General features: G+C 39.8%; 13 protein-coding genes and 2 long non-coding RNA genes across 22 annotated transcripts; 9 read left to right on the top strand and 6 right to left on the bottom strand.

Annotated features, from left to right (window-relative positions):
• Positions 1-20,802: 20,802 nt before the first annotated feature.
• On the bottom strand, positions 20,803-21,741 carry LOC306862123 (olfactory receptor 8G17-like; the record flags this gene model as incomplete). Its single annotated transcript, XM_079404766.1, has 1 exon — positions 20,803-21,741. The coding sequence occupies one exon, from the start codon at positions 21,739-21,741 to the stop codon at positions 20,803-20,805; it is 939 nt and encodes a 312-aa protein (XP_079260892.1).
• Positions 21,742-65,264: 43,523 nt separating this feature from the next.
• Positions 65,265-66,188, bottom strand: or70b1 (olfactory receptor, family 70, subfamily B, member 1; the record flags this gene model as incomplete). Its single annotated transcript, XM_079404984.1, has 1 exon — positions 65,265-66,188. The coding sequence occupies one exon, from the start codon at positions 66,186-66,188 to the stop codon at positions 65,265-65,267; it is 924 nt and encodes a 307-aa protein (XP_079261110.1).
• Positions 66,189-85,965: 19,777 nt separating this feature from the next.
• On the top strand, positions 85,966-104,144 carry slco2b1 (solute carrier organic anion transporter family, member 2B1). The gene is made up of 15 exons (XM_079405979.1): positions 85,966-86,051; positions 88,697-88,797; positions 92,602-92,739; positions 92,962-93,121; positions 93,203-93,427; positions 93,533-93,631; positions 93,922-94,052; positions 94,788-94,893; positions 96,128-96,292; positions 96,996-97,185; positions 98,242-98,380; positions 100,135-100,304; positions 101,439-101,503; positions 102,166-102,286; positions 102,570-104,144. The coding sequence occupies exons 2-15, from the start codon at positions 88,720-88,722 to the stop codon at positions 102,781-102,783; spliced, it is 2,001 nt and encodes a 666-aa protein (XP_079262105.1). The 5' UTR covers positions 85,966-86,051; positions 88,697-88,719; the 3' UTR covers positions 102,784-104,144.
• A 1,031-nt stretch (positions 104,145-105,175) lies between these two features.
• Positions 105,176-140,841, top strand: LOC306862162. Its single transcript, XR_013783547.1, has 3 exons — positions 105,176-105,475; positions 139,657-139,808; positions 139,908-140,841. It is a non-coding gene; the product is annotated as an uncharacterized lncRNA (long non-coding RNA).
• A 2,715-nt stretch (positions 140,842-143,556) lies between these two features.
• Positions 143,557-147,147, bottom strand: LOC306862208. Its single transcript, XR_013783549.1, has 4 exons — positions 147,079-147,147; positions 145,923-146,055; positions 145,692-145,787; positions 143,557-144,642 (listed from the first exon to the last, which is right to left on the bottom strand). It is a non-coding gene; the product is annotated as an uncharacterized lncRNA (long non-coding RNA).
• A 7,918-nt stretch (positions 147,148-155,065) lies between these two features.
• Positions 155,066-160,568, bottom strand: serpinf1 (serpin peptidase inhibitor, clade F (alpha-2 antiplasmin, pigment epithelium derived factor), member 1). 3 transcript variants are annotated; one of them, XM_079405814.1, is made up of 9 exons: positions 159,523-159,585; positions 158,388-158,451; positions 158,289-158,310; positions 158,121-158,199; positions 157,858-158,013; positions 157,566-157,766; positions 157,244-157,383; positions 156,341-156,551; positions 155,066-156,243 (listed from the first exon to the last, which is right to left on the bottom strand). In XM_079405814.1, the coding sequence occupies exons 4-9, from the start codon at positions 158,155-158,157 to the stop codon at positions 155,978-155,980; spliced, it is 1,011 nt and encodes a 336-aa protein (XP_079261940.1). In that variant the 5' UTR covers positions 158,158-158,199; positions 158,289-158,310; positions 158,388-158,451; positions 159,523-159,585; the 3' UTR covers positions 155,066-155,977. The 3 variants fall into 3 exon arrangements, with proteins under 3 accessions (XP_079261940.1, XP_079261938.1, XP_079261939.1); XM_079405812.1 differs by having other exon boundaries at positions 158,121-158,310; positions 159,523-160,568; XM_079405813.1 differs by lacking the exon at positions 159,523-159,585 and having other exon boundaries at positions 158,121-158,310; positions 158,388-158,472.
• A 5,510-nt stretch (positions 160,569-166,078) lies between these two features.
• Positions 166,079-172,717, bottom strand: serpinf2a (serpin peptidase inhibitor, clade F (alpha-2 antiplasmin, pigment epithelium derived factor), member 2a). Of its 2 annotated transcripts, none has more exons than XM_079405127.1 (8): positions 172,604-172,717; positions 169,106-169,179; positions 168,787-168,979; positions 168,555-168,698; positions 168,194-168,382; positions 167,290-167,432; positions 166,978-167,182; positions 166,079-166,788 (listed from the first exon to the last, which is right to left on the bottom strand). In XM_079405127.1, exons 2-8 carry the CDS (start codon positions 169,160-169,162, stop codon positions 166,343-166,345), a joined length of 1,377 nt encoding a protein of 458 aa, XP_079261253.1. In that variant the 5' UTR covers positions 169,163-169,179; positions 172,604-172,717; the 3' UTR covers positions 166,079-166,342. The 2 variants fall into 2 exon arrangements, with proteins under 2 accessions (XP_079261253.1, XP_079261252.1); XM_079405126.1 differs by lacking the exon at positions 172,604-172,717 and adding an exon at positions 172,135-172,258 and having other exon boundaries at positions 169,106-169,177.
• A 3,214-nt stretch (positions 172,718-175,931) lies between these two features.
• Positions 175,932-185,934, top strand: slc13a5a (solute carrier family 13 member 5a). Of its 2 annotated transcripts, none has more exons than XM_079405904.1 (12): positions 175,932-176,176; positions 178,025-178,153; positions 178,360-178,496; positions 178,574-178,761; positions 179,712-179,895; positions 180,018-180,140; positions 180,228-180,440; positions 182,051-182,157; positions 182,312-182,433; positions 182,946-183,107; positions 185,008-185,145; positions 185,382-185,934. In XM_079405904.1, exons 1-12 carry the CDS (start codon positions 176,069-176,071, stop codon positions 185,505-185,507), a joined length of 1,737 nt encoding a protein of 578 aa, XP_079262030.1. In that variant the 5' UTR covers positions 175,932-176,068; the 3' UTR covers positions 185,508-185,934. The 2 variants fall into 2 exon arrangements, with proteins under 2 accessions (XP_079262030.1, XP_079262029.1); XM_079405903.1 differs by having other exon boundaries at positions 178,574-178,794; positions 185,382-185,933.
• A 1,245-nt stretch (positions 185,935-187,179) lies between these two features.
• Positions 187,180-188,876, top strand: med31 (mediator complex subunit 31). The gene is made up of 4 exons (XM_079405201.1): positions 187,180-187,338; positions 187,608-187,682; positions 187,908-188,004; positions 188,233-188,876. The coding sequence occupies exons 1-4, from the start codon at positions 187,317-187,319 to the stop codon at positions 188,447-188,449; spliced, it is 411 nt and encodes a 136-aa protein (XP_079261327.1). The 5' UTR covers positions 187,180-187,316; the 3' UTR covers positions 188,450-188,876.
• Positions 188,877-194,968: 6,092 nt separating this feature from the next.
• slc47a2.2 (solute carrier family 47 member 2, tandem duplicate 2) lies at positions 194,969-201,625 on the top strand (the record flags this gene model as incomplete). The annotated part of the gene is made up of 16 exons (XM_079404983.1): positions 194,969-195,070; positions 195,166-195,234; positions 195,311-195,459; positions 195,608-195,650; positions 196,142-196,186; positions 196,420-196,517; positions 196,612-196,709; positions 198,189-198,302; positions 198,422-198,489; positions 198,893-199,001; positions 199,894-199,969; positions 200,169-200,238; positions 200,342-200,474; positions 201,026-201,120; positions 201,198-201,276; positions 201,390-201,625. Exons 1-16 carry the CDS (start codon positions 194,984-194,986, stop codon positions 201,623-201,625), a joined length of 1,569 nt encoding a protein of 522 aa, XP_079261109.1. The 5' UTR covers positions 194,969-194,983.
• Positions 201,626-207,226: 5,601 nt separating this feature from the next.
• Positions 207,227-215,996, top strand: LOC306861952 (multidrug and toxin extrusion protein 1). Its single transcript, XM_079404475.1, has 17 exons — positions 207,227-207,541; positions 207,994-208,095; positions 208,177-208,245; positions 208,321-208,469; positions 208,726-208,768; positions 208,880-208,924; positions 209,163-209,260; positions 209,407-209,504; positions 210,126-210,239; positions 210,327-210,394; positions 211,279-211,387; positions 211,567-211,642; positions 211,937-212,006; positions 212,323-212,455; positions 215,316-215,410; positions 215,489-215,567; positions 215,660-215,996. The coding sequence occupies exons 1-17, from the start codon at positions 207,359-207,361 to the stop codon at positions 215,890-215,892; spliced, it is 1,764 nt and encodes a 587-aa protein (XP_079260601.1). The 5' UTR covers positions 207,227-207,358; the 3' UTR covers positions 215,893-215,996.
• A 2,255-nt stretch (positions 215,997-218,251) lies between these two features.
• slc47a1 (solute carrier family 47 member 1) lies at positions 218,252-253,439 on the bottom strand. 2 transcript variants are annotated; one of them, XM_079405186.1, is made up of 17 exons: positions 252,569-253,439; positions 251,829-251,930; positions 251,130-251,198; positions 250,021-250,169; positions 245,890-245,932; positions 245,569-245,613; positions 245,388-245,485; positions 245,167-245,264; positions 242,851-242,964; positions 242,024-242,091; positions 241,279-241,387; positions 241,096-241,171; positions 240,816-240,885; positions 240,390-240,522; positions 239,422-239,516; positions 239,152-239,328; positions 218,252-218,555 (listed from the first exon to the last, which is right to left on the bottom strand). In XM_079405186.1, the coding sequence occupies exons 1-17, from the start codon at positions 252,737-252,739 to the stop codon at positions 218,397-218,399; spliced, it is 1,776 nt and encodes a 591-aa protein (XP_079261312.1). In that variant the 5' UTR covers positions 252,740-253,439; the 3' UTR covers positions 218,252-218,396. The 2 variants fall into 2 exon arrangements, with proteins under 2 accessions (XP_079261312.1, XP_079261311.1); XM_079405185.1 differs by lacking the exon at positions 218,252-218,555 and adding an exon at positions 236,805-237,387.
• Positions 220,176-233,082, top strand: LOC306862234 (multidrug and toxin extrusion protein 1-like; the record flags this gene model as incomplete). The annotated part of the gene is made up of 17 exons (XM_079404981.1): positions 220,176-220,358; positions 220,803-220,904; positions 220,985-221,053; positions 221,150-221,298; positions 228,083-228,125; positions 228,299-228,343; positions 228,483-228,580; positions 228,763-228,860; positions 229,534-229,647; positions 229,723-229,790; positions 230,374-230,482; positions 231,517-231,592; positions 231,690-231,759; positions 232,266-232,398; positions 232,493-232,587; positions 232,666-232,744; positions 232,841-233,082. The coding sequence occupies 17 exons, from the start codon at positions 220,176-220,178 to the stop codon at positions 233,080-233,082; spliced, it is 1,773 nt and encodes a 590-aa protein (XP_079261107.1).
• A 2,140-nt stretch (positions 253,440-255,579) lies between the features above and the next one.
• Positions 255,580-258,468, top strand: tmigd1 (transmembrane and immunoglobulin domain containing 1). Its single transcript, XM_079404574.1, has 6 exons — positions 255,580-255,741; positions 256,061-256,148; positions 256,383-256,670; positions 257,170-257,454; positions 257,562-257,665; positions 257,801-258,468. Exons 2-6 carry the CDS (start codon positions 256,091-256,093, stop codon positions 257,816-257,818), a joined length of 753 nt encoding a protein of 250 aa, XP_079260700.1. The 5' UTR covers positions 255,580-255,741; positions 256,061-256,090; the 3' UTR covers positions 257,819-258,468.
• A 2,082-nt stretch (positions 258,469-260,550) lies between these two features.
• On the top strand, positions 260,551-280,617 carry pimreg (PICALM interacting mitotic regulator). 3 transcript variants are annotated; one of them, XM_079404776.1, is made up of 6 exons: positions 260,568-260,659; positions 261,195-261,510; positions 261,621-261,928; positions 262,906-263,001; positions 263,823-263,854; positions 279,516-280,550. In XM_079404776.1, exons 2-5 carry the CDS (start codon positions 261,223-261,225, stop codon positions 263,845-263,847), a joined length of 717 nt encoding a protein of 238 aa, XP_079260902.1. In that variant the 5' UTR covers positions 260,568-260,659; positions 261,195-261,222; the 3' UTR covers positions 263,848-263,854; positions 279,516-280,550. The 3 variants fall into 3 exon arrangements, with proteins under 3 accessions (XP_079260900.1, XP_079260902.1, XP_079260901.1); XM_079404774.1 differs by lacking the exon at positions 263,823-263,854 and having other exon boundaries at positions 260,551-260,659; positions 279,516-280,617; XM_079404775.1 differs by lacking the exon at positions 263,823-263,854 and having other exon boundaries at positions 260,583-260,659; positions 261,215-261,510; positions 279,516-280,551.
• The last annotated feature ends 7,741 nt before the right edge of the window (positions 280,618-288,358 follow it).

Genomic DNA, 288,358 nt, shown 5'->3' with positions numbered 1-288,358 from the left:
GAGAGGGTGTGGTCTAATCTCAGTTTAACGTCTAAAAATCTGGCGCATCGTCTTATTCACTTCAAAGTCATTCATAGAGCATACATAACTCCTTACAAAAGATTCAAAATGAAACTACAATCAAATTTCAACTGCCATATATGTAATACTACATCATCAGGTACTTTTCTGCATATGTTTTGGGAATGTCCTATCACTAGCAGTCTATGGACACATGTAAACCTGGTTTTATCATCCTTACTGAAAATTGATTGGTCAGTTAACCCAAGTTTGTGTCTTCTTAATGATGATTCTAGTCTTTGTATAAGTTCGATGCAAAAGAGAATGTTGTTTGCTGGCTTTACAGCTGCGAAGAAGACAATAATACAGAACTGGTTTACTCCGCATATGTGTTGGAAAACATATTGGATCCGTAGCCTCCTGCAAATAGTCTCTTGTGAATGTACAACAGCACGAATCAATGGAGCCAAGCCTTCTACCATTGATGCTTGGCAGTGCTTTCTCTTTGAAATACGTGACTGTATGGAGGAGTGACTTCTGTGGGTTTCTTTTCTCTGTCCTTCCTTTTCTCCCTCCTTTTGACTGGACTTTGAGATGTTGAGTATATGTCTGTTGTTTTATATTATTATTTTATTTTATTTTTTATATATATTGTTTTTGTTCTGTTGTGTTATGTATGAAAAATAAAAATAAAAAATGTTAATAACAAAAAAAAAAACTCAAGATCTTCGCAATTTAACATTGCACTGACCTTTAGAGTAGACTGACCAAATATAATGTTGGTCTCATTAAATCTCTAGGAGTTTGTTACAGCATAAAACCTGTCACTTCCTGTTGCCAGCAGGTGGCACTATAGCTATATCTGAATATGGTCATGGGCATGTGTTCAGAACAGAACTCTTATTAAACATGTGACATTTGAGGAAAATCGGACATTGTCTGCCTGAATTATATCAACTTCCTTTTTCATGGCGAAACATTGACGTTTGACAAGCTGCCACGGACATGCCCTTCAATGAAAACTCAAGATCTTCATAATTAAACGTCACAAAGGGCTTTAAATTACACTGACTAAATTTGGTGTTGATCTGTTTCAATCTCTAGAAGCACTTAATTTAAATACAATGCCTGAAAATGGCAAAAAAAAAAAAAAATTCAAAATAACAGACTTCCTGTTAGGTTTTGGACTTCATACTAGGGATTTTTTTTTTGTGGTTATTGGTGTGTTACATGCTTCTACCGAATACATGTATGTGAAACAGCTTGAGGGGCGCTTCGTTGAAATTTTATAGGTGACGCTATTAAGCCATTTTGCCACACACACTTCTGAGACCAATGTGAATTTACAGATGTAAATTGTCACCACTTTGCAAAGTTTCATGAGTTTTCGAGCATGTTTAGGCCATCAAAAATGCAATTAATTTTTGACGAAGAAGAAGAAGAAGAGCAATTCCAATAGGGTCCTTGCATCACCGGTGCTCGGGCCCTAATAATATCTCAGAAAGCCATGATCAGAGGTGGGCAGAGTACCCAAAAACTGTACTCAAGTAAAAGTACTTCTAGAAATATTTACTCAAGTAAAAGTAATCGTCTGAATAGTTACTTGAGTAAGAGTAAAAAAGTATCGGATAAAAAAACTACTCAAGTAGTTAGTTACTAGTTACTTTGGATCATATAGGTACTGAATATAGTCTAATTTATTTAGATATATAGATTAAATTTATGTAATGTGTATGTGTATACACACACACACACACACACACACACACACACACACTGCCGTTCAAAATATATATATATATATATATATTAATGTAATTGATTTCAGTGATGCAAATCAGAATTTTCATCAGCCTTTACCCCAGTCTTCAGAGTCACATAATCCTTCAGAAATCATGTTGATTTATTATCAATGCTGCTATTTTTAGCTTTCTATTCATCAAAGAATACTGAACAAAATGTTACAGGTTCCAAAAAATATTTTTGGCAAATACGGCAAAACTGTTTCCAACACTGGTAATAAATTCAAAATTCAAATTCAAATTTTATTTGTCACATACATATACATACATAGTACGACATGTAGTGAAATGTATTGTACGACTGTCCAACAAAATTAAGAAAAAACCTCAAGTTTACAAAAATACAAATAGAAAAAGTACAGTAAACATATATATAGAAATAAACTAGCAATAACATAAAATAACAAATAGATATGAGAATAAAAATAGATATGAAGAATAAAATAGAATATGATTCTATATAGATTCTGTAAAAGTAAAGAGTATGTCAGTGATAAAGTGTCTGTGTGCTGTGCAGTGCAGTAAAGTGTGTAAGTGAGTAAAAGGAATACTAAAGACAAGACAAATGGTATGTAAGTCCCACTCATTTATCCTTACGTGACCTTCTACATATTAGTGCAGATGTAACGAAAATGTGCAAAGTGGAAGTGTGGGGTGATGTGCTTAGAGTGGAGAGAGGTTAAGACTCCGAATGGCCTGCGGGAAGAAGCTCCTCCTCATTCTCTATGTGTTCGCCTTCATGCAGCGGAAGCGCCTCCCTGAACGCAGCAGAGAAAAGAGTCCATTGTTGGGATGGCTGAGATCCTTCACTATCTTCCTGGCCCTGGTCAGGCACCGCTTGCTGTAGATGTCCTGCAGGTCAAGGAGCTCGGTGTGAATGGTACGTTCCGCTGAACGCACCACCCTCTGGAGGGCTCGTCTGTCCTGCATAGTGCAGTTCCCGAACCAGGAAGTGATGCTGCCCGTCAGGACGCTCTCGATGGTGCAGGTGTAAAAACTCTTAAGCACCCGAGAGGGAAGTCTAAAGTCCTTTAAGCGTCTCAGATGGTACAGACGCTGCCTGGCCTTCTTCACCAGGGTGCTGGTATGACAGGACCAAGTCAAGTCCTGCGTGATGTGAACACCCAGGTATCTGAAGCTGTCCACTCTCTCCACTGGAGTCCCGCTGATCGTGATCGGCTGGTATGACCGCTCCTGCTTCGTACTGAAGTCCACTATCAGCTCCTTAGTTTTGCTGATGTTCAGGTGTAGACTATTCACCTGGCACCAACTCTCCAGGTTCTTAATCTCCTGTATGTAGGCCGTCTCGTCGTTGTCTGAGATCAGGCCCAACACAACAGTGTCATCAGCAAACTTGATGATGGTGGTGGAGTTGGAAGTGGCCACACAGTCATAAGTGTACAGTGAGTACAGCAGGGGGCTCAGAACACAACCTTGAGGGGCTCCAGTGCTTAGGGTGATCGAGGATGAGGTGTGTTTACCCATCCGTACGGCTTGCTGTCTGTCCTTCAGGAAGCTGGAGATCCATTGGCACAAGTATGTGCTGAGACCAAGGACCTCCAACTTGGAGGTGAGTGTGGAGGGAATTATGGTGTTAAACGCTGAACTGTAGTCCACAAACAGCATTTTTACATAATTCCCTTTTCTGCAGTCCAGGTGACTTGTTGTGGTGTGGAGGAGGTGTTAGATGGCATCCTCCGTGGAGCGGTTATGCCTGTATGCAAACTGTAGTGGATCCAGTGTGTCTGGTAGTGATGCAATGATGAAGTCTCTGATCAGTCTCTCAAAGCACTTCATCACCACTGATGTGAGGGCTACAGGGCGATAGTCGTTTAGGCAGGTGGGCTGGGGTTTCTTGGGGACAGGAACAATGGTGGACTGCTTAAAGCATGAGGGGACTATGGACTGTTCCAGGGAGAGGTTGAAGATCTCGGTGAACACCGGTGCTAGTTGGTCAGCGCAGGCCTTCAGAACCCGACCTGTGATGCCATCTGGTCCTGCTGCCTTCCTGAAGTTCACTCTCCTGAATGCCCTCCTCACGTCATGCTCCGTGATGGTGAACACGTTGTCCTCACCGGCTTCCTCAGCGTGCATGCAGTTAGCACTGCTAGCGCCGCTAGCGTGATTAGCTGCAGCCTCGAAGCGAGCATAAAAAGTGTTCAGCTCGTCTGCCAGAGAAGCGTCCGCATTCCCCGATCTGGAGGGTGGTGTTTTATAGTCCGTGATGGTTCTAAGTCCCTGCCACAGGCTCCTAGAGTCGCCATGTTGGAATTGCGACTCTAGTTTCCTCCCGTAGCGCTGCTTCGCCTCCTTCACCGATCTGCGCACGCTGTAAGATGCAGCCTTGTAGTCATCCATGTTCCCGGTGATGAGCCCTGTGTTGTAGGCAGCGGAGCGGGATCTCAGGGCATCGCGGATGGTTTTATCCACCCACGGCTTCTGGTTGGGAAACGTCCTGATGATGGTTTTCTGCACCGTATCATCCATTAGTTTCTCTATAAATCCCACAACCGCTTCCGTAAACAAGCTGACGTCATCAGAGCTGCGCCGGAACATGTCCCAGTCTGCGTCATCTAGCGCGTCCTGCAGAGCGGCCACCGATTGGTCCGTCCAGCGTTGGACCGCCCCCTGCACTGGGGCTTCCTGTTTCAGCCTCTGTTTGTAAACAGGCATGAGGAAGATGGTGGCGTGGTCCGATTTCCCAAACGGTGGTTGTGACTGTGCCTTGTAGCTGTTCTTGTATGGGGTGTAACAGTGATCTAATGTCCTTTCGCCCCTGGTGGCGATAAATCGATATAATATAATAAATCGATATATTATAGCCTAATGATTTCTGAAGGATCATATGACTCCGAAAACTGGAGTAACAGCTGATGAAAATTCAGATTTGCATCACTGAATTAAATTATATTTTAAAGTAAATTAATTATGTATTATCCTATAACCTCTGACACTGAAACCTCTGAAAACGCCTCACATGACTGCTCTGAACATAACGAAACAAATGCATATTGACGGATCTTCTGTTCTGCAAAATGTAAACAAATGTAGCCTATATTTTTGCAAGCGTAAATATTGTAAAAACATGAATATTAATTGTGTCTAGAACAGGCCGCGCGCCGCTGCACAGAGCTAAAGCGGGTTCCGCGGGTGTTCATTTCATACTCTGTGACAGCTTATTTAATGTATAAATTATACATTGTATTTAATGTAAGGTACATGTACAACAAACTGGTAATGGCATAGTGGTATCGTGGCCTATACCTGTGGAACAGTAGACAGCACACGCAGTGTATTAAAGGCTCCTGCAAGAGGGACTTTTAATTTGAAACTGTAGTCGTAGTATGACAGAAGAGGGCAGTGTAGTTCATTTGAGCTGCCGTTGTTGGCTGTGTTCGGGTGATCTGTTCGAGCCTATGGCACCAGGATGATTATTTGAGTTTGTTCGTGGTGATTGCTGCAGATTTAATATCAAGGTGTTAGTCACTGACCGCACAGTAAGCAGATTTTATTTATATTTGTGATCAGAACAGTGTTATATGCGTCTGTATCCGACGAACCTGCCCAGACATGTCCTGTAACGATCGTTCTGTATTATTCAGTCTGGGAATGTTACTTAACTTGTGATTATTCATTCATTATCTGGTTGTAAACCAGTGTTATGTGTTACAGTGTTTCTTAAAGATGTTTGAATGACGCGATGTTGAGCTGTTAAATTACAGAATGAGTGATGAGCGTTATGTTTATGTAAATGCTGCTCAGATGCGCCCGATTCTATCCATACATCCTGTATGTTCATAGTGACAAATTATCACTCATGGCTTGTAGTACTCTGTGAAAGACCTTCTTTCCCTTCATTTAACCGTATGTTTCATAGAGAAATATTACTGATGTGAATTAGGACTACTTTGGCTTCGTTATGTAACAGTGAATGTTTACTGTTGTTTATATAATTGCTTATTCATTTTCTTTATTGTACTAATTTTTTGCAGACTATCTTCACCTTTTATTGTACATCTGTGGCCCGACCTTTCTCTGCCAATACACCATCTAAAGCTGATCACCTGTCTCCTCATTATTGGTGCTCTGACCGGCACCCAGAGGGGTTTACTCATCAACTAACCAATCAGAACCTAACAGTTCAAAAGTCTCTCCAACAAAGTGGTCCTTCGAGCCGGATGAGTATTCCCTTCTGATATAATGGATCCTGATGAAGAGATATTTGGAGGTGCTCGCCCTAAACGCCATACACGTCCTCCTGCTTACCTACAGCAGTATGAAGTACAGTATACTCAAGGCAGACCTGTTGCTGAGTGTGATGTCCCTCACCCCTGGGAGACTCCTGTCCATCGGACTCCTCCACCATCCTTCCAGCCATACACCACTTCCCCTGGTGGTGACCTGGTCTGTTCTGATGGCTCACAGATCAAGTCCTCAGGTTATAAGCCTTCACAGCATGCTGAATGCCATCAGCCATCATTCTCCTCATCTCAAGCGGCTGGTTTCATTACCTCTGCACACGACAGCGAGCTACACTACCTACGTCATGAACATGCACAATTAATGCAGACTCATCAGGCTTTCCAGGCAGACATGAAGGAGCTGAGAGAATTCCGTGCTGAAGTGAGAGAATTAGTTCAAGTGGCTCAGTCCCTTCGAGCCGACCTTAGTCAAGCTAGAGGCCAGAATCTCTCACTAGCACAGCCACCGGCATGGCAGTTATCCAGTCCTCCTGTGAGGCGATATGAATCCACACCTTTAACGGAGGATGGAAACTTTGCTGATCTTCCTCCACCGCCATGGCCTGAGCCTGACGTTGACTTGAGGAACCAGGTGGGTGACCTTGCACTGTCGGATAGGGGTGCCACTATCTACCAACCTGTGGTGCCAGAGACTAGGAAGTATTCCTTTGTGTTCCCGGCTACTGAAACACGCCCTCCTCAGCCTTATGCTCCTGACACTTGTGGATTCCCCCCACCTCCTACACCTAAAGAGCTTCGAGAGTTACTCACATCTGCGGCCATGCCCTTGCCTGCTAACCGCACGACCGTGCCTGTTTCTCTGCGATTCAGTTTGGTACCGGCTCATTCGAATCCTACAGTCTTTGCACCGAAGGCAGAGCCCGGCCTACGTCCTGTAGCACATTATTCTGGGTCTGAATATGTATACAGGGGACCTTCTCCTTCGATTCCTAAGTTCAGCCGGCCAGATCCTGGTGAGTTTGCTCGTCTCCGGATAGCTCTGATGAACCTGCTTCCTCCCGATGGGACTGAACTTTTCAAATATCAGATCTTAGTGGATCACCTTAAGTTTGAGGAGGCTAGAATGATAGCGGATGCTTACCTGCACTCACCTACCCCATTCACTGATACGATGGCAGCTCTTTATGATAAATTTGGACAACCGCATCAGCTAGCATTAAGGAAGATTGCTAGTGTCCTTGAGAGCCCTGACATAAAACGAGGTGATATCTCCGCCTTCCAGAGGTTTGCTCTCCAGGTGCAGTCACTAGTGGGCCTATTGAAAACCCTGGGACATGACGGTGAGCTGGAGCTGAGTTGTGGGTCCCACGTTGCGCGCCTCCTGGGTAAGCTCCCCCCTGAGCAGCGAGCTGAGTTTCGTCGCCATATGTTCCGCCAACCTGGCACAACCCCTAATCTGGATGACCTTTCAAACTGGCTCCATTACGAAACTTGGTGCCACAGTTATGATACCGAGCTGATGTCTAAAGGCTCACATGTCAAGTCAGATTCTGGGAAGAGGACTGTGACCATCCTGCATGGGATTGGAGAATTCCCGGTTGAGACTTCTGCTCCTCGGAAAGGTCCTGTTTCACAAATCAAACCTGCCAAAGTGAAACGTTATTGTCCTTTCTGTGATAAGACTGAGCATTACCTGAGCCAGTGTGCATCCTTTGCTAAGGACATGGATTCGCAGTAACAACCGTTGTTGGCGCTGTGCTAGGGCCCACCATGCTGCTCAATGTGACCTTAAAAAGCCCTGCAACATCTGCCAAGGCATCCATCTCCGCCCTCTTCATGAAGTAAATGTCAGTCCTTCCCAGAAGGAGGATTCAACTAACATGGAGAAGAGCTGCCTTACTTCTCATTGGCTCTGATCAGCCCCATCTCATAACCCCAACAGAGCCTGTTCGATGGGGCGGCCGGGGTGCGCCAGCTGCAGTTCACACACGCCTAGGATGGACGCTCCAGGGTCCTATACCTTCCATGGGGTGTCCTCCTACCCCACAGCAATGCCTTCTAACCTCCATGGCTCCAATTCATGACGAGTTACTGCAGAACGTTCAACGACTGTGGCAGTTGGAAACAGTTCCACAGTGGGAGGGCAAAGAGGTAACCCGGTCCAAGCAGGATCAGGAGGCGCTTCAGCTGCTTGACCGTAAGACTCTTATCTTGGAAGTGGAGGGAATCAATTGGTTAGCTACACCCCTTCTGCGGCGAAAGGACATGCCTTTGTTGAATGCACCTAAAGAATCAGTCCTACCTACCCTTCGTAGTGTTGAGAGGCGTCTGCTGAAGGACCCTGTAAAAGCTGAGGTCTATGAAAGGGAGATGAGGAAACTCATTGAGACAGGAGCTGTTCGGGAGGTGACCGATCTTATACCTGATTCACCTGAATGTTGGTACATCCCTCACCACATCGTTAGTCACAATGGGAAGTTCCGCCTTGTCTTTAACTGTTCCTATCAGTACCAAGGACAAAGCCTTAATCAGTACCTGTTGCCAGGACCCACCCTCGGAGCCTCACTGTTGGGCGTCCTTATCCGTTTCAGAGAACATCCTGTGGCTGTGAGTGGGGATATTAAGGCGATGTTTCATCAGGTTCGCCTTATACCTGAGGACCGTCCCTTACTCCGTTTCCTTTGGCGGAACCTGAAAATGGATGAGGCACCCAAGATTCTTGAATGGCAGGTCCTGCCTTTCGGCACGACTTCCAGTCCGTGCTGCGCCACCTATGCACTGCAACGCCACGTCCGGCAACACCCCCTGACTGATGAGTCAATTCGGTTTTCAGTGGAGAGGTGTTTCTATGTCGATAATTGCCTGCAGAGTCTGCCTACTGCAGATGAGGCTCGGAACTTGATTGATCGACTACGGCATATCCTTTTTGGAGCTGGATTCGAAATTCGCCAGTGGGCCTGCAATGATCCTACTGTGCCAAGTCATCTACCATCCGATGCCCGCGCTGCGAGTGTGGAGCTGTGGTTGACACAGGAGAAATCAGATGTCCCTGAATCGACACTAGGTCTGAGCTGGAACTGGCAGACAGACACTTTGTCCTACAAACACCGACCTGTGATCTACAAGACTCCAACTTTGAGAAACATCTATAAGGTCCTAGCTACCCAGTACGACCCGCTGGGATGGCTTCTACCTTATACAACTCGGGCGAAGGTCATCATTAAGCAATTATGGAACAAGGAGAGAGGGTGGGATGACCCCAACTTGCCACCTGAGCTCCTCCAGTCTTGGAGTGCATGGGAGGAGGAACTCCAATCCCTTCCTTGTATCTCCTTTCCTCGGCCTTATGTCCCTCCTGAGGTTGGGATGGATGATGTTACCCATGAGGTCCATATCTTCTCGGATGCCTCTGAGCAGGCATATGGTACGGTGGCTTACCTCCGGACTACCGACCAGGGCGGTCAGACTTACCTGTCCTTCATTATAGCACGCTCCCGTGTCACTCCTAAACGAGCTCACTCGATTCCAAGACTGGAACTCTGTGGAAGTCTTGTCGCAGCACAGTTGGCTAAGTTACTTGAAAACGAGTTAACATTACATGTCCAGTCTATTTTCCTGTGGACAGTCTCTACCACGGTCCTCCAGTGGTTGAATTTTGAGTCCTGTCGCTTCAGAGTCTTCGTGGGAAACCGAATCGCTGAGATCCAAGAGCTGACGGACAAGTGCTCTTGGCGTTATGTAGGCTCTGCGGACAACCCCGCTGACGACCTTACGAAAGGAAGACCTCTCCAATACCTGGCTGCACCGAACCGATGGTCACAAGGACCCGCTTTTCTCCTTCAGGATCCCAACAAATGGCCGGTAATCCCTAAGACTGAGACCAGAATAGACCAGGTTGAACTCCGGAAATCTACTTTCTGTGGGATCAGTACCTTTCCTCCCTCATCTGATAAGATTGATGAATGGAACTACAACACCTGGCAAGAACTGTTAGATGTTACCGCCCAAGAACTTCGGAACAACTTGGTTCCAGGGACTTCTCCGGAGGCTGAGGATTACCGCCAGGCTGAGGTCCATATCCTCCAACAGGTGCAGCAGGAATCCTTCCCTGAGGATTATAAACTGTTAGGGACAGGAAAGCCAGTTAGGTCCGGCAGTCGATTAGTTACCCTAGTTCCTGAAATGGATCCGTCCAGTGGTCTGATAAGGGTGGGAGGTCGATTGCGGAGAACTGCAGGCATTGAGGACTCCATGTTACATCCTCTGGTTCTGGATCCTAGCCACCCCGTCACTCGTTTGATCATACACCATTATGATGACCAGTTACATCATCCCGGAGCGGAACGGTTGTTCGGTGAAATACGGAGATACTATTGGATTCTCAGAGGCCGCGAAGCAGTCCGCCGGTTTCAACGCGACTGCCCAGAATGTCAGCGTTGGAGGGCCCAACCGACAATCCCTAAAATGTGGGATCTACCTGCTGCGCGCCTTCAGCTCTACCAACCTGCCTTCCATTCTTGTGGAGTGGACTGCTTTGGACCCCTACTTGTCAAAATCGGGAGACGCACTGAGAAGCGTTGGGGTATTCTCTTCAAATGTCTGACCACAAGAGCCGTCCATTTAGACCTACTCCCTAGCATGAGTACCGACTCATTTCTCATGGCCCTTAGAAGGTTTATCGCGAGAAGAGGAACACCAGCAGAATTATGGTCGGATCAAGGCACAAACTTCCGCGGGGGTCAGAGGGAGTTACAGGAAGCATATGCCGCATTGGTTCCTGATATACAGCGTCAGCTTGCCCGCCAAAGGATCCACTTCCACTTTAATCCTCCATCAGCCCCTCATTTTGGTGGAGTTTGGGAGAGGGAAGTAAGGTCAGTTAAATCGGCCTTGTACACAGTTTTGGGTTCACAATCAGTTCCTGAGGAAGTCTTAATGACAGTCTTGCTGGAAGTAGAGGCCATCCTGAACTCAAAACCCTTGGGGTATGTATCGTCAGATGTGGCAGATGCTGACCCGGTGACGCCAAACAGTCTCCTCATGGGGCGGCCTGATGGATCTCTGCCTCAAGTTGTTTACCCCGAATCAGAGATGTTGAGTCGCCGGCACTGGAGACACTCCCAGATCCTAGCAGACCAGTTCTGGTCCAGGTTCATACGGGACTACCTCCCTAGCCTCCAAACCAGGCAGAAATGGCAAGCCTCTCCTCCTGACCTAAAGGAGCAGACATTTGTTATGATTGTAGACCCCCAACTACCTCGGAGTTTATGGCCTGTAGGGCAAGTGATCAAGACCTACCCAAGTCCAGATGGTCATATCAGGTCTGCTGATGTACAGATAAAGGATCACGTTGTTGGAAACTTTTTCCTTCGTCAAAGCAGAGACCAGGAGACTTTGGGATAAGTTACTCTTTATTGAGAACTCGCTGTAGTCGCTGTAGTCATCCAAGTCTGACTCAAACAGTATACATTGTAGTTTATATACATTTCGAGGGGGAGGGATACAGAGGTGGAGACAATCTAAACAAAGCATGCAAACACAGTACAGGAATCGGCCCATTACCAGAATTTCCCTAGTCCTGACATCATCAGCATAACAGTGTGATTCAAATGCATAGGTGCTAATCCAATCAGCCTGACAGTATCACCCAAATGGTCAGGAAGTGCCTAAAGACAAAAGGTTAATGTCTCAGACACCTGGGCTGCCTGACTTCATCTTAGAATGTCATCATCTTTACCTCAAAATGTAAAACACACTGTTTCAGTTTATATACTATTACATTGGAACCTAGATTTATCATTTTATAAATTTGTAATCCAACAGTTCCCCCTTTGAGAGTTCTAATAACTCTCACAAAATACAAATTTAGACACTTAAGGCGAGACACTACAGGTGAATAGGGTAAAATTTTTAACTAGCAGATATCACCATGAAACTTTCCCAGTTGATTACCTACATTAAGATGAGAAAAAAATGTATTACAAAGTTTCTGTAATTTTATGTTTAAATATGCAAATTAGGCATTATCTAATTAAATATGCGCTGATTTGCATATATTTTAAAAAACGAAATCTCAGAATTGGATAAAGCCAGGTTCAAAATTATTTTTTCATTGTGTTCACATATTAGATGGGAAAAAAATTACAGAGGGATTTATGGATATCTACTTTTGTTATCCTGTAAATCAGAATATACTGTCAATAGCCTTAAAAAATGTATTTTCGCCATGTTTTTTGGAATAAAATGTTATATAAATCAGGCTAGGAATAATATATTTACAAATCCCTCTGTAATTGTCTTCATAATATAACTAGGTACAAGACTGGAAAGTTTGGTGTATATAGGTGCTACTGAAGTGGAGATTTCGGACTTGGAGTATGAGAGAAAAGTCATTTTGAGAAAACGGGCTTTAAAGATTTATATTGTACAAATCCACACATTTTTATATGAAAACATTGCTAACAAGCAAAACAACTGGCCAAGTAAATGTTTATAACAATGTAGACCATGAACAATGACAACTGAATAAAACAACATTGCCAAATAAGACCTTCAACTAACCACAGAGAAGCACAAATACAGACACAAACTTATCATCAGAACTGCAACTAGTCATCTATGTCCATCGGAACACAAAGTTCACCCATGAGGGTTGAAAGCATAGCTCTCCATGCCTGCACCATATGTAGGCCCCTCACCCCTCTCTTGCTGATGCCTTTTCAGCTTTTTAGCTGTGCTCAGAGTCTTAAAAGATGAAATGGCCATACTTGCAGCTGCCTCAACTCTACTCTTACCTACAAACACTGTTTTTGGACAGCGGGCCCAAATGACGGAGTTGAGGCACTCATTCACATTTTGAGTGCCACCATGCTGCATGCGCTGCAGCAGGCTGTCACTTGACATGCGGTGGTATACAGGTATCAGCTTCTGGCCCACCTCCCGAGACAAAAAGTTTCCTGCATGGAGCCTGTGGCTCTCTGGAGTTTCTCCATTTTCCTCCGCTCTCCTATACCAACACCAGGACAGGTTGCACCTGGTGTGCAAGGGGACTTCGTCACAGGACATGCTATGGAGGAGACCAGCCCAGATCTCATTTTTCATTTTCTCTATGGAACCCTGGTTATTTAAAATTGCCCCCCTGCAATAATTTTGTAATGTTTTACATTTTTTGGCCGTTAATTTTCCCAGACCCTTCCCCCCCAGTTTGCGTTCAACACTTAATTTTCGTAGTGCTGTGCCCATACGCTTATGGGCATGGTTGATGCATTCTAATTTTACTACCTCATGCCCAGGGTATGGGTTGAGGGATACCACCTCCCTGAATGCAGCACTGTCCCCATCTGACAGCATCTGAATGTATCTCAGCTGGTGGCGACTCACAGACCTGGCCCACATCCTCTTTGCTGCCTCCTGCTCCATAGCCTTGCTTGAGCCCCTAAAATTTTGTGCACAGTCATGCGTTTCTCTCCAGCTGTCAATTTCCTCATCTGTAATCTTTCCCTCATGCCTGGCAGCTTCTTTAAGGGCACAAGCATGGCAATAGGAGGATAGAACCTCAAAGTCGATCATCAGTCCCGTAAAAATATCGATGCACACCCCGATCCCATAGTGTGATGTGAACCCTCTTTTCTGCCAAGTGCCATCAAAAAACACACTGATATTTATCACCGCATCTGCATCTGCATCCTCTCACAGCAACTCTGCCACATCTGCATCAATATCTGCATAGGCCTGCCTGACCTGCTCCCTGGTCCTGTGAAGTGACTCAAGACCTCTCTCAATTTCTGCCGCTAAAATGAAATGTGTATTGTATCAATAACTGTTCATTTGTTTTGTTTTTATAGATACAGCACACAGAAATCTGTACTGTAAAAGTAAAACTGACCACCACAACATAATGAATGAGATGGCACTTTATTCTATTCTTATAAATCTTATAAATAAATAAATATTTCATCCATACAAAACAAATATTGTTACAGTAATGTTATAATATGTTACAAGGTGGTAACAGCCACACGTATTGGGCTATTTCTGATATTAGAAATTCTAAACCTCCCATCGACAGCTTACGTTCAGATGCGCTTCCCGAGGGCATTTCACTGGGTAATCCATCACTAATTTTCCTTTTCCCCCTTGCAAGTGACAACTGCTGTACTCTTTTCGATGATTGACGCGAAGTCATTTTCATTCATTCACTCAAAAGATCCCGCGGAAAGCTTAACCAAACAAGGAAGCGTCAAAGCATACCATGTCATGTGACGATTCTGAACGAATCACGTTGTCAGAAATTGTCTTCAGCCAATGAGATTGCGCATTTAGAGTTAAATCCCCTCTTTTACTTTCACGATTGGTTGCTGATAAAAAGGAAATGGCCATATTTGGATCCGACAGCATTGTAGAGAAGAGAGAGAGCTTTCCAGCAGTATACGTGATGACTGGGTACAGGCAGAGATCGCGGAGCAGCATGTTGATTTAGAACGCCAACTTTTGTTGAATTTATGAGAAATCTACAGACGCAAACAGACAAAGTGCAGTAAAATAAAGACCTAAATGTGTATTTCGGACTTTTTTTCACCACAAGTCTAAAAGAAGACATGTTATTGAAGACAAATATCCAAAAATCTCAAAATTGACCAATAAAAAAAAAACGATGTTTTTGCCTGCCGTGTCTCGCCTTAAAAGTTAATTCTTGTAACTTGTGATCGTTACAGGCACATAGCACATGCTCTGTGTTGATTTTCTGTAATTGCATGCTGACACAGAAACAAACATGCAATTAGGGTCCGTGAAGTTCTTACGGGTAATAGTCTTTTCTGGTTGGAACTGTTATTTTCTCGTGAGAGGCGTGAGTCATTTGTTGAATGAAACACTTGATACTGTGGACGCATAGATAGTACGCCAGTAGGAGAAACAACATAAGAATTGCTATTTCCTTGATCCACAGCCAGGGTTTACCTAAGTTTCCGAACCATGAAGAATTATCTTCAGTCATCTTGTGTATTTTTTCTGAAAGATCAAGAATGTCTTGTTGGATTTTGTTAGTAGTACGACAATCTTGATCATGTTGATGGATGACTGAAGTTCCCGTATGTGAGTCTCTGCGTTGTGTATTTTTTTGTTTGTTCTGTCTTCCGTGACAGTTGGCTCGGCAGTGGGTCTATTGGTCTTTTAGAGGTTGTGGCTTCATACGCAGGTGAGGAGGTTGGTGCGTATGGGTCTCGGGACAGGCATCAAGCGGTATCTGCACAGAGTAAGAAAGAAAACAAAAGACGACAGAGCAGTATTTGTTCTAAAAGATTGCAAACACTAGGGTTGTGTCCTTTGTTCGATCTGAGTCTGCTATTGCTGTTCTTTCTTTCCCTATTTCTTAATTCCTGCGACACCTAAGGAACAGTGAGGTAAGGATGGACTAGTGGATGGGGAAGGCCTATGAGGGAGTCTTCACCGCAGGGTTGGCCCCCGAAGCCTGTTGCATTCGGTTCTTCCCTGGGCTCTCACTGGTCTGTGTGTCCTAGTCTGTCCCTGTAGTTGGTGTACGAACTTTACTGTGCGACATCTCCATCCTCTAATGGAACATCAGTCATAACAAACATCATAACCCAGAGAGGATAGGTGAGTGACTGGAGTGTGCTGTAGTATAGCTTTGAAGGCTGTGAGTGTACTTAGCTAGCGTTCTCTCAATGGACATTACTGGTGAAGTTAAGCACTCACAGCCCTAACAGTTAACACCTGAGCAAGCTGCTCCAACAGTTCGGTGAAGTGGGGAGGGGCTGCTTCAGAGAAGCAAGTAGACTGAGTAGGAGCTGAGTAAAGCTGTTAATTTCTCCTAATGTCTTTTTACTTTTCCTACACTCTTTCATCCAGTGTCCAGGTTTGCCACAGTAATGACAACTGCCCTCCTTCTTAGGACATTTACGTTTCTGGTGGTTCTCTGTATTGACCTTATAGGATGCTGCTGCAATCTTTACTCTGGCTTTAACATCAGAGTCTCTTTCCCAAGTAGCTAACCTGTCTAGGTTACTTCTGAGAGTTCTGTTAGACCAAGTTAGATCTAGAAATGGCAAGGCTCTTCTGTATTCAGCTACAAGGCCATCTGCCCAGATGCGGACTAGGGGTCCTTTGTCATCTAACACACTTTCAGAATCATCAACTATTCCACTGTAAGTTACGGCTGACTGACAAAACCTTTCAGTGTATTCACTTACAGTTTCTTCTTTCCTTTGCACACAGCTAGTGATTCTGGACCAGTCTATTTTGGGTCCCATGATATTCTTTAGAATTTTCAAAACACCTTCTCTCAAATCGCCTTTACTTGCATGTTGTAGTTCAGAAGTAACAGCAGACTCAAAACTGTTGAATTCAGATTCAGTTAGAATTTCTGACATTAGCTGTGTGACTTCTGCCAATGACATGTCATAGAGACGCATTTTGCTGATCAATGCTCTTCTAAATTCAGAAAAATTTGTGCGTGCTAAGGGTAAACTCTGGGATAGTCTCTCTATATCTTTAGGTCCTAGCACTTTGGCAACAGTTTGTATTTGGACAACAGAAGAGTTGGGAGGAACACTTTCAGTTCCCTCAATTCCCTGAGATCTTCTCCTAGCGCCACATACCTTCACTGAATCTACAGGCACATCAGTTACTGATTGGATGGTTACATCTGTTTCAAAGAAAGCTTTTAAGCCAGGATAATTGTTATCAGGCTGACTAACTTCTTCCACATCAGTTTTTGCTGAAGCTTTGTTTCGGTTCAATTTCTTAGTCAAAGAGGATACTCTAGCACGGAGCTCTTTGTTCTGTTCCTCTAGCTCTGAGTTACGCTGAGACTGTTGTGTAGCTAGCGCTAAACCAAATTCTCTGTGGCAGCATATAATGCCTTTCACGTTGTTCTTGCGAATACATGCTCCTAGTACCTTTTTACACTCATCTACCGACCAAGTCTTGTCTGGATGAATCTCATATTTCTGCGTTAGTTCTTGTCTAACTTTCTCAGTGACTATTAGGTTCATTTGTACTCCTAACAGTGATTTGAATTCGCTATCTGACCACAAAGGAGTCGCTAGACCACCTTTTTCAGTTGTGGGGATCAGTCTAGCATTCTTTCTAAACATATTGTGAGTTTCTTTGTTACCACACAATCAAAACACTAAAACTTCTCTGTTCAACAGAGGGTATGCTTGTTAACACATCAACTATTGTTAACCTTCCTTGCCAGAGCAACGGATAACGCAAATTACTAGCACTTTACGCTAATCTTCTCTGCCGAAACAGAGGGTCACAAATATTAGCACGTAATGCTAATCTTCCCTGCCTGAACAGAGGATAACAAATTCTTCCCTGCATGAACAGAGGATAACCAATTCTTCCCTGCCTGAACAGAGGATAACCAATTCTTCCCTGCCGAAACAGAGGGTAACAAATATTAGCACGTAATGCTAATCTTCCCTGCCTGAACAGAGGATGAATCTTCTCTGACTACACAGAGGATAAATCACCTTCCCTGGTAAAGCAGAGGATAAATCTTCCCTAACTTTACAGAGGATAAACCTTCTCTAGCAACGTAGAGGATAAACTAGTCTGTTAAACAACCTTCCCTGATTAGACAGAGGATAACGAATATTAACATGTAATGCTAATCTTCCCTGCCTGAACAGAGGATAAATTTCATCTCTAAAAGAAAACTTTAGAGGATAACTTAGTTAACCAAACCCTACAGCTGTCTGTTAACTCTTCTCTGACGGCGCAGAGGTTAATACATTTGTACTGGTCTTAAAGGTTCTTTTGGATAGAGTGGCACTCACCAACCCTTGGTTTTACAGAAAGATTCAGTCTGGAACACAGTCAGATCTTTGTTGAGCTTGAAGTTTCAATCTGGATTCAGAAGATTCAGTCTGGAATGCAGTCAGATCTTTGTTGAGCTTGAAGTTTCAATTTGGATTCAGGTGAGGAGCTCTATCCGGGTCACGGCACCAAAACTGTTGGAAACTTTTTCCTTCGTCAAAGCAGAGACCAGGAGACTTTGGGATAAGTTACTCTTTATTGAGAACTCGCTGTAGTCGCTGTAGTCATCCAAGTCTGACTCAAACAGTATACATTGTAGTTTATATACATTTCGAGGGGGAGGGATACAGAGGTGGAGACAATCTAAACAAAGCATGCAAACACAGTACAGGAATCGGCCCATTACCAGAATTTCCCTAGCCCTGACATCATCAGCATAACAGTGTGATTCAAATGCATAGGTGCTAATCCAATCAGCCTGACAGTATCACCCAAATGGTCAGGAAGTGCCTAAAGACAAAAGGTTAATGTCTCAGACACCTGGGCTGCCTGACTTCATCTTAGAATGTCATCATCTTTACCTCAAAATGTAAAACACACTGTTTCAGTTTATATACTATTACATTGGAACCTAGATTTATCATTTTATAAATTTGTAATCCAACAACGTCTATACCAGACCGGTAGCCCGCCTGGTAATCCTGCCGGCCTTACCAAAGGATAGACTTAAAGCCCCAATACTGACTAGTTAAGTCGCCTTTCTGGAAGCAAAGATGCATGGCATCTTTGGGGGCGGCTGTATTAAAGGCTCCTGCAAGAGGGACTTTTAATTTGAAACTGTAGTCGTAGTATGACAGAAGAGGGCAGTGTAGTTCATTTGAGCTGCCGTTGTTTGCTGTGTTCGGGTGATCTGTTCGAGCCTATGGCACCAGGATGATTATTTGAGTTTGTTCGTGGTGATTGCTGCAGATTTAATATCAAGGTGTTAGTCACTGACCGCACAGTAAGCAGATTTTATTTATATTTGTGATCAGAACAGTGTTATATGCGTCTGTATCCGACGAACCTGCCCAGACATGTCCTGTAACGATCGTTCTGTATTATTCAGTCTGGGAATGATACTTAACTTGTGATTATTCATTCATTATCTGGTTGTAAACCAGTGTTATGTGTTACAGTGTTTCTTAAAGAAGTTTGAATGACGCGATGTTGAGCTGTTAAATTACAGAATGAGTGATGAGCGTTATGTTTATGTAAATGCTGCTCAGATGCGCCCGATTCTATCCATACATGGGAGCTGTATGTTCATAGTGACAAATTATCACTCATGGCTTGTAGTACTCTGTGAAAGACCTTCTTTCCCTTCATTTAACCGTATGTTTCATAGAGAAATATTACTGATGTGAATTAGGACTACTTTGGCTTCGTTATATAACAGTGAATGTTTACTGTTGTTTATATAATTGCTTATTCATTTTCTTTATTGTACTAATTTTTTGCAGACTATCTTCACCTTTTATTGTACATCTGTGGCCCGACCTTTCTCTGCCAATACACCATCTAAAGCTGATCACCTGTCTCCTCATTATTGGTGCTCTGACCGGCACCCAGGGGGGTTTACTCATCAACTAACCAATCAGAACCTAACAGTTCAAAAGTCTCTCCAACACGCAGTGTTCATCTAATAAAATATCTTCATATAGCTCTAGCAAACAAGCCTTTGCAGATTTGCTTTCAATTGACTGTAGATCCAAAGCCACGTCTTCAGCGCTCTTGATGTTCTTAAACTCTCTGTTATCTGAGAGAGAACCGCTTCAGAGACTCAGCGCGTGCGGCAGGGAACTGAACAAATCATTCAAACTGATTCGCGAACCGATTCACTGTTTGACAAAGCCTTTCGCGAATGGACATCGTTCATTGCCCAGAGAAAAGTAGACGGCGCGTTTGGAATAAACCGAAGCATTTTTAACTTGTATTGCATTAAGATACAGTAAGGAGAGTCGCCCACAGTAACGAAGTAAAAGTACCGTTTTTTCCTCTAAAAATATACTTGAGTAAAAGTACCCATTTTAACATATACTCTAAAAGTATTAGTTACCCAAAAAATGTACTCAAGTAAATGTAACGAAGTAAATGTAACACGTTACTACCCACCTCTGGCCATGATAAAGGAGCAGGAAGTTCAAAAAGGACCTTAAAGTGATTGTTCAACTTATTTTGTTATTTTAACTTCATCTACAAGTGAAAATGTCACAATTCATTACTAAGCAATGGTGCCAGCTGTCCCTTTGAACCACTTTTCCTGAATGAATTTCATGTGTAATTATTTATATACATACATAGACATTTTAATGTCATTACAATTTTCCATATTTTTGGTCACAGCATAATTGTTTTTTTGTTTGTTTTTTTTGATGCCACAAATCAGTTTTGATGACTTTTCAATAATTATAAAATTTGAAAAATAGTAATAATATAAATTATAACTTATGTAAGCTAGCAAATAATACAAAATGTCCGAAAAGAAGTGGATAAACACAATAGAAAGATAGATACAGAGAGAAAATTACCCCTCCAAAAAGGTCATCACGCTAAGAAGCATTCTCCTCTTAACTCAGACCAGAAGTTTAGTCTCTCTCTCTCTCTCTCTTTTTTTTTTTTTTGCTTAAGTTAGCTTTACTGGAGCGACATCAGGTAAGCAGTAAATGATGGGCACATAGCATTTTAAGGGGGCTGTATGTATTTCTGGGCTATACTAAAGCATGAAATACCATAATACATTTGCAGATATTTATGAAACATACTAGGTGTACAAACTTGTTTATCTAAAGCACAATGCTATAGTCATTTATTCTACTTCGAAATGTGCATTCTTTGTCAGAGGTTGCCAGTTGGTGGAAAACAATACAAAATTGAATGTAGTATCTTGAGAAATCTATGCTGCTTATACAGTATTTTAAAAGAATATTCGTTCACAGAAAATGTATTGGAATTTATTCCTCAATAAAAGAAAATCACTTAGTATTAACTTTGTTTCTAAAGAGTTTTAAAAAATGGTGTCTTATTTCTTTGGTTTGAATACCATATATTATTGGATTCAAGCCTGGTGGAATAATATGAAACATTACACTACCTAGTTTCCTAGTTTCACCATTTACAGGGAAACGATGGAGAAAAATTGCAACACACCCAGACACAAGCATGATTATATAAACAGTCAAGTGAGCACTGCAGGTTTTTACGGCTTTGCTGTTGGTTGCTTTGTTTTTACTGTTGAAGCATACCATCACTATTCTGAGATACGTTAATGCCACACTCCCTATTGAGGAGGTAAATAAAACTACAGTGAAAGTCAATCCATATACATTGTTGATCACAGTACTTTCACAGGACAGTTTAAAAAGTGAAGCATTATCACAAAAATGGTTTTGAATCAAAGATCTGCAGTGAGACAAGCGCACACTGAGGCCAATCAAAATTCCCACCAGCACTAATGCAGCACCCCAGGCTCCTGCTGACAGTTTAACCACCATATTATTGCTCATTATAGTTGAGTATCGCAGTGGATTGCATATGGCCATATATCTGTCAAAGGCCATAACCATTATCACAGTGTGAGATGCTGTACCACTAAACTGATTAAAATAAGCTTGAATAACACACTCCACATATGTGATGTAGCGCTTAGAGGGGTCTGTTAAAATATCCCTCAACAAGTGTGGCAAAAGAACAGTAGCCCCCAATATATCATTCAGTGTCAAGTTGCAGAAAAGAATGTACATAGGCTGGTGTAAACTTTTTTTTGCTGAAATCAGAATCATCATCCCAAAGTTAGATAACATTATAAATATATAAAGAATCAAAATAACGATAAATGCAGGAAAGCTTGACTGCGGTGTAACATTCAGTCCTTCCACTAGTAGTACGCTGTATCTGAATGTCAGGTTGTCCATCTTTGGCCTAAACAAAACATACAGATATAATGGCAATAGTACTCAGCTTTTGTAAAGCATGTAATATTACATTACTCAGTTTCTTTATTTAAAAACTTGTATTTTAATTACAACTATTCTAATAAAACAAAGAATGAGCCATCTTTTTCACACCATTTTTCTGTCCTTTTATAAATATGTCATATGCCTTTTATAAATGTGCCATGCTTAAACCACATTCTTTTAAAGTTACTGTAACAATGTCATTGGAAGTGCTACCTAGTTTTCCCAAGTAATTTTGAAACTAAAAAATGTGAGATCTGTAAAATCACATAACATTAAGAGGTATAATACCAGATAATATTCTTTACTTACAAACATATATGAGTAATAGTTTTTCCGTCACTAGAGAAGCACCTTTTAACTTTTAACACCCCCTCCTTCAGCGTTGCTTTGTTATGAGATTCAAGAGCAAGAGGGTGCTCGGCTATTTTATATATGTCTTGTCATCATTCCTCAAGGGTGAGAATGCAAAATAAGTTTTTTTCCAGCATATACTCTAATGAATGTTCTCATCATAAACAATAAAGTGTACATCTGATGTAAGCAAGATATTAATGTTGCAGTGTATACAGCCTGAGTGATAATAATTAAATATGTTATAGTTTAAATATGCAAGTTAAATAAATATATAAGTTTAAATAACCCATTTTTACACTATTAAAATAACCAGTGTGAAGTCTTGCATTTCTAATACATAAACTAAAAAGCAAAAACTAATTCATAAATGGTTACACTGTAAGCCCGTACAAGTTGATTGAACTTAAAATATGGAACCTCGTTGCCCTAAAAGTTAATTTTGTCTTGTTGAACAAACAAGACATTTCAAGTTCTTTACATTGGAAAGTGTTAGTTCATTGAACTAACTATCTGTTACAATAACTCAAATTTACCAGTTGTTACGGGGCTGATGAGACGTGAGACGTACGGATCCATTTGCAAAGCTTTATTGTAAAACGTGGTCATACAGGCAGGGTCGGGAGACAGCAAACAGGTATGGCAGAGGCAAGACAGAGCAATCCGTGGAACAAGCGAGGGTCGACGATCGGCGTACAATATCCAGACAGGGCAAGGCAGAGAGAATAATCCAGGAACACGGGCAGGAATCAAGACACAGGCAGACTAACTAAGAAAACAGGGAAACGCTTTGTAAGGTAGACGGGCTAACAATACTCGGCGGTGAGCAAGAGCAAGTCCCAGGCTTAAGTAGAGAGTGGTGGTGATTGTGAAATGGTAATCAGGTGTGGTTGTGATAATTGAGAACAGCTGTGCGTGATTAGGGAGTGCAATGGATGGTGGGAAATGGAGTCCAATGTGCTTGTAAGTGAAAATAGTCACTGTGGTGAACGGGTGACCTCTGGTGGTGAGTAAACTGAAGTGCATGGACCAGATTCGTGACATAGCCCCCCCCCAAAGAGCGGCTTCCAGACGCTCCCAAACAATCCAGGAGGGCGGTGGAGCAGAGGCGGAACAGGGGGGGGGACGGAGGGCCAGGCCCGCGAGGAAGTGGGAAGACCGGGGACTGAGGCAGAACCGGCAGAGCAGGAAACCAGGGCGGAGCCAGAGGCCAGGGCGGAGAAGACGGGACCGGAGCCCACCAGGGCGGAGCGGACGGGACCGGAGCCCACCAGGGCGGAGCGGACGGGACCGGAGCCCACCAGGGCGGAGCGGACGGGACCGGAGCCCACCAGACTGGAGCAGTGGACCACCATGGCGGAGCAGATGACCACCAGACCCGAGCAGAGGACCACCACAGGGAGGCAGAAAGGGCAGGAACCCATGACAGAGACTGGGATCTGGGGAGAACAAGGACAGAAAACACAGAGAGCAGAGACAGACAACACAGAGAGAGCCTTCATGGTCTCAGGAACCGTGGCAGGGCAGGACGGGACCAGAGCACACCTGGGTGGAGCAGGAGACCCCCAGAGCCAGACAGCTGACCACCACCGCGGAGCAGACAGAGCCAGAGCCCACCAGTGTGGAGTAGACAGGGCAGAGGATCTCCACGGTAGAGCAGACTGCTCAGGAAGCCATGGCAGGATCAGGGATCTGGGGGAAACAGAGACAGACACTACAGGGAAAACAGAGACAGACAACACAGAGAGAGTCCCCATGGTCCCAGGGGCCGTGACAGGGCAGGTCGAGAGTTCGTAGACGGTCTCAATGGCCGTGGCATGACAGGACGAGGATTCACAGACGATTTCCATAGCCGTGACTGGGCAGGACAAGGATTTACAGACGGCCTTCATAGCCATGACTGGGCAGGGCGAGGATTTACAGACGGCCTCTTTAGCCGTGACTCGAGCTACAGGAAGTTCTGGAGTGATCTCTGTGGGGTGCTCAGGCAGCACGGACTCTTGAAGGATCGGGAACGGCACTCCTTGTCGTGACATGAGAACTGGATTCTCGGGGATCTGGATCGGCACTCCTGGCCGTGACTGGAGAACTGGCTTCGGGATCGGCACTCCTGGCTGTGACATGAGAACTGGATTCAGGTGTAGGTGCCACCATTTCGGGAGGTTCTGCAGCCGAAGCCGCCACCTCTGGAGGCACTGGAGCAGGCTCTTGAATGGAAGCGGCCTCCATGACCGTGACAGGGCAGACAGTGAGTTCAGGAACGGCCTCAGTGGCCGTGACAGGGTAGACAGGGAGTTCAAGAGTGGGTGCCACCACTTCGGGAGGTTCTGCAGCGGAAGCCGCCACCTCTGGAGGCACTGGAGCAGACTCGTGGACAGGAGAGGCCTCAGGAGCACAGTGTGCAGCCCACACACTCAAAATGGCGACCGCCATAACGGGAAGCACTGAGGTCAGGGGAACAGTCTCTGTAACAGCCAGGGTTGAGGCCCTGGGAATGCCAGCTACTCGCACCGACGTCAGTGGTGGGTCCATCACACTGGATATCAGAACTCGAAGGACTGACCTTGAATCTGTGGTAACAGCCTCTGGCAGTTCGGTGGAGGCGTGAAGAGACTCTGGCTGGAGCACTGAGGCGTGGTGGGACTCTGGCTGGAGCACTGAGGCGTGGTGGGACTCTGGCTGGACAGCGACGACGTGAGCAGACTCTGGCTGGACAGCGACGACGTGAGCAGACTCTGGCTGGACAGCGACGACGTGAGCAGACTCTGGCTGGACAGCGACGACGTGAGCAGACTCTGGCTGGACAGCGACGACGTGAGCAGACTCTGGCTGGACAGCGACGACGTGAGCAGACTCTGGCTGGACAGCGACGACGTGAGCAGACTCTGGCTGGACAGCGACGACGTGAAGTGGTGTTGTGGTTACCGCCATTTTGCGAGTGAGTGCGGTGTTGCGTTCCTCCGAAACACCCACAGTGAATGAAGAGCCCACACACAGAAAAGCATAGTCCATAAATTGACTGAGTGACGCACGGGGACCCTCACGGATTAACTGTCGTTTGAGTGGCTGATTAATGCCCTCACAAAAAAAAGTCTATTAGTGCATAGTCCGGCAGATCAGAAAAATAAGCAAGATCTAAAAAACTCTTGTATGTATTCCTCGAGCGGTCTCAGACCCTGCTCGAGGGTTAACAACAGTAGTGCAGTGTCCATACCTGGCCAATGTCTACTAGAAAAGCCGCTGGATCCTTTTACGGCCGAGTATTCTGTTACGGGGCTGACGAGACGTGAGACGTACGGATCCATTTGCAAAGCTTTATTGTAAAACGTGGTCATACAGGCAGGATCGGGAGACAGCAAACAGGTATGGCAGAGGCAAGACAGAGCAATCCGTGGAACAAGCGAGGGTCGACGATCGGCGTACAATATCCAGACAGGGCAAGGCAGAGAGAATAATCCAGGAACACGGGCAGGAATCAAGACACAGGCAGACTAACTAAGAAAACAGGGAAACGCTTTGTAAGGTAGACGGGCTAACAATACTCGGCGGTGAGCAAGAGCAAGTCCCAGGCTTAAGTAGAGAGTGGTGGTGATTGTGAAATGGTGATCAGGTGTGGGTGTGATAATTGAGAACAGCTGTGCGTGATTAGGGAGTGCAATGGATGGTGGGAAATGGAGTCCAATGTGCTTGTGAGTGAAAATAGTCACTGTGGTGAACGGGTGACCTCTGGTGGTGAGTAAACTGAAGTGCATGGACCAGATTCGTGACACCAGTTAAGGTAACTCAAAACATTAAATTGCACTAAAGTTAACTTTTAGTAGACCAAATTGGATTGTTAATATAACTATTTAACTGGTTTAATTTGACTGATTTATCTGCCGATTTATTATTCTTTAAGTTAAAGCTGCAGAATAAACAAGGACAAAAATACAAACAACAAGAATTTTGTTTTATAATTCAGTTTATTTTAATTAATTTAACAAATTTCAGGTAACTTTAGGTATGTTGAGATTTTGTCTAATTAAACAAAGAGAAAATGTATGTGTTTAATGTATGGCTCATTAATCAATGAGCTCATTGCTCATTAATCAAGATGCAAGGCATAAGTCAATCCAAAAACAAGAATGGCCTGAGGGAGGTTCTCTAAACCGTCCTTCCCAAGATTACCCTGTGACACGATTCCTAACAGGGGCTAGATGGAGGTGAAAGACAGGTTTTGCGGATTCCAACTGGAACATTTTGGTGTGAGACTCCTCATCATTAGAAAGCCTGGACATGAAGGAAATTAATAAAAAAATAATATGAGGAAGTATGAGTTATGACATTTATGTTTACATCATTTATAACAGAAAGAAAAATCAACAATGCTTACAAAGCATGCTTTGAAGAACTTCATGAGGTTCTTCAAAGAAGGGTGATCAGGTATTACAGGAATCCCTCTGATTGCCACACTTCATGTCAGTGAGGTCAGAGGTCTGAGGTGGCAGAGACAACACTGTATCAATGAAAAATGAAAATCACATTTCCATCAATTAATGCTTTTTTCTGTATTACAGGAAAAGTTCACTCAGAATGAAAATTTGCTGTTAATTTATTCACCCTCAAGCCATTTAAAATGTAAGTGACTGAATCCATGGTCCTTGGTGATTCATACAATGGAAGTGAAGGGGTTCCATCACTTTAAGAGTAAAAAAAAAAGCAGATACAGAAAACACAAAATTAATACCCCTGGCTCTTGATGATGTACTCATATTTTACGAAGCAAAACAATGAGCAAATTGACAGTACATTGACATCATTACCTGTAATCCATAGCCTTAACATAAATACAATCTTTAGTCTAGTATTTTTAGTATTTTTTTTTAGTATTCTAGTATCTAGTGGTTTTAACAAGTATCCCCTTTTGCCACAAGCAAATTGACACTACTTACATTTTCAAAACAACCTTTGTTTTTTTTTTAGCTCAGCACTGCACTTCTCGGTATCTGTAGAGTAACAACAATGCACATTAGACTTTTTTTTTAACAAGCTGATAAAGCAAAGTGTCATTAAGATGTGACCTGTTGAGTTATCCATAAACTGCTTCTAAACATTGCAGTAAAGTTATCCGGCATTACATGGTAGAAAAGACTTGGTATTAAATTAAATGTAGCTAACTAACTAACTAACACTATGTAAACGAGAGATTGCATTTCTCGGGCTAATTTCTGGCACATGCACACAGCTTTTCAATATAAGCTTGTTTGTGTAAAACATTACTTGCAAAAAGTAAAAAAAAAAAAAAAAAAGCCGATCCGTAAAAGAATGTGGCGAAAGGTTTACAATCGACATTCATGCAGTCTTAAATTATACATTTTTTAATTAGCTAACTATTGTACCTTTCTTTTATTAATAATGGTTTCAGAGCAAAAGGTAAATAAAGAAAGAGTTTCAACTCACCAGCAAACACTGACAGAAATGCGTGCCCTCGAGGAGTCAGTTCAAACAGTAGCTCAGACCAATCAGCTTCTTCATGTCGCGCTCCTCATTTCGTTGCCATTGACAACAGACTCAAAAACAGATTATAATGTGAGAAACCAGATTATAATGTGAGAAGGCTTGCAGTGGAAAAAGAAGTGCCGATACTTCCAATTCCCTAAAAACAAAAAAACTAGTAAAGTAGTACTTTTTAATTTTAATAATTCACAATGTATGTAGTACAACAACAAAAACAATGAAAATAAAAAATATATATTTTAATACTTTACTTACTTTACTTTTGTCATTTAGCAGACGCTTTTGTCCAAAGCGACTTACAAATAAGAAAAAGTAACTAAAACTAAAAAGTTACAACTCCTAAATACTATCTACCCACATATTTAAGAAAATAAAGAAATTGACACATGCATATAACAACATTTCAATAATAAACATATCAATGAAAAAATTAAATAAAAAACGATACTACTATCCCTTGCCGGTGTCCCTGCCCGGTGGAGTCGCACGGTAGAGTCGATGGTCTTTACACTCTTTACTTTTTCACTTTTGTCATTTAGCAGACGCTTTTGTCCAAAGCGACTTACAAATAAGAAAAAGTAACTAAAACTAAAAATACAAATGAGCATAGCGCAGTCTCTGTTGAATGGCCACTCCTCAAACCTGACTATTTAGCATCCAGTTTGTTGTACTGTGAAAGAAACTGTGAGAGCTACAAATGGAAGGAGAGAGACAGGTCTGTAGTTTTCTAAAAGAGAAGTGTTTAATGTAGGTTTTTTTAGCAGTGGGGTTACCCGAGCCTGCTTGAATGCTGTGGGGAAGATGCCTATGAGGAGAGATTTGTTGATAATGTGTGTGAGTGCCAGTAAGAGTGTGGGAGAGATTGTTTGGAGAAGGTGTGAGGGGATTGGGTCGAGAGGACATGTTGTAGGATGGCTGGAGAGGAGAAGTTTGGATACATCTGCCTCTGTGAGGGGACAGAAGGAGAAGATGGGAATTAGAGCAGTGGATGTGGTTCATTGGAGGTCCTGTGGAGTTGAGAACTGGCTACTGATTGTTCTAGTTTTGTTTGTGAAAAAAGTCGTCAGCGGTCATCGAAGTGGTGGGAGGTTGAGAAGGGGGACAGAGGAGAGAATTAAATGTTCTGAAGAGATTACGCATGTCTGGAGCGCTGTTGATCTTGTTGTGGAAATGTGAGGATTTGGCAGTGTGGACTTCAGTAGAGAAAGATGAAAGCAAAGACTGATACCTACTCAGGTCCGACGGATCGTTTGATTTGCGCCATTTTCTCTCTGCCACTCTGAGTTTGGTCCGATTCTCACGAAGAACATCGGATAACCAGGGGTTAGAAGGGGCAGCCGTGCTGGCCTGGAGGAGAGAGGACAGATGTCGTCTAGACAAGAGGTTAAGGTAGAGCATAAAGTGTCAGTAGCTGCATTCACATCCAGAGATGAGAAATGGGTAGGCGATGGAAGAGAGGAGGATACTACAGAGGAAAGAAGGGAGGGGGAAAGGGAGCGTAGGTTGCGTCTGAAAGTAACCGGTAAGGGAGATGGTGGCACCTGGGTAGCAAAATGTAATGAAGAAATGGTCAGAGATATGTAGTGGTTGTACCAGAATGTTATCTGTAGTACAATTGCGTGTGTAAATTAAGTCAAGTTGGTTGCCTGATTTGTGCGTGCTAGTAGTGGTGAGGCGTTTGAGATCAAATGAAGCTAGGAGTGAATCTGTAGGAAGTCTGTAGCATAAGGCCTGTCTAGATGAATGTTGAAATCGCAGAAGACTAAGAGTGGAGTGCCATCCTCCATGAAAGAGGACAGCAGTCCATCCAGCTCCTCTAGGAAGGTGGCTAGAATTTGGATAGGGGGACGGTAGATTACCACAATCTGGAGTTTTATAGGAGCTGTTACAGTAATGGCATGAGATTCAAATGAGTTGAGATTGCCTAGGGAAGAGTGGGTTGAGTATTTCCAATTGTTTGAAATGAGCAGACCAGTGCCCCCACCCCGGCCAACTTGCCTTGGGGTGTGAGAGAAAGAGAAATTGTGAGAGAGAGCAGCTGGGGTTGCTGAGTCTTCTGGACAAATCCAGGTCTCAGTCAAGCCCAGGATGCTGAATGTGAATTGTAAGGAAAAAGCAGAAATTAAGTCGGCTTTGTTGACAGCTGACTGGCAATTCCAAAGACCCACCGAGAAAGAAAGAGGTGCAGTGGAAGATGTGCAGTGGAGATAGGGCGCTGGTTAGCAGGGTTACGTAGCCTTCTGCGTGTGTTTTTAGAGCGAGGTTGAGAGAGAACCGGAATGGTTTGGAAACACATGATAGACGTGGAAGGATAGAGGATAGGAAAGTGTGAGGGAAGATAAAAACGATACTTAAGTGTGTGCTCGGTGTCGTTGCTCGGTTAAAGTCGCGCAGGAAAAAGTTGTCTGTCTTTACACTCGTTGGTCTTCACCAAGGTTATAATCGTTAACGAAAACGAACGAAAAAACGAAAACTAGGTGGGAAAAAACATTGTCGTTGACTGAAATAAAAATAAAAACGAGGCATTACAAAAAAACGATAACTAACTAAAACTGTAATGTGTGTTTGGCAAAACTAACTAAAATAAAATAAAATTATAGAGTAAATGTCCTTAGTTTTCGTCTTTGTCAAGGTCTTTAATTTTTTAAAGCTATTTAGAACATGCAGCGTATTCGTTCAGCTGCATTTCCTTTCCCTGCTCTCCCTCCGCTAGTGATGGGTCGTTCTTGAACGATTCGTTCATTTTGAACGAATCTTTAATGTGACTCGAGAAGAACGAGTCGTCTCGGGGAGTGATTCGTTCAGTCGCGCATGCGCATTGCACAGCATTCTCGGGTTTGAGTCGTTCGTTCATCACGTGACAGCCCCATACGCTTAACCAATGCAGCGTGAGCCGGAAAGAGAATTGATTAGTTCTTGTATATCGAGTCTCGGGTTTGAGTCGTTCGTTCATCACGTGACAGCCCCATACGCTTAACCAATGCAGCCTGAGCCGGAAAGAGAATTGATTAATTCTTGATCGAGTCTCGGGTTTGAGTCGTTCGTTCTTTTGTCACGTGACGTGACAGTTTTGGACAGAGAAATTAGTTAATTTACAACCTTCCTTACAAACGGGTGCATAGTCATTATTATTATTATTAGAATTATTAGTATTATTATTTACTCTTACAGTTATGTGATGCTTTTCTGGTCTCAAATTATTGAACCCTCCGCTTCTACATGGTCATCACCAGTTGTTTTAGTCCCCAAACCGGATGGCAGCTACAGTTTCTGTGTAGACTACAGGAGGTTGAATAGCAAGACCATACCGGATGCTTATCCTATGCCTCTAATCCATGATATCTTGGAATCCATGGATGGCGCCACCTGGTTCAGTACCTTGGACTTACAGTCAGGCTATTGGCAGGTGAAGATGGAGGAGAGTAGCAAGGAGAAAACAGCTTTCATTACTACAAAAGGGCTATTCCAATTCTGCTCTATGCCGTATGGGCTCAGGAATGCCGCTGCTACGTTCCAGAGGTTGATGGAAAAAGTACTGGCAGAATTGAGGGGAAAGTTTTGCTTTGTCTACATAGACGACATAATCATCTACTCAAAAACTTTAGATGAACACATTCAACATCTGAACGACATACTACAGAGACTCAGCCAGGCAAACCTTACACTGAATATGAAAAAATGTCACCTTTTCAAACAGCAGCTGAAGTTCCTTGGGCACATCGTCTCAGCTAAATGAGTGGAGGTCGACCCAGCAAAGACCCAGGCCGTCACCCAGTATCCATCTCCAACAAACCTTAAAGCCCTACAACGCTTCTTGGGGTTGGCAGGGTGGTACCACAAATTCATACCCCATTTTGCTGATATCACTGCTCCTTTGAATCACCTAAAAAAGAAGGGAGTGAGGTGGGAATGGACGCCCGAGTGCCAAGACAGCTTGGATACCCTCAAACAAGCATTGCAAAACCCACCTGTCTTAATGCAACCTGACCTCAATCAATCGTTCCAGGTTCATACGGATGCTAGTGAGGTGGGATTGGGAGCCATCCTGACACAGCAAACTCCGGAGGGTGAAAAAGTTATCGCGTATGCATCCAGAACATTACGAGGAGCAGAGCTAAACTATTCAACCTCTGAAAAAGAGTGTTTGGCAGTGGTGTGGGCTGTAGAAAAATGGAAACATTACCTGGAGGTAAGTTCATTTGACGTCTACACTGACCATGCCGCTCTTGCGTGGGCTTTCAATTGCCCCAAAACATCATCTCGTCTGACCCGCTGGACGCTCAGGCTACAGCAATTTCACTTCCAAGTTCATCATAGGAAGGGTTGCCTAAACTTGGGGCCAGACGCCTTGTCCCGAACCTTTGACTCTGTGAAGGACGAGCAGGCACACTGTTTGGCGCTAGCGTCTAAATGTTCATCTGACATCCCAAACACATTAGAGGAAATATCTCAAGCCCAAAAGAATGACACTTCTGTATCGCACCTACAGGCCGATCAGAGAACTAGGAAGGGACAAAACCAACAGATAACCTTCGAGGATCATCAGGGGGTGTTGAACCGCAGAGTACCGGTGAGGAATAGTGGTGACAAGTTTCAACTGGTCGTTCCCCCAGCATTAATACTTGGATTTCTTCACTACTTTCATGATAATCCTATGGGAGGACATTTTGGACGTTTAAAGACCCTGTTGAAGATTTTGGAGGTGGCATGGTGGCCGACGGTTCGTCGTGATGTCTGGCAATATGTTAAAGGCTGCAGTACCTGTCAGCAATATAAACACGATAACTCCAAACCAAGTGGCTTTCTACAAAACACACAGGTGGCTGAGCCCGGGCACACATTGGGAGTGGATTTAATGGGTCCTTGCCCTCTCAGTAAAAAACAAAATGCTTATCTCCTCGTTGTAGTGGATTACTACACAAAATGGGTAGAGATGTCCCCCCTCAGAAATAGCAAGACAAACAAAATAGTTAAAATTCTCAAGGAATAGGTCTTTACCCGGTGGGGGGTACCTAAATACATAATCTCCGATCGGGGAGCTCAATTTACCTCCAGTCTCCTGTCTGAGCTCTGCTAAACCTGGGGAAGTATCCAAAAACTCACGACCAGTTGCCATCCACAGACCAACCTGACAGAAAGAATAAACAGGACAATAAAAACAATGATTGCTTCATATGTGGGACAACATCATCAGTTGTGGGACCAGTGGTTACCTGAATTTCGATTTGCCATAAACACTGCCTACCAAGAGACTACTGGTAAAACACCAGCCGAGTTGATGCTGGGCAGACAACTTCACGGGCCATTGGAAAGATTGGTCCACAGACCAACTGATCCAGATCAACCCTCATATAACTTACTGGAGAGACAGAAATTCATGGCAGAGGAAGTAAAATGCAGAATGAAAGTACAACAGGCCAGACAAGCTAGATACTTCAATACCCGTAGGAAAGATGCGCAGTTTCACTCGGGAGATCTAGTCTGGATCAGAACACACCCACTTTCATCAGCTTCAAATAAATACTCTGCTAAGCTAGCCCCCAAGTGGGAGGGTCCAGCAGAAATAATAAAAAAAAAATGGGGCCAATAAATTACACAGTTCGTTGATAAACACATAAAACAGAAAATATAAATGTGGTTAACCTGAAGCGCTGGTACGGACGTATGGCTGGGGAGGGGAATCTATGTAGCGCCCACATAAATGGAAGTTTATTTATAGTTGCAGGTCAATATACAAAATAATGTAAATATACTCAATATACATATAGATTTCCGATATCTGTGAGTAATTTATTTGTTTCTCTTACTTTGTAAGGACTCCTTTGGGCTTGGTGGTCCAGGATCTTTGACAAAAATAGAATCAGAATAGAAAGTCAGAGGGTCAAAAAAAATTAATAACATGCATATATATAATACTTATTTTATATATATATATATATAAAACTTATATCTAAAAGTTATTAGCTGTAACATCTGAGCTGCAACCAAGTGACATGGCCCAGCAGATTAGTTGTGATTCATCATCTGAAGTCAGTGTTTCTGGAGTTGATTCGGAAATTCCAGACATTCCAGAAGATGATCCATTCAGACAGATAGGTTTTGACTCAGACATGGATTCAGTACTAATGTCAGCAGGTACAACGACAAAGGCTGAAGCACTGCTCATGGTGATGAGTCATGCAGCAAGACATACTATAACAGGGACACAACTTCATGATTTATTAAATATTCATAAATACTCTGTTTGGCAAAGAGGTGTTACCCAGATCAAAATATTTGTTCAATAAGGTCTTTAAAAACAACTCCGACATTATGGAGTTCCACTTCTACTGCAAAACCTGTAAAGTATACATTGGCACACAAGAAGACATACAAGACAAAAACATTGCACAGTGTGCAATCTGTAGTGCTCCCATTGAAATCAGTTCCTTGAATAGTGCAAGCTTTTTTATCAACATACCAATTGCACCTGAAATCCAGACGCTGCTTGAAAATCCTCAGATTCAAAACAGCATGAACTACAGACACCAAAGGCCACAGAATGAATGTCATCTCGGACATATATGATGGTGAAATGTATCGAAACTTGTTAAGACCAGGTGAAATTCTGTCAGATCCCAACAATTTGCCATTTCATTTCAATTCTGATGGCTCACCTGTGTACAAGTCTTCCAGATTTTCTATATGGCCCATACACCTGCATTTAAGTGTGCTCCCTCCCAAAATGAGATTTCAGAATGTAGTGCTTGCAGGTCTTTGGCTTGGTACTCAAGAGCCAGTTATGTCTATTTTTCTCAGACCCTTTGTTGATCAGGCCAAAACCCTGGCATCCAGTGGCGTGGCTTGGAGAAAAAATGGAACGTGTGAACAGCAAAATTGTTGGAATATGTTGTTGTGTGGACTCAAAGGCAAGACCAGCCATGCAAAACACCACACAGTTTAATGGGTACTTTGGTTGTAGCTTCTGTTTGCATCCTGGTACTCTAGTAGAGAAACAGGTGTGACTGACACCGAATAGCCTGACAGAGAAGTGAATAAAAAATGCTGGCAGATATGGAGCAAGCAGTAGCACAAAACAGAAGTGTCAGAGGAGTGAAAGGTCCATCACCACTCATAAACATGCCCTATTTTGATATAGTGTGGGGCTTTGTTCCAGACTATATGCATGCGGTCTTACTTGGTGTCATTAGACCGCATTAGAGCTTCTTTTGAACAACAGTGATCAACCCTACTACATTGGGAGTCCCAACACTATGAGGGTGCTAGAAAACAGGATCAAGGACATAAAGCCACCACACCTGATAACACGACAACCCAGACCCCTTGCAGAATTCAAGTACTGGAAAGCCTCAGAGTGGCGAGCATGGCTCCTGTTTTACAGCTTGCCAGTCCTGAATGATGTACTTCAACCACGTTATGAAGCACCTATTCCTTCTGGTATCAGCAGTATTTCTACTTCTGAATGAGAACATTACCTTCCAAGACAAAGCAGATAACATGCTTTTTGAGTTTGTGGCAAGGTTTCAAGTTGCTGTATGGTGAGGCGTCTATGACATTTAATGTACACCTGCTAACTCACCTTGCAAAATCAGTGAAATTTTGGGGGCCAACTATGCAGAAATGCATAGTTTTAAAAACGGGTGATCAGACATACATGCGACTTTCCAAATGCATATGAGCGGGACTAGTCTTCATCATAGGTGGTCATTCTGTAACTCGCTTTAAGCTGTAGTAATCTTAAGTACCAGCTACCAGCTAAAACTAGGGATGGCTGATGTGAAACTGACGTTTCGACACAGTGTCGAGATCCCGAAGCGCAGATGTTTCGAAACCCGCTCCGAAGCATGATTCGAAACACCCATGTCACGTGACTAAGGTGATTCGAAGCATCGGGGCGTGTCACAAGTGTTTCGAGACATGGCATACCTGCCGATTCTGCATTTGATTGACAGGGTCGGGAACAAATCACACAATTGCACATCTGTCTCAACCTAACTCCCACAAAGTATAAAAGTGGAGTTAACGCATCTTCACTTCGTGGGTTTTTGTGAGAGGATTTTTTCCAAGGCTGGAGAAATTCTATGTAAAAAAAGAAGTAGGCTAAGTCCATCAACAGCAGAACAATTAATATATTTAAATAAAAATCTTTATATGTAAAAAAAATAAAAGTAAGAAATTGTGGCTTGATGTATTTTATTGTCTATTTTTCATTACCAAAATAACACTTATTTATTCACAAAGAGTTCATTCAGATGTCAGACCGATGTTTCAACACTTTACAAGAACAGAACAATAAAAACACACATTTTAACTGTTTATTATAATTTTGTAAAAATGACTTCCCCCAGGATTCAAACCCAAGGAGACAGCATTCCAGTCAAGCATACTACCACTCCCCCAAATATTTTTTCTCCTCAACTGGTACAATCAAACACAACAGGTATAGTATCCACAAAAGTATTCAGCTAATCAACAAACAATGCTCAAATTATCAAAATCAACTGCACTGACAATAAACCCATAAATACACTGCTTAACAATGACCATTTATCCCTCCTCCTTGTCGATTCCCTGCCTTCATCTTCACACAAACATAACCGAATTTATCAAGCTGCTGAACAATATTCTAATTAGCAATTAGTCTAAAAAATGAAATATAATACAGAAAACACTCGACATGTCAACAAAACATAAACAGAACATCTTCCCAAACACATATCAAGCTTTATTTAAAAACCTCGAAAACATAAACACTCATTCAAAGCACCTGGAAAAGGGAGATGTAAATAACCATAAGCATAAGTTCCTGCCTCCTCAGCACGAGCTGACCAATACATCTAACACACCGAGAGAGGCGGGGCTTAAGGCAGAACAGCCAATCATCAGCTGGTGTCATGTTTGAGAGGAGGAGTGCAGACGCAGAGCGGCCAGAGAAACGGAGGAGCGACTGCTGGAAGGCGTTTGTGCAAAACTGCGGAAAAAGTGCGGGTGTTGAACCCTCTCACCGGGAAAAGTGTGGGTGTTAAAACACCCACATCCCCCACGGGTGCAACGTCCCTGGTGATGATAAGCCCTTTCTGTTCAAAGATGATTTCTGGCCTTGAGTGTGAATGTCCTCCTAGATATTTCTTCGGCCTTCCGCTGATTACTGGTCGTTGATTTGAAATGACTTTGACCCCTGTGCAGTCAACGCTGTGAGCGGTTTTCGCTCTGGAGTTCACAGACTGTGCATGTCAGTTTCCAGATATTCATTGAGCCTTTTCTTCAGGGTCCTTGTTCTGTCAGTGATGTAGTGTTTCCCAATGGCATCACATGCGATGTCACACTCCAGTCTTCCTCTCAAAGGGGATCTTGAGATCTTAAGATGTTCCATGTGTTGTAGCTGTAAGACCCTGGCTAGATGTTTTGACAGTCAACCTTGTGGGAACCTCAGTGGGATATTTCTGGAGGTGCCTGTTGAGTTAGCAGTGTTCATCCTTACCTTAAACGGATAGTTCACCCAAAAATGAAAATTCTGTCATTAATTACTCCCCCTCATGTCGTTCCGAACCCGTAAGACCTTCTTTCATCTTCGGAATACAAATTATGATATTTTTGATGAAATCCGTGAGCACTTTGACCCTCCCATAGACAGCAAGGGTACTACCACGATCAAGGCACAGAAAATTACCAAGCTCATCGACAAAGTAATCCAGTGGTTCAACTGTAATATTACAAAGCTACGAGAATACATTTTTTTTGCGCAAAGAAAACAAAAATAATGAGTGTATTCCAAATTTTCGTCTCTACTTGTCACTTGTAAACGTGCGTTCACGACAGTACCATGGTGCAAGCGTGTAGCGGCGCTGGCGCTGACCCAGATCTGGCGTGATGAAGTTGAAGACATGTGCCGTGCCTTCTGCCTTGTGTTCACCGTCATCACTCCGGATCTGGGTCAGCGCCGCCACGCGCTTGCGTCATGGTACTGTCATGAACAAAGTCGTTATTTTTTGTTTTCTTTGCGCAAAAAATATTCTCGTAGCTGCGTAACATTACAGTTGAACCACTGATGTCACATGGATTACTTTGTCGATCATCTTGGTACTTTTCTTTGCCTTAATCGTGTAAGGACTCTTGCTGTCTATAGGGTCAAAGTGCTCTCGGATTTAATCAAAAATATCTTAAACTGTGTTCTGAAGATTAAATAAGGTCTTACGGGTTTGGAACGACATGGGGGTGAGTAATTAATGACAGAATTTTTATTTTTGAGTGAACTATCCCTTTGAATCAAGTCAGGATTCTCATTATCCACTTGTTGTATCTGTTGGTCACTGAGACCTGCTGAGAACGAGAGGAAGGTGCAGCAGGTCTCAGTGACCAACAGATACAACAAGTGGATAATGAGAATCCTGACTTGATTTAAGGTAAGGATGAACACTGCTAACTCAACAGGCACCACCAGAGGTATCCCACTGCGGTTCCCACAAGGTTGACTGTCAAAACATCTAGCCAGGGTTTTACAGCTACAACACACTGAACATCTTAAGATCTCAGCTGGGGATACCCTCAAGCCAAGACCCCCTTTGAGAGGAAGACTGGAGTGTGACATTGGATGTGATGCCATTGGGAAATGCTACATCGCTGACAGAGCAAGGACCCTGAAGAAGAGGCTCAATGAATATCTGGAAACAAAGAAGAAATATCTGTGAAGACATTCGCACCCAAGGCCAGAAAAAAAACAGAAAAGAAAAGAACAGACAGGGCTTATCATCACTATAAAACACTTGTGACACCACTTCAAGTTTTCACATGACCCAAGTTCACATTTAGGTCATGACACCTGAACCAGTTCCATTCATGGAAAGGCCCTGCACACCTCTCACAGGTACTTTCAGTTATTTTGGCTTCAGATTGAAGCTAGGCAGAGCTGTGCTGGGTTGTACTGTATATGAAGTCACCACTTCACAAAGAATGATAAAGTTGCCATTTGTGCCACTCTTATATACAGTATATTGGCTCTATGGCTCTCTTGGCTGTTAGGTGTCAGGGACATGTTAAACAGCCTGCACATATCAACACACAGAAGTCCTAAGATGAAGCTAATTCAGCCCAGTGAAATCACAAGTGAAACTATAATCACCATGTTTGACAGATGAGGTGGTCTTTCAAGGGTCATTATTTCTCCAGTTTGATGATGACTGATGCTATGAGATGCTGATGTGTCTGGAATGATAGAGTTGCAAAATGGAAAGGGCCACTGCTTCTGTAAATATTTTTTTTATTTTTTTATTTTTTTATAGTATTCTGATGATTTTATGTCCACATAGTTGTATATTTGAATTATTAAATTCATTCTTTGTACCGATGATTCAAGCAAGAATGTCATGCTCCTACTGTCAGTCACCTAACAATGCCTTTGCACTCCTTCCACAATTAAGTGCTATGCCCTAAACATGCTCAGTGTAATGGGGCCTTACGGGTTGCAACTGACATTGAAACTGAAAATGATAAACAAACTGCTTTCCAAATTACTGCAATGTACTTTTTGATTAAACATCCTCCACAATACATTGTCAGAGGATGCTTGTAGGAACACTGTTAATGTAATATCTTATATTGGGTGTACAGTGTTTGTTAACTGACTGTTGCAGGCCATATTGCCACAAAGGCTAGAAAATGTAGATGGTTGAAGAGGCATGTATTCATCTCACACACAAAGTATCAAGGGAAGCATGATAATTTATTAATGTGAATGTTGAATGTACTGTATATATTGTCATGGTAGCAATGCTATCAAGTAATTCCTATAAATGTGAATGTAACGTGCAAATATTTTTGTTGCGATAATAAAACTTATTTCAAACAGTCGTTAATGTTCTATAATCTTTAGTTTAGTTTTATTTTTATATTTATTGTAATTAATTTGTATGAAAATTGAGATAATGGTATGTGTTGTATTGCAGACCAAGTATTTACAATATATTAATGTACTTCCCTTAAAGAACTCCTTGATATTGCTAGCCTAATTTCTATTTCATTGTCTTCTATTTCAGTAATTTAAACTTAGCAATAAACAAGCAACTTATTAAATGGACCATGTAAGTACTGGCTGCATAAATGTGTACAAAGTAATGAGCTAAAAAAAAAAAACAAACAAACAAGAACATGCTTGTAGACCAGCATCATTAACCCTTTAAGCCCTGAGGGCATTTGTTTTTTTCTGAGTGACATACACAAAAAGAATGACTGGTAACTCGAAGACTGTAACAAGGAGAGTCAAAAGGTTGGTATCGTTTTATAGAAAACTGTAAACAATTATTTAATTTGGACATTCTCCTCCTGAGAAATAGCTGAGGAAAATGTAAGACAAATTTGAGTGCTCGAGAAATTTTTCATATCTGCCTTATTTGACATTCAATATCTCAGGATATAAATAAGGTAGGAGGAAAATTATTTTTTGATGACGCTCCCCAGCATGTTAGCTATATCTGTTTCAAATGTGTGGTGACAAAATTTGTGGTGATAGCATAAAGTATCCAAAAGTTACAATATTTTATAACAAAATAGCTGAATTTCTAAGCTTTAAAATTATACCTAATTATTATAAATAAAAAAATTATTAAATAAAAAAGATAAAATAGACAGAAACATGCTAGGTTTTACATTTTGCTTGCCAAGTGTTCAATTGAGCTCTCCAACGGATTTATTCAATTCATGGGTTTAGGTATTATTTACACACGAAAGATGCAATGGATTATTTTGATTTTGGACTCATTTCAATCGTGAGAATCTGTTGTAAATAATGATGTGCCATTTTCCACGATCGGAGCATGTTTCATGAAATGATGAGCGTTAAAATCCATATTACAACGTGCCCATTTGGAGTTTTACGTGTTATAATTCGACGACGAATATCTTTAGATTTAAATGTCAGAGTTTGGTATGATTGGGCTCATTGAAATCGGGAGAATTGTCTGAAAATAATGACGTGCCAATTTCTATGATGTATGATGAATTTTTTTTTTTAAATAAATAAAAAACATAATTTAATTTATGATTTTTTTAATAAAAAAAAATTGTAATATATCAGCAAATAACTCGGCACTACTTTGGAGTTAATCAAAGTGCATGCTACATGCATTGTAAAGCTCAGACTCTAAGCTTTCAAATGATATCCATGTTTTTTGTTGTTGATCAAGGTAGTGGTTTGAAAAATATGATTAGTAATATTTTCGCGGAGGGGGGGCGTCCCGCCCGCGATACACTTTGGTTTAGAGGGACTTCTCAGCGCTCGTTAAGAGTTGATCAAAATACGTTCATTAAGGTTTACATTCATTAAAAAGCTGAGATTCTAAGCTTTAAAATGATTACTTAATGATGATTGTGTGTGTGTGCATGTTTATGTGGTTTATGAGGACACAGATTTGTATAATGACATGGCAGAGCTATTACAATATGAAGGTGGTTTATGAGGACACTGCCTATGTCCCCGTAATTCAAAAGGCTTAAAAAAAAACATACTAAATGGTTTTTTTGAAAATCTAAAAATGCACAAAGTCTCCTATGAGGGCTAAGTTTAGGTGTAGGGTTGGTGTAGGGCAATAGCACACACAGTTTGTTCAGTATAAAACCCATTACGCCTATGGAGAGTCCCCATAAACCACAAAAACCAACGTGTGTGTGTGTGTGTGTGTGTGTGTGGCCCACATATATGCTGTTTATTTTTATTTGATATTTAAATTTACGTTATGGTTATTGTTATTGACTAGTAGTCGTCTGCAAATGCTGATATATATTGGAAATAATTCACTCAGGGTCAATTTTAAGTGAGCAGTTTCCTTTATAGAAGTCATTGATACATTGGATACTGATACTGTATATAATCTATTTTGTTACCTTTTTACACACTATTTATTTATTTATTGACCTATTTCTATTTATTTATTTAGATAATAAAACTATAGTTTTATATAATAGTTTTTATACTTACCCATACTTACCTGGTGTATTTACCTGGATTCACAATACTTACCTGTAGGCTTAACTTGTAAATATTAGTAATACCAGAGGTGTTTAATAGTTTAGAATACTAGTCGAGAGACATATCACCATAACCCGGTGCTCCACCCTAACAGAACTTGAGAGCTGTAACTCTCCAGAGGGCGGGAGGGGGGGGGGGGGGGGGGGGGGCGCTACACAAATTTTGTGCAGGAGGTGTTTAAAGGGTTAATGAGGCCTCGGGTTTAAAGGGTTAATGAGACCTTGCTGGTTAACCAGCATCACCAGCAAGACCATGCTGGTTGACCAGCATCACCAGCAAGACCAGGGTGGTTGACCAGCATCACCAGCAAGACCATGCTGGTTGACCAGCATCACCAGCAAGACCAGGCTGGTTGACCAGCATCACCAGCAAGACCATGCTAGTTGACCAGCATTGTCTTGCTGGTCCACCAGCTAAACCAGCTCCAAACTAGCATATACCAGCATAGATCAGCATAAACCATGGGAATTATGCTGGTTTTTCCAGAAGGGAGTAAAACCACTGTTACTACGGTAATAGCATGGTAAAGTGTCCTGTTTGTGTTTTAACTTCAAATATCACAGTACAACCACAGTTACTGTGGTAAATAGCATGGTGATGTCCTGTTTAATGTGCTTTAACTTCAAATATCACAGTAAAGCCACTGTCACTGTGGTTACCATGATTTTAGTACAAATACAACTTACGTCTTTGAACCTGATATGAATAATTAACTGATCAAAGATCACGTCACGTGACAGATAGCGTTTAATCACCGTAGTTAGTAGGTGTACATTTAGTTAAACGCAATGAAACGCACAATGAGCCTCAGGTGATAGATATAATACAGCGAATAATAAGGCGCTAATCTGATTAATTAAAACACAGAATAGATTTTATAACAAACAATTAGGACTACTCACCCAATAATGTTGTACATGTAAACTAATGCCAAATATCGCGATGTGTGCTGAATGAGACTTATTGAACATGATTTCATAGCGATGAACATCTCATGCTCTTCGCGTCTGTGTATTGACGCTAAAAGTTTTCAATTGAAAGCAATGTAGGCCCAAGTTCGTCGATATAGCGACGCCGAGGCACCTTTGGCGTCTTCACAGTGACGCTAAAGGCGCTTGACCTTGCTTCGATTTTTGACGCCCAGGGAGTGAGAATGGGTTGTAAATATTGATGCGTTGTCACAAAAGTGGTTTGGAATAAATGATCTGCAGTGAGATAAACGCAGACTGAGACTGATCAATACTGACACAAGCACTACTGTAACACCCCAGGCTCCTGCTGACAGTTTAACCACCATATTATTGCTCATTATAGTTGGGTATCGCAGTGGATTGCATATGGCCATATACCTGTCAAATGTCATGATTATTATCACCGTGTGAGATGCTGTACCATTCAAATCAGTAAAATAAGCTTGAATAACACACTCTACATATGTGATGAAGCGCTCAGAGGGGTCTGTTAAAAAATCCCTCAACAAATGTGGCACAAAAACTGTGGCTCCCATTACATCATTAAATGTCAAGCTGCAGAAAAGAATGTACATACAAAGAATGTCCATTTAATTGCATTCAATGATGTCATTGTTTAGCTCAGTTTAGTTTAAATAGTATCTGTGAAATCAAATTGATGATAATCGCTAGAAATCAAATGTTACTTGTTTATCACGAGACTCAAGAGCACAAAATTGTCTCCAAATTGAGTTTAGTTTGGCCATTTTAAATGTGTGTCATGTTTTGTGTTGTCATCACACCCCATGAATAAAAATAGATTAAAAAAAAAGAAGTCTTTGCTGTGATTGGTGCACTGCTAGTCCAATTTGCTTGCTGTTGATCACACAGGAAAAAAAAAAAAAACAAAACAAATGCAATGCTGCTCTAAAATATATATATATATATATATATATATATATATATATATATATATATATATATATGTGTGTGTGTGTGTGTGTGTGTGTGTATATATATATATATATATATATATATATATACACACAGTGTATATATATATACTGTAATATATATATACAGTGCCTTGCAAAATTATACACCCCTTAATTTGTTTCACGGTTTATGTTGCTGCTGTTAAACTGCTTTAAATTACTTGTACAATCTACACTCCATGCACTATAATGGTAAAGCAAAAAAAACATCTGTTAATAACATTTTTTACATCTTTGCAAATTTATTAAGAATAGAAAACTTTGATGATGATTCCATTGTATAAGTACTCATACCCTTATTGTCACGGAACGCCTCGGGAACGGCGTGAAAAGACGGAGTCAGGGTCCAAGGGCAACGCAGTGCATGTATCCCAGACCAGAGCAGACACTAGAAACAAAACACATCAGATAACAAATAATGCAACCAGGCAGAGTGGTGGGAGAGGGGAGACTATATAGTCCGTGGCAATGGGGAACAGCTGCCGGTGTAATGAGCGTGACAGGTCTGAGTAATGTGACAGGTGTATGTAATGTGACAGGTGTATGTACAAACCCGATTCCAAAAAAGACAGAATGCAATGATGTGGAAGTTTCAAATTTCAATATGTTATTCAGAATACAACATAGATGACATATCAAATGTTTAAACTGAGAAAATGTATCATTTTTAGGAAAAAATAAGTTTATTTTAAATTTCATGGCATCAACGCATCTCAAAAAAGTTGGGACAAGGCCATGTTTACCAATGTGTGGCATCCCCTCTTCTTTTTATAACAGTCTGCAAACGTCTGGGGACTGAGGAGACAAGTTGCTCAAGTTTAGGAATAGGAATGTTGCCCCATTCTTGTCTAATACAGGCTTCTAGTTGCTCAACTGTCTTAGGTCTTCTTTGTCGCATCTTCCTCTTTATGATGCACCAAATGTTTTCTATGGGTGAAAGATCTGGACTGCAGGCTGGCCATTTCAGTATCCGGATCCTCCTTCTACGCAGCCATGATGTTGTAATTGATGCAGTATGTGGTCTGGCATTGTCATGTTGGAAAATGCAAGGTCTTCCCTGAAAGAGACAACGTCTGGATGGGAGCATATGTTGTTCTAGAACTTGGATATACCTTTCAGCATTGATGGTGCCTTTCCAGATGTGTAAGCTGCCCATGCCACACGCACTCATGCAACCCCATACCATCAGAGATGCAGGCTTCTGAACTGAGCGCTGATAACAACTTGGGTTGTCCTTGTCCTCTTTAGTCCGGATGACATGGCGTCCCAATTTTCCAAAAAGAGCTTCAAATTTTGATTTGTCTGACCACAGAACAGTTTTCCACTTTGCCACAGTCCATTTTAAATAAGCCTTATATAAGACCCAGAGAAAACGCCTGCGCTTCTGGATCATGTTTAAATATGGCTTCTTTTTTGACCTATAGAGTTTTAGCTGGCAACGGCAAATGGCACAGTGGATTGTGTTCACCGACAATGTTTTCTGGAAGTATTCCTGAGCCCATGTTGTGATTTCCATTACAGTAGCATTCCTGTATGTGATGCAGTGCCGTCTAAGGGCCCGAAGATCACGGGCATCCAGTATGGTTTTCCGGCCTTGACCCTTACGCACAGAGATTGTTCCAGATTCTCTGAATCTTTGGATGATATTATGCACTGTAGATTATGATAACTTCAAACTCTTTGCAATTTTTCTCTGAGAAACTCCTTTCTGATATTGCTCCACTATTTTTCGCCGCAGCATTGGGGGAATTGGTGATCCTCTTGCCATCTTGACTTCTGAGAGACACTGCCACTCTGAGAGGCTCTTTTTTTATACCCAATCATGTTGCCAATTGACCTAATAAGTTGCAAATTGTTCCTCCAGCTGTTCCTTGTATGTACATTTAACTTTTCCGGCCTCTTATTGCTACCTGTCCCAACTTTTTTGGAATGTGTAGCTCTCATGAAATCCAAAATGAGCCAATATTTGGCATGACATTTCAAAATGTCTCACTTTCAACATTTGATATGTTATCTATATTCTATTGTGAATAAAATATAAGTTTATGAGATTTGTAAATTATTGCATTCCTTTTTATTCGTAATTTGTACAGTGTCCCAACTTTTTTGGAATCGGGTTTGTAATTACGGGAGATGAGGACGGAAGATGGTGACCTCTGGTGGTGACAGGGAGAAGCGCAGGGCCCGGACTCATGACATGACCCCTCCTTTAAGGAATGGCTTCCAGACGTTCCACCAAAACCCCCAAAAGTCCAGAGGGAGGTGGAACAGGGGGAGGGATGGTGGGCCAGGCCCGTGTAGCGGAAGGAAACCTGGGGCCTGAGGCAGCGCCGGCGGGATGGAGACCCAGGGCAGAACCCGCAACCACCACAGCAGTGTGTGTGGAGCTGCCACCCTGGAGCAGGCAATGGTGGGCTCCAACGCTTCGGGGGGCACATCAGCGGACACCGCCGCCTCGAGGGAACTGTGAGCGGAAGCAGTCGCTTTGGGAGGCTCGTGAGCGGGCACCGCCGCTTCGGGAAGAATGTGAGCAGGAACCACTGCCTCGAGAGTCTTGTGAGCGGACACCGCCGCCTCGGGAGGAATGTGAGCGGGCACTGCCGCCTTGGGAGGATCGTGAGTGGTCACCGCCACTTCGGAAGCCTTGTGAGCGTGCACCGCCGCCTCGGGAGGATCGTGAGCAGGCACTGCCACTTCGGAAGCCTTGTGAGTGGGTACCGCCGCCTCGGGAGGATCGTGAGCGGGCACCGCCGCTTCGGAATCCATGTGAGCAGGCACCGCTGCCTCGGGAGGATCGTGTGCGGGCACCGCCGCTTCGAGAAAATCATGAGCAGGCACCACTGCCTCGGGAGCTTTGTGAGCAGGCATCGCCGCTTCGGAAGCCTTGTGAGTGGGTACCGCTGCCTCGGGAGGATTGTGAGCGGGCATCGCCGCTTCGAGAACATCGTGAATGGGCACCGCTGCGTCGGGAGCTTCGTGAGCGAACACCGCTCTCTCGGGAGGAATGTGAGCAGTCACCATCGCCTCGGAAGCCTTGTGAGTGGGTGCTGTCGCCTCGGGAGGATCGTGAGCATGCACCGCCGCCTCGGAAGCCTTGTGAGCGTGCACCACCACCTCAGAAGCCTTGTGAGCGGGCATCGCCACCCTGGAAAGACCACGAGCAAACCACTCTGCTCGCACCGACATCAGTGGGGGATCCTGCAAGCTGTGCATCAGCCCAGGATGCTCCAGAAGCGGGCGCGAGGCACTGGGCGCGGCCGCCGACACCTCCGCCGCCCCCGCCCCCCCCGGATCGCCGCCTTGGGAGAACTATGAACGGGCTCCGCAGCTAATTCCACCCTGAAGGCTGAGCCGCTCACCTGCAGAGACAGGTCGATGTAGTCCTCCAGCGACTCCTCGGGGTCCCAGTATGGCACTAGGGACTTGAAGGGCTTGGCCAGGCCTCCGTAAAAGAAGACCATGAGGCAGGTCTTATCCATAGCTGACCGCCGAGCCACTCCAATGAAGTCCCTGGCATAATCCTCCATGCTCCGGTCTCCCTGGCGGATGTTGAGCAACCTCCCTGCTGGACCCATGCTTGCTGGTTGCATTCTGTCACGGAACGCCTCGGGAACGGCGTGAAAAGACGGAGTCAGGGTCCAAGTGCAAGGAAAGGCGCTCTTTTAATAACAAAACAAAAAGCCAACACGGCAAAAAACAACGCAGAAATGGACTGGGATACGAACGGCAACGCAGTGCATGTATCCCAGACCAGAGCAGACACTAACAAAACACAATCAGATAACAAATAATGCAACTAGGCAGAGTGGTGGGAGAGGGGAGACTATATAGTCCGTGGCAATGGGGAACAGCTGCGGGTGTAATGAGTGTGACAGGTCTGAGTAATGTGACAGGTGTATGTAATGTGACAGGTGTATGTAATTACGGGAGATGAGGACGGGAGATGGTGACCTCTGGTGGCGACAGGGAGAAGCGCAGGGCCCGGACTCATGACACTTATCTGGGACAGTTGAAATTTAGCTCAGGAGCATTCATATTGCTTGTAGGTGTTGCAGGTGAAGGTAACCTGAGACAAAAGAGTGAAAGAGAGATGGGAAAACGCAGCAAGCAGGTAGGCCTACACACAACTGTCATCTCTCTCTCTCTCTCTCTCTCTCTCTCTCTCTCTCAGTTGAATTCAATTATGTGCGTTTTTGGCATGACAATTGTTACAATGTATTGCCAAAGCATAGTGTTTACATTGAATGTAGAACAGATATACAGTATATGCAACAAAATCATGCATGTATATACATTTAAAAAGTAGAATAAATCAACATTTTAGAATTCTATGAACAATTTAAAATTCAATGTTGTGCATGCGTGCGTGTGTCTCTGTATGTGTGTGTTTGTGCGTGTGTGTGTGTGTGTGTGTGTTTGTGCGTGTGTGTGTGTGCAAGCATCACTGATTTGTTGACCCCTCCCTCTTTTTGTGACAGGCATCAATGTATGCTAGTAGGATACAATGTCTCAGGTTACGCATGTAACCATGGTTCCCTGAGTAGGGAACGAGACACTGCGTCCTCTAGGTGTCGCTATGGGGAACGCCGTCAGCGTGACCCGTGTCTGAAGCATACATACAAAAACACCACCTGTCGACCGGCGACAGCCTATGACATCACTACCGGCGGGACCACAGTATAAAGGGGTGCCGGGAAAACACGTCATTCACTTCTTCGTCTGAAGCTTGCGTCCAAAGTATGGCACCGAGCCTAGAGGACGCAGTGTCTCGTTCCCTATTCAGGGAACCATGATTACATACGTAACCTGAGATGTTTCCTTTCGAGGGAACTTCAAACTACATCCTCTAGGGATCATTATGGGGAACGGAATACCCACGCCACCATGCTGAGGGGAGTGCAAGTCAAGCACAAAAGGCGAGCACTAAGTACCAACTCTACCGATCTAAGGGAGTTGCCCCTGGGACGGTTAGACGGCTGTCAGTGACATTATCTCCTACGGCCAAAGACCTGAGCTCCATACCCTAAAAAATGTATCCTGTTAAGGGCCGGGACTCCCGGACATAGGGTAGAGCTCGAAGGCTTAGAATCATAAGAAAAGATTCCTTTAAGGGGATACGGCCTAGTGCCTAGGATAGTAGCTAGGTCCTGGCCTGCCACCCAGGGTCTACCGCTTGCTCTGCACAAGCTCGCTGAGGGAACTCCCTTAGTAATAACCCAGGGAGTTATTGAGGGAAACTCCAACGCTCAGGGAGGGGTTGCATGCTCATAAGAGACCCTGAGTGAGGGGAGCACTGCTGAACATACCATGAGATCAGCCTAAGGGGAAGGGCGGTCCTGACCCAATGGTATGACTGCACGGTGAATCCCACAGAGCAGAGAATCCAATTATCAGGTGCTCGGGAGGGAGCAGCATGCTCATAGGTGACCCTCTATGGTGAGGGGAGCAATGCTAGCTCGACCAACAAGGAGAGCAACCTGACAGGGAGGCAAAGAGAGGCCTAGCAACCTGAGGCTACTGAATAACAGAGCTCTGGGGAGCGGAGAACTCAATTCTCAGCATGAGAGGGAACTCAGACGCTCAGAAGGGAGCGGCATGCTCATAGGTGACCCTCTATGGTGAGGGGAGCAATGCTAGCTCTACCATTTTATCAACTCTCAGGATGATAGGGAAAACTCCAACTCTCAGGGAGGAGCAGCGTGCTCGTAAGAGACCCTAGGAGTGAGGGGAGCACTGCCGAACTCACCATGAGATCAGTCTAAGGGGGAGGGTGGAGAAAGGGCCTGACCCCTTGGCATGGTTACACGGTGGAAACCACAGAGCAGAGAATCCACCTCTCAGGATGAGAGAGAAACTCCTCGGAAGGGAGCAGCATGCTCATAGGTGACCCTATGGTGCGGGGAGCAAAGCTAGCTCGACCAACAAGGAGAGCAACCTAACAGGGAGGCAGAGAGAGGCCTAGCAACCTGAGACCGCTGAACCACAGAGCTCTGGGAAGCGGAGAACTCAACTCTCAGAATGAGCAGGAACTCAGACGCACAGAAGGGAGCTGCATGCTCAAAGGTGACCCTCTAAGGTGAGGGGAGCAATGCTAGCTCGACCAACAAGGAGAGCAACCTAACAGGGAGGTAAGAGAGGCCTAACAACCTGAGGCTTCTGAATGACATGGCTCTGGGGAACAGAGAACTCAACTCTCAGAATGAGAGGAACGCTCCAGCGCCAGGTGAGGAGAGTACTGCCAGGCTCAGCCCACTCAGATGACACATCAAAGAGACAGCAAGCAGACGGCTGTCTATTGATGCTGTCATGGAACTCAAACAGTAAAGAGAATGGAACTGGCCCAGGGGCAGGTTCCTTCTGCTTACACCCTCTATCAGCAGGTAATAGCACACTAGCTAGCCTGAGAAACCCCGGTAAGCCCTCCAAAGAGGATGCCACAAGGGTGGGCTAACTTACACCCTAGCACACTTTAGGCAAGGGCTCAGGGAGATCGCTACTTAAAAACCCCAGGAAGGGGAGCAGTCCCTGAGCTAGCACAGAGATATCCTCAGATAGCCATGCACCTTCCCTAACACAAGTGGCAGTCGTTCCCTGCCAAGAAACTGATAGTAAAAAGACCCGCAGGTCCTGGAATTGTAGTGCTGGAGACCTGATGACCAAGGAGGCTCCCACAGAAACGTACGACTGGGCCACACGATCCAGGGGTATGAGGCCGGTAACAGGGCTCTCATCCTAGCCTGGATCTAGTATCGACGAGTGAGGTAGGCAAGAAGTGAAAACACACAAAACGACATGTCCCAGAATACTGCAAAGAATGGCTACACAATACCAGTGAACTGTATAACTGGATCGTACTCATCCATCCATGGTTCCTGCGCATGAGATCAGTCCCGGAGGCGAAGTCGGAAGAGTCGGGTCTGGACCATCAGTAAGGTAGTTTCTATTAGACATAGAACCTAACCAAAACATCATAAGTCTATCATAGAGACTGCAATGTTTTTCAAGCACAGATTTCTAGGTTCCCACCTAACCTCGGTCAGGTGGAATTAACGGTGGTTGCAGGGGAATTAGAGAGTGGAAGATGAGGGCAGATGACAGGCCCCCCGAGGGAAGGGAGTAGATGTTCAAGTCTTACTCTGGTCCGGACGAGAGCGTTGAGAACGCCTCGTCTGGATCACCTCCCTCAGGTCTTGCCTACCTCTATTTGACCCACGCCTCCCTCTAGCCCTACCCGCAGGCGGGGGAGGGGCACGAGTCTCGACACTAGCCTTCTGTGCCCATCTCTGATCCCCAGACGGAGATGGCCCAGGACCCCTGCGTTGTTCGGGATCAGACCTGGACCTTCTTGGAATGAAGGTTTTGAAGGCCTCTGAGCACGCCTTCGTCTCCCTAAACTTCTCAACCACCATCTTGACGGAGGTACCTAAAAGCTCGGAAGGCAAGACTGGAGATGAAGATACTTCATCAGGTAACAAGCCCTGACCCTTATCCAGGTCTTTCAGCAGATCAGCCTGGTATTGCTGAAGCACTGCCATCATGTGCAACAAAGCGACAGCCTGACCTGCTGCTGTGTATGCCCTGCCATTTAAGCGAGATGTTTCCTGAAGGGGCTTAGATGGCAAGGAGGGAGCCTTGAGAGAGGATGTCTCGCCCACAGAGAGATAGCTGGCTAGCGTCTCTTCCACAGGGGGCATCCCCTCATAGCCGTTTTCACGCATCCCCTCAATGTTAGCATAACTAGTATGCTGGAAGCTATGAATGCGAGAGGAAAACGTCTTTTTCCATTCCCTTTCAACCTCCGCATGGAGATCAGGAAGAAATGGAATGCTCACTCGAGCTGGGGGATTATGGCCAGAAAGATAACGCTCATCGAGACAACCCCACGGCGCCACCATCTTGGCCCGCTTCCATGGCAAGTTCCATAACCTCCAACAGTTCGTCATACGCAGGGCAGGAGGATTGCGAGGGCTCAGTCTCAACTTCTTCGCCCTCAGAGATCTCCTGCTCTTCCTGGGCATAACCCAGCAGAGCACTAGTCGTTGGATCAGATGATGTCAGAGAGATTGCATCATCATCATCCGACGGCCGACGAGCGTGAGAAGGAAAGCCCCCTCTCTAACTCATCAGCAAGATCTGCCTGCGAGCCCCACGGGCTCATTCTCCTCCGTGCCTCGGCAATAGTGGGTCTTGAACCACGGGAAGGAGACGGCTGTCCCTCCTTCCTCAAAAAGAGAGACAGAAGAGAGCAGAGCATTCTCATAGAAAAAAGCTCACAGTGCATGCAAATTGCCCCCTTGCACATGCGTGCTCCTCGCCCAAACAAAAGACGCAAAGATCGTGTGTGTCATCGGGTGTCACATTTCTTAAGCGCCTTGCTAGTGCTCGCCATGGTAACAGTAGAAAATCGTTCTTACCAGTAGAATGCACACTTCAAACAAAACAGTCACTGAAGACAAAGAAGATAATGACGTGTTTTCCCGGCTCTCCTTTATACTGTGGTCGCGCTGGTAGTGACGTCACAGGCTGTCGCAGGCCAACAGGTGGTGTTTTTGTATGTATGCTTCAGACACGGGTCACACTGACGGCGTTCCCCATAGCGACCCCTAGAGGACGCAGTTCGAAGTTCCCTCGAAAGGGAATCTTGTTTTTCCCCTAATAAATATTGAAGTTGTGTTTTCTTGTTTAACATTTTGAATTCAGGGTAAAGTATTTCAAATTTAGGATAAAATGTCTTTCTTATGTCTTGATAGTTAGGGCAGCTGGTGAGGAAGTGTTGCTCTACAGAGCAGATGCAGCTCTCTTTGGGCAGCCAGTGCTGTCGATATCTGTCCGTCTCTATAGTCAGAGTATGACTGCTCAGTCTGTACCTCGTCATTTGTCTTCTTAATTTACAGTCTTTCACTGTACTCAGATATCCTGCAGTTGTGTAATCCCTATTTAGGGCCAAATAACATTCAAGTTTACTTTGTTTTTCTGTTGTTTCATTCCAATAGGTTAGATAATTTTCTTTTTGTGCTTTTATAATTTAGTTGGAACGATTTTTGTGGATGGACGTTTCAGTGTCCTGATACTGGATGTTCCTGATCTGGTTCTCTATAAAGTTATCCATAAGTAAACACACTTGGGGGTGATCAATTGCAGTCAGGTATTTTTCAGTGCTGTTTTGGACCCATCTGTAACTTTTTCTAATATTGTACAGCTTACTGGGTTGTGGATGTATGTGTCACACACTGGATGGAGAGGCATACAAGGATGAGTAAGGTAAGAGCTTCTTTATTAAACAAACTGAAGGCAACCTCAACAGGTAAGTGCAATAACTCAGATTTCAATGAAGCTCAATATGACATAACCAAGATGGCGGACCCTGACGTGCACGCATGTAGTCTTGCAGGTGCTGCGTGTTGTTTGTGCTGTTTGTTTAAACCATCTAAGCCCAAATTTTCACTACATCACTGGATTATAGTTCCATATATTGTGGCGCTGTTGTTGCTGTCTGTGCAACATCACTTTAACAAAGAAAACATCAGCTGTGTTGGCAGTAGCCAACACTTGTTGTACTCCAAACTTAACATCAATGGATATGCAAAGATGTCTTCCACATCGCGTGCAATGCCATCTAACCCACGCCATGGGCTCGTTCAACTCACCGTATTATTACTTCTTGCTGGTGATATAGAACGCAATCCCGGACCGCAACCAACAGAGAAAACACAAACTGGCATCTTTCAATGTGTCTTGTTTGCAACTCTTCTCAACAATTTGCTCGTAGCCAATGCTAGGCCAGGACTACCACTGCCCTACATTCCCCTGGCGTTGCCAGGGCAGCCCCTGTTTGCTATTCGACCAATGGCCTGTTTTTACTCACCCCCTGTGCTGCCGTGGTTGTCTGTGCCGGTCGCTCGGTTGGGGGCCTTTGTTGGCAGCTGTTCGGGGGGGTTCGCTTGGATGGCACAGTCGGTGGCCGCTGGCCCGGGGCTGCGGGCTGTGGTGGAGTCTTCTGGGGTGGCGTTGGCCGCTGGCCCGGGGCGCCTGCGGCTGGGGGCTGTGTTTGGCTCGGCGGATTACAGCGGCAGTGTTAAGGAGTTCATCTCGTTGCAAGAGCGGAATATTAACATCTCCAGTGGTGAGTCCCGAAATATACCGGCATTGACTATGCCTTTGACTGGATCTAGGAATCCCGTGATGAAAAAACATTGCATCACAAAGTTTTTCCAAACTCTCAATCAGGCTCGAACTGTGTGGGATCCTCGATGTAAAGGGTTGTTTGGTGGATATTTAAATATTCGGAGTATGGCAACTAAACGCGAACAACTGGAACACTTGCTTGTAAATTCTAATATTGATTTTCTTGGACTGACAGAGACTTGGTTAACTCGTTCCTCCCCGGAGGCCCTTATTGTCATGCCAGGATATGATGTTTTTAGGCAAGACAGAGACCATGGGAGGGGAGGTGGAGTTTTATTATATGTGAAAAGTACTATTAAATGTAAACAAATTGAATGGCATAGGGAAACTGATATTGAATGTGTTGGTGTCAACATTTCACTTTCAGCTGAAATGGCATTTAGTTTACAGTTTTTCTCGATTGTTAAAACACTATAAACAGGCTTTTGAACTAAAATTTCAAAACCATAATGCCATTTTTCAAAAGCACACCCGTTTTGCTGAACTATAAACGCTATTCCCCTGCTTTGACACACAAGTCAGATTTGGTGAACGGTTACTGCAAAGCTCTACACACAAATCCCTACATTTCTCAGTGCTTACACCATGTGGTCATTTAGAAAGCACTAGCATTCAATATTGTTCACTCAAGTCTGCATAGTTTGAGCACAATTAGCACACAATTACCCAAGTGGAAACACTAGGAGTCAAAATTTATCACACACCAATCAGAACCTTCGATGGATAAAGGGCCAAAGTCAGCTTACAGTGTTTCTCAGAGGCTTTGGTGCATTTCTTGAATCAGAAATTAAATTCTCAAAACTACTCGTTCAACCTCCACATCATCCAGTCACTTGTGCACATCTTAAAAAGTTTATAATTATTTTGAACAATTTCCGATTGCTTTGGTACATTCAAGCAACTGATTACTGTATGTACATTTGTCTGTGGTTTCCTACATTATCAGTTGCTAATGTCATGTTGCTCAAAATGCATAGGTCTCTGTGCTATAGACTTAACCCTCAAAACCTCAAGTCATTAGTTCATCGTATAAATCATTACAGTAAATGCAAAATGGTTGATCTAGTTGTCAAACTGTCAAGCATATTTTCTACACATTTCGATTAGAATTTTTATAAATTTTCCATGAATTGTTCAAGTGAATCTTGACTTTCACTAATGAAGAGAATATAGATCAACCAATGACAAACCAGTTCTCTGAAATAGCTCAAAGGTACATCTCATGAACCTTCAATTGGAAAGCATATATAGAAAGAGGACAACACAAGACTTAAAAATTCTGATAGTGGACTTTCTAATTTTTATTTTCGCCTTTGTGCACATATTTCTTTTTCTAATCTATTCACAATGACGTTGTAATGTTTTTTTTTGTTGTTGTTTGTTTGTTTTTTGGTCAGACCACTAGTAAAAGTGAAACTGTGAATCATATCCAGTCTTTTTCAATCAATATCCCACATACAGTAATGTGTACATTTATACTTTTGAAAGGATATATGACATACATAAGAAGTGCAGCCTTCTGCATTTCAGTACAGTGACTGTCATCCAAACTGTTGTCATAGTTTACATCAGGTAATACTAACAGAGTGCGCTGTTATATTGACAACATGACTAAGCATTTTGTTTGCATCTTGTTTGTGAACAATGACACAAGGACATCAGGCATGCGAGAGGATTTTACCCCTGCTGCCTGGCCAGGGCCAGTATAGCCTGTGATGTTGAAGAGGTTCTTTGGCCTGTCCCAGACCAAAGACGGGATACTGGGGCAGAATAAGTATTTTTGTTGTTTGCTGTATTGTACTGTATACTCTACAGTACATTAAATTGAGGAATAAAACATTTGGGGAGTACCACAAGCAACACTTATTACCGGTTTTTGTAGTATTGTTTTGAATTTATCTCATCAGTGTGTAAAACTGCGTTGTAGTGTGTGTGTTTTTGACTGTTTGTGTGTCATGTCTGAGTTTGGTTTTTCAGCAAGATTGAGTTGTTTTGAGTGGATAGCTTCATTTTGACCTGAATATAGGAAGTTTGGGGAATTGAGTTAGAAAGTATGGATTCGTGTTTACTGTTTTGACAATACGAGGCATAGTTTCAAGAAATGTGTTTAAGCAATCGAGAAAAACGTCTCAGGTTACGTATGTAACCAAGGTTCCCTGAAGGGAATGAGACGCTGCGTCGAAACGCATATGGGAACGCCTTCAGCGTGACCAGGCTCTGAATATGATGTGTAATCAGTCAGACAAGGGCGAGGCGTCACGGGCGGGGTGACGTCACGACCAGGAAGTTACATAAGCACGTGCGGCGGAGCCGGCTTCAGCTTCAAGTCATGAAGCAAGCGCTGGCAGGGATGCCGGAAGTGTGGCAATGCGACGCAGCGTCTCGTTCCCTTCAGGGAACCATGGTTACATACGTAACCTGAGACGTTCCCTTCCAGGAACTTCGAGCTGCGTCAAAACGCATATGGGAACGAGATACCAACGCCGCCAGACTCACAAGTCCCTGCTTGGTGTCAGGACGAAAGGACAGAGGAGCCGGGAGTGGTTCGGATGTCGAGATCATAGAACCTAACGAAGGTCAGGGGCGTGGACCACCCAGCTGCGTTGCAGATGTCCTGCATAGGAACACCTGCCCAGAAGGCCTTGGAGGCCGCCACACCTCGAGTTGAGTGCGCTCTGACTCCCACCGGCGGGGGGAGCCCAGAGGCCTCGTATGCCAAGGAAATGGCATCCACTATCCACCTGCTAAGAGTGGGCTTCATCGCAGGAAGGCCCCTCTTAGGTGGACCATAGCACACGAGCAGCTGGTCCGACCTTCTCCACAGGGAGGACCTGTGGATGTATGCATCCAGTGCTCGCACTGGACACATACGGTTGTGCTTCTCCTGGTCTGGCTCCCCGAAGGGAGGAGGACAGAAGGCCTGCAGTACGACCGGCTGTGGAACGACCGACGGGACCTTCGGAACATACCCCACGCGGGGGTAGAGGAATACTTTCGCCGAACCGGTCGCAAAGTGAATAGAGGCCGTAGTCAGGGCCTGAAGGTCACCCACCCTCCTCAGAGAGGTGATCGCTAATAGGAAGACGGTCTTGATAGTAAGGAGTCTCTCAGTTATCTCCTGAATGGGCTCGAAAGGTGCATTGCACAGAGCCTCCAGAACCACAGCCAGATCCCACGTAGGGACGCGAGATCGCACCGTAGGCCTCAGCCTCAGCGCACCGTGGAGGAAACGTGTAACTAGGGGGTGTCTACCCACTGACTGGCCACCGATAAGGGCGTGGTATGACGAAATAGCTGCCACGTAGACCTTAACAGTAGAATGGGTTACCCCTGCGGAGAAACGGGCCTGCAGGAACTCCAGTACTGCACCAACGGGGCAGTTGACTGGGTCGAGCTGGCGGTCCCCGCACCAAGAAGTGAAGAGCCTCCACTTCAAGGCGTACAGTTTCCTCGTAGAGGGAGCTCTGGATTGGAGGATGGTCTCGACAACCTCGGTTGACAGACCGGAAGCTATGAGTTGTGCCCCCTCAGGGGCCACACCCACAGCTTCCATAACTCCGGGCGAGGGTGCACCTTGGTGGCCCCGGCCTGTGAGAGGAGGTTCCTCCTGACGGGCACTTCCCACGGAGTGCCGTCGAGGAGAGATATCAGGTCCGAGAACCATACTCGGCCCGGCCAGAACGGTGCTACTAACAGTAGACTGACCTCGTCCCGGCGCACTCTCGCCAGAACTCCCGGGAGCAGAGCGATCGGGGGAAAGGCGTACAGACGCAGCCTCGGCCACGTCAGGTGGCAACCACTCCACAGACCGCGGGCAGGGTGGCCACTCATGACCGCACCCCAACCGGTGAGGGAAGCGTCCGTCGCTAGCGAGACGCAGCGACAAGGAGCTCCCAACACCGGGCCCTGGGACAAGAACCAAGGATTCCTCCACATATCTAAGGCACGGACACAACGGCGTGACACTTTGACAGCGCGGAGCGAGTTTCCCCTCAGGGAGACCCCCTTGGTCTTGAGCCACCACTGTAGGGGTCTCATGTACAGCAGGCCAGAAGGTATCACGCTGGACGCAGCTGCCATGAGCCCCAGCAGTCTCTGAAACTGCTTGACAGTGAGTGACTGGCCTTCTCGCACTCTCCTGACTGTAGTGAGGATCGACTCGATCCGAGCAGGGGACAATCGTGCCTGCATCGTGGTCGAATGCGGAGGACGCTGCTCCCGCCCAGCAGCCTCCTGAGCCAGAGAGGGGTAGGAACCGCCGAAGCGCCTCCGCCTGCTTGCGAGCCTCCTGGAACCTGCCGATGGCGGAGTGTACTGTATCGCCAAACAGGCCAGAAGGCTGCAGCGGGGCGTCCAGGAGGCAGACCCTGTCCTTAACTGTTTTCATATCGGACAGGGTCAACCACAAATGCCTCTCCGCCGCCACCAAAGCTGCCATAGAGCGGCCGATAGCGCGGGCCGACTCTTTGGTGGCACGGAGGGCGAGATCGGCAGTTTTCCTGAGTTCTAAAATAATGTCTCCTCTTACATCCCCGCTCTCATCCAGCTCTCTCAGCAGCTCAGCCTGGTATGCCTGCAGCACTGACATAGTGTGCAGGCACGCACCAGCCTGACCTGCTGCCACATACCCTCTGCCCACCAAGGAAGATGTCATGCGCAGAGGCTTAGTGGGCAGCACAGGAGCCTTTAGGGACGAGGCCGTGGACGGAGACAGATAGCTCGCGAGCGTCTGCTCGATCGGCGGCATCGCCTTATACCCATGCTCATTCAATCCCCTTACATTCCCATAATAACTGGAGGAAGGACCGAACTGACGGGCCGAAAATGGTCTTGCCCACGATCTCGACACCTCGATGTGGAGATCGGGGAAAAACGGGAGGCTCCTGTGAAGAGGTGCTGGCCGCGAGCGCAGAAACCGCTCATCTAAACGGCTGGGCTGCGGCTCAGACGTTCTCTCGGGCGGCCAGCTGATGTCAAGCTTATCAACCGCCCGAGTTATCATCTCTAATAGCTCCTCATACTGGGGTGCAAGAGGCGGCGAAACCTCATCAACGCTCGTCAACTCAACCTCCTCGGAGGAAGAGAGACGCAGCGTTGAGCCCTCATCTCGTAGGGAAGAGTCCACTTCCCAGCCGAGAGGCGGGGCACCAGATCTGGCTGATACGGGAGGAGATAGGGACATGCCCGTCTCACACTCGCCAGCCAGATCAGCCTGCGAGCCCCACGAGTGCAGCCGCCACTCTGCCTCGGCAGCAGCGGGACCGGCACCGCGCGGGGAACTCGCAAAGGCTCCCTTCTCAAAGAGAGCCCTCCGGGTGCGGAGAGTACGCGGTGAAAGCCGCTCACAATGAGGGCAATCGGCTCCCTCAAGAGCCGATTCTGCGTGCTCCACACCCAGGCAGACCACGCACAAATCGTGTGTGTCCTCGTCCGTAATATAACGAGGACAAGGATGCACACACAATCTGAAACGTGGCCTGGAAGCTACACCCCTGAGCTTGCCCTTGGACTTTGGCATTATTACTGCTTGATGCACTTTAGACTGGACAGACAACAGTAAATAGGACTGACACACATAGAGCGCTTTGCTGAATGACAGAAAGCTGAAGCCGGCTCCGCCGCACGTGCTTATGTAACTTCCTGGTCGTGACGTCACCCCGCCCGTGACGCCTCGCCCTTGTTTGACTGATTACACATCATATTCAGAGCCTGGTCACGCTGAAGGCGTTCCCATATGCGTTTCGACGCAGCTCGAAGTTCCTGGAAGGGAACTGTAATCTGTCTATATCTAAAACCCTCAGCAAAGCTTAAATTCTATGATCAACTAAAAAAACTCCTTCATAGTTTGGATTTTAACAAAGAGGTTATATTGATGGGGGACTTTAATATTAATTGGAGTGATAAGGGTGGAAGAAAAATATTACAGATTTTTTTAATCTTACACAGTTAATTGAACAACCTACAAGAATAACTAATCGGTCTGAAACTAAAATAGATGTATTATTCACAAATAGACCGGAAATAATTATTAAGACATATAATCTAGTGACAGGGCTGTCAGATCACAATATCATTCTTTTTTCCAGGAAGCTAAAAAAACATTGTTTGCATTCCTCAGCCACACCAATATGTAAATATGAATTAGTCCCAATTAGTCAACAGGAAAACCTTGGGGTAGCACTAAGAGATTGAATGGAGCGGGGTCCTCTCTAAAGGTGATGTGGAGAGTGACTGTGACCAATTTACATCAACAATTAAGAAAGTTATGGGGCCCTACCTCAGAAAGCAGAGCCAAAAAAAAGCAAGGATACATTGCCCTGGCTAAATGAAGAGTGTAGGAAACTTATGAAGGAAAGAGATCAATTATTGAAACATTTTTTTTAAAACAGGTCTTACAACAGACCGAAAAATATTTACCTCACTAAGAAATAAAGTAATACAAAGGCTAAGACAAGCTAAAGCCAAATTTTTCATTGATACTATTGAAGAGGCAAGAGGAAATGGGAAGAAGATATGACAAACCATCAACAAGCTGATTGGCAGAAAACAGAATTATAGCAATAAATATTTAGAGTTGAAAATGAATAATGAATTAGTTACAAATCCGATCATTATGTCTATAGAATTAAACATCTTCTTTTTAGACTTTTTAGACTGTTTATGAAATAACTAAATTTTTTAATTCACCTAGCTGTTCTATTTGCTCAATTAGTTGTGCACATATAATTTTCCACCTACAAGAAATAACTGAAATAGAAGTAGCAAATACCATCAGTGGTTTAAAAAATTCTAAAAGGCACAAAGAGACCCTCTTACAGCCCATTACATATCTGATTAATCAGTCCTTAAGACAATCCATTGTGCCATCAGCATGGAAGAGCCCTGGTTACACCCAATTTTAAATCAGGTGATAGATCAGATATGGCCAATTATCGGCCAACCAGTATTTTACCTGTTGTTTCTAAAATAGTTGAAAAATGGGTGGCTAAATTACTGATTCAACATCTTAATAAATTCAATAATTAATTTCACCCTATGCAATTTGGGTTCAGGGCCCATCACTCAACAGAAACACCTAACTGTTTGTTTTTGGAAAAGGTTAAAGGCTACCTAGATACGAGTTCTTATGTTGGAGCTGTATTTCTAGACCTAAAGCGAGCTTTTGATACTGTTAATCACAATGTTCTTTTATCTAAATGAACATATTTCAATTTCTATGAACAAGCTCTCAACTGGATAAAATCATATCTGTCCAGCAGAAAGCAATGTGTTCGTATTAATGATTCAAAGTCCCCATTCTGTGAATGTCCAGTAGGGGTCCCCCAAGGCTCCATACTTGGTCCAATCCTGTTTTCACTGTAAATAAATGATCTGCCAGAGGCATGTAAAAATGTTGATGTTCAGATGTATGCAGATGATGCTGTAATCTTTACATATGCTAAGAACTATCATGAGATAGCATCACACTTACATCTGCAATGGCTCACATTGATGACTGGCTTACTAAGTCATGTCTCTATCTAAATAACAAAAAACGTCTGTATGGTGTTTACCAAACAAAATTTGAAGGTGTCACATTCTAATGTGTTCCTTAGAGGACAGGAGCTTGATAATGTTAATGAATTTAAGTATCTAGGAGTCACATATGACTCCACCCTAACATTTAAACGTCCTGTAAAAAAGGTGGCAAATAAAGTTAAATTCAATTTACAGAATTTTAAACAAGTTGTTCTTATATACTATGATCTTTTCACATATTGAGTATTGTTTTATAAATTGGTCATTAACTAGCACAACTATTCTTAAAAGTATTGAATCTTTATTTAAGAAATCCATAAAAACTTTTGATAAAAAGCCATTGTCATTCCATCATTGTGATATCTTAGAGAGACATACATTTTTAAGCTTTGACAATTTCAGATGTCTCAAGTATGCTTGTTTGGTATATAAAGTGTTACATAATCTTGCTCCCCCTCCGCTACATGGCTTTTTCGAAAAACTTGAAAGCGGAGGTAATACACGGGCCTCTGTAAATGGGGACTGTGTGATACATTTAGACGTACCACTTTTGGACAAAACGTATTGTCGATAATAGGTGGTAAACTCTGGAATAGTTTGCCCCTCCCATTAAGAGAGTTTCCTACTTCCAACACCTTTAAAACTCACTTAAAACAGTGGCTTCTAGAAAATCAGAGATGTATTCATTTTTAACAGTCACACATTTATATACACTTTCACTGTTAAATTGAATGCAGTATAGAGGTGGATGAATAATGTCTTTTCCATTATGTATTTTTGTTTTGTTTGTTGTTAATGTATATGTTATCATTATGTGTATTTTTTTCATTTATAGTGAATGAATGTTGTATTATTGTTGGCTGTTTTTATGTTACCTGCCTAGGGACTGCAGATGAAAAGTAGTTATTGTTACTAATTCTGGCATATTTACATGGTGTATTTTTATACAACAATGTTCATGAATATGCATGGTCCCTATTAAATAAACTAATAAATAAATAAACTGAGGAATCAGTCGTCCTTATCTTTCCCTTTAGATAAGGACGTTGAGATAGGCATTGAGATCCCAGCACACTTCCCTGGGCCTTGAAGAGGTTAATTTGTCTGTGGAGGGTCTCAACAATGTTTTTATTATAGTAGGGAGATTCAGAGGGAGAAATATAAAGAGCACATAAGAATATATCTTTTGTAGTTTGATTGAGTTGATTATCAATTTTGAGCCAGAGAGGAGATTCTTCTTTTTTAATTATTTGGATGTATTTAGCAATTTGAAGCTTGTACCAAATGATTGTGCCCCCTGAATCTCTCCCGCATGTAATTTTTGCATGTTTTTGGGATGACATGGATATTTCACAATATCCTGGAGGACAAAGAGTGACCTCATCAGTTCTGTGCCACGTTTCCTGTAGTAGCATTATGTCTATGTCTGAAACCCTCTCTCTCTTGCTCTCCCTCCCTCCCTCTCTAGATCGATCGATAATTAATTGAAATACATGCTTAATTCATTCAAATAAATGTGGTCTTACCACACTATTTCATCTCTGTGTCTGATTTGAAGCTGGCAGAATGCTAACAAGCCATAACTGACGAAAATAACTGTCATTTTTACCCATTCTGTCAAATATTGTGCTGCAAAGTTTTAACTTGTCCATTACTTGGCAAATGACCATGGAATAAGCAGTATAATCAATGGCTAGCCAGATTTTAATGCACTTTGCAGAGGCGTTAGGCGGTTCTTTATGGAAGCCTGTTTCCGCCACTGAATAAAAATGAAAAAAAAGGTTGCGACTTTCTCACAATTCTGACTTTTTTTCTCATAATTGCGTGACATAAACTCGCAATTGTGAGTAAAAAAGTCATAATTGTGAGATATAAACTTGAAATTCTGAGAAATAAAGTCAGAATTGCATGAGATAAACTCACAATTCTGACTTTATAACTCGCAATTGCGAGTTTATATCTCACAATTCTGTGAAAAAAATTGTGTGATTAAAAAGTCGCAATAACCTTTTTTAAATGTTTTATTCAGTGGCGGAAACGGGCTTCCATAGTTCTTTGCCTCCACGTCATGCATTAAAATCCTTTAATGCACGGTTGATTATCCCTTATGGGGTGTGTGTGTGTAAAAATTTGAAAATAAATTTGGAAATAAAACCTCAGATGAGCAACAACACATGACATAATCACACCGTGTCAGTATTTATTTTACAAAAACAAAGCCAAGATCTAAAAGCCATGTGTGACAGAATTAGGACAATTGCTTGTAGATCCACTTTTAGCAGAAATAACTTGAAGTAATAATTTGTTAGTCTCTCTCCTATCATTCTGGGGGAATTTTGGCACTGTTCTTTATAACATTGCTGTAGTTTATTGAGGTTTGTGGGTATTTGTTTATGCACAACTCTCATCACAGCATTTCAGTCAGGATGAGGTCTGGATTTTTTATGGGCTATTGCAACATCTTGATTTTTTACTTTTCAGCTGTTCTGTTGTAGATTTGCTGCTGTGCTTGGGATCATTGTCCTGTTGCATGACCCACTTTTGGCCCAACTTTAGCTGTCCTCACTTTAAATGGCCTCACATATGACTCTAGAATACTTTGGAATAAAGATGAGTTCACTGTCAACTCGATGACTGTGAGGTGCCCAGGTCCTGTGGCCTAAAATCATCAGCCCTCCACCAGTGTGACTTTTGGTATGAGGGGTTTGTGCTCTTTAGGTTTTCACCAAATGTAAAACTGTGCATTATGGCCAAATATCTCCACTTTGGTCTCATCTGTTCAAAAGACATTGTTCTAGAAGTCTTGTCATTTGTTCAGATGTAATTTTGCAAACCTAAACCATGCTGCCATGTTTTTTTAGATAGAAGAGGCTTTCTTCTAGCAAGCCTTCCAAATATGATATACTTTTCCCATATTTGTCTAATTGTACTGTCATGAACTTTATCATTTAACATGTTAATTTAGGCTTGTAGAGTCTGCAGTGAAGTTCTTGGGTTGTCTGCCATTTCTCTTTGAGTGTTACACAGCCTGATCTTGGGGTGAATATGCTGAGACGTCCACTCCTGGAAGGATTGGTGTCCGTTTTGAATCTCGTGAGCAAACTCGTGAGCAAACCTCACTGTAGAATGATGACACTGTTGAATGTGTCTCATAATTGATGAAGTTAGGATTATTAATTGTATTATTTTACTGTTTAATACTGTGAAGCTGCTTTGACATAGTCTGTTTTGTATAAAGCACTACAAATGAATGTGACGACTTTTTGCAAATGTTACAATAGCTTTGTTTGTTAAATTTCCATTTGATTTGTTATTCTGTTTTTTAGCAAGGTATACACATTATGTATTACTTCAAAGAGAAACAAAAGAACTCTCCTTGTAGCAGTGTTCTATTTATTAGAGTAAAGTGAAATTTTTAATGTCCCAAGTAATTCATCATTGTGCTGATGCCAGTATAAATTTCACCTCAATTTTCATTGTTTCTGATATTAAAATATCAAGGCAATATTATTAATAATAATTAATAATGAAATATTATAAGCAAAACATGACAAAAAATGTATATACAAATGATGAAAAAGAGCATATTATTAGATGAACACTATTTACACAGCACAGTTTTTGTTGTTGTTTCATTGATAAGAACCAAATACTGAGGAAAAGGTCTTCAGGACAAGGTCAAGTTCCTCAACTAAAATATGAACAGTTTGGTTCTAGCTCAATAATGGTGATTGCAATTATGGGAAACAGAACACAGCATTTTCATATATTACATCATTTGAATAAATTCCTGTTCAAACAGTAGAGCATGGGGCTAGCAACACAAAAGTCATGGGTTCAGTTCCTTGGAAAGAAATAACTGATAAATGTGTATCTTGAATGCAAATCAATGTATGTCATTATGGATAAAAGTATCTGCCAAATGCATAAATGTTACATAATTTAAAAACATCTTTCATAGTCCTACTTTTTCACCACCTGTAGCAGAATGTGTCTAATCTCAGAGCACTGCAGCCCATAAATGATTGGATTTAAAATGCTTGGAATGATATTGAACAGCAGGGAAGCCAGTTTCCTGTAATCTGAATAGGCAGGAAAGCGGTGTAGCACTATAACAATAAGCCCACTGATGATCATAATCAGATAGAGAGCCAAGTGAGTGCTGCAGGTTTTCAATGCACGGCTGTTCAATGTTTTACTCTTAGTTATTAAGCAAACAGCGGTTATTTTAATGTATGTAATCGCTATACTTCCGATAGAAGAACCAAACAGCAGTGCTGTGTATATCAGCCCAAACAAGTTATTGACAGTCACATCCTCACAAGATAACTTGAACAAAGATGCATTATCACAATAAGGATTTGATATGAAAGTTCTACAACGGTTGAGCCTTACAGTAAGGCCTATCAAGATGCTAATGAAAAGTAATGCTGTACCCCAGGCTAAAGCTGACAGTGTGATGACCATTTTGTGTGTCATTATGGTTTGGTAGCGAAGTGGATTGCATATGGCCACATATCTGTCAAAAGCCATGATTATTAGTATTGTATGGGAGGTTGTGCCATACATGTGCGCAGAAAACGCCTGAACAACACACTCAACATAACTGATATAGCGCTCAGATGGTGGCTTTAGAATGTCCATGAGCAGCCGAGGAACCATGATGGAATTGCCAAGGATGTCATTCAATGGCAAGTTACAGAAGAGCATGTACATTGGTTCATGTAGGCTTCTGTGTGCTGTTATGAGAATGAATATTCCAATGTTGGACACCATAATTATCACATAGAAAAGCAGGAAGAATGCAAAAACAGGATACATGGCCTGCTCCGACGCCTTCAGTCCTTCTAATTGCAAAATAATGCTGTTGTATGTCAAATTCTCCATTATAAATATTTTTAAAGATGGTAAATTCTAAAATCCACAAGGATTTCCCCACAGCAGGTTTGTGAAATGAAGCAGAGTACACAGCACAGTGTTTGTTGTTTTGTTGTAAAATTACTGAGTAATTTTAAGCAAAGATGTGGTAATCAACTCCTCAGAAGGCAATTAATAGGAAAAAAAGTAAAAATTGATAGAAAAGAAATCTGAAGAACATTACGATAAAGGTCACATCTAAAATGTTCACTTGGTTTAAGATGATGTGTGAGTCTGACTGTTAAAGACACCTAAATGTGTGCTAATTTTATAGACCTTCCCCCTATACAGTATGCAAATATCACCGAGACATCTGCAACACAACTTGATGTCAGTGGACCAAAAAAGGTGTGTGTGTGTGTGTGTGTATGTGTGTGCACCTGGTATTTATCACGTCCTGGGGACCAAATGTCCCCACAAGGATAGTAATACCAGTAAATCTTAATCTTGTGGGGACATTTTTTGGTCCCCATGAGGAAAGAAGCTTATAAATCATACAGCATAAAGTTTTTTGAAAATCTAAAAATGCAGCATGTTTCCTGTGAGGGCTAAGTTTAGGTGTAGGGTTGGTGTAGGGCAATAGCACATACAGATTGTACAGTATAAAAACCATTGCGCCTCTGGGATGTCCCCATAAAACATGGAAACCCAACATGTGTGTGTGTGTGTGTGTGTGTGCTTGCAACTCACATTTGAAATAATCATGTTATTTTCTGGAGCCACACCTGTTTCCTAAACTAGAGTGGCCTTAAGTAAGACTAACTACTGGAGTCCGGACATAAACTCGCAATTGTGAGTAAAAAAGTCATAATTGTGAGATATAAACTTGCAATTCTGAGAAATAAAGTCAGAATTGCATGAGATAAACTCACAATTCTGACTTTATAACTCGCAATTGCGAGTTTATATCTCACAATTCTGTGAAAAAATTGTGTGATTAAAAAGTCGCAATAACCTTTTTTGATTTTTTTATTCAGTGGCGGAAACGGGCTTCCATAGTTCTTTGCCTCCACGTCATGCATTAAAATCCTTTAATGCACGGTTGATTATCCCTTATGGGGTGTGTGTGTGCATGTTTATGTGGTTTATGAGGACACAAATTTGTATAATGACATGGTATGACAGAGGTATTACAATATGAAGGTGGTTTATGAGGTTTATTTATAATTATGTCCCCGTAATTCAAAAGGCTTAAAAAACATACTAAATGGTGTCTTTTTGAAAATCTAAAAATGCACAAAGTCTCCTGTGAGGGCTAAGTGTAGGTGTAGGGTTGGTGTAGGGCAATAGCACACACAGTTTGTTCAGTATAAAAACCATTATGCCTATGGAGAGTCCCCATAAACCACAAAAACCAACATGTGTGTGTGTGTGTGTGTGTGTGTGCTTGCAACTCACATTTGAAATAATCATGTTATTTTCTGGAGCCACACCCGTTTCCTAAACTAGAGTGGCCTTAGGTAAAACTAACTACTGGAGTCAGGATTTGAACCTGCCATTGGAAGAGGGTGAGGAAAGGCAGTGGGAAGAGCTATTTTAGCACGTCACTCAAATGTTGCCATTGCTATCAGTTATGTTATCAAACCAGACCTATAAAAGCAAATTTATCTTAAATAAAATCAGTCATCTCACAAGAAATTAACAGACTGTGAAACAAGCAACTTTTTTCAACACCTCCTTTTTTCTCTTTAGTAGTGTACAGTGGCTTTGCATTGATCAGGGGCCATTTGCATAAATGTAGCCTATATGTTAAGATTTTATTTTATAGTCAGTGTTAATGTCTTAAGAACTTGTCTTACCAGCTGGCAGTTACAGTAGCAAATAAGTAATCAGACTTACTTCTCAGGTTCAGATAGACCAATATAAATTTTTATGCAACCAATTAAAGCTATGACTATTCTTAAAGGTGCAGTGTGTACATTTTGGGGGCATATAGTGGTGTGGTTGCGAATTACAATAAATGCTCACCCCTCCCTTTCGAAGCACATAGAGAAGCTACGGTGGCTGACATGACAAAGATGTCATTGTCTGAGACAGCAGAGAGTAGCCAGTCAAGCAATGAGGTTTCATTACAAAGGTAAATTAAGAAATTATATTTTCTTAATTATTTAGTAAACTGATGTTCCCTTCCAGGAACTTCGAGCTGCGTCGAAACGCATATGGGAACGCCTTCAGCGTGACCATGCTCTGAATATGATGTGTAATCAGTCAAACAAGGGCGAGGCGTCATGGGCGGGGTGACATCACGACCAGGAAGCATATAAGCACGTGCGGCGGAGCCGGCTTCAGCTTTTTGTCATTCAGCGAAGCGCTCTGTGTGTGTCAGTCTTATTTACTGTTGTTTGTCCTAGTTAATAGGTGGAAAGCATTCAGTATCATGCCAAAGCCAAGGGCAAGCTCAGGGGTGAAGCTTTCAGACCATGTTTTAAGTCGTGTGTGCATCCTTGCCCTCGCTATATCACGAGCGAGGACACACACGATTTGCGCGTGGTCTGCCTGGGTGCGGAGCACGCAGAATCGGTCTCCGCACCCGGAGGGCTCTCTTCGAGAAGGGAGCCTTTGCGAGCTCCCCACGCGGTGCCGGTCCCGCTGCTGCCGAGGCAGAGCGGCGGCTGCACTCGTGGGGCTCGCAGGCTGATCTGGCTGGCGAGTGTGAGACGGGCATGTCCTTATCTTCTCCCGTATCCGCCAGATCTGGCGCCCCGTCTCTCGGTGTGGAAGCGGTCTCTTCCCCCGAGACGAGGGCTCAATGCTTCGTCTCTCTTCCTCTGAGGAGGTTGATGTTACGAGCGTTCACGAGGTTTCGCCGCCTCTGTCGCCCCAATATGATATAACTATGAGCTTTGTAAGCTGCACTGGCTGGCGAGAGTCAGACGGGCATGTCCCTATCTCCTCCCGCGCCTGATCTGGCGCCCCGTCTCTCGGTTCGGAAGCGGTCTCTTCCCCCCGAGACGAGGGCTTCGTCTCTCTTCCTCCGAGGAGGTTGATGTGACGAGCGTTGACGAAGTTTCGCCGCCTCTCTCGCCCCAGAGAGCTACTTCTACACAGGAGCCTTCCGTTTTCCCCGATCTCCTCACCGAGGTGTCGAGATCGTGGGTGAAATCTTTTCGTCCCGGCCATTCGTTCCCGCAGGAACTGAATGAGCGCGGGTATGCAGCGATGCCGCGGGTTGAACAGACGCTTGCGAGCTATCTGTCTCCCTCTACGGCATTGCCTTTGAAGGCTCCTGCTCTGCTTACAACATCTTTGGTGAGCAGAGGGTATGCGCGCTCTCTAAACTCAGGTGGCTGCTGGGCGGGCGCAGCCTCCTCCGCATACCAGCTCCTCGCGCAAAAGTTCCTGACGGGCGAGCCCCAGGACCGCGGAGGGCGACCCCTACTGGGGTGGAGTGGCTTACACCGCGGCACTCGGTGACCACTTCACCTCGGTGGGACTTGTCGGCTGACCCTGCCGCTGTTCCAGGGCACAGCCGGTCCCAGCGAGTATATTTCTCAGGTTTGTCCGCCCGGCAGCGCGGAGCCGAGAAACTCGCCTCAACCGCCAGATTACGTGTCTCATTCCGGTGCGCCGCATCGAGACAGCGGTCTGGCCGCTTCTCTGAACCCAGAGGTCAGTCTCGAGAGACTGATTCCCTTAGAAGATCATTGGGCAGCAAGCTGCCGAATGTGTCTCTTTGGGTCCTGCCTTGCAGGGTCTGGTTCATTCAGAGGTCCTGATGGGTGAGCCCCAGGACTACGGAGGACGACCCCTACTGGGGTGGAGCGGCTTACACCGCGGCACACGGTGACCGTCTCCCCTCGGTTCCCTCCGGGGATTTGTCTGTCAACCCTGCAGTTCCAGGGCACAGCAGGTCCCAGCGAGTATTACTCTCAGGTTCTTCCGCCTGTGATTTCAGCGGACCTGAGAAACTCGCCTCGGCCGCCAGATTACACGTCTCCTGCCGGTGCGCCGCAGCGAGACAGCGGTCTGGCCGCTTCTCTAACACCAGAGGTCAGTCTCGAGACACTGATTCCCTTAGTAGATCGTTTGGCAGCCTGGCAGCGACTGCCAAATGTGTCTCTTTGGGTCCTGCGGACGATAGAGGCTGGCTATTCCATCCAGTTCAATGGGCCACCTCCGCTGTTCAACGGGGTCTGTGTGACTACGGTCCGCCCCGAGCAGGCTCTGGTCTTGGAACAGGAAGTCGATACTTTGCTGAGGAAGGAAGCCATCGAGTTGGTTCCTCCTCACGATGTCCACGCCGGCTGCTACAGCCTGTACTTCATTGTTCCAAAGAAGGATGGGGGGCTGAGGCCCATACTGGATTTGAGTCTTCTGAACCGCTCAGCCAGAAAGCTGAAGTTCAAGATGCTCACTGTCAGGCAGATCGTGTCTCAAATCAGGTCCGAGGACTGATTTGTCACGACAGACCTCAAAGATGTCTATTTCCATGTACCCATCCTTCCCTCTCACAGGGAGTTCCTGAGGTTCGCTTTTGGGGGGGCAAAGCGTATCAGTATCGGGTTCTTCCCCTCGGCCTAGCACTCTCACCCCACACTTTCACCAAGTGTGTGGATGCGGCACTGGTCCCGTTGCGACTGCAGGGCATCCGCATACTCAATTATATCGACAATTGGTCGATCCTCGCTCAATTAGAGCGGGCGGCGATTCGGCATCGAGGTGTCGTTCTCGCCCACATGAAAGATTTGGGGGGTTAAGACTAAACGCCAAGGAAAGTGTGCTTTCTCCAGCTCAGAGAACCACTTATCCAGGTGTAGTGTGGGATTCGACCACGATGCAGGCTCGTTTGACCCCTGCTCGGATCGAGTCGATCCTCACGGCAGTCGAGAGAGTGTGAGAAGGCCAGCCATTCACTGTCAAGCAGTTTCAGAGACTGCTTGGGCTCATGGCAGCTGCGTCCAGCATGATTCCTTCTGGCCTGCTGTACATGAGACCCCTACAGTGGTGGCTCAAGACCAAGGGGGTCTCCCTGAGGGGAGACTCGCTCCGCGCTGTCAAAGTGTCACGCCGCTGTCCGTGCCTTAGACATGTGGAGGAATCCTTGCTTCTTGTCCCGGGGCCGGTGCTGGGAGCTTCTTGTCGCCGCGTCTCGCTAGCGACGGACACTTCCCTCACCGGTTGGGGTGCGCTATGGTATAGACATGGCCGAGGCTCCGTCTGTATGCCTTCCCCCCGATCGCTCTGCTCCCGGGAGTTCTGGCGAGAGTGCGCCGGGACGAGGTCAGTCTACCATTGGTAGCGCCGTTCTGGCCGGGCCGAGTATGTCTAGGGACCTCCTCTCACAGACCGGGGGCACCGAGGTGCACCCTCACCTGGAGTTATGGAAGCTGTGGGTGTGGCCCCTGAGGGGGCACAACTCATAGCTTCCGGTCTGTCAACCGAGGTTGTCGAGACCATCCTCCAATCCAGAGCTCCCTCAACGAGGAAACTGTACGCCTTGAAGTGGAGGCTCTTCACTTCTTGGTGCGGGGACCACCATGCTCGACCCAGTCAACTGCCCCGTTGGTGCAGTACTGGAGTTCCTGCAGGCCCGTTTCTCCGCAGGGGTAACCCATTCCACTGTTAAGGTCTACGTGGCAGCTATTTCGTCATACCACGCCCTTATTGGTGGCCAGTCAGTGGGTAGACACCCCCTAGTTACACATTTCCTCCGCGGTGCGCTGAGGCTGAGGCCTCCGGTATGATCTCGCGTCCCTACGTGGGACCTGGCTGTGGTTCTGGAGGCTCTGTGCATTGCACCTTTCGAGCCCATTCAGGAGATAACTGAGAGACTCCTCACTATCAAGACCGTTTTCTTATTGGCTATCACCTCTCTGAGGAGGGTGAGTGACCTTCAGGCCCTGACTACGGCCTCTATTCACTTTGCGCCCGGTTCGGCGAAAGTATTCCTCTACCCCCGCGTGGGGTATGTTCCGAAGGTCCCATCGGTCGTTCCACAGCCGGTCGTACTGCAGGCTTCCTGTCCTCCTCCCTTCGGGGAGCCAGACCAGGGGAAGCACAACCGTATGTGTCCAGTGCGAGCACTAGACGCATACATCCACAGGTCCTTCCTGTGGAGAAAGTCGGACCAGCTGCCCTTGTGCAATGGTCCGCCTAGGAGGGGTCTTCCTGCTACGAAGCCCTCCTCTTAGTATGTGATTTGTGGGTGTCATGGCTTTGGCATACGAGGCCTCTGAGCTCCCCCCGCCGGTGGGAGTCAGAGCGCACTCAACCCGAGGTGTGGCGGCCTCCAAGGCCTTCTGGGCAGGTGTTCCATGCAGGACATCTGCAACGCAGCTGGGTGGTCCACGCCCCTGACTTTCGTTAGGTTCTATGACCTCGACATCCGAGCCACTCCCGGCTCCTCTGTCCTTTCGTCCTGACACCAGGCAGGGACTTGTCAGTCTGGCGGTGTTGGTATCTCATTCCCATATGCGTTTCGACGCAGCTCGAAGTTCCTGGAAGGGAACGTCTCAGGTTACGTATGTAACCATGGTTCCCTGAAGGGAACGAGATGCTGCGTCGCGTTGCCACACTTCCGGCATCCCTGCCAGCGCTTGCTTCATGACTTGAAGCTGAAGCCGGCTCCGCCGCACGTGCTTATATGCTTCCTGGTCGTGACGTCACCCCGCCCGTGACGCCTCGCCCTTGTGTGACTGATTACACATCATATTCAGAGCCTGGTCACGCTGAAGGCGTTCCCATATGCGTTTCGACGCAGCGTCTCGTTCCCTTCAGGGAACCATGGTTACATACGTAACCTGAGACGTTATTGCGAATATTATTGTTACTTGTTCATCATTGTGTCAGTGTTTTATTTGCTGACTTTAGCTAGCTTTTTTGCATGCTATTTAGAATAAGGTAAGAGTAGTGAAGCAGCTAGCTAATGGTAAATAGCTACACTGTTCAATGCATTTAGTCTGACAGTGAGACAGCGCTTAGCAGTAGGCATTTTTCTTCCCGTTTGCAAACCAAACAACCAGAGTATGTACCGCAGGTATGGCCTCTGCTTCTAATAAACCAGACAACTACTACTACTACTACTTCTTCGTTCATATTCAACGTAGTGACAACAATGCAAGCTGCCTCTAAAAACACCAATGAATAAGAAGAAGAACATAGTGGCGAAACACACTCTGTAGAGCAGTTTGTACCACCTGTGACCATCAAACCAATTTGCCAGAAAATGTCTAAAAGAATAAAAAAGATACATACTGATGCTGATGCAGGGCACTGTAGCAACTACCATACAATAGCCTTGATTTTTCATACAAGCAAAATCCTTGTAAACATTATTCAGCAGTGCCTGCATTCAATCATAGACACAGAACTACCTAAATGACAAGAAGGGTTTGCAAGGTCATGACACATGTCCACACAGCAAATGTCTGCGGTGGATCACTGAAAAAAATGTAACAGAAAAGCATCTACATATGCTTGGATGTGAAAGCTGTACTATGGAAAATAACTGATTTAAGGAAGATTGATGCCTTTGAGTTGTGGTGTTGGAAAAGTCTTTTAAAATACCATGGACAGTGAGGGTTACCAACAGAGAGGTCTTGGAGCGCATCAAACCAGAAATGTCACTTGAGGGAAAAATTACCAAATTGTGGCTCATCTACTTTGGCCACGTGATGTGAACAGCTTCACTAGAAAATGCAATAATGCTCGGCACAGTTAGTAGAACAAAAATAGAGGCCCCCAAAAACACATTGACGATTGAAACCATCAAATGTGACACTGGCCAGGGCATAGAACAGCCAAAAAAGAAAACAGCATACCGGAAAGCATGGCCAGAAATAGCCAGCAGAATCATCAAAGGCTGGACATGACTGAATCATTATCATCATACTATATGTATAGATTTACAGCAGAAATACTGAAAAGTCTGGTGCCTTTGACTCAAAAAGGTTGGGAACCATTGTTCTAAGTAATGGACTTACAAGTGATCAGAAGTTTACATTCATTTGAAAAGATTATTATCATTTTATTATAAGAAATATGCTGTAGAAATTAAATATTACTTATATCTGACTAACATCTAATGCTTCAAAAGATGGTAAGACGCGCAATCACACATTTGTACACATAATATGCATGCTTAATGTATATACACTCATTCACATTTTTTAAACAAATAAAATGGATACAATTAATTTAAGGGAATTAAGTCAGTGCAATTATGTGTTCCTGGTCACCACAGTATGGAAAAAATGTATTATTTTTGTATTACAAACAAATAAACAAAGTGGTTCAGAATTGCATAAGGACGAGTAAATGATGACAATTTGACCTATATGACAAACAAGGATAGCCTATAAACCAAAATACAGATCTGATCACTGAGTATGTGTGTCCCTCAGCGAAAGCTGTTGTAGTGGTCATACAGTAAATGAGCATTTAATTAAAGATGCTCTGGGACGATTGCAATAACCCTTTGTGAATCACTCATGCCACCAATGACCAAACTGTAATTGAATTACTGCAGTGAAGGGGTCAGTGCAGTTTGACAAATATTATTCTCTAGACATCAGTCATAATTCTGGCTCTGTGTTTTTTTTTTTTATCCTTTTGCTTCACTTCACCTCACTTTCTTTTGAGACAAGACACTTTCGTTTTTCTACAGTTTTTCAGTTTTTCTGTATTGACAACTATTTGATATTGTTATTGATATGGAGTTAAAGGTAATGTTTCATACTGAAAAATCAAGAGCTTGATGAAGGTCCGCACACTTTCAAACATCAAAGAGAATCACAAGCAAGATCATATTTAGAGCAATTTACTGAATAAAAGGCAAACGTTTCGGTCACATGTTGTAACGTCTAGCCAGCAGAGGGAGCCCTCACCCGAGTAGTAAACCTGGCCGCTCCCTCTGCTGTCACTTCCTGTTTGACTCTCATAAATTCTGAGACCTGTTCACGTGCCAGTCGTGAAGTATTGCCAGTCTTTCTGCCTGACCAAGCGTTTGTTCCTTCTACTGTTCCTGTTTGATAACCTGTCTTCGACCCTGCCTGATATCTTGACTTACGGTATTGTGGTCTGCCCCTTTGTTCTGACGCCTGATTTGACTGATGTTTGTGTTTGGACCTTTTACCTTATTACCATTGTCTTTGATGTTGCCCCTGTGTTTGACGAACATCTAACTGCTTCTCTGGTTTGACCTTTTGCCTGTATTACTGACCACTGTTTAAAGCCCTGTCCTCTAATAAACTCCTGCTTATGGATTCTAACCAAACTCCAGCGTCCCTGTTACAGAATACTTCGCCTACTATGAATCCAGCGGAAGTGTCGAATCTACAAGCAGCAGTCTCATATCAAACAGAAATGCTCCAAGGATATCAGGAACAACTAACCCAACGAACTACATTTGATCTCTCCCTCCGCCCACACCGAAGACTGTAAGCTTCGCACTCGATAAATTTGACGGAACCGCTGAACAATGCAAGGGCTTTATTTGCCAAGTGCAGGTTTATCTGGATCACCAAGTAGAGAGATTCGAATCAGAGGGGAAAAGGTGCGCTTTCATCCTGACACTTTTGATGGGCAGAGCTATGGATTGGGCAGCAGCCGTTTGGGACTCTGACTCCCGACTGAGGAGTTCAGTGACGTACTTCATTCAGCAACTCCGCGAAGTGTCCGAATACCCTCATGGCGGAAGAGATGTTTCGACACAGCTCATCAACCTAACATAAGGTAATCGCACCGCTGCCAAATTTGCTATTGAATTCAGAACGCTCGCTGCCCAGAGTGGATGGAATGATGTCGCTTTAAAACTATGTTTAATAAAAGCCTTAACTGCGATCTTCAGACAGAACTTGCATGTAAGGGTGAGGGATCCTCCTTCTCCGATTTTGTCACGCTCGCCATCAGGATTGATAACCTTATGAGACAAACTCCTAAGAAGAAAAGTGGAAAGGGTGGACAGACCAACGCTTTTTCTTCTAACCCTGTTGAGATGTTTTCTTCTGAGGAACCCATGCAATTTAAACACTTCTCGACTATCCAAGAGTGAGAGAGAACGGAGGCGACATCAACGCCTGTGTTTTTACTGCGGTGAGTCAGGTCACCGCAGTTAAGGATGCCCCCACAAGCTCCAAAGCACTCCCCGGGTAAATATTGAACATCTTGCCCTTTTAAGTAACAAAACTTTCACACTCCCTGTTGTCTTAAGATCTGATACCTTGTCTCTTGATCTCACAGCGATGATCGACTCTGGAGCTGCCCTGAATCTAATCCAGCAGGATATTGTCACAAAACATCAAATTCCAACACAACCATGCACCCCACCAATTCAAGTCAAGGCTATCAATAACGCTCAGATTGGCAAGGGCATCTCTCACCAAACCAAGACGCTCACACTCCAGGTTGGAACTCTTCATAAAGAATCCATCACCTTCTACGTCATCGACTCTCCTAAACACAAAGTTGTTTTGGGACATGCATGGCTCTCTACTCATGACCCTGAACTCTCATGGCATCAAGGTGAATTAACATGCTGGTCATCCTTCTGTATGAATAATTGTATCACCGCAAAACCTCGATCATGTCTCACAACCAGTGTGGAAAGTCCTGAAACGCACAAGAAAGTTCATATCCCCCATTACTACCAAAATCTCTCTGACATATTCAGCAAGGTAAAAGCCACTCAGCTTCCCCCACATAGACCATGGGACTGTGCCATTGACCTCCTGCCCAATACACAACCCCCCAAGAATAAAATATATCCACTTTCTAGAAAGGAAACTCAAGCCATGGAGGAGTATGTGGATGAAGCTCTGAACTCCAGTTTTATTCGACCATCAACCTCCCCAGCAGCTGCAGGATTCTTCTTCGTCGGAAAAAAAAGATGGTGGTCTAAGACCGTGTATTGATTATAGAGGACTGAATAACATTACCATTAAATTCTGTTATCCCCTTCCATTAGTACCATCTGCACTAGAACAACTCAGAGAGGCCAAGATCTACACCAAACTCGATCTCCGAAGTGCATATAATCTCATCAGGATCAAAGAAAGGGATGAATAGAAAACAGCCTTTTTCACCACCAGGGGGCACTATGAATATCAGGTAATGCCGTATTGGCTAGCCAACTCTCCTGCAATATTCCAATCTTTCATCAATGAAATCTTCAAGGACCTTCTAAATAAGTTTGTGGTCGCCTACATCGATGATATCCTCATCTACCATATCAGAACAGTCCTTTCCCGACTTCTAGATAATAAATTATGTCAAGGCTGAAAAGAGTGAGTTCCACGTCAATCAAACCTTCTTCCTGGGTTACCACATCAGTTCACAGGGCGTCAAGATGAACAATCTCAAAGTTCAGGCAGTCACGGAATGGCCACAACCACAAACCATCAAGGATCTGCAGAGATTTCTTGGCTTTTCCCATTTCTACAGGAGGTTAATTCGAAATTATAGCATGGTGGCCTCTCCCCTCACCTCACTCCTCAAGAATAAACTCTCAAAACAGGTTCGTCTCCAGCGGGCCGTGAGAATACAGGAATTCCAGGCCAAAAGACGACGTCGCCCACACCCTCCCTACCAACCAGGACAATGGATCTGTCTCTCCACAAAGGACATCAAGTTGCGGCTACCAAGCAGGAAGCTCAGTCCCAGGTATGTGGGCCCTTTCATAATACTGAGACAAATCAATGATGTAACATACCAGTTGGAGCTTCCTGCTAACTATCGCATCTCTCCTTCCATGTGTCCCTCCTCAAACCTGTCCATCCAGGAGCTAATCCTGGCAATGAAGCCCCAGAACCATCACCACCCCTGGACTTTGATGGAACCCCAGCATATAGGGTGAATGAGTTACTGGACTCGAGGGTCAGCTCTATTATCTGGTGGACTGGGAGGGCTATGGACCTGAGGAGAGATCCTGGGTACATTCTGGATCCATCACTCATAGAGGAGTTTCATCGAGCCAAACCCAATCGACCAGCGCCACGACCACGGGGACGTCCACGTCGAGCTTCAGGAGTCGCTCCTAGAGGGAGGGGTTCTGTAACGTCTAGCCAGCAGAGGGAGCCCTCACCTGAGTACTGAACCTAGCCGCTCCCTCTGCCGTCACTTCCTGTTTGACTCTCATAAATTCTGAGACCTGTTCATGTGCTAGTCGTGAAGTATTGCCAGTCTTTCTGCCTTACCAAGCGTTTGTTCCTTCTACTGTTCCTGTTTGATAACCTGTCTTCGACCCTACCTGATATCTTGACTTACGGTATTGTGCTCTGCCCCTTTGTTCTGACGCCTGATTTGACTGTTTGTGTTTGGACCTTTTGCCTGCCTTATCACCATTGTCTTTGATGTTGCCCCTGTGTTTGACGAACCATCTAACTGCTTCTCTGGTTTGACCTTTTGTCTGTTTTACCGACCACTGTTTAAAGCCCTGTCCTCTAATTAACTTCTGCTTATGGATTCTAACCAAACATGTTGGCCTTTTTCAAAGCTTGGCAATAAAACATTTGCCTTTTATTCTGTAAATTGCTCTAAATGTTATCATCTCACTTGTGATTCTCTTTGCTTGAGAGTGTGCAGACCTTCTTCAAGCTCTTACTTTTTGGGAAACTTTTTTGATCTACGCACCTCGTTTGGATTATTTTGAAGGCGCAGTGAGTCTCTTGCTGCTTTCCTTATACTGAAAAATCAAACAAGGCCTCTATTCAAGTGTTGTGTAGGTTGTTTGGAGCTGGATTGAGCTGTTTTGGACTAGAAAGAATAATAAACTGTGCATTATGAAGTAGAGCCACAAGGGGTCTGGAACATCCTGGGACTTCATTATCAGATTGCTTCATTAGCAGATGTGTCTGATAAACATTTATTAGCTTGTCAGTTTGCTCCCAGAGGATTAATTATTATTTGACATTTGAATGGGCCCCCTAAAAACAAACTATTTTAGATGTCATTAATGAAAATGCAATAGTTCCCCTCTGTGTTCCTCTGTGGATATAATACCACAAGTGACAAATTAAAATGTAATTATCTGCTTCAACAGTATACTTTTGTAATGTGGACAGTGACAATTGGTTTGGGGTGATGTAACAGTAGTCCTGAAGGTGCACCAATTACTTTGCATCAACAAACAACATGACCCTTAGAAAGGCAAACATCATGTCTGTGGGGAAATCAGCTGTCAGACCACCTTAAAAACATTTTAGAGTTAGTTATATGAATTGAACATTTTAGAACTTGCAGGTTCACATTAAAGTTTACAAACTGCATCAAACTTATCTTCAAAGTCTGTCTAGATGTTTACCTGTACAGTAAACCGAGACAGTAGGCCTAATTATACATATCATGCACTCTAGATGACTGGTGTTCTGCATGTAATTTAGTAGAAAAAAATATATATGGTGGATAGCAAAAAAACAAAACAAGTGTGAATTCTGAAATAGATAAATTTGAGAAAAAAACCTACTGAATCTATTACAGGGCATTCTAAAGAAAAACAATTATTAAAGTATTACACATCAAAATACTATTGACATGTTAAGTGAGAGAAAAGCTAAAGCTATTTCAATTGCAATTTTGATTATGGTTAATTATCATATAGGAAAATGAAGAAAAAAAGTTATATATATATATAAGGCCATTTTAAATTGGGTTTTTCAAAACAGCAAGGCAGTATATTACAACAAAATGCTCTTTTGCTCTTTTGTTGGTTTTATTAGCCTTTATTGTCCTCATTTGTAAGTCACTTTGGATGAAAGTGTCTATTAAATGACTAAATGTAAATGAAAATGTAAAATGAAAATATCCCAGTTAAGGGATCTGAATCATTCAAAAGCCAAAGTGTAAAAAAGTTTTACAAAACCCAAAGAGGGCTTAGGTGCAGGACAAAAAAAAATTCTAATTATAGCAAAGGAACAAACGTAATGTCTGCCCACACTGAATTGACTGCTCCATAAAAATGTATACTTTATTGCAATGTTTACGGCCATTGGGTCGAAATGATTTGTGCCTGACAAAGACCCAATGGTCAAAAAGTTTTTTTTATGAAGCAGACAATTCAGTGTGCGGACATTACGTTTGTTTCTTTGCTATAATCTGAATGATTCAAACCACATCATTATAATAACTGATTTAAAAGTAACCTAATTGTCTTATCTTAAAGGTAGTAATATTTAGATTTATTTCTTTATATTCAGACATATAATTATACATTCAAATTTACTTCTGTATATTCACAATTTACATTTATATATTCAGATTTTGTACAATTATTTCCTGTTTGACCCTTCCTATTATGTATGTATGTAAACTTAGCAATAAAAGAAATGTCCCCTTTTCAGGATACTGTACTGTAAAGATAATTTTGTAAAATCCAAATAAGTTTTACAGACCTTTATTAGAATGAGTTTAAACAATGTTTTTCATGCTGGTTAGAATGACTATAAACACTTATTGCACATGCTCCTGTGGAGCTGTCCTTAAGACACTTACAGTTTAAATAATGTCACAGTTCCAATAACTCAGGTCAAAAAAGAGACCTTTCTACTGATTTTACTTGCTGGAGAGAGAGATGAGGACTGAAGATGTGGCCAATGGCCTAAGTAAGAGGCCTAAGACAAGAAGGACAGCTGAATTTCCTTGCAAAGCCAGACTACATGTGATAATATGCACTCCCAGATGTGTTCAAGATCTTGCAAGTGTCTTAGTAGAAGAGTGAAGTTATATCTCACAGCAAGAACTGGCAAATCTTTCTTAATCCATTAAGATGAGATGCACTGTAGTACTTAAAGCAGCTGGTGAACAAACCGTATACTGACTGCTACTGTTGAAATTGACCCCCGCTCAGGGACTCTTTGTTTCATTTCTGTTCATCAAATGTCAAATCAAATCAAATTTATTCGGTTTATGTCTCAGTTGTTGAATATTTTTATGTTCATACAAACATTTACACATAATAAGAAATTTCTTGGAAAAAAGCCAAGTGGGAAAAAGTGGGAGGACTCCTTGACGACTATTACCTTGGCAGGAGTTGATGGGGTTGATGCTACACAATGATCCTAAATGTGTTGCATCATATTGTTGATAAGGTGCAAGTATATTCCACTGGTATTAGGGAGTGAAAGTCTCAGTTATTCTATACTTTATATATATGTGTGTGTATATGTATATATGTATAATATATATATATATATATATATATATAGTCATAGTCAAGTCAAGTCACCTTTATTTATATAACACTTTTAACAATACAGATTGTCAAAGCACTTAACAGTATAAAATTGGAGGATAGAGTGTCAGTAATGTATAATAATAAGATTGAATACTCAATTTTCAGCTAAAGACATTTCATTATTGAATTCAGTGATGTCATTGTCTAGCTCAGTTTAGTTTAAATAGTATATGTGAAATCAAATTGACAATAATCACTAGAAATATATATATATATATTATACATACACACACACACACACACACACACACATACATATATATACACACATATAATATATATATATATATATATATATATATATATATATATATATGAATGAACAAATGATGCTAATATTATTTATTAGCTAATATTAATATTATTAGAATTAGGCTAATATTAATAATCTTATATATATATATATATATATATATATATATATATATATATATATATATATATATATACACACAAAATATATATATATATATACACACACACATATACAGTGGTGTTGGCCCCCTTCCTGATTTTAATTTTTTTTGCATGTTTGTAACACTTTAATGTTTCAGATCATCAAACAAATTTAAATATTAATTAAAGATAACACACGTAAACACAACATGCATTTTCTGAATGAAGTTTTTTATTATGAAGGGAAAACAAAATCCAAACCCACATGGCCCTGTGTGAAAAAGTGCTTGCCCCCTAAACCTAATAACTGGCTGGGCCACCCTTAGCAGCAACAACTGCAATCAAGCCTTTGCGATAACTTGCAATGAGTCTGTTACAGAGCTGTGGAGGAATTTTGGTCCACTCATCTTGGCAGAATTGTTGTAATTCAGCCACATTGGAGGGTTTTCGAGCATGAACCCCCTTTTTAAGGTCATGCCACAGCATCTCAATAGGATTCAGGTCAGGACTTTGACTAGGCCACTCCGAAGTCTTAATTTTGTTTTCAGAGGTGGATTTGCTAGTGTGTTTTGTATCATTGTCCTGCTGCAGAACCCAAGTTCGCTTCAGCTTGAGGTTACGAACAGGTGGCCGGACATTGTTCTTCAGGATTTTTTGGTAGACAGCTGAATTCATGGTTCCATTTATCACAGCAAGTCTTCCAGGTCCTGAAGCAGCAAAACAGCCCCAGACCATCACACTACCACCACCATATTTTACTGTTGGTATGATGTTCTTTTTATGAAATGCTGTGTTACTTTTATGCCAGATGTAATGGGACACACACCTTCCAAAGAGTTAAACTTTTGTCTCGTCAGTCCACAGAGTATTTTCCCAAAAGTCTTGAGGATCAGTCTTGGGGACAAGATGTTTTCTGGCAAAACTGAGATGAGCCTTTGTTTTTTTTGCTCAGCAGCGGTTTTCGTCTTGGAACTCTGCCATGCAGGCCATTTTTGCCCAGTCTCTTTCTTATGGTGGAGTCATGAACACTGACCTTAACTGAGGCAAGTGAGGCCTGCAGTTCTTTAGATGTTGTTGTGGGGTCTTTTGTGAACTCTTGGATGAGTCGTCGCTGCGCTCTTGGGGTAATTTTGTATTTATTTGTGTTTTTATCTCAATGGGTACAAAAAGAAACAGTCTGAAACCGTGTTTCACTGTGTGTGTGTTGTCAGTCTTCCCTTTTCCTCCTCCTCTCCACAACACACCACGTCCACTTTTGCAGTGTTTTTCAAAACTGTGGTGAGAATTAACCAGAGCCGGCCCAAGGCATAAGCGAACTAAGCGGCTGCTTAGGGCCCCGTGGCCACCAGAGGGCCCCCAAGAGTAGTCTACATTAAAAATGACCGTTTATTTTATCTTATATTCGTGATATATGTCAATGGACAGTGGTTATTATACAAAAGTGAAATATTAAATAATTAAATATTCTATGCATATCATTTGATTATTTCCATAGCGACGTGTCATGCAGGCACAATAATGATAATATGCGCGGGACACCCTGCGGTGGATCTGTCGGATTAACATCACGTAAATTCACCCATTTCTCCCGAAATACATGAAAGTAAGTGGTCAGTCAGCTGGGAGAAAAACCGAGTAAACTTTATGGTAAATGTGTAGCCTATTTGATAGGAATAAACCATGTCATCCATTAATTGAAAGGATTATTATTGCCGCTTTCCATAGAAATCATCGTGTTGCCTATAGCCTATAACAAACTAAATGTCTTTTTTTTTTTTCTTTTTTTTTTTACTTAACTGAAGTGTATTTAAATGTCTGAAACCTAAAATATACTGTATTTAGTTGAAAACATTGAACAGTTATGAAATATGAAAAGCACAGAGCTCGTCTTTTTATTTTTTTTTCGGAGCTCATCTTTCTCTGGCACAAAGAGTTAAAATCGATCGCTTTTTGCGGGTGGAGGGGGACAAATTCAACATGGGGGTTTTGTGGCACAAATCAGAGGTGCATTTCTAAAAAACATTGTTAGCTAACTATGGTCGTTATTTCCACTGAACTCTATTTGTAACGACAGAACTTGCGACCATAGTTGCTTTTTGGAAATGCACCCCTGGTCAGATCAGTAAAAAATGCCATAACTTTCCTGGGTATATATTTTTGTAATAAAAATAAGCTTCTCCTCAGCCTACATTTTGCGTATTTGCTATTATATTCCAATATCATTATGCCTCAATTAGCTAGATATAAATTAAGAGTTGTTGTTTTATATACATGCTCACTGTTGTGTTTAATATTTATTATAAAAAAAGTATGACTTGTAATAAAAGTACAACTTCGATTAATATTTATGTTGTTAAAATAACATTCTGTTCTGTAAATGCATTGTCTGCTGGTTTATTTAGCTACTTTTCAGCACATTAAGTATGCCACTTAATACTTTAACCCCCGGTTTCTTGTTTCACAGACAAGGCTTAAGCCTAGTCCTAGACTAAAATGTAAATCTGAGCTATTTCAGCTGAAAGAAACTTGCACTGACTGATCTTAAAACATGTCAGTGCTTTTGTTTTGTCTTATGATGAACACCTGTAATGCTTTTTTTCTAAGGCATGTTTATAAAAATCACTTAAATGTCCTAATTGAACTATGGCTTAATCCTGGCTTAGTCTAAGCCCTGTCTGTGAAACCGAGCCTAAGACTTTGAATGTTAAAGTGATGTAATGTAATGCAAACTTATGATGTAAGCAACACAGCTACAACAAACAAAACTGATAATGGGTGTGTTAGATTTATAGTGTGTGCATAATCAAGCTTTGACAATAAACAGTCATATTGGCGGCACAGAGGGGCCCCCAATTAAAATTCTGCTTAGGGCCCCATAAAGGCTTGGGCCGGCCCTGGAATTAACCATGCTGAAACAGGAGGTTTCCTGACCCTTTAAGGGGTAGTTCACCTGAAAATGAAAATTATGTCATTAATCACACAAAGAAAATAAAAATAACAAATTTATTCAACAATTCTTCTCCTCCACGTCACCCCAGCGCCATTTTGGAGCGCATCACAACGTGATAAACGCGTACTTTCCTTTGAGGGTAAACAAGGTGCAGCGCATGCATGTTCTACGTCAGCAGCACCACATGCATGCATTGTGATACTTTTAAAAATGGCGCTAGGATGAGGAGGAGGAGAAAAACTGCTAAAAAATATATATATTTTTTTTTTCTTTGCACAAAAAAGTGTTCTTGTAGCTTCATAAAATTACGGTTGAACCATTGATGTCACATGGACTATTTTAACGATCTCCTTACTATGTTTCTGTATCTTGACCATGGTAGTACTCTTGCTGTCTATGGAGGGTCAGAGAGCTCTCAGATTTAATCAAAAATATCCTTACTGGTTTGGAATGACATAAGGGTGAGCAATTAATTACAGAATGAACTATCCCTTTAACCTCCCCGCTGTTCAGGATGTGTGTGAGTATTTTTACAATACTTGGCCTTCACATTACTTATATTTATTCACATTACTCATATTTATTTTCTAACTTGGCAAGTAACTTGTAATTTTATGTTTCAACCACAAATAGCTAGAAAAATGCATCCCAATAACTTCAAATTAATTAATTTACACTGCATTCTATTAAAAATAATCCATATGTAACAGAGAAATTTACTCATAAGAGGGTAAATATACTGTACTACAGTTTGTGTAGTCTATCTTGCTTCATATATTTTAGGGAACAATTAAGGAGAGTTAGCCATCAGATGTAATCTGCTCTACAACCAAATTTCATGTTTGTTTCCAGGTTTTCCACCAATATCAGAACATAATCTAAATACCACCTAAAATCTAACAACACTCTTTTCCAGTGTCTTTTCTTGTGACTGAAATGTTGTCATTTAATGAGTGTAGTTTTAAAACTGTAATTTGTCTCCATCTGCTGGTCAGTTTTGAAAACTCCAACTCTTAAATTCTATTTCAAACGTTTCAAACTCAAACGTTTTCCTGACGTTGTGTGCGGTCTATCTTCTGTATCCATTGTAGGTAATGAGAAATGCATAGATTTGCAAACTATGTCTTTCTTTCTTTCTTTCCTTCTTTCTTTCCTTCTTTCTTTCTTTCTTTTTCGTTTTACAACTCCACATGAAATCACATTCAAGCAGCTGAGATTTCACAATCCTGCAAGCCCGCCCAGTTTAAGCAGCTTCTTAAATTGTTCCTAACTTCCTTATAGTGAGAGTAGACTTTCTCCAACTCTTCAGTCTCAGCAAGCTGTAAGTACACTTCTGTTGATTCACGAACTCAACTTGCTCGAACAGCTTGGGCATGCTATTTGGAATGTGGCATGATCGTGAAATAAATTTGGTTTTATAAAGTCATTGATAGACTAATGAAGATGTGGACATATAGGATGTATAAAAAATATAATTATGTGTATTTTTTTAATAATAATGTGTTCTTTATACTTAAAAACGTAGAAATTAATACATTGTTTAAAAAGTAAAATTTTATTTCAGTTCAAATATTCTTACCCTGAGTAGCCTCTATCTGGGAACTTTCTCCTTAATACTTCTATTTTGGTGTTGAATTCAGACATTTGAATTGGCACAACAGCAAAGACAAAGGCCCTTTTGGAGCAAAGTCTTGCTCAATAGTGATACAAGTTAAACTTCTTTCCCTATTCCTCAGAAACAGTTGGGAACTAAACAATGCTGCTTTTGTGTGAACAGCCAACCACCTGAGAAAAAAAATATATATCATCATAAAAATATCCTGAACAACTGCACATTTAATAGATAAAATATAATGCTATTTTAGCTGAGGAACACAAGCATTTCCTGTACATTTTTAAAATGTTAATTATGATGGATTTTTGAAAATTAGCCTACCTTTCATGCAGTGTGTAACACAGCTCTAAGTGAAAACATCCTGCAAAGTTTTAAATCTGAATGTGCACAGTGTATAAAGTCTGCATGCCAATGTGCATACTATCCATCCTAAATTCTATGTGAAATTAGTCATTTTCAGTGCTATTTAGGGCAGATAGTGTGGATATAGTATGCACATTGGGACGCAGGGACAGTCTCTCAAAAGAAAGAGTCGACTCGTTGAAACGATTCATTTTTAAAACCGAATCCAAGCCGTCTCATGTTGACGTCAATTAGAGCCCTGCACGGGCCTCAAATTTAGGCCCTAGCCCGGCCCTGGCCCGAGATGCTCAGGCCCTAGCCCGGCCCACGTCCGACAGCTTATCAGAATTACCGGCCCGAGTCCGACCCGAGCCCGTCTTTTTTTTTCCCTTCTCCTAAAACAGTTTATACTACTGTTTCGGCTATTAAAATAGTTCAGTTTTGTGTGTAATGGCAAAATTATTATATTTTGTTTTGTTTTTTTATTAAGTTAATTTAGAAAAACGTTTGGAGCATTTTTGTTTGTTAAATAGACTATAAGTTTCTGTTTTTTTTAAGTAACGACCAAGCGGCCAGCTGCATGAGCTGATCATAGCCTATGTTTGATAAATTTAGCCTTCTCATATCATCACAACTTGCCTAAAATAAAATCTATAGATATACTAAAACAGTTCAAGCATTTAACAATGTTTAAACGTTAAACCTGCGCTATAATAATAATGTGCGCTATATCTAAGTTTGTGCGGAGAGTGGAAGCTTTTATAAATTATAAAACTTTTATAAAACAAAGAAAACAAACATGTGCTTTCTGCCGTCTTGAACAGGAGCGCTTCACAAAAATGAACCGAAGCTGAGCGAATACATGCCTCACAGACATGATAAATATATCTATAGAAAGCTTTAAATTATCACTTAACGAAATAAAAAAAAATCGAAAACAAAAACTATTTTATTATCTTAATCATAATCAATAAAGATTAATTTCACTCTAAAGGCGCATCTAATGAGGAGACGGCGAGTCAGGATAAGCAACTTCATCCTTGCTACACAGACTCAGAAAACATTAGTTTATTAGTAAATAATTCAAATATCTCCTTACTATTTCCCGCAGACACATTCATGGTTGTTTGCTGGGGTTTTGCAGCAAGCTTTAGCCTATTGCGTGCATTTGAACGCAGAACTATTAAGCTGCGCTGAAGTCACTTGCGCACCTGCTGCTGCTGCGGGACACTAAACACCATCCAGCTGCTCACGGTCTCCTGTTGTTTCCACCAGCGCTGCAATTTTTTTCATCACTAATAGATAGACGTCTACAATATAAAATAAGGAGAAACCCAAAACAGGCCCGATGCCCAGCCTGCCTCTGAACTATGACGTGGAAATTGGCCTGAAGCCCGGCCCTAGAGGCGTAAAAAAGTCAGGGCCCGTCGGGCCCGGGCTGAAATGCAGGGCTCTAACGTCAATATGAAACATTAGCATATTGCCCGCCCACTTGTGGGTCTTTTCGCATTGGTCTGAATGAAACTGCAAATTCATTATTTGGCTCTAGGTGCTGCTTTTGTAGTTTCCCCGGTAAGGCTGTACACAAAACAGCACTGCGCTCACAAACGCTGCTTTACAGCCATGACAAAATGTAAATGAGACCAATCGGACCAATCACCGCAGATTAGCATCACGCAAAGGAGGGGTTTGGAAAAAATGTATTGTTGAGCGAATCGTTTGGGAGTCCTTGAGCAAGTAAGGTAAAAAATAAATGCATATTGACAATGAAAGTGTTTCGACTTTGCATGCATGTCAACCTGTTGTTGGAGACTTCCAAAACCAAAATAGGAACCTTTCATAACCCATAATGGGGGCACTTTAAAAGCATGTTGTAAATAGCGTGTAACTGATTGCAGATTGCAGATTTCTAGATTAAAATGAAAAAGAGATAAAATAGGGAAGTTCTTATTTGGTTTGCTGAGAAAAAGCAAGATACTATTAATAGCTATGATTTAATTTTTCCCCAGAAAATTTTTTGTGATAACACAAAATGACAGCTATTGAAGTCCAGGGAAACCCACAGACATCGAGACCTTGCAGATCAATGGGTCTCTTTCACAATATCAAGGTAAGATTCCAAATATAACCCCAAATTAGCCTATATTCATAGAAATATGACTTCTCAAATGAAAGTGTCCAGTGACATAACTTTCTCCACATTAGGAAAAAGTTAAATCGGGCCAAATTATATGCTAAGCAATTTAATATGCAATAAATGATTTAATATGCAACAGAGAGAGAGAGAGAGAGAGGGAATAACTGCTTGTAATGTTTTTTAATTAAACATTTGTAATGATGAAGCTGCAATTTAGTACATTTAAAACATACTAGCTTTAAATATAATTGAAAAAACACACTACAGTTAAAATTACAATCAAATCAAGTGCTTTACATGTGCTTTAGTATGTTAATGTCAGTCCTCTGTCGTGTGTGTCATGTGTTCCCGCCTCATGTTTCCTTATTTGGTTTGTCCTCCTGTCCTCGTCTAGTATGATTATTAGTTAATTCTTGTCCAGCTGTGTTTGTCTCATTATCTATGATTATGCTGTGTATTTATAGTCCTGTCTGTTCAGTTTGATTTCGTCTGGTCTACTCGTTACTCCCCGGTGTTCCTGTCTGTGTCAGCCTTGACCTGCCTTGATGTTTTCATTAAAGACTGTTATTTTGAGTTTCATCCTCGTCTCATGTTCATCCTCGTGTGTGTGCACCGTGACAGAAGACCAGACCGTAACAGTAAGCGGCGCCCCTTCACCTCGTTTTTTTTTGTTCGTTTTTGAAAGTCTTTTGTTTTTGTGTTCGTCTGTCCCGCGGCATGGAAATCGCTGCTCGTCATCCCCGCTCTAGCCCGCGGATGATGCTCTGGCCGCGAGATCTGTCCAGTCCACTGGCTGTGACTATTCCAAGCCCACCGGCCCCTCATTTGTCAAGTTCACGGGAGATTGACGCCACCATCCGCGGCTCACCCAGGCCCGCCGTTTGGGGGAGATCGACGCCGCCATCCGCGGCTCTCCCAAGCCCGCCGCTCACTGAAGTTCGCCCTTCCACGGGAAAAGCCAACCCGCCGTCCGAGGCTCCCTCCAGTCCGCGGGGTAAGCCAACCCGCCGTCCACGGCTCACCCAAGCCCGCCATTTGCGGGAGATTGATGCCGCCGTCCGCGACTCTCCCAAGCCCGCCTGCAGTTAATGTGGCAAGCCCGCCTGGAGTGCATGTGACAGGCCCGCCGCTGACTTCGGTTCCCTAGTTCTGGCCAGGAGTGCCGTTTTAAGTCTTGCTGTGCCCACAGGAACAGTTTTAATTTAGTCTTGTCATGTCGGTCGGTCTCATCCACGGAGACTGGTCGGGGGTTCTTCTTGTGGTGGCTATGGAGGCCATTCCCAGCTGCCTGCCTCTCCTGTCGCTGCGGTGGAAGCGGTTGCTGAGGGACCCTGTGAGGGCCCCTGACTCCTTGTCATGCCCAGAAGAATCCTCAGCTTCCGAGCTAGCCCAGGAGGGTTTCCTGTTCCTGTGGGCAATCCTGTTCTTGTTTGTCTAGCCCCGGAGGGCTCCTGATACCCCCTAGCTGCCCCATGGAATGTTTTTTTGGGGGGGGGGGGTAGAAGGGTTCCGGCTAGAGTGGCCGGGCCGAGGGATGAGCCTACGGCCACAAGGACCACCCGCCATGGCCTCCTGAGCTCCCTGCACCGCCATGGCCTCCTGAGCTCCCAGCTCCATCATGGCCTCTGTTCTGTTTGTTCCGCTCTGGAGGTCCCCGTCCTGTGTTCCTGTCAGTGTGTGTCCTCAGAGGCCTCCAGAGCGCCCAACCCCCCCTCCTCGGTGAAACTGTTAAGACGAGGGGACGCGCCTTCCTGGAGGGGGAAGTTATGTCAGTCCTCTGTCGTGTGTGTGTCATGTTTTCCCACCTCATTTTTCCTTATTTGGTTTGTTTCCTGTCCTCGTCTAGTGTGATTATTAGTTTATTCTTGTCCAGCTGTGTTTGTCTCATATGTGATTATCCTGTGTATTTATAGTCCTGTCTGTTCAGTTTGATTTTCTTCTGGTCTACTCGTTACTCTCCGGTGTTCCTGTCTGTGTCAGCCTTGCCTTGTCTTGCCCTGCCTTGATGTCTTCATTAAAGACTGTTATTTTGAGTTTCATCCTCGTCTCATGTTCATCCTCGTGTGTGCACCGTGACAGTTAACATGTGATTTAGTAAAATCAACTAATTAAAACAGTGTACTTTGTTAAAGCATGACAAAAGATTATTAAAACGTGATTTAAAAAGTTCTTGAAGGTACAACTTTTAATTTGACATTATTACTAAGCGTGCTTTTTAAAGGCATTCTTAAAAGGTTTCTCCACACCAAAATGAAAATTTTGTCATTAATCACTTTACCTCCAATTCATTCCAAACCCATAAAAGCTTTGTTCATCTTCAGAACACAATTTAAGGTATTTTGGATGAAAACCGGGAGGCTTGTGACTGTCCCGTTGACTGCCATAAAATTTTTACTGTCAAGGCCAAGAAAAGTATGAAAAATTATCAGAATAGTCCATCTGCAATCAGTGGTTCAACCATAACGTTATGAAGCTACGAAAATACTTTTTGTTCAACAAAAAGAATGACTTGGAAAAATAACGCATTTATTCAACAATTCGTCTCCTCTGCGTCACCGTAGCGCCATTTTGGAGAATATCCGCTGGACACAAGCTGCGTACGCTGTTCTGTGTCAGCTGCACCTCATGGATACGCTTTTTTCGTTTAAATCAAAGCATAAATACATTTAAAAGATGTATCTGTGAGGCGCGGCTGACACAGAACAGCGTACACAGCTTGCGTCCAGCAGATGTTCTCCAAAATGGCGCTACGCTGATGCAGAGGAGACAAATTGTTGTATAAATTCGTTATTTTGGGGGGTTTTTTGCATACAAAAAGTATTTGTGTAGCTTCATAATGATACGGTTGAAACAATGATGGCAGATGGACTATTCTGACTATGTTTTTCATACTTTTTTGGGCCTTGACTGTGAAAATTGTATGGCAGTCAATTTGACAGTCACAAGCCAAAATATCTTAAATTGTGTTTCTGAAGACGAATAAAGCATTTATGGATTTGGAACGACATGGGGGTAAGTGATTAATAACAAAATTTTCATTTTAGGGTGGAGTAACCCTTTAAGTCTGTTAAAAAAACAGAGTCATGAAAGTGTATTTTAATTACGCTTAAGTGGCATTTATTTAGGTATTCACAAGTACAGGTTTTTTTATTTTCTTTTTAACTTTCTTGTTAACTTTGAGATTTGAAGATAACTGCAAACACACATTCAAAACAATTAAGCACACTTCCTTTCCACAAGGGTATTGGGGATACAACATGTTGGGGTATATAATTGGAGTCTTTAAAAATGAACATCAACACTGTAAGAATTAACTTATCTAAGTATTTATCTAATATTTAAATTTAGCAATAGAAGCTTCTTTTAAGAACCTATTATTGTTGAAATACATCTTTATTTTTGAGAGGTGTAGCTAAGTTAACTTCCCTAACTTTATTAGTCTCCACAGATTGGGCCTGGTGATTTCCTGCATAATTGTAATTTCCTTGTATTCACTGCACATCCTTTATTTATATATATATATATATATATATATATATATATATATATATATATATATATATATATATATATATATATGCTCTAAAATGGCTGTACAACCAAATAACTTGACTTTGCTAGGACACAACTTGGCCTGATTATATAAAACCCATTAACAGATTAATATTTTCCTACTTAATGTTTGTTGTTGTTGTTTTTCGCCATGCAATGTGTTGTACATTTTAGCAATTATGTGTGTGTGTGTGTGTGTGTGTGTGTGTGTGTGTGTGTGTTCAGTTTTTTGTACTGTGTCACGGGATGCTTCAGCTTGCTCAGCTCCTGGTGTCTGGCTATCTGAAAGGCTCTATAACCACCATTGAGAAAAGATATGGATTTTCAAGTCAGAAATCAGGACTGCTGGCAGCCTTTAATGAGGCAAGGATAATATGATAACTTTATATGAATGGTGATGACAGGATGTCATGAAGAAAAAACTAAAATTGTTTGAGTTGTTAGCAACTGGTTAGCAATTATTTCCTTATTAATGTACAAGTTCAGACACAAAGTCTAAATATGAAATTGATACTGCATCAGCAAGGACAACTTTTTGACTATTATATCTGATCATGCATGTAAGTCTTTTGTTGTTAAACAAAGGTGGGGAACACAGTTCTCATCGTGTTTGTGAGTTTCTTTGGGAGCCGTGTGCATCGACCGAGATGTATTGGAATCGGAGCGATGATCGCAAGTGTGGGGGTGTTCCTTATAGCCTTACCTCACTTCATTAGCGAGAAGTACAATTATACAAACTTCAATAGTGAGTAAGGATGGTTTTTTTTGTTTTTTGTTTTTTTAAGTACCCAACAACTGAAAAAACCTATATGTATTTGTTGCACAGACATCAAAGACAACAGTTCGGGTCTTTGCAAATCACTGAATATCTTCCTTGAGAAAGAATCTAAGCAGACATGTGATCAAGAAAAGGCTGATTATCACCCTGGCGTGTATCCAGTACTTCTACTGGGTCAGTTACTGCTGGGCATTGGCGGTGTCCCCATACAACCTTTTGGGATTTCCTACATAGATGATTATGCAGAAAAGAGGAATTCTCCCTTCTACCTAGGTTTGAATGAGTAATGTTTGATCATTGATTTCCATATAGAGTGGTTTATTTCTTATAATACAGTGGTTAATTCAAGAAATAATCCACCTTTATCTTTTTCTATAGGCATACTTTTCGCGATTACTGTAATTGGGCCAGCATTTGGCTACATAATGTCATCTGTGCTGCTTCGTTTCTATGTTGACATTGATAAGATGTCTTCAAGTAAGTGTGATATGCCGTGTCTGCTCCTTCATAAATTGAAAGTAAATTTATACACTTTACTGAGTTTAAACAACATTCTAATAGATTCTAATGTAAATACATTAGCAACTAATCATGTTTAGACAAGTGCATTTTGACAAGCTAAACTGAATTTAAAAAGAAGTGTTTACCTCAAGATGTTTAGCAAAGCTGCTTGGTGCATCAAACACAAACAGGAACTTTTAGTAAGTTTGGCTTTATGTCTATCATATGTAAGAGATGTTTTATGAATGAGCTGTTATACTTTTCAGATGATTTAAATTTGAAAAATGATGACCCCAGATGGGTTGGAGCTTGGTGGTTAGGATTCCTGATGGCTGCCACCCTCCTTCTCCTGACTTCTTTGCCATACCTGTTTTTTCCAAGGAAGATGTCTAGAGAGGTACATCACAAAACTCATTTGTGGCCTTTTTGATTACGAAAATGAATTAGTAAATTTTGATTAATCAGTGATGGAGAGTTTGGCATTGCTCCTGAAGTACGCTTGGGTCTCACAGAACATGTTTTAAAAAAAAACTAAAACCACGGAAAGAAACATGAGCCCCAGAGGAGCGTGTCTCAGCCTGTTCTTTCCCCTCTTGCTCAACTAGATTAAATAACAGGTTAACCTTACATGAAGTTTGCATCCATACATGTTCTTGCACTAAACTTGTGTTCTGTAAATGTGAATCAGATATTGGAAAATACTTAATCACATATTTAAAAATGTGGGTATAAAAATATGATTTGTGTAAATCTTACCTTGTACAGATTTAGAACAAACAGGGTAAGATGGTTTGCTGGTGTAAGTTGCTGTTATTTATGTTAATGACAAACAGTTTGCAATACACTCTTAAAAATAAAGGTACTTTATTGGCAACAGTGGTTCTATGAAGAACCTTGAACATCCATGGACCTTTCAAATGCAGAAAATGTTCTTCAAAATGTTTTTTTAGGAACTGTTGGTTCTTACAAATGGTTCTTCTATGGTATCACGGCAAAAACACCCTTTTGGAAACTTTATTTTTAAGAGTGTATGTACCTCTCTACCTTTCAGAGATTTTTGCTGTTTGATTTTGAGCATAATGTGGTTGTTCAACAATAAATTAAATTAAATGAAAGATTTCAATCTCTTTAGGAAATCGTAGAGGCCCCTGTTGAGCCATCCACAGAAAAAATGATGGAGGACAAGAAGCCCAAATCTGAAACAAAGGAAGAGGTGTCTCTCACTGAGTTCCTAAAAAGTGTGTTTGCCATTTTACCCATCAGCGATTTTATTTATCGCAAATTAAAGAATAGCTGACCAAAAAAGAACATTGAAAATGCTGAAAATGTACCCACCCTCAGGCCATCCAAGATGTAGATGAGTTGTTTCTTCATCTGATTTTGGAGAAATTCAACATCACTTGCTCACCAATTGGTCTTCTCCAGTGACTGGGTGCCATTAGAATAAGAATTCAAACAATTGATTAAAACATCACAATAATCCACAAGTAATCCCCATGACTCTAGTCCAACAATTGAACAGATCCAAGTAAACTGTGCTTGATCTGTGAATATTTCTCTCCTGATTCAGACAGGATTATTTTTACACTGAAAGTTTCATTTTACACTGGCAATATTATGGATTTTAAGACAAGAAATGTTTCCAAGTTTAGGTGTCAAACATCAACCTGGTGTAGTTAACTAATAATAAATTGCACCGGCTGGTATTTGTATAATTGCACGTGCTGTCAGTATTGTTTTAGCAGCCAGTCCACAGGTAACGAAACGCCCACAAACAAAATCTCATTGCATTCAGCATCTGGTCAAACTGGATTATGGGTAGTTAGGTAGAAAGATGCAGGTTTATGACCTACTTTAGAATCTAATGGCATTACTGTATTTGTTAGGCCATACTACACTGGCATCCAGATTCAAAAGAATCCCCTCTTGCAATAATAATGTTGCTCATGCCAAATTTAGAAACTTAATGTTGCGCAATTTGACTTACTTACTCAGAACCAGATGTCTGATTAGAAGCCAAAAATAATGACCGAATCTCTGAACTACAAACTCATAATTCAAATGTTCTGTTCCTGTAACAGTTAGATTTCATGAACTTAGCACATTTTTCCTTGATGGGTGGGCTGTACGCAACAGGAAATACTAATCCTTTTCATGTGTTTTGTTGTTAAAAGTCATTTATCAAACTCCAAAATATTTTGTCTAATATTAACATTCCTGGTAATATGTATAGATTTCAGTGTTTTTTTTTTTTTTTTTTTTTTTTTTTTCAGATAAATGTATAAACATATTTGGTTGTTGATGTTCAATGTAAAAATTCCTGGATCTATAGATCCTTATATCCATTAATCTATTCATTAATCTTCCAAAATATAACGTTCTCATCCTTCTTGAAAGTTCTTTTTGTGGTATAGTGTACAAATTTTTTTTAGCATTTTTTCATATTGTTTGGTGTCTTTTATCTTTCCTCAGGTTTCCCCAAAATTGTAATGAGGACTCTGAGGAACCCAATTTATTTGTTGGTAGTGTTGGCTCAAGTGAATCTTGCTGCCATGGTTGCGGGACTGGCCACTTTTATGGGCAAATTCATTGAGAGGCAGTTTGCACAGACTGCCTCCTTTTCTAATTTGATGATGGGTGAGTTATTGAAGGAAATCAACTATGCCTTATTATTATTATTATTCAAGAAGAAAACTTTTCGCTCCACCAAAACCATAACAATATATGCTGTAAGTTTGCGGCCAGTGAAATCATATCTTATTGTTCAAAGGTACAAATTACTCATTCAAAACTTTTACCACTGCTAACCCACACACAATACAATATGTCACTATAACAAATTCTAAAGTCCTGAGAAATAAGCAAGGGAAGATTGAAGCTTTCTGTCTAAGTTATACCATTAATAAGGTATGTAGCACAAAACATCTATCATTATTTATTGTTCAATGGGATTAATAAAGGAATGTAGTGCAGGTTTTTCAACCCTGACAATCCCAGGGATCCACCCAAACCTGAAGCATTAAACATACACACACACTTACAAGGTACATTAAACAAAAAGTACATTACATTAAACAGTAACAAATTATATATATATATATATATATATATATATATATATATGCATATATTTGTATTTGCATATACATAATAAATATACACTGTATACACATATATTATGTAAACAAAACATTTATTTTGGATGTGATTAATCGCGTTTAATTGTTTGACAGCACTAATATATATATATATATATATATATTTATATATATTTATACAAAGAAAATCCTACACGTCTTTTATACATCTTTGTTTTGCCTGTCTGTCTATATGTTCACAGGTGGCTTAAATATTCCGTCAGCCATGTTAGGTATAATGGCTGGAGGGGTTATACTACGCAAGTTGGGTCTGACTGTCAGGTCTTCAGCGGCGATGTGTACGGTGGCGGTTTTTGTCAGCTTTATGTTTGCAATTCCACTTCTCTTCATTGGCTGCCCCACACAAAGTGTTTCTGGTATCAACTATAATATGTGAGTTGTGTTTGGTGTTTAAATGCTTTAAATATTATGCATTTTCTATGCTGAATAACACATATTTGGCCCCAAAAAATTTATCTGACCACAAAACCTGTAGGAAAGAGGAACCTATGCCTATATCAGCATTTATTTTATACGATTTTATTGTATATTACAAATGGCCTATTTCTGTTTTTGCTAATGTCGTGACGTATTGTCAAGTATGGTGACCCATACTCGAAATTGGTGCTCTGCGTTTAACCCATCCAAGTGCACACACACAGCAGTGAGTAGTGAACAAATGCGCACACACACACACACACACCGTGAACACACACCCGAAGCAGTGGGCAGCCATGCTGCGTCGCCCGGGGAGCAATTGGGGGTTCGGTACCTTGCTCAAGGGCACCTCAGTCGTGGTATTGAGGGTGGAGAGAGCGCTGTACATTCACTCCCCCCACCTACAATCCCTGCCGGCCGGGGACTCGAACCCGCAACCTTTCGATTACGAGTCCGACTCTCTAACCATTAGGCAACGACTTCCCCTACTAATGTAGGAAATGTACAAAAAAATCTGAGACAAAAGGGATAGACAAACGTAATAGAATTCTAGCTAAGAATTAAGAGTTAATACATGAATTCTCCAGAACTATTGAGCAATAAAATGGTCCTCTGAAAGGGTATTACTAAAAAAAAAATATATATATATTTTCTGATTACATACAGGTATGAATAAGAGTGTTGTTTAGGAGTTGCCAAAATCTAAGTGATTCAACCCATAATTCCAGTTACAACTTACAAAATAATATCAACAGTGTCTTGTTCTGTGTAAACCCTCTGACAGCTGTTTTCCATTACAACGTTTTGGATGTGGACCACATTTTAATTACAGGCTGAAATTGTTACTTTTATTTTCTCCCACATTCCACAAGGATTTTAGACCAGTAGTTTATCTTTTTAATTCTCTTAATATGCAAAGGATCATTTTCTTCAAATGCTTAATATCCTGTCGCAAGGCACCCTGTTATTCCCATGAGCCTTTGCCTTTATTTTATTTTGTTTTGTCCCCAGATCTTCTCAGCAGTGTAGCAATGCATGTTCCTGTTCTAAAGAAGCCTTCAACCCTGTGTGTGGCTCAGATGGAGTGGAGTTTCGCTCTCCCTGTCATGCAGGATGTAAGACAGTAATGCTCAATAAAGAGAAAGGTTGGGTAAGCTATCTTTAACTTCCATTACTGGAATTGCATGGTACTTTGTTGATGCAAGAAGGGAGGCTGATACCGGGAGTTTTGTAAGAACAGTGCTGGGCTTGAACTAACTGAAAGGATTTTTATGTGAATGATTAATAAAAAGTAATTCATTCCTGAACTCAGTGGATGATTATTAGGACAGTTCACCCAAAATAAAGAACATTCCATGTCTTTTCATGTCATTCCAAACCTGTATGATGTTTTTTTCTTCTATGGAGCACAAAAGAAGATATTTTGAGAAATGCTTCAGCATTCAGCATTTAACATCACATACAGGACATTAAAAGTCAATTGGGTGCCATGTTGTTTTGGACCCCACTGACTTTAACTGCATTTGTGTTCCACAGAAGAAAGTAAGTCATACAAGTTTAGCGCAACATGAGGGTGAGTAAGTGATGACCACTGAATTTCCCTTATCCCTTAGAGTTTAGAAATGTTTAGGGAATAATCAGAACATCGTTACTTGTAATCACAGATGCAATGAATAAAAGAGGCATGTGGAAGAGAAAATAATACATGCCACTAACAGGACGACCACATATATCATTATGAGAATGAATGACAACCAGAATAAGAGGGTTAAGGATAAAGAGGAACTACTTAAATGTTGGAAATATAAAAAAATAATGATGTAATACATTTAGAAGTGAATATATATGGAGTTGTACACATCTAGGGAATTTCACCTAGGGAAATGACTTAATAGTGGTTTAAGCAAACACACTCCCAGACCTACAAACACTTACAAATGTAGACAAGTTAAAACAACCGATAGTACCAAGACCATTATTTGTTTTAAGTGCATACCAACTGCTGTTGGAAGTGAAAGTAGAGCATGTCAGCAGACTGCTGTGACTGCAGCGATGATGACGCAGATGCATTACTAAATAAATATAACACAGGGGGAAAGTAACTCAGTCTCAGCCTTCCAAAACAGATGGCAACCTTTAGATACACCAGTAACAGCCTCTGTCTTCTGGGAGAACAAACCAGTGAAAAGAAAATGGTAGCAGTCAGGAAATAGGACAGTATTTATGTAGAAATATGTGTTTAAGGTCTTACAGCTCTGTTTACATGTCATAATGGACTGTTCATTTGACTATTTAAAGTGTTTAGCTTTTGGAAAGTACATGGAAAAATCATTTTTATACAGAGAATTTTCCATCTGCAATTTTTTTTATTTGTGTGTGGCTGTATGCATATTTAGCTTTTTCTTACATTCAAAAAGTTTCATGACCTACTTTATCCAGATAAAAAGAAAAAGCCTAAACAACTTCCTGCATGCCTTATCCTTTTAATTGCTTTCAAAACAAACAAACGTCTCTTCTTGAGCGGCATGCTACTTATCTTCCAGGCATGGATATTAGCTATAGAGAAAGACCAAACATTGTTAGTGGATTTATAGGTTTCTAAGAAGCTGTTTAAAATCTGTTATTCATTAATAAGGTATGTAGCACAAACAAGCAGATAATGATAAAAAAAAAAAAAAAATAAGTGGCTGCATGTTTATTACTTTATGACTTTACTACCTAACTCTGGAACAGATTTATCAACATTGACCTTTTTAATTCATACAGGTATTTTTTAATTCCCTGCAAATACGAGAATAACAACAGTATTTGAAATAGTGCTAAATATAATTATTCTAAAAGTGACCTCTCAAAACTATTACATTTAACTTTTCAGTACCTAACATCACCCTAAATCTCCCACAGAACTACACAGATTGTGAATGTGTGGCATCAATTGGCTCTCCAGGCTCTGCGTTTCCAGGACCATGTGGAAATAAGTGTAGTAATCGGCTCATTCCCTTCATGATCCTGTCCTCCATTACATGCTTTGTGGCTTCACTTTCCCACACTACATCTTTTATGATGATCCTCAGGTATTCCCTATATTTTCAATTCCCTTTATTTTATGTAAATATGATCTGTTGAAAGTGACTATCTAATGTTACCTCTTTATGTTTTATAAATATCTGACAGTTACATATCTGTATGTCTATTTTTCTTAAGTTTATTATGTTTTATATTAATACACATATAACTCAATTAAGCATCGAGTTATGGTTTCACAATGTCTTTTTGGGGTAATGAGTGATTATGTAATTTCATAATTTTGGTCAAGTGAAGTGAAAATCAAATGAAAAATACATTTATGAGAAGAAAAGTGGAATGTTGCTACTTTAAAAGCTAATGGCGGTGAACGTTGTGGCATGATTTGTCTAAAAGGAAGAGAGTCAAGGTGAACTTGCTTAACAGGTTGCAGCTTGTTGTAGTGCAACACTTGCATAGTTGCTACATACAGCATAAGATGGGTGGTGATGGCGCAGTGGATAAGACACATGCCTTTGGTGTGAGAGGCCCGGGTTCGAATCCACTGTTAGACACCAATGTGTCCCTGAGCAAGACACTTAACCCCCTAGTTGCTCCAGAGGCGTGCGACCTCTGACATATATAGCAATTGTAAGTCGCTTTGGATAAAAGCGTCAGCTAAATGAATAAATGTAAATGTATATATAAGAAAATTTATTTATTTTAGAATGCTAACATTTTTTACCTCATTAATTTTAGTGCAAATTAATTAATTAAAAGTCAGTTTCCAAAATACAGAATCCTTAAAATTAAAATGGCACTGCGAGCACTAAATCAATGCTCTGTTTGACCTTTTAATCACTGCACTGATTGATGTTTTCACCCACTTTTTCTTTTAAAGCCAGATATGTTGCTCATCTGTCATGCTATGCCCTTCAGCTATAATACATAATAGTATCATTATACCATAGTCAAAAACCTGTCTGTGCAGGCCCAGTCAACATGACGAAAAACTGCCATCAGCGTAATAACAGACTAGCCCTAACCCTAACCTAACCTTACTTTCAGAAAAAGCCTCAAAGGATATGTTAAAGAAGACTTCTTTCAAAGTGCTCATACTCTGATATTCCTGAAATCTAACTGAAATTTCTTATTTATACAAACAATGTTGTAAATTGATGTATGATTTTTTGGCTTTTGTTCAGGACTGTGACTCCAGAAGACAAATCTTTTGCCTTGGGAATTCAGTTCATGCTGTTTCGAGTGCTTGGTAAGCAAAATAAGTTGATCATGCAGAACGGACACATGTCATATTTCAACAGAAACATGTTAAAACCAAAACCTGGTATGAGGGCACTGAGTTAGTGAACAAAACAAAAGCAAGAATATTAAAGCATGATAATAACAATTTCAGACAGTAGTAGTGAGAGCCTTAGTACATCAGTTCACACACATGCTAAGCCATGGTGCTCATGTCCTTAAAACAGGTTTAAATCTGGTCTGCACTATGTACTATGTGTAATCTTTTAAAGAGGCCAAATCTAAAAAAAAAAAAAAAAAAAAGTGATGGTGAAATTAAAGTGTTTCGACATTTTTATGGGCATATTCAGACCTGCCCTGTTTAGATTAGTGTTATCTGTCTTTGTTTGTACAACAAGTTTTCCCAGTATTGTGAAAGTTGCAGTGATATTTTTTGAAAAAATTAACAACTCACCATCATAACAGATATCATATCATTAACAGGAAAAGGTGTGTTAAGACAATATTTGAGCTTTTCAGTTATGGGTCTCATAGTCTTTTTATGGTGTTTTATGTAACTCATGAATGTGTGTATGGGATTGATCAACACAATGGCGGGTTATATAATTTGTGCTGAGTCTGGTTATGTTTTGTGAAAAGATATATTAATAAGGAACTTTCATTCCCTGACAGCATTCCTTCCAGCTCCAGTGCTGTATGGCCGTGCCATTGATACCGCATGCATTCTGTGGGGAAATAAATGCAATAAGACAACATCATGTAGCTACTACGATTTAGACCTTTTCAGACACAGGTAAAATTCAAAATGACTCTGCAATGAAAAGTAGTGTGCCTTATATTGTATGTATTACTATGGATTTTATAAAAAAAAAAAAAAGAAAAAAAAATTGCTGGTCTTAATTGGTTTATACTTGGCTTGTTGGCTTCCCATCTAGCCAAAGTTGGAAAAGTGTCTCCCTGTCTGCCCAAAGAAAGCCCCCAAAAATCCACTAAAACAGACAAGCCTGATTTAAGCAGTTTTTTTGAGCAGGGTAAACTTATTTATGTTATTTATTTTTAATTTTCTTGGTTCACAGATTCCTGGGACTCCAGATATTCTTTATATTTGGTGGTTTCGTCTGTTTTTTCCTGTCTTTTATTGTGCTTAAAAGAACAAATTCAACGCAGGAACAGAATGAGAAAATGAGCAATCAGACCAAAAGTGAAAGTATTCAAGAACTGAAAGATGCCAAACAGATGTTGAACAATTCAAATGGACACTGCAATACAGAAAAGATCATTAGAGAGTAAAGAAAGAAGTGAATAGAATGATGGGAATGTCTTTTTGTGGGGTGGAAGTTTAGTAAGGCGTAAGAAACCTGGAGTTTCTTTAGCTTACTGTAAGTGCAATTACTCAAATAGGCCAAGTTTGACATAGGGTGAAACCAGACTGTGAACACACTCATTTCTACAAACAGTTGCCAACAGCCAGACATACTAATGCAAGGAAATAACGTCCACTTTAAAAATACATGCTATTGTTTATGTATTATCTCTGCCAGTAAGCCTGAAACATTTTCTTTACTTCTCATTGACAGTTTATATATTTTGTCTGTGAGCACTCAGTTGTTTACACATTTTATATGCTGAAAATGTTAAAATGTGAGTAGCGTTATTTGAAATCACTATTTAGTATGTTGATATAAACAGACAGTTGATATAAACTTCTGTCGTGGCGTGATGTGTTTATGACAAGTTTGTTAGTAATTTTGTAGTGCACACTAATACATTTTGTTTTTGTTGCTGTTGATGTAACGTGTTAGATCTGTTTACATTTCATGATGTAAGAAAGATCTATTCATATTGGTGAATCTGAAGCTTTTTATATGAATTGTATTGTACTATGGTACATTTACGAATAACCAGTCACGTGAAAATATGTGGCATATACCTTCACATAAATATACTGTACGTGTTTAATCAACTAAGATTTTATATCACTTTTATATGTTCTACTATATCTACATTTATCTATGTTTTGTTTAAACAAAAATACAAATTTCATATTTCATAAATGGCTTGTTTGATGTGTTTTGATTTAACTAAAATGCTGTGTACAATGCCCTACATACTTACAGGCCAAATAATCACGTAAAATTATCCAAATATTACAGTTTCTGTTTCTAATCTCATAATTATATTTGAAGGGCATTGATTTTAAATAAAAATACTAATCAAAAAGCTGTTTATGTGTTTGAGAGAGCCTGCATTTTTAAAATGGAGAAAACTTTTAAAAGATGCATGCCACCATGTCGGAGGTTTATTACCCCAGAGGACACACGTGATCTTTGTGTCATCCATCTCAGAGTAGAGCACACTCAGTCAGCTCTTGAGGCAGTGGCGGAGCCAGGATATTGTCATAGGGGTGGCCAGGGAGGGGCCAGCAACCAGCCTGGGGTGGCACAGAAATCTTCATTATTTCAATATAAAAATGTGGTTGACAATAAAATACTAGACTATTTTAGTGCCTAAAACACAGCTGAATACAATTAATTTCTACTTAATTGTAATTGAGATATTTGTGAATTATTATATCAAGTAATACTGAGTGAATATGACAATTTTTGTATTATTCCTGCAAGTATTTTAATAAAGGGGCTCACTATAGCTTTATTGCTCTGTCAGTTTGGTTCTGGTTCTCAAAACCCCCAACAACTTATTCTCTAACATTACATACTCATGGATGAGACATTCAGTTAGTGATAAGAATGTGAAAAAGGCCGGAAAACAACAGCACATAAATGCCAGAATGTAAAATTAGTTATTTTATGCATTTAAATGGTTTCATTTTCGTTTGTACTTTTAAAATTTATGAAAAAATAGCGCATATTTTCTAGTATAAGTTCACTGTGCTCACATTTACTTGTGCATTAAATTACAAATTAAAATACATATCAGCTTGCACCTTATTGTGATCTGGAATTGCATGATAGCCTATATTTTAGTATGCATTTGAGAGACGTTCTGAAATGTAATGTAACATTTTGACCAATCAGGCACAATTTTGCATTTGATTTAACAAATCAATTAGTTATTAGATTAACAAATGGTCACAGACCCCCACCTAATACACATACTGGTGCTGGTATGTCTGTCAATGACTCCAGGCCCCTGGTTTCATGGCAACCCATCTGATAACACTTATTTTATTGCTCAGTTGACTGGGGGTAGAGCAACACTTCCTCTTAGGAAAGACACATTGCGTCATAAAATGGAATCTTCTCTAATTAATTAATAGAAAAACCTTTCTTTGAATGAACACACATATCTTCAGGGTATTGTGTATACTATTACTGTTCTTGTATATGGTTTTGTGTATCGTACACCATTTTATGCATGCTTATGATAGATCACTAGTTAATATCACTCTAGCTGTATCATGTTTAGTCTCTATCAATTCGTCTTCGGATGATCTAATTCAGAGTGAATATTACATGTTGATACCTATGCAACATATTAGTGTCTTAGGAATCTTTAGAAGTTTGTGTATTAACCCAGCTGAATTACCTATGCAAATTACCGTGTCCAGAGACAAAGAATCGTAAAACTTTCCCTCCAAAAATCCAGGACTCCATTGGGTATTTGACACCCCAGAGGTGTGGCCTGTATAGCAGATAAGCTCTCACTTCAGAGATGCCCCGGCAGTCTGCGGTTTTGTTAGAACCTAAGAGGATGTGAGCTAGAACTTTTTCTGGACCCTCTACGTTTTTGTGCCAGGCCTTATAGCCTTGTCTTTCCATTCAACCAAGCTCCTTGGACCTCAGCAGATCTCTTCCATAGCTCTTTTTCCATTCAATACTTGGAAGAACATTTCAACCTCAGAACATCTTTGGAATTCATCACTCTTCAACCCAGAAGAACGTGATCGGGAGATCAAAACTTTTAAACCATTAAGACTTTCATCTGAGACTGCATTCCGGACACTCGACCCCGACCAAAGGCAGTGCAAGTATAACGTTTAACTAAACGAAACAGAGGTTTAGTATAAGTTATAGACCCCATTATAAATGGTGCTGATGGTTTTACTCAGGTGGTTAAATGACTTTCTCCATAACTGCATTCTCTGCAACTCTCATTAGCCTTTCCCATGTATGAGTGATTGTATGTTTGTTTGTTAGTTTGTTTGTTTGTTTGTTTGTTTGTTTGTTAGACTGGTCTGCGTTAGTGTTTAGTTAATAAAAGTTGTGTGCACAAATTACACGAGTTTCTGATTCTGCCTTGCATATTAAATGTCCCTTTACGATTTTGACCCTCGCTACATACTCTAATGCATTAATAGGAAAGTATTTTCTGTGGCCAACGAAATACCCTTTCTTAGCATTGATATGAACTTACACTGAATGTTCGCTGGATGGACAGATCAGCTGATGGCAATTTAATTCTGCAACAGTTATTACTGTCAGCCGATATAAAAAAAATTAATTAATCGTAATTATTTATATACAATTCCCTTTTGAGCTTATAAATTGTTACAGTAATGCATACATGCATGCATGCACAGTTTGCAGCTTTAATAGCCATTTTGGTAATTGCATGACTTAACTGATGACAGAACTACGTTGTATGCATACTCATGCTCATAGTTTCTTGTGCGCTTATTTATGATGACGCGATCAGAGCGTGCGCCGTGAACACAGTGACGGCTGACAGGACAGGAAGGTTTGTTTTACTGACATATAGCCTAACAGCATCTCATTGTTCTACTGAAGCTCATTTGTCTGGTGTACCTTTTCCGCACTCATTTGACTCGCGCCTGGCATTGAGGCAAAGTTGAAGTGAGCCTCTTAAAAGTTTCCCATTTGATATGGATGCAAAAAAATACACCGGTTCTGCATCTTAATAAATGCATTTCTTGTCAAGAAAAAGGGGACAAAAACTGCAGTTTTGAGTAGGCTGGCCAAGCTTAGATCAGTGTTTGCCACGGCCACCCCTGCTCCTCCCCTGTCTTGAGGGAACTGGCTGTGTTCACTGTGAAGCATTTAAGGGGGACAAAAGCAAGGCAACTGTGATTTGGATCTCATAGTTGCCACAGAGCGGAATCTGTGGGATAACTGGTTGGAGCTAAAGAAAAAGTACACAGCCTTCTGTTGAGGCAATGGTCCAAATGTTCAGGGATTCAAAGTTTAAGGTCGCGGCATTTAAGTGATACATCCCCTGCTGCGATTATTGACAGTTTGATAGCTGAGCTTATTCCTGCTCCCACTCTCTTTATCTTAAAGGAAAATAAGGGGTGGAAATGTTGCATTAGAGCACCCCACTCTGTTACCTATTGTGCCCTTGATACATGGGTGAGTGCTTCTTTTCACTTCCTTTGTAAAAGATGGGGAGTGTAGCTATGACTCCATCGTATGAGTCACTCTTTTCCAGTGTAATTTGTGTGCTGTAGCAGTGACGACGTTTTCTTTCTTGTGTATCACATTACAAATATAAGTGGGCAGTTAGATGTTACGTTATCGAATTCCCGCCCTTCGATTTTGACCCTCGCTACATGCTCTAATGCATTAATAGGAAAGTATTTTCTGTGGCCAAGGAAATACCCTTTCTTAGCGTTGATACGAACTTACACTGAATGTTCGCTGGACGGACAGATCAGCTGATGGCAATTTAATTCTGCATATTACTGTCAGCCGATATAAATAATTCCCTTTTGAGCTTATAAATTGTTACAGTAATACATACATACATGCATGCACAGTTTGCAGCTTTAATCGCCTTTTTGGTAATTTCATGACTTAACTGATGACTGAACTACATTGCTCATAGTTTCTTGTGCACTTATTTATGATGACGCGATCAGAGCGTGCTCCTTGAGCACAGTGACGGCTGACAGGACAGGAAAGTTTGTTTTACTGACATATAGCCTAACAGCATCTCATTGTTCTACTGCAGCTCATTTGTCTGGTGTACCTTTCCCGCGCCCATTTGACTCGCGGCTGGCGCTGAGGCAAAGCTGAAGTGCGCGTTTATTTTTTACTTTATTTATATAGTTGTAGCATTTGGACCAGCCCAACACACAATTTTTCAATAGATTTAACAAATCAATGATTCATTATGGTACATGGTACATATGGTACATTACTGTAATGTGGAGGCTGAGTCATTAAGATCCAATGTGCAGCTTTATTAGATCCCCAAACAGGTCATACAGGCATAAATCACACTCCAGTGTCAGGATCAACGTAGATAAGGCAGAATCATCAACAGTATTCAGGCTAGTAGTCAGGGCAGAAGGCAGACAGATAACAAAAGAGATTAACAAGGCTGGCAGGGTCAGATTGGGCCGGCAGAGTACGTTCAGTAATGGATAAACAGTCCAGGTCGGCAACAGGAAATCATACACGGAATAAACGCTCTGAACTGTCTGCATGGCAAGAACAAGACTTCGCACAGAGACGAGTTGGAGAGCATGTTAAATAAATAGGTAATTAGTCTTAGGTACGGGGTGCATGGGAAATGGAGTCCGAATGAGAGTTAGAACTCAGGTGAGGGTTCCCTCTGGTGGCGATCGGAGGGAGCCACAGAGGCTGAATTCGTAACAGAGCCCCTCCCCTGTGAGCGGCTCCTGACGCAAATTGGCAAACGACACCGGGGTCTTCCACGGGGTCTGGGGGCAGGCCTTTCCGGGTGGTCTCGGTGAAAGTCTGCGGTGAGAGAAGGATCCAAGATGTCCTCCGCATTGACCCAAGACCGTTCCTCCGGGCCGTACCCCTCCCAGTCCACTAGGTACTGCAGTACCTGGCCCCGGCAACGGGAGTCCAGAATCTCCCGGATTTGATATGCCTCCTCGCCATCTATGATGAGGGGAGGAGCTCTCTGGTCACCAGCCTCCTCCTGGATCTCCTCTCCTCTCGGACCACCAGCGGGCTTAAGCAAAGAGACATGAAAAGTGGGTGAGATATGATACTGAGCAGGTAGAGCCAAACGAAATGAAACAGGAGTTATTTGTTTAATGATTTTGAACGGACCCACGTACCTGGGGCTGAGCTTCTTGCAGGGTAATCGAAGGCGGAGGTCCCGAGTGGACAGCCAAGCCCATTGACCTGGTTGGTAATCTGGATTGGAGCGACGGTGACGGTTGGCTTGGTCCTGTGTTCGGCGAACTGCTCTCTGAAGATGTGTGTGAGCCTCATTCCAAACCTCCTCACTTTGCTGTAGCCAGGAGTTAACGGCAGGAAGTTCAGACGGTTCCCCTGACCAGGCAAACAGAGGAGGTTGAAATCCCAGGATACATTGAAAGGGGGTGATTCCGGTGGCAGGTTTGCAGGGTGAATTTTGTGAATTTTATTCGGCCCAGAACAGGTAACGGCTCCAGTCTGACTGATTGTGGTGGCAGTAGGAACGGAGGAATCGGGTGAGTTCTTGATTGAGGCGTTCAACTTGTCCATTAGATTGAGGATATCCGGAGGTAAGGCTTATGTTGATATTAAGTTTCTGACAGAATGCTTTCCAGATGCGTGATGTAAATTGAGGACCTCGGTCTGAGACAATATCATTGGGGAGACTATAGAACCTGAAGATGCAATTGCAGAGAGATTCGGCAATTTCTAAGGCTGTGGGCAATTTGGGTAATGGGATCAGACGACAGGCCTTGGAGAAACGATCAATGACCGTAAGGATAGTTGTGTTACCCTGTGAGGCTGGCAGATCAGTCACAAAATCAAGGGCAATGTGCGACCAGGGGCGATGTGGAATGGGTAGAGGATGGAGCAAACCTGCGGGTAACTGATGCGGAGATTTGGATATGTTGCAAGTATCACAGTTCTTGATGAAGGTTATGGTGTCAGTTTGAATTGAGGGCCACCAGAATCGGTTATTCAATAATTGTACAGTAGCTGCAATGCCTGGATGAACGGAGCTGGGAGTTGAATGGACTAAGCAGAGAACTCGTTTTTGTAGGGCTTGAGGAACATACGTGAGATTCGCGGGGTTTCGGCTGGTCGAGGGTCTGTGTGCTGAGCCTCTGCAATTTCTGTCATAATGTCCCATTGAATGGGAGCGAGGATAATGGAAGAGGGAAGGATGAGGCCCTGACTGGGATTCGAGGCGGACGATTCATAGAGGCGTGACAGAGCATCTGCCTTGGTGTTTTGTGAACCTGGACGATAAGTGATCTTGAAATTGAAACGTGTGAAGAACAGAGCACATCTAGCCTGCCTGTGATTGAGTCTCTTGGCTGATTTCAAATATTCAAGGTTGCGGTGATCGGTGAGGACGGTGAAAGAGTGTTTAGCTCCTTCGAGCCAGTGGCGCCATTCCTCAAATGCAGCCTTCATGGCTAGTAGTTCTCGATTGCCCACATCGTAGTTTTGTTTGGCAGGATTGACCTTACGGGAGAAGAAGGCGCAAGGATACATCGCCCTGACGTTGTGAGAGAACTGCCCCGATGCCTGTGCTGGATGCGTCCACCTCGACCACAAACTCGCGTTCAGGACCTGGATGATGGAGAATGGGTGCAGTGGTGAATTGTTCCTTGAGGGTTTGGAAGGCCAGTCGGGCTGCAGGAGACCAGGTCAGGCGTTGGCTACCCCTCTTAGTCATCGAAGTTAAAGGGTCTGCTATTGAGCTGAAATTGCGAATTAATCTCCGATAGAAGTTGGCAAAGCCTAAGAAGCGTTGGAGTTCTTTTAGGTTAGTGGGTTGTGGCCAATTAACAACAGTTTGTACCTTCTTGTCATCCATGGCTACCCCTCCAGAACTGATCACATAGTCGACGAAGAACAGCCCGGACGTGCTGAACATAATCCCTGAGTGATTTGGAGTATATTAGAATGTCGTCAATGTAAACAATGACCCAACGGTTTAGCATGTCTCTGAATACCTCATTGATGAATGACTGGAATACTGACGGACTATTGGATAGCCCGAAGGGCATAACGAGATATTCATAGTGACCTGACGTGGTGGAAAAGGCAGTCTTCCATTCATCACCTTCTCGAATGCGGATGAGATTGTAGGCACTACGCAAGTCCAGTTTGGTGAAGTATCTTGCCTCCCTGAGTTGTTCTAGAGCCACTGGTACTAGGGGTAATGGGTAACGGAACTTAATGGTTATGTCATTAAGGCCTCGGTAATCGATGCACGGATGAAGTCCCCCATCCTTCTTTTGACGAAGAAAACCCCAGCAGAGGCAGGAGAGGTCGATGGTCTGATAAACCCCTTAGTTAGTTCCTCCTCAATATAGGACTTAATAGCCTCTGCCTCTGGTTGGGAGAGAGGGAAAATTCTGCCCTTGGGGGATTGTGAGCCCGGTTGAAGATCTATGGCACAATCGCCAGCTCTGTGTGGTGGAAGTTGGGTAGATTTGGACTTACTGAATGCCTCAGTGAGATCGTGGTACTCGGCGGGGAGTTGTTTCTTGGAAGTGTTAGACGAGTCCTTGACTGAGATAGAGAGAAGGCAATTCTGTTGGCAGTATTCTGACCATTGAGTTATTTGACGTTCGGACCAGCTAATAGAGGGGTTGTGTTTCTCGAGCCAGGGCAGTCCTAGGATAATGGGTGTCTGGGGTGATTGGAAAACGAATAACTTGATGAGTTCTTTGTGAAGAGCCCCAACACGCAGTTGTACTTCTCTGGTGATGGATTGAACTCGGCCGGAGCCCAGCGGTCGGCCATTTAATGCTGCCACTGCCAAACGAGATACACAAGGGTCAAGGACAATGTTGTGGGACTTGGCAAAGGTAGAGTCAATGAAATTTCCCGTAGCACCCGAGTCAATCAATGCCCTTGTTTCTATGATGTGTCCGTTAATCGTTAAAGTTACTGGAAGTTCAAGCACAGTGGAAGGATTCTGATTGTCACTCACCGCTGAAGAATTACGGGATGGACGAGTGGGACAAGTCGCCCTCAGATGCCCTGAGAGTCCACAATACAAACACAGATTCTGACGAATGCGCCTCTCTCTCTCCTCCACGCTGAGATGAGTAAATCCGATCTGCATGGGTTCGGGACCAGGAGATGACGTAGTAGTGTCGACGGCAGTTGGGAGGTGACGATGTTGACGCCGCGTGTGAAGGAGATTGTCAATTCTGATGGCTAGGTCAATGAACTGGTCCAGAGTTTTTCCGTCATCCCGACAGGCAAGCTCCGATTGCAATTCAGAATTCAGCCCCTTGCGAAAGTGCAACTTTAATGGATCATCAGGCCATCCAGTCTGAGCGGCGAGTGTGCGGAATGAGAGGGAGTAATCAGCCGCCGTGCCTCTTCCCTGCCGAAGCGAAATCAGTTGTTCACCTACTTCCTTCCCACCTGCAGGGTGGTCGAAAACCTCCTTGAAACGCTGGATAAAAGCAGAAAAGGTGGGGAAAACAGAGTGATCCTCCCTCCACACAGCGGTAGCCCACTCCAGAGCTCGTCCCGTTAGTAGTGAACAGACAAAGGCCATGCGGCTGTCATCAGTGGGATATAGCAGAGGTTGTTGATTAACAAACATGGAACATGAGAGAGGCACTTCCTCGAAATGTAAGGGTTTCCTGTTGCAGTCAAATTTATCTGGGAATGCCAGGCGAGGGCTGGTAGTTGACGGAGGTGCGGTCGCTGTGTGTGGTGGAGATCTTGAAGGAGGTGGTTGAACTGCGGGTGTTTGTAGATGAATATCCTGCAAGGCCTTTAGCATCTCTTCAGTTAGCGAGGTAAGGCGATTGAGTTGTTGTTGATGGGTGGCCAAGATTGAAACTTGAGCAGTTACCTCGGTGGTGAAATGATAGAACGCCGCTGGATCAATATCTGGCGAAGTCTTCTGTAACGCGGAGGCTGAGTCATTAAGATCCATGTGCAGCTTTATTAGATCCCCAAACAGGTCATACAGGCATAAATCACACTCCAGTGTCAGGATCAACGTAGATAAGGCAGAATCAAGTCAAGTCAAGTCAAGTCTGCTTTATTGTCAATTCTTCCACATGTACAGCGCATACATACAGAGAATTGAAATTGCGTTACCCTCAGACCCTTGGTGTAAACAGTTAACATTAAACACGTTCAAATACAGATAATACGGTTTAAACATCTGTACATACAACGTACATACATATGTACATACAACTCTATAGCTATACAAGTAAGGACATTGTAGAAAAAAAAATAAAGAAATAGATAAAGTGGCATAAGGCGCATGGCAGATAGTGCAAACCAGTTAAATAAAAACAAAACTGTGCAGATATATTTGTAGTGCAAAAACAGCTTATCAATCTGAGAACATTGTAGAAAAATAAAAAAGATAGATAAAGTGACATAAGGCACATGGCAGAATAGATGGAGTGCAAACCAGTTAAATAAACAAAACTGTGCAGATATATGTGTAGTGCAAAAAGATCTTGTCAGTCTGAGGACATTGTAGAAAAATAAAAAAGATAGATAAAGTGACATAAGGCACATGGCAGAATAGATGGAGTGCAAACCAGTTAAATAAACCAAAACTGTGCAGATATGTGTGTAGTGCAAAAAGAGCTTGTCAGTCTGTTAAATTGACAGGAGAACAGTCTTTTTATGAGACTATCCGAGGAGGTAGTTTGCAGTCAATGCTGGATGAGGTAGTGATCAGTCCAATGCTGCACAAGTGAGAGGTGCTGGTCACAGTTTGTAAGTAGGTGGGGGTGGCCGGTCCTGGGGGTGTGGGGAGCCAGAGGGGGGGGGGGGTGTCATAGTGTCAGAGTTCAGTGTTGTATGGGGTAAAAAGAGGGGAGGGGGGGCAGGGACGGGAGGGAGTTCAGCTTCCTGACAGCCTGATGTATGAAGCTGTCCTTCAGTCTGCTGGTCCTCGCCTGGAGACTCCGCAGTCTCCTCCCTGATGGCAGCAGACTGAAGAAGCTGTGTGTCGGGTGGGTGGGATCACCTGCAATGCGGAGGGCTTTGCGGGTGAGACGGGTGCTGTAAATGTCCTGGAGGGAGGGGAGAGAGACACCAATGATCTTCTCAGCTGCTCTCACTATTCGCTGAAGTGTCTTGCGGCAGGATGCGTTGCAAGCGCCATACCACACAGTGATGCAGCTGGTTAGGATGCTCTCGATGGTGCCTCTGTAGAAGGTGCACATGATGGGGGTCGGGGCTCTGGCTCTTCTGAGTTTGCGGAGGAAGTAGAGACGCTGCTGTGCTTTCTTGGCCAGTGCTACAGTGTTGTTAGTCCAGGAGAGGTCCTCTGTGATGTGCACACCCAGGAACTTGGTACTGCTCACTCTCTCCACAGTCGCACCGTTGATGGTCAGAGGGGCATGCTGAGTGTGTACTCTCCTGAAGTCAACAACAATCTCCTTCGTCTTCTCCACATTCAGAGAGAGATTGTTGTCACTGCACCACCCGGGCAGGCGGCTCACCTCGCTCCTGTAGTTTGTCTCATCTCTGTTGCTAATGAGACCCACCACAGTTGTGTCATCTGCAAACTTAATGATCAGGTTAGAGTTGTGTGACGGTGTGCAGTCGTGGGTCAGCAGAGTGAAGAGGAGGGGGCTCAGCACACATCCTTGTGGGGCCCCAGTGTTCAGTGTGATGGTGCTGGATGTGTTACTACCAACCCGTACTGCTTGAGGTCTCCCGGTCAGGAAGTCCAACAGCCAGTTGCACAGAGAGGTGTTGAGCCCCAGCTGGACCAGTTTGTGTGTGAGCTGTTGAGGGATGATTGTGTTGAATGCTGAACTGAAGTCTATGAACAGCATCCTGACATGTGAGTCTTTTTTGTCCAGATGTGTGAGGGCTGGGTGGAGGGCAGTGGCGATGGCATCATCGGTCGAGCGGTTGGACCTATATGCAAACTGGAAAGGGTCAAGTGAGGGGGGGGAGGACAGACTTGATGTGGTGCATGACTAGCCGTTCAAAGCACTTCATGAGAATAGGAGTGAGTGCAATTGGACGGTAGTCATTGAAACAGGATGGAGATGACTTCTTCGGGACTGGAATGATGGTGGTAGCTTTGAAGCATGTGAGGACAACGGCCTGATTTAGCGAGATGTTGAAGATGTCTGTGAAGACATCAGTGAGTTCCACTGCACAGTCTCTCAGTACACGTCAGGACCCGGAGCTTTGCGTGCATTGATCCTGCTGAGGGACCTCCTCACGCTGTCCGGGGACAGCGTCATCACCTGGTCGCCGGGAGGAGGTGGAGCCTTCTGTGCAGTGGTGCTGTTTTGTGCCTCAAAGCGAGCAAAGAAGGCATTCAGCTCGTTCAGCAGGGGGATGGTGCTGTCACAGGTCTGTGGTGGGGGCTTGTAGTCCGTAATGGTCTGTATCCCCTGCCACAAGCTCCGAGAGTCTCTGCTTTCTTCTGAAACGATGGGCTATCCTCCTGGAGTACTGTCTCTTGGCCTCTCTGATGCCGCGGGATAGGATGGCCCTAGCTGTCTTCAGGCCCTCCTCATCTCCAGCTCTAAAGGCAGCGTTCCGAGCCTTCAGCAGTCTGTAGACTTCCCCTGTCATCCACGGCTTCTGGTTGGCCCGGACAGTGATGGACTTTGTGACTGTTACATCATCAATGCACTTGGAGATGTAGGCAGTGACAGTCTCCGAGTACTCTTGGAGGTCTGTAGTGTTGTTGTATGTGGCAGCCTGTTTAAACATATTCCAGTCAGTGGTGTCAAAACAGTCCTGAAGTGCCTCTGACGACCCTTCCGGCCACACTTGTATCTGTTTGTTTATTGGTTTGATGACTTTGACGAGCGGTCTGTATGCAGGCATTATCATGACAGTGATGTGGTCTGAGGCTCCGAGGTGGGGGAGGCGGAGGGCCTTGTAAGCTCCTCTCTGGGTGGTGTAAACAAAGTCCAGGGTATTTTTTCCCCTTGTTGGAAAGTCTATGTGTTGATGTATTTTTGGGAACACACTCTTTAAGTCTGCGTGGTTGAAATCCCCGGCCAAGATGAGAAAAGCATCTGGGTGGGCTGTCTGCTGCTCACTGGTGTGCTGGTACAGTTCATTTAGCGCCTCACTCCTGATGTTGTTGTTGGAGCTTGGAGGGATGTATACAGCAACTAGCAGTATGGCTGAATATTCCCTCGGTAGATAGAACGGCCGGCACTTAATAATCATAAACTCCACCAAGGGTGAGCAGTGTTTGCAGACCACAACAGCGTCGTGACACCATGCATCATTGATGTAAACACAAAGCCCGCCGCCGCGGATCTTACCTCCCTCGACGAGAGCTCTGTCAGCTCGATAGCATGTTAGCTGGTCGAGCTATATGGCGCAGTCCGGTACGCTGTTGTTAAGCCATGTTTCCGTAAACACAAAAACACAACAGTCTTCAGTCCTCTGAGTGGAGCGGAGTAGTCGGATGTAGTCCAGTTTATCATCAACAGTATTCAGGCTAGTAGTCAGGGCAGGCGGCAGACAGATAACAAAACAGATTAACAAGGCTGGCAGGGTCAGATTGGGCAGGCAGAGTACGTTCAGTAACGGATAAACAGTCCAGGTCGGCAACAGGAAATCATACACGGAATAAACGCTCGGAATTGTCTGCATGGCAAGAACAAAACTTCGCACAGAGACGAGTGGAGGGGCATGTTAAATAGGCTAGAGTCAATGAGCGACACCTGTGCAGGTAATTAGTCTCAGGTATGGGGTGCATGGGAAATGGAGTCCGAATGAGAGTTAGAACTCAGGTGAGGGTTCCCTCTGGTGGCGATCGGAGGGAGCCACAGAGGCTGAATTCGTGACAAACTCTTCAATAGAACTCTATATAACTCTTCAAAGCGAAATAAGCATTAATTGGTTGTTTGGTTATTTAAAGGAGCACTGCGTAAGTTCTGAAATTTCTAACAGTTACTGACACCAGTGGCCGTTAGAGGAACTGCAGCCAGTCTCATGCTCGTTCTCGGTGCGCACGCTCGTACGAGCACAACCACAGCAACCAGAGAGTTGCCGCAGCAACCACAGACGGCTCATCGAGATTCACCAGCATAATGTTAACAGAAGTAAGAAAAGTTACAGTACTGTAGGTTTATTGTTTGACAGACCATATTTTAGTAAAATATATTTAAAACTTGAAAAATGACACAGTGGTAAAGCTAACTTCAGAGACATTACTGTTTGATAGTTTATGAAGCATTTTTGAACAAATTACACCATAAAGTGCTAACATTTCACATCATCTCAACTGACGATGTAGGTTTATACCGTAAATACCGTACGACAGCAGCAATGACCGTGACAGCAGCAATGGTTGTCCCCTCCACCATGTTTAAAGTTTATGACCCGCCGAACTCGGAAACTCTGGTATCAAAATTATTTCCGAATTTCCCAGTAGTAAATACGACTTGAGAGGCTGTTCACATCCAATTTCCGATTAGGAACTTTGTATTTACGGTAATTCCAATAGCACGCAAAGGCAGCCTTAATCCCCGCTTTTCCTCAGGTCTCCGTAGTGTTGTTGTGATACGTCATGTTCATGTGCAGTGGTAATGAGAGAACGCACTTGAGAAACAGTTTCGAGAGGAGAAATCAATCTACATATAAAATATTGGTCACATATTATTGGTCAATTTCTAAACAATGAAACTGTAGCGAATCCACTAGTAATTATATATAAATAAATCTGTTTTTACCTATGCAAATATGTTAGAAACGATGCGGTACAAATGCCAACTTGTATCCGATGCACACTTTTTTGCCCAGTGACAAGGAAATGATCAGTTTATAATTTTAATGGTAGGTTCCTTGGTAGGTTTATTTTAACAGTGAGAGACAGAATAACAACAACAAAATCCAGAAAAACGCATTTCAAAAAAGTTACAAATTGATTTGCATTTTAATGAGTGAAATAAGTATTTGACCGCTTCGCAAAACATGACTTAGTGCTTGGTGGCAAAACCCTTGTTGGCAATCACAGAGGTCAGACGTTTCTTGTAGTTGGCCACCAGGTTTGCACAGGAAGAGGTATTTTGTCCCACTGCTCTTTGCAGATCCTCTCAAATTCATTAAGGTTTCGAGGCTGACGTTTGGCAAATCAAACCTTCAGCTCCCTCCACAGATGTTCTAAGGGAAAAAAGGTCTGGAGACTGGTTAGGCCACTCCAGGACCTTAATGTGCTTCTTCTTGAGCCACTCCTTTGTTGCCTTAGCCTTGTGTTTTGGGTCATTGTCATGCTGGAATACCCATCCACGACTCATTTTCAATGCCCTGGCAGGCTTCAATGCCCTGGATGCAGAAAAACACCCCAAAAGCATAATGTTCCCATCTGCTTGTTTGACGGTGGGGATGGTGTTCTTGGGGTCATAGGCAGCATTCCTCCTCCTCCAAACATGGCGAGTTGAGTTGATGCCAAAGAGCTCAATTTTGGTCTCATCTGACTGCAACACTTTCACCCAGTTCTCCTCTGAATCATTTACATGTTCATTGGCAAACTGTACAGGTTATTAGTAGCCTAATTCCTGTCTTTCCTGTTACCTTCTTACACCAGGGCCCTGAGCAGACTAGAAACACTTCCTATTGCTTCTGTTTGTTTACCTTGAAGTGGTTGATGTGTCCCTGCTAGCATAGCCAACAGTCTCCCTATGTTTTATGACCCTGCTACATTCCTTTGAACAAGTGACAACTGCTTAGTCATATCTCCTAGCTTAAACTAATTAAGGAAAGCCCTTCTTTCTCCCTCTGTCTCTTCCTGATTTTATTTCAGTTTTGTTTATTTGATACCTTCATAGTGACCAAACCTGTGAACCAACAGTACTTTGAGTAATAGTTGGATCACATGTATAGCCAGGTCATCAGCTGACCCCTGCTTACAGCCCCGTCAACAAAGTTACTCAAACCTTGTACTCGTGTTCTTAGCACCCTACCTCACTAGCTGCCCCTCACCACCTATTCACACCTTACACGGCCTACAGAGCCGTTCCCCATACAGATAGCCTAACGCCTCTTGTACGTACTCTCACTCTCTGGTGTTCCGCCAAGTGTGCCAGTGTTTCTCAGACATTCCACAGACATCCAGCCCTGCCAGCTCACCAGGACCACCTGAAAACCCGGCAGAGCACTGTTATGGACATCCTTCAGCCCAAAGCAGCCAATGACCTGCAATGGCAGAGAAAGGAACAGCGACACTGCGACACAAGTGGACACCTGACACCCAGCCTGAACCACCAGGAGCTGACTAGCATCATTATCTCCCTGGCCCACACCCTCGAGGGCCTCAGACAGGAGGTAAATGAACTAAACCTGCAAGTCACAGAGTTCTACAGGGAACTGAGACCTGCTCAGCGAGAAAAGGCACAGAACGGATGCAAAGAACCTTACAGAATGGCGCAACAGAAGGAAATCGCCAGTCTTCAGGAGGCTCTAACAGCTGCTGGACACCAAGCACAGCGTGAAAAAGCCACCAGACAGGACCTGTAAAGAGAATTATCTCACACAAAGACACTGTTAAAAACAACATATGTGGAACTTAACAAGAGGGACACAAGAACTAAGGCCTTAGAAGGCCATCTGCATGCAGCCAGAGCTGAAGTCCAAACTCTGACTCAGCAATTCTGCAACATTAACGAGGAGCTTCACATGATTCAGAGAGAACTGAAACACTCCTACCGACTGTGCATGAGGCACCCTGCTGCACGTCACACAGCCAGCAGTGCAAATCCTCTCACACCTGTACACAGATACGAAGGGGGGAGCCAAAGCCTTCTGCTTGACATTTCACAAGTCAGCTTCCTGAAAACCTCTGCAGCTGCAGAAGGAAAGGGATCTATTCAGGCGAGCCCTGGAACAGTACATGGATTGATGCTCAAAGACCTCAACCGAATGGCCAGAAACATCCCTGCATTCACACCAGATCTTGCAGGAGAACATGATGTGCATGCTTACTTAAGAGAGATTGACTTTTTCCTGCAGTCGTGGACCAGTGTGAACCACCAAGATAGACTCTATCTACTCTGGATCACCGGTAGATTGGAAGTGCGATGCTACCTGGCTCGACAGCCAGGACACATCCAATCAGACTACCAGCAGCTTCAACAAGCCATCATAAAGGAATTCTCAGATCTGAATTCTCATGGACTGGTCGCTGCCTTAGCCATCGAACAGGGCCGTCATGAAACTCCCTAGGCTTACTATCACAGACTTCGACAAGCTTACTTCGGAGCTCGCAGTGAACCTGGGATGGAGGAAGACACTAGCTTTAAGAGCCTTTTCCTCTGAAACCTCCACCCCATCGTAAGTCACCATATAGGCATTATGGAATGCCCCACAATGCCTATTCAACGACTGCGTGACCTGACACAAAAGGCCTTTAACAAGCACAAGGCCTCTACCAAAGGTGTTTGTAAGATCCCACTGATTCTAAACTGCACAATCCAGAATCCAAAGCAGGCACCAGAAGGCACCCAGCATTGTGACAATGCAAGGCCCTTCTACAGAAAGCCACAAGTCAGCAGAGGACAGAGCCGTCACCATGGCAACAGACCCAGGTTCCAGACCAACCCCTGGCAGAGACCATGGAAAAGGCCATCTTCGTCCTGCGAACACCATGGCATGTCCAACGACAGTCCCCCACATCATCCTCCTCTACACCCTTCACACAGGTGCCAAACGGATGCTGCACAAGGACAGCTGGACACGCCTACACGAGTTACAGGAGCTGCTGTTTCTAGCAAAAGAGCTCACTGAACAAAACTCAACTGAGGAATACTGCGAAGGACAAACTTCTGACTCCTTGCCTGACACAACACAGCATCAGACCCCTCCAAGGGAGGGGCATCCCTCAAAACCATTTGACTCCCCAGAAGCAGCCAGACAACGTTAGATTGAGTAACAGGCCCACATGCCCAACAGCGAAACTTCTACCAACACAAATCAGGCAAGCTCAAGTCGGTGCCGCCACAAAAGCAAAGTGACACCGCAAACATCAGACTTCTGGTGACATTCCATCAGAACAGAGGGCTAACAACCACCTGCTGCCCTCCTGCCATCATCACTAGGTCAGTCTGAAACTCTCTTCACACTACAAAATCTCCATAACAATTCCCTGCGACCCCTGGAACCACCTGCACTCTCACCAGTGAGAGTCTAACCCAGCTGTTCCACACCAGGGTACCACAGATAGCCTACTGGCCAACAACATCTGAGCCAGACCAACTCACTTCAGGACGACAGGTGACACTGCCTCGACACCTGCTGCACAAGCTCGAGGACCCGCACCTTGCTACAGCATACCACCCGACAGCATCCACCACGGCACCATAACCACTCCTGGAGACAACCAACAGCCCGAGAGCCATCACTGTCTACCAGCCATGGGTGGCAGGTGCGTGTTTGATTGTTCTGCATCTTTAACGTCGCTCGCTGTTGTCTATTGGACAGACAACAACGTTCGAAAGGGGAGAATTATGTAACATTTGGACACACACCTATTTGTTATATTTAACAAATAATCTCTTATGCCCCCTCACCTAACCAAAAAGCCAACTATGAGGGTCTGTGGACCCTTCCCCTGAAATGCATTTAACACCTAAGAAACGCAGAACAGGCCTCTGGTTCCATGGCAACCCATCTGATAACACTTGTTTTATTGCTCAAAGGAATGCGGGCAGAGCAACTCACTTTATTTTCCCTTAGGAAAGACACTATGCCATAAAAATAGACTCTTCTCTAATTAATTGATAGAAAACCCTTTCTTTGAAAGAACGCACATATCTTCAGGTCATAGTGTATATTATTACTGTTCTTGTATATGTTTTTGTGTATTGTATCCTGTTTTATCCATGCTTATGATAGAACCCTAGTTAATATTACCTGACTTATACTATGTTTGGTCTCTATCAATTCATCTTCAGATGATCTAATTGAGAGTGTATATTATATGTCGATACCTATGTAACATATAAGTGTTCTAAGAATCTTTAATAGTTTGTATATCAACTTCCAATTCAGTTCATATGCAAACTTCCCAGAGGTGTGACCTCTATAGCAGATAAAGCTCTCACATAAGTGATGCCCCTGCAGTCTGCGGTTCTGTTAGACTCTGAGAAGATGAGGATGTGAGCTAGAACTTTTCTGGACCCTTAAGTTTTGTGCCAGGCCTTGCGGCCTTGACTCTCCATTCAACAAAGGATCCTCGGATCTCAGCAGATCTCTTTCTTAGCTCTTGTTTTCCCTTTTCTACCTGGGAAGAAACTCCCAATTACCATGAGCCAGAATAACATATTTTGGAGTTCATCACCCTTCAAACCCGGAAGAACTTGAAGAACTCCAAAACCACCAAACCTTCAAACCATCAGAACTTTCATCTGAGACTGCATCCGGACACTGGTCCAACAACTAAAGGCATTGCAAGTATTGTACATTTAACTAAACGAAACAGAGGTTTAGTATAAGCTACAGACCCCATTATAAATGGTGCTGACGGTTTTATTCAGGTGGTTAACTGACTCTTTTCATTGATTCATTCTCTGGTTTCCTGATGGTTTCATCCATCAACTCTCATTTGCCCTTTCCCCATGTATGACTGATTGTATGTATGTATGTTTGTTTGTTTGTTAGACTAGTTTGCATTAGTGTTTAGTTAATAATACACTTGTGCACAAATTACATGAGTTTCTGATTCTGCCTTGCAAATTAATGTCCCTTTACGATTTGTGATCCTTACTACATGCTCTAATGTATTAATACTTAGGAAAGTATTTTCTGTGGCCAAGAAAATATAATAAAAAATTCTTAGAGTTGATATGAACTTACACTGAATGTTTGCTGGACAAACAGATTAGATGATGGCAATTTAATTCTGCGACAGTTATTACTGTCAGCCGATATAAATAATTGTAATTAATCATAATTAATCAAATTTTTTCTTCATTCCTGTATGTTTAGTTTGTATGAAAAATGTTATAAATGGAGATTGTTATTAAATAAAGGCTATTATGTGTTGTAAAGTGTGTTTGTAGTGATTGATAAACACCAGTTAATAATTTTTAATAATTTTGTTAAACTATAAAAATATGTTTATGTAGTTCCCCAGCAATTTATGCCCAAATAATAAATCTTATTTGAGGTAACATATAAAACACATAAAGTAAACGTAAAAGTACATTTTAATTGACATAACTTGCTGTAGTCTTCTAAATGTTTGACCAATTAAAACATTTTAGTTGAATAGCCTATAAAACTAGTTCAGGTTGCCCCAACTAAAAAAAATAAGGTAACACTTTATTTTAAGGTGTCATAATACAGAGTAATTACCTAATTAAGTACTTAGTAGTACCCATTGTACTTACATGAAACTAAATGTACTTACCATGTAACTAAGTTATGGAAAAGCCTGTAATTACAGTTTGTAGATGTAATAGGTAGCTACTTATTATGTAGATGTTATAGGTATTTACTGTTACATTTATGGAACAGACCGAGTCTGTTACACAGCTACTAGTACACTTAAGTACAATCTTGATGCACTTTATTTTAAGTATCTTATGCCTATGTAATATTCTGTCATTTTAATGTAATTAGAAAGGTATTCCATGTATAAACAGCCATATCACCCTGTAGCCCAAGACTGGTTGCCCACTGAAGCTAAGCAGGGTTGAGCCTGGTCAGTACCTGGATGGGAGACCTCCTGAGAAAACTAGGTTGCTGTTGGAAGAGGTGTTAGTGAGGCCAGCAGGGGGTGCTCACCCTGCGGTCTGTGTGGGTCCTAACGCCCCAGTATAGTGACGGGGACACTATACTGTCAAAAAGCACCGTCTTTCGTATGAGACGTTAAACCGAGGTCCTGACTCTCTGTGGTCATTAAAAATCCCACGAAAAGAGTAGAGGTGTGACCTCGGCATCCTGGCCAAATTTCCCCATTGGTCTTTGACCATCAGGGCCTCCTAATCATCCCCATACACTGATTGGCTTCATCACTCTGTCTCCTCTCCACCAGTAAGCTGGTGTGTGGTGGGCGTTCTGGCGCACTATGGCTGCCGTCGCATCATCCAGGTGGATGCTGCACACTGGTGGTGGACGAGGAGACACCACCCCTCACAATGTAGAGCGCTTTGAGTGCTTAGAAAAAGCAGAAAAGCGCTATATAAATGTAATGAATTATTATTATTATAAGCAATGTTCTTGAGCAGGGGGACCTTGCGGGCACTGCAGGATTTCAGTCCTTCACGGCGTAATGTGTTACCAATTGTTTTCTTAGTGACTATGGTCCCAGCTGCCTTGAGATCATTGACAAGATCCTCCCGTGTTCAGGGCTGATTCCTCACCATTCTCATAATTATTGAAACTCCACGAGGTGAGATCTTGCAAGGGAGATTGACAGTTATTTTGTGTTTCTTCCATTTGTGTATAATCGCACCAACTGTCGTCACCATTTTACCAAACTGCTTGGAGATGGTCTTGTAGCCCATTCCAGCCTTGTGTAGGTCTACAATCTTGTCCCTGACATCCTTAGACAGCTCTTTGTTCTTGGCAATGGTGGAGAGTTTGGAATCTGATTGATTGATTGCTTCTGTGGACAAACTGAGATTAGGAGCACTCCCTTTAAGAGTGTGCTCCTAATCTCAGCTCCTTACCTGTATAAAAGACACCTGGGAGCCAGAAATCTTGTTGATTGATAGGGGATCAAATACTTATTTCACTCATTAAAATGCAAATCAATTTATAACTTTTTTTTAAATGCGTTTTTCTGGATTTTTTTGTTTTTGTTAATCTGTCTCTCACTGTTCAAATAAACCTACCATTAAAATTATAGACTGATAATTTCTTTGTCAGTGGGCAAAAGTACAAAATCAGCAGGGGATCAAAGAAATATTTTACCCCACTGTACTTACATACATACATATATATTAGTGCTGTCAAACGATTAATCATGATTAATTACAGCTATAATAAAAGTTTTTGTTTACATGACATACAGTCATGGCCAAAAATATCGGCACCCTTGGTAAATATGATCAAAGAAGGCTGTGAAAATTAATCTGCATTGTTAATATCCATGATGCCATGTGTCTAAACAAGATGTCCAGGACCTCTAGCAGAAATATAGGCCTACAACATAAAAAATACTGAATTATATTTTATTGTACACATGGGGTACTTTTTTTATCCCTGCCTTCACCAAACCCATCTTGAGTGTTTTCTGCTAAAAAGCTAATTTTTTGTTTCATCTGACCATAGAAGCCAGTCCCATTTGAAGTTCCAGTCGTGTCTGATAACTGAATATGCTGCAGTTTGTTTTTGGATGAGCTAGGAGAATTTTTCTTGAAACCCTCCTGAACAACATGTGGTGATGTAGGTGCTGTTTGACAATTTTTTTTGTGACCCCGAGACTCAACTATTTTCTGCAATTCTCCAGCTGTGGTCCTTGGAGAGTCTTTAGCCACTCAAACTTGCCTTCTCACCGTGCATTAGGATGATATAGACACACATCCTCTTCCAGGCAGTTTGGGGACATTTTCTGTTGATTGGAATTTCTTAATTATTGCCCTGATGGTGGAAATGGGAATTTTCACTGCAATAGCTCTTTTCTTAAAGCCACTTCACTACTTTGTGAAGCTCAATTATCTTTTGCTGCACATCAGAAATATATTATTTGGTTTTTCTCATTGTGATGGATGATTAAGGGAATGTGGGCTTTGTTTTCCCTCCTATTTATATTTCTATGAAACAGGAAGCCATGGCTGGATAATTTCATGTTCATAATCACCCTGGAGTGCACAAAATTGTGAATATGAATGGGAATATACTTCAGAGATATTTTACTCATAAGAATTTCTAGTGCCAATAATTGTGTCCAACGTGTATTTGAGAAAAACATTTATTTCATAATATTTCCCCCTATTTTAAATTCTTATTATCCAATGAAAGGTTCGATTTTTATCAATTTGTTTAATAAAAGATCAAAAGGATTAAAAATGCAGATTAATTTTCACAGCCTTCTTTGATCATATTTACCAAGGGTGCCAATATTTTTGGCCATGACTGTATGTGTGTGCACTGTGTATATTTATTATGTAAATATAAATACAAACACATCCATGTATATATTTAAGAAAATGTTATGTTCATATATTTAAATATAATATAAAATATAGGTGTCACGAATCCAGTTTATGAACCACACACCACCAGAGGTCACCCGCTCACCACATGGATTCTTGCATTACACTACTGTTGAACTTCACCACGGACTACAGTTCCCATCATCCATTGCACAGATGACACACACACAGCTGATTGCACTGATTACACAGCTGATTCCCATAGCAGCCTTATAAGCCATGGACTTCTTCAGTCAGGTCGCCGAGTATTGTTTGCGCATATCGCTACGGAGCGATTCCACGTTTCCCGTCCTAGTTTCTAGCTCTAGTCTATGTCTAGTCATTTTGTGTTGCCTTTTGTTTGTTTCCTGATCTTCTGCCTGTGTATCTTGGATTAACCCCTTTGCCTGCTGTTTCGGACTCTGTTTGCACCTCATCTGGACTATAGCTCATGTTTCTGGATTTCCCCTGTTGTCAAGCCCTTTGAATATTGTTCGCCGATCAAAGACCCATGCTTGCCCTAGGATTTCTCTTGTGTTTTGCCCGTGCCATAACCTTTTGCTGTTATTTGACTATGTTTACTAATAAAACCTTGCACTTGGATCCGCTCGCCTTACGCCTCGTCGGCTCCATTATAATAAGAATATGAATATATAAATGTATAAACATAAAAATATTTTCAAAATATATATACTGTATGTGTGTGTATTTATATATACATAAATATACACAGTACACATACATATATCATGTAAAGAAAAACTTTTATTTTGGATACGATTAATCACGATTAATCATTTGACAGCACTAATAAATAAATATATATATATATATATATATATATATATATATCAAGCATTACATATTGCATAGAATATAAGTAAGCAATATGAAAATAACGACCTCTGAGGTAAGACTGATTCAAAATTGTAACAAACATGGTTATTTTTTCTTTTTTTTTTTACTTTGCCTGTAGGGCTAAATTGTGCAACGTACATTGGTTGGCTTGTTTAACCCAGCCCTTGCTAGGCTTGTTTAACCAAATGTCCTGTTTACACAATTTTGAGGTTGAAATCTAACTTCATTGGGTTGTTTTTATCATAGTCTCTCTTAGGAGAGATATCCTTCTGCCTTTATGGAAGCAGCGATAAATTGTTATTGCAACATTTCATAACTGTACTCCTCCTCACTTGGATGAGGGCCAGGACAGCAAGGACACAAGAGAAAATGGATCCATTTTCGCAGCTGCTGACCTATGTTGAACTTTTGCTGAACAAAAACTGGTATTCAAAACTTGGAAAGATGAGGAGAATGAAGGATGACTTCCTGTGATAATTCCAAGCACAGACTTTTTTTTAATCTTAATGTCATCTGCTGATGATGCACCCATTTATGGCTGTCAGTGGTGCAGATACTTGTTTGACTAAAATAGGTAAAAACATAGTGATTAAGATAACAGACAAGAGGGTAGACAGGAAATTTATTTTGAGATCTTCCCTGAAATGCATGTTTGGAATTTATGCTTTTATCTGTCTGCCTAAAACGGTCTGGTATCCCTTCAAAATTCAGATAAGCATGTCAGAGTATAACCAAAACAAAGCCTTCCCACACACATAGATAGATAAATGACAAACAAGTCTATTTTAATAAATATATTCTATTGTAATTGTGACTGTAGTACTAGCTTGCCTATTTCCTTGATGTTTAGCAGTGTGTGTAATTTTTCCCATGTTAAAATACATATCCACCCAAAAATGAAAATGTGCTGAAAATGTACTCACCCCCATGTCCATCTAAGATGTACATGAGTTTGTTTCTTTATTGGAGCAGATTTAGGGACATTTAGCATTGCATGACCTGCTCACCTATGGATCTTCTGAAGTGAATGGGTGCCATCAGAATGAGAGTTCTAACAGCTGGTAGAGGAAGTGTCACAATAATCACAATAATCCATGACACGACTCCAGTCCATGAATTAAAGTCTTGTGAAGTGAAAATTTCTGTGTTAATAGACAAATCCATCATTAAGGCTTTTAAAGCTGTTGCACATACTTGACCTGTACATACATAGTGGTCTATATTATATATTGTGTTTTTTGTTTTGTTTTTTTGTTTTTTGCTGCTTTGTACATTGGTTATTGGCTATTTCTTGTTATTTTGTTTTTATTACCTGTGTCCTGTCCTGTTACTGTCTTTCTGTTGCACTGTGGAGCTTCTGTCACTACAACAAATTCCTTGTATGTGTAAACATACTTGGCCAATAAAGCTCATTCTTCTTCTTCTTCTTATTCTTCTTCTTCTTAACTATAAACTGTTCACTTCTAGTCAAAATACCAGTCTATAATCCATAATAACTGTTACTCCAGAAATAAAAAAAATCCATCCCCTGTTTTCCACTTCCATCAAAATAAACATTTTTATTTAGAAATTGTTTTGGACTGCACAGCCATTTAATTCCTCTTATTTCTCATTTCAAAAGGCCCCTGTACATTTACCAAGAACAAGAGTCAATTTGTCATGTTTCCATGTTTTTATCACTGATGACTTAAAAATGGACTTATGCCAAAAGCTTTGGTGTAATTTAGATCTGATCACTTCCTTATATGTAAAGCATGGTTTTTGTTTTGTTTTGAATGTTCTCCAATCCCAGGTTAATACCTAATCTATATTTACAAGCCATACACAGGTTGTTAACATCTCTTCTGAATAATTCACTATTGTTCAAATGCTTTTTTTTTTTCTAAACAAAATAATTCAGATAAGCTGTCTGTTTGACTGATTTTTATTTTTAAAACACAGCTATGTTTTAAGATATCCAGACAGTTTCCCTCTTTCATCCTGTTGTGAAAGAGTTCACGAGGAGTCTGTTTCCTGTAAAGGGGGGAAAAAAAGCAAAACATTTTCTTCTAACAGAGGCATCTCAGAGGTCTGAACAAACAATTGGATATAAAGAGAGTCAAAAGATTGAGTGATAAGCACAATGTGACTCTTCTCATGTGTTATACTTTTCATTAACATCTTGAAAATATTTATGGGCTGTTAGAATGTAATACATGTGAATAAATCTTTGCTGATTTCTAACAAATATATTAAATGTTTTAACACAATGTAATAGTATTTAACAAGATGCTTTTTTGAAGTTCAAGTTCAAGTTCAAGTTGAGCTTTATTGTCATTCCGCTACATGTGGGGACATGCAGTGGAACGAAATGTCGTGTCTCGCAGGACCACGGTGCTACATAAATACAGACATTACAACAATGAAGTAAAAAAAACACTATAAACCTATACACTACTAACAGATTTAACTATAAGTATACTATATATAAGTATTTACCCTATAGGATAAGAAATACAACTATACGAATGCTTCACATAAATATTACCCTATACAAACTAAAAAATAGAAGATAAAAAATACAAACTATACGAATGCTTCACAAATACTGTACATGTGCAAAGAGAGACATTTGAGTCAGCAGCTGGTTGGGGAACAGTGCAGGATGATTTGTAGTGCATGAGCATGTAAACATACATATATTGCTGAGTTTTTTGTGAGATTGTGCACATGCAGCAGTGTGTGTAAGTGTCCATAGTGCACATAGTGTAAAGTGTAAGTGTCCATAGTGCACATAGTGTAGAGTGTGAGTGTCCATAGTGTAAAGTGTCCATAGTGCACATAGAGGAGAGTGTCCATAGTGTAAAGAAAAATAAGAATAAAATAAATTTAAAAAAATAATTAAAGTTCCATACAGTTTTTCTTTGGTGTGGTAAGGTTTGGGGTGGGGGGTGGTCCATGTTTAGGAGGTAGGGGTTTGCATGGGGTTTCAGAGGGGGGCGGGGTGGTTTGAGTTCAGGGCTCTCACAGCCTGGGGGAAAAAGCTGTTGAGCAGTCTGGCGGAGCGGGCTCTGATGCTCCGGTACCGTCTTCCTGATGGTAGGAGCTGGAAGAGACTGTGGGAGGGATGGGTGGAGTCCTTCACGATGCTGTTGGTTTTGCTGGAGCATCGTGTAAGGAAGATGTCCAGGATGGAGGGGAGAGGGGCACCGATGATCTTTGCAGCTGTGTTCACTGTCCGCTGGAGAGTCTTGCGGTCAGCAGCACTGCAGTTCCCGTACCAGACAGTGATGCAGCTGGTCAGCACACTCTCAATGGTGCCTCTGTAGAATGTGGTGAGGATGGGTGGAGGGAGACTTGCTCTTTTCAGCCGGCGGAGAAAGTGTAGGCGCTGTTGTGCCTTTTTGGAGAGTGACATGGTGTTGGTGGTCCAGGTGAGATCCTCTGTGATGTGCACCCCCAGGAATTTAGTGCTGCTGACTCTCTCCACAGTCGAGCTGTCGATGGTCAGTGGGGGGTGGTCAACGGAGTTTCTCCTGAAGTCCATCACAACCTCCTTTGTCCATCACAACCTCCACATTGAGGGACAGATTGTTTGTGCCACACCATTCAGCCAGCTGTGCCACTTCCTCTCTGTAGTGCGTTTCATCGTTGTTGCTGATGAGACCTACCACTGTTGTGTCATCAGCAAACTTGATGATGTGGTTGGAGCTGAACTTGGCAGTGCAGTCGTGGGTCAGCAGTGTGAAGAGCAGCGGGCTGAGCACACAGCCTTGTGGGGCACCTGTGCTCAGTGTTGTAGTGCTCGAGGTGTTGTTGCCGACACGGACTGACTGAGGTCTTCCAGTGAGAAAGTCCAGGATCCAGTTACAGAGGGAATTGTTAAGGCCCAGCAGGTTTAGCTTATTTATGAGCTGTTGTGGGATTATTGTGTTGAATGCCGAGCTGAAGTCAATGAACAGCATTCTAACATAGGAGTCTTTATTTTCTAGGTGGGTAAGAGCCAGGTGGAGGGTGGAGGAAATTGCATCGTCCGTAGAGCGGTTTGGACGGGATGCAAACTGGAGCGGGTCGAGTGTGTTGGGGAGGCTGGTTTTGATGTTATGCATGACTAGCCTCTCAAAGCACTTCATCATGATTGGAGTCAGTGCTATGGGACGGTAGTCATTGAGACAGGACACAGGTGATTTATTTGGTACCGGTATGATTGTTGTGGATTTGAAACACGTGGGGACGACTGCCTGACTCAGCGAGGTGTTGAAGATATCTGTTAGGACATCTGTCAGCTGTGCAGCACAGTCTCTCAGAACACGGCCAGGTATGTTGTCAGGACCCGCAGCCTTGCGTGGGTTAATCCTAGATAGGGTCTTCCTTACGTCGGCTGGAGACAGACAGAGCGCCCGGTCGTTGGGAGGTGTGGGCAGTTTTTGTGCAGGTGTGTCATTCTGCATTTCAAACCGTGAATAAAAGTGGTTGAGTGCATCGGGGAGGGATGTGTCCTCATCACAGGCCTGTGGCGGGGGCTTGTAGTCAGTGATGGTCTGAATGGCTTGCCACAGGCTCCGTGTGTCTCTGCTGTCTGTGAAGTGGTTGTTGATTTTTTGGGCATATGACCGTTTTGCTTTTTTGATGCCACAGGACAGATTGGCTCTTGATGTTTTGAGGGCTGCTTTATCTCCTGATCTGAATGCTTCATCTCTGGTCTTTAGCAGCCCACGAACCTCTGCTGTCATCCATGGCTTCTGGTTTGCACGTGTGGTGATGGTCTTGGTGACTGTCACATCATCAGTGCACTTTTTGATGTAAGCAGTCACAGTTTCAGTGTACTCATTCAGGTCTGTGTGGTTGTTGTAGGTGGCTGCCTCTTTAAACATATTCCAGTCTGTGTCCTGGAAGCAGTCCTGCAGTGCTGAGGTGGCATTGTCTGGCCATACTGTGATCTGCTTTTCAACCGGTTTGGTGAGTTTGAGAAGTGGTCTATATGCTGGGATTAGCATAACAGTGATGTGGTCTGAGTACCCGAGGTGGGGGCGGGGTTCAGCCTTGTAAGCGTTCTTAACTGTTGTGTAAACAAAGTCCAGTGTGTTGTTTCCCCTTGTTGCAAAGTTCACATGTTGGTAGAACTTTGGCAAAACTGTCTTTAAGTTTGCGTGGTTGAAGTCACCAGCTATGATGAAAAAGGCGTCGGGGTTTTTTGTTTGTTGTTCACTGATGGCGCTATACAGTTCACGAAGCGCGTCCTTAGCGTTTGCACACGGGGGGATGTAAACTGCAACGATAACAATGGCCGTGAACTCCCGCGGCAGATAGAACGGTCGACACTTCACAACCATAAACTCCACCAGCGATGAACAGTGTTTTGATAATACCGCAGCATTATTACACCAGTCTTTGTTGATATAAACACACAAGCCACCTCCGCGTGTCTTACCAGACAGTGATGAATCTCTGTCCGCTCGGAAGTGGGATAGCCCGTGCAGTTGAATGGCGGAGTCCGGGATGTTGTCGTTTAGCCATGTTTCGGTGAAAACAAACACGCAACAGTCCCTTGCCTCATGCTGTGTAGATCGACCGAGTTGAATTAAGTCCAGTTTGTTTTCCAGAGAGCGGACGTTTGAGAGCATGAGTGTTGGAAGAGCCGGTCTTGAGGGGTTAGCTCTTAGCCTAGCTCGTATACCTCCGCGCTTACCGCGCTTCCGTCCTCTCTCACACCGCTTGCGACGCTGCCTTGTGCGGGTAGCGTCAGTAGGCGAGGCCGCGGTCTCGAGGTCCGGCTCCAGCAGTAAACAAAGGCCTCGTAGCTTCTCAGTAGCCGCCGGCGAGAGTTGGTGTACGTAAGCGTTGCTGATATCCAAAAGACTTTGGCGATCATAGATGAATTCTGGGGTGATTTCCTTAAGAGTTAGCGGTAAACTGACACTATTTGGAGACGAACAGACGACATTAAACGACATAAAAGCACCGTCTTTGGGACCCGGAGCAGCCGCAGCGATCGATTGCGCCGCCATCTTCCTTGGAAGTTTTCGTCCACCAAAAATATTGCCCTCTTTTTCACATTTCCACATGTTCAAATGTGGCATATTCCCAATACAGTTGCAAACTGTGAGCAGTTTAAGTAGAAAACCTTTCTGTTTAAATACTGGTCACCATGTACCTCTCATATTATAAATGGCATCAATATGGTATATTTCATGTATTATCATTGTATATTACATTGTTTGTGCCTGTATTTTTCTGTAGGCCGATACAAACACACACACACACTCGTTTGTTTCTGTGTTTGTTCACTTTCCATAGACTTCTATTACTTTTATACTGACCAAACAATGTTTTTTTTTATCCCCTAACCCTACACTCTCAATTAAACCTCATTTACAATTTTTAATAATTGTTTTTTTTGTAGTTTTTTTATTCCCACAATGTCAAAAATGTCAGGTTTCACTATCCTTGTGGGGACATTTGGTTTAGACACACACACATACTGGTTTCTTTTCTTTTTTTTCTTGTGGGGACATTCCATAGGCATAAGTGCTTTTATACTGTACAAACTGCATTTTCTACCCCCATACCCCTTACCCTCCCTACACCTAAACCCACCCCTTTCAGAAAACTTTCTTCTATTTTAGATTTTCAAAACACCTCACTCCATGTGAATTATAAGATGTTTTCCTCATGGAGACCAAAAAATGTCCCTACAAGATCAAAATATCCAGGTATTAGTATACTTACTCATAATGTATGAAATACCAGTACGCACACACACAGAGACATTGTTATATTATATTTATTATATTATTTTGTGGCGAATCATCAGTAACAATTATTTGTATTTATTTGGTTATTGGGTTTGGATGATGTATGATCACCTGTCTCATGGCGTCATCCAGTGGTTGTCAAGGGCATAACAGACATGGCTCTTAATATCCCACACATACTTTAGAGCAGGGTCGGGAACATTGATCCTGGAGGGCGACTCTCCTGCAGAGCTAAACTCTGCAGGGACACCAGCCCTCCAGGAGCAACGTTCCCCACCCCTGCTTTAGAGCTACAGACGTGGTCAGAATTGTTGGCACCCTTGGTAAATATGATCAAAGAAGGCTCTGAAAACAAACCTGCATTATTAATCCTTTTGATCTTTTATTTAAAACAAATCACAGAAGTCTAACCTTTCATTGAACTAAAACAATTGAAAATGGGGGAAAAAATCTCATTATGAAATAAATGTTTTACTCAAATACACGTTGGACACAATTATTGGTACCCCTAGACATTTTATGTCAAGTTGTGATTTATTTCTTGTGCAATTCCCCACTTGAAAAGGACAGTCCCTCCACATGAAGATCTTAACTGGATTTCACTCAATAAACAGCCATGGGACCAGTTGTTTGTCTTTTATTTACCATTCTTTGATGGGCAGTAAACAGGTGAAAAACCTCAAAAGAGAGATGACAAATACAAGATCATTATTTGAGTTGACAGCCAAATCAAATAAACAAAATTATTCACATTCACCTCAGATAAACACATTACTGCTATTACAAGGTTTCCATTTTTTATTCTAATCAGTAGTTTTACCTTCCATTGGTTTAATATTTAGGTTAATTAATAAATCTCATTATATTTTTAGCCAAACTGCGTTTCCATACTTTTTAGCCAAGTTACTAGATCTTACAATTTTAACTGAATTAAGAACTTGGTTTATTAAGATTTCTACAAAGTTTAAATTACTTTTAACCATCTCAAACACATTCTTTGTCAAACAATAAATTTGGCTTTTCTTACTTTCCCTTTATACCCCACAAACAACATTTAAAGTTACAAACACCACTGCAAAAGTCCTCCCAAAGTCAAAAAGATTTCAGAGTCTGTGTTTTCCAGAGTATCATTAGCACTGCACTGCTTAATTCAGTCTAGCCAAACATGCCAATATGGCGCTTACCGGCTGTCCTTCACTGTTTTGTGGAGGGCTTGGTTTTGCACAGTCACCTTGATGACAAAGATGAAGTTTCCTTGGTCTAGTGGTGCTATAAATGCTCCTTTCACTGTGGTCTAAAGACAACAACAGAGCCAGGTACTGGCACGCTCAGATTGCCTCAGATTTGTTCCACCTGGTTCTCCACTAATTGAAGGAGGAGGAGTTTCACCACTGAGGAGCTCCCAGGCGGTTTGTCAGCACATTTTATGAGGGAAATATCTCTGAAGTAGATTACCATTCATATTCACAATTTTGAGCACTCCAGGGTGATTATGAACATGAAATTATCTAGCCATGGCTTCCTGTTTCACAGAAATATAAATAGGAGGGAAAACAAAGCCCAAATTCCCTTCATAAGTTCCTGTCATCCATCATAATGAGATATATTTCTGATGTGCAGCAAAAGATAATTGAGCTTCACAAATTAGTGAAGTGGCTTTAAGAAAAGAGCTAGAGCAGTGAAAATTCCCATTTCCACCATCAGGGCAATAATTAAGAATTTCCAATCAACATAAAATGTTACGAAACTGCCTGGAAGAGGACGTGTGTCTATATCGTCCTAATGCACGGTGAGGAGGAGAATTTGAGTGGCTAAAAACTCTCCAAGGACCACAGCTGGAGAACTGCAGAAAATAGTTGCGTCTTGGGGTCAGAAAACCTTTTAAAGAAATTGTCAAACAGCACCTACATAACCACATGTTGTTTGGGAGGGTTTCAAGAAAAATTCTACTAGCTCATCCAAAAACAAACTCCAGCATATTCAGTTATCAGACACGACTGGAACTTCAAATGGGACTGGCTTCTATGGTCAGATGAAACTAAAAAAATAGCTTTTTAGCAGCAAACACTCAAGATGGGTTTGGTGAACACAGGGATAAAAAAGTACCCCATGTGTACAATGAAATATACTGCTGTATTTTTGAGGTTGTGGGCCTATATTTCTGCTGGAGGTCCTGGATATCTTGTTTAGACACATGGCATCATGGATTCTATCAAATACCAACAGATAAAAAATCAATAAGTGACTGACTCTCTTAGAAATCTTATAATGGACCATGTTTGGATCTTCCAACCATACAATAATCCAAACACAAACCTCAAAAACAACATAAAAAATGGGTCACTGGGCACAAAACCAAGCTTCTGCTATGGCCATTCCAGGCCTCTGACATGAACCCTATAGACAATTAGTTGGATGAACTGAAAAGAAGAAGCACCAACATGGAGCTGGGAATCTAAAGGGTCTGGAGTGATTCTGGATGAAGGAATGGTCTCTGATCTCTTGTCAGGTGTTCTCAAACCTCATCAGGCATTATAGGAGAACATTTAGAGCTGTTAAACTGGCAAATGGAGGTTTCAAAAAGTATTGAATAAAAGGGTACCGTTAATTGTGGCCAATGTGTATAAGGAGAAAAACATTTATTTCATAATGATATTTCCCCCATTTTAAATTCTTATTATCCAATGAAAGGTTCGATTTTTGTGAATTTTTTTAAATAAAGATCAAAAAGGATTAATATTGCAGATTAATTTTCACAGCCTTCTTTGATCATATTTACAAAGGGTGCCAGCAATTCTGACCACTGTATGTCTGTTATATCCTTGACAACCATTGGATGGCGTCTGTATGGATATGTATGTATTCTCATATAAAGACTCAGAAATTGCTAGTAAATTTACAGTTCCTTCATGGGAACTCAAGCTGTGTCACCACGCTTTGGGAACGCCCCTGCGTGACCGGCTCTGAATCTGCTGTGAAATCTGTCCAATGGAAGGGCGCGACGTCACAGGCGGGTGACGTCAGAGACCAGGAAGCATAAAAGCACGTGCGGCAAAGCCAGCGTCAGCCTTCTGTCATTCAGAACCGCGCTCTCTGTGTGTCTGTTCTATTCTGTTGTCTGCTCAAGCACTTTCACAAGGAATACATAAAACTGCACTCGATAAGACACTACACTGATTTGCATTCACCAGTATTATATCTAAGAGTGGCACTAAGGGCGAGGGCAAGTCACGCTTGTTCAAGCCGTGTGTCTTCCTGCTGTAGCATTTTGACCAATCAGATACAATTTTGCAGTTGATTTAACAAATCAATTAGTTATTAGATTAACAAATGGTCATGATGGTTTTACTCAGGTGGTTTAATGACTTTCTCCATAACTGCATTCTCTGGTTTTCCTGATACCTTCATCCATCAACTATCATTTAGCCTTTCCCCATGTATGAGTGATTGTACGTATGTATGTTTGTTTGTTTGTTTGTTAGACTAGTTTGCGTTAGTGTTTAGTTAATAAAAGTTGTGTGCACAAATTACATGAATTTCTGGTTCTGCCTTGCAAATTAATGTCCCTTTACGATTTTGACCCTTGTTACAATGCTCTAATGAATTAATAGGAAAGTATTTTCTGTGGCTAAGGAAATACCTTTTCTTAGAGTTGATACGAACTTACACTGAATGTTCGCTGGACGGACAGATCAGTTGATGGCAATTTAATTCTGCGACAGTTATTACTGTCAGCCGATATAAATAATTGTAAAGCAATCATAATTAATGGTAATTATTTATATACAATTCCCTTTTGAGCTTGGCTTGCCTGGGAGCGGAGCACGCGGCGGTTGTGTTCAGTGAAGTGGCTGATTGCCCCCACTGTGGGCGTTTGCCGCTGCGTACGCTCCACTTCCGAAAATAAGTCCCTGTTTGTGGACGGGATTTTCACGAGTGAGCCCCGTGGTTCAGGTCCCGCTGCTGCTGAGGCAGAGCGGCGTCTGCACTCGTGGGGCTCACAGTTCGATCTGGAGGAGGAAATGGAGACGGGCGAGAGCCTATCTCCGTCCACTGCCTCCAGATCGAGCGCCCGCTCCGGGAAAGCTCGCAGAGAAAAGAAGGCGGCTTCCTCCTGCGGAGCAGGCTCGACGCTCTACCATTCTTCCTCCGAGGAGGAAGAGATGGAGAGCGTCGATGAGCCGCCCCAATCCCTGCAGTATGTAGAGCTGCTGGAGGTGTTGACTCGCGCTGTTTATAAGCTTAAGATCGATTGGCCAGTCGAGCAGCAGACCAAGCCGCGCAGCAGCAAACTCGACGAACGTTTCTTGTGCACTCAGCCGCCACCTCCGCATCGGAGCCTGCCGTTTTTTCCCGATCTGCATACTGAGGTTTGTAGATCGTGTGGAAGACTGACTATTATGGGAATGTCGCAGGTTTGAATGAGCGCGGCTATAGGGCGATGCCAAAGGTAGAACAGACGCTCGCAAGCTATCTGTCTCCTGACGTGGCATCGTCCTTGAAGGCTCGGAGTACTCGGCAGCGGGTCAAGCTGGTGTGTGTCTGCACACAATGTCTGTTACAGGGGTACCAAGCTGATCTGCTGAAAGAGCTCGATGAGCGCAAGCAGGTGATTTGTCTCTCCGTGCCACTAAGGAGACCGCCCGTGCAGTTGGGCGCTCTATGGCTGCGATGGTGGCAGCGGAGAGACATCTGTGGCACTGTGACACCTGTCAGACATGAAAGACAAGGACAGGGTCTGCCTACTGGACGCCCCACTCTCGTCTTCTGGCTTGTTTGGTGACGCTGTCAACTCGGTTGTCGACAGGTTTCAGGAAGTGAGGAAGCAAGCGGCGGCGTTCCAGCGGTTCCTCCCTCGCCGCTCTCAAGCTCAGGGGGCTGCTGGGCGGGAGCCCCGCCTCCACATACAGGGAGGCTCATGGGGGTGCAGGACTTCTGAGGGCAGGCCCTCTGGGGAAGAGAGAAATTACACGGTGCCTGTCTCTCCCCAGTGCCCTCGACGCTGCGCTCAGTCCGACGCAAGGGGACTGAGATGCGCGTCACCCCTGAGGGGGTCTATAAAACGGATGGTTCAGAGGCCAGCCTCGAGAGGCTGGTTCCCTTAGTAGATTATTTAGCAGCGTGAAAACTACTGCCAAATGTGTCTCAATGGGTCCTGCAGACTGTAGAAAAGGGGTCCCAGGACAAGTTCCTCTCACTGAGAGCACTGTATATTACTGGGTACCTGAACGTCGGAGCAGACGTACTGTCGAGACAGGGGCCAAGGCCCGGGGAATGGATGCTTCACCCCGAGGTGGTGAAGCAGATATGGAGAATGTTTTATCAGGCAGAGGTGGACCTCTTCGCGATTCGAGTGAATGCGCTACGTCCCCTCTGGTTCTCTCTAGCTCCTCCAGCTCCCCTGGGACTGGACGCCATGGTACAGACATGGCCGAGGCTTCATCTGTACGCCTTTCCCCCGATAACTCTGCTCCCGGGAGTTCTGACGAGAGTGCGCCGAGATGGTGTTCGCCTACTGTTAGTAGCCCCGTTCTGGCTGGGCTGAGTATGGTTCTCGGACCTGACTTCCCTCCTAGACGGCTCTCCATGGGAGGTTCCCATCAGGAGGGATCTCCTCTCACAAGCAGGGGGTGCCATTCTGCACCCCCGCCCGGAGTTATGGAAACTGTGGGTGTGGCCCCTGAGGGGGCACAGCTCATGGCTTCTGGTCTCCCAGCTGAGGTGGTAGAGACCATTCTCCAATCCAGAGCTCCCTCTACAAGGAAAGTGTACGCCCTGAAGTGGAAGTGCTTCACTTCATGGTGCAGAGTTCGCCAGCAAGACCCTGTTAGCTGCCCAGTTGGTACAGTTCTTGAGTATCTGCAGGCTAGATTCTCTGCAGGGGTATCCCACTCCACAGTGAAGGTGCATGTGGCGGCATTATCGGCTTATCACTCACCGCTCGATGGAAACAAAGTGGGCAAACACCCCCTGGTGATACGCTTCCTCTACGGTGCGCTGAGGATGAGGCCGCCAGTGCGTTCTCGTGTCCCCACGTGGGACCTGGCGGTGATGCTAGAGGCTCTGTGTAAGCCACCTTTTGAGCCCATAGAGGAGATTTCAGATTGTCATCGTTCCCTCAAGACTACGTTCTTGTTAGCGATCACTTCTCTGAAGAGAGTGGGTGACCTTCAGGCCCTATCAGTGGCCCCGTCCTATCTCGACTTTGCGCCCGGACTGGCGAAAGCATTCCTGTACCCTCGAGTGGGTTACACCCCTAAGGTCCCCACTACTGCACCACGGCCAATAGTACTGCAGGCCTTCCATCCTCCTCCCTTGCAATTCAGACCAGGCGAAGCTTAACTGTATGTGTCCTGTGCAAGCACTTGACACATATGTCCACAGAGCTGCCCTGTGGAGAAGGTCGGACCAACTGCTTGTGTTGTGCAATTGATTGTGGAATGGATTTGTGCCAAAAAAATAAAAAATAAGTGATGAAAAAAAGAATGGTTGCAACTTCTGTTTCATCACAAATTTAATTACCTGATATTGATACATTGTAAACTATTTAAAAGGCACCATTTAATTTTTTTAACTGAAAATGTACTTCTCTTTCTCCATCAGGGCGTGGCCAAAGGTTTCACTGGTACTTTGTCATCATTGCAAGATTTCAGATGCACCCCAGTCAGTTCTTCCAAGGCACCAAACACTGGCTTGTGACCAGACCGCTCCACTAAACTACATTCAAGACTAGGAGTTTATTGTTTCCATTCCAGGTAATATGTGTAAATGTTTAGAGTTTTTACTACAATTAAAATGTGCTTTAATGTTCTCAGTGGCATCTATGCTAATACTCATCTGTTTCTTTTTCCGAGGTCACCATAGCCACCCAGATCCAGTCCGTATCCAGATCAGATGGTGGATCAGCACCTAGAGATGACCTCTACAGCCCTGAATGTCAGTGGAGACCATGTCAGCTAGATGAGCTCCAGAGACAGATCCGCTCCGAAGACCTTGTTGGCCACGAGAACCAGACAAGTCCTCTGCTCAATCTGACCTGTGTTGCAGCCTAGAATTAAACCACGCCATGCTGGTTTCGTCTGGCCAGAGGAGAACTGCCCCCTCTGACTGTGCTTGGTTTCTCCCAAGGTTATATACTCAATCTCTGTCACAGATGGAGTTTTGAGTCCTTGCCGCTGTCACCTTTGGCTTGCTCAATTGGTGACGCTTGGCTGATTGCACAGACATTATTGAAAGAGAGCTGAACTGGATGATGTCAACAATGAATCACCAATGAACTGACTTTAACTGGAAAAATTATTTGTTATTATCCTCTTGCATTATTGACAAACTATTTTTCTGTTTGACTCTGTAAAGTTACTTTGACACAATCAGTTTTGTATAAAGTGCTATGTAAATAAAGGTGACTTGATTTGATTTGATATACTGTAACACCTGGTTCTTTTTTTTTTTACTTTTGCCTAATGTTAAATATGTAATTGTGAACAAATTGTGAACAGTAGTAATATTTGTAAATGTTTGTTTGCTAACATTTTGTTTAGCTTGTTTAGTTCTTAGTTCATTAAACAAAGTTTTAACTGAATTTTGCAGTTGTATTACAGATGTAATGTTTGTCAACTGGATCTTTAAAGGGATCGTTCACCCAAAAATGAAAATTTGCTGTTAATTTACTGACCCTTATGCCATCCAAGATGTAAGTGACTTTTTTTCTTTAAGTCTGTATGTTTAGTCTGTATGAAAAATGTTTTAAATGGAGATTGTTATTAAATAAAGGCTATTATGTGTTGTAATGTGTGTGTGTTTTTAGTGATTGATAAACACCAGTTAATATTTTTTTATAATTTTGTTAAACTATAAAAAATATGTTTATGTAGTTCCCCAGCAATTTCTTATGATATCCAAATAATAAATCTTAGTTTAGGTAACATATAAAAAAACATGGAGTAAATTATTCAATTTCAATTGACATAACTTGTTATGGAACTAGTTACTAAATAATTAGTTGAAACCGCTTTAATTTTTTAATCTTCTCTAAAGGAGAGGCCATGTTGTTGTTGTTTTTTTGTTTTTGTTTTTTTGGGGGGGTTTTTTACATGGTCAATTAGGGTAATTCTGATTTCATTTGAAATTCATCTGCACCTTCTACATCTCCTTCCTCCCCTTATACGTTGTCCACTTATTATTATACTTATATGTTGTCCACTTCCCATGTCTTCTTACAGTTTCTCCTCTTGCTCTTTCCAACACATCAGTGCCCTCCTCTCTACTTGATACCCCCTCACAATGTAAAGTGCTTTGTGTGTTTAGAAAAGCGCCATATGAATGTAATGAATTATTATTATTATCTCCACAGGCCTCTTCCTTTGTGGCTGGTGGTGTTGTTCTGGACCACCATGTCAGCAATGTCAAGTCAAGTCACCTTTATTTATATAGCGCTTTTAACAATACAGATTGTGTCAAAGCACTTAACTTTTAGCACTTTTAGTCATTTTGTTTTATTTTTAGGGGATATGTCCCCGGTGAAGACCAGGTGTCCGGCCTCTGCCAACGATCAAGGCCGCAGACATCATCTCCCAGTGCCATTCCACCATCTGATCCGGACACAGACTGAGAAACAGAATAAGAAAGAAACAGACAAATATTAGCGTAGATGCCATTCTTCTTATGATGTAAAGAGTACATTGTGTGTTATGAGGAGTGTTCCCTGTTCCGGTTGATCTAATTAATGCAGCCTAACAATCCTTTAACCGATTTGAATGATAGAAGTGTAGTAGTGTGTCACGTGTAAGCCAGGTTAAAGAAATGTGTCTTTAATCTAGATTTAAACTGACAAGAGTGTGTCTGCCTCCCGAACAGTGTTAGGTAGATTGTTCCAGAGTTTGGGTGCTAAATAGGAAAAGGATCTGCCGCCCGCAGTCGATTTTGATATTCTAGGTATTATCAAATGGCCAGAGTTTTGAGAACGCAGCGGATGTGGAGGACTATAATGTGATAAGAGCTTGCTCAAGTACTGAGAAGCTAAGCCATTCAGGGCTTTATAAGTAATTAACAAGATTTTAAAATCTATACAATGTTTGATAGGAAGCCAGTACAGTGTTGACAGAACCGGGCTAATATTGTCATACTTCCTGGTTCTAGTAAGGACTCTAGCTGCTGCATTTTGGACCAACTGTAATTTGTTGATCAAGCGTGCAGAAGAACCACCCAATAAAGCATTACAATAGTCTAACCTTGAGGTCATAAACGCATGAATTAGTATTTCTGCATTTGACGTTGAGAGCATAGGTCGCAATTTAGATATGTTTTTGAGATGGAAAAACGCAGTTTTACAGATGCTAGAAACATGGCTTTCAAATGAAAGATTGCTATCAAACAGCACACCTAGGTTCCTAACTGATGAAGAATGCTCCTGTTCCATTCAAAATAAGCTTGATTGTCCACCTCAATGATCTCAAACTTAAATCCTGGAAAATGTTTACATTTACAGGAGGACTAAAGGAGGACACCTCCTGCCCAGCTTCTCTAAAGCAGAGGCCAAGGGTTTTTTGGGGGGGGTTTTACATAATCAATCAGGGTAATTCTGATTTCATTTGAAATTCATCTGCACCTTCAACATCTCACATAAAGTGGCCCTGGACTTTTTGGCACAGAGCGGCCCACCAAACCCGGTCCACAACACACCCCACCACTCAATAAATGACTGGCATACTTCTTTACATTACAATTTTTCTTGGTGTATATGGTAAATAGTAAATAATTTTTTTAATAATTTTTACGAGGGACAGTTTAATATCACTAAAGTTAAATACCTATATTATCAGTCCATATGACACAAGGCTCTGGTATCATCTAAGACTTGAATAGTGCAGAATGCGGACTGTTTTTATGGGCTTTTCTATTGGTCATATACATTATTTGTCCTTTTGCAGGAGCTTGACATCTATTATTTTAAGGAATGGAGCTCCAATTAGGGTTGCAAAAAGCTGGAAAATGTCCAGTAAATTTCAGAAACTTTCCAGAAATTTTTTTAGTCTGTCTGGGATTTTTGGGAAGTTTCCGTAAATTTACCGGAAATGTTCCACCCCTTTGCAACCCTAGCTCCAATTGTGGAAAAGAGAATACAAATTATTTTGATAATGAAAAATACACTGAAAAAAATTTGGAGTAGGATTTACTTGAAAAAAGTTAGGAAAGTTTTTTCACTTAGAAAATGTGAGTAATTTCAATTGAATTACCGAGTAAAAACTAAACACAAGGAACTGTAGCTTTAATTAGAAAATCTCAAGTAAAGTTTACTTGGAATTTCCCAGTAAATTGTATTGACTGTTTTTTATATATTTTACTTAAGCAATGCTTATAAATGTTTTGTTTTTTTTACACAATAATCCTAGTTATCTTATTTAAAATTTCGAGTAACCTTTACTTTAAATATTATTTTAACATTACTTGATGTTGTTTATGTATTTAAATGGTGTTCAATAAAATAACACTGACATACATTTTACTTGAATACTTTTATTTTTGAGATTCCTTAAAGATGGGAACATGAAATACAAAGAATAGTAAAAGTGCATCAGTTTGGTGGTTCTGGTAAATGGTGCACTATAGTGCATTTTACTCCAGTAAACTTTTTTAGAACAACCACACAGTGCATTAAAATGCATAAACATTTAAACATATAAAACAAACATTTTACAACAACCTCAGTTGCAAATATTAAAAAAAAACAGTATATAGGTGCTGGTCATAAAATTAGAATATCATGAAAAAGTTGATTTATTTCAGTAATACCATTCAAAAAGTGAAACTTGTATATTAGATTAATTCATTACACACAGACTGATATATTTCAAATGTTTATTTCCTTTAATTTTGATGATTATAACTGACAACTAATGAAAGTCCCAAATTCAGTATCTCCGAAAATTAGAATATCAAGAATATCAATTAAGACCAATGCAAAAAAAAAGATTTTTAGAAATGTTGGCCAACTGTAAAGTATGAACATGAAAAGTATGAGCATGTACAGCACTCAATATTTAGTTGGGGCTCCTTTGGCCTGGATTACTGCAGCAATGCGGCGTGGCATGGAGTTGATCAGTCTGTGGCACTGCTCAGGTGTTATGAGAGCCCATGTTTCTCTGATAGTGGCCTTCAGCTCTTCTGAATTGTTGGGTCTGGCGTATTGCATCTTCCTCTTCACAATACCCCATAGGTTTTCTATGGGGTTAAGGTCAGGCGAGTTTGCTGGCCAATCAAGAACAGGGATACCATGGTCCTTAAACCAGGTACTGGTAGCTTTGGCAGTGTGTGCAGGTGCCAAGTCCTGTTGGAAAATTAAATCTGCATCTCCATAAAGTTGGTCAGCAGCAGGAAGCATGAAGTGCTCTAAAACTTCCTGGTAGACGGCTGCGTTGACCTTGGACCTCAGAAAACACAATGGACCAACACCAGCAGCACCTCAGTTCCCTCGATGACAATGATGACATCAGATATAGTGGCATCTTCCTCTTCTGCAGATCTGCTCAGTACGATGATTTTGATGACATGACTGGAGAAGGTATCCTTAATCATGTCTCTGCTGATATCCTGTGAAATACACAAATCAGTGCAAAGTGGTTAAAATACTGTACAGTATCAATTTTTCAATTTTCCTCAATGGGTTCCTTTTCTGAGACAAACTGTCCACTAGTCTTAAGTATCTTTAGCATTTTCTGCATATTTAAACCCAATATGCTGTTTCTTCAGCAGTAACTGTATGATGTTAACATATATGTTGTGTATTGAACACAATAATGAGACTTATACACAATTATTACAGTAGATAGAATCATTTAGTGATGCTAATAAAGATAACACTGTACATTTAGAGTCAGGAGGGTGTAAACCTCTGGAAATGATAATTGGTGTAAATTGTTATGTCTTTTGGGAAACATTTGAGTGGTTTCTAAAGACAATATATAAATGAAAGATAAGAAATATAAACAAAATATCAATTTACACTGGTAATCCTGTCCAAACGTTTACATACACCTGACATTTAAATGTATGGTGCTGCCTTCTTGACCATCACTGGGTGTTCTTTAAGTTTTGTAACAATGGTGTATAAGCTTTTCAATGTTCCTCAGTACGAAAACATGGATCTCAGCATCATCGTCAGTGCTTGACAGGGTTCAAATATGCAGAAAATTCTGCAAAAACAAAGATTGTGGAAGATTTCCTTGTAGACGGTTTAATGGCTCAGGAATAAAAAGAACATCTAACACATAACACAAATACAGTATATCAGTCAAACCACTACTGTCTACATCCAAAATCAAGGAAAAATAGAAATGGATGTAGCCGTGTATGTAGCCAGCTAACTGCTAGCTGCTACACTAATTATTGTATATCCATGTCTGGACCCCGCCTCCCAGTAAGACCTTAGATGACCCAAGACTTGTGCAATGATGATGCCAGGCCATGCAAGGACGTCAAACAAAGTCAGCACTAGACTATTAATTGATTATTGCTTTTTCTTTGATTTGTTTCAATTTATTGATCATTCAACATTGTGTTTTTTGTAAAGCTGCCTTGTAACATTGTACACTGTAAAAAGCACTATACAAATAAATTTGAATTTAATTGAACTGTACTACCTGGTGGTCTTCAATGAGCTCCTCAGCTGATTCTCCCAGGAAAGACAGGAGGCAGCGAATCACAACGTCTCACCTTTCTTCAAGCCTATCTTCTTGCTGTTAAAAACAGAAGTAAAATGCAGTGAACATTAAATGTGTATACATCTACATATAACAACATATTTACAGAGTCAGGAAGCAGCATATTATCGCATGAGTAATTCATAATTGTAAATTATTTTTACATTTTACCTGGCTGAGTGAATCCAGCAAATGTCTAATTCTTATGCCATGTAGCCAGGAGTTTTGGAGTATAGAAGTCCAGCTTTTCCAAGAATGTACGCTCCAAGGAAATTGTGGTGATTCTTCTGAATTCATTCGTGATCTAAAACAAAGAAAATAAAATGTTCATGTCAGAATTAATTTAACAATTGTAAATAAATTTATTGACCTTACTGACATGAAATACGCTTACAACTAAATGTACCTTTACAATTCATTGACTGTGGTTATGCAGTTATGTAAATTAAAAATGAATAATTTGCCAGTGTCATTCATGGCATGTATTTTGAATCATTTATCATAATATTTTAAACTACACTAACTTTTTTTAAGATTAACACTCATATGGAAACAAATTAGAATCTCCAATTGCTTGTAGATATCAACCACGTGTAAAGTGGATGTTGGTCAGTAAAAGAACATCATGAAATAAAATACAGGCTTTACAACTTCAATAAGGTTGATTGTTAAGTAATTAAGATTTATTTAAACAAGCATTTAGACTTGTGTAATTGCAAAAGTGTGCAGTACAGTCACCTTATCGATGTCTATATATAGCTATCATACCCGATAGTATAGGTAAACAATATAAATAAAGTTCAAGGTAATATTAGCCTTGTACAGTGCATTTTAAAAGCTAACGTTAATCCTGTGATTAATAGCGAAAAACAGGGTGATTATTACATTTCAGCAGCTCGATCTTTTCTGGGACAGAATGCTCGAACACGACAGGGCAAAGCTTGCATGGATGTTAAAACTCATCTTTACAATAATCGTCTGACAAGATTAACGTTATATATAAAACTTAAGAAAATTGTTTTCGACAGAGATGCCGTTTGCTAATAACGGATGGTGGTGCAAATCGCAAACTCTGTCAACTATATTAACAGCTTCATTTAGTAATGATTTAACTCTGTTATACATGTGTTTAACAAAACAAAACTAAGATTACGTTTTAACGTTATCCAAATATCTGTTAACATTGTTAACATGAACACTGTTAGCATCCGTAACTCGATAAAAAAGAAACGGTAGGCACACACCACTGGGACTGTAGATAGCTTAATAACTCTACACTTTTCTGCAAACATACCTCAATTAATTAATAAGCATATTAACAACTTACCGTGTTAAAATTCAAATTAGCCGTCGTGAAGTCTCCCTTCCTTTCCTCTGTGCGCGCCACTTCGGACTCGGAGCCAAAGGCGCATGCGCATCAATTATTTCGCTGTATTGAGTACATTTTACTTGAGTTGTTCAGTTTTTGGTGCGATTTGATTAGATGGCGAACACTAAGTAAATATTACTTAGGAGATTGTATTTAAATTTACTTATGTATTTTAGAACAATAAATGACAAAGAAACTGCAAGTAATGTATTGAATTAAACATGCCATTTTTAAGTAAAAAGACAAAATAGTATTTGTTAGTAAAACATACTTAAATAATGTTTCCATTATTTACAAAGTCAAAAAATCACTTTTTACAGTGTACAGTAAACAGTACTGTAACAGTAAATATATTGCTGATATGCTCACTGAATATAAACCGAACAGACCACTCAGATCATTAGGATCGAGTCAGTTAGAAATACCAAGGGTTCACACAAAACAAGGGGAGTCTGCTTTTAGCTATTATGCAACCCGCAGTTGGAACCAGCTTCCAGAAGAGATCAGATGTGCTAAAACATTAGCCACATTTAAATCAAGACTCAAAACTCATCTGTTTAACTGTGCATTTGTAGAATGAGCACTGTGCTATATGTCCGAACTGACTGCAATAAATTTTAGGTATAATCATTTTCTTTAAATTTATTTTAAATAATTTTCTGTATCATTTTAAAATTCCTTGTTTTTATTATTTTTATTTCCATGTTTTTATTGATTTTAATGTCTATTTCACTTTCTTTTATGTAAAAGCACTTTGAATTACCACTGTGTATGAAATGTGCTATATAAATAAACTTGCCTTGCCTTGCCTTGCCTTACTGTGAAATATATAATGTTACAATTTAAAATAGCTGTCTTTTACGCAAATATATAGTAAAATTATTTATTGCTGTGATCAAAGCTGAATTTTCAGCATCATTACTCCAGTCTTCAGTGTCACATGATCCTTCAGAAAGCATTCTAATATGCTAATTTGCTGCTCAATAAACATTTCTGATTATTATGAATGTTGAAAACTGTTGTGCTGCACAATATGTTTGTGGAAAACGTGATACCATTCAGTCTTGGGTAAGACTGAAAAATATAAATATTTTTCTTCAACAAGGTTGCATTAAATTGATTTAAGGGACGGTAAAGATATTTACACTTATTACGAAGTACTTATATTTCAAATAAATGCTGTTCTTTAACTGAGAACCATTATACCAATAATAAAAACCATTATTAATAATTGATCACAAATAATAACTGATAATAATTAAGCAGCAAATTAAGCAGCATTAAAATGATTTCTGAAGGGACACTGAAGATTAGAGTAATGATGATGAAAATTCAGCTTTGATCACAGAAATAAATGACATTTTAAAATATCCTAAATGGAAAACCACTATTTTAAGTGTAATATTTCATAATATTATTGTGTTTACTGTATTTTTGATCAAATAAATTAAATCTTTCAAATAAATAAATAAAAAGTCTAATTATTTTATACCTTTAACCACCTAAAATAATGCATGTGTGAATTAATAAACAAATTATATTTTTATTAAGCCTATAATATAAATCACTTTCCAATGCACAACACTCGAAAGCAAAAGTCTTCAGATTTACAATGTTCTAGAGTAAGATTGAGAATAATTTGTTATAGATTTTTAAACATTTTCTTAGACACGTGAAATCACGGAAGAAAGCCAGAGATATGCATTAACCAGAGCCAATCTTCACTATACGCGGACTATGCAAGCTGCATAGGGCCCCCTTGCTCTCAAAAATGTTTTAATTTTAGGGTTAGACCTAAGTGTAACTTTTTTTATTGATGCACAAGGGTTAAGACATAACCAACTGTGTTTATCAGAATACTTACCAAAACAGGTATTTAAACATATGTTTGTGTGTATGTTTCCCTTCAAATGGAAGTGAAAGAGGAATCAATCTGTGTGAATCGCGCCTCTCTCTCTCTCTCTCTCTCTCTCTTTCTCTCTCTCTGCTGTGCTCGCTTCGGGTGTGTGCAGCAGAGGTTAAAATAAAAAAATAACAGGTGTGTGTAAAATAAATAAATAACAAAAAAAAAAAAAAACAGCGCGTATGTTCTCTTTTGCTTGAATGGTTTGAAATAGTTTGAATGAGTAAATTGCAAGCTGCAACCTTCCGGTCTGTCCCGGGAAACCAACATGGAAGTGATTTACACTGTAATTCGTCAACTGGCCGCTAGAGGCTGGCTGCAAAAGGGAGTCAATCCCATAGACTCCCCATGTTAAAATGGCCAACTTTACAGCAGATAAAAACATGTTTACAGCTTGGTTCAAAAAATTATTTTGGTCTGTATAGCTAATTTTGCCTTTCATGACAACTGTGAGAGGTGATTCTTTTTATAACTCATCTGTTTAAATTATATTGAGCCTTAAAGCTCTGCATATTTAAAAGCGTGGACAGTTGAGTGACAGGCGGATTGCCTCTGCTGTCACCACTGGCGAGCTAGGCGGGCGTGGTTTCAGCAACCATCTCCGCCCACATCCCGCTTCTTTGCCCATTTTCGATTGTCCCAGAGTGAGGCGTAGTGACACACTCAAGAGGTCCTCGCTGTAGCCTGTAGCACGATGACTACTGGATCAGATCCAGTGGCGGAGCCAGAGAGGTGTCCAGGGTGGCACTGGACGGACACCCCTGACATCGGATCGGCCACCGAAAAAAAATTATATGCTACGATTTCATTTTCTTTGTTACTGAAATAAGCGTTTATTTTAGCCTCGACCTCAAGGATGTGACGCGTTTGGTGTTCGCGCTTCGTCTCGTCCATTTCCAGCCTCTCACGCACGCTCTCGCGCCACAGAGAAAAACAGCGCAGAGCAGAGAGGACATATATAGACAACGAGCTGACCGACACGACAGAACAGCTCACATATAATAACATGAAACAAAGTCTCAGCGTTCAAATTATGTTAGTTTTATTAAGAATTTCAAACGATAAAAACAGTTTTGGGGCTGTTCAGTGGCTGGCGTGACGGTCACGGATCATGCGCGCTCCCGCTTTTTAAATTCAAGCGTGCAGGAGTGCATTTTATTAGCATGACGTCAACACTGAATGAACATCCGATCCATGCTGAAAGATACACTATAACTTACTGAATGAATAGTGTCTCATGTAATCACTCAATGAGTGTTTCAACCGGGGAAAGATAGCAGCTAGAAAACATTGGCACATAAAAGAAAATCCACCCAGTGTCCATAAACTTGAGAAAAATAGAACATTTTGCAAAAATTACATTTAAATATTTACTCAATTGCTCTTTTTTAAAATTATAATTAATTAAAATGAATAGATATAACGTTATTATAAAAATGAACTTATATTAACTTGTATACAAACCGATTGTTACTTTAACCTTAACAATAGTTTAGTTTAGAAAAAAATAGAAAAATAAAGTGTACATTACCAGTCAAAAGTTTTTGAACAATAAGATTATTAATGTTTTTAAAGAATTATCTTCTGCTCGCCAAGCCTACATTTATTTGATCCAAAATGCAGCAAAGGCAGTAATATTGTGAAATATGTTTACTATTTAAAATAATTGCTTTATTTGAAAATACTTTAAAATGTAATGCATTTCTGTGATGCGCAGCTGTATTTTCAGCATCATTACTCCAGTCTTCAGTGTCACATGATCCTTCAGAAATCATTATAATATACTGATTTACTGCTGCTCAAGAAACTTTTTTTAAATCATTATTATTACAAATATTTAAAACAGTTGAGTAATTTTTTTCAGGATTATTTTAATGAATACAAAGATCAAAACATTTGCATTTATCTGAAATATGTTTTTTTTTAGCTTGGAGTCAGTATAATTATTTATTTATTTATTTTTATTTTTTGAGGGGTATTATAGAAATTAATACTTTTATTTAGCAATGATGATAAAGACATTTATAATGTTACAAAATATTTCTATTTCAGATAAATGCTGTTCTTCTGAACGTTCTATTCATCAAAGAAACCTGAAAAATTCTACTCGACTGTTTTCAATAATAATAATAATAATAAATGTTTTTTGAGCTAAAAATTCAGCTTTGAAATCACAGGAATACATTAAATTTTAAAATATATTCAAATAGAAAGCAATTATTTAAATAGTAAACATATTTCACAATATTACTGCTTTTGCTGTATTTTGGATCAAATAAATGCAGGCTTGGTGAGCAGAAGAGAATTAAAAAACATTATAAATCTTACTGTTCCAAAACTTTTGACTGGTAGTGTTAATCACAGGCTTGTTAATTATTCATGAATTCTAACTCCAGGCTGCTCCAGCCACTGGTTAATGAGGTGAGAGAATTAAGAGAAATAAGTTTCAATAGACTAACATTTTAAGTTGCGGTAGGAATGTATAGCTAATGTGTGGTAATGTGAAGTAATTAGCACTTGTATGATTTATTCATGCTTTTTTTATGCCAGGTTGGAGTTAGATTTTCTGTCATGGTCCATGGACCCCCTGAATTAGCCTTGACCACCCCCTGGCCACCCCATGCATAAAACTCTAGCTCCGCCACTGATCAGATCCAATACATAGTGGATGTTTTACGCGCATGCACTGTTTAGGTCGCGAATAAATTCATATTTTTATTTACATTTAATCATTTTGCAGACGCTTTTACCCAAAGCGCTTTAGTCTAAGTGAAGTCTAACAGTACATGTAGCAATTAAGGGTTTTTGATCTACATTACAATACGCGATGACCTACATTACATTACAATGTAAAAACTTTGTCTAAATTCATCCATGATGTTTTTGTCTTTACTGGCAACTTCAAAGTTATTTATTTATTTTTTTTCATTTCATATGTTATCGCCAGGATGCCCACATCAGTGCTGTATCCATTATTAGAAGAATACAATAAGCACTGTAACATGATATGAAGAGTTTATTTGCAAAAACAGATACCTCCGTTTGTTTTTATTTTCAAAAATCATGTTTTTAATTATGTTATGTTTTTATTGTGTTTTGTTGTGTTAATTAGCTGTTTGTTTGTTTTTTAGTTATTTTTAACCTAGTCAAAATAACCCAACTGCAGTTTGATGCTTTTTTAATTGTGTTGTGAGTTTATGTTTGCTTTTTTAATTGTGTTGTTTTGTGGCTTAATGTCGTTGTGTTGTGAGCTTATGCTTTTTTAATTGTCTTGTGTTGTGGCTTAATGTCGTTGTGTAGTGAGCTTATGTTTGCTTTTTTAATTGCGTTGTGTTGTGCACTACTGGGCCACCGTAGAAGAAACATTATTTCTGAGAATTGTTAAAAACAGTTATCTGTTTTTGCAAATTAACTCTTCATATCCAGATGTTGCACTGTAAATAGCTAATTATAAAGATATGCATCACTCTGACAGAGTTAGCTTAAATGTCTTTTTGATTGTATCCGTCATGTTTATTTAAATTTCATAGAGGATATTAAATTAATGCCGATCCATTTTGTTTATATAGCTATTACATACATTTTCAATAGGCTAATAATAATAAAAAAAAAACATTACATTTATAATAAGACTTTACCTCACTAATAATGCCTCAGTCAGGTAACAAATGTTTTATTAGTTGCTTTTCACAAATCGTCTGATAATATAACACAAAACACTCAAAAAAAGTCTTCATAGAGAGAGACAGAGAGAGAGAGAGAGAGAGCTCTCGTAAAGGAATGGATGGTATGTCTTTAGCCATTAGATCTATCTCCAGGGATTTAACTTGCATATGAATAACACACAAAAAATAGAAATTGTGTTTTTCTTCTTTTTATTTTTATACGGTATAAAAAATGATGTCCGCATATTTTAGTAGGCCTATAACTTTTATACTCTGTCACGTAGGCCTATAGCACAGAGAGTGAGAACGAAAAATAATATTTGATTCACGAACAAATTATTGACAGAACTATAAGACTATTATGGGAAAAAAAGACAATAGAACCCATTTTTTCATAAAGAACAAACAAAATTGTAATTAGTAGATTTGTATTTCCAAAACGAATCAAACTAATAAAAACTAAACTGGTTCATTCAAAACTATGCCATCCTTGCTTAAAAAAAAAAGTTTCAATAACCTGCACTACTGGTTTAAAATCACAGTATACTATAATTTGTGTAAGCCTGTGAAACACACCTATACATCTCGTAATTACAGTTTAATTTACATTTAATACTAGCTTTAATGACAGCCCCACTTTGCGCATAAAACATCCATGTATTGGATCTGATCCAGTACGTCATCGTGCTACAGGCTGCAGCGAGGACAGACTCGACATTACGGACACTACGTCCATGTTTTGTTTTTTTTGTTTTTTTAACAGTCTATGGTAAATTGTCAAGACAAAACATGTGCAAATGATAAAATTTCACTCCATGATGGTTAAACTTAACCCGCGAATCACATGCGTGCCGAGCCTGGGGTCTGGTCCTAGATGATCACGGATCATCTACAATCCGTTGCACCCCTAATAATATCTTTCTCTCTCTATATCTATCTATATCTATATCTATATATATATTTAGAGCGAGAGAGAGAGAGAGGGGGAGAGAGATAGAGGTGTGTGTGTGTGTTACTTGCCATTTAATATCTTTGCAATTATCTGTGAAATTTACTAGCAATTTAGGAGTTAAAATGGTTTAAAAATGAATGCAACATGACTTTTTTCAGCGGTCGTGTCTACTGTTTATGGTACACAATGACCTGGATTGGGACCTGTTAAAATGCATTTAGACAGGCCTTGCTTACTTTTTCAAATGACACACCTCTAGAGCAGGCTCTCTCAATCCTGGTCCGTGAGGGCCACGTCCTGCTATTTTTAGCTCCAACCCTAATCAAACACACCTGAACCAGCTAATTAAGCTGTTCAGGATTACTAGTAAGATACAGGCAGGTGAGTTTGATCAAGGTTGGAGCAAAACTCTGCAGGACAGTGGCCCTCCAGGACCAGGGTTGAGAACCCCTGCTCTAGTCTAGACTCTAGAGGATGCACCATCACACACAGGGTGCATATGTTTTTATTATTATTATTTAAAATAATGCATAAATAGACATTGCAGTAGACCCTGAGAAATGCATTTATAAATATGCATTTATAAGCTTAAGGAAAAGACTGTTGAAAAGAGATGAAGGAATAGGTAAAGATGAAAGAGAAAATGCCCTGAAATGTGCTCAAAACTAGTCAAAGTGGATAAAAGTATGTTGTAGCTTTCATTGTAAACTGCAAGTTTGGGGAGTTTAGTTGAATGTTTCTTTAGAACAAAACGAAGCTTATTTTTCCCACCATTCCACAAAACCTGAAACAGATTGTCCAGGGTGCTCTGAGAAAAGATCTTTTCCTTTCCAAAAAAAAAACATAGCCGTGTCTGCACGCACCTTTATCCGGGGAGATCCTTCAAGTTTTGCTCCAAATATGATTTGCTCCAAAAGAGATTTTACATTAATTTCGAATAATATGACAACTGTGTCTCCTTTAGGTTTGAATTGAGTATTTTTTTTATATGGAGACATTTTCTTATTGCCTTTTGTTTTAGAAACAATATTAGTGATCATTGTCGATGTATGCTATTATATTTCATTTTCAACTGAAAAATAAAGCAGACTTATAAAGTATCATGATTTGTATATCATTGTTCTTTTGGGGAAGTCATGGCCTAATGGTTAGAGAGTCGGACTCGTAATCCAAAGGTTGCGGGTTCGAGTCTCGGGCCGGCAGGGATTGTAGGTGGGAGGAGTGAATGTCCAGCGCTCTCTCCACCCTCAATACCACGACTGAGGTGCCCTGAGGTAATTTACACACTTGATTCAGATCATCAGCTCATTAGGAAAGAGCTCCATGAACTCAAATGAGTGCGTCAGATAAGGGAGACATGCAAAATGTGCAGAGCAGTGGGTCCCTAGGAACAGGATTGAAAATCACTGGTTTAAATGCTCACTTAAAGAAGCTGAACTTAGAGCCTGTTTATTTAAAATCAAACCACCAGGTAATAAGAAAGTGTTTGCATATTCTCATATCTTTAATAATCATAACAAAATAAGTGTTTTGAGACCAGAAATTAAAATACAATGTAAAAACAAAATCAGTAATTCTAAATATGCTATACATAGATGCTATTGTTATATGCTATATGTTAATACACATTAAATACCTGGAAATTTCAGTTATTCAAGCATTTGATAAACAAATATCAGGGAACAAGAAGATTCTGATTGAAAGGTTTTTTTTGTACTTTATTTTAATCAGCATAATATACAAATTCAGTATATTTATGGCTGGTATTAAATGTACATATGGGAATATCAACTGAATTTAATTTGAGTATAATTTCGTTATTGCTGAGGGACTGTTAATTAAAGTCATATGATAAATGTATCGTACACTCAAAGGAAGTGTTATACAAAAAGATGGTGGTCATTACAATATGCTTTTGAGATACATACTCCATAATTTCAGAATTGTTATAGCAGCTGTTAATACCTGAGGGATTTTTTTGCGAAAAGTTCAGAGCATCAAGTTATTATCCATCAATACTAATGTAGATTGTATGGCTAAGATCCAGAACATGTAAATTAATCCATCCATAAAATATCCCTAATAAAAGCACAAGTGGACCATATCATCAGAAGTATAGCTTGAGTTTGAATGTGTGCACATGCCAATGTTTGAGTTCGTATTGCGCAAGTATGTTGAAAATGTCAATGGGCTGTGTTCATTTTGCTCCAAATGACCATTTAAGTCAAGATATATCAAATATTTATTTTCCGTTAATATACTTGGGTTTAAAATGAGCTCATATATAAGTTGCTGGTCTCTCGTTTGTTTGTATTTGTTAGTGTAAGTGTGTCTGTCTCATACCCTTCCTATGTCACGTGGGTTCAGCACTTTCCCGATGAAGAGAAGTGCGCCTGATGGCTCATCTCTGACTAGAAAGAGGAAAGGCCGGTCTACGCGGTATTTTAGAGCCAGCGACTGGCCGTTGACAGTGGGGGTGGTGCTGGCATACTCTGCACCCTCTGGAGCTGTTTCCATGACAACCTTATGATGGACAGCATTTAATTTAACTGGCTGATTGGTAATTTTGACCAGGTCTGTCTCTGCCAACCATTCAGACAGGCCTGACAAAGGAGAACAAATAAGGGAGACAGTGACAAATTATATAACAAAATAATAAAGTGATAAACTAGCATAAATGTGGAATGGTGGTTGTCTTACCCAGGTCAGAGAGGGAGGGCAGCAGGTCTTTGCTGTAACTGAGTTTGATAACAGGAAGTGTAAGCAGCACCTGTACTGCATGGAGGGAATTGGAAAGGTCCTGGACAAATTCAGCTGTAAGTGCTTCCTCTATTAGAGTTAGATTCTGTGTCACCTCATCGGGTAAGAAGAAATACATACTTATTCCATCCTCCATTGGAACCTGGGCTATCTGTATCAGATAAACAGACATGAGCAAATACCAAATTAAATGCACTCAGAATTTTTTTTTTTTTTCACTTAAGACATTAAGTGATAATTATTGTGATGCTTTTATCAGCTGTTTGAATTTTGACAGCACTCATTCAATGCAGAGGATCATTGATTGGTGATCAAGTAATGCTAAATTTCTCCAAATCTGTTCCGTTGAAGTAACAAATTCATCTACATCTTAAATGAGTAATATTTTCAGCTATTTTTTTTGTTTGTTTTTGTTTTGGGGTGAACTATTCCTTTAAAATTTGATGTAAAATATGCTTGATTCTACTTGGAGTGTGTCGCCTCAAGGGATCACATGACTTGCAGAATCCCATATGTTGCATGACTTTAAATCCAAGCCTTCTTATGAAAGTTCTGAATGAGAAACAAAACCAATTTTATGTTATCAACTAAAAACATTGCCTTCAACCATAGACACACTATTATTTTCACATTTCCATGTTCAAATGTGGCATGTTCACAGTACAATTGTCTCAAGTTTGTGCAACTGTATGAAAAGTATGAAAACCTTAATGTATTGGTACTGTCCACCCTCTGTTCATATTGTCAACTTCTTTGTTTGTATAGTGCACACCACATTAAAGGAGAAGGAACTGCACACTTAATATAATAATTGTACATGCATAAAACAACAGGTACTGATACCGTGCAGCCAAGGTCAGAGTCAATACCCATCTTCACTGGGTAATTCTCTTGCTCCATCATGGGAATAAGAGCTGGGGATTCTCCATCCCTCTGGAAGTTCTCCATCTTATTAGCTTTGCCGAACCTAGTTATCCATTTACCTGCAAAAATAATAAATACAAATCACTCATATCACTGCATGGTGAAAAACAAATCTCCACAAAAGTTTGTCAAGATTATATTTCAATATATTTATATTCAGTATATTTAGCCATTCCCCTCTGTTAAAGTACTGCATAAGAGATATATTAAAGAGCAAGAGAATCAATCAGAGCCCATTTACCTTTTAAGAAGGCTGCTCCCACAGGCAACACAGCTGTGTTACGAGAAAGCGAAGGAATGACTTGTTCCACTTTTCCACCAGTTTGCTGTTTAAACCAATCATTAACAGTCTTAAGGTCCCGGGCTCCACCCGCAAGAGTTTGAGGGCGTAACCCATACTGCTTCTCTACACTGTTGAGGTATTCCAGCCTGAGACGAAGTTCTGAAACACAGAGATAAATGAAAACGTGCACAGTTATTCTCTCTCTTGAAAACATGCACAACCACACCCATTTAAAAGGAAAAACACTAACTCCTAGCCAAAAGGATGCGATCTGCTGACTTGAAGCCCTTGGCAGATGCTCTGAGTGAGGATAGAAGGTCTCTCAGCGTGTCATGGAGCTGACTGTCTTGCAGGGTGTGGTAGCGGAGAGCCCTGTAAATCTGTTTCTCGGCCCGTTCAGATGCCCCTATGACAAATGGCAAAAAACAAATTGGAGATTAATGATCTCAAGCTAAAATCTTAGATGATTGCTGTAAGAAAAGTATGGTCTTCCATAGTGAAGCAAAGCCCCACCCATTGAAAGCTGCGTAAAGGCTGCTGAGATACTCATGGGGGACAGGAAGATGCTGGCCTTGGGATCGCGTTCTGCCAGCTGACGGAACAGGTTGAAGCCAAAATCAGAGGTTGCGGCAGCCAACTTGGTGCGTGGAGTAGTAAAAAGGTCAACCGCCTCTTCCTCACCTTCAGCCTCTGCTGTATCTGTCTGTAGCAGAAGTGGACCATTATAACCAGTGGAATTACAGTGAAGAGAATGTATCTGAGGACTCATGAAGACCTTACCAACTGAGCATGTGAGAGGGACAGAAGACTCCATAAACCAAACAGCACGACTACCTTCCTCATCCTGATAAATACAGTTAAAATACATAGTTAAAAGCTCAGCATCTGTGATGAAGACCACCCCTTTGTACAGACACCCAAGAAAATCCAATTTTAGAGTGTTAATTATAATTTTTTTAATATAATAAAATAAAATAAAGGCTACGGTGACCCGTGACACCAAACTCTTCATAAATAAGTTAACTTTTTTTACACCTTGGTAGCAATACATAAAAATATTCTGATTAGATAAGTTGGTAAATGCCACATAATTATATATAAAAATATGAATAAATAACAAACAGATCACATTGAACCTCAATATACTAAAGGTTTTTACTATATTTTATATAAAATTTAAACATTGACTTTCCCCAATCTAAAGACTGGACATATATACTACATTTATACATAAAAACTGCATAATCTTCAAACACTTGCAATAAAAAAAGAAAATAAGTTAAAAATCCCTAGCCTTTACATAACACTTGACACAGTTAACTTCAGGCAGAGGTTCAAGAAATGTTCCTGCAGCAGATTCCAACATGCTCTGAAATTTTTCCATGTCTCTTCAGCACATCTGTTTGCCATTAAACATTCTCGCCGAGTTCTTGTCCATCAATGGAAAAAAATACTCCTAACACTGATATTTTCACATTCATCTAAATGGCTCCCTCACTGTATCTGCCACGCAGTTAAAGAGTTGAGTGTGAATCCATATCCATTGCATATGTCTGAGCTCAACTTAATTCACATTCCACATCAACAATCTGAAAAAATACATATTAGTGGAACTTTTCATGCAATATCTAATAATTATTAGTAGAGGGAAAAAACCTTTAAGAGGAAAAATATATAAATTATTTAGCAGTTCATTTTATATTCTTTGCATTCATCGTTCTTATCACGAAAAGCAAACAAGATCTTGCTTGTTTACTTAGACAATATATGCTGAAGTAACAAACACCCAGAGTAGTCTTAAAGAAGAGAAGAAACTGGACAGTTTAAAAAAAAAAAAAAACTTATACACTTAACCATTTACATTAAAGAACTAAGGGATTACAAAAGTTTGATAACGATTTTAAAAGGATCTGACCTGTTTTCTACTTTACTGTCGTCTCTTGCAGATTCTCAGCTCACAGCTCTCTCCACCTACTGTGCTCGAGCAGATGCATCAGCAGTGTTTTAGTTAAGAATCCCACCCTTTGCTGACGCTAGAAGGTGGTCTGTAACGTCTGAGGAGATAGTGGTGAGAGCTTTGATTCATCTCAGTGACTCAAAGTCCGTTCACCAATCGTTCGGATTCGTTGCTGATTCTTTCAGCTCGTGACAACGAAACATTCAGTGCACGCATGAAAGTAAACGATAACGAATATAGGCTATTAGTTCAGAAATATATTCACCAATGGAAACACTGCAATTTTGGATTAAGTATTTATTTAAATGTCAGAGAGCATTCGTTTGTAACGCCGCCCATTTGCTGCTCTTTACAGGCATGGGGGGGGGGGGGGGGGGTCTCATTTAGTCTTTTTTTTAGCATTTAATTTGTTACTGTCTTTTTTTTTAGCATTTTATTTGTTACTATAGAAGCCCGTTTCCGCCATGCACTGAATAATAATAAAAAGGGTTTATTGCGACTTTTTCATCTCACAATTCTGACTTTTTTCACAGAATTGTGAGATATAAACTTGCAATTGCGAGTTATAAAGTCAGAATTGCGAGATATAGTCAGAATTCTATAATAATTAGGGCCGGGACTCGATTAAAAAAATTAATCTAATTAATTAGAGGCTTTGTAATTAATTAATCGAAATTAATCGCATTTTAATCGCATATAAATATTTGACCTGAGAACAGTGAGAAGTAAGTTTTTTTATATGGACTTTTAAATTTCCCATCCACAGGGCCAACCAAAGCGGTCTCATCAGTTTCTTTGTCCATGTTCACTGTGGTTTGTCTTTGGCTGTTTCTCAATATGCGTTCTTCAGCGATCTTGCGTCCTTGTGTTCTCGTTCTACGTCATCATTAACCGTCGAAGTTCAGTTCCAATTCTCAAGAATGCAAGTATTCACCTTATTTTTCATGTAAACGCGGACGCCGCCATTTTCGAACTATAATGTGTCAGATTTCCGGTAAAGCACTTCCGCTAATATTAGTTGTATTGTGATTACGTAGTTTTGCGTCGACTGTGTAGATTTTACAGGCTAGTTAACTTTTAATATGGACTACAGAAAGACTGGCGTACTTTGCGCAGTTAGGGGGTGTCATAATAGCTGGTTCAAACGTAAAAAATACCTGCAAGACATTTGTTTTGATCATAATCCACGCACAAGAGCTGAATGTGGATGTGGGGCACCCTATGATTTGCACGCACCTCCGAAGGGCGAAGAAGCTATTTTCAAGATCTTATATCACTTTTTTCTCCCTGTATATGCACACACACAAACACAAATCATATTGTCAAGATGCAATTTATTGTGATCCCCCCCCCCCCCTCCAACATACACTGAAAATGATACAGTTTAGCAGTGCTAGGTAAATAAACACCAATTCGTCACTTTTTCAAAACTCATGGAACAAAAGGAAACACATATTTAAGTTATTTTATAACTTATTTTGGATGCTATTAATCCGACCTAATGTTGCACAGCACAGTAATCAGTTTACGGATAAGGACCACAAAATTTAATTACTAATTTAAAACTATCAACAAGTGCTTTCACAGATGAAAGAGATAAAACATGTCATTTACTCATCATTTACTCATCATTTACTCACATCATTCCAATACTTTGAATACTTTCCTCAGCGGAACAAAAAAGGAGACATTATTCAGAATGTTAGCCACAGTCACCATTCACTTTCATTGCATATTTCACTGCATATTTTGTCCATGAAATGAATGGTGAATGAAGCTAACATTCTGAATGCACATTTGCGCCACTTTGACTTGCATTCACGTCTGCTTTTAAAAACACGAAATCGCTGTCTATTTCATGTACCAGCACTCGACCGACTTTTCCGCTGTGCAGGTAACGTAGCTACTGATATGCCTCCGTGCTTTTAGAATTCCGCATCGAAGACCCGTCTACTCCGAGCGACAACACAAAAAAATTGAAAATGTCCTCATAAGTTATGGCAGGCCACTTTTTAATTTCATCCTCCCACTGTGTTATACACCGCGGGTGTGGTAAATATTTACCATCACAGCGTTTAACAGTGTTCTCCCCACATCGCTCCTTACCTACAAGGTAGCGAAACGGAAGTCTAACACATTATAAGGAAGTACGTCATCGTATTTACTTCCGCGTTGCAAAATAAGGTGAATAGAGGATGCATGAAAGTGCCCGGATATGTTCTTTAAACTGAGGATGCATCGAGTGCAGACTTGAGAGAATCGAGCCGTTAGAAATCCCAGAAAATGCTGTGGGTGGCCGGTGTATGGAAACCTGTAAGCTTTAAAGTCGCTCTCACAAATACTTAACGGCTCTTCAAGTTGAAAGTAAACATTTATCGTTTTGTTTTGGTTAATTTTAATAAAGTTATAAGAGCCGGAGAAAGTCTGCATTTTTATTGGCATATTAAAATTAATCTTAACAGTAAAACATATAACGCTGTAAAATAAAACACAATACAATTATATGAAAGTAGTATCTATAATAGTATGAAATGTTTTAATAAGTTATGACATTTTGTAATATTGATTGTTCATTGGCCGTTTCTTATGCTGAGACTATGCGGTCAGTTAAGCAGGAACGCAGTAATTAAATTCTCATAAGTGTGCGTTCTGTGTTCTCCTGTCCTTCCGAGTTCGTTCTTCCAAGGAAGCTCTCTCTCGCGCACTCTCCCCGTGTTCGCTTGACTTTTGTCTAGTCCGGCGCCTCATAGGCAAGACCGGTCTCCACGAAAACGCAAGTCCGTTCTTTGCGTCTTTTGTCTGAACGCTAGTAGGTGCTCCAGTATAATCGGTCCGCCGAAACTCATCCAGTGAGAAACGTTCCGCGGTGCAAAAATAAGTGCGATTAAAATGCGTTAAAAAAATTTAACGCGTTATTTTTGTGTAATTAACGATCTAAATTAACGATTATTATTATTATTATTAGCCCTAATAATAATCAGAATTTTTTTCACATAATTGCGAGTTCATATCAAGCAATTCTGAGAAAAAAAAAAAAGTCTGAATTGAATTCTATGGAAGCCCGTTCCGCCACTTTGAGAAAAAATATAATTCTGTAGGCTAAGTCATAATAATGAGATACTTTCTCATAATTATGACAAAGTGTCTTGAGAAACTTTTTTTTCATAATAATGACTTACTATGCCATAATAATGAGAAACTTTCTCATAATTATGAGTTAATATAATATTCAGGGAGAAAAAAAAAATCTCATGCATAATGAGAAACTCTCATAATTAATGACTTAGTTTCTCGAAATAATGAGAAACTTCCTCGTAATAATGACTTATTTTCTCATAATAATGACTTAAGGCTAGTTCACACTACAGGATTTTAAGCCCGCTTTGCAAATTTTCGAGCTCGCCGACAGGTCGGGCTGTAATCGGGGGAAAATCTGCGGGTGATCGGCGCTCCGCGATCTTTGTGTGTGACCTACACAACGATGCATCAAAGATGCTCGCCGACGCCAAACAAATATCTAGCATGCCAAATATCTGGACCGGTCGGCCGACTCGACATCACGTGGTGTCAGGTGTGGTGACGAGTTACAGCCAATGAAAGAGCAAGGCATGGGTTGAGGTCACTGGAAGAAAAACAACAGCAACAACTTCGCTGAAAGAAAATGCTTATAGTTTTGCACATAAGCTTCTTTCACAGGCTTTTGGCTGCTATATTTGATTAACCACCAATACTGTTGCCATGACCGACAAACACTCACACTACACTCCTGTTCTCACGCAGTGAAAAACACATCGCAGAGCAAAGAGGAAACACACCGACAGAGAAGACAGAGCAGGTTACTGTTGATATGAAACAAGCCTCTCAGCTTTTAAGTCGAGTCATTTTTAAAGAAATTCAAACAATAAATACCTTTTTGTGGCTCTTCACTGTGTCGTGACAGATCACTGTATTGCCTCAGTTCAAACACGTGAACCGATATCTTTTCATATTTACTTAATGTTTTTAACTTCAACCACGGAACACACCATTTTAAGTCCACCGAAGTTAATCTGCTCTTCTGTCTGATTTGTGGTTAAGGTTAGAAGAGATACAGCTGCGGCTACTGGGCATGCGCATTCACATATTTTCCGAGCCCACAATATACCGTGAAACCTATGAAAGTGGTTTTAAAAAGCACATAGCGCCATAGTTTCATCAGATAGTTTCATGCCAGATAGTTATTGTCACAGAAAGGTAAGTGAAATCACCGTGTAAACAGGGGTCTGGGTCCAAATGTAGGTACGAATACTTTTTAATGAACAAAAAGGCCAACATGGCAAAAAACAAAACAGGTTAAGGAATGTGATGCATAAGACGCAAACACAGTGCATGTATCCCCAAAGTTAAACAGCAACTACAACAAATAATTAGGCCAGACAGATTAGTGGGAGTGTGGTGTATAAATAGTCCATGACAATAGGAAACAGCTGAGGGTGTAATAAGTGACAGGTGTGTGGAGTTTGGGGAATGGAGTCCAGGAGGGGCTAAAATCGATTTTAACGCATTAGTTTACCTCTCGGAAATCTGACCAGTAGTTGTATTTTATGAAACGCGTTATAGTTAATGTTTATTTTTAGATAATAGGCAGTATATGCTACATTTGCAGTTAGATAACGTGGATATATTATATAATAAAATATTTTGATGAATACAGTTGGTTGCCTTTTTTATTTTGAAGTAGCTATTTGCAAAACTTAAATTTACTTTTTTTTTTCATTTACATTTAGTCATTTAGCAGACGCTTTTATCCGAAGCGACTTACAATGTAGAAGCAAACAGACCAACGAAAGAGCAACAAAATACAAGTGCTGTGACAAATCTCAGTTAGTCTAGCACAGTTCACATATGTTCGCAATGATTTTTTTTATATATAAATATAAATAAATAAATAAATAGAATAGAATAGGTAAGTGCTAGTACTAATTGGTCAGATGGTGGCGAAAAAGATGTCTTTAGATGTTTTTTTTTTTTGAAAATGGCTAAAACCATTTCTAGCATTTTTCTAGCATTCATTGATATTCACTTGTGTATGCATATTGTATCTTATATTTTAACATAATATTGTATTAAAATGTGAATAATAGATGACCATAGATGAAGAAATATATATTAATACAATAACACATTTTACATACTAATTAGATTTCTTATACTCTTTAAATAAGCATAATTTATTTCATCATTGGTCTGCACATCCACAGGAATAAGTGTAACACAAAAACACACAAAGTCATGCCTCAAGTCTCCAATCTTTATTTAGCAGTTTACACTATTTATACTTTGCATACAAAGAAATGCAACCGCCTTATCCTGTGTGTTACATTGTACTATTTTTACTCCTCCATAGTTAAACAAGAAAAACCCATTAATATTATTTCCATTAAACTCCACAGACAAAATGCTACTATCAGTGTATTAAACGAATTAATCAATGGACATTGTGTGTTAATATTTGCCGGAAAATTCTGCAAGTATAGCCGCTGTTGTTGTCTGACCCGATTAATCCCATTCAAACCTATGGACAGCGCGGAGCTGTATGGAGCTATTGAGAGCTCCATGAACCACGTGACCGCGCGGCGGCGAGATCAAAGCGTGTCGCAACTCGGCTCTGCACAAAGTGTAGTTGTTCGTTACCATGGCAACCGATTGGTCTTCTGCATCCCACACCCCTTCTTACAGGACATGTGAATGTGAAAAATGCTTAATGTGGCTTAAAGTACAATGACAAATTCAGGATACAGTATTATTGATCATGCATACAGGCAAGCATAAGAGCCCAGAATTTGAACACAACACCCAAAGTTGCACGTTAAGCATTTTCCTTAACTTTCCGTAACTTGGTAAGTGCTACAAATGAACAAGACTACATGCAGATAACTTATCTGAAATCGTTATTTAATGACAGATTATACATTTTAGATCACAGAACAAGCTATGTTTGCGGTGTTCCTGCATGGCTTTGACCAGCAGATGTCGCTAGCGTGCAGTTTCTCATTATTACGAGATACTAAGTCATAATTATGAGAAAGTATCTCATTATTATGACTTACAGAATTATATTTTTTCTCAAGGTGGTGGAAACGGGCTTCTATGTACACCTTTTAGCATAAAAAAATGATGAGAAACATACTTTACTACTCGACCAAATACAACAATATTTGTAGAATGCAAAGTAGCCAAAATGTGTGAAATTATGTATTTAATTTCCGCTATGTAGATTGATTCATCTTCACGGTTTTAACGTAGGCTATCTCTGAGCAATGTTACATCTGCATGTTTAATAACTGGGTTGTATTACTTTCATTAAGTTTTGAATGGTCCAGTGGTGCATATCCATATTTATTACACAGCTTCCTAGAATACTTGATTCTGATTAGTCAGTTGTGGCATTCAGTAGTCAAAAATGTTTAAATAAATACTAACCTTCTTCAGCATTATGATCTATATAAAATAATTTCTACTCAAATACATTTTTCATGTCCATATATGTATTTATTTGGCAAGCAGCTGTGTAATACCTGAGAAATGTATAGTCTGTCAATTACTATTGCAAAATTATTTTGCAATAGTAACCAGCTGACTGGACATTATCCATTACATAAACTTTAGTCAGGTTGAACAGCCTCATTCATGTCAAACTAAATATGACATCCATCAATGGGAGTCCATGAACATCAAAACACTGCATTTTAATTGGGCAAAATATGCACTGTAATATGGACGAATCCATCTTCTCCTTTTAGTTCCCATCCTCCATCTCCTGATGTCTGAGGAACTGCTGAGGAACTGTTTCCTTCCACATATTCAACATGTAACTTAGCATGTTTTCCATATGTGGACTATCATTCAGTGTCCCATCATTCTGGGACACTTTGCTTGGCTCCATGATGCTTTCAGTTTCAGTTTTTGGGTCATCGCTTTGTTCCGTTGTTGCTCCAGGGTTGGGGTTGGTGACCATACCCAGGAAGAGAGGCGTGTAAGAGGCATCATCCACCAGTGCGAAGATGAATGGCATGTTGACCGCAAAAGTAGGAACGGTGCGCACAAGAGTAACAGAGGTTGCGGCTGAAGCCTCGGCCCCTTCCTCACTCAGCTCCATGCTTGAGGCATGTTGTATGCCTGAAACCACTAATGGGCCTGGTGCAATTCTGGAAAAATCAGGCCCAGTAAACAGCAAGCCCAGACCTGAATGAAAGCGATGAAAGTGTGTGACAGTTATGTTTTACTGAATTATTAACTCTCTCTTCACAACAGTATTGATCGACTTCATGTGGACCAAAGGACATCCCCTTATAAGGGCAGATTTCATCACATGATGGGATTCACAGGCAAAAGTCAATTTATAACATGTAGATATAAACTTTTTTTTCTTACCCATGCTTGTGAGTGCTTGTCGCAGATCCTGCTTGTACTCTAATTTGAATTTAGGTAGTTTAACATGCATGGACTTCTCGCTTTGAAAATGTTCATACATGTCCGATATGTTGAGCTTGGCAGCCGCGTTTGACAGATTTCCATGTGTGGGCACAGGCATTACCACCAGAAGACTCATATTTCCTTGAAAAGGGAATCTTGCAACCTAAGAGCAGTATGGAAGAACATCAATCCAAATCAAAATTCCCTATCTACAGGCTTTGGGGTAAATGTAAAATTATGATTAATTATACTACAAAACAGCTAGATTACCTGAGTGCCATCTTTTCTATCTACAAACATGCTGAGTGGATATTTGGATCCCGTCATCATATCCACTTTTACAGAGGTTTTTTTGTCAATGTAGAAAATATCCTTTACAGTGAACTTGGAATCAAATCGGGATTGCCACTCACCTAAGAAGGGACATGTTTATTTGCTTATTTAAATTTCCACTTCATTTATGGGGTCAGCGAATAATAAAAGTGTCCACTATATACAAATGGAAAAATATAAATTAAAACATCTGTCAAGTTCTTGGAAATTGTTTTACATGACCTTTTAAAAAAGTAAAATTTGAATGATTTGTAACAAGTTGTGTGGTGTAACCATCTTTATTTTCAAATTTAAAAAAATATTTTAAAATGTAATGTAATTTTTTAATTACATTTTTTTTTAATAATAAGTAATTAATAAGTATAGCTTTCACAAATATAGTGAAGTATTCATTCAAACACTCATAGGATTTTGGGAGTAATAATACCAATAAATAATAATATTATAAAACTACTTAATAAGGTTTTCTTTTCAAGAATTTCAGAAGGTTAGGATTATTCTGATTCCATGATCAGAGTGAGGGCCCGACGCAAAAATCCCCTCCCCTCAGTGATTATACTGAGGGGGGCCCGAGTCTTTATGCTGTTCAGGAATTCGTGGGGCCCAGAAACCATAGTGGCCCCTCTGGTATGAGGACATTTTTACGTCCTCCAAAAAATAAAAACATCAAGGTAAAAAAGATAAAAACATCAAGGTAAAAAAATAATATATTTTCCTTAAACCTTGAATACATGTGAGTGCAGACATCTTACTCCTTATTTTCAAATAAATGTTTTATAATATGTTATTTTTCAAAGTAAAAAGTGTGACTTAAGTAATTACAGCTGAAATGCAGACCAACCTTTAAAATGAATGGCGTTTATCAGCATTAGAACAACATTTGGTGGAAGACTGGACAAAAAGTTGGTTATGTGACCTTTGGTGGCTTCCTCCACCCAACGATTGACTTCCTCAATGGAGGTCAGATGTGCAGGTTCGGATTTGAACAGGTTCAAAGCTCTGTCTACAAAGTCCTGGTTCACCCTAAAATCTTCACAAAGACAAAAGCAACAAAAAAAAATCTACAAAAAACACAAGTAATGACAACAAAAATAAAATTTAACGCAAGCCAGCAAATGGTTTGTCCTGAACCTCAAGCTTAGAAGGATCTTCCAGTTATGTCAGGTTTACCATGATCAAACAAAACGGCATCAGTTCCTTACTTGGTATGAGGTAGAGACGAGATGCCATCCTGACAGCCTTAGCAGTTAGTTGTTCTTGTAGACAGCTTAAGGTTTCATAAAAATTGGGCAGCTCATTTGCCCGAAGGACTTCCAACAACTTGTCTTCTGTCTTGTTCTTTGCACCTAATGATTTAAAAATGAAAGTACACATATATAAAAACATAACAGCTATAAATTCACACTTCTGTATAGTTAATCACAGAATGCTCACCCAAAGCGAGCTCAGCAAGCGCAAGAGAAACACTGAGAGGTGATATGATTATGTTTGGTTGCTCAGACCCAGGCTGTAGATTTTCTAAAAGCGCCAATCCCAGTTTAGTCACTGCACCACCAACTGCTCGCTGAGCTTCCAGGCTTAAGACGTCATTGCAGTTCACTTTGCCATCATCTGTTTCATTAGAAGCCTGAAATGAGAGTGGCAGAAATTATCATAAAAAGACTAGAATTTTTAGAAATAAGTTTTTTTGAAACAAACAATGTGAATGACCAAGATCTGGAGAAAAAAAAAGTAATATCTCATAGTTTCTTACCAACAGTCCAAACCTAAAGAAACAGAGTGTTATAAGCACTATAAGACAGTGCTTCATGTTCTTACTGTCAGCCTGGAACACACAAAACAGATCATTTATATTTTATTTATAATAATAATAATTTATATTATATTTATATTATAGCGTCAAAAAGAAAAAATATATATAAGGGCTGGTATTTTAACGCGTTAATTAGATTAATTACGGTAAAAAATAACGCGTTAAAATTATTAACGCTTTTAATGCACTTGCCCCGCCTGTGTCTGCGTCTGCTGCACAGATTAATTGGAGTATGGCATCAAAATACCTCGAGAGTGATTCAGAAACATAAGATGGGAAATGCCCATAGAAGTTATATTAATATAAAAGAATATTAATATGAAAAAAAACTATTTTCAAGTTTATTCCAAAATTGAAAATAGTGAGCCTTAAAAAAAGGAGCCATCTGCTCTCTATAGCTCTTGCAGTACTTTGATGTCACACATGGATCGATCTGATGGTGATGATCCACTTCAAGTCGAACAAGCCTAATGATTCAATGGACCATTCATAAAGAACCATTTATGTCACTCCTGAATGAATCAGCCATTTGAACGAATCAATGAACAAATAACTCAATGACTTAATCAATAAAACATTTACCACCACCTACTGGCAGTTTTAGTTTATTATTTAGAGTATCATTTCATTAAAGAAATAATCGAATATTTCCATAGTAATAATAATAAAATTAATTATTAAATTAAGAAAGAACCTTGGCAAAGATTGTGTTTCAGAGGAGAATTAGCCTGGTTTCGCCCAAGGTTTTTCCCCGATTCTAGTCCCTTTTGCACCGCTTTAGTTACAGAAATAAAAGTACAGTACTAAAGTACTGGGATGATTTTGCGTGAACTATTTCCCAGTACCATTTAAAGGGTTGCATAGAAATAAAAGTACAGTACTAAAGTACTGGGATGATTTTGTGTGAACTATTTCCCAGTACCATTTAAAGGGTTGCATTCGCACCGACAGTGGGTACTAAGAAGTGACGTAAGCCGGTCAACAAAGTCAGTTGTGCATGGCGTTCAACAACAAAAACAAAGAACAACGACGTTAACAACAGGAGGATGGAGGATGCTGTGTTCAGAGCTGTGTTTTTGTTGTGTCTTATAGGTTTCACAATAATGGACATGGAATGTTTACACAGTATGTGTTTACATGGCGTTTTTAAATCATGGCGGATGAGGGCGTTTTCGTAAGCGTTTAGCCAATCAGCGTACACTTACGTCACGGATAGTTCCTAGAACTCTTTTAGACCCTACTCTGAAGTAGGAGCTAATTTAGTTCCTCCAAACGGAGTTCCGGGAACTAAAACAGTTCCTTGTTCCCGCAGTGCAAACACACCAAAAAGTGGGTAGTTCCACAATTAGTTTGGGTACTATGAAAAGGTTCTTGCGGTGCGAAAGGCCTTCTGTCACTGATGGAGTTTTGGTTCCTTGCTATATGTATGTATATATATATATATATATATATATATATATATATATATATATATATATATATATATATACATATATATATATATATATATATATATATATATATATATGTGTGTGTGTGTGTGTGTGTGTGTGTGTGTGTGTGTGTGTGTGTGTGTGTGCGCATATTTGTGACAAATGAGGACATAAATTTGTATAATGACACAGGTATGACATAGGTATTACAAGGTGGAGGTGACTTTTCAGGACATTGACCCATGTCCCCACTTTTCAAAACGCTTATAAATCATACAGAGTGAGGTTTTTTTGGGGAAAGTAGAAATCCACAGTCTCCTGTGAGGGCTAAGTTTAGGTGTAAGGCAATAGCACATACAGTTTGTACAGTATAAAAACCATTACGCCCATGGGATGTCCCCACTTTTCACAAAAACAAATGTGTGTGTGTGTGTGTGTGTGTGTGTGTGTGTGTGTGTGTGTGTGTGCGCGTGTGTATATATGTGTATAATATATATATATATGTATATATATACTAGTGCTGTCAAACGATTAATCGTGATTAATCACATTCAAAATAAAAGTTTTTGTTTACATACTATATGTGTGCATACTGTGTATATTCATTATGTATATATAAATACACACACATGCATGTATATACTTTTAAAATATTTACATGTATTTACATACATATATGTATATTCATATAATTTATATAATTTATAAATATATTTAATATATAAACATAACATATATTTTGAATGCAATTAATCACAAGTAATCACAATTAATTGCTTGACAGCAGTAATATATACTTATTTAATTATCGTCTTAACCAGGAAATGTCCCATGTTATTATACAATATGTCTTTAGAACATCATTGTGATTTCAGCTTGAGGAACAGCCAAATATGTACAAAGGTACATTACAATGTAAAGTAACCCACAAAAGACTGTAATATATATATATATATATATATACAAATATAAAATCTTTATCAATGTTAATTAATAATGCATGTTAGTTTAATGTGCATTCACTAATGCAAAAAATACAAAAATACAACTTTTACTTATTTTTAAATGTATTAGTAAATACTAAAATTAAGGCTAATAAATGATGGTATTGTTATTAATTAATTATTGTTCAGCAGTTAATGTTAACTAATGTCGTTTTTTTTTTTTTTTTTTTGACATAACAATATTGTGCATCCAGTAATTTCTTGTATATTTACAGATTAACTGTACAAAGTTGACATTTAGGTTCTCATCATATACAGCAGCATGAATAAATTGTGATCACATTGTAGCTTATGTTTAATTCTGTTATTTGCATATGTCAGCACAATCATCATACTAATACAATTTGAATTTTAAAGGTTTTAAAATTCTTTTAAATATTCAACTTCTTTTTAATTCTGAAAGACAAAAATATATTAATTTGAGTTAATTTGGTAAATTTGTTATGCATTCATGAATATGCCACAAATCACTAGATGCTAAATTTAGGCACTTAATTGACAACAACAACAAAAAAAAACGATACAAACTTACCTAGCCAAAATTTTGACAATAAAGAGGTGATAAATACAGGGAGAGTTAATGATGTAGATCCAGAACAGATGACTAGAGTAGAATGCTCTCAGACACAGTGCTGTTGGTTAATGTTTCATCATCCATTGACTTGTGTCACCATTTAGTTTTAAATGTAAATATTAATATATGTGATCCTGGGTCAAGAAGCCCAACGAATCGTCACCAAAACAGATATTATTTAGGTTATATTAAAAATCAAAAACTTTAATAAATGTGAAAAAGAATGTACAAACAATAATTCAGTTGTTTGTTGTTCCAAGGACATAAACAATATTAAAATTAATCGTATTTTCATGTACATGAAAAAGCATTAACAGACAAAATGAAGTATTGCACTGAATTACCTGTATATGCCCTGACCATGAACAATTAACAAACAAACAAAAACTATTTAATTATCAAAATTATATAAATAGACTATTTAACTATCTGACTTTGATGAACTTTGGTGTTATTATACGTATATAATACTGTGAGCAGACAAACCATTTATTGCCAAGTTTCTGGGGTGTTATTATATCCTGTTATAACAATTGTACTTCTAGAATATATCACGTTTGAAAGTAGTTTCAAAAGCCTTAAATGGACTTTATTTGTCCAGTGTACCCTGTACTGTTCCAGCTCTCCACCTACGCAAAACCTTGAATCCTTACTCCCGCCCTATTAGATTTAATGGCCACCATACTAATTCAAAACGAGGTCTCAACCTGCAAAAAAAGTCAGTCATGGTTAGTAAATTATTCCAACTTTTATCAAGGGTTACAATTTATATATATATATATATATATATATATATATATATATATATATATATATATATATATATATATATATATATATATATATATATATGAAGAGTTCAGCTACAAAAGCCTCTAAGTGCTGTCTGAAATGTACCTCTAAAATTAGCATTTTTATTAGGTTCCTATATTTGTGTTCAGTTATGTTATGCTCATTTCACTTTAATTGAATAGAAAACGACATATACATTGCATTAGAGTAAAATTACCGAACCTAAATATATAGGAGCCTGATAAAAATGCACATTTTAGTTGTATATATATATATATATATATATATATATATATATGTGTGTGTGTGTGTGTGTGTGTGTGTATATATATTAACCATATAAAACGTATAGGCCTAATGTCATACTGTACCTAACTAAATAAATAAGAGAATATACTGGCTAGCCTCTCTTATTGTGATATTTGATGCTGTCTTGTTATGATATGTGATGTGAAATTAATATTGTTGTCAACACCGTGTCACTTTCAAAGCCCACCAATCAGCAGAAGCGTTGTAACTAATGTAACTAATGCCCAATAACACCAATAGCAGTAATGCTCAATAGCTGCGTGATTTTGGCTAGATGCTTTAGAACTCACTGAAAATGTTTTTCTCTATGTTTGCCTCTAGAGGGAGCCACAGCTAAATAAATAGATACGTGTAGACGTGGGAACACGTGTTCAGAAGAGGAACACGTGTTCAGAAGACAGGCTGCTTCTGTCTGCATACGGGGTTTTCGAGGTACAGCTATGCCTGTAAGTTATAGCTATTGCGGAAAGTGTTCTGTCATCCTGATCCAAAAGATCTATTTGTCTGTGACATATAGGTTATATATGTGAAAACCTTCAAACTCTAGACTCTGCTTCTAGTTTATAAAATAGAATAGAGTATTAAAAAAAAAATACACTTTCAGAGCTCTGAATTGTGAACAACTAATTCCCTTTTTAAACACTTTTTTCTTTTGCTGCAGTTGAAACAAAATGCTGATACAATGTTTATATTTTACATCTCACATTGTGCATTTGACAGATGCTTTTATCCAAAGAGAGGTTCTTTGCAAGATATAGCCTACATTTTATTAGTTTATGCAACTACTATAAATATGTTGTAAATATATTAACATTTTACAAAGAGGTTTCATTAGCCAATGTTAATGAGTTAAACCTTATTGTAAAGTGTTACCAATACATTTTATAGGCTATTCTATACTAGAAACTTCACAATTCCAGGTACAGACCACCTGAACAAATTCTGACAAGAAGAATGAGCAAACAAACTGTGCAAATGAGCAAAAAAAACAAACAAACAAACAAAAAAAAAAACATGGGCAACTAACCCAAAAGAGACTTGTGTGTCTTTGACATTACATAGTACTTTGTATTTTTTTTATATATTTTTTTATTGTCTATAAAATATTTTACGATGCCATCCTGTGAAACTATAAAACGAAATGAAGATGTCCTTGTTTTTTCCATGTATGCATTTGTGGCCAGTGGGAAAGAAATCAAAGCTGGCCAAAGTCAAGTTTAATCAACTTTTTTTATTACACAATTTTTATGACTGTTGTATTCAATCTAGTTATTGATTATTCTCTGTCTTTTATTGTTTTTACAGCCTAGCAGCAGCAAAAAGTTCGTTTGTAACACAAAACCATGGGTTCATCAGGATTTCCCATAACTCAGTGATGACTTAAGGAAATCTCATCCTCACCCTCACACAGAGAACTATTGTCAGTCTCTCAGGAGGTCTGTGAGTCTGGCTCCCTGCTGGTTCTGTGTAGAGTTTCAGCAAAGGCAGCAATCTGTACCCACTGTTTATCTCTGTCATTCAACTCTACTTAGAAAAGAGCACATTCTTGTCTTCTCTTTGCTCTTCCCCATCCAATCTCACCTTCCTAGTTCCTTCAGGCTGTGCTGGTCCATTGCTTTCGAAGACCCTTGTGAGAACTATTAATCAGGAATTTAGGGGTTTGTGAACAGTAAAGGAGATGTCAAGATAGAAGAAGTGTTTAAACATTTTGATGCTGCGAACAGATACTACAGGGGTCCATTGAGAAGACAAAACTTATTCTCATGACATTTCTCTTAATGTCCATTTTCTTAACAAAAGTTATAACAGCGTATTATCGAGAAAACCCTCAAAATTTGTAGGGAGGCCCCTCGGTTGACTGAGAGTCTAACTGAGGGTGTCCACAGGTCGGTAAAAGCTGAAAATCTCTTAGTTAGAGGATACATGAGGTCGCTAAAAAGGTTAATAACTCTTTTTGAAGTTAAGGTTTGCAAAGGATCCGAAGAAAATTATTGTAATGCCAACAAATGTTTAGGTCTATAAACTGAACTCTGTTGGATCAGTGTTTTCCATAGTAAATCAAAACAAAATATTAGGAAAAAAATAAAGAAATATAAATAACATAAATAAAATAAAAATATTTTACATTAAAGTATATATATGCATCAACAGCGTTTTAAACAACATTTCAATAACTATTAAAGTTGGAAGAATAGACTAGAATAGACTAGAATAGAATAGAATAGAATAGAATAGAATAGAATAGAATAGAATAGAATAGAATAGAATAGAATTTGCACCTTAAGAGGTAACCATTGCAACAGACTGTTGAACCATTTTTACATGCATGGATAAAAGATAAGTATTATTTTAAATTGTATTACTTATTTACATACTGCAAGAAAATGAGCAAAAAAAAAAAAACTTAGACGTTCTCTTAAAACTTTGACCCTCGTGAAAGTCGTTGAATCATTTAGTTCCTGTATATAAATGTAATATATTTTTAAATGAGTTATAAGGACAATCCAAGATCGGGGTATTCTATAAATTGAATGAAACTTGTGAAAATTCACAAGTTAATATTTAATAATTGAAAATGGCAAGGTGCAAATCTTGCAGGCGCTTAATTATGCGCTCCAGTGTGTGCGGCGCTGAGTGTGTGTGTGTGTGTGTGTGTGTGTGTGTGAGAGAGAGAGAGAGAAAGATAGTGACAGAGCGCGAGCCCAAGCACTGTCCACAGATCAGAACATACAAGTTTTGCGCAGTTTCCCCCCGTTTTGGACTTTTTTTTATAAGTTATCATAAGCCGAAAATGATGGTTTCACATATACTGAAACATGTATGGTGGATGAAAAATGGACTGATTCTCTTTTGCACCCCATTTCTTCTCCTTCCTTTGCCACTTGTCATTGGAACAAAGGTAAGTCTAATTTTACGATGCATGTAAAATGTTTTAAATAAGCAATAATTGTGACTAACTGAAAAGCTTAAGCTCCATAAATAATTTTTACGAGTGTTGTGTGGTTCCCACAGGCCAGTGAGTGATTTGACACAGTCAAGTGTTTCTAAAATGTGTCATAAAGAGTCGAGAAAGGCTCAGGGTTTAACTTTTTACGCATCTTTCGAGGTTTTTTCAACAAGCATGGGTACGAGACCATGCATTGGGGACACATTCCTTCACCACAAACACACAATGCCCTATTTTTGTTTTAACCCTTTGTTGTCACATTTTTTTTTTCGTGGTACCAAATAAATATAAAACCAAAGATCGTTTATAATTTTAAAGTAACAATATAATCGACCATCAGTTGTTTATTAAATATTATATGTTTTGTACAAAATAACGAGAAAAAAAAACCTGGTTGCAGGTGCCGGTCATCTAGAGAGTAGACCGCTGTACATCACATAGCCGCTAACAATGTTACATAATTACAATCTAGATAACAATGTGTGATGTGTTAAGATTTTTATGTCATTATTTTGACACAAATGTCTGAATGTTATCAGATTTTTTTACTGTGTTGTGATTTAGAGTGTTTCTAAGTGACTGAATAACGAAAGGAACTTTGCACCTTATGCTTGTCTTAAGTCAGAGGATAGCATCCAAGTACATCCAACGATAATACATAAAACAAAACATGCCTACAGTTACACATTACAATTTTAAGTTGCTGGAAGATGGAAGTTTAACCGTGTTTAGATAAGGTCCCGATTCATGATGTTTTTTGTTGTTGTTGTTGTTCTTGTTGTTCTTGTTTTTGCCTCCATGCAAGGATTCCCACATATAATGATTCCATTGCGAGGGACCTTCTCCTTAAAATATAAATACAGACAGCTACATGATATTATAAACACATAGTGTCAAATTCAGCAAATTTAGGTATTTACAGTTTTCTCTGAACTTTTCCATGAACCCCAGTTTGTAAACGCCTGTTATTTCTCATAAGAGTTGGACATATTTTGAGTTAACTGTGTAAAATGTACACTTTATAATAAATTACCATGCCACAGAGTTGGGCAAAATTCACAAATGAAGAATTTGGTCTCTTTCAGTTAACAAATTAACACACCACACACACAAAAAAATTTGAATCAAAATAAAGAATTTACTTTTATTTTTAATTCTAAGAAATGAAATTCACCAATTCTGGGCAATGAAATGTTCTTCATGTTCTCAGTTGTGGTTCAGAATTTTTTCTGTATGTATATGTATGTATGTATCTATTTATCTATCTAAAGAAACATTTCCTATTATTATCAATGATGAAAACGGTTATGCTGCTTATATTTTTACAGAAACCAAGCATTCTTTGATGAATAGGAAGTTTAAAAGAACATTATTTTTAGCCATTTTTAGTCATTTAGCGACTTACAAATAAGAAAAAGTAACTAAAACTAAAAGTTAACTCTGTAAACACACACATTTAAGAAAATACAGAAATTAAATAAAATTGACAAATGCATACAACAACATTTCAATAGTAAACATAGAAATGGAAAAAATGAAAAAATAAAAAATAAATAAAAAGCGATACTTATATCCTTTGCCGGTGTCCCAGCCCGGTGGAGTCGCACGATAGAGTCGATGGTCTTTACACGCTTTACTTTTTATTATTTGAATTATAACTCTTTTGTGACATTATAAATGTCTTTACTGTCACTTTTGATCACTTGAATCCTTGCTGAACAAAACTATATATTTATTGACCCCAAACCTTTAAATGGTAATGTATATATTTACATGACACATCTTGTTTTTCATCTGCAGGAGGCTGCATGTGCATATGTTGTTGCACTTATGGCAGTGTACTGGTGTACCGAAGTGCTGCCACTGGCTGTCACTGCTCTCCTGCCAGCTGTACTCTTTCCTCTTTTCAGAATCATGGAGTCCAAAGATGTAGGTTTTAAGTCCTAAACCAAAATCATCCTATTAGTATATCTGACATTGCTTCCAACAATGTCTCCTGCTTTAAAACATGTTCATGGCATGTTGAGTCATTCTCAGTCTTTTCTTTTTAACTACACCACTCAATTCAATTTTATGTATTCATTATGTGTGTAACTTAAACTTTGTATCTCAAATATCTGATGTCTGTATGACAGGTGTGTATGCAGTACCTGAAGGACACCAACATGCTGTTTCTGGGTGGACTGATGGTGGCTGTAGCTGTTGAGCACTGGAACCTACACAAGAGAATTGCACTCCGAGTGTTGCTCATTGTAGGAGTACGGCCTGCTCTGTAAGCATTTAAAATCTACTGAAAATCTTCTCATTGTTAACAGCAGTCTCAGTAAGACCTCTTCTGCCTTTCTGCAGACTGATGTTGGGCTTCATGGGTGTAACGGCCTTCCTCTCCATGTGGATCAGTAACACGGCTACAACAGCCATGATGGTGCCCATCGTTCAAGCTGTGCTTGAGCAGCTCAACAACAAAACAGAACAAGAGCAGGCCTCCACTCCAGAGATTGATGAAAAAAACACTGAGAAACAAACTGACACGCAGGGTGAGGAAAAGGGCCTGATGGAGGATAACTTTAGTTGAGTGAATAGGAATAGTCTTAAAGGGATAATTCACCCCAAAGTTAAAATTCTGTCTTTAATTACTCCACCTTCATGTCCTTCCAAACCCATAAGACATTCATTCATCTTCAGAACACAAATTAAGATATTTTTGATTAAATCTGAGCACTCTCTGACCCTGCATAGACAGCAACGCAACTACAATGTTCCCAGTCCCAGAAACGTATCGGTAAAACAGTTCATGTGACATTAGTGGCTGAGCTTCAACTTTGCGAATCTATGAGAATACTTTTAGTGTGCAAAAATAAAACAAAAATAACATAATTTATTCAACATTTCTTCTCCCCGAGTTACCATCTTCTGCGATTTTGGGAAGTACCACGATGCATGTGCGCGTTTTCCCCAGAACATCATAAACGTAATCAGTGTTGTGTACGTTTAGCATGCGCGCATTTTCTCCTGAACGTAAACAGCGCTGATTAAACGTAAACAACGGCATGATAATGTTACGATAATGTTATTTTTGTTAAAATTATTTTTATGGTTTTATATTTGTTAAATTATTCTTGTGGTTTTATATTTGGTTAACAATAATAACTTGATTTTAGTACAACATTCACTTTTAATATTTATTCCTATTTTATTTCCATTTTGTCTTTTTGATTTAGTTTAGTTTTAATTTTGTTGATTTAGTTTTTATATTTACTATGTTAGGTTTGTTTGTTAGGGTATTATTATTGGTTATATCAATTCATTGGTATCATTTAAAAATATTTAAAACTATGGTTTAAGGCGGTCTAATGGCATTTTCATGTTTTATGCAGGCTGGTTGTAAGGTTTCAAGTTTTATAATATGCCATGCATGCACCAAAACTATATAACTATATACCACTTCTAATGGAAAGTAAAACAATTTCTATTTTATTGTACACAGTGGCTCTGAATAGCCACAGCTTCTCAATGGAATTTGACATGGAAGAGCATTCTCGAGATGCAGAGGAAAGATTAAAGATGTGTAAAGGCCTGACGTTATGCGTGTGCTATGCAGCTAGCATTGGTGGGACAGCCACGCTCACAGGCACGGGACCAAACCTTGTTCTTATGGGACAAATGAACCAGTAGGTACCTTACATTACAGTTGTTCTCCTAAGCATGAGAGAAATGTACCGTATTGCACAAGAATGTAGCTTTTGCTTACTTTTTTATTAGCATATTAAATCAACATATGTTTGCCCTACAGACTGTTCCCAGACAACCCTGACATCATAAACTTTGCATCATGGTTTGGGTTTGCCTTCCCCAACATGATCATCATGCTCACACTGGCCTGGCTGTGGCTACAGATTGTGTACCTGGGTGTAAAGTGAGAGTTCTTTCCTAATGAATCAAACTCAACAGCATCATATACGCCTATATCCCCATATAATATATATTTAATTTGTAACTTAAGCTTCAGAAAGACATGTGGCTGTGGGGCGGTGAAGACAGAGAAGGATATTGCTGCCTATAATGTAATCAAAGAGGAGCACAGGAGACTTGGTCCCATGACATTTGGGGAGCTGAGTGTCCTTGCCCTCTTCGTCCTCCTGGTGGTGCTTTGGTTCACTCGTGATCCAGGCTTTGTGGATGGCTGGGCGACACGCGTTTTCAATGCTGAAAAAGAGTAAGGATGAAAACACCAACATTAATAAGACAGAGAATCCGTTTTAGTGGTGTTTTTGCTAAGGCAAGTTTCACTGATACAATTGTTTATACTGAGTATGTTGTACTACGAACATTAATGATACTGTACTTCAAATCATGCGGTTTTGATGAGAAAAGGTGACTTTTTTAAGCAATCAGGCTTATAGTTTTCACCTAAAATGGTTCAAAAACACCAGAATGTTCTTATAGTTATATGCAAAAGAAAAACAGTAAGAACACCTCAGCAGCTGCATAGGTAATCTCCCTGGCAATCATCTACAACACTGTATACCTTTAAAAAGAAATCTGTGAAATTTACGATAAATAAACAACATCCGTGGCTGCCAGAAATTTACCATAAAAATATGGTAGCAACATTTTAGGTTTTACATAATAAACTTAAATTTACAGTAAAAAAAAAAGAGTATGTTTCATTAACTAATAATATTAATTTACCAACCTCCTGAAGTACTCAAATCTGTGTTGTATTTTGTTTAGAATGTAATATTGTAATGAGAAAGCCAAATGTAGAATGAAAGCTCATCACAAATAGCTTTCCCTCAAGCTGAAGGAAAAACTAATATAAGGTGCACAGTGTCATGCACACAAATACAAATCACCATAAGAAACGTGACACTAAAATAATGCAATAAACATTCATTTAATGACATAATATTTAATATAAAACCCTGCACTCTGATAATGTAAAAAAAATTAATTGTAAATTATAAGATTTGCTCTTTTTCACTTATATAATTCTCTAATAAATGAATTAATCAATCAATTAAACAGTACATTTAACAGTATTTTGCTGTAAAATTACTTTAAATGTTTTGTTTTGTTAAACATAACATTCTCATTTTGTTTTGCAAAGTAGCATCACTTTAAAACGTGGCTTGATTTGTATCAAACCCTACTTATTGCTGGTTGTAATAAAAGGCAATTATATTGTATGCAAAATGTCACTGCAAAATGAAATATCAGATGTCCTCTGATACCGTTTTAGGATAAACAAATTCCAAATATTTTCTATTTTTATCTTCAAACATGTTACAAAAACAGACATAATGTTGAGGAAACAAACAAAAAAATGCCTGTAAAATTGAGCAAAGTAATAGAAATGTCAACTATCGATGTAACGTATTGAACCATTGCTTAACACAAACAACTTGTTCTCCTGTTATCAGTTGTGGTGTGTTCGTATTTGTAGGTCAAATGTCCAGCAAAAATGTAAATGGAGTTTCTCCACATTGCAAACAGCATTTGTGTACATTTCCTGATGATGGTCACATGCAAAGAGATTGAGGATTTAAAACTGTGAAAACACTGAGATTCACTCTGGGTGAAAGGTCTAAACCAAACGAGAACAGAAAGCACAAAAACGCTCTTAAAGTTCATGAGTGAATACATGTTTGATAATTATTATATTACTGTCAAGAATCTATTTTCCTATTTCGTAACATACCAACAATGTAAGCCTATTCTCACAAGAGCTAGAGATCTAAAACACAACATTAGGTATAAACAAATCACCTGTTGTTATGGTCTTTAACCCTTTCCTCATTCAACCTCATGCTCACCTCTGTGCAGGTTTGTGACAGATGCCACAGTGGCAGTGTTTGTAGCTGCCCTGCTCTTTGTTTTTCCCTCTAAACTACCACGATTGTGCCACTGGAGAACACAGAGCTCTGACACAGGTCAGTCAAACACTCCCCTAGCTGATATCTTGTTAAATGATTTAACTAGATAGTGAAATCTATCATATTTATTGTGTGTGTATATATATATATATATATATATATAATATAATGGCTAATAAATAAATGCAATAAATATGACTGTGGTCTATAGTGCCCCAGCAGGAAAGTGGCCATACTCCAACTTTGCTGACATGGAAGGTGACACAGCAAAAGATGCCATGGAGCATTATCCTCCTGCTAGGGGGAGGCTTTGCCCTGGCTAAGGGCAGTGAGGTACTACAAATGTTTTTTTGTGTATTTGTTCGAGTCAAGTCAAGCCGGGACACATTTATTAGTATAGCGTTTACACAATACACATCGTGACAAAGCAGCTTTTAAAGAAAGTCATATTGTTATGTCTATAATGCCATATTGCTTATAGAGCAAGCTTTAGGGCTGGACAATATGACAGTTGCCGATGATAAAAGTGATCTGGATACTAAGATCTATTGTAGGTTAAAGGCAATTAAAGGAGTACTTCACCCAAAAATCTAAATTCTGTGATCATTTATTAAGCCCTTAATGGATCGTTTAAGTTTTGTTTACTTAGACTTTCAGTGGAGAGACAGAAACCTTTCAGGTTTCAATAAAAAAAATACCTTAATTTGTGTTTCAAAGATTAAACCTCTCTTGGTTTTTTATGGTTTCTCAGGTTTCATTAGAAGTGTTATCACAGGTAAAAATTCAGAAAAAGTTAGGTCAGCTTTAATGGTCATACATTCTGTTTTTGTTGGGTCAATGCTCAGGTCTCAGGGCTGTCAAAATGGCTTGGAGATCAGATGTCACCTCTTCAAAGCATTCCTCCCTGGGCAATTGCCATTGTCGTGTGTCTGATGATAGCTACCTTCACTGAATGCACCAGCAATGTTGCCACAGCAACATTATTTCTGCCTATACTCGCATCTATGGTGTGTATACTTCTTACCGTAACTTGCATGCCCCTTGTACACAGGAAGATGCACAAGACACAGTCAATAAAATGGAAAAAAAATGCAGTTATTTATGGAAATGCCTGACAAAGATCTTTGGCCCCAATATTGTGTTATATAATAGAGTTTAGCAGTTTATGTTCAGTTTGCATAACTTTTTCTAATTTTTAAGCCAGAAAAATTCTAATTTTTTTAGTAATTAAGAACCGACATTCATTCCAAAAAGTCAGAGACCACTAGTGATTTTTGTAATTCAAATGATATAATCAGAAGAATAATAGAGTTTGAATTTATTCCTCATTTCTTTTCCACAAAAATATTAGGCAGAAGAACTCAACACTGATAATAATACAAAATGTGTCTTGCTGCAAATCAACACATTAGAATGATTTCTGAAGGATCATGTGACAATAAAAACTGGATTACTGGCAGCTAAAATTTCAACTTTGCCATTACAGGAATAAATTACACTTGCACAAATGACATAAAATAATAAATAAAACAGTAAATTAAAAGATATTTCACAGTATTACTGTTTTACAGTATTTGTACATAAAGTAAATGCAATCTTTGTGAGAATAAGAGGCTTTCAAAAATTTCAAAAACATGGAAAAATCTTACAGACCCCAAACCTTCGAACAGTTTCTGTGTTCATTAAATGTCATAATGTTTTAATTTTAATTTTTTCTTTCTTTCTTTAAAGTTTAAGCTAGATTTTGAATCCCATATTATAATGTGGTCTCAGGCTTTTGGACATCATTGTAAATTTGTGTGACACATTTTAGTGTCCAGTGTATATATGTGAATTACTGATTCAGTTATTTTAATGATTGTCACCATGGTTTCATGTTGTTTCAGCAATAGTGAAACAAATTCTCACTGATTTCACGTTACATTCACATTGATTTTTAAAAGGAATTAAAGATTTATTAGTTTATCTGACATCAGTATTATACTAGACACGTACAAACAAGTTGCGTAATTGTGAAAAGGTTTTTCACACATTTATTTATAAGCACAACTTCTTCCTCCATTAATCTCTCACTGGGTTTCACCTTTCTTGCTGTGCAGTTGGCACATCCTGCCCTCTTCTCATGAATTAGCCTATACAAGGGAGCCTGTGAATGGAGGGATTTGTAGGGAGCTAAAGCTGAAGTGGCTCAGATGGGAGAACCATGGCGATGTGCCATTGTTGTCTGGTTGAGGGAGGAAGAATGAGAAGGAACAGGCATTGGGGGAAGGGGCTTTTAACTTCATTCGCTAATTCACCCATTGCTGGAGGCAGATAAGATTGAGCTTTGAGACCTTTGTGTCAGCTTTGAGTCAGATCACTGTAGAAAGTAGAAAGTTTTAAAGATGGTTTGAAAATGTAAAAAAAAAAAAAAAAGGAAAATCTCTGAATATTTACTTACCCTCAGGCCCTCCAAGATGTAGAGGTGTTCTTCATCAGAACAGATTATGTGAAATTTAGCATTACATCAGTTGCTCACCAATAAATCCTCTGCAGTGAATGGGTGCCATCAGAATTCCAAACAGCTGATAAAAGCATCACAATAATCCACAAGTAATCAACAAGATACCAATCTATCAATAAACATTTTGTCGAGTGAAAATCTCTGTCAATCAGGATGTTTTTAACTAATTTCTCCATTGAAAAAGTTGTGTTGATTATTGTGAGGCTTTTATCAGCTCTTTGGACTCTTATTCCGTCGGCATCCATTCAGCACAGAGGATCCATTTGTGAGCAAGTGATGCAATGCTAATCTTTTACATTAAAAAAGAAACTCATAAAAAAAAACATATCTTTAAATTCAATTCGATATATAGTATGTTTCCATAAAACAAGCTGCTTTAACAGTATATTGTTTTGTTTTATTAGTCCCAGTCTATAGGTCTCAATCCTCTGTATGTTATGATCCCCTGCACCCTCAGTGCATCTTTTGCCTTCATGCTACCTGTGGCCACCCCTCCGAACGCCATAGTCTTCTCGTACGGATACCTGAAAGTATCTGACATGGTGAGTGTTTATAAATAGTCTTAAAAAATATGAACAGTCACCCTATTGGGAATTATTATATCCAAAATGCTAAGTGAAATGTATTGGCATAGATTTAGATGCACTATAAAACTATAAAAATGGATTTCATTAAAAATTTGAAGAATATTATTGATATGTAGACCTTGAAATGTTAAAAGCAACGACTTATTTACTTTCATAAAGTTGGTTATCCAAATGATCATTTTTATCTGCAGGCCAGGACAGGGATTGTCATGAATATCATCGGCATCCTCTCCATTACCTTGGCCATTAACAGCTGGGGCCGGGCTATCTTCAGTTTAGACACCTTTCCCAGCTGGGCAAACACTACAGAAGTATGAGAGGCTGAATCCCACCATCAATCTGCTGTCAAACTGCACCATTCAGCACTATTCTCACCTTGTTTCCAACTGAGGAACCAGACAGGGTCAGAGCCAGTGGCTGGTTTCACTGGAGATGATAGTGTGTCATCACTTGTTCAGTTGTTGTTTATTGATGTAAATTTGTAAACAGTTCATAAAAATGCTGCTTTAAAGGAATATGTGTAAAGCCAAAAGGCTAAAATCATAAAGATACCATGCAGATTTGTATGCACAAATATTCATATACCTCTAAACAGTAGACAACTGTGTACACCTTTGACAGGCAGGGCAATCATGTAGTTCAAGATTAATTAAAACTCTTACTAATGCAATGTACAATTAAGATATGTAAATTAAAATAATGTATTTTGTTCCTATTCCTACTAATAAATATCCTCTGTTTGTTATTTCACCTGTTAAATCAGTACACTTAGTGTGTGTGTGGTACAATATGTAAAAGACAGCTTTAAAAGAATATTGTTTTCTGACATTGCACACATCTGAACAAATTAAAACATTGTAGGGGACGACTAAACAAAATGTGCATTTACAGATAAATTGAAATATTTAGATGTTTAGCATGTAGAAGATAGGCTAGGGATGTTTCACAGTGGAAAAGGAAACATACTTTCCGTTATTTAATTATTATGTGCATTTCTAAAAACACTGAAAGCTTCTGTTAAATATTTTATTTTATTGAAAAAAGATTTATTCACATTCAATAAATTGTAATAAAAACATTAAATAACTTAAAAGATACTACAGCAAATATTGATGTCCAGTGGTGCGTTTCCCAAAAGCATCGTTAGCTAACTATGGTGGTAAGTCCCATTGAACTATTAAGCCTTAAACTTCTGCATAATTAAGGGCGTGGCCACTTGAGTGACAGGTTGATTGACGTTGCTGTCTCTATCTGCTGTCATGGGTGGCCATGTCAAGAGGAATTGATCACTGAAAGAAATAAACATGTTGTAAAAAAAGCACAAAGATAGCGAACCCAAGTGTGTGTATGTGTGAATGCCCTGATAACATCAATAACAGATAAATAGTTATTTGAAGTTTTGTTGTGTAGTTTCAGGTTAATTTACCTTGAGTAAGCTGGAAAGCTCTGGAAAAGTTCAAAAATCAACCGCCAATACGTCGACGGGGTAGGCGGGCGTGGTTTCAGCAACCAGGCACCTCAGTTCCGCCCACGTCCCGCCTCATTGCCCATTTTGGATCATCCGGGAGTGACGCGCGGTGACGCGTTGCCAAGATGGCGGCGGTCGGCTCCGCCCACTTTAGGCATCAAAAACGCTCTTCAGAAACCTACGAGTGACGTCACGGACACTACGTCCATTTTTTTTTTACAGTCTATGGTAACAACGTAGCTTGCGACCATAGCTACTTTTGGGAAACGCACCCCCGATTAAGAAATTATAAAATGCATATAATGCATTTGCATTTAATAAATGTGCTGAAATGAGATTTAGTGACTTCCATGGTCAAGGGGAAACATTAAAGGTTGGAGAATATCTTACCCTACGTTTCACGCTCAGTTTATTTCAAACATTTGTACTGATAAATACAGTAGTGAGTGCACAGATATGACACAACGACGGAAAGTGATAATGTCGTAAAACACGTTTACGACACCAACTTTTACGACAGCAGCCCTGGTTTTCTGGCAAATATGGTGGCGCCGTAGATCTCTTCAAACAAAACGAAATATGTTGTCTCAGTAATCTTGTACGTACATTTAAATATTTTCCAGCTGATACAATATCGTTTTCTCGCTCGTCATCTGCCATGGCTGGTGTTATGGAAACAGGTTTGTAATTTGTTGATAGTGACTGTAAACGTGTTGTTTTGCTAATATTCGCCCGCAAACACAACGAAAAGACAGTTGTTTCGGTAAACGAGGTTTTGATTTGATTGTGTGAGGTAATAAAACGTATACATATTACTGTTTGTATTATGTTAAATATAATTTACGTAATGATTAATCAAATTAATAAGTGGACATATATTGCATTTCGTTCAAGCGATGTTATTTTAAATAAAAAGCGTTGATAACCCTCAAAATTCATAATTTCACAGAGGAGCAGGCAAGACATCGTTTCCAGCTTGAGTTGGAGTTTGTTCAGTGCCTAGCGAACCCGAACTACCTGAACTGTAAGAGCGAAAATTACATTTTTTTTTATTTGCTTATTTAAAATACTTGGTTACAGTAATCCAGATATGGAAATAATTCAGGCATTTCACTGATTAGTTTACCTCTAGCAGTTTGAATATCAAAGTTTATATTAAACTTGTTTTTTCTATCGTTAAATTTAGAAGATTGGTCTTGTGTGTTGTGGATTTAAATCTCTTAAACATATCCTGTTTTTCATCCTGCAGTTTTGGCTCAAAGAGGTTACCTGAGAGAGAAGCCTTTTGTCAATTACTTAAAGTATCTACTTTACTGGAAAGAACCAGAATATGCTAAATTCCTGAAGTAAGTTCATGTTTTACTTTTTTTTTAATCTTAATTACATTTTATTTTAGAAACTCATGTCATGTGAAAATTAATAAAGAATGATCATTTATTTATTATATATTCATATATGCTAGACCTCAGCTGACTAAAGATGTTCAGACATTCCTCAATAAATAAATTTTCATCTTACACTGATTGACACATTACACTTCTGTACAACGCAGTCTAAATCTTTTATTTCCTTAGATATCCTCATTGTCTGCACATGTTAGAGCTATTGCAGTATGAGCATTTCCGAAAGGAGCTGGTGAATGCGCAGTGTGCCAAGTTCATAGACGAACAGCAGATCCTGCACTGGCAGCATTACTCCCGGAAGCGGACGCGCTTGCATCAAGCGCTCGCGGAGCAGCAGCAGCAACAGCAGCCACAGGCTCCATCCCATGGCAACACCACATCCAAATGAAGCAGTCAACATGCTCCTTCTGGGAATTATTCTTTCACAAAAGCTTTTTTTTTTTTGTAAAACGTTATTTTCAAATGGGCTTTTTTCCATATTTTAAATAGGACTTGGACTTTTAGACTGCTCTCTGTAGGCCCATGAAGTTGTGTGTGTTTATGAACAACAGGAGAGAAAGGTAAAAGAGCTTCTAAGAAGGTAAGAGGAGAATGATTAGACTGCAAAAACAGTTGGTTTTGCATTGTAAAAGAATTCACTCTTATGAACTGAAATGTATTTAAATTCTGCATAAAACTTTGTTACTTTATTACCAGCTCCACATGTAATATGCTTTATCGTTTGCCTTATATAATATTTGTATTATTGTATACTGTGTGCATTTTGGACAAAAATGGAAACCCAAATAAAGAAAATTAAGGCAAATTTTAAAGCCAATGATTCTATTTCATTACGTTGTATAAATAAATACATACATTTGAAACTACATATGATGAAAACATAAACATTTGTTTCCACAGTCTGATCAATATTTACACTGTGGAATCAAAGAAAATGAGGAAGCTGACTCTTCTGAAAAATAAGCGTAATTGGCTACCTCCTATGGATTTAAAACCAATAATTTGTTCCTGTGTTAATAACATAACAAACAGAGTGGGATCTATATATAATGAATAAACTCCCTGAAATTAGACCCAATGTTGGAAAAATAAATTTCTATCAATTTTCCAATCGATGGGACCAGATTGTTTATCCTTGCTGTAGAATAGGTTGATCCAGGATGACACATTAGTTTTTAAAACTAGAAGATCCTCCAAACATGTTGCCTCTGCCAAAACCCTTTATCCACGAAGCATGTTTTATTACATTGTGCTGGTTTTGACTCTGTGAGAGAACGTTTTAACTTTTTTGAAGAGATTTTCAACAGAATTAAGCCAAATACAGTTTTAGAGTTTGTAGCAAAAATAAATTGTAAAAACATGACATAATTTGGCCTTTTTTGTTTTTTGGCCATGAAAATAGCCACAGAAACTGGCATGGTATTAAACACAAACATTATTAACATTTTTATGGTTTAGAGTTAGTTTTGACTGTTTCAATTATTTTTTCTGCATGTAGGTAATTATACATTTATAAAAAAAAATCTGTGAGGAAAAACATCTGCCAAGAACAAATATAAGTTTTCTTATAGTTGTGTGTAAAGGTGTCTTTTACACCCTTAAAGGAATAGTTCACCCCCCCCCCCCCCCCCCCCCCCCCCCCCCCCCCCCCCCAAAAAAAAAAAAAACCCGTTTCTATATCAAATTAAATAAAATCACTGCAGGGGATCCATTGGTTAGCTACTGATGTAATGCTAAATTTCTCAAAATCTCTTCCAGTGAAGACAAATTCTTCAACATGTAGGATGGCCTTAGGGTAAGTAGATTTACAGAATTTTCATTTTTGGGTGAATTATTCCTTTAATATAATCTGATATAACCTCTGAACCCTGAACTCCTCAGCATTTTAAACCCTGTTTATATGAACAACATAAATATTCAAAGGTCTGTGCAGGATTATGTTAAATGTTCACAAGCTCCTCGCATTCTTTTGTGTAACCAACACAGGAGGCCTTTTACGAACTTGAAAGAGGTGAAAGTAAGCCCTCCAGTGGTTGCTGAGGTAAAGCACAGAAATCATTCTGAATATATTCTTATTCAGGGACCTGCAGTCAATAGCAGTACAGTTTTGGAAGAATAATTTCACTATATTGTGACCTGACGTTATGTATAAGTGTACAGTATAGCCTATGTATAACCTTTTCTTATGTATAAGTGTATAATCTCTAAATGTATTCCTAGAGAGTCATCCTAGAAAAAAGTCCTGCCGTTAAATGTATCTTATCTGCACCACAAGGTTTTCAGAATTCAAATGTAATGACCAGCTCACACAGCTATCAGCACCACATGATGACATGCTCTGAGCACAGAGGAAACGTTCAGTGTTAGTTGGGTGTTATTTGGGATGATGTTGGGATCCCTTTAATGAAACTTGACCTGCACTTGCACTGACTGCTGTTTATATACTAACTTTGTGTACTACAACAGGAGGAAGCTTCAGCCAGACAGATTTCAAAGTGTTTCTTTTGAAAAGACTCCCTGAAGCAGTACTTTTAAGGTATGTATTTTAATTTAATATATATACAGTGGGGCAAATAAGTATTTGATACACTGGCGATTTTTCAAGTTTTCCCACTTACAAAGAATGGAGAGATCTGTAATTTTCATCGTAGGTACACCTCAACTGTGAGAGACAGAATATATATATATATATATATATATATATATATATATAAATCCAGAAAATCACATTGTATGATTTTTGAATAATTTCCATTTTATTGCATGAAATAAGTATTTGATACGATAGAAAAAAAAAACTTTATATTTGGTACAGAAAGCTTTGTTTACAATTACAGAGGTCAGACGTATCCTGGGGTGTATTCCAGAAAGCACAGTTAACTTACCTTCAGCTAAACCCTGAACTTTGGCTTGATTAACCTCAAACCTTGCTTACTCGAGGTATGTGGTTCCAAAAACTAGTAAGTTCATTCAACCCAGAGTATGTTCCTGGTTAAGACTCAAGACATTCTCAACAGCGCGATGAATCGACGAGTCACTATGGAAACGGACACTGCATGCCATGCTGTTTCTTTCTTCTTCTTTGGTTCAATGGTCATTTACATGCTCAGTGCATGTCGCCACCTAAATGATGGTTGTGCAATCATTTATCTTTTTTTCTGTTTAATCTTTAATCCTTGAGAATATTAATTATATTGTTTGTTTGATGATAATTATATATTAAGTGGTATCAGATATGTATATTTATAGAAATACATTATAGAAAAAGCCGCTCCATGTGTGAGATGATCATATAAAATGTAATAAATATGTCAAATATAATAAATTAAACATTACCTTGTCATAATAATGTTTTATAATGTATACAGATAACTGTTATATATGCCAATAAAATAAATATATCCATATTGGAATATTACATTATTTATTACTTATATTAGCACTTTATAATTAACATATCATACAACTATATATACAGGTGCTGGTCATAAAATTAGAATATCATGAAAAAGTTGATTTATTTCAGTAATACCATTCAAAAAGTGAAACTTGTATATTAGATTCATTCATTACACACAGACTGATATATTTCAAATGTTTATTTCCTTTAATTTTGATGATTATAACTGACAACTAATGAAAGTCCCAAATTCAGTATCTCAGAAAATTAGAATATCAATTAAGACCAATGCAAAAAAAATATTTTTTATAAATGTTGGCCAACTGAAAAGTATGAACATGAAAAGTATGAGCATGTACAGCACTCAATATTTAGTTGGGGCTCCTTTGGCCTGGATTACTGCAGCAATGCGGCGTGGCATGGAGTCGATCAGTCTGTGGCACTGCTTAGGTGTTATGAGAGCCCATGTTGCTCTGATAGTGGCCTTCAGCTCTTCTGAATTGTTGGGTCTGGCGTATTGCATCTTCCTCTTCACAATACCCCATAGGTTTTCTATGGGGTTAAGGTCAGGCGAGTTTGCTGGCCAATCAAGAACAGGGATAACATGGTCCTTAAACCAGGTACTGGTAGCTTTGGCAATGTGGGCAGGTGCCAAGTCCTGTTCGAAAATTAAATCTGCATCTCCATAAAGTTGGTCAGCAGCAGGAAGCATGAAGTGCTCTAAAACGTCCTGGTAGACGGCTGCGTTGACCTTGGACCTCAGAAAACACAATGGACAAACACCAGCAGATGACATGGCACCCCAAACCATCAATGACTGTGGAAACTTTACACTGGACCTCAAGCAACGTGGATTATGTGCCTCTCCTCTCTTCCTCCAGACTCTGGGACCTTGATTTCCAAAGGAAATGCAAAATTTACTTTCATCAAAGAACATAACTTTGGACCACTCAGCAGCAGTCCAGTCAAGACGGTCTCTTGTTCAGGAGTGGCTTGACACAAGGAATGCGACAGCTGAAACCCATGTCTTGCATACGTCTGTGCGTGGTGGTTCTTGAAGCACTGACTCCAGCTGCAGTCCACTCTTTGTGAATCTCCCGCACATTTTTGAATGGGTTTTGTTTCACAATTCTCTCCAGGGTGCGGTTATCCCTATTGCTTGTACACTTTTTTTCTACCACATCTTCTCCTTCCCTTCACCTCTCTATTAATGTGCTTGGACACAGATCTCTGTGAACAGCCAGCCTCTTTAGCAGTGACCTTTTGTGTCTTGCCCTCCTTGTGCAAGGTGTCAATGGTCGTCTTTTGGACAACTGTCAAGTCAGCAGTCTTCCCCATGATTGTGTAGCCTACAGAACTAGACTGAGAGACCATTTAAAGGCTTTTGCAGGTGTTTTGAGTTAATTAGCTGATTAGAGTGTGGCACCAGGTGTCTTCAATATTGAACATTTTTACAATATTCTAATTTTCTGGAATATTGAATTTGGGACTTTCATTAGATGTCAGTTATAATCATCAAAATTAAAGGAAATAAACATTTGAAATATATCAGTCTGTGTGTAATGAATGAATCTAATATACAAGTTTCACTTTTTGAATGGTATTACTGAAATAAATCAACTTTTTCATGATATTCTAATTTTATGACCAGCACCTGTGTGTGTGTGTGTGTGTGTGTATATATATATAGTAGGCTATGTTACATAACTATATTGTAATATTATATAATGTTGTGTTCTGTCACGCCCACTGAAGGCTGGTCAGTAAGTCACGCATGCGCTGATGGCTCTGAAGTAAACTAACCCTGGAACATAACCTGCTCCGGAGCAGGTTATCTTCAGAGAGCAAGTTACTATGGTTACTTACTTACCCTGAAAGTAACCTCCGATTTTGGAACCGACAGCTGAGGTTATCCGCTCGCTTATCCTCAAACTTACCAGGGTATGTCACATAACCTGCTTTCTGGAATACACCCCTGTATTTCTTGACCAGGTTTGCACACACTGCAGCAGGGATTTTGGCCCACTCCTCCATACAGGTCTTCTCCAGATCTTTCAGGTTTTTGGGCTGTCGCTGGGCAACACGGAGTTTCAGCTACCTCCATAGATTTTCTATTGGGTTCAGGTCTGGAGACTGGCTAGGCCACTCCAGGTCCTTGAAATGGTCCTGTAGCCCATCCCAGCCTTGTGCAGGTCTACAATTTTGTCCCTAGTGTCCTTAGACAGCTCTTTGGTCTTGCCCATAGTGCAGAGGTTGGAGTCCGATTGATTGAGTGTGTGAACAGGTGACTTTTATACAGGTAACAAGTTCAAATAGGTGCAATTAATACAGGTAATGAGTGGAGGATAGGGCTTCTTAAAGACAAACTAACAGGTCCGTGAGAGCAGAATTCTTGCTGGTTGGTAGGTGATCAAATACTTATTTCATGCAATAAAATGGAAATTAATTCAAAAATAATACAATGTGATTTTCTGGATTTTTTTTAAAATATATTCTGTCTCTCACAGTTGAGGTGTACCTACGATGAAAATTACAGATCTCTTAAAAAAAAAAACTTGAAAAATCGTCAGCGTATCAAATACTTATTTGCCCCACAGTATATGTATATTTTTAGCTACAGTGGTGTGAAAAAGTGTTGGCCCCCGTCCTGATTTTTTATTTTTTTGCATGTTTGTCACACTTTAATGTTTCAGATCATCAAACAAATTTAAATATTAATCAAAATCAGAAAATCTAAACCCACATGGCCCTGTGCGAAAAAGCTTTTTCACACAGGGCCATGTGGGTTCGGATTTTGTTTTCCCTTCATAAAAAAAAGCATTTAAAAACTGCATGTTGTGTTTACTTGTGTTATGTTTGATTAATATTTAAATTAGTTTGATCTGAAACATTAAAGTGTGACAAACATTCAAAATAAAAAATCAGGAAGGGGCCCAACACTTTTTCACACCACTGTATATTTTGTTTTATGGTTAACCATGTAAAAAGCTTTGTTGTCACAGGGGGCTGGCTTCAGATATGGAAATGGACAGTATTAACATAGAAACCCAGATAAATGAATACCCAAAACAGGACATAAGCCATGTTGCTCAGTCGAATTCACAGAGTGTTTGTGATGAATGTCGAAGAAAACTCAGAAGTTTGTTACCGGTAAATTATAAAGAAGAAATTTTACAGCTGCTAAAACTGGCTGGACCAGTGGTAAGTGTGAATATTACATTGACAAAAGTGTCAAAAGTAAATTCAATATAGCATTGAGTTGTTATTGATTTTTTTGTATTTCTTTTTTTTTAAGTATAACAATTTAATTCAGTTCATTTATTATGTTTTCATTAATATGTTACAATTAATATATTTTCAAATAAATGTATTGTGCCATGTTCAGTTCATTCATGTCACTTAAGATCCAGTGTAGAGTCAAATTAAGGCCTTATAATGAATTTTAACTGACAGTTAGTGAAAATGTATTGTATCTGTTACACAGTAAATGTTCTCCTCTTCGTGCAGTTTATATCTCAGCTGATGATCTTTCTGATCAGCTTTATCAGCACTGTGTTTTGTGGACACTTGGGGAAAACTGAACTGGCTGGTGTGGCTATGGCTATTGCTGTGAGTTCACAAAATAACTTCATTATGGCAATCATTTGTAAACTTTCATTTGTAAATCAACTTTGCATTTGTAAATACATCCTTTTTGCTCACAGGTTATTAATGTGACTGGCATCTCCATCGGCTCTGGATTGGCATCTGCATGCGATACACTCATCTCTCAGGTCTGATAGTGAATGTTCAGTAATGTGAGTGCCGTTTGTACTAATGATCTCATCTGAATTGAATTGTGTCCTCCAGACGTTTGGCAGTAATAATCTGAAGCGGGTGGGAGTGATACTGCAGAGAGGGATTCTCATACTCCTGTTGGCCTGTTTCCCCTGCTGGGCACTGCTCATCAACACCGAGCCCATCCTGCTGGCTGTTCGACAGAGTCCCAGTGTGGCCAGGTCTGACACTTTCAGCATTTACTGGATGTTATGCATTAACTAATGTTCCTACTTAGCAAAACGTTGGTAGTAAGTTATGCAAGTATTATGAAATAAATTGGTTTAAACAAGATTTTTTAACTGTGTGATTGCTTTTTTCTCTCAACAGTCTGTCACAACTCTATGTAAAAATATTCATGCCTGCTCTGCCTGTGAGTGACACATTAAACTTTTTTGCACACTATCATTTACACTGCAATTAACATTAAAAACAATAAAGCTGACTTGACTTGAAATGTTCACAAACATTAAAGTAACAGTTCACCCAAACAATTATAAATGTAAAGTAATCGTCTACTCAAAGTCCATGCTGCTCCAAACTTATATGATTTTCAGTGAATAACTCTTTAAATTTCACTCAAAGTTCCTCACACAAAGCTTGACTTTGACTATGCAAAGACTTTGCAAGAATACTTCACATGGGTCACATTAACGGCTTTTGTTGTATAGATTTGTGTGTTGTTTTTTTTTAGCCTTTTTGGAGCCAGTTGCCAGAGTATTTTGTGTTTTGGGGAAAATATCTCCTTTACCTTTTGGAATGACATGAGAATGATTAAATAATGAGAAATTTATTTATGTTTTATTACCAATTTCCAGCAACAATTTTCTTATTTGCTTTTTAAAAAAAAAAAAAAACATACAGGCTGCCTTTATGTATCAGCTGCAGGGCTTGTATCTTCAAAATCAGGTAACCTCCATTTTTACATTCGTAAAAATGTTCTTAAGAGTTCTTACATTTGTGTATTTGGTGACGCTTTTATTCAAAGTGACTTACATTGCATAATACATTTAATGACTTTATGCTTTACTTGGCAGTCAAACTTATGACTTTGGTGTTGCTAGCTCTATGCTCTGCTGTTTGAGTCCTGTATACTGTATATTGCTGTGATCCTAATGGCCTTTTTTTCTTTGTTTGTTTAGGGTATTATTTGGCCTCAGATCATCACAGGAACAGCAGGAAATATCCTTAATGCTTTAATAAACTACATCTTCCTTCATCTTCTTGATCTTGGTGTGGCGTAAGAAGCTGTCTGGATTCTGTATATTCTATATTTAGATACTATATTTTCTTGTTTTCTTCATTATTTGAATGATAACCTGATGTGTTCACAGAGGATCTGCTGCTGCAAATGCAATTTCCCAGTATTCCCTGGCAGTGATTCTCTATTTGTTCATCCGTTGTATGGGCCTGCATAAAGCCACCTGGGGTGGTGAGTTTCTCCTGTTCATTTCTGCAGAGATCTGTTTCCTAGTTCTATATCTTGGAAAAAAGTTTTACAGAACACAAGTTTGTATTTAGTACTTTTAATGCACATTCTACAAGACTAGTTTCTTCATATTCACATGGGTGTCATTAATAAACTACACTCACCTAAAGGATTATTAGGAACACCTGTTCAATTTCTCATTAATGCAATTATCTAATCAACCAATCACATGGCAGTTGCTTCAATGCATTTAGGGGTGTGGTCCTGGTCAAGACAATCTCCTGAACTCCAAACTGAATGTCAGAATGGGAAAGAAAGGTGATTTAAGCAATTTTGAGCGTGGCATGGTTGTTGGTGCCAGACGGGCCGGTCTGAGTATTTCACAATCTGCTCAGTTACTGGGATTTTCACGCACAATCATTTCTAGGGTTTACAAAGAATGGTGTGAAAAGGGAAAAACATCCAGTATGCGGCAGTCCTGTGGGCGAAAATGCCTTGTTGATGCTAGAGGTCAGAGGAGAATGGACCGACTGATTCAAGCTGACAGAAGAGCAACTTTGACTGAAATAACCACTCGTTACAACCGAGGTATACAGCAAAGCATTTGTGAAGCCACAACACGCACAACCTTGAGGCGGATGGGCTACAACAGCAGAAGACTCCACCGGGTACCACTCATCTCCACTACAAATAGGAAAAAGAGGCTACAATTTGCACGAGCTCACCAAAATTGGACGGTTGAAGACTGGAAAAATATTGCCTGGTCTGATGAGTCTCAATTTCTGTTGAGACATTCAGATGGTAGAGTCAGAATTTGGCGTAAACAGAATGAGAACATGGATCCATCATGCCTTGTTACCACTGTGCAGGCTGGTGGTGGTGGTGTAATGGTGTGGGGGATGTTTTCTTGGCACACTTTAGGCCCCTTAGTGCCAATTGGGCATCGTTTAAATGCCACGGCCTACCTGAGCATTGTTTCTGACCATGTCCATCCCTTTATGACCACCATGTACCCATCCTCTGATGGCTACTTCCAGCAGGATAATGCACCATGTCACAAAGCTCGAATCATTTCAAATTGGTTTCTTGAACATGACAATGAGTTCACTGTACTAAAATGGCCCCCACAGTCATCAGATCTCAAACCAATAGAGCATCTTTGGGATGTGGTGGAACGGGAGCTTCGTGCCCTGGATGTGCATCCCACAAATCTCCATCAACTGCAAGATGCTATCCTATCAATATGGGCCAACATTTCTAAAGAATGCTTTCAGCACCTTGTTGAATCAATGTCACGTAGAATTAAGGCAGTTCTGAAGGCGAAAGGGGGTCAAACACAGTATTAGTATGGTGTTCCTAATAATCCTTTAGGTGAGTGTATGTACATTGTTTAAATTCTGTTGTTAATTAGTCTGTTATTTCAATGTGTGTTATTTTTCTCCCATGTGTTCTGCTGATATTGCCTCAAACACACACCATTAGGCTGGTCTCGTGACTGTTTGCAGGAATGGGGTGCCTTCATTTGCTTGGCTCTTCCCAGCATGCTCATGCTTTGTGCAGAGTGGTGGACATATGAGATTGGTGGATTCCTTGCAGGTTTGTAAACCTTCTGTGTTTTCTTGTTTTGTTTTGTTCTTAAAAATATTTGACATTTGATAAATATTGGTGTATTTTACCCTCCAATACCCCCCGCCCCCCCTCCATACTCATTGCAGGACTCATCAGTGAAGGCGAGCTTGGGGCTCAGTCTGTCGTCTATCAACTGGCCAGCATTATGTACATGGTACTGCCAGCGTTACATGGTCTGATCTAATTTTGCTTAATAGCATGTGTTCCTGACTGGAGCAACCTCTTTTATTGGACCCGGAAACAAACCCAACCCTAACTTCAAAATCCTAAACAAAAAGCATGTACCACAGTTTCCACAAAAAATTTAAATAAACAGCATGACTGTGTTCAACTCTGATAATAATAATACTAAATATTTCTTGATCAGAATATCAGCATATTAGATTTTTTGAAGTATCATGTAACACTGAAGACTGGAGCTAATAGCTGCTGAAAATTCAGCTTTGCCATCACAGGAATAAATTGCATTTTAAAATATATTTTCTGAGAAAACGTTGCCAAAAAGTAGCCTAGTTTGCCATTGGTCACCAAGTCATTGTTTCCTCCTTGTCATTCAGTTTCCACTGGGATTTGCAGTGGCAGCCGGTGTGAGGGTGGGAAATGCACTTGGAGCTGGAAACACAGAACAAGCCAAGCTGTCTGCCAAACTGTCTTTAGTCTGTGGACGTAAGTGGTCATTTCAACAGCTTTAAATGATGCTCAATAGGTCTAATTATTTGGAAATCTGCTGATATATCAGTGCAATATCACATCAATTATTGTTGAAATGAATTGTATTGTTGAATTATAGTTTTTTTTTTAATGTTTCTCATTCAATACATTTTCTATTATTTAATCTAACTCATCTTAATGGTTAATCAGTGAACCATTTGGAGCATCTATAGATATGGGGGGCTGGTTTAGGAGTAGGGTTAGTGTATGAGGGATAGAATGTAGTTTGAACAGTATAAAACCCACTACTCCTGTGGAATGTCACCATAATGATAGGAGAGTGTGTGTGTGCGTGCGTGCGTGCGTGTGTATGTGCGTGCGTACGTGTGCGTGCATGCATGTGTCTACCTACTTATCCATAGTTTGGGAACAAATTATGGTTAAGTAGGTACACACACACACAGGACATTTACTGCATTGACAGTAAACTCTGTTCTAGCACAAAACCTTATGACTATGTCATACCTTGATCACACCTTTTGATACAGTAACACACTGGATAAATACTTTTACAAACATTATGGATTTTATGCGAGTTATCCAAGTTAGGTAATGTTAAGTGTATTTTCTAACATGAAAATTATTGCCTAAATTACTGTAATTTGTAAAAAAAAAACTATTGAAAATGTATAATTGTAATGAATTATAATTGTATGAGATCAGTTTTGAAAAGGACGATGTTACAAGTGTGATCAGTTTAGATTTTTGTACTAAGAGTTTTGAAAATATACACGTTGTGAAAATAGTACAATGTGAATAAAAAAAACTGTAATATTATTGTTACTCATACAGTGATGTTTTACAGTCATTTTCTTTCAATACCTGATTAATTTCTCTTCTACTCTAGTACTTGTGTCCTGTGTGATTGCAACCATAATTGGAGGTACTAGCAATGTTATTGGATACATCTTTAGCACAGATGAGTAAGTTACAAGAATTACTGTTAAACAGTACATAGTAGTCCACATGGTGATCTTATTATCTCACAGGGCTTTTTTGTTAGTTTAAACGCATGACAATGTTGAAATTATGTTGTATACAGTTTCTGTTGATTGTGTGGCTGTTTTTTTTGTTAAATGATGGAGAAGAGCTTAATGAGCTCTATAACTCTCTGTCTCGCAGGGAAATTGTCCTCAGAGTATCAGAGGTCATGGTCATGTATGGATTTGTTCATATATTTGATGCCACTTCTGTAAGTTTATTAATGTTCTTTAAACAAAGTTTGTATGCTTGAAAAATAGTCCTGTCATCTTTTACATATTTTTTTTTTTGTTTGTTTTGTTTTCTGATTGTAGGCTATTGCAGGTGGCATTGTCAGAGGTGCTGGAAAGCAACTGCTTGGTGCTCTTTGTAACATTGTGGGATATTATTTTGTGGGTTTTCCAATTGGAGTGTCCCTGATGTTTGCTCTTAACATGGGCATAATTGGTAATAAAGTCAACTTCATAATTTTGAAATATTAGAAATAGGAAGCTGACATTTGTAAAACAAAACAAAATGATGCTTCACCCTATGATTTTCTTTCAAACGTGGATACCAAAAGAGACATTTATTTATTTTAACTTTAATGCTTTTCCATACTCTAGTACTCTCTTAAAAATAAGGGTTAAAAAGTGGTGGGGTTTTTTCTCAGCGATGTCATTAAAGAATTATTTGCATTCCCCAAAGAACCATTCAGTGAACAGTTCCTAAAATAATAATTTTTTCTTAGCGTGAAGAACATTTTAATAATCTGAAGAAACTTCTTCTCTATAGAAGCTTTTGTACGATGGAAAGAGTCCATGGATGTTAAAGCTTCTTCATTGAACCATAGATGCCAATAAAGAATGATTATTTTTAAGAGTGTAGATAACATGTTTCTTTATGTTCTGATGCTATTTGTAGTGTAGCTATTTAACGCTGTACACTATTGCTCTATAGAAGTAATGTAACTGAGCCAGTAAACAACATTATCATGCTGAATACCTTTTTATTGTTAGGTCTGTGGATTGGGTTTTTTGGCTGTGTTTTCCTACAGTCCTTGTTCTTCATCATCCTCATTTGCAAATTGGACTGGAAAAAAGCGACTCAAGAGGTGAGACATTTTACTTCATCCACATCTATATAGTCTATTTGGATAGATGGTGACTGCAGTCTTTATCTTATTTTCAGGCTTTAATCAGAGCAGGTGTACAAGTCCCTGAGACCAAAGATGAGTCTTACGCTATAGAAAATAAGGGCTATACAGAAGGTAGTTTCTGTCTGTTATATGATGAACTCAGTGGTCAAAAAAAAAATATATATCTTTCATCATGGACTTTGTCTGTTGACTGATTATGTTGTCTTTTGTTCATGCTTGAACAGAAGTACCACAGCAGTCCCAGCACACTGAAGACGGCCAGACAGATGGGAACACAGACCTCGAAGGGCTCTGTAAAAGAGGAGGAATAACAAATGCTGTTGCACTGGTCACAGTTGGCACGGTTTTGACCACCAAACAGCTGGTTGTCCGTCGAGGACTTACGTTTTTCTTCATGCTGCTTATACTAGCTGGAGGGATTGTGTTAAATGGGGTGCTCACTGCATTTCTCAGAGTATAGTAAGTTCAGGGATTTGTTGGTATTGAAAATGTAAAAAAAAGAAAAAAAAAATCAAATGTAATCGTATTTGATGTAGGTGTGGTTTTAAAACATTGCAGGAAAAAGAGAAAAAAAAAAAACCTTGACAACTACAGAGATTCTGTTAGTTAAAACACACACACATATATATATATATATATATATATATTATTCATTTTTAAACTGCAATAAATCTGGAACTCATGGACATCACCAGAGTCTGGGTTTCCTCCCTTGTCATGCATTGCCAGGCCTTTACTGCTGCTGACTTCAGCTGTTGTTTGTTTGTGGGTCTTTCTGCCTTTAGTTTTGTCTTCAGCCAGTTAAATGCATGCTCAGTTGGGTTGTGATCAGGAGATTGACTCTGCCATTGCAGAATATTCCACTTTTTACCTTCAAATGCTCCTGGGTTGCTTTTGCTGTATATAAATGTACCCACTTGTAGTCAACCACTTTTAAACGCTCCCTGTTTTTGTGTGCATGCTCTGGTTTAGAATGACAAAACCACAAATTTATTTACGTGTTTTTGCAGCGTTGATTATTGGAACAATCACAGGCATCTCCGTTCAAAGCAATGGCCAGTCAGAGGTCTTTTCTGTAGGTTAATCAGAAGAATCCCCTCTGAACTAATTTTTGTAAGTTTACAGAGTTCTACACGCTTGCAGATCTACCTAATATAATCAGAGAGAGAAAAAACCCATACACGGTATAAATAAGAGATTGATTGTGTAGTTAGTCATTGATTTATCAGGAATTTTCACGAAAGCTCGGTCAGTTGCGCTATGCGGTTGAGGGGTTCCGTGCCTTTTTCACCCATAATGAGTTTGCATCCCTGAAAACACAGCTGTGGATCATTCAGGTAAGAACACAGAATCAAGGGGATGTAAACTTTTGAACGTGGCCATTTTTATAAATTCAACTATTATTTTTCTTGTGGACTATATGTAAGCATGTTTTATGTGAAATATATTATTCAGGTCAGTACTAAATAAATGACATGCATAAATTTTTTCAGATTCTGAAAGGGGGATGTATACTTTTGACCTCAACTGTATTACTTCCTGCATAGTTACTTGTCAACAATGTAGCTGTTTAATTGTACACTAAGCCAAATTCCCTAAACATACCCTCATGAAACATAACCCTCATGAAATGTTTAACCTCATTTATTTCAATATATTCTATATACATACATATTCTGGTTTTAAATTCAGTTTTCTTGGAAAGAAAGACTTGTGTCGTTGCTAGGGATGCAACGATACCATTTTTTCAGAACCGATCCGATCCTGAAAATTCTGAGTATCTGCCGATACCGATCCAATCCGATACCAGCGCAGTTTTTTTTTTTAAATCGATGTAGAATTTCTATATTTCTGTGTGTCTGTGTGTGTTACTCTTTTGTGTGTTAAACACAATCTACTACATATAGATAACATAATTTTAATGAAAAATAACAATTGAAAAAATATTATGACTAAAATACTATTATAAACTTGGTTTATAATACAGCAAAAGATACTCTAGGAAAATCATGGGTGCACAATAATTTTATAAAACCTAGTGAAACAATTTTATTTACAATTAAAAGTGAGTAAGTGTAGGACTAAATCTGGTGAAATTATACACATTGCTCTTTGAATTGTTGTAAAATACATTCATGAAAAAAGAAAATACATTTATATATAAATATATAGGCTACTATAAAATTAAAAGACATTGCTTTTAAATCTATAGCACAGTAATGAAGGCAGCAACATATGATTGATAGGACAGAACAAGAAAGACTATTAATAATCGTCCCAAAAGTATTATAATAAGGCTCATCCCGTGCGCAGAATGATGCGCTTGAAGCAACATGGAGTCACAGCGCGCAGCCCTCTGAGTCCGCATAGAAATGTTCAAAGTACAAAGGGAAGAGATATTGATGCATAGTGTATTAAATCTGTGCCTAAGTTTAAGCCTTTTCTTTTAACAGTTTTAAACCTCAGTAACTGTGCGCTCTTGAAGAGAGTTTGACTGTAGTAACCGAATGCGACACGCAGTTTGAACGCTGAATGGAGGATGACAGACAGCCGCGGCGGAGAGAAGAGTTTACCTTAAATATTCATCTGTACCTCAGATTAAACTATGGAACAGCTTCAGAACACTTGAAATATAGTGCACGAAAACTCTATGGTGCTTTATAATGTTTTTGTGCCTTTCGTGGGGCTCAACAATAACACAGAATATTATACGCACAATATCGGATTTGGATCGGTCTCGTCTGACCGATACCCGATCCGCAGAAAATGACCGTATCGGAGCCGATCCTGAGTATCGGATCGATGCATCCCTAGTCTTTGCTAGACTTCAGTTCATTAGACGCAGTGCTTCACATCTGATGTGTGAAGTGCAGTGAACAGTAAAACAATTCCACTACAAATTAGTGCGTTTATTAATAAATGTAAAATAATTTGGATACAAATAGCAGTTTACAACATCCAGCACAATGAACTGTTTTGCACAGCTAAATAGGTTAAATGGAGATTGCTGACACCACCTTGAACACTCAAGTTCACACCAGCTCTTACATTAAAAATAAGATGGAATGATAAAAAAATTAATAGTTTCCATGGTTCTAGTCTTTGCCTCGGTTTGTTTGATAGTTGCATCAGGTCTCCTCTTTAGGAATAGAATTGGCTAGATGGCGCAGTCCTGAAACTGCAGCCTATGATTGTGAATGAACATACTATTGAAATAATCACTAGATTTGCCCCCTAAATGGTATGTTTGAACAAAATCATTTGTGATTGATCGTTTTACATCGAGTCTTTACATCACTCGCTTTAATGTTTCTAAAGTTTTGTGGTGGATTTATGGCATTTTTAAAATGTATTTGCCACAATTTCTGAAAATTATATACATTTTTATATAAAATAATATTTTATGTAAAAGTAGCCTAATTTTAAAGAACATCTACATTTCTCAGTTTCATTCATGGCGATAATATGAACAGTTTGCTACAGTTTAGTAGAAGATTGCTGCCATCTACTGGTAAACAAATACTTTTAAAACAAAAACAACATGAAATTGAAACTAAAGCTAATGAGGATCTGCAAAGGACCAATTGACTCATATGCCATTTATATATCCTCTAACTACTTTTTCATGTAGGTCTCTATATATACATTAGTGTTATAACAACGACAATTAAAACACACACAAAGTTTTTGCAATTATGCCAGATTATTAGGTCACATCTTGGTGTTATATGTGTGTGTATTTGTGTGTGCTTGTTTGTTGGATTGTTGATTGTGTTATGGTGACATTCCTTCATTTCTGTGTGTGTTATGTGTGGTAGCTGATTTTGTTTGACAATTTATGTAACGAGAGAGTAATTTGTGTCTGTGAGAGCATGTGTTCCACATTGTAAAAGGTGCATCATGTTCCTGTTTCTATCCCATGTACTCTTCTCTGCCCTTGTGTCTTATCAATTTTCACTATTAATTAAACTGCAAAAAAATTAAATAATGAATCAGAATATCATCAATCCATTTATTTGCTTCTTAGCTTAATTATTAACTTATTTTATTAAGTTTTACCTTGTCAGTGAAGTCCCAGACACTGGCCAAGTAACAATATGTAACAGTTTTAATTCCCATGCACAGTATGATCTCCTTTATTTAATATTTGACCAGATTGTAGTTTACTGTGCGACTATTTAAGCTGATTTGAAGATGATTCAATTGAGTGAAAGAGTTTCTGATGAGTCATGACAGATCAGGTTGTTTTATATGCATGCATATCATCATCTTCCTCTTCTTCTTCTTTGTAAACCACTGTCTCAATATAGTAAATTAAACTAAATTTATAGTTAAAATCATATTTTTGTGAAATGGACTAGACTGATATTCACAGGAATTTTCTGGATAAAGCTTCTTCTACATAGAGAGGGTTGACATCAGCCGTGTCATTCAAGTATAGTATATAATGCTTTCAGCCAGTGTTTGTTAATGCAGTTTCTTACTGTAATTGTTATTCTCTCACACATACCATCAGGCTGGTCTTGTAACTGTCTACAGGAGTGGGTTCCATTCATTTGCCTGGCCTTATAGCCAGCTTACTCACGTTTTGTGTTGAGCCACATGGGCTGGTTACATTGTAACTAAAACTAAATTGTTAAAATTAATAAAATATCACAAATTAATCAGATAAGTGGATTAATATTATTTTTTTATCCTTTTGTTAATTTGCTTCTTTATTAATTATGCTGTTAGCCTTTTAACATTGTGCCAAGTAAACCCTCAATCTAATGTTAGTCATGAATTGATAAGTGATGCTTTATTTTATTTTATTTATTTATTTATTAAAGCTGGGGTCTCTTAAAGGGATAGTTCACCCAAAAATGAAAATTCTGTCATGAATCAGTCACACTTATGTTGTTCCAAACCCGCAAGACCTTCGTTTATATTTGGAACACAAATAAGGAAAGTTTTGATGAAATCCGATAGCTTTCTGGCCCTGCATAGAAAGCAACGCAACTACCCAGAAAGGTAGTAAAGACATTGTTACGATAGTCCATGTGACATCAGTGGTTCAACCATAATGTTATAAAGCTATGAGGATATTTTTTGTGCGCAAAGAAAAAAAACGACTTTATATAACAATTTATTCGCTTGTTTGTCAGTCTTCACCACACATTCATGCGAGTACCACGCCACATCCATGTGGTGCTGCTGATGCAGGAGTTGGTATTCTTACATTGAACCCGGATGCGCTGAGCAGAATGAGGAATGCACACCCATGCGTCGTGTTACTATTGTGAAAACGTTTATTTATCCCACCAGAGAACACTGTGGATGTAAATAAGCTCCTGTTAATTGGAGGTTGAATAAATTACATACAGTTAACTTCTGACAAACCTAAATTATAATTATTCCATTATAACAATCCAATTGTAATAAAAATGCAGTTTACACTACAGAATACATATTGTGTAAAAATAAAAGTGGTTTTGTACCTATTTGTTCTATTTATATATTGTTCTATTTTTTATCATTAATTTTATTTTCCAGAATTTTTAAAATAAAATTCTCTCTCTCTCTCTCTCTCTCTCTCTCTCTCTCTCTCTCTCTCTCTCTCATTGTTGGCTAGTGTACTGTATGTGCATGGTCAGAGGTGCTAGAAAGCAACTCATTGGTGCTCTTTGCAACATACTGTGGGATATTTTGTGGGATTCCCAATAACCCAATAATAATTTCCCTGATGTTTGCTCTCAACATAGCATTGTTGGTAAGAAAATGAAAATGACTTGTGTAATGTTTTGAAATAAGCAGTGTATTAAAAGCTGAATCTCATGTATTCTGGTTTGTAAATTGTTGTTAATAATAATAACAAAGCTTAATCTCTCTCTCTATATATATAGAGGCAGAGATTTCAATAGAGGCAACAGAGACTGTTGAACTTATAGATGTGGAGCAGTCTCTATTGAAATTTCTGTTTAAATGTTGGTGCCCCTTTAATGAAACCTGACCCGAGCATGCAGTGACTTCTGTTTATGTAATAACCTCGTGGAGTTCAGCAGGCAGGGCTAAACTTACTACCACTTTTTGAGATCCACCTAGACGTCTCCCTGCAATGGACATTTAGCACAATATCTTTCATGCAGATGTTGTCCTGTATTGCAACCAAATATAAGCTGCTTTACGTCAGTTAAAGACATTAGAAATAACGAAAATGGACAGTATTAATACAGTAACCCAGATAAATTGGGACTCAAAACGGGAGAAAAGTGATGATGATCAGTCAACGTCAAGTTCACAAGTTGTTTGTGGAGGGTGTCGAAAGAAACTCCGGAGTTTGTTACCAGTGAATTATAAAGAAGAAATTGTAGAGCTGCTAAAACTGGCTGGACCAGTGGTAAGTGTTAAAAGTGTATAGATTTTAAAGGCTCTGTCAACTTTGCTTGTAGCCAATCAACTAACCAGATATCAAGATGATTTTAATTGTGCTGATTGAAAAACGTTTAGTTTAGTTCAAAATTATAATTTCTTTGAATGGAAAATTAACCTTGAAAATAAAACAAAAGGTCTATCTTTCTATCAGTCTGTCTGTTTATAGATGCATCTATGTAAACACATTTTCTTAGACTTGTTTATTAAAAAAAAATTGCACCTAACCGAATAGTAATTTAGCAGAATAATTTAAAATAATTATCAAAAACTTAGTCAGTAGTGGCTGTAATCAGTTTTGTCTCAAGAATAAGGGACATGACAAATCAAACATACAATATTGTAGCTCTAGCACTGAAAAAAGTAACAATGTCTTGTGGTTGTGATCACATCCTCAAAATGTTTCCTCTCTTCATGCAGTTTATATCTCAGCTGATGATCTTTCTGATCAGCTTTATCAGCACTGTGTTCTGTGGACACCTGGGGAAAACTGAACTGGCCGGTGTGGCTCTGGCTATTGCTGTGAGTTCACAAATGACTTCATTATAGTGGCATTCATTAAAACTTTCATTGCATTTGTAAATACATCCTTTTTGCTCACAGGTTATAAATGTGACTGGCATCTCCATCGGCTCTGGATTGGCGTCTGCATGCGATACACTCATCTCCCAGGTCTGATAGTGAATGTTCAGTAATGTGAGTGTAATTTGTACTCAGGTGTCATCTGAATTGAATTGTGTCCTCCAGACGTTTGGCAGTAATAATCTGAAGCGGGTGGGAGTGATACTGCAGAGAGGGATTCTCATACTCCTGTTGGCCTGTTTCCCCTGCTGGGCACTGCTCATCAACACCGAGCCCATCCTGCTGGCTGTTCGACAGAGTCCCAGTGTGGCCAGGTCTGACACTTTCAGCATTTACTGGATGTTATGCATTAAATAATGTTCCTGTTCAGCAAAACGTATCTGAATCTGCTGATAAAACACTAGTTCTCAGGATATTTTAATGGAAGTAAATTATACTAGTATTGTGAAATAAGTTGGTTTAAACATAATGTCATATCATTTGAGCATGTGACTGTCACATGGACCTACAGTTAGTGTCAGTGAAGCTTCTTTAACTGTGTGTGATTATTTTCTCTCTCTCTCTCAACAGTCTGTCACAACTCTATGTAAAAATATTCATGCCTGCTCTGCCTGTGAGTGACACATTATACCTTTTAAATGCTTTCACTATAACTATGATTAATTAATAAATACAAAACTTCCAATATATGTTCTACTATATGACTTTTAAAAACTATTTTCAGGCTGCCTTTATGTATCAGCTGCAAGGACGGTATCTTCAAAATCAGGTAAACCCAGGCAATGTTTTTTCCATTGTTACTGTATGTTTATTTTGTGTTTAGTGTTCATATATAGCCTACACTGTAAAAAGTGGTAACCAGTAATTGTTACCTTAAAGAGCTATTTCTACCTGATTTAAGCAATTAAATATATGCGTGGTGTGCATGTGTGTTTAAGTTATTTAGATATTATAAAACTTGGAAATTACCATTTTTCCATTATGATGGTCTGTTTTTCTTTGTTTAGGGTATTATTTGGCCTCAGGTCATCACAGGAGTAGCAGGAAACATCCTCAATGCTTTAATAAACTACATCTTCCTTCATCTGCTTGATCTTGGTGTGCCGTAAGAAGCTGTCAAGATTCTGTTGATCCTGTTTCCAGGGATCTTAGTTTTTTTTCATTTATTTCTAAAGAACCAAGGCTTAAAATTAATAATCAGGTCGCAATAACTTATTGGGTTTTTTCTCTCTCATTTTTTCTGACTCGCAGAGGATCTGCTGCTGCAAACACTATTTCCCAGTATTCCCTAGCTGTGTTTCTCTATGTATACATCCGCTGGAAGGGCCTGCATAAAGCCACATGGGATGGTGACTGTTTTATTTGGTTTTCAAGAGAGTATATGGTTTATGATACAGGACACAAAAGATTTGCTCTGTTTTATGGTGGAATATGACATTCAAAACTTAAAAGAGTCAAGGAATGTGTCTGGTAAATGTATTTTCACCACATGCCTTTTCAATACAAGTAAGTTTTGAAATCTTTAAATGTTACTATAGTTAATCTTTTTTTATTAATTCCATGAATTGCATAACTTTTAAAAATAGTTTTAACATGAAATAAATATTTCAAAGGTGCACTTTCACTTGCGGGAGAAATATGTAACAGTTTAATGTCTTGGTGCAAAGTATGCTGTTTTCTTTTTTAATATTTGACCAGAAAGTAGTTCATTATGTGACTTTTTAAGATGGTCTGGTGGAGAGTTCACTGAAATGTTTCTGATGAGTCATGTCTCACCGGGTTCATTTTATAACATACTGACGTTTAAAAAACGAAAAAGATATGACGTTTCAACACTAAGTGTTGAAACGTCATATCTTTTTTGCTAATCTTCATCTGTTATTACTGAATAAATAAATCTGGTATATGATTTATTGTTAATTATTCTGATATATAAATGTGTTAAATATGTGTATTTTTCCCATGCCTAGGCTGGTCTCTTGACTGTCTGCAGGAATGGGGTGCCTTCATTCGTTTGGCTTTTCCCAGCATGCTCATGCTATGTGTGGAGTGGTGGACATATGAGATTGGTGGATTCCTAGCAGGTTTGCAATATGTCATTGTTTGTATGTAATTACATTTGGTTTGAGTCATGAATATATTTGTGATCTTGATTTATTTTATTGCTGTAGGGCTCATCAGTGAGACTGAGCTGGGAGCCCAATCTGTTGTGTATGAGCTGGCCACTATTGCATATATGGTAGGTGTACCAATGTTGGCTTAACCCGTAACAAAAACAAAACTGTATACTTGCACTGATTTCGGGGGTCTTCTATAAGACCCAACAGCACCAGCTTTTTACTGGTCAATGGGTCAAGATATTAGCATTATGTTCACATAAAAGATAAACTGAAATTGGAACCTGTTGACAGAACTGTGGAACTAAGAAGTGCCACATTTCTGTTATTCCACATTCACTATTTACATTACTTAAAGTATCATTTCTCATTAGCAAATATTATTTTGTTATCCTCTGCATGGGTGGTGAAAACAGATACGTGGGTTGGTGACAGCAACCAGATTGTACATTTTGTAACTAAATACACCAGCCTTTTATTTCTTTTTTCTAAAACAACTCACTGTAATATATATCAAATTGAACAAATGATCAAAGTATTAGATCCTGACAGCTGTAATCTTGCATATGTGTATGACGCGCATGCACAGGAATGCAGCTGCGTAACCTTAACCACTTTACTGAAGATGCAGATTTTCCTACATGGGAAACAGTTTTTGTGTGAGGTTTAACTTATAACAGTTGCTAAGCAACCACAGACTTAAACAATTTTTTATTTGAGATTATTCAATCTTGCCCCAAAACTGAATAACTGAAATACTGTACATGTACAGTTTGTAAAGTTTTAATAATAAATATAACAAAAAAGTGACAAAAATCATTGCTGTTAAAATAGAGGATTGTAGAACAATGATTTCAAAAAGAAAAACTGTTACAGCAGCAGCAAGTTCTGTTTCTGAACATCTGTGATAAATTATATTTTAATCCCTTTGTTTAAAGTACACAGATTAGCTTGAACATACGTTTTTTCTTTTGTCAATCAGTTTCTTGTTATTCTCACCTTTCAGTTTCCACTGGGATTTGCAGTGGCAGCCAGTGTGAGGGTGGGAAATGCACTCGGAGCTGGAAACACAGAACAAGCCAAGCTGTCTGCCAAAGTATCTTTAGCCTGTGGACGTATGTCATCTGTTCATCAACAGCTTTGTCATAACTAATGCTTAAGATGCCCAAATGTTTAAAAGAAAAATCACATAATTAAACATTGTTTATTATAAAAATGTACAATTACGTATATAGTTATTGGTTTATGGTTACTGGTTTTGGTTTACCTTCATGGTGTGCTTTATTTTTTCTAGTGCTTGTTTCTTGTGTGGTTGCAACCTTAATTGGAAGTTCAAAAGATATTATTGGATACATCTTTACCACAGAAGAGTAAGTATTTACAGAAATCTACTGTTCAGATTTCAGTACACTATAAAGCAATATAACATTTTACATTGGATATTGAGTATATTCCAAGAACTGTACTTACAATACCAAGACGGTACACTTCTATTCATATGAAAAGGAGAAACTGCAACATGCACTATGTCAGCTTGTGTAAAGAAGTCCCATCTTCTGAATAAATATACATTTTTGGAATCGTATTGGGGGCATGTAATTGTGGGCATTAAAACATTCAACAATTAATATCTGATCTGTGTACTAAACTGTCTCTCTCTACAGGGACATAGTGCTCAGAGTATCAGAGGTCATGGTCATGTATGGCTTCTTTCATCTATTTGATGCCATTGCGGTAAGATTTAATTTGTCCAATATTTTATATTTTATTTATAACAAAATTTTGCACTAGAAAAAAAATCTTGTTTTACAGTGTATCTGAGCAGCTGTAAATATGCATTTACTTTATGACGCAAAATAGCATAAAATATTGAAACTCTAGACATTATTTGTAAAATTTAGTGTATTACGTCACTGGTATATTGTTTTTTCTTTTTTCATAAAAGTGTGTGGTTATATGCTGATGTCTGTAATTTGCTTTCAGTCTTTATTTCTGGTATTCACTTCAGATATTGTCAGTGTCTGATATATATTTTTTTTTCTATCTTTAGGGCATTACAGGTGGCATTGTCAGAGGTGCTGGAAAGCAGCTGCTCGGTGCTCTTTGTAATATTGTGGGATATTATTTTGTAGGATTACCAACTGGAGTGTCTCTGATGTTTGCTCTCAGCATGGGCATAATCGGTAGGTGTCTTGTGAACACATTCAAGCCTGGGAAGCCACATGATAACAAAAGAGTTTAATGTGGTGAAACAGAAACATTCTCGGTGGCTTTGCACTTGAACAACCTCTGTGTAATCGAAATAATTTTTCATCCCTCTGGTGCTCCTCAGTTACTTTTGACCAAAAAAACACTTTGGATTTTGAATGTGTGCCTGGGCTACCACGCTGAATGGCTTGAATCTTCTAGTCTAGAAATGTCGTTAACAAACAGATATCACATTGCAGGCTAATAGAGGTGAGAAAACCCAGCAACCATCCGAGCAAGTGTCAAAATTTAAAGTGTTTTTTTTTTATTATTATTTTTATTGTCACTGACATAAGCCTTTATCCTCTTACTTGAATAAGTGAAAAGCCATTTGGAGTGATAGATGAATGACAGGAGCACAATGAAGTATGGAGATATTTTTTTTGCATTATTCCAAATAAATAGATTATGATCTACATAAAGAGATTAACAAAAATAAACATATTCACAAATAAATTGAATGAATCCACAAATACATTTTAGGCTGATGATACACTGGGCAACTTTTTGAGCAATGTTTCCGTCAATGGGACACAGGGCCCATGACTGATCTAAAATATCCAAATAGAAATTCATTACCCATTCTCAATGAGAAAGTGCCCAAGCAACGTTGCTCAAAAAAAGTTGCCTTGCAAAATTGCTCAAAATGTTGCACTGTGTATCATCAGCCTTAGAGTTTCACAAACATGAATTAAATTCACTAATAAATAAAATGAGATTTGCATGTAAAAACATATTCACAAATCTCACAAGTCCACAAATGCATGGACTCTACCCACCATCTACTCAAGCCAATCAGATAAAAGCCACACTTCGCTGAGCAGTCGTAGCACGTTCTTGCTATAGCCAGTAATGTTTTGCTTTACAAACGATGCTAGAAATGTTTCAAAATCCACAAATGCATGCAGCGATTCACAAATGCACAGGACGTGACTCACAAATGAATGCCAGGCAAAGTTGTGTTTGTGACATAAAATTATATTTGTGAATGTGTTTTAATCTCATTTTATTTATTTGTGAATTTAATTCATGTTTGTGAAACCCTTAAGATTGATTTGTAAATATGTTTATTTCTTATTAATCTCTTTACATTTATTTGTGAATAATGATCTATTTATTTGGAGTAATGCAACAAAAATATGTCCAAGAATATTGGAGGTCATGCAGCTAAATATGATGCACCCCAGTTGATAGTGTATACAAGCAATTCTTATTTCATTTTAACCTGTTCTCATATCTGTAGCAGAGTCGGCGCAGAGAACAATTTATATTATAGAGCACTTGCATCGAATACAAGACTGTTAAACATGCTCATAAGCAGACCACACAATATGCACAGTGATATGGAGTAAAAGAGCATTCAGTTATCTTAGATCATGATTTTAGATGCTTTCTGAATGCGAACTGCAAACTGCTACAGCCAGCACTGGCCAAGTATTTGAATGTTGAGCAGCAAGCTCATTGGCTGCTGATGCAACAGAAACCAATTAGCAGCACCAAGTAGATAACGATGTGATTAGTAGCAGATTGAATTAGCATCTATCAGTCTATGCCATCTAGAGTTTCATTACAGAACTTTGTATTTACTCTTTTTTGGGGTACAATGATGCAGAAAATAATACAGCAATGAAGGGGTTAATTTCTAAAAGATGATGAGTGTAAAATAGACAACAAATATTATTGCATTATTTTATTGAAATCCCCTTAAAATACAAATATTCATTAAAAATAATATTGAACTAAAATGTAGTACATTCATTTAAAGCTGCAGTCTGTAACTTTGTTTTGGTTAAAAATGATCCGAAATCAATCTTTAATCAAGTACATAACCAACCAGTGTTCAAAACTATCGCCTTACTTTAGTCCGATTCACAACAGTTAGCTTATAATAATGTTTTCTGATTTGAGTAGCACGGATAGTTTTTCGCCGGAAATTCGAGCATGGCACTGCGTCATTACGTCACGTCTGTAAACATAAAGAAGTTATGCTGGATACTAGGCTATCGCATGTGAGGATCCTGCAGGTGGCAGATCGTTTAGCCTTTTCTCGCAGCAGCTAGAATAAGTAAATTTCTCATTTTGATGGCGGATTGTAATCCAGAAAGGGTTGTGTGTTTATGAACCACATGTGAATGAAATGAAATTATATTTCAGTTTTAAATGTGCTTCTGATTACAGAGATTACACAAGATTTTCATTTTAAAGAAAACCAGTTTGAAGGGAGCATAATTAGCTTTTTGGGTTAAAATAATTTTTTAATATGAAATTCGAATGGCATGACAATTAGGTTAGACTGTACATAAATTGAAATCTACACTAATACACACTATACTCATAGTCACGCAATGCTGATGTTGTTAACATTAATAATTTGAGAATAAAGTATAACAATAATAATAATTTGCATGGTTTGATGTGATGTGAGCTAATTGATCTTTAGATTAAATCACCATTGGTAGCGAGATTTATGGTAATGTTTTTTTCCTCATTTGGTCAGAACAAATGTGGCAGACTTGTTACTTGTTCAGATGGGAATATACCGTGACAATTGTTATTTGGGTCCTATATTCCAAGACGTAGGCTAGAATTTGAGATTGTGAAGTACAGTAAATATCCACACAGGTGCGATGACTGATAGCCACACATACTCCTCAAAACATTAGATTCATCTGCGTCACTTTTAACTGCCTAGGAGTACAAGTGTGACTCATAAATAAGGAGCATTAGAGGTTTAAACTCAGTTACCATGCTGAATGCATCCACCAACCTTTTCTTGTCTCTTCTCTCAATCGTTAGGTCTATGGATTGGGTTTTTTGGATGTGTTTTCCTACAGTCTTTGTTCTTTATCATTCTCATTTGCAAACTGGACTGGAAAAAAGCGACTCAAGAGGTGGGTCTGTTTTATTAATCCATATGTATATTCTGTTTTGATAGATAATGACTTAAGCCTTTATATTTTTATTTTCAGGCCTTGATCAGAGCAGGTGTACAAGCCCCTAAGACTAAAGATGAATCTTATGCTATGGAAAATAAGGGGTGCACAGATGGTACTTTCTGTCTGTGGTGTATGAAAAATTAACAAAATTTTCAACTTTCCCTGTTGACTGATAATATTGTCCTTTGTCTTGTCCTTGTACAGAAGTACCACAGGAATCCCAGAATGCTGAAGAAGGCCAAACATATGCAGACACAGACGTGGAAGGGCTCAGTGAAGGAGGAGGAATAACAGACGCTGGCACAAAGATCACAGTTGGCGCGGTTTTGACCACCAAACAGCTCGTTATCCGTCGAGGACTTGCAGTTTTCTTCATGCTGCTTGTACTAGCTGGAGGGATTGTGTTAAATGAGGTGCTCACTGGATTTCTGAGATGAGAATAATAAATACAGAGCTTTGTCTGCAATCCTTTTTTTGTTTGTTTTTAGAAAATCCACCATTGCCTGGGCCACCAAAGCAAAGTTAATAGTATTTGAGGTAGATGATTATGTTTTATTTATTTTTCTATTTATTTTTTCAATTCCAAGCAGCCTTTTTGCCTTCTCTAATATTAGATGTGTTAATTGTGTCATAGACGTGCACTGTGAAAGTAAAACATTTCTGGAAGTGATGTTTTTTCATGATAAGCTGTAATGGTTACTTGACATGTATTTGTAATTTATTGTCAGTATTGGGTCTGTTTGTCAAAGCACATTTCCATAGTTCTTTTACTAAAATATTCATATACTATCTATTCTAAGGGATCTTATTTCAGATATGCAGATTCTCTAGGAGAAAATTAGGTTACACTTTATTTTAAGGTGTCCTTGTTACAGTGTAATTATACATTTAAGAACTGCTTACGTTACTTGCATGTAATTATGCATACTTAATTGTTATTATAATAGTAAGTATGTGTAATATTTGTAACAAGGACACCTTAAAATAAAGTGTTACTGAAAATTATTGAATTAGCCGAACCAACTTGAACCCATAGAGAAGTCTGCATGAAATTTCAGTTTGCACGGATTCCTGTTGACATGACTAGATTTTGTCTGTGAAAAATTGCAGAACAATGCTAAATGTGACAGCACTTTTACCCTGTGTTTAGATAGATTGCATGGTGCTGACCACTGAAATGAAACTGTATGATCCTTGTGTTATTGTCTTGATTTAAACACTCTAATGCAATGAAATAAATCTTCTCAACTGAATCTTCTTATAAACTCAAGTACTGTTCCAACATTCTTCAGAATATCTTCCTTTGTGTTTAACAGAAGAAAGACACTCATACAGGTTTGGAACAACTTGACAGTGAGTAAATGACACAATTAGGGGCATATGCATTGTTAGGTCACAGATGGAGAGGTCTTGACCACTGAAGAGAGGGATGTCTGTCGAACACTTGGCAGCTTTCCTACTAATGCTTAGGGAATTAGGGATTAAATGAGCATATTCATTTCTTAGATGTGCATAATAATTGATAATTAATTCTTGTCAGATGTTAGGATTCCTTAAAATTCCTAAAAAAAATCCTTTATTGCAATGTTTCGACCATCAGGTCTTCGTCAGGCACAGATAACAAACTGAGGTACAACTCTTAACTCTTTGAGTTGTACCTCAGTTTGTCGAAGGGCGAAACGTTGCAATAAAGGAATTTTTTATAGAGTAATCAATTCAGTGTGCAGACATTACGTTTGTTCTTTTACTATAATTTGTTTGCGCAACTTTCTTTCACTTTGCCTTTCGAGGATGTCTAATTATACCTTATGTTGTTTTAGACTATTTGAAAATGCATACAAAGAGCATGATCTTATTAAATAATTTGTGGATCCACAATTTGAAATTTCAAAATGATCTGACAATTTCACCCAAAACTGTGTAATTTACTCACTGTCAAGTTGTTCCAAAACTGTATGAGTGTCTTTCTTCTGTTAAACACAAAGGAAGATATTCTGAAGAATGTTGGAACAGTACTTGAGGGTGAGTAAGTGATTTTAATTTTTTCAGAATTTTCATTTTTGGGGTGAACTATCCCTTTGATTATTCTAGATGATTTTTACTGCAAATGTAAAATGTGTCCTGCTAAAAAATAAATAAATAATAATAAGTGTGATCAGGCAGCAGTTTCTCTTCAGCACACACTTTTTCAATAAATGCTTTGACCTAAACACAACTCTTAAATTGGCTTGAATTTTACAATAAAGGCAGATCTGCAGGAAATATCTCTAGAAAACAGGATGTTTTAAAATATGTAACCTGCGCACAGTACAATATATAACCACTTTTGAATGGAGACAGATGGTGCAATTACATTACCTACTAGCAGGGTCTGACAAGCTGAATGAAGCCATTGCTTAAGGCCACTTGGTCTGTCATCAATGGATTAGACTTGTTTGTTAAGGGATAACTAAATGCCCTCTCACTTTCCCACATTCTTATCACAACCTTTACTGTCAGAAATAAAGACTTACATCATGAATTAGACTTTTATCAAGTCAAGTCACCTTTATTTATATAGCGCTTTTAACAGTGTAAATTGTGTCAAAGCAACTGGACAATATCAAAAAATTAAAATAGTGTGTCAATAATGTAAAATGAAAAGATTAAAAAAAAAGATTTTCAGTTAAAGGCATTTCATTATTGAATTCAGTGATGTCATCATCCAGCTCAGTTCAGTTTAAATAGTGTCTTTACAATCAGGTCGACGATATCGCTGGAAATGATGTGTCCCCAACTAAGCAAGCTAGAGGCGACAGCGGCAAGGAACCAAAACTCCATCGGTGACAGAATGGAGAAAAAAACCTTGGGAGAAACCAGGCTCAGTCGGGGGGCCAGTTCTCCTCTGGCCAAACGAACCAGCAGTTCAATTCCAACTGCAGCAAAGTCAGATTGTAAGGGCTCAACTGGTTCCAGTGGTCTTTCCTGATGGCTGTCTAAGTGGCGGGGTCTTCACTGGGGATCTGTCTCTGGCGCTCATCCAGGTGTCCGGCCTCCGCCGACGATCAGGGCCACATACATCATCTCCCGGCGCCGATCCACCATCTGATCCGGACACGGACTGAGAAACAGAATAGAAACAGACAAATATTAGCATAGATGCCATTCTTCTTATGATGTAACGAGTACATCATGTGTTATGGGGAGTGTTCCCGGTTCTGGTTGATCTAATTAATGCAGCCTAACAATCCTTTAACGGATTTGAATAATAGAAGTGTATTAGTGTGTTATGTGTAAGCCAGGTTAAAGAAATGTGTCTTTAATCTAGATTTAAACTGACAAGAGTGTGTCTGCCTCCCGAACAGTATTTGGTAGATTGTTCCAGAGTTTGGGTGCTAAATAGGAAAAGGATCTGCCGTCCGCAGTCGATTTTGATATTCTAGGTATTATCAAACAGCCAGAGTTTTGAGAACGCAGAGGATGTGGAGGACTATAATGCGATAAGAGCTCGCTCAAGTACTGAGGAGCTAAGCCATTCAGGGCTTTATAAGTAATTAACAAGATTTTAAAATCTATACGATGTTTGATAGGAAGCCATTACAGTGTTGACAGAACCGGGCTAATATGGTCGTACTTTCTGGTTCTAGTAAGGAATCTAGCTGCTGCATTTTGGACCAATTGTAGTTTGTTGATCAAGCGTGCAGAACAACCACCCAGTAAAGCATTACAATAGTCTAACCTTGAGGTCATAAACGCATGAATTAGTATTTCTGCATTTGACGTTGAGAGCATAGGTCGCAATTTAGATATGTTTTTGAGATGGAAAAACGCAGTTTTAGAGATGCTAGAAACATGGCTTTCAAATGAAAGCTTGCTATCAAACAGCACACCTAGGTTCCTAACCGATGAAGAAGAATTGACAGAGCAGCCGTCAAGTGTTAGATAGTGTTCTAGGTTATTACATGTGGGGTTTTTAGGTTTGATAATTAACACCTCTGTTTTTTCAGAATTTAGCAGTAAGAAGTTACTTGTCATCCAGTTTTTTATATCGATTTTGTGTGTTTCACTGGGCCGCGAAGAAATATAGAGCTGAGTATCATCAGTATAACAGTGAAAGCTACACCATGTCTCCTGATGATATTTCCCAAGGGTAACATGTAACATTTTATCTACAGTATTTATCCATTTACTTAATTGTTTACTTATTTTATGGTTTTAACCAAATATAAACCTTGTCAGCTTACTCCCAGACTCTGGCTCAGGAGTAATATGTAACTTTTTATTATCTGACTAAATAGTAGTTTATTGTGTTGTGATGAGTCAGATTTGATATATGTACACAGATATTTGTTTTGAAATCTGTAGATAAGGTGCGCTCAGCCATTTTATTTATTTATTTTTAAAGAAAGAAAGAAAAGGAAAGAAAGAAAAAATAAGAATAACAAAATGAAAACTGAACAACTACACTAGTTCAATAACACATATGGCTGTTTGCCCGTTAATGCATCAAGATATTAGAGGGGTAGGCCTACTTTCAATAAAACTTGATCTGAGCACACAGGGACTTTTATTTATGTAATAACCTTGTGGAGTTCAGCAGGCAGGGCTAAACAGTTTTTTGAGATCCACCTAGATGTCTCCCTGCAATGGACCTTAGCACAATATCTTTCATGCAGATGTTGTCCTGTATTGTAACTAAATATAAGCTTTGTGGGAATTAAACACTTCAGAAATAACAAAAATGGACAGTATTAACACAGTAACTCAGATAAATGAGGATTCAAATCAGGAGAAAATTGATAATCATCAGTCAACGTCAAGTTCACAGGTTGTTTGTGGAGGGTGTCGAAAGAAACTCTGGAGTTTGTTACCGGTGAATTATAAAGGAGAAATTGTAGAGCAGGTGAAACTGGCTGGACCAGTGGTAAGTGTGATTATAGATTCATTAAGGCTCTATGGTGTTAAACTTTGATTACATCCAATCAACTAACCAAATATTGAGTTTTATTTCACTGTTGGCTGACAATGACATTATTTACAAATCTTTTTGTAAGGTATGGGGTTTCTAATTTTGAATGTAAATCAAACATTGACACTGAAATAAACTAAATAGCATAAGTTGTGGTCTGACATGAAACTGAATATTCATTTGCTAAATTGTGCCTCCAAAGTCACAAATTAAAAACCAAATTAATTTATATTTATAATAAATATTTAATTGTAATAATATAAGCACATTTTTAGTAGTCTATTTTATTTGAAGAACATGACATAACATGATCAGTTTTCTAGAATAACATAGGTTTATTTCTCAAGAGGTGGAAGTGTCTGTTATTGAATACTGGAAATGTTTCCTCTCTTCATGCAGTTTATATCTCAGCTGATGATCTTTCTGATCAGCTTTATCAGCACTGTGTTCTGTGGACACCTGGGGAAAACTGAACTGGCTGGTGTGGCTCTGGCTATTGCTGTGAGTTCAAAAAAAAAAAACCGTCATTATAGTGGCATTTATTAAAACTCATTACATTTATATGTCCTTTTTGCTCACAGGTTATTAATGTGACCGGCATCTCTGTTGGTTCTGGACTGGCGTCTGCTTGTGATACACTCATCTCTCAGGTCTGATAGTGAATGTATGAGTGATATCTATGAGTATGAATATGAGTGAATATGAGTGTCATTTGTGTGTCACCGGAATTGAATTGTGTCCTCTAGACGTTTGGCGGTAATAATCTGAAGCGGGTGGGTGTGATACTGCAGAGAGGGATTCTCATACTCCTGTTGGCCTGTTTCCCCTGCTGGGCACTGCTCATCAACACAGAGCCCATCCTGCTGGCTGTCCGACAGAGTCCCAGTGTGGCCAGGTCTGATAAATTCAACACTAGCTAGATAAACTTCAGACCAAAGTTCCTTACATGTACCTTTTATCCAAACTGACATTTATACGTATATAATATCATATATGTATGTGATATTTTGGATGAGCTTCAATTTTTTATTAATTTTGAAAATTTTCAGCAAGCTTAATTTTAAAAATTCAGCTTTGCCGTCACATGAATATGTATATGTATATGTATATATGTATATAAATAGAAAACAGTTATTTTAAATTCCAATAATTTCTGTAACAAGGAGTCCACTGAAGGCAAACGTAGTGAAGAACCCATGTGCAGCTTTATTTACAAAGTGATCCAAACATACAAATGAAGACTTGACTTGACTTGAACAGACTTGACTTGGCATGAATAAACTAGACTCACCATCACAACATCAATACATGACAAGAGACAAAGGCAACGACATGGCTACTAATAGCAAACAAGGAGGGTCACATGACATGAACAAACCAATGGGAAACAAAACACATGACTAATACAACCAATCAGAACATGACATAGAACAGAGGAACCAATAGCAGGAATACAAGAGGGCAAGGGAAGCATGACACAAACAGGAACCATGACTAAACTTCAAAATAAAAGACATGAAAACGTACTCGGTTACTATACGGAACGAGTACTGCGTCTTGCTAAAGACGCTATGGGAAAAAGCCTTTTTTCTCCTTTACTGAAGCCTTATTCAATCACGCAGTGAAACTGCACGATCATTGGTTTGTGCAGTGTGATAAAACGAACCAATGTGTCGGCAGCGGAGCTGCACGAGCCTATGGCGACGGAGCCCGCCAGATCCCGCCAGAATGGGCGGGGTTATCTGGCTATATAATCAGCCGTCTCGCCATAGGATCCTCAGGTTTACTTCGACTGAAGCGACGACTGAGTCGTGCAGCTACCTGGCACGGCAAAGTACGCAGTACTCGTTCCGTATCTCAGGGAACCGAGGTTACGACAGTAACCGAGTACGTTCCCTATCGATACTCCACTCGTACTGCGTCTTGCTAAAGACGCTATGGGAACACAATTCAATCACGCCGTGCTATGGTAGAGGAACGACTGTGTAAAATACCTCCATAAGCATTACATGCTCAGAGGGAAGTATAATAGTATACTCGGGCTAAAGCGAGCTGAGCTCATAGAGGTCACGCTCGGCCCGGGTCATTCCATGTATTCCTCGCATACTCAGCACTTTCAGGGCTGAGATATGTAAGGAACCCATCAGAGAGCTTGAGTGCCCATGCAGTCAAGAGATCTCCGTTAGGGATGTTCCCACAACATAAGTCATACTCATCTAAGCAGATAGGACCCTGGCCTGTAAGGTCGGTACATCCAACTTATAAAACTTTGCAAATGTGGACGGCGAGGCCCAGCCGGCCGCCACACAAATGTCTGTAATGGACACACCGCTAGACCAGGCCCACGACGAGGCAATGCCTCTAGTCGAATGGGCTCGTACTCCAATGGGGCATTGAAGGCCCAAGGAAGAGTAAGCCAGCGTAACGGCATCCACTATCCACTTAGAGAGTCTCTGCTTCGTGACCGGAAGCCCCTTGGCGCGGTTACCGAAGCTAACAAAGAGCTGTTCCGTGCGCCTGAAGGAGGCGGAACGCTCAAAGTAGATCCGTAGGGCTCTAACAGGGCATAACAGAATGAACTCCCGGTCCTCCTCAGAGGGAGGAAGCGCGGAGAGTGTGATGACCTGAGCTCTGAACGGAGTGGAAAGTACCTTAGGTACGTATCCATGCCTTGGTTTTAGGACGACCTTGGAGTCGTTTGGCCCAAATTCCAGGCAGGCAGGGCTCACAGAGAGCGCCTGCAGGTCTCCTACTCGCTTGACTGACGCTAGTGCTAGTAGCAAAGCAGTCTTCAGCGACAGCGACCGAAGGTTCGTAGACTGGAGCGGCTCAAAAGGAGGGCCCCTCAGGGCCCTCAGCACAGTGGGTAAGTCCCACGTAGGGACAGTAAGGGGCCGAGGCGGATTCAGCCTCTTGGCACCCCTTAGAAAGCGGACGATAACATTGTCCCTGCCCACTGATTGGCCCGCGATAGGGGCGTGGAAGGCCGCTATAGCCGATACGAACACCCTGAGTGTGGAGGGAGAGCGTCCTTTATCCAGCAGTTCCTGCAGGAAGGACAGAATCACCGCCAACTCAGATGTAGGGGGGTCCTCACCGCGGTTTAGACACCATTCGGAGAAAACCGCCCATTTAAGGGCATAGAGGCGTCTCGTAGACGGGGCTCTAGCCTCAGAAATGGTATTTAGCACTCGCTCTGGGAGGCTGGTAGGCTCCCGTTGAGCGGCCAGAGGTGAAGCGCCCACAGTTCGGGACGAGGGTGCCACAATAAACCGTTCGCCTGAGAGAGGAGGTCTCGTCTCAGGGGCACGGGCCAGGGGGCTGCGGTTAGCAGCTGGGTCAGCTCTGACATCCAAGGCTGGTTCTCCCACAGGGGGGCCACCAACAAGACCTTGTGTCGTTGTTCCCTGATTCGCCTGATGACCTGAGGAATCAGAGCGATCGGAGGGAATGCATAGAGGAGGAGGTTGGGCCAGTCGTGGGCCAACGCGTCCTTGACCTTCGAATAATAGGCTGGGCAGTGAGAGTTGTCTTTGGAGGCGAAAAGGTCTACCTCGGCCTTGCCAAAGATTCTCCAGATCATTCGAACCGTCTGCGGGTGGAGCATCCACTCTTCTGAGGGGACGTTGCTCCGTGATAACATATCCGCTCCTTGGTTCAATCTGCCCGGCAAATGTGCTGCTCTCAGCGAGCGCAAGTTGAGCTGAGCCCACTCCAGAAGTCGCTCTACCATAAGGAAGAGGCGCTTCGAGGAGAGACCTCCCTGGTGATTTACGTAGGACACCACTGACATGTTGTCTGAGCGGATCAGCACATGTCGTTCCCTTAGCTCTGGCAGGAAAAACTGGCAGGCTCGACACACTGCTAGCATCTCTAAGCAGTTGATGTGGAGGTTCTGCTCCGCCTTCGACCAAAGGTCGGTTTGCCTTCGCACAGCGCCACCCAACCCATGTTGGAGGCGTCTGTCGTGACAACTTTCCTGCTGCAGACCATCCCTATGGTCACACCCTTTCTGAACCATTGTGGGTTCTTCCAGGGGGCTAGGGCTGTTACACAGGCCTGGCTCACCCTGATATGTAGGCGACCGTGTCGCCATGCGTGGGGCGGAACCCGTGGTTTCAACCAGCGCTGAAGTGGCCGCATGTGAAGCAGGCCCAACTGTAGCACCGGCGATGCTGCGGCCATGAGGCCCAGCATCCTCTGAAACGCTTTGACGGGGCGAGCGGTGCCGCTCTGGAAGGAGGCTGCAAGCTTTTGAATGGCCAGAGCGCGTTCCGGCGCTAGCACAGCTCTCATCTGAGCTGAGTCCAAAACTGTTCCCAGAAACGACACCCGTCGGCTGGGAAACAGTGCGCTCTTGGCAAAATTGACCCTGAGCCCCAGGCATTCTAAGTGGCTGAGGAGGAGGGCTCTGTGTGAGAGTAGTTGTACCTCTGACTGGGCCAGAATGAGCCAGTCGTCGAGGTAATTGAGAATGCGGATTCCCATCTGCCTGAGAGGGGAAAGAGCCGCATCCATGCACTTCGTAAAAGTGCGTGGAGCCAGGGACAGTCCAAAGGGAAGGACCGTGTACTGATAAGCCACTCCCTCGAAGGCGAATCTCAAGAATCGTCTGTGATGGGGGGCTATCTGGACGTGAAAGTATGCGTCTTTCAGGTCCAGGGAACAGAACCAGTCCTCTGAGCGAATTTGCGAGAGGATCTGCTTCAGTGTGATCATCCTGAACGACCTCCTCATGAGGGCGCGATTCAGGCGTCTGAGATCGAGGATGGGCCGGAGGCCGCCGTCCTTCTTGGGAACGAGGAAGTAACGGCTGTAAAAGCCTGATTCGCTCTGAGCTGGAGGAACCATTTCTATGGCTCCCTTTTCCAGCAGCGTCATCACTTCTGAACGTAGAACGTGAGCGTTCTTGCCGTCTACAGAAGTGGAGACCACGCCGCTGAAGCGCGGGGGTCTGCGAGCGAATTGGAGTGAGTAACCTCGTTCTATTATCCGTACAACCCATTCTGACACTCCGGGGATGGCCCTCCAGGCCTCGGCCCGCGTGGCAAGAGGTTGGATAAACTCGAGCGATCGACTGCACGGAGGCAGGACGCTCGTGATGGAAGGAAGAGGAAATTTGCTCTCTCTTTGAGAATGTTTGTGTTTTATTTTGCCCATTATAACAATGGACGGTTGCAAGGACGCTTGTACGGGCCCTGTGTTTGCAACAGACACAATGTGCTCTGCACCCGGCGATGAGCGGAGTGACAAGAGGTTTTTTAAGAGAGGCCGCTTGGCGGGCGGTCCGGCCGCGGCGGGACTTGGTCCTCTCCTCTTCCTGGCCTGCAGATCAGGAAGACGCTGGAGGCGCAGGGTCCAACACAATCCTGGGTCGGGGCCCCTGGCGCTGCGGATGGGGGTAGCGTCTGGCCGATCGAGAACGCCCTCGCGTCTGCGGAGCCTTGGCAGGCTGAGAGGCGGAGGCAGGAGGCGGGGGCTTCGCAGGCTGCTTAGTCGGCACAGGCTTGGGGTGACTAGCGGCAGCAGAAGAGCTTGATCGCTTGGGCAGGAAGTGTCGCATGGCTTGCGACGCCTTCTGTGCTTCCGTGAAGCGTTCAGCAAAACCCTCCACCGCAGGTCCAAAGAGGCCGCTAGGCGAAATCGGTGCATCAAGGAAGGAAACCTTGTCTGCGTCCTTGATCTCCGTCAGCGTGAGCCACAGGTGGCGCTCGAGCACCACTAGGCTGGCCATGGACCGTCCAATCGCCTGGGCGGTGGTCTTGGTGGCGCGCAGAGTCAGGTCTGTCGCACTTCTCAGCTCCCTGAGAGTTGCAGGATCAGGTTCAGACTCGTCCATAGCAGCGAGGAGTTTGGCCTGATAGACCTGTAGAACCGCCATAGAGTGAAGCGCCGACGCCGCCTGTCCAGCTGAAGCATAGGAGCGTCCAGCGAGTGCTGAAGTGGTCCTGCATGGCTTGGATGGATGGGCGGCTTTAGCCTTCCAGCCGATGGCAGTGGGTGGGCAGAGATGGGCAGCCACTGACTCATCCAGTTGAGGCATTTTCCCGTACCCCTTTTCTTCAGCGCCGTCAATTGTAGTGAGGGCGGATGAAGAGGAAGTGCGGAGGCGGGCGGAGTAGGGGGCGCGCCACGATTTCGTCAGCTCGTCGTGAACTTCAGGGAAGAACGGCGAGGGTCGCTGTAGAGGGGCCTGACGGCGCCCCGGCAGGAACCACTCATCAAGACGGCTGCGAGAGGGCTCCTCTGGTGGAGACCAATCCAGTCCCAGCTCTTCAACCGCTCTGGAGAGGACACGGAAGAGCTCGGCGTCCATCCCAGCTGCAGCGGTGCTGGGCGCTGAAGAATGCGGGAGGGCGGAGTCTACAGCAGAGCCCGACAGCTCCTCCGCATCAGAAGCTGCCAATGACATGCTGTCATCGGCCAGCTCTTCGTCACTTTTTCCGAACGAGACCAGATCGCTCGCGGCAGTGGAGGGACGCTGGTCGGGCCGGGAAAAAAGGACGGGAGAATGCTCTCTCTGTGGCGAAAGCGAGGCACGCGGGACTCGAGCCGGCGTGAGCTCGCTCTCAGCCAAGCACTGAAATCCTCTGCCCCGCCGCTTTTTCCTCACAGGTGCCTGGGAGGAAGAAAACGGGAGAGCGCGAGGGGCGGGATCGCTCTCTGAAAAGAAAGCGATCCGCGAGCGCAGAGAGGCGAGACTGAAACGCTCGCAGTGCGAGCATTCAGCTGCATCTGCATGGGATTTCCCCAAGCAGGAAACGCACTCGCTGTGGCCGTCATCGGAGTGCAGGGGAGCCCTGCACGAGCCGCAAAGTCGGCCAGGCATTTGAAACAACGCCTAAATTTGCTCTTTTAGAGTGCGTGAATTCGCCGGATGGCGGCAGCGAACAGACCGGGGCTTCTGCGGGGCTGGAGCGCGAAGAGCGTCGTCTCAGCAGGCAGGAGGTCTCTGGCTCAGCTGCGAGGCGTGTCAACGGCGATGGCGGCTTCTTGGGATCAGCGAAGGCGAGATGTCGTCGCTGAAGGAGAAGAAATCTGAGGATCCTATGGCGAGACGGCTGATTATATAGCCAGATAACCCCGCCCATTCTGGCGGGATCTGGCGGGCTCCGTCGCCATAGGCTCGTGCAGCTCCGCTGCCGACACATTGGTTCGTTTTATCACACTGCACAAACCAATGATCGTGCAGTTTCACTGCGTGATTGAATAAGGCTTCAGTAAAGAAGAAAAAAGGCTTTTTCCCATAGCGTCTTTAGCAAGACGCAGTACGAGTGGAGTATCGATAGGGAACAAGAACATGGAACAGAACCCAAAACAATTTCAATTGCAATTTCACAATATTACCATCTTTACTGTATTTTTCATCAAATAAATGCAGCCTTGGTTAGCATAAGAGATGTCCTTCAAAACATAAAAAAAGTTAATACTTTAGCAAAACTTACCTGAATCTGGGTAAACAATAGTCATCATATTTGTGATGCGAATAGTAAATCATTGCAGTGCAACTATTTAATGCAAAAGGTTATCAATAGTTTTCAACTTTCTCACAGTTGCTTTCATTGTGGCGATTCAGCAGTTTTCAAAAATAAACAGTTAATTAATATCATTTGGTCATGTGACAGTCCTGTCAGTGAAGTTTCTTTAACTGTGTGTGATTACTTCTCATCTCTCAACAGTCTGTCACAACTCTATGTAAAAATATTCATGCCTGCTCTGCCTGTAAGTGACACATTACTTTAAATTAAACTGCTTAGATATATTAACCTGCAAAATAAAACTATAAAGAACTGTTCCACTAAATGTAAGTAACAATGTGGACAGATGTGAAATGAGCATAAGACAGTTTGTTTCCATCCAGTTATGCTTTAATCACTCTTTGTTACCATCCTCAGGCTGCATTTGTCTATCAGCTGCAGGGAAGGTATCTTCAAAATCAGGTCAGGGCTCTGTTGCTGAATATCTTTCTTTCTTCTTCTTTTGCTTTCTTTCTTTCTTTCTTCTTCTATTGCTTGACCTTGTTTGTACATGTAGCCTAGTTCATGATGTTGATGAGTCTGCTTTTCTTTGTTTGTTTAGGGTATTATTTGGCCTCAGGTCATCACAGGAGCCGCAGGAAATGTCCTCAATGCTTTAATGAACTACATCTTCCTTCATCTGCTTGATCTTGGTGTTGCGTAAGCATTTTGATTATATCTTATTTAGGGTCTTGGTGTGTTCCCTTTATTCAGTGTTAGAGAGTGATTAGAGAAAAGTGCAAACCTCTTTTATTTATTTAAACCTCAGTTAGATTCTACGGTTAATGAAGTCAAAGTCAAAATGATTAATTGGACTTTCTTATTACTATTATTATTATCAGAGGATCTGCTGCTGCAAACACCATTTCCCAGTATTCCTTGGCTGTGTTTCTCTTTTTTTATATTCAATGGAAGGGCCTGCATAAAAACACATGGGATGGTGAGTATCTATTTATCTATCTATCTTAGTATCTATGACTTGCAGTAAAAGAAGATTATGTAACATGTCCTGGTGCAACGTATGTTGTTTCCTTTTTCAATATTTAACCAGAAAATAGTTCACTATGTGAATCGTTAAGATGGGGTGGAGGAAAGTTCATTGAAATGTTTCTGATGAGTCATGTGATGTCAGTTGCTGATAAGCATGCTGATAGCGATTGCTTCAGATATCCTTGATAAATATTGTCTTTCCCGATCACCAGCTCAACATTTGTCAATATAGTAAACTAATGGAACTAATTGTTGTCTATCAATCATAGTGCCATCTATAGACAATTCGGTCACAAGTTAGTTTGGGGACCAATCTTCTCTATTAACTAACTATGTTTGCCTCCAAAAAAAAAAAAACTCCTCAGAAAACACCTAATTATGCTTCAAAACAAATAGTTTGATAGTGCTTTTATTGGAACAGACAGTTGTTTTGGTATGGGGTAGGATTAAGGGATCTAAAATATGGTCATACAGAATAAGACATTAATATGTGCTTTATAAGTACTAATAAACAGCTAAAATGCATGCTAATAAGTAACTAATAATTATAGTGAGAATTGGTCCCTAAACTAAAGTGTTACAGACACTTCTGTTGTTCTCCATCTCTTTCTGTGTCACATTAGGCTGGTCTTGTGATTGTCTGCAAGAATGGGGTCCATTCAGTAGCTTGGCTTTTCCCAGCATGCTCATGCTTTGTGTGCAGTGGTGGGCATATGAGATTGGTGGATTCCTGGCAGGTTTGCAAACTATCTGTGTTTTTATGTGGTTAAATTTAGTTTGTGTCATGACTACATTATAGTTGTTCATTGTAGGAATCATCAGTGTGGCTGAGCTGGGAGCCCAGTCTGTTGTGTATCAGCTGGCTACTATTGCATTTATGGTATGTTTTTCAAATGTTTCTTTGTTTTTAGAAAAATGTACACCTATACTGGTTTCAGGGTGTTCTCAGACCTGACAGCACCAGTTGTTTTCTGGTTAATGTGTCAAGATATTAGTATTGCATTTATATAAATGATAACTGACACCGGAACCCACTAACAGAACTGTGAAACTAAGATGTGCAGAATTTTGTTATTTCACATTCAGTCCTTTTAGATGTTTAGAGTACTGTGTTCCATTAGCAATAGTATTCTGTTATCTTCTGCCTGGGTGGTAAAACAGACACATCAGTTGGTGACAGCAATAAATCGTATTTTGTGTATTGAATTTTTGCACACTGGACAATTCATCATAAGATGTTTAAATGCTTTATCAAAATCACCAGAAGTGAAAAGCATAAAACATCAATTGCTTATGGAAGTGCAATGAAATTTTTCATTGTGAGAAAGGGGGTTGTGTGAGGTCAAACATCTGTAACAGTTGCTGCCACATCCTTAATCTATCATATAATTGAAATTATATATATATATATATATATATATATATATATTGTCATTTAAATATTTATTATTCTCACTTTTCAGTTTCCAATGGGATTTGTAGTAGCAGCCACTGTGAGGGTGGGAAATGCACTTGGAGCCGGAAACCCAGAACAAGCCAAACTGTCTGCCAAAGTGTCTTTAGCCTGTGGACGTATGTGAACTCCTAAACTAAAAACTTTTATGTAGCATGATTACTTTTTCAAAACAGGATTAGAATGTATGTTACCTTGGTGACGCAACAGTTGTCGACAGCATGATACTGTATGTAAACAATGGAGAAAGCTGTATGAAGAAGGAGCATTTTTTCTTTTTCCTTCAATCCCATTATGAGAGTAACTTTGTTAGATTGTAATCAATCAGCGAAATATTCGCTCTATGAATAAGCATTTTCAGAAACTGGGTGCAATGAGATAACATAATTCTACTCAGCTTTCAACCATTAAATATTATAAAATTATAAAAGCTTTAACAAATCGCTCAGGAGAATCAATACTTCTCTCTGACTGATTAGGGGTATTTGTAGCGCAACCTTATTACTTATCTGTTTTATTCTTTTTGAGGGGAACATGCCCTAACCGGAGGTTTCTGCCATAATTTAAAACAACTGTTTTATAATAGATATAGAACAGTGTTTAAAATGCAGAAGGCTTGGAAAAATGTGAATAGAAAGGTAAATATTCTCTTAGCTATAGGTCTACGTTTACTGGCTTAGTTTTATATAATTCGTGTATGTTATATTCACTGGGTTGTAGACAATTATGTCCTCAATTCACTAGAGATCCACAAGCATGGTTGACCACTGTGTTAATGCAGAGAATTTTAGTAATGGTTTGGAAACCTTCCGAGCAATTATACTTCCTTTACTGTGCTTGGAATGATTTGAAACCATGGTGGAAAAGTGGCTTTAGTTACCATGCTGAAAAGTCTGATCGTAATCAGACTGATCGTAATTTCACACAGCATGGTTATGCTCAAGTGGAAATTGACTGTTCCTCACATTTCCAGAAATTATAGTGCACATGAGTTAAACTTTGGTCCTGAAGGGCCACTGTCCTGCAGAGTGTAGATCCAAACAGCTCCAAAACACCTGCCTGGAAGTTTCTAGTGACCCTGAAGATCTTGATTAGCTGGTTAAGTTGTTTTTAGTTAAGGTTGGAGCTAAGTTTCTCTGGTGTTGTTTTCTAGTACTTGCTTCTTGTATAGTCGCAACCTTTATTGGAAGTACCAGTGATATTATCGGATGCCTCTTTACCACTGAAGAGTAAGTAGAATAAGAAATAATCTAGCGTACTGTTAAAATTTTAACATCATAAAATTATACATGTACAGTATCCTATATCTCTCTCTCTCTCTCAAAGGGAAATAGTGCTCAGAGTGTCAGAAGTCATGGTCATGTACAGCTTCTTCCATATATTTGATGCCATTGCGGTAGGAGATTGATTTTTTTTTTCTTTGTTTTGACCAAATATCTGTCTGTTTGTTTATTCTTGAAAGAGAATTCGTTTTTTAAAATCAAAATCAAATCCCATTTTCAGTAGCTCTTCTGTCTTTTCTTAAGTGGCTTTCCTGTACATTACAAAAAATTAAAAAATTAAAAATAAATAAATGAATAAATAAATAATCATCTGTAAAATAGTATACTCTGAGTAACAAAAAATGCATAATATATGCAAAATGCATCCTAAACTAAATTGAGTGTCTTATTTTCTTCTTCAATCTTACCCAAATATATATATATATATATATATATATATATATAATCCAAACTAAATTTTGTTTAGTTTTAATAACAGAAAAAATAAAAGAGCATAAAATGTGGGATATTTCAATTTCAGTTTCTTTCTTTTTTTATTTTTTATTTAAGATATTCACTTAAGATATTGAGAATGTCTGATAACATCCTGTTGATAAAAGGTTTGTTTTTCTGTCTGTAGGGCATTACAGGTGGAATTGTCAGAGGTGTTGGAAAGCAGATGCTTGGTGCTCTTTGTAACATTGTAGTATATTATTTTGTGGGATTTCCAATTGGAGTGTCTTTGATGTTTGCTCTCAATTTGGGCATAATTGGTAAATGACTTGAAATTGTTGATCTATTTGAAGGATTAATCTTAGGTGCCACACTGAATGCCTCCATGAATTTCCTCTTGTTCTCTCTTGCTAGGTTTGTGGACTGGATTCTTTGTGTGTGCCTTCACACAATCTTTGTTCTTCGTCACCCTCATTTGCAAACTGGACTGGAAAAAAGCCACACACGAGGTGGGTCATTTTTCTTTATCCACATCTATATAGTTTATTTTTATATGATAATTTCAGTTTTTATTTCTTTATTTTCAGGCCTTGATCAGAGCAGGTGTACAAGCCCCTCAGACCAAAGATGAATCTTATGCTATGGAAAATAATGGCTGCACAGAAGGTACTTTCTGTCTATGGTATATGTTAACTTTAATGATGAACGCAAAATGTTTCTTTTTTCATGGGCTTTCCCCTATGTTGACTGATTATTCTACAGAAGTACCACAGGAGTCCCAGCACAATGAAGCAGGCCAGACAGATGCAAACACAGACCTTGAAGGGCCCGGTGAAGGAGAAGGAGTAGGAGGAATAACAGTTGCTGGAACAAAGGTCACAGTTGGCACAGTCTTGACCACAAAACAGCTGGTTGTTCGTCGAGGCCTTGCTGTCTTCTTCATGCTGCTTATATTAGCTGGAGGGATTGTATTAAATGAGGTGCTCATTGGAATTCTCAGATGAGCACAATTAATGTTACTTCATCCTTCTGCCAAAATATTCATATTATTTTATTATAATGTGTTGCTACATGGAGTCCTTGAGTAACTACAATAAACTACAGTAATTATAGTGCTTTATGTTACGCTTACTAAAACAAGTTACCAGGCAAATATCCACCAACTAGCAGTAGTCACCAAACTTGATCTTGGAGGGCCTGTGTCCTGCAGAGTTTAGCTCCGATTTGCCTCAACACACCTCCCTGGAAGTTTCAAGTATACCTAGTAATGCTGCATTCACGTGCTATCGGAATTATCGTAAATACGAGTTTCCTAGTTAGAAATTGGCCATATAAGCCCTCTCTAAGGCCGTTCATGTCCAATTTCCTACTAGGAAGCTCGTGTTTATGATAATTCCGATAGCACATGTCATGATCCACTGATCATTCTGCGCAGCGCCGCTTCAAGTCGAACACACCTAATGTCTTATGCTGCATTCATGTGCTATCGGAATTATTGTAAATACGAGCTTCCTAGTAGGAAATTGGACATGAACGGCCTTAGAGAGGCCTTATATGGCCAATTTCTGACTAGGAAACTCGTATGACATCACAGTACCACGAGAGCCATAAGAGAGCAGACGCTCTTGATGCTTTCGCATAACTCTTGCGGCAATTTGATGCAGCACTGATCATTCTGTGCAGCACTGTTTCAAGTTGAACACAGCTATTGATTAGCTGCTTCAGGTGTGTTTGATTAGCTTGGAGCTAAACTCTGCAGGACAGTGGCCTTCCAGGGCCGCGTCTGGTGACCCCTGACCAACTAGTTTTATTTACTCACCAAAGTAAATTTTTGCACACATTTTGCACTTACCAAGAGTTCATTTTGGTTCTTGGTTATATGTTTGTGACTTTCTTTAAGATATCTGTTAGAGAATCATTTGTGATGGTTGAAAGGCTAGGGTTGTTTGCAAATGTCAGCTATTGCCTCAGTGAATGCACATTAAACACGAAACAGGTAAACATTAAAGAGTTCTTGTTTGTCTTTTTAAAGGGACAGTTCACCCAGAAATTAAAATTCTTTCATCATTTAATCACCCTCCACTTGTTCCAAACCTGTATAAGTTTCTTTCTTCTGTTGAACACAAGAAATATACGCGAGTACGAGCACGAGTAAATTATAACAGAATTTTCATTTTTGGGGGAACTATGCCTTAAAATAATGTCATGCAAACAAATATGAAAGACCATGTAGTGATTTCTCTTTTTCTCAGTCTTTTCTGCAGTTTTATAATAGTGAATAATTCTTCACATAGTGAATAACTGTGAACTATGTATAAATCTGGTACTGTGTGCTTCATACCCATATTAAGCAAAGAATAAATTACCATTTAGAAATCATTAAGAAATGAAAATAAAATGTGTATCCATATATATATATATATATGAAGTATTGAATTAAAGCTACACTGTACACATTAAAACTGCTCCTTGAGAAAGAACAGCAGACTGATAAATTATTTATTTATACACACACACACACACACACACACATATATGCCGATATTTTTGCCCATGACTGTATGCATATACATATACATATACATACATATATATACATATATGTATACAGTCATGGCCAAAAATATTGGCACCCTTGGTAAATATGATCAAAGAAGTCAGTAAAAATTAATCTGCAATTTTAATCCTTTTGATCTTTTATTTAAAAAAAAAAAATCTCAAAAATCTAACTTTTCATTGGATAAGAAGAATTTAAAATGGGGGGAAATATCATATTGAAATAAATGTTTTTCTCTAATACACATTGGACACAATTAGCGGCACCATTTTATTCAATACTTTTTTAAACCTCCATTTGCCAGTTTAACAGCTCATAATTTTCTCCTATAATGCCTGATGAGGTTAGAGAACACCTGACAAGAGATCAGAGACCATTCATTCATCCAGAATCACTCCAGACCCTTTAGATTCCCAGCTCCATGTTCTCCATGTCCAGGTGCTTCTTCTCTTCAGTTCTCCCCACTCATTGTCTATAGGGTTCAGGTCAGAGGACTGGAATGGCCATAGCAGAAGCTTGGTTTTGTGCTCAGTGAACCATTTTTGTGTTGTTTTTGAGGTTTTTGTTTGGATTATTGTTTTGGAAGATCCAAACATGGCCCATTATAAGAGTTCTAACAGAGTCAGTCACAGTTGATTTTTTTATCTGTTGGTATTTGATAGAATCCATGATGCCATGTGTCTAAACAAGATGTCCAGAACCTTCAGCAGAAATATAGGCCCACAACATTAAAAAATACAGCAGTATATTTCATTGTACACATGGGGTACTTTTTATCCCTGTGTTCACCAAACCCATCTTGAGTGTTTGCTGCTAAAAAGCAGTTCCTGATGGAACTGATTAGGCTCGGGACGAGCCTTTCGGGAGGGGGGAGTTATGTCAGTCCTCTGTTGTGTGTGTGTCTTGTGTTTCCACGTGTGCCCTGTGTTTCTATGCCCATATTTGGTTTGTTTCCTGTCCTCGTTATGTCATTAGTAGTTTATTCGTTTCCAGGTGTGTTTGAGTTATTTAGCCTAGTATTTAAGTCCTGTCTGTGCAGTGTTATTTTGTCTGGTCTACTCGTTACTCCCCGGTGGTCGATGTCGATGTCGATGTCGATGTCGATGTCGATGTCGATGTCGATGTCGATGTCGATGTCGATGTCGATGTCGATGTCCTGTCTGGTCTTGCCCTACCTTGATGTTGACATTAAAGTCCTTTGTTTTGAGTTACATCCTCGTCTCCGTGTTCCTTGTTCCTCCCTGCTGTTTGCACCGTGACACCGAGACTCAACTATTTTCTGCAATTCTTCAGCTGTGGTCCTTGGAGAGTCTTTAGCCACTCAAACTCTCCATTAGGACGATATAGACACACACCCTTTTCCAGGCAGTTTCGTTACATTTTATGTTGATTGGGAATTCTTAATTATTGCCCTGATGGTGGAAATTGGAATTTTCACTGCTCTAGCTCTTTTCTTAAGCCACTTCACTAATTTGTGAGGCTCCGTTATCTTTTGCTGCACATCAGAAATATATGCTTTGGTTTTTCTCATTGTGATGGATGATTAAGGGAATTTTGGCTTTGTTTTCCCTCCTATTTATATTTCTGTGAAACAGGAAGTCATGGCTGGATAATTTCATGTTCATAATCACCCTGAAATGCTCAAAATTGTGAATATAAATGGGAATATACTTCAGAGATATTTTACTCATTAGAATTTCTAGGGGTGTCAATAACTGTGTCCAACGTGTATTTGAGGAAAACATTTATTTCATAATGGTATTTCCCCCCATTTTAAATTCTTATTATCCAATGAAAGGTTAGATTTTTGTGAATTTTTTTAATAAAAGATAAAAAAAGATTAACAACGCAGATTAATTTTCACAGCCTTCTTTGATCATATTTACCAAGGGTACACACACACACGGGACCTATTTTTCTCCATGTTTGGATATAGTGTGACAAGCATGCATTTATATTTTTTGCACTCTGTCTTATTAACATTTTTAATAATAATAAAAAAGAACGCTTTCAGTAGTATATAATATTATGCTTTACTTTGTTATGATAAATACATTTACAGGGAAAACTACAACCTTACAAACAGCTTCATATAACCAGATATATATATATATATATATATATATATATATATATATATAAAATGCATAACATTTAAATTTGGTTTGCTAAGAAGTGAAATAACATATACTGCACATAAGTAGCTACTACTCAGTAGTCTCACTGTATTTTGGCCTACACAGCTGGGTTTCGAGTGTGTCCAAAATTTGTAGAAGTCCATAGTACTGTATAATGTACATCAAGAGAAATGCTCCTTTGTAATTCTTCAACTGTTATTTGTGGTAGGGTGGAAAAGCTGGCAGAGATGCATTTTTGTATTGGCTGATTGACCCACTTTTTTCAAATTTATTGAAATGGGACCTTGTTAAGATGGATCAAGTTAGAGTTAGCTCAACGTGGTGGTGAGGAAGATGTTAGAAGTGGAAAAATTTCTTGAAGCCATTGTTAGATTGCTTTGATGAGGGCTTAAAGGCTCCGGAAGAGGACAAGCTATGTGCACAGTGACTCCAGCTATTAAGATCAGGACAGTGGCCAACAGTATAAGTCCCCGTCTGAGCACAAGCTGGTTCGTAGAGAGCAAGGCTTTAGGTTGGGTTACTCCATATTCACTCGCCATCACTAGTTTACTCTGCTCTTGGGTGCTCACTTGGACATAGCCGGCCACTTCAGGTCTATTACTTGTTAGCTGGGACTAAAGAAGCAAAGCATAATGTAATTATTGAAGTTATCATCACCGGGATTTATGAATAGTTTCAATTTCAGGACACATGTGATTGACTTGGTGATTGGCAGGGGTTCCCAAACTTTTCAGCCGAACCCCTTAGACTTAAAATATTTACTTGAAGTACCTCCTGAAAATTTAAATTAAAGAAACAGTTCACCCCAAAATTTAAAATAGCTGAAAATTTACTCAACCTCAGAAGGCGTAGATCAGTTTTCATCAGAACAGATTTAGAGAAATGTAGTGACATGTTCACCAATGGATCCTCTACAATGAATGGGTGTTACCAAAATTCAATCAGCTGATAAAAACCTCACAATAGTTCACAAGTAACCCACATGACTGCTGCAAGTTTGTAAGAAACAAATCCATCATGAAGGTATTTTAACTTTAAACCATTGCTTCTGGCAAAAATGTGAAAATAACGCTTCCTTGAGCGTTCATACATCACTGAAGTCAATAATGAAATGCCTTTAACTGAAAATTGAGAGTTTAATCTTTTTATTATACATTACTGACACTCTATCCTCCAATTTGATACTGTTAAGTGCTTTGACACAATCTGTATTGTTAAAAGCACTATATAAATAAAGATGACGACTTGAGTAAAAATGTCTCACATCAAAATCCACTAAAATATTTGTTTAGAACTGTTTTTTGGACTGTTTTAACTTGTAAATGGTGCTTGATCTGTGGATATTTGTCTCCTGATTCAGACGAGACTTTTCATAAGCTTTTCACTGGAAAAAGCTATTTTATGGCTAGGACTCACATTTAAGCTAGATGCAGCAATTTGAAGTTAAAAATGTCTTGATGGATTTGTTTATTACAAACACAGCTTTTCACCTCACAAGACGTTAACTTAAAGACTAATGGAGTCATGTTGTGAATTTTTGTGATTAATCAGCTGTTTGGATTCTCATTCTAACGGCACCCATTCACTGGAGAGGATCTGTTAGTGAGCAAGTGATGTAAGGCTAAATTTCTCCAAAACCTATTTTGATGAAGAAACAAACTCATCTACCTCTTGGATAGCCTGAGGGTGAGGACATTTTCAGCAAATTTTCATTTTTGGGTGAACTATATTTTTTTTTTATTTTAGTAATTTAACAACATTTGCATATTTATGGTTCTCTGATGTTGGCTATTTGTTGCTCGACATGCAAATAAACAGATATAAAGTTTCTACTCTAATTACAAAAATGAAGACAGCAATACATTCCTGCTGTAAATTACAATTGTACTGGAAAATATAAACGAATATTTTTTAATTAGAGTAATTTTGCTTTACAAGTTACTATACTGATATTGAGGTCTTAAATTCTTCACTTTCATAAACATTATATAAACATTCAAAATCCTCAAGCTTTTATTTTGGTAGAACACTGCTGAAATGCTGTAAACCCACAAAAATGTTGTAAATTATGTGAATGTATAAATAAATTGAATATAGTGCATGTTATGTTCCCAAATTTATGAGATAGGGAGCGTTGCACTTACTGTGGACCCGAGAAGCTCTTAGACATTGAATTCATTGGATCACAAGCTGCTCAGCTGTTTCGCTTTGAAACATGTAGCATCATTTAATCAAATCTCAGGCTTTTATTTGATAAATTTTGCAATATTATTTATATAATTAATTATTAGAATTTCATCAAATCACGAACCCTCTGCAGTTCCTCTAAAAACCCCAGTTTGGGAAACCCTGGTTGCTGGGATTACTGTGGCACTTACTTTGTTTCCAGTTATGTCATCCCAAGGTTCAGGGATACTTGCTGAAGCTCCAGTATCAGGTGTTTGCTCATCGTTGTCCTGGCCTTCAGAAACCAGCGTATCAAGGACTGACTGTCCTATCGATGGTGCCTTTTGAACACACACTACCTTTGCATGTTTGCTTGCACGTTTCTGAGCCTAAGGAAGGCATAAGTCAACATTATTACTTTCGACAGCCTTTCACAATGGTAGCTTGACCTGACCATGCAGGTTTGATTTGTTATGTCTTACCTGCTCTGTTACTTTCTTCCAATTGAGCTTGAAGATGAGAGTGATGAAGAAACAGGTCTGAATAATGACACAAATCGAGAGGCCAAGCCACAGACCTGAATGAGTGGGAAATGAAAATGGGACGTGTTTCAAGTTTAGAACAGGTCATGGGAAGCAAACACTATCTGAATTGTATTACATGGCTGGTTTGGAAGAGAAAAGATGCTATATGACCAAAGACCTGAATCATTAACAATAACATAAAATTTGTTTTGTACAAAAACATACATGTAGCCTATTTTATAGTTTTGATGACTGTAGTAGTAGTATAAAATTGTGTTTACTGAATTTGTTAGATTAGTGTTTTGTTAGTTTGGACTAGTGTTTAGAAGTTTGGGGTTGATAAGATGTTTTAATGTTTTTGAAAGATGTCTCTTTTGCTCACCAATGTTGCATTTATTTGATCTAAATTACATTAAAACAGTAATACTGTGAAATATAATTACAGTTTAAAATATTTTGTTTCTATTCTAATGCATTTTAAAATGTAATTTATTTATTTGATGGCAAAGCTGAAATTTCATCAGTCATTACTCCATTACTTAATCTATCAATGTTGAAAACAAATATGTTTTCTATTTTTTTTATCCACAAAATATTTGTTCATTTAGTTACTATTTAATATTTTTTAGAATTCTTTGATGAATGCAGACATCTTTTGAAAAATGATGTAGTCTTTATTGCTACTTTTGATCAATTGAATGCATCTTTACTGAATAAAAGTATTAACTTTAGTTCGGTTTGGGGATTGAAAAGATTTATAACTAAATTGCAGGGCAAAACTGGGATGCCACATATCTGAATGGAATTAAAGATCTGGGTTGGCTTGACATTCTTTTTTTCTTTCTTTTTTTTTCACTTATTTTGGCTCCTTTAAAACAACAGAATGTCTGATAAGTTAGGAAAATAGGAATGAAGAGAATTGGTACCAAGTATCCTGAGCTCGGCCAGAAACATCAGTGATATTCCTACTGGTAATCCAATGCAGTAGTAACAGATCAAGTTGGATAGTGCTGCTATCTTCTGCTTCCCAGCACCCAGAAGAATCCCTGAACACACACACTAAAACACAAGACAAACTGGTCTGTTGTAGAGAAATGCACTATAGAGACTTCAGAGTAATCAGTGAATTACATAATTTCACAAAACCAGGTTTCATGACATCACAAGAAATCCCTAGTAAAAGCATTTTAATCGATAATGTCTTGTGACATTATCACTCATAAATACTGTAATGATGGCCAGTTACAGTATTTGACCTTCAGCTCAATCACAAAGAATATCTGTATTATAGGTTGATTAATTGTGTTGCCTTCCTTTGAATGCATACAAATGATAAAATAATTCAAACTTACCACGAGAGCATCAAAAAACTGCAGGAAAGCGTACAGGGTGAGAATTTCCGAGACAATTTTCACTATGCTCCTGTTAGATTAAATCAAGAAGTGAGAACTGCAAAACAACAAAAGAAAAGCTTCACTCTCATTGCTATAATTAGCAGTGATTTATTTGTTCTCCTGATACTTTTATTTATCTTATGAAGAAAATGAACATGATATCACTTCATCTATAATAATCCTAGTTTTATCATAACCCAAATAATGTGTGTATATGCTATGAGAGAAACAAACATACTCATCAGAAGTAAAGATGCATCCCACTACTGACTTTGAGGAACCAATCACGATTCCCTGTAGAACAGCCAAACCTCCTGCAATGCAGTGAAGGTTTAAGTTATCTTTCCTTCTGGATACTTATTGTAAGTTATATACTAATTGCTTGATTGATTAGCACTGGGTATTTCTATATTCTACTGACCTGAGATCAAAAGAGTCACTTTACTAGTGATCAGGGCCCTGTTAGTGTCTCCAGCTCCCAGCGCATTTCCCACACGCACACAAGCGGCCGCGTGCACACCTAATGGAAACTAAACATAAAATCTTGTTATTAAAACAAGCAAATATTCACACTAATTTTATTTAACAAATATAATTTAACAGGATCATTTGTTTGTAAAGCATCTGTTGCTGACTATTTTTGAAGGTTACCACATTAGACCAGTAGGTAGCGATAAATGTGTGGTAAGTGTTTTGGAGCATTACAAGCAACTGAAGCGAATCTTTGAACCCTAACAATAACAAAAGGTTTGTTTATGTCAGACTTGCAGGAAAAGCTTTGTTATAGAGACTTCTGCCTCAGCTGGCAGAAGCTTAGACACTGAGTCCTTAAAAAGATCTCAAATCACCTCCCCCGTTTTCTTCAGTATTGATAATTAAGGGTCTTTCACATTAAGGATGATAACTATAAATAATAATAATAATAAGAAGAAGAAGAAGAAGAATGAAGTTTCTTTCTAATTCTATGAGAATAGGTAAGTCCACACCACAACTAATACTAATGACAGAATATTATATTACTGGAATCACTTTCAGACTGATTTTTAATACTTTTTGTTTCAATATACTTGCCAATTGGCAGTAATAACAAACCCTGCTAGCAATGGAAGATTAAACCAATTTAATAAGTGTCTTATTGTGAGTGTAACTACAAATAACACTCTTACCATGTAAGTAATGGTCCCCACCTCCAGCAGCACATGTTGAGCAGCAAGGTCCACCTCCCCCAGCATTCCTGCCAATCATTATAATTACATGTTATAATAACATGTAATTATAAACTTAATTACATGTTATTTAATGTGTTGGCTGTCTCTGATTTGTGTCTGATTGTGGCATTGCACATCTCAAATGTAGTTAGGCAATTTATGAGATAATTTGTAAGCCATAAAACATTGTGCACGTCAGGGGAAAACATGTTACAGTCTTCTACACAGTCTTCTGCCGTCTGATTGATAGTTTGCACTTTTGTTAACACATTTTAGTATACCGTAATTGTAAAAATGCCCCCCTTCAGGTTGTGGTATACATGTCTTTTAGCTGTGAAATCCTTACGTATTTTAATAAGTAAATGTGAGAATAACTTTCATATTGTTAGAAATGTTTCAGAATGAACACTTATTGGATTGAAACAATTTAGGTTTACTTGATTATAGTTAAAAAGATCTCATTGATTTACATTACATTACATTAAAATTTTATTTTACTCTTTGGTCATATAAACATCAGCAACTGGATCAAATGGCATACCTTTGATCATTTTGAGTGTCTGAATAAATCTGAGGATTTCCCTACATGGGCCATTAAAGCCTGATGTATCAAAATATGATACTTGACTAAATCCATCAATCAATCAATCAATCAAATAGCCAATCAATATTTTATCCATTTCATTTCAAATATTTTTTTTTTTCTGACTATTACGGTTAATCATAAATACAAGACAACACAAGACAACGCAGATGTATGAACCCCCCTTCACACATCTACACACCTGCAAGGAAACCTCCGATCTCATAGACCCACCACTCAAAACAGAGCATGAGAGTGCTGGGAATAGCCAGTTTCATATAAGAGCCCCACTCCTGCAGTGCTGCAGTAGACCAGCCTGTAGGGGGCGACAAAGACAAACACACACATTATTTTAATCACACCAGTCATGTTCATACAGTCTACGTATCTCTTGTCATTATTGATTGACTAGCTCAGAATAGTTGGGTTTGTTATCTGTGTTTTTTCATGTTTTCCTATTCACAGTGGTCATTGTGAACAGATCAAAAGCTGACAGATTTTGGATTTGGACATTTGGGAAACAGCCTCAAAAAAAAAAAAAAAAAATTTCTTTCACTGGAAAAATAGCAATTTGTGTCCATAACAAGTATGAATTCATAGTGATAGATTAAATTACTGACAGTCTCTCTGCTGTTTGCTACTAGTAAATCTTCCGAGGGCTGGGAGTCCATCCCAAGCAAAATTGATTGTTTGATTCTTAGGCATTGTTAACTGAGGACCTGTGGAGAAGATTTCACTCAGGCAAATCGACTTTACTGAAGGCCATGACATCTCTGGGCATGGTATTATTCAGACTGTGCCTATTATCAGCTAGGGGTGGGATTTTTTTTATTATTATTATTATTATTTTTATTTTATATCACAGTTCACCAAATAGATTTGTTGACGGATTCTTTTGGTGACATCATCTTTTGGTTATATCATCACACCAGTAGGTGACGACTAATGTGTGGTAATTTAATAAAAAGAATTCTTGAGAGTCGCTACAACAGACAACTTGCAGTTTTACATATCAAAAAGACTGAGAAAAGAACCTTCAAAGCCGCACTGAATTTACTCCATAGCGTAAAAGTTTAGAAGTTCCCGGACTTTGGTATTGGTCCATCTTTCACTGTTTTCCACATTCCTTGGGCCTGTTTCATAAAACAAGTTTACCAAATAAGCTAGGCTTATTTCAGTTAGTCTGATTTATTTTGAACCAAATCAACTGGCAATAAGTCAGACTAACTGAAATAAACCTGGCTTATTTGGTTAACTTGTTTTATGAAACACCCCCCAGGTCTTAGTTTGTGGAGTAAGTAAACTGTGTGCTTACACAGATGTTTAAAAATGGTACATTCCAATGTTTCAAATAGCATGCCTTCAGCCAATCAACATAAACTTACCTCACTGGTCTTTTCCATTGTGCTGGGTTAGACCCTATTCTGAAACAGGAGATCATTTAGTCTCCCCAAAAGGAGTTCCCTATAATTAAAATCATTCTCAGGTCCTGCAGGGTTATAGATCCAATAGTTATATGTTCCAATATTTTTAGGAACTATGAAAATGTTCATCTGGTGCAAAAGGCTCTTATGATCAACAAGAATTGAAAGCGAAGTTAAAAGCACATCAAGAATGATAACTATAACCGTAAACTTTTAAAAATGGGTCTAATTCTATGAGAATAGGTAAGCATATATAGGTAAGCAGAAGGAGGATTTTGTTGGAATTGCTTTCAGAATCTTTTTTTTTCCAGCTGATAAATTATAAAAACATAACAGCCAATCAGAATCAACTTTAAAGAGCACAAGCATGGACTCTAATATAGCTTTCATTATAATTATGTTTATAGCTATTGTTAGTTAACTATATGACTATAACTCACAATGCTGCTATGTTTAATATAAGTACACACTGGAGTTTTGTTGTCTGCTGCTTTAAATGCTCAAGTTCAAAGCAGCATTGATTCTGATTGGCTGTGAATGTTTTTTTTATTATTATTATTGTTCATCAGCTGAGCTGGTAAAAAAATACTAATAATAAAATAAAATAAAATTGAAATTGATTCCAATAATATCATTCCTCTGTGCCGGCATTGTTATAATCGTGGTGAGGATTATGGTGTTCTTTGAAATGAGTTTAAAAAGTATATCTTATTGTTATAGTTATAGTTTGCATTGTATATCATTATCGGCCTTTAGTCTGGAATCAGCTTCAATTCCAGTACCAGCACTACTGTGGGTCTTATTTTACCATTGTATCCAAATATATCAAATGAGGCATCACTGCCTGCACTCCCATTGCTGCTCATCTGCATACACTGGAGCTCCTCTAACTTTCCTGCATTGGTAACATCTCTCTAACTCCACCATTAACCATTAAAAGTTAACCACTTTGTCGCTGTTGGATGTGAACACCCCTTTAGGGTATAATAATTATAGTTGGCTTTATATAAAAATTGTATAAGTCAGTGACTCCATAATGACATAAAAGCAAACATGAGTGTCTCTGTGTGTGCAGCTTTCCATATATTCCTCACCATCCCATGTGTTCACATGCAGCTTTTTCCAGCGTATATAAGCAAACAGCAAGAGGCAGATGGAGATCTGTGAGATACTGTTAGCTGCAGCAGAGCCCCTGCAGAGACAAAAGCAACTACTTAAACTAAAGATCATTTAATTCCTGGCTTATTGCCATCACTAATCTATAGTGCATGTATTGCTGTTTAGTATTGATAAAATTAATAGTAATCATACATACATCACTCCTAGTTTCATTGAGTGAAGAAGGATGTAGTTTGTTGCGACATTTAAAACGTTGGCAGCAACTGCTGTGTACATCTGTGGCAGGATGATGCCCTGAAACATGACAATACATTATTTGTTGAGTTTACATGTGTTTTTGTCCAGTGCAACATCTTGAGCTTACTGAGAGGTTGTACCTGGTTTTGCAGATAAGACACCTGCAGTTGGTGCAGAAACATGGCCTAGGAAATTGAAGGATGGACAGTAAAAGACATCAGTACTGTCAGCAGTAGGGAAACTTGTGACAGTGACTGTGTGGTTAGGCTGTTTAAATTTACGTCTTGAACATTATAAACAAATTAATTGAAACATTTTGGTCAGTAACCAAAAAATTGTCCTGAAGAGTGAGCAGCACAAGTATAGGAAACATTTGAAATTATACTCTAGACAAATAGGTCAACACAGAGATGAAAGCACAACCACTGAATGTTTTTGTAAAAACATGTTGTTATACTTACAGGAACAGCAGGAAGGAAAGCCATAACATACAGCTGTGCAATCCTGAAAAAGGAGCATAACAGTCTTTGAACAGCGTGATACCCAAAAAACAGATTAATTGACACTCTCCATAAATAGGATAAAATTATTTTTTTTAAACATTAAAGGCACAAATAAAATTGGTTTTGTGAGACCAATTAGATATCCCTTGTGGGGAAAAAGTAACTTTACTATTACAATCATGAACTTAAATGTGCTTTATTTTCTAACATGAAATTTATTTGGATGCATCCATACTGCTAGGTGCCACTTCTCTTTTTTAAACACAAATCATTTAATCTCATTTCAAATCATGGTGTCATCTGGCTCCACATTAAAAATAAATAAATAAAAATTATGAAGTGCAACTTTAGGATTTAAAATGTGTATGTTAAAAAATAAGCAAGAAAATCGTCTTAGGTTACGTATGTAACCCCAGGTCCTCGAAGGAACGAGACGCTGCATCAGGAGACGCTTTGGGGAACGCCTTCAGCATGACCGGCTCTGAATACCAATGAAATCTGTCCAATGGATGGGAGGGACGTCACGGGCGAGGTGATGTATGAGCAGCTGGTATAAAAGCACGTGCGGTGAAACCGGCGTCAGCTTCTAGAATGAAGCAAGCGCTGACAGGGATGCCGGAAGTGTGGCCTCACGACGCAGCATCTCGTTCCTTTGAGGAACTGGGGTTACATACGTAACCTAAGACGTTCCTCTTCAGGAACTCGAGCTGCGTCAGGAGATGCTTTGGGGAACGAGATACCTACGGCACCAGATTTCCAAGTGCCTGCCCTGTGTGTATCCATACGGAGCACAGCTAGGGCGAGAGAATGGAAGAGCCTGGAGTGGCTCGCATGTCTAGGCCGTAAAACCTGACAAAGGTCAGAGGCGTAGACCATCCCGCAGCGTTGCAGATGTCCTGGATTGGGACACCTGCAAGAAAGGCCTTGGAGGCCACCACACTGTGAAGCATCCATTCCCCGGATAAAAGCCCCTGCCTCGACAGGGTGTCTGCTCCCACATTGAGATGCTCAAGGATGTAAACTGCCCTTAATGAGAGGAGTTTGCCCTGAGCCCACACAAGGATCTGGTGTGCCAGCCTGTACAGGGGACGCAACCGCAGACCTCCTTGGTGGTTGATATAAGAGACCACTGATGTGTTGTCGGTGCGAACTAACACATGGTGACCTCTCAGGTCTGGGAGAAAGTATTTCAGCGCCTGAAACACGGCCAGCATCTCGAGCCTGTTGATGTGCCAGGCGAGATGATGACCTCTCCACAGACCGTGGACAGGGCGGCCACTCATGACCGCTCCGCAACCGATGAGGGATGCGTCCGTCGCTAGCGTTACGCGGCAACACGGAGCTCCCAGCATCGGGCCCTGGGACAAGAACCAAGGTTGTCTCCACATGTCCAAGGCACGTAGGCACCGCTGCGTGACCTTGATCATGCGAAGCGGGTTTCCCCTCGGGGAAAAACCCTTGGTCTTGAGCCACCACTGTAGGGGTCTCATGTACAGCAGGCCAATAGGTATCACGTTGGACGCAGCTGCCATCAGACCCAGCAGTCTCTGAAACTGCTTTACAGTGAGTGACCGGCCTTCTTTCACTCTTCTGACCTCCGTGAGGATCGACTCGATCCGAGCAGGGGACATACGTGCCTGCATCGTGGTCGAATCCAACACCACACCAAGATAAGTGGTTCTCTGTAATGGAGAAAGAACACTCTTCTTGGCATTCAGTCTTAACCCCAATACTTTCATGTGGGCGATGTTGAGCCGCCCTCCACTCTGATTGAGCGAGAATCAACCAATCGTCGATGTAATTGAGTATGCGGATGCCCCGTAGCCGCAGAGGAGCTAACGCGACGTCCACACACTTCGTAAAAGTGCGGGTTTAGAGTGCTAGTACAAAGGGAAGTACCCGATATTGGTAAGCTTTGCCCCCGAAAGTAAACCTCAGGAACTTCCTGTGAGAGGGAAGGATGGAGAAACCACTGGAACGCTGCCGCCTGCCTCCCGACCTCCTGGTGCCTGCCGACAACAGAGTCAACGCCGTCACCAAAAAGGAAGGCAACAGCGGGGCATCCAGGAGGAAGACCCTGTCGCGGTCTTTAATGAATGAATGAATGAATGAATGAATGAATGATGCATTTATATAGCACTTTATTTTGTATTGCTGTACACCCAAAGCGCTTTACAATCATGTGGGGGGTCTCTCCTCAACCACCACCAGTGTGCAGCATCCACATGGATGATGCGACGGCAGCCACACTACAACGGCGCCAGTGCGCTCACCACACACCAGCTACAGGTGGAGAGGAGAGAGAGTCATAGAGCCAATCACATGTATGGGGATTATTGGGAGGCCATGATAGACAAGGGCCAGTAGAGGGAATTTGGCCAGGTAACACCCCTACTCTTTACGAGAAGTGCCATGGGATTTTTTTTTTTAATGACCACAGAGAGTCAGGACCTCGGTTTAACGTCTCATCCGAAAGACGGTGCTTTTTGACAGTATAGTGTCCCCGTCACTATACCGGGGTGTTAGGACCCACACAGACCACAGGGTGAGCACCCCCTGCTGGCCTCACTAACACCTCTTCCAACAGCAACCTAGTTTTCCCAGGAGGTCTCCCATCCAGGTACTGACCAGGCTCAACCCTGCTTAGCTTCAGTGAGCAACCGGTCTTGGGCTGCAGGGTGATATGGAGGTTTAATATCCGACAGGGTCAACCACAGGTGCCTCTCCGCCGCAAATCAGAGACAAATCAGCAGTTCTGCGGAGTTCACAGATGTCCTCCGCACAAATTCCCTCACCTTCATCCAACTATTTGAGCAGGTCCGCCTGGTATGCCTGTAACACCGCCATGGAGTGCAGACATGAACCGGCCTGACCTGCTGCCGCGTACCCCTTGCCCACCAGCGCTGACGATGTGCGCAGCGGCTTGGTGGGCAGGGTCGGAGCCTTCAGAGACGACGCCGCGTCAGGAGACAGATAGCCCGCAAGCGTCTGTTCCACACGCGGCATCGCCCTGTAACCGCACTCACTTGTCCCCATCACATTACCGTAGCAATCGGATGAGGGGGCGAAGAGGCGGGCCGAAAAGGGTTTTGCCCACGACCTCGACACCTCAGTGTGGAGGTTGGGGGAAAAAAGGCAGGCTCCGATGTGGAGGTGAGGTCTGGAACCGCAGGAAACGCTCATCCAGTTTGCCTTTCCGCGGTTCGACCGGACACTCGGCTGGCCAGTCAAGACTCAACTTGGCTGCAGTATGAGTGATCACCTCCACAAGCTCCTCATACTGAGGTGAAAGAGGGGGTGCGACCTGTTCGGTGCCTCCCATGTCAACCTCCTCGGAGGAAGACATGAGAAACGCTGCGACCGCTGCCCGAGGGGAAGTATCTGCCAGGCGGGCTTCCGATCTCGGGGAGCGGTCATGGGATCCGGCAGGTGAGGATGGAGATAGAGACTCGCTCATCTCCAATCCCTCTGCCAGATCTCATTGCGAACTCCACGAGCGCTGCCTCCGCTCCGCCTCAGCGGAACGGGGCCAGCGCCGCGGGGAGCGCTGATGAAAGAGCCCTCTGCGGAGAAGAGAGCCTTTCGGGAGCGAAGCACATGCAAACAGACAGACAACAGTAAATAAGACTCACAGTACACAGATCGCTTAGCTGAATGACAGAAAGCTGACGCCGGTTTCACCGCACGTGCTTTTATACCAGCTGGTCATTACGTCACCTCGCCCGTGACGACCCTCCCATCCCTTGGACAGATTTCATTGGTATTCAGAGCCGGTCACGCTGAAGGCGTTCCCTAAAGCGTCTCCTGACGCAGCTCGAGTTCCTAAAGAGGAACCTTGGTTATCTCATTTCATTGGAGTGAAGCAAAAACTGATGACCCAGCTAATACTGCATTCCTCAATTATATAAACTTAAAGGTCATATGCAGACCTCTGTAGGTCATAAACCAATTTATTTTAAACTATCTGGACTCATTTTCACAGACCTACAGCTCAGAGAAATAAAAAGAAAAGGTTACACATTGTTACACTAGTAACAATGACCATACTAAAATTTCTGATTTAATAATCTAGTCCTGGATCAGTCTGACCTGGCCACCTCTGGCTCTTGCTTGAGGGTGAGTAGTATTGACTCAGCGTTGATGAGTATGGCCCAGCATGGCAGGCAGAAGAGTAAGAGGATGAGAATGCTTCTCTGGAGAATCTCCCCCACGCGCTTAAGGTTCTTACTGCCAAATGTCTGGACATCAACAACAGATAATTAGTTCATAATATAGATTAACTTAATGCCAAAAAAAAAAAAAGTGTGCATGTGCACAATTATGGTTGGTTCACCCAAAATGAAAATTTGCTGAAAATTTTCTTCAGTTCATCCAAGAAGTAGATGAGTATTTTTTTTTCATCAAAACAGATTAGAAGAAATTTAGCATTAGATCATTTGCTCACAAATATGCAGTCAGTGGGTGACGTCAGAATAACAATTGATAAAAAAAGTCCAGATGAGCATCTTGTGAATTTACAATTCCAGTCATTAAGGCATTTTAACTTAGAACTATCATGTCTGGTCAAAATATCTGTACATGATTCATAATAATGCTTCCCCCAGTGAGAAAGTCCATCCTACATCAAAATCCACCTACAAATTTGTTTGGAACTGTTTTATACTGTTTTCACTTGTAAACAGTGATTGATGCATTTTTCTCGCCTGAGAGTGAGCACATTTTTAGCAGATTTACATTTTTACAGAAAGAAATATATTGCTATTCTTTGTTTTTTACTTAAAAAGTTGCAAACTATTAATACTATAGTACTCCATTGTACTGTATATGGGAAACAGAGTCATGATAATTGTTAAACAGTGGTATGTAATTAAAGATATTTCATCAGATATTATAACAAACCCATGGTATTGCCACAGTACCACAGTAGTATTAAGTTACATATTGGTTAAGATATTTTGCATGTTGGTTGAGATTTTAATAGTGGGAGATAATAAATGCTCAAAAAAATAAACAAATAAAAAAATAAGTCATTTGTTTGATCTCTCACTGCATAACCTGCCAATGACAGCAATACAACCATTTAAAACTGTGTTTTGAGGGTATTTTACAAACACAACAATGGGATATTGAGCTTGTCTGTTGGCAGTGCAACATATCATTATTTTAACCATGTTTAAGTCATCATCAGTTAAGACTACCTGAGAGACGAGTGTGTCACATGCGAGGGCCAGACCGCATCCTGTGGCTGTTGTTGTCACATTAACAGTCTGAGGGACACAAATGATGATTTAGCAGAACAATTGCCAAACACTGTCTCCTTATCTCTCACTGCTTCCTTCTTGGAGATATAGATATTGGATTTTCGATTGGATCAACTTCCAAAGCACTCCTTGAAATAGAAAATAGTCTTGGTGTCTGAAAAACAAGATACTGAGGGATATGACAAGATACTGAGGCTTTAGATTTTTCAGTGAAATGTATGAGGGTCATTAGCATCAGAAGAATTTTAACATTTTTAATATAATAATATATTTTATTATCAGAGATGTAATAACTGAAAGCAATGTCTTAAAATAAAATAAAAATAAAAGTAAACTGCCAGAAAAACTGTACTTGTCACTGTCGCTGGGGCATTACCTTCAATTCTATACTGAATTTACTGAATTTCAGGACAATTACGGCACTAATATACAATCCTTCAGGGTAGATAAGGTACAAAAGTGTGCATTTTCATTGTTCCTTTTAACAATGACAATAAAAAATCTATTCTGTGATTCTATTCTATTATTTGAAAGTACTGCCCCATTGGCAATCTTTTATACCTCTCAAGGTACAGTTTTTGAACATTTTTTTTTCTTTTTCTGACAGTTCTATTAGATGGTGGATGAATGAATTACCGCAGAGGCCAAGGCATATCCAGCCAATTCAGCATTTCCTAGGTGACCGCAGAATATCGTGATGACGAATGGCAGTAGGAAATTTAGGATCCTGGAGATCAGCTGTAGAAGATGAAAATTCAGACATCAACAGGGAACATGAGCATACAAAAAAACACACAGACACGTTCACAGATCATCATGTAAGAATCCTATAATAGACTATTTGAACTCCAGATTATGCCCATCAAAACAAATATTAGTTTTGATATGAAATACAAAAAATAAATGTCATACGTATATATGGAAAAATAATTCCACTTTTAAATTAAATACCAAAAATGAATCTATGCATTGTATATGTGTGGGTATATGTTTTATATGTGGGTATATTTTTTATTTAATTTTATTTATTTATTTATTTTTGGAGTACACAGACACCTAACTAAGATGATATAGAAGGATTACAAAAATTCTTTATCTAGAATTAATAACTGAGGGAGGGACAGACCACAGGAATTCAGCTTGACAGTCAGATAAGCACTCTTCACAACTATAAAACAGGAGCCATCATTTACATCCTCATGAATTATAAAATAACTATACTAACTCCAACACTAACTTAAGTTACAGGTATAGGTCAAAACCAACCATGCAACCCAGAACCAGTCTCAGCTGGCAAAGCTTTTGTATTTAATGTTTAAAGTGAGTTGCAGTACTTGGAGTACATGAGAGAGACATGGAACAAAGAGAGGACTCACCAGGGGCCCGGACAGGCGCAGGACGTGGTAGAGCTCCTCTCTGTAGGCCAGGGGAACCCAGCGACGCACACAGCTGCAGCGGAAGAGTTTAGAACTAGGTGCTGTTGCCTCGGTGACTTGTTCATGGCTTGCCAGGGGCCGGCAAGCCTCAGGCATCCCAGCTTTATCCATTCAGCCGTTCGGTGCAAGAAAATAAGACAAAAAGGATGAAGAGAGAGCAGGACAGAGCAAATAACAGGCGCAATATAGGAATGAGACAGCCTCTCTGCAGCAGTGATTTTTCCAAAAATGTTGTTATCAGTCCATGGATGCAGAAACAATCAAATCAAATAGCGCTGAGACACTGATTAAGTAACCTGCTGCCTTTAGTCACCGAGGGAGCCCAAGAGAGGCAGGTCACAAGCAAGCTCTTTATAATTCCCTGTATCGAGTACAGCAGCTCTGAGGGGGACTGTAAGGGGCGGGTTAGCCTTTCACACTTCTTAAACGCAGCGGTAATCTTATCAGGAATGCCTGTGTAAATAACAGATTGTTGTTCCTTTGAGGAACCCATGCTAGAGCATTGCTTTCTAAGTTGTCAATTTTCTTAATGCAGCATAATGAGCAGGAAAATCTTTACTTTGGGACAGATGATCCCTAAAGAGGCCTTTAACCTGTAAATTTGGAGTTAAGTAAAGTATATACTTGCTAAACCACGTCTAGACTGTTTAGGTTTGAATCCCACAAGGATAATATGTCTGAGAAAGTGTTTGTTTAGCTCCTGTACAAAGAGAATAATGTGTTTTAATGTTTGGCAAACTGACCTAAATCATTCAGACCATCTAAATATCACTATTTGTAATATACTGGCACATTACCTCTTGGTAGCTTGCCATGGATCTCCAGCACGAGCAGTTATGGTTGGCATATCACATGCAACCTTTGGTCATTAACTTGCCCATTCGGTTAAAGAGTAATGCTTAACCTCTGTCAACCTAAGTCTTGCACAATCTGTGCTGATTATTCACTTAACTAGACTTTTTGTAACTAGTCAAAAAAAGTGTGTTCAAATATTATTACAACTACATTTGTTGTTGCTGAACAAAGATTCATAATGTAATAAGATGTAATATTAATAATAAAAACTGCTGTAAGTATTTTTGAAAAAGAAAGAAAAAAGAAGGAAAGAAAGAAAGAAAGAAAAAAGATGTCAAATTATTGTATGTACAGAAATATTTAATATTCTGCATTAAAAAACATGTTAGGATCTAACGTAAAAACAAAATCTAAAAGTATTTATTTGTGAGTTTTAAGTCATGTAATGTACAGTATGTGTGTGCATCTCTATGGGTAGTAAATTAAAACAACCTTTAGCCTTTCCTGTGCAAGTTATTCATTTCTTATCTGATATGCAGTGAGAAATGCTGAAGACTGAAAGGTGGAATGGGAGGGGAATAGAAGGAATGAAAGTTACTAACATGCAATAAAATGGTTTATCTTCTCTTACACATGCATGCCACATACAGTATGCACAAATGCATGCATATAGTACATTGTGTATAGTATGAACATTGACATGAATATACTCACATTTGTAAGCAAAATCTGTCAACTTGTGTTTATGGATGTGTAATAATGTCTCTTCAGACAAGTTCTCAAATTCTTTCCTCTGAATGCTCATTCATCAACCTTTGAGGTTGTTTCATTAACTGTATTCTACAGTGCATATTGCCGCTGTTCAAACATAAATGCAGTTTGATGTTATGACAAAGAGTCAAAGGTTCATGACAGAAATGACTCTTAAAGAATTGTTACTGTTATGAGGTTTCTGTTCTGTTTCAGCCATAATCAATAATAATAATAATAATTAATTAATTAACAAATACAGTGGGATTGGGAAATATACTGAAAGTGTGACAATTTAAAACTGACTTGAAGAGTTTAAAACACAAACAAACAAACAAACTAACATGCTGACTTAGAGAGAAAAGGAATTATTAAAGATTCTGTACTATTTCTAGGTCACTAATCAAACAAGCAAATTATTGACACTGGTCATGTGACTCTTTGTACAGAGATGACATGTACCTTCCTCCTTTGAAGATACTCTTTATATCATTCTCAAATCATGATGAATAACTTGGTTTAACACAATCTTGTAAGAGCTTAAGTGCTCTTGTTTTCAACTGAACTTGTATAATTAATATAGACTTGTATTGTGTATAATCAAGTGCACTTGATCTTAGTATTATTTCTGTGTTCATGTGTGTGTGTGTGTGTGTGTGTGTGAGAGAGAGAGAGAGAGAGAGAGAGAGAGAGAGAGAGTGATACATCAGTCAAAATTATATATTTTGTTGCCTGTAAGCTTAATCAAATAAACTGAAGGCAAAAACCTTGATTTCTATGGTTAAAATTCTTGTCTGAACCTGTGATATCTGTACATTTTCGCAACAACTTTAATTTCATCATTACCTTCATTAGTGTACAGTGGTCAAACTAGGCCCCCTGGTGGATAATAATCCGCGCCCGCCCATCGTTATATTATGTAAACCACATAATGCATCTTTTGTTTTCAAATTGGGGCAATATGTGTAACCTACAACATGCACTAGAAAAGAATTGTTATATAATTTCCTAACAACTATTAATTCAGTTCCAACCATCTGGTTGTTAACAGCTATGCCATTATATACAGAATGTTACTTAAGATAATAGCATTTGTATCAGATTTGTACTACTGTATCATTATTTGCTGTACATGTCCATAATATCATTACCCCGTGCCACATTCACCCAGCACAGATATCACATAACCACTAAAGGAATGTATGATTCATTTTGGGTTGGGACATATATTTTTATATTTAATGCCTTTGGCATTGACATTCATTATAGAACATTAAATTTCTCTTATCGCAAATGTTTTATGGCTGTGAGACTATATCTTTATAGGATTTCTCTCTTTTCATCCCTCCCATTCCTTCTGGGGAGATTGAGATGACACCTAAAAGCCATTCAGCCTATTTTTGCACAACACTTAAAGGTCTGTGACCGTGAGGGTAGGTGATTTCAATCCCTGTTAAGTGCTGTAAAGCGACATAATATAAAGCATTGGTGTGAAGACACAATCCCCTCCAGACTTCACGCAACCTTTGGATTTGGCATTTTCCAGAGAACTGTTGCACAAAGCTTTGGTAAGTAAACGGTTCTCAAAAGGGGCTCTGAATTTCTGAGAACGCATATATTCGGTTAATAAAATCAAATGATTCAAGGACTTTGCAGCTGCCAGAAATGATTAAAAGCATAGTGTACACTGAAAAATATAAAACCTTTTTTGTTTTTTGTTTAGATTTTTTTATTCGGTGAAATTCAATAGGACTCAGTGTTGTTTAAGACCCCCAGTTTAAGATTATTTTCTTAAATATTTCTGGCAAAATATGAATTAAGTTGAAGAAAATATGCATAAATCATTCCATAAATCAGACTTTTCATAAATTTTTCCTGACTTTTTAGTCATTGAGGATATCTGGCAGACGTACAAAGATGAAAGTATCGGTTACTGTTTCTCTGCTCCTGCTGTGCTTTGTCTGTCGTGTAAAAGGTAATGTATTACTACGTGTTTTCAAAGCCCGATGCTTCCAAGGAGATCCAAATACTGCTTGTTGTAACATTTCACCAAATGTTGTTCAGGATCAAAACAGAGAGAGTGTTTTAACCTGTTGAGTATTAACCTGAGTATTATTATAGGACATATACAGGGTATTAACATGTACTGCAAAAGTTTTAGTTTGTTATACCTGAACAAATTGCTCAATAGTTAATTCTCTCTAAACAGCGGTCACCGTTGAGTCATGTCCACTGGCCACCGGGAACTTTCTTCGGACAGAGGTTGAGAAAACTGTCACTCTGACTTGTATGACTGATAAAGGTATCGACCCATCCAACCAAAATGAATTGCAGTGGTTCCGCAATGGTGTCCAGGTGAACCTGGCAGAAGAAAACCGCTGGTCCCAGAGCAGTCTTTGTGTACAGCCAGTCACTAAAGAGGACAACGGAGTTGTCTTTATCTGTCAGCTGAAGGGTGATGCAAGTGTGAACAGCTCCATCGAGTTTGACGTCCAGTGTAAGTTTAATGTTTAGAATACTTGGGGGAATATAAGTAAACAAAAACCTTTTGAAGGGTCAACTGGCAGGTTTGGGATCCATTTAATTTCCGTTCAGCAGATTCAGCATGAACTCCACAAGGAATCTATTTTCATTGTGTACACTGTTAACCAAGTTAAGGAATCCAAGGTTATATCTATTTTTACAACTTCATTGCAATGGGCCTCCAAACCCTAAACAGTTTTACAGTTTAAACAATAAAAAGGCTTTAAATTAGTTATTAATGTAAGTGTTTTAAACTGACTGTAAAACTTTTAATGGGCCTTGGATTGGAATCTGGAATATTCCTCAAAAATAAAATGGAATGGAACTGAGCCAAACTCTTGTGATGAATATGCTGCTGCAATGTGCGAGTGGCTGGTGAAAAAATGTTGGTTTTGGATGTTGGCTAAACAAAATAGTAAGCAGAATTGTCAGGCACTGTTTTATTTTAAGCTTTGAATGCCATTATATTACAGATCCCCCAGACCTTAATGACACTAAGGAAGTATTTGTTGAAGAAACAAGTAATGTTGTTCTGTCCTGTGATGTCCGTGCCAACCCACCTGTAACTGTGGCTTGGAAAAAGGATGGTGACGTTCTGGATCTGACCTCTGGCAGTTACAAAACAACCAATAACGGCATTACCGCTCAGTTATCAATCACAAAAGCTAAGCGCGATGTACATCAAGGAACGTACATCTGCGAAGTAAATTCATCTGTTTATGGAATTATGGGCAGGACCTTTAATGTTACGGTTGAAGGTTTGTGGTCCTGTTTTATCATTATTTGAACTTTGACTTTTTGTACTCTGTTTTACTTTTATAATTTATGTTCAGTTTTTGAAAGGTATATTTAATTTTCTTCTCAGATAAAGTGCAAAGGTTCCCTATAGGACCCACAATTGCTGGAGTGGTGGTGGTTTTATGCACAATTTTATTCGCACTCATTTCTAGGAGGAATAAAATTATTAAGGTAAGTCAGTTTCATTTATGATTATCATCATGATAAAAATAAAGACAATGGGCATGTTTAGAATAAAACAGATTTTTTTTAGCCTAAAACTATTGGAAACAATTATAAAGGCTTTGTCTTTTTGGTGTCCTATAGTGCATGAAATCAAATTGAACGTCTCCACATGGAATTGGAATTCTCAAGAATTCAAACCACAGCTATTTGAAATGTTGAGCATGGAGAGGATCAGACTGGAACGCAAATAACCATCACTGAACTGGCAAATGGGACACCACTCTTAAATATAAATTAGTAATTCAAAAACAAACATCTCCTTTCATTCCTGCTTAGCCCCTTTATTTTGTTATTGTTAAATTAGAATGTGAAAAGATGTCTGTTAAACAACCCATTATACTTGTGATTTTTTTTTTGATGTTTTCATTGTGTGTTTCTTCTCAGATTCCAATGTTATTGAGCAATTGCACTAAAAAGACATTATACTTTGTCTCTGAGCCAGCAAAGACACTCCTAGATTGATGGCTCTGTTTGTTAGACACAGTAAAATAATCTCATTAAAGTGAATTGCAGGATATTTTACATTCTCAAGGGCAAGATTTTTATTGTATAAATTGGCCTGTTAAATGTACCTAGAAGTCATTAACCTTTCACCATCCACTCAGATCATAAGTAATATATGATTGTAATCATAAAGAAATTTTCTATTCTATTCTAATAAGGTTTAGGTAGGCTATTTTCCACTGTTTGCTTTGTACATTGCATGTCAAGTTAAATGCTGAGACAAATAAAAATTAAATTATATTTCAGATTTGTTGGACACACCTAATTTGAGTTTTTCAGTTGGCTAGATCAGTGCTTCCCAACCCTGGTCCTGGAGGCACTCTAATAGAGTTTTCAGGTGAGTCGCAGGGAACATCTGAAAGAAAACTCGGACTACAGGTCAAACAACTTCTTGCATTCGACACTCATTACAGCATCCTCCGTCTGTTCAGCACAAAGGAAAGCAGCCAAACATTCAGGATCAAGTGGAATATTGTGTTAATTCTGGGAAGTCTCAAGATGACTGTTATTGTGAGCAAGCAAAGGTGCGCTCTCATTGCCTGGAGGAGGGGACAAGCACACTCATACTGTTAAAACATGCATCCCAAATAAAGACTCACGTTTTGTTCGTGGGAGTTTTTCATTGATTGTACAAAGAGATATTACTCGAGAGGTGTGTTTTGTATATTTTGCATGTCTCCTTAATCAAACACACCTGATTCAGGTCATCAGCTCATATAGAGACTCCAAGACCTGAAACTGGTGTGCCAGAGAAAGGAAACATGCAAAATGTACAGTGTTGGGCCGGGGTGTACATTTCGTCTAAAAATAGGGGGGCACGGTAAACATAAAATTTCTCAAGAGCAGTTTTTGAAGGGGACATAAATAATACAACTAAAATTGTGCTTGTAAGGATATGTATACACAGAGGAAAGCTACTACTATTAGGGTAGCATGGAGACTAAGGGTGTGTTCACACTTGGCATTTTTTTTGACAAGAAAAAGTTGACGAGTGCTTTTTTAGTCAAATAAAAAGCTGGCAGCGTTTTGGTTACAAATAGCAGCCAAGGGCGTCTTTTGTTGCTATAACAACAGCTGCTACGGTAGCCTAGCTCTGTGTGCTGCAGAAATGTCGGCTTTTGAAGTTAAAGTTGGCTTTTGAAGTTAACGGGGAGGGTAATGTCGGTTCACCATGATGTTTGTGGGAGCGCGACATTATACGGTGGAAGGAAACTGTATGGTGCTTCCAACAGTTTAACCATAAAACCGTGCATCATCCAACAGGACCTCCTGGACTAAATTGTTGGAAGCACCATAGAAAATTAGAAAAAACACAGCCTATGGCAGGGATCCTCAAATCTGGCCCACGAGATCCACTTTCCTGCAGAGTTTAGCTCTAGCCAAGGGCGTAGTTTTGGTTTGAACATTGGGGGGGTTGAAGTGTACCTCGGGTCATGCTCCCTCTTAAGGTTTATTTATTTGTTTGTTTGCTTAAATGTTTATTTTTGTAAAATGGTCTTTTGTGCTATCCACCTCACATGCAAAGTTGGTTGATTGCGTAACTGCAATAAAGTAATAAGCTTGTTAACAAATACTTGTTTACATAGGATATAATATATTTTATATTATTTAGACACTTAGGCTATAGTTTGACATAATGTTCTAATTCAACATGCCATGGGAAGTCAACCTAACTTAACGTTTTCTTTTATTGATATTGTTTATTTCTTACTCCTTAACAGTTCATCAGGCTGTTAATGATTTAATCTGTGCCAACATTGGAATATCTGAAGGTTTCTCCATCACTCATCATTAGAACCCATTGGCTCTCGATTCTGACTTGTACTTGCTCTTATGAAAAAGTACCATAGTTCTTAACTGTAGCATTTGTTATAATAAGATAATAAATCTAATAAATCTCCCCCACCCCACAAACTACGCCCCTGGCTCTAAACCTAATCAAACACACGATTAATCAATGCTAATCAATAACAGGATCATTAGAAAATAACAGGTAGGTGAGTTTGATCAGGGTTGGAGCTTAATTCTGCAGAGCATTGCTCCTCAAGGGCAAGATTTGAGGAAACCTGATTTAGAACGTCAAAAATAAATAAATCACAGTTTTGGAAGTGTTTTGGGCATATTAAACATTTTAGAGGACTCCTAGTTAGTGTATTAATAATAAGCTTTGGTATTTCTGGAATTAACAGTTAAAATTGGGCTCTATGAAAAGAGTTTATTAGATGCAAGCGAAGCGTTCCAAAACAAAGAACCGCGCGTTACTTCACATTTCGAATGCGACGCAACGGCACGTTCGGCCAATCAGCAGTGGGGAAACGGGACACAGTGGGCGAGTCTTTCTTCCACAGGGAGCGGTCCACCAAATTCAAACAGCCACAAGAAACAAAACAAAGGATAGTCCGATTTCATCAGACTCTGCGGTGTGGAAAAACAACGGTAAGTTTCAATTTTAAAGTCGATGAAATGTAATAGTAAATGTAATTTCACGTTCTAGATCATTTTGTGGATTCTTTATTGCACGGTTTTGCATTGAGTTAACGAAACTTTTCAGATGATCATTGTGCTTGTGCTCTAAACTCTGCTCAGCGTAAACATATTGGAGTTATGTTTAGGTTTTTTTTTTGTTGTTGTTGTTGTTTCCTTTTTTCTTTTACATATTTAAAGATTTTCGGATTTTTATGAGTTCGTTTATCATTTCAAACTGAGGGGAAGCACTTCACATTAAACAGTGCAGGGTTGCCACAGTCATGGAAAAAAACTTAAGTGACCATTCTAATATACTTTTAACAGAAAAATGTTTACAGTAAAAACTTGTATAGAGTGAAAAATTATGTTCGATTTAACATAAAATTACATGCAACGTTACTGAAAATCCTGCGAAAATGAACTTTATAAATACAAATTAAAAACATGTGCTTTTTACAGTTCAGTATTTGTAAACTTTTTTTTTTTTTTTTTTTTGCGCAAACAGACTATTTTCATCTCTCTAAGATCTCATTATGACATCCACAATTGTGAGCGGGGTCTGGAGGTCACATGCAGTCCTCGATGAGTCCGAACCTGACAGCTCTCCCGAAGCGGCACAGCAGTTTAAGAAGATGCGCTCCTCCAGCTCGCTGAACTCACTGAGGATGTCTCTGCGCAAGCGGCTGCCCTTGAAACCAGTGCAATCCAACGTGAACATCTCTGAGACCCCCACATGGGAGTCACTACAGATGAACCAAAAGACTAGTGCTGTCCACAAAATGACCCGCGGTGCCAAAAACTCCATTGGAAGCGTCTATCAGGTGTGCTTCGTTTTCTTTGAATCTATGAATGCAGATTCATTCAATCAACTGTTGTAGTTATTCATGTAAGACAGGTGTTTTAAAAATATATATTTTTATCTTCTAATCAGAGGTTTCAAAGGAGCAGACAGTCACGTCAGGAGTGTCTAGTCATGACCCCTGGTAGAACGTCAGATGGTGAGGAATGTGATTGCATTGGGACATCACAAACCCCAAAACGATATGCTGCTCATACTACCATCACCCCCAGGCGAGCTCCAAGGTCAACCAGTAAGCAGACTCCTCGAGGGGGCTGTACCCCAGAAGCCAGTGACTTTGCCGTTAGGACTGTGAAGACCACGGGCACCAGGAGGCAGCTGGTGCGAATGGCTGCACTCAGAAGCCCTTTTGCATCACCCAACACAATGAATAGCCGGAGGTGAGACTGCTCAGCGACAACATTTTTGTTCTTAGTAGTGACATTTCTTTGTGACAGGAAGTTTGGTTTAGAAGGGATCAACCTTTTTTTTTTTCACTTGTGATTTGCTACTTGCATCCAGTATATTAGGGGAAAGGACTTTCACATTCTAGAGAACATTTAAAAAATTGGGTGAAACGGTGTAGTGCAGGATGAGTCATCAATGTCTTTTGTCATCTATTTTTCCCCCCCAGAAAAGAGTGACTATGTTCAGAAAGACATATACCGCATTACTTAAACTGTTACTGCAATATTGTTTACAGTGCACAATATTCAAATTTCTGCATGCATGAAATACCCAGATGATTGACTGTATTTGCCGAAATATGCAGTATAATGACAACACCGTGTAGAACACGGGATCCCACAATTCTGTAAAAAAAAATAATAATTTGACATTTACACTAGATTAAAGATTTTTATGATATTCAGTGTTATTAGTATCATTGAGATACTATTATAGTTTTTATTAATATTTTGAATTAATGTTTTTTTTTTTTTTTTAAATGTCTAGTTTCTAATTTTTTTTGTTTGTTTGTTTTAGTTATTTTCGCACAACTAAATTAACTAGTTGAAATAAAAACATATTTTACATTGTATTTCAGTTAACATTTATTTTAAGTAATGAAAATGTTTTTATTTGGGTAACTATAACTCCAAGCTGGATATTATCAAACACTCACTTAACGAATAGATATTTAACTAACAGAATTAATATTTCTGCCTATCCTTCCCTATACTGTGTAGTATTCAGTATAAGTAGTATACTTGTATTTCATTCCAAACATATCTCATGACTGTAGATTTTAAATTATCCATCTTTGAAGTACATTAGCATATAGATAACCTAAACGCCACAAAACATTAGGGATGAGAAGTGCTGCAGATAGGAACACAACATATGTTATCACATAATGGTCCTCTCTATCCTGTGACAGGCGGTTTGATGAGGATCTGGATTGTGTATCCAGAGGCCTCCGGAGGCTGAAGCGTCTCTCTCAAGCCTTTGATGATGCGATTGGGAAAGATGATCGGTGAGTACAACAGAAGACCAATTCAATTCTCATTCTGTAAAAAAAGAATTACCTCACTGTTTGTTTTAATCTTTACATTTTATTAGCTTTATTTCTGTCATTTTGTGAGATGGGGTGAAATGTTGTGCTCACTCGGGCATAATATGGTTTTAGTTCCTGCTTCTAATATTTGGCCGTTTCCTGTTTGGGATTGTGGGCCTCCTTTTTTATTTTATTATTCCCCCCCCGGCCAACGGATGAATATACAGCAGCTGCTCTGTACTGAACCCTCCTTAAAAAGCCTTCATATAGCACTTATTAAAATTGAATAAGATGTCCTTTATTGCAGTTAAAGGAGTTTGCTTTTGGGAATTGTTGTATAAATGAAAATAGTGGAAGAACTGATCACCACCCAACTGGTCTTGATAGGGCAGCAATGTGATTTAATTGTTTAATTCTAAGGATTCTGTCTTTAAGACACTGGTTTTGAAGCCGTTTTGTTCTCTAAGATGAGATGGTTTTATTATGCTGTGTTACTGTTAATATCTTCTAGCCTTTCCTCCTTATCTGAGGGACCCCGTTCCCACCCCCCTTTGAATTCCACACATAACTTTCCTCCCGCCAAGATTTTCAAATGGCTCAACTCTCATTCCTTGGTGGGAAGCCACTCTTAATCAGTCCAGCTAAATGGGACAAGATAATTTTAGGGCTGATTGAAATCAATTGTATTGCAGTCAGCAACTGAAATTAAAAAAAAAAAAAAAAGCTTAGTCATCTTGACTTGTGACATCTTTCAGAATGAAGTCAATTTTATAATTTTTCTCCTATTCTGCAAACGACAGATTCAGGGAGTGTCTTATGGAGTAAAGCCAAGGTAAATGTTTTTAAGTATCTTTCTGAAGGTGTTTTTTTTTTTTTTTTTTATAAATTAATAATTGTGTGCAAAATGCAATATTTATTCCATTTTGTGACCGTGTCCAAGCTAGTAAATTTACTGTAGCTCACTGGATCTGATGCAGTCAGTGCCACACTAAAGCTTATTTGTATTGCATGTTTTGGTTATTAACCTACACCAAATACTTAAGGAGCATTACTTTCTAATATCAAGAACTAACTCGATTTACAATGGCTACTGCTTGTTTGACTATTTTTCTCCCTTTTTCTTTTTACAATTCTTTTGCTTCTATATTGTGGTTCGGTTTTTCCTGTATAACACAAAAGGTATTATTGTTCAAATGTCGAAGATGCTCTTTTCCATATAATAAAATTTATGCTGATCACAGCACTTTTGCTTGTTATATATACACCACTAAGTCTGACCTGTCTTGCACTTATGTAAAGAACTGTTCATAAGTTTTTTTTTTTTTTTTTTTTCTTTTCTCTTTAGTCATGTTGTCGTATAAGATCCCTTTTCCCTTCCTCCATGTCCGATCAGAAAGTTATCATGATTTATTTTTGTAGTCCGTTAGCAGTAAGCTCATAGGCTAAAGCCCAAGATATATTTTGTTTTTTACACATGCTGTATGTGTCTAGTAAATTGATTGATACTTTAATTCCAAAGGATTATGTGAGTTTGATAAGCGGGTATGAAATAAATAAATGAACACGTACAGTTATCCTCTGTAATTACAACAGTGATACGTTTGAGTGAATTGCACTCGCAATGTGCTCCAAAACTATTTTTTTTTTTTTTTTTTTTTTTTCAAAGTATACTACTTGGCCTACTTTCTTATGCATAAGCTAGGGTATGCGCACAGTGTGCATGACACAAATTTCATAATCTGCACAGTACACATGAAATTTTTAAATTTGTTTTGCACTAATTTGTTTGTCCACAAGGTGGGAACACTGACCCAGGTCGTTTCACAGGCCCTGTCCCAAATGGCTCACTTCATGTGCACTTATGGTCTTGCAGTCTTATAATGGCAGCCACGTGTGTATGTCCGTTAAGTCCATAAGACTGTAGGGAGTCCCAATTGTTTTTTGGTCTATACAAGGATAGTTTACCCAAAAATACAAATTCTGTAATTTCTAATGTTTGTAACCAAACAGTTTACAGTAGCCGTTGACTTTTATATCATTTCTTTTCAAGATTCAAGATTATGTCACATACACAATTATACAGAGTATAACCTGCAGTTAAATGTAGGTCAGGTCCGCTCCAAGGACAGTGCAATTATAAAGTATACAAATATTAAGAAAAAGAAAAGTAGAAAAAAATAAAATAAAAGATGAAAAATATAAATATAAATGTGCAGGTCAGTATGTTGTTGACTTGGTTAGTAATAAGAGGAATGTGCAAAAAGTTGTACAGGGTATTTAAATAGCAGCAATATGAGGTAGAACAAATTCTGAATGGCTTATTGATATGGTGATATTTACATGGAGTCATGTGATGTTATGACACAAAGTTAGTTTAGGAGCCTGATGGCCTGGGGGAAGAAGCTCCTTCTAAGTCTCTCAGTCTTTGCCATCAGGCTACGGAAGCGCTTACCAGACGGAAGCAAAGTGAATAGATGGTTACCAGGGTGATTTGAGTCCTTGATGATTTTAACAGCTCTACTTTTGCAGCGTTTGAGGTAGATGTCCTGCATGGAGGGGAGAGCAGACCCTGAGATGCGCTCAGCTAAGCGCACAACTCTCTGTAGTGTTTTGCAGTCCTGATTGGAGCCGTTTCCATACCACACTGAGATGCACTGAGTCAATACACTTTCTATGGTCCCTGAATAGAAAGTTTTCAGGATTGCTGGTGAGACCCTGAATTTCCTCCGTTGTCGCAGATGGTGCAGTCTTTGCCTGGCTTTCTTAACCTGTGTTTGGATGTGTGTAGTCCAAGTCAGGTTCTCAGAGATGTTTACACCAAGGTACTTGAAGCTACTCACCCTCTCCACAGGGGTCCCACTGATCATAAGAGGAGTGTAGGGCTGCTGCTGTCTCTTCTTAAAGTCCATGATCACCTCTTTAGTTTTGCTCACATTCAGAGAGAGACAGTTGTCCTGGCACCATGATGTGAGTCTCTCTCTCTACCTCATCCAAGTATGCGGTCTCATCGTTGTTGGAGATGAGGCCCAGAACCACAGTATCATCAGCGAATTTGACCATAGATGTGGAGCTGTGAGAGGACACGCAGTCATGCGTGTAGAGAGAGTAGAGCAGGGGACTCAGGACACAGCCCTGTGGGGCTCCTACGTTCAGGGTGATGGAGTTTGAGGTGAACTGGCCAACTTTCACCACTTGAGGTCTGCCGGTGAGGAAGTCTTGAATCCAGTCACAGAGTGAGGGGTTTAGGCCGAGGTCTATGAGTTTAGAAGCCAGCTTGATGGGGACTATAGTGTTGAAAGCGGAGCTATAGTCAATGAATGGCAGCCTTACATAATTCCCATTGTTGCTGTCCAAGTGTGTGAGGGAAGAGTGGAGGACGTAAGAGATGGCATCGTCCGTATATCTGTTTGGGCGACAGGCAAACTGAAGAGGGTCCAAAGTATCAGGTATGGAGGAGCAGATGTGGTTCTTTACAAGTCTCTCAAAAACCTTCATGACTATAGATGTGAGGGCAACTGGGCGATAGTCATTCAGGCAAGAGGGTTTATTGTTCTTAGGCATAGGGATAATGACAGATTTTTTTGAATGCGGTGGGAACCATGGAGGTTGCAAGGGACTCATTAAAGATGGAAGTGAACAAACCAGCGAGCTGATCGGCGCAGGACCTCAGAACACGGCCGGTTATCCCATCAGGTCCGGCTGCTTTCCTGACGTTCACTTTCTTTAGCGCCCTCCGAACCGCAATCGAAGCGGCCGTAGAAGATTAACTCGTCGGCCAGCAACGGATCTGCTCTTACCTCAGTGGAGGATTTGTTTCCAAAGGCACAGATGGTCCTCAGTCCCTGCCACATGCGTCGAGAGTCATTGAGCTGGAAATGAGACTCAATTCTCTCTCTCTGTATCTGTGTTTGGCGGCGGCTCTTACTGCGCGTCGGAGAGCATAGCACGATGCTTTGTTCTCGCTCATATTCCCAGTCAGAAGAGCCTCATTGTAAGCGGCAGTGCGTGTGTTAACCGCAGCATGGATTGTACTGTCCACCCACGGTTTCTGATTGGAGAATGTCCTTCTAGTTATTGTTTCTGTAGCTTGCTCAGTTGGCGTGTTTACAAAGCTTAATGCTACATCCGTGAACTCGCTGACGTCAGAAGAACTCACCTCCTTTTTTTTTTTTTCTCCATACTATGGAAGTCAATGGCTACCGACAACTACTGATTATCAACATTTTTTAAATATCTTCTGTTGTGCTCAACAGAAGAAAGAAACTCATACAGGTTTGGAACAACTTGATGGTGAGTAAGGCTCAATCTCATTTCTACCCCTTACCCCTACACTTATCCCTACCCCTCTGTTTTGTGCGTTCACATGAAGGGGTAGGGGTGTCTCAATTCTCTTGGTTCGAGGGGTAGGGCTAGGGGTAAAGACCAGATAGCCGTTCAAAGATTTTTCGGGACCAAACTTCAAATGAAGGGGTATGAGAATTATCTCGGCATAAACCAGCAACATGGCTGCCCGAGCAAGTTTCTTTGCTCGTGTCTGTGTGTGTGTGTGTCAATAAGCAGCACATTAATATAGAATAAGGCTCTGTTAATATAGAATGGTGTAACGATATATTAATGGTGTCCCATTTCTTAGGGGAATATTTTCACCCCTACCCCTCGACACCATTTCAAGGAGAAGGGGTATACAATAGAATTGGATTGGGCCCAAATGATGACGGAATTTTCTTTTGGCTGAACTATCCCTTTATTTTGCATTACACTCACTGCACACATCACTTTTGCAAACAACCTGTACATACCTTTGCACATTTTTCTTGTACATACCTGTTCATCTGAGTATTTAAGTCTATTAATACTGTCCTGTACTTTCAGGCTTCTTTCCTTTTTTTTTTTTTTTCTTCTTTTGTTATACCTTATAAATAACTGCACAGACTATGGCGCGAACCTGATTTACATTTCACTGCCGTTATATATTCTATATCACTGGCCGAGAGAGCTCATGCTGCAAATGAAAGAACACCTGCCAATTAAGAAAACCTATTCATCAGTTTGACAACACATACGCTGCAAATGCTCAACGCAAATAAATACGCACGTTGCAAAACAGAAATGTGGTGCAAATAGGCGCAAACTACCTCAGAAATGTTTAATGAAACCACAAAGTGACGAACATGACTGGTATATATTTATCAATGTTTATATTAACATCCTGATCATATGATTCCTTTTTTTATATATTAGCCTAAATAAGCTGAAGAAATATTGTAACTGAAAGGTTGTGAAAGCTGGCTAACTTATTTTACAGCTTTCCTTACAAAAAAATAACAGCCTATGGTTTTACTATTAAAATTAATACATTTATTATAAAAAAAAAAGGTTATTATAGTTAAACCATGGTGGCCATGCACAAATTAACCATGGATTTGCTACACTAACCATCGTTTACCCATGGTATTTGTACAACTGTGATCAATATAGCAAAAAACAAACCCACATGGTTAATTTATTTTGTTGGGGTAATTTTAATGTGGTCCACGATAATTGTTCAAGTTTACTTGTATAGCGCTTTTTACGATACAAATAGTTGCAAAGCAGCTCTACAGGAAATTAAGTTTCCACAATATATTTATATTGCAGAACCTTAATACATTTAACTTATGGCAAAATTTGGTAATTCTGTATGTTGTCTGAGCTTTGGCATCCTCTGAGGTCCTCTGAGGGGTTGGCATAATCTTTTCTCAGGTGTTCGGTCATCTTGGATCATTTAAGGGTTGGATCCAGACTGAAGCTTCTGTAATTCCTAGTTACCATGGGATGTTAATTCCGTGGCAGAAACAGAGAAACAAATAGAGACATAATTATCGTAGCTGCTGCTCCATCTAAGCAAAAATGATTTGTTCAACCCAAGCTGAATAATAATAATAATAATAATAATGTACATTTGATCAGATATAACTGCAGTACAATATTATAAAATGCATTATGTGAATGCTTGGCAAAAGATGTCTTTAATCTACATTTAACCCTCTGGGGTCTGAGGTCATTTTGGGGCCCTTGAGATGTGTTGACATGCCCTGATATTTGTGCTTATTTCAGCTTCTTAAATCATACTATTGACCAACATGTAATTTTTTTTTGTATTCAGCACAAACTGTGCTACAATAATATGTGACCAAGATGGATGTACATGTCTGCATTTCTTAGAAAAAAAACATTATGCGTGGTTAGTAAGTTTTGGGGAAAATAATGTAGCTGAAATAAGGCCATAAAAGCCACACTAAATCGTCCTGAATAAGACTTTTGAGTAATCAGTCTTGTAGGCTAGAATATTTACTTCACAATTATGTGAAAATCATTCTGCTTACTCATTCACAGAAAACAATATATTGATTTAAATTTTTAAAGACATGTTTTGTGATCTAAAGCCAATATGCGAGGGAGTGGAAATGGTCTTGAATATTAAGTGGTTCTCACCTGAGAGACAAAGGGCCCTCCCCTAAAGCTGCTAATGGCCCATCAGTGTGACTGTGACTGAGACAGGTAAGACAGAGAGTGTGAGGAGACTGAAAAAATGGGTTTTTTAAATGATTTGTATTTTATTTACAACACAGTATAATCAAAACATACATAATGAAGGTCAAAGACACATTATTGTGCACACTGATCTAACCACAGAGATGTGAACAGACTTTGAGTCATTCCTGTAACAGATTCTGTTCAACAAGTGAAACAAATACCTGATATTTACTTATTTCCATGGATTCAAGAAGAAAAAAACACAATCAGTAGCCAAGGATCTTGTTTTACCATAGAATATCAGTGTAGTTGACCATCTGATGTTGGTACGGCGCTCTCAGAGGAAAACATCTTGAAGAAAGTCATCAGGATTCATCTGTGGTTCAGGTACCTGATCCAAAAAAATACAAACAACCAAAAAAAAAAACATTTGTGAGCATAGACTCATGCATGCTTTGTACTATCATACACAAAAAAAGACATTTACTATCTGAGAAACTAATTATTATTGTTTAGTATGTTATTAAAATCTAATTTTGAACAGAGTAGGCAATTAATAATAAACATGTTCTAAACAGACTCGTAGTATTCATCATGTTACAATGTACTCTCATATTACTTTTATTGTTTTATATAGAGCATGAAAACAACAGTTTGGGGAAAAAACAACTATGATTGTGTAGTCATATAGCCTAGTATGCATGATTTTATAGCAGCTGTTATGATTCTGCAGCACTAGACTCAAGTATGCTGTGATGTGAACCACAAAAGGATGCACTTTGTACTATAAAAAATTATATTTTATATCGGAGAAACTATTATTGTTTAGCATGCTATTATAATCTATTTTGAACAGAGTAGGCTATTAATAATAAACATGTTGTAAACATACTTAGACTCGTAGCATTCATCATGTTACAATGTACTCTCATATTACTTTTATTGTTTTATATAGAGCATTAAAACATCATCCTGCCATAAGAAATTTAAATACAATAAATTGTCCATCATATTCAAACACTGTAGTGTGGAATTACAGTTTGGGAAAAAACAACTATGATTTTGTAGTCATATAGTCTAGTATGCATGATTTTATAGTAACGTTAGCTGTTATGATTCTGCAGCACTAGACTCAAGTATGCTGTGAACCACAAAAGCATGTACTTTGTACCATAAAAAAGGATATTTTATATCTGAGAAACTAATTGTTATTGTTTAGCACGCTATTAAATCTATTTGTGAACATTAAATATTCAAATATTCATTCTTAGATGCGTAGCATTCATCATGTTGTCGGTTGGGAAAAACCTAACTAAACGCGTTCAAGTTTGTCACAATAACACGCTAACTAATGCAAAAAAGAAGCATTTACTTACTCAGATCGATCTTCTGTATGAAGTCTTGCACTTCTTCTGAGGTAAATCCAGCCTTTACTCAGCGCGTCTCCTTCCAGAAACGAGCAGCAACAGAGTCTCGTGACTGTTTGTTGTTGGGCGTCTCCAAGCGCGCGCGCGCGTCACGTGGTTATTTGAATGTGAACACGAGGGGGCGGGATCTCATTAGAAATAATGAGTTAGACTGGACAGACTGAACATGGTGTCGGTTTCATACTGATTACTTTATCACAGAACATTTGTTTTCGATAACACTTACTTCATTTGAAAGCAGACACTTCAGGCTTTCTATAGATATAACTCTCATGTTTCTGTGTTGAGTATTCGCTGAGTTACACTTCATTTTAGTGACCCGTTACTATAAACATATCGCGGAGACGGAGAAGACAGAGAGCGCATCCTGTTGGTTTTCTTTTTTTTTCCAAAACCACAAAGTTTTGTTGTAATCGTGAGTGTACTCAAAAAAAAGTAGACACTTAACAGTTTCGATTGATGTATAACACTTATTTGTGTGACCAAAATCAACAGAGTACTTTTAGTGTCTTTTGCACTTATCGTAAAAAAACCGAGTTCGTATCGCCGGCGATACGGCGGGCCCCAGAGGGTTAAACAGAGAGAGTGTGTCTGAACACCGAACGTTATCAGGAAGGCTATTCCAGAGTTTAGGAGCCAAATGTGAAAAAGCTCTACCTCCTTTAGTGGACTTTGCTATCCTAGGTACTACCAAAAGTCCAGAGTTTTGCGATCTTAGGGAGCGGGTTGGATTGTAGTGTGGTAGAAGACAAGTTGGGTACACAGGAGCTAAACCATTTAGGGCCTTATAGGCAAGTAATAATATTTTGTAAATGATACGGAACTTGGCTCATAATTGCGTGTTTCTTTTTGTGTTATGAGCATTTGGAGCATATGTGCCGTCAAACTGATGTTTTCTTAATTTGCTTTGTGCTTCTATTTGCATGCGTTTTCTGAAGTTGCAGCGCGTTTAGCTCTCTGTGTATGTGACATAAAAATCTTGAATCTAAGGGTGTTTGCGAGTATACTCTTTGTGGCTGCTATCAACCCACGATGCACACTTCTGGCAAGTCCATAATGAGGCAAGCTATGCATCAGACTTGAACTGGGCTGTCAAAGTGGCATTATGTCATGAAAATGTGGACTCGGAGGAAGACCGCAAGGGCGTAGGGTTCGATTTGGGACCGGGTTAGTCACTGCCACAGTCGGGAAAAGAAACGGAGGGGACCGAACGAGACCAACAACAAACTACTGAAGACTACAGAGGGACGTAGTGTTGACTAGTGCTTGTGTGAGGAGATTAAGAGATGCATGCAATTCCAGTTTAATTAATAACTACATAAAAACCCTTGTCAGTAGGGTTGTCGCGCTATTGACGAGCATAACAGCAGCAACCGCGATATTTCAGTGCTTTCTTTTTCTTAAGGTTACGCCCTTCTCGTTTTACACTTCGTGCATGTGTACTGAATATTAGTAATGATAACAATGTGTACCATGCTGATTTGTACAGGGGCTCAGTTAATTTGCACTTAACAAGCCTAAACAGACAGCGAATGAGAGCAAGCTCAACTGATCGAGTGCGATTACCTTTGTCTGTCCTTCAGGCTGAGTCATGTATATTTGTGAAAACAGGTTGTCATGTCCAAGGAAAGCGAAATCTGTCTTAGTATCGACGCATTGCTGGTCAGCTGAGCTTTTAAAAATGGCGCTCAAAGTTAAAATTATTTCAACAGCGTGTTTCATTACATCTCTCTTTGAATGAATCGGCGTTTTTGAACATGTAGTTGAATGAATGGTTTAAAGACTCACTCAAAGACAGTCTCTTGATGCCACCTTGTGGTGCAACAACGAAGCTGCACTGACTGACAGCCCGTCTAGAACTCGCAGGTGAAATATCAACAGAAAAAGTATCTTGTCAGTCAGACTCGAAGATCAGAATTAACTGTTATATAGGCTAACAATAGACTAATGATTTTATTGTCAGGTTTGTTTTATGTGGACTGTTATTTTGTCATTCTCTTTTGTTTACTTCACTTCCTGTTTCAACGCGATTTTAAGCCAGGCTCACACTGTGCTTTTTTTTTTTTTTTTAAATAGTCTCTTGCGATTGTTGCTTGTCACACTGTACGAACATGATCCCCATGTCAGACTGTAGGACTGAGTTGTCTTAGGCTACGTCCACACGAAGACGGGTTTCTTTTTTTTTTGCCTCAAATTCCGTAAACACGGAGTCGTCTCAGGAAATATCTGCGTCCACACGGAATCACTGAAAACGATGTAGTACACATCAATAGACCAATATGTGGCGCTGTAATTCTGCCACAGATACACAAAAAAACAGAAGACTTGGACCATGTGCGCTGAATATAAACTAACACACAAAGCAGAAGATTTTGCTTTAATAAAACTAATGGGCTCAGTAGGTTCTGCAGCACAAACACAGGCACGTAGTCTGACGTTGTTGTTGTTGTCGCTGTTATGTGACGTAGCGGTGTCTGATTAGGGGCGAGACATGGGCTGATGACGTCATCGTTTCAGAAAATATACGGATTCGCCGTCAACACGAAACCGGCGTTTTCAAATTTATCCACCCTGGGACCCGGTTTCAAAAATGATCGGTTTCACTCTTCGAAAACGCCGGTTTTGTGTGGATGAAACGCCTATACGGTAAAAAATGTATGCGTATACAGAGAAACCCGTCTTCGTGTGGACGGGGCCTTAATGTCAGACTGTACGACAGTCAAGATGCGACAAAAACGGACGCACTCAAGGGCTGTATCCGAAATCGCCCCCTATACCCTCAAATAGTGCACTATTTGAGGGGACAGCCATTTTAAGTGGTGTTCGAAACCATAGTGGATGTTCTCGAGTGCACTAATTCAATCCCACAATGCACCGCAAAAACGAGTGTACAAGCGATGTACACTCAACGGCTAGAGAATCCCCAGAATGCACTGAGAGAGTCGCGCGACGAATGAATTCCCGCGTCTCACCAGAAGATGGCGCCCACAGCTGAATCATCCATCCATTAATTTTAGAAGCCCTCGTCCACGGCGTAATACAACACAGGTACAAATTAATTGTAAATTGACTTAGGGTTTATGCATAATTTCCCTGACTGAGTTCTAGATAAATCCTTCAATCTTACTATTGGAGCTGCACGTATCAAATTATTATTTAACAGGAAGCAAACTATGCAAAAGTCCTTCCGGTCCACTTGGTGTCCGAATTCACTCACTCGTTTTCATTCACTCGTTTTCATTCACTCCTTCAAGTGAACTATATGAGTGGACTAATGTAGGGAATGTGATTCTCTGACAATACCCTCATTCACTAGTCACCTGCACCCTCGTTACCCAGATCTCAATCACCTGTGTACTGATTTCCCGCACCTGTCACCTGCTAATTAACAGCACTATATCCACTCACCGCCAGCACTCCTTCCTCGTCCGGTCTACCGTTCACTACCCGAACCTAGCCAGACTACTAACCTTGTGTTGCTTACCTGCAGAACTCCTGATCTCCACCGCTCCTGGAACTCCCTAGTCCTGATCCTCCCCACGGCAGTGCGCACCGCCGACTTCCCTTCCTGGATCCTGTCCCCGCTCCTCCACTCAGCATTCACCCTTGCACCAATTCCAATAAACCCTTGTATTGACTTTACTCCTCCGTGTCTCCTAGCCTGTTCGTGACCGGTATAGGGGGCGATTTCGGATATAGCCAAGAAGACTTGTCCGGAGTTTTACATCATCAATACGCGTGACCCGCGTTCTCTAGCTATAATGGTAGCTAGCAAACAACAGCAACGTGTAGCGTTAGTTTTATTAATTACATGCCTTGATGTTTAAAAAAAAAAAAAAAAAAAGACGACGTGTGTGGAGCAAGTCATGGCTGGGCAAAAGAGGACTTTATGGACTTCCAGTTCTACAGAGCGAACTTCAGGTCATTTTGTTATTCGAGTTTAAACATCATGCCCCTTAATAAATAAACTTTAAGTAAACTTTACTTTGTACCTAGTTTTTACAAATAATGATTGGTTTGAAGTTGTCGCGCTAATTGCGTCAAGTTCAGTGCTCCTATTGGTTCTTGGTTTGACGGTCGTCGTAGGAGATGTCACACTGCAGGAAAGTGTCCGAAATCTTCTGACACTGCCAGAATTTAATCGGAGGAAAAAATTGATCGCAACGGCCATTAATCGGCTGTCGGTGAACATGTCAAACCAGCGATCTAGACAACCGATTTTAGCCTAGGATTATAGGAATATTTTAGGATTTTCAAAATTTGTCTCAGACGACCAAATCGTGGCCAAAATCGCACAGTGTGAGCTAGGGGTGTGCTCAAAATATCGATTCTTAGATACATACCGATATAATAAAAAAAGATACAGTATCGATATTCTAGCCCTTAGTATCGATATTCCGCCCAGCCATTAGGGGGCGCAGCGGCGCTCGCGAGTTTCAAAAAACTCATGGAAAATGTTAAAGCAAGATGTAGCATTTAAGTGATTTCATAGTGAAATATGTTATGGCAGTACATGGTGTCACAAAAAAGAATTATAAGAAGATTTAATAAGAAGTTAAGAATAATAAGAAGAAGATTTTGTGCTTGTGTGAGCTCAGACTGTACCCTTGGAAAGTTAAATGTTGACTTGTGGTAATTTCCAGATTAATACAATTTGTGTACAATTAATCAGAGCACTTAAAGTTGCAAATATTTAAGCAAAATGCACTTTGTTATAATGCACTTCAGGGCTCGACAGTGCGAGCATTTCACTCGCATTTGCGACTAAAAATAGATGTGTGCGAACTGGAAAATGTATTTAGGAGCGCAAGTGCGAATACAAAACAAAATACAAAACAGCCTAACTTATACAGTAGCCTATAACAAACGTATTAATTTATTCTGTTTATTTATGGAAAAATTGCGATGCAGCCTCATATGATTACTTTAGAACTTTAAAAAGGCAACGGTTTAATTTAAATGAGCACAGATGAGAAGAAAAGCGGAGCGAGTTAAAGTGAAGACGCGCTGAATGACGCACATTCGCCACTAGAGGGCGCTGCCGTTACCCCGGTAACCCAGTAAACAAATCAGCTGCGCTATTTTCCTAAAACTGTGTAAATAATGTTTCACACTCAGTCATTTAGATATTTATATTCGCTTTAATCTTCACAATAGCCTCAAATAATTCTTACTTAAAGACTTAATGAGCTATTTATTTTCAAACATTTTTTCTAACCTAAACATGGCCCATCCACTGATCTATAATAGAGAACAGTGGGCCTATCTATATATCAACGACTGATTCGTTATTATTGTTCAGTAACACAAGTTCCATTAGTTAACATGAAAAAAACAATGACTGCATTTATTAATAATGCTATCTTAATTTCAACTTTTAATAATACATTATAAAATCAAAAGTTGTCTTAAAGCTGTAGTCTACGATGTTGAAAATCAGTCGAGAAAGCCAGAATTTTTAAAAAACTCATCCCGCCCCTCCACACGCACACCCCTACCCTCTGTGCTACCTGATCCCTCCCACCGGGAAACGACCTGAACAACGTCACTCAGTCAAGCAGGAGTAAACATGGAACAGAGATGTACCATGTGCGATGTCGGCTAACATTCCAATGCCGACCGGTAGCATGATCATGTTGTCAGACTGATAAAAAGCTATTTATGTAATACACCACACCATAAAAGTATAAATAAATGCTTACCTGCTCAACAAAAAGTCAGCCATGTCAGCGTCGGTTTTAAGTCCAAGGTTTCTCTGAAGCTTCCTCCAACGGGCAATGGTGGACACTATATTGATTCGGCTTTGAGTCCGGCGTTCTTCACATTTTTTTTTAATCTCTGCTCTTTCCTCAATTGACTTTCTCTTTCTTCTAACCTTGACTGTTGGGGCGAGCAGGGGCCGCTTGCTGCTGTCTGTTTGTTGGTTTTTCTCCATTGCTGAGTTGATGCTGCCTACTTTCGCGCAAAATTTCATGTCGCAGGAGGGGGCGGGGTGGGGTGCGGTGGGTGGATACGCGAGTGGAGCAGGGGATTGGATGAGAGCAGTTAGGCCGGACAGCTTACATTGGTCAATTTCTCTGCGGGTGTACACCCAATAGAGTGAATGGATTTTTTTCATTCTTTTTTCTCTTCATATTATTAGGATTGTACTGTAGAACCATAACCAGCATCTAAACGAGGTTATTAATAATGAACAATCTTTGAAATCGTAGACCATAGCTTTAATATAATTCAATGGAGCTAACATTAACTAACATAGTTGTATTTTTTATTAAATCAACATTAACAAAGAATATTAACTACTGCAACAATTAGCTATTGCACATTTTTAGTTAATGTTAACCTGCTTTAACTAATGTTATGGGACCTTACTTACCTATTGTTCTTTCGTTCATTTGAACAATCTTTTGCACTCTAATCTTGAAACACTTGTTTACTTTATATTTTTATGTATTTTTTATAAAAGTCTTTTAGTAAATTATCTTTAATAAAGTTATTTAACCTGTTAGGACGACAACACTTTTTTCACTTAGAAATTATATATTGTGATTTAAAAACAAAAACATATACCGTGACAAAAGCTTCAATGATTATTTTGAAAATTTTATACCGACACAGTTTAATAGGATTATAACTAATTACATAATTAGCCTATTAAATAGTGTCTGAAGTAAAATTATTTAAAAACCTTGTGTACTTTCTGTATTCTGATAAATTAAATAATGGTGCTTGTAAATGTCTCTTTGTATCCCCTTATTAAGCTAAAACACCTAATTAGAAAAATTTGCATTGCGCCCCTAAATGTTTTTAATGCGCTCCTAAATTTTTTGACTTAGGAGCACATGTGCTCCTTGGGGAATAGGTAAGCGTCAAGCCCTGCACTTTTGTCTTCAATAAATTGAAGAAAAATGCAGAGTTCTGTTTGTTGAGTAAATGTGTTCAGCATTAACTAATTGGCTCTGGCCCATGTATTTTTATTGAATCGTATCGAATCGTGTCACATTGTATCAAATCGTATCGAGACAGCTCTGTATCGAGGTACGTATCGAATCGTGACCTGTGTATCGAGGTATGTATCGTATCGCCAGGTTCTCCAAGGTATACAGCCCTAGTGTGAGCCGGGCTTTAGTTTCATTGGTTTCTTAATATGACCTGTTGAGCCACTCAAAATTACCGCAAGGGAAATTCCTTCACCTCGACAGCCCCAAATGTTGTCCCAACTAGTCAAACACTTGTCTGAACAAAGAATTTCATGTTGATTTAAGGCCGAGTTCCCAGCATGCATTACAGCATGAATAAATTATGCAGCTACAGTAATAGGATTATGGTTTTGCTGTTTGCTGACTTAATTTAAACTTTAGTTTGGTTTTTTTGTCATTGTTAGGTATTTGTTGTACTGTGATGTAAGGAGCTCATCTTTTTAACATGTTGGTTGTCACCGTTCTTGAGGTTAGTGTGTCTAGTTTTGAGGCCTAGAGAATGTTCAGCCACTCTTAAGATTTAGATATCAATGACAAGTGTATATGTAGACTACAATGTCTTTGCTTGTAAAACAACTTACAAGATTAAGTTGTCATTAAGGTTCATCAATTTCTACAATATCGAAGACAAACGTTTTGGTTGCTGTGACAATTTCCTGTTTGCAAAATAAGACAATCAGCATTGCATGAACAAACAAATGTACATTGGCTAAACTTAACTGTGAAGAACTATGAATGAATGATGCATTTATATAGCGCTTTGTGTATTGCTGTACACCCAAAGCGCTTTACAATCATGTGGGGGGGTCTCTCCTCAACCACCACCAGTGTGAAGCTAAATACTATTGTTGAGAGAACTCAAGTCTTACTGCGTCAAGTTGCCTTATTTTTTGTGTTTTTATGTTTACTGTTTATTTTTTACAGTGAAGATAACTTTCTAATTTCTAACTTTTTCTAACTTTTTCTCTGTATTAGCATGACAACTTTGGACTTAAAAGGATAGTTCACCCAAAAATGAAAATTGTCATTAATTACTCGCCATGTCATTCCAAACCCGAAAGACATTCATTCATCTTCAGAACACATGAAGATATTTTGATGAAATCCGAGAACTTTCTGACCCTCCATAGATAGTGATTTCACTGACATCGTTAAAATGGTCCATGTGACCTCAGTGGTTCATCCTTAATTTTACGAAAAGTATACTTGTTTTGCAAAAAGAAAACAAAATAATGACTTTATTCAACAATTCTTCTCCTCTGCGTCACCATCTTCCGCTATTCATGTGAGTATTTTGGGTGAACTATCCCTTTTAAAAGCTGTTGGTCAAATTAAACAATTCCTTGTCTTTATGCCATCTTTATTTTTGGTTATGTGAATATGTAAAATTTAAAATACACAAATTAACTTATTTTAATTTTTTGTTTTTTTTATAAGCATTTGTTTATGGTTTCTAATTAGGCACCAAATAGCTAGAGTACACTTAAAAATTTAATGGGGAATAGGATATAGAAACGCACCTTCTTGTACTTTACTCAATAAATAACCATTGATTGTGATGTGACTGTAGGGTCCAGGCCTTGGAGCACTACAAAGCGGTCATGAACATGGGCTCCACCAAGAGCAACATTTCCAAAGGACTGAACAGGGCTTCCATCCGAAAACAGACCCAGCACATCCAGCAGACCGTCAGCAGCTGGACTGATGTGGCCTTGTCAAACATCCGCAAAACCTCTTAAGAGGCACCTGTTTTCATTATGCTACTAAATGTGTGTGGTCTTTCGTTTCTCAGTATATGCCAGAAGAGGCCTTATCCAGTATTTTCAATGGACTCTTTTCCTATCCGTCTGTATCTTTTTAAGTGTTTAAAGTAAAGGGCAACTGAATATACTGTATCACTATTTGGGAATAGTTTGCATTTATAGCTGCTAATTATCAGATGTATGTGCATGATTTTAGTTAATGCACATTCATGGCTCAGTGTGCTTGATGTAATTTAAGCATTTAGCAATTCTGCTGTGAAAAACCACCAAAAAATGTGAATACCAAATATAAGCATATTTGAAATGCATATGTGGAGAGGTCAAGGAATTAGAAAAATTAATGTTATTCATCAAGGAAAAGAACCAATATTCCTTTTTTTTTTTTTTTTTTGCACACTAAACTGACATAGATACTGACCGTAGGAGATGTTACTAATGTTATTATGTTTGCTAAATGTCTAACCAATTTGGTTGAAGTTTTTTAACAGTATTTTACTACTTTGGTACTTTACGGAGTTTACTGTAAGATGTTAGTATTTGTGTAAAGGGAGAATAAAATGCCAAGTATGACATTTTCACAAATTCACCAAGCAAATATTAAGACACTATAATCATCAATTGTACTTATAATATAACGATCCATATGTAAACATTATCAAAGGAGAATAAGAGAATTCAAATAAGATAAATTGTCTACAAAACTATTACATGCATTTGAGTTTTTCAAAGTTGAAATGTTTACATATATTGCTTTGCATTATGCATGTGATTTGTTTAGAAAAAAAAAACAGCAGAATTGTTTGCTTTTTTTTATACTTAATAAAAACGGTTGAATATTTGATACATTTAAATGATTCATTACTTTTCACCATAATAACCAATAAATAATTTTAAAGAGTTACTTTGCCCAAAAATGAAAATTCTGTCATTAATTACTCACCCTCATGTCGTTCAAACCCGTAAGACCTTCGTTCATCTTCGGAACACAAATTAAGATATTTGATTAAATCCGAGAGCTCTCAGACCCTCCATAGACATTAACACAACTGCAATGTTCCCAGGTCCAGAAACAGCATGGACTATTTTACCGATGTCCTTGTGACATCAGTGGCCATTTTGGAGAGTATTCACTAAATGTAAACCGTGCTGACACAGAACAGCATACACGGTTTACGTTCAATGGATATTCTCCAAAATGGCGCCAGGGGTGGACACAAATTGTTGAATATAGTTTTTTTTTTTTTTTTTGCACAAAGTATTCTCGTAGCTTCGTAAAATTACGGTTGAACCCCTGATGTCACATGGATTATTTTACCGATCTCCTTGCTATGTTTCTGGACCTTGATCGTGTAAGGATCATTGCTGTCTATAGGAGGGTCAGAGAGCTCTCAGATTCCATCAAAAATATCTTAAATTGTGTTCCGAAGATGAATGTAAGATGAAGTCTTATGCGTTTGGAACAACATGAGGGTGAGTAATTAATTTTCATTTTTGGGTGAATATTTTTGAGTGAGATTTTTTTTTCTGTATCTCCTCGTGCTTTTTTTTATTATTGACTAAAATGCAATAAAATAACTGACACAATTTGCTTTTAAATTGCTCAGCAATGAGCCATCAGTTTAAAAACGCTGCTTACGTGTCTGTTTTAAGGATGGTAAATGTTTGAAACTCCAGAGGGAGCTGCTGTAAAACCACATGCAAGATTTCAGCTCATTCAACAATTTCATCAAAAACATTTTAATAGGCTTTGCCATCTTACTTAAAATAGACACTTATACATTTCAAATTTTAATTAAAACAATTATATCCTGGCCAGAGGAGAAGTATCAACAAATACTGAAAACTTGTTTTTCCTTTGAATTAAATTAAGACTATTAGCACATTAATTATTGTTTTATTCAAACTTAATTTTGATCAGTTTGCCATAAAACAAGACTTATTTTATTTTAATCTCTAGACGCGTGACCCTGGACCACAAAACCAGTCATAAGTATCACAGGTATATTTGTATTTGTGTCACATTTGTACTGGAAAACAAGACAAAATACTGAGGGTAATCCCCCCCTCCCCCTCCCCAATATCATATTATATACAGTTTTTGAGCAATACAGTCATATTCACAGAACAGATTCTCTCTGAAAATGCCACAGATTTCAAACCACAGCAGGACATGTTTAAAGACTGTCAGCACGTCATCTATTAGCACATACGACACCGTAGATGAACACTATAGTATTTACATAATGAATGGGTATGCAGCAACATTTTGACAAAAAGAATCTGGGTTCAGCAAAACATGCAGACAGGAGTCTAAAAAACGATATATATTTATAATGGCATTTGGAATGCTCCTGGTGATGTCCATTCTTCATCTAAGCTCCTTTTACCTTACAGCTAATTCAAATCAGCGAGGTAACAAAGGGTCTTCTGAGAAATGTGTGGGTCACCAAAAAGCCATAAAGAACACACAGCCTCAGATTGGAGGACTGCTATAAATAGATGCAGTTCAGGTGCTCATGTCCATGGTTACCTTCACAACATACCATTACAGGAGTCTGTAGAAACCGCACACATTAAATAAAAGTAAATAAAAGATAACCCTGACACTACATTCTATAACTGCTCTCTGTCATACTTCTGTCCTTGTCTCAATTATGACATCTATAAGAATCACAGGGTGTTGTTAAAGCGTTCAGTGACCAGTCTTTAATGTTGCTGGTCTCAGACCAGGGTGATTGTTTGTTTTGGAGGTAATTTGCAAATCCTTGTGGCTCATCCAGTCTTGTCTACCATGGAGCCCATCTATTGAGTCTACAGATCATATGAACAAAAGGTCTTCTGGTTTGAGATGAGATCTTGATGTGTTTGAAAATGTACTTCTTCTTGCTGTGGATGGAGAAAAAATATGAAATTACTAGATGGTCTTTCAGCCTTACCAACTCTAGTCAATGCCCTAACTGTTGAACCCAATTAACTATATAACACATGGTAGCAATTTCAGATATTAATATGTAATTCAATTCGAATTTAGAATACACATTTGAAGCATCTATATTCAATCTCATTAATTTAATTTGAATGTATAACAAGTCAGATATAAATAAAGTTTGTTTATATCTATAGAATCTGCAGATGCTAGTTACAAAGAAAGTAAGTCTTACATCCCCAGAAACATAGCATTAAAAACCTGTAAACTGTGTAACTTAAAGAAGAGTATTAATTTAATTTGTAATAACAAAAAGACACAGAGAAACTAAAATATTTAAGCTTAAATTTATGATTTATGTATTTGAACAGCATAAGGCTTCTATCCATTTTGTCTACAAAGTTTTAATATAAACAAACTAATAAACTTAATGTGATGCATATTTGTCAATCATACATAAATTAAATGGGTAAAAAATAAATACAAATTCTGCACTATTTTAATAATGATTTTCAAATTGCATTTATTCAGATTGCTCAGAATCAGAATAAATCTGTTGTTGCAAAAACTATTTATTCATATATGAACATTGATCAAATATGCAGGGCTCGCAAAGTCGCTAGCCCGACGTCCTGGGGCTATTGTGTTTTTCAGTCGGGCTACCAAAATGTATCACTGCCCTGCCCGACGGGCTACCTTAAATACAGGGCTCCCGCAGGTCCTTAAAAACTCTTCAATTTAGTTGTATCAAACTAAACGCCATAAAAAGTTTTAAATATGTTAAATGGTATAAGAATGTCTTAATTATAATTTCAAGAGGTCTTACAGTTGGGGACGGAAAGACAAGAATGGCAATAAACCTGTATTAAACTGCAAAAGGCAATGATGCAATTGAATAAATATGAGTGCTGCACGTTTCAAGTCAAAACACCTGTCGTCTTTATGTGAATGTATCTGAAGGGAACCGACTGTCTTCAGAAACGTATCGTTGGCATTTTTATTTCATCTTACCTATAATGCCTGATAAAGCAGCGTTTATGAGTGCGGAGGGTGCTGCATTGTGTACAGTCACTAACGGGGAAACCGATATATTAAGCCGCTCCAAAAGTGCCACCTCGTGGTAGAGAATAAATTTGTATTTCCAATAAGCCTTTCTTGTGGTTTATGGTCAGATCAATGCAAATATCGACCCATGTTTTTAAGAGCAAACACATAGATTTGTAAATGAGAAAGAAGTTAATGTGCTTTCTAAAAATCTAAACAATTAAACAGTAATATATATATTCATTTTAATTTAATATATTAATTTATATGCTTGATTTATCCCTTTTCATGAAAATGCTCTAAAGGCTGAAATGCTGTTGTATTAGATTTATCTGAAATGTAAATCATGTAATTTTATGGCTTAATACAGTACGTTACCATAGACATTGTCCAACCCCGCTCATACTGTGTTCATTTTACTTGTGCAGCTCTTAAAATGGGTCATAAATTGCCGTATTTTTTTTTTTTTTAAAGATTCTGCCGATACCTTGTAAATAGTGAAATAAAATACCTTCCTTCACATTTGTTGATATTTGTGTATTGAAATATTTTTGATGACAATTAAACTCCTATCTGATTTTCTATATTTAAAAAAAAAAAATTATTTGGGCTTGTTAAATAAATTTTCGGGCTACCAAAATCTGAAGAGTACCTGCCCGAAGGGCTATCAGGGATTTTGACAGTTTGCGAGCCCTGATATGGTTGGCTGTGGAACACGCAATATTCATTTAGTTAAAATGTATGAGATTGAAGTAATATTGATTAAACAGAACAAAAGTGGTCAGTAAAGTAATATCATTTTAAAGTTTTTTTTTGTTTTTTTTTAGCTCAGAAAAAGTGAAATTATATTGTAGAAACAATTGTCACTCAAATTGCTAGTAAATGTCACAATTAATTACTAAAAAACAGCAAGTAACAATTTCAAAAAAATATTTTTTTACAGTGTAAGTCCGAATACCTTAATGAGAAGGGAAGAGAGGACAAAATACAGAGCGGACATGACCCCATTTATAGCAGCAATAGATTAACATTGGCACATAACTTGAATAGTTTTGTATTGTAAATAGTCTATTAATGATCCATAATTAATAGAGTAAAATTTTATTTACTTTCTTTACCCCTGTGTTATTTAGGGCCATCCACAAGGGTTTCTGAGCGTCTAGTAGGGCCACTGCTCAGAGCACTGGATTTGAGCACTTCTACCACAATTACTTGCTCCAATAGACTGTGAAAGAGAAACAACTCAAACCTCAGCCAAGAGGAACAGAATCTCAAAGTGTCCATCAGTGTTTCTAGAAACCAATTAATCCCCTTCCTAAAAGTTCAAGACACAGCCAACATTCGCCCCTTCGCCAAATCACAGCTGGCAATAAGACAGCTGTTCCCTGGGCCTCAGGGCTGTCGCGTATAGACACATGGTCTCTTTCAGCCTGTGACAGTGAGTGGGGACCTGGGCGATCCAGAGCAACTCAAGTGCGTCACAGCAACCCAGATGGGAGCCAGTGGTCTTCTGTGCTACCAATGGGCTACTCTGGCTCTAAGTGTTCCAATACAATCGAGGGCCTATTTCCAAATGACAGTCTGCTCACACAACTGCACTACAGGAGTATTTGTCAGCGTACATCAAATATTACTGTGACTCTCTGCGGGTTTGTAGAATGAATGGAGCTCTATATTGGAGCACTTTCAAATAAATCACAAAACGGGTGTCTCCATGACAACAACTGAGAAACATCTCCAATGAAAATGTCAGCATACCGTCAATGCTAAACCATGTAGGCATAAAGATGAGTTGTGCATAGTTGATATTTAAAATCAGTGACCAAAAAATGAGGATTTAAAATAACTCATGAAATAATAATGGATAGATGTCTTATGAAATGTAATGTGGTACTGTGGTAGCTATTAGGCAACAACGTGATATTAATGTACAAAGTAAAAACAAAGTAAAATACCAGTTCTGCAACTCCTAGTAGTTGTAGGTAATCCCTGTTACAAGCTAACATTTCAAAGCAATGTTAACTAGTGACTACCTTATATAATTTGGTACTGATCACAAATTAAACAACTAAAATTGTCATCAGTAACACAAATATTTTGCATTTTAGTGTTAATTTAATCTTCATTTTCTCATGAGACCCAACCAATTAATTGTCGTGTTAAATATTATAACCATGCAGATGTTCTGTTCCCTCAAGGTGAATGGCAATGAAATTGACCACATTTTCTGAGTCTTTATAGTGTCTATGATGATAAAGTTGTAGCCTCCATCTCAAGTGTTGCACACTTATTTGGAAGTGCTCTATCACTGACAGAATTATTTCAACATGATTGAGTCCCTGATCAAAGTAGAAGTGAATTCTCTCAGCCATTGTCACGAATCTGGTCCATGCTCTCCCGGTCAACCACCACTAGAGGTCACCCGTTCACCACATTGACTTTTTCACTCACAACACACTGGACTCCATTTCCCACAATTCATTGCACTGACGACACGCACAGCTGTTCACCATTATCTCGCCCACACCTGATTATCATTTCTCAATCACTCACTATTTAAGTCTGGGACTTGCTATTGCTCACGGCCGAGTATTCCGTAACGGGGCTGACGAGACGTGAGACATGCGGATCCATATGCAAAGCTTTATTATACAACATGGTCATACAGGCAGGGTCAGGAGACAGCAAACAGGTATGGCAGAGGCAAGACAGAGCAATCTGAGGAGCAAGCGTGGGTCGACGAACAGCGAACAGTATCCAAAGGGGCAAGGCAGAGAGATAATCCAGAAATGAAAGCAATAATCCAAACGGGGAGCGAACACAGTCCAAACGGCAAGGCAAAGGGGTAAATCCAGTAAACACGGGCAGGGTCAGACACGGCAGGAAAACAAGGCCAGACTAAGACTAGAACAATGGCTCTGTAAAGTTGCTATCGCTGGGTTAGTGATAAACGCTAACAATACTCGGCCCAGAGCAAGAGGAAGTCCCAGGTTAAATAGTGAGTGCGTGATTGTGAAATGAGCATCAGGTGTGTGTGATGAGTGAATGGTGACAGCTGTGATCTGTGCAATGCATCGTGGGAAATGGAGTCCAGTGTGTTGTGAGTGAAAGTCAATGTGGTGAACTGGTGACCTCTGGTGGTGGTTAACCGGGAGAGCATGGACCAGATTCGTGACAGCCATGATGCAGAGGTATACTATATACTGCACTTCAAACGGCTTTTGTTACACTCAAGCTAGAAAAAGAGAGAGAGAGAATATGTCAAGATCTTGAGAAAGCAGCTTGTATGTTGTAATCATGACAAAACAAGACAGAAAAACTGCATGGTCATACTTCCCTACCTTTGGATTAATTTTAATCTAACTTTTATTTATTTGGCAGCACATGGAACAATAATCTTTAAGTATTTTTTACAAACAAATACGTTCCTAAGTAGTTAAGGTTGCACTTTAATTTTGGGACCAATCCTCACTATTAACTGATTATTAACTATGACTTGTCTCAATAGACTTCTAATTTGCTGCCTATTACAGTTTTTTTTTTTTTTTTTCAATTGCTAACAAGCATTTACCAATACTTAAAGTACTTTTTCTAAACTATTAACACAGCAACACATCTACATCACACAATTAGCCAAATAGTTAATTTTCTGGCCAAAACCACATTTTGTTAAATAAATACAAACTCTACATTTCAAAATGCTGAATACGTTTTTCTACATATAATTCTATCAAAACACAGCAAACCAGATTCAAAATCGAGTCATTCGGTCAAAACATTAGCACTAGTTTCTATCCAACAGTAGCATAAAGTCAATCATAGCACAGTGACTGGCAAAATACTAACAGTTGATGGCTTTACAAAAACTGCATTACTTGTCATGTTTCAGTTCTATAGTTTTAGTTTTTTAAAGTTTTAGTTTATCTTCAACTGAAACCCATTTTGCATGTTTAAGTGTTAAATGTGTTTGTTCTTGGCAACCTACTATCTAAAACTGAATGAGTCATTACTTTATAGAATGTACAATAGAAAAAATAGGGTCCCCTATGCAGAAATTAATGCCAGGGATCAACAAACATTCCAACATACATGGCCTTTGATGCAAGCTTGTTTCCGTCACAGAATAAAAAAAGTAAAAACACTAATTGTGACCTTTTTATCTCACAATTTGGACTTCTATTAGATCTATTAGATAGATCCAACTATTCCTCTCCCTCTCCCGGGCATTATTTTTTCTCTCTCTTGATTCTGTGATGTTTTGCATCCCCAAAACAATTCAAAGAGGTCTTATTTTTTTATGTTGTTGATGTAATAGAATAAGCTTCAACAGCAGTCTATTCCTCCAACTGAGACTGGAATCAGCTATTTCTAAATATTTCAGTGATCTTAAAAATGCTAATCAGTTGTTACAATATTTTATATAGAGAGATTTTTTTCAATACCTTTGAGCTGCTGCTGTTGTTGAAGAAGTAGAAGCTTTATACTATATTTAAGGAACATTAATTCTTCATTTCTGACATGCTGTGTTTAAGCATTTGTAAATAACACTAAAAAGATCCATGATTTTGGTTTTGGGTAAGCTTGTATGAAAAGAAAATGTAAGCATTTTAGAAGCATGGTAATTGACTGCATATTGTGTGAAAACAACATGAATTGTGTTAATGGCATAGTCACAACAGA

Source organism: Barbus barbus (assembly GCF_936440315.1).
Source record: "Barbus barbus genome assembly, chromosome: 43".
Classification (NCBI taxonomy): domain Eukaryota; kingdom Metazoa; phylum Chordata; class Actinopteri; order Cypriniformes; family Cyprinidae; genus Barbus; species Barbus barbus.
The sequence above is the reverse complement of the archived record's forward strand: the minus strand, read 5'-3'. Positions and strand labels throughout refer to the sequence as shown.

Bases quoted from the DNA above. Each gene is read 5' to 3' on its own strand.
- slco2b1 (XM_079405979.1), top strand. From the start codon at position 88,720: ATGACAGCTATTGAAGTCCAGGGAAACCCACAGACATCGAGACCTTGC. The intron at 92,740-92,961 runs GCAAGGATAATA...TGTTAAACAAAG, and splicing joins TGCTGGCAGCCTTTAATGAG to GTGGGGAACACAGTTCTCAT. The intron at 101,504-102,165 runs GTAAGCAAAATA...ATTCCCTGACAG, and splicing joins CATGCTGTTTCGAGTGCTTG to CATTCCTTCCAGCTCCAGTG.
- serpinf1 (XM_079405812.1), bottom strand. From the start codon at position 158,450: ATGAGGAAGGTAGTCGTGCTGTTTGGTTTATGGAGTCTTCTGTCCCTC. The intron at 158,311-158,387 runs GTAAGGTCTTCA...CTTCTGCTACAG, and splicing joins CCCTCTCACATGCTCAGTTG to ACAGATACAGCAGAGGCTGA. The intron at 156,552-157,243 runs GTATCAGTACCT...TATCTGATACAG, and splicing joins ACTCTGACCTTGGCTGCACG to ATAGCCCAGGTTCCAATGGA.
- serpinf2a (XM_079405127.1), bottom strand. From the start codon at position 169,162: ATGAAGCACTGTCTTATAGTGCTTATAACACTCTGTTTCTTTAGGTTT. The intron at 167,183-167,289 runs GTAATCTAGCTG...TACTGCTCTTAG, and splicing joins ATAGAAAAGATGGCACTCAG to GTTGCAAGATTCCCTTTTCA. The intron at 166,789-166,977 runs GTAAGAAAAAAA...GCTTTCATTCAG, and splicing joins ACAAGCACTCACAAGCATGG to GTCTGGGCTTGCTGTTTACT.
- slc13a5a (XM_079405903.1), top strand. From the start codon at position 176,069: ATGATGGTTTCACATATACTGAAACATGTATGGTGGATGAAAAATGGA. The intron at 176,177-178,024 runs GTAAGTCTAATT...TTTCATCTGCAG, and splicing joins CACTTGTCATTGGAACAAAG to GAGGCTGCATGTGCATATGT. The intron at 185,146-185,381 runs GTGAGTGTTTAT...TTTTATCTGCAG, and splicing joins ACCTGAAAGTATCTGACATG to GCCAGGACAGGGATTGTCAT.
- med31 (XM_079405201.1), top strand. From the start codon at position 187,317: ATGGCTGGTGTTATGGAAACAG. The intron at 187,683-187,907 runs GTAAGAGCGAAA...TTCATCCTGCAG, and splicing joins GAACCCGAACTACCTGAACT to TTTTGGCTCAAAGAGGTTAC. The intron at 188,005-188,232 runs GTAAGTTCATGT...TTATTTCCTTAG, and splicing joins GAATATGCTAAATTCCTGAA to ATATCCTCATTGTCTGCACA.
- LOC306861952 (XM_079404475.1), top strand. From the start codon at position 207,359: ATGGACAGTATTAATACAGTAACCCAGATAAATTGGGACTCAAAACGG. The intron at 207,542-207,993 runs GTAAGTGTTAAA...CTCTTCATGCAG, and splicing joins TAAAACTGGCTGGACCAGTG to TTTATATCTCAGCTGATGAT. The intron at 215,568-215,659 runs GTACTTTCTGTC...GTCCTTGTACAG, and splicing joins AAATAAGGGGTGCACAGATG to AAGTACCACAGGAATCCCAG.
- slc47a1 (XM_079405185.1), bottom strand. From the start codon at position 252,739: ATGGATAAAGCTGGGATGCCTGAGGCTTGCCGGCCCCTGGCAAGCCAT. The intron at 245,614-245,889 runs GTAAGTATAACA...TCAATTTCCTAG, and splicing joins CTTTCCTTCCTGCTGTTCCT to GCCATGTTTCTGCACCAACT. The intron at 245,265-245,387 runs GTATGTATGATT...TTGTCTCTGCAG, and splicing joins TCAATGAAACTAGGAGTGAT to GGGCTCTGCTGCAGCTAACA.
- tmigd1 (XM_079404574.1), top strand. From the start codon at position 256,091: ATGAAAGTATCGGTTACTGTTTCTCTGCTCCTGCTGTGCTTTGTCTGT. The intron at 256,149-256,382 runs GTAATGTATTAC...CTCTCTAAACAG, and splicing joins CTTTGTCTGTCGTGTAAAAG to CGGTCACCGTTGAGTCATGT. The intron at 256,671-257,169 runs GTAAGTTTAATG...ATTATATTACAG, and splicing joins CATCGAGTTTGACGTCCAGT to ATCCCCCAGACCTTAATGAC.
- pimreg (XM_079404774.1), top strand. From the start codon at position 261,223: ATGACATCCACAATTGTGAGCGGGGTCTGGAGGTCACATGCAGTCCTC. The intron at 261,511-261,620 runs GTGTGCTTCGTT...TCTTCTAATCAG, and splicing joins CCATTGGAAGCGTCTATCAG to AGGTTTCAAAGGAGCAGACA. The intron at 261,929-262,905 runs GTGAGACTGCTC...ATCCTGTGACAG, and splicing joins AACACAATGAATAGCCGGAG to GCGGTTTGATGAGGATCTGG.